This window comes from Schistocerca serialis, chromosome 4 (genome assembly GCF_023864345.2).
Source record: "Schistocerca serialis cubense isolate TAMUIC-IGC-003099 chromosome 4, iqSchSeri2.2, whole genome shotgun sequence".
NCBI classification, from domain to species: domain Eukaryota; kingdom Metazoa; phylum Arthropoda; class Insecta; order Orthoptera; family Acrididae; genus Schistocerca; species Schistocerca serialis.
This window is the reverse complement of record NC_064641.1, coordinates 346,479,170-346,748,649: the sequence shown is the minus strand read 5'-3', so window position 1 is coordinate 346,748,649 and position 269,480 is coordinate 346,479,170. Positions and strand designations below refer to the sequence as shown.

General features: G+C 41.2%; 1 protein-coding gene and 1 long non-coding RNA gene across 2 annotated transcripts; one reads left to right on the top strand and one right to left on the bottom strand.

Annotated features, from left to right (window-relative positions):
• Positions 1-69,173: 69,173 nt before the first annotated feature.
• Positions 69,174-169,231, bottom strand: LOC126474448 (esterase FE4-like). The gene is made up of 11 exons (XM_050101919.1): positions 169,211-169,231; positions 168,922-169,095; positions 145,436-145,579; positions 130,309-130,453; positions 122,804-122,989; positions 105,510-105,709; positions 95,838-95,994; positions 92,372-92,538; positions 90,452-90,593; positions 77,398-77,533; positions 69,174-69,452 (listed from the first exon to the last, which is right to left on the bottom strand). The coding sequence occupies exons 1-11, from the start codon at positions 169,229-169,231 to the stop codon at positions 69,266-69,268; spliced, it is 1,659 nt and encodes a 552-aa protein (XP_049957876.1). The 3' UTR covers positions 69,174-69,265.
• A 56-nt stretch (positions 169,232-169,287) lies between these two features.
• Positions 169,288-234,639, top strand: LOC126473737 (uncharacterized). Its single transcript, XR_007586522.1, has 3 exons — positions 169,288-169,840; positions 175,845-175,901; positions 233,911-234,639. It is a non-coding gene; the product is annotated as an uncharacterized LOC126473737 (long non-coding RNA).
• The last annotated feature ends 34,841 nt before the right edge of the window (positions 234,640-269,480 follow it).

Here is a 269,480-nt window from a genome sequence, read left to right as displayed (position 1 = left end):
AGCCTGCCTTATTACAGCGATGTCCGCTGGCTTAGTCGTGGCGAATTATTAAATCGATTTTTTTGCCTACTACATGAGATAAAAACGTTCATGGAAATAAATAACATGTGTGTTCCTGAATTGAAAGAGCCTTCATGGAAATGTGATCTCGCATTCTTAGCAGATTTAACTAGCCATCTGAATGCTTTGAACATTTCACCACAAGGTAAAGATCTGCTAATTACTCATTTCATAGATCGAATACGAGCTTTTAAAATGAAATTGACACTTTGGGTGAGTCAGCTGTAAACAGGAAATCTAGCTCATTTTCCTAAATTATCATCCATGCAAGATGTTCCCAAAGACTGTAAACGTTATTCACATAGTTTAGTTTCCCTTAAGGAAGAATTTGATCAACGCTTTCAAGATATGACAGCACTAGACAGTGATTTTGATCTGTTCTCCTCTCCATATTCAGCGAATATTGAAGAGATTCGTCCTGAGCTGCAACTAGAAGCTATTGATCTGCAGTGTGACAGAGAATACAGAGACAAATTTCAGAACAAGAAAAACATTTTGGAATTCTACAGACACTTCCCTCAGGATAGATTTCCTCGTTTGCACAAACAGGCGGCTACAATAATATCAATGTTCGTTTACACGTATGTTTGTGAACAACTGTTGTCTGCAATGAAATGTAACAAGACGCGCCTGAGAAACGCATTGTCTGATCGAAATTTATACTGCACGATGCGCCTACAATGCACAAGAACAATTACTCCGAACATAGATGCAATTGTAAAGGGCAAAATGTACAAGATAACCGAGAATCACACACTTCATGATACCTTTTATTGTGTAACAGTTCACAAATTAATACGAATGTAGAGGCATACACTAAGCTAATAAAATTATGTGGCACGTATACATTCTCCTTTATTTGTTTCATTTGTCGCAGTAATAATTCGTGAGTGATATCCCTGCAGGTGGGAGCGGATTTACCTTGACTGGCGGCAGCTGTTGTGTGCCCCACGTGACTCTCCCCACTCTCCGCTCTGGTCCGGTAGTGGGGGTAGCGTGCTCGCGCTGCTCCGTGCTCGCGCCTTGCTGTTCACAGCTTGCTCCGCGAGCACGTATGTTGTGAAGCCCTGCTATAGATAATGTCACATTACCGTTCCACACAGTCTTCTGCAGAAAACGTACCTGCTGGGCGCACATGTTGGCAATCCCGTAATAGATAGACGCTAGTTTTAAAACAGGACTGAAAACATCAATGGCATTCCTAGACTTAACAACTGCCTACGATAGTGTCTGATGATATGGACTTACCTGAAACTGAAGACAGTGATTCCATGCCTTCAACATACATCACTCCTAAAGACATGTTCAGTAACCGCAATTTTAAAGCGACTAATGGAATTGCCACTAGTAAGTCATTTAAGATATCAAATGGATCGCCCCAAGATTCGGTTCTATCGCTATTATTATCCAACATTTTGGCTACCGGCCGGCCGCAGTGGCCGAGCGGCGCTAGGCGCTTAACTCCGGAACCATGCGGCTGCTACGGTCGCAGCTTCGAATCCTGACTCGGGCATGGATGTGTGTGATGTTCTTAGTTTAGTTAAGTTTAAGTAGATCTAAGTGTAGGGGACTGATGACCTCAGCTGTTAAGTCCCATAGTGCTTAGAGCCATTTGTACCATTTGACTACCGACAAGGTTTGCACAGTGAATAAAAAATTCGAATATGCTGATAATCTGGCCACAGTGCTGCAAAGAAAGTCTCTTGAGGGATGTGCAATGACTCTGACTGATCATCTTGAGCCACTTTCCAAGTATTAGAAATATGGCTTTCGTGACTGAATCCATCTAAGATTGAAGTCTGTAGTTTTCAGGACACGAATAAGGTCGCCAACAAATATCTGAGGGTGTTATGTAGCCAACGGAACCTGTACAGAAGAGTGGAATAGAGATCAACATAAACATCATTTCCGCCCTTTTTATTGCTCATGAAAACCACACACTGCACGTTGTACCACCATACAGCGAGAGCTTCAGAGGTGGTGGTCCAGATTGCTGTACACACCGATACCTCTAATACCCAGAAGCACGTCCTCTTGCATTGATGAATGCCTGTAGTCGTCGTGGCATACTATCCACAAGTTCATCAAGACACTGTTGGTCCAGATTGTCCCACTCCTCAACGGCGATTCGGCCTAGATCTCTCTGAGTGGTTGGTGGGTCACGTCGTCCAGAAACAGCCATTTTCAATCTATCCCAGGCATGTTCGATGCTGTTCATGTCTGGAGCATTTACTGGCCGCTCTAGTCGAGCGATATCGTTATCCTGAAGGCATTCACAAGATGTGCACGATGGTGGCGCGAATTGTCCATGAAGACGAATGCCTCGCCAATATGCTGCCGATATTGTTGCACTATCGGTCGGAGGATGTCATTCACGTATTGTACAGCCGTTATGGTGCCTTTTATGACCACCAGCGGCGTACGTCGGCCCCACACAATGCCATCCCAAAACAGGAGGGAACCCCCACCTTGCTGCAATCGCTGGAGAGTGTGTCTAAGACGTTCAGCCTAACTGGGTTGTCTGGTTAAAGGTATATGCGACACTCATCAGTGATGAGAACGTGATGCCTATCCTGAGCGGTCCGTTCGGCACATTGTTTGGACCTACTGTACCGCACTGCATGTGTCATAGTTGCAAAGACGGTCCTCACCATGGACGCCGGGAGTGAAGTTGCGCATCATTCAGCCTATTGCGCACAGTTTGAGACGTAACACGACGTCCTGTGGCTGCACGAAAAGCATTATTCAACATGGTCGCGTTGCAGTCAGGGCTCCGTAGCGGTCATCCACTGCAAAATGGTTCAAATGGCTCTGAGCACTATGGGACTTAACTTCTGAGGTCATCAGTCCCATAGAACTTAGAACTACTTAAACCTAACTAACCTAAGGACATCACACACATCCATGCCCGAGGCAGGATTCGAACCTGCGACCGTAACTGCCGCGCGGTTCTAGACTGTAGCGCCTAGAACCGCTCGGCCACTCCGGCCGGCTCATCCATTGCAGTAGTAGCCCTTGACGTCATGTCACGGACTGCGCGGCCCCTCCCGCCGGAGGTTCGAGTCCTCCCTCAGGCATGGGTGTGTGTGTTGTTCTTAGTATAAGTTAGTTTAAGTAGTGTGTAAGACTAGGGACCGATGACCTAAGAAGTTTGGTACCATAGGAATTCACACACATTTGAACAGTAGCCCTTGGTTGGCCTGAGCGAGGCTGTCATCGACAGTCCTGTCTCTCTGTATCTCCTCCATGCCCGAACAACATCGCTTTGGTTCACTCCGAGACGGCTGGATACTTCCCTTGTTGAGATCGCTTCCTGGCACACGGTAACAATGCGGACGCGATCGAACCGCGGCATTGACCGTCTGGACATGGCTGAACTGCAGACAGCACGAGCCGTGTACCTCCTTCCTGGTGGAATGACTGGAACTGATCGGCCGTCGGACCCCTTCCGCCTAATAGGCGCTGCTCATGCGTGGTTGTTTGCATCTTTGGGCGGTTTGAGTGACATCTCTGGACAGTCAAAGGAACTGTGTTCAAAAAAATTCAAATGTGTGTGAAATCTTATGGGACTTAACTGCTAAGGTCATCAGTCCCTAAGCTTACACACTACTTAACCTAAATTATCCTAAGGAGAAACACACACACGCATGCCCGAGGGAGGCAGTGCATGACTGCAGCGCCTCTGACCGCTCGGCTAATCCAGAGCGGCAAAGGAACTGTGTCTGTGATACAATATCCACTGTCAAGGTCTATCTTCACGAGTTCTGGAACGGGAGTGATGCTAAACGTTTTCTGATATGTGTATGTTGGCGGCAGTATAATCATTCAATAGTCAGCTTCAAATGCTAGTTCTCTAAATTTTCTCAACAGTGCTCCTTGAAACGAACGTCACCCTCCCTCCAGAGATTTCCATTTGAGTTCCTGAAGCATTAGCGTAATATGCATGGGGGCTTAATTAAATAATATGCAATTAATTTCAATTTTTAGTCGCTGTGTGTCCGGTTACGCAGTCTCGTAACCGGTCGGCCCTGACTGGTATAGTACGCAATCTGCCTGCATAGAATAACAACAAAGAATGAAACAAAACTTCCGTTAACACAATTAATTAGTTAAGTCCCCAGCAACTATAAAACCTACGAAACAACAAAATACAAACGTAACTGTTCTGTGTGTGGAAGTGTGATTAAACGTACACATCTGGCATGGTTCTTCCTCAATAAGACAAGGTATTTTAAATACCATTTACACTGAATTAATTAAGTAAAACTGAAATACTATACTTGCACATAGAAACCAGAATTACACTCTAATACATGAACACAAGCCAGATGCTTTGTTGACTGAACCTGTGACCAAGAGGCATTATTGTTTAAGACATTTGAAATAAAAATAAAAAAATTTATTACCTTCATATATATTGACGAAACATACACTCTGATCATTACAACATCCGCAATCGAACAGCATCGGCTGTCTCGTCCATCAGAACAACTGCATACAACATGCTCACAACTAGTCACAGCTACATCAGAACTCCTACTGCCCACTTCTCAATAAACACTCTCCACGACGACTTCTCAACAAGAACTCTCCACTACCACTTCTCAACAAACACTGCCGGTGGAGGCGGCTGAATAATACTCTTTGGCACAATCTCTGGCGCTGTGACTCAGTGTAGCCACCTTTCATATGCCCCTCCTCCACGGGCTAGAATTTGATGGGTATTTTTTGCCAGCGTTGGTGGTGAAAATACCACCAAATTCGTCCAAAAAATACAGACAAAAATTAAAAAGTAATATTAATAAGTAAATATCACATAACTAAATAAATTTTGGCTTTGCACTGACCCTTCAATAACCTAATATATAAAATACAGTAAGGAATACAAATGCTTGCGTACATATGATTTTACATAATAGTTTACACAAGTATCATGTGGTTAAACAATTCAATCAATAGCGTCAGCAATGACGAATAGGTGCAGGTAAGAGTCTCATAACATCTCATAAACAGTAAACACACAAAAAATCAGTTTATACAAATATTCACATAAAATCCTTTCAATAGTTCAATAGACAAGTAGAACTCCTCAGAGTAGTTGACAGTTCCAACAGTAGCATCCAGCAATGATCAACAGGTGCAAATAGCACTCTCATAACATTTCATCAGCAGTATTTAAACAGCTTCAACAGTGGCACCCAAAAATGGCGAGCAGGCGCAGACACCAACAAGTGACATTATCTCAGTAGAAGCAGTCCATTAGTGGCACCCATCAATGTTGAACAGGTGCAGACACCAACAAGTGACATCATTTCAGCAGAAGCGGTCCATCAGTGGCACCCAGTAATGTTGAGCAGGTGCAGACACCAATAAGTGACATTATCTCAGTAGAAGCAGTCCATCAGTGGCACCCAGTAATGTTGAACAGGTGCAGACACCAACAAGTGACATCATTTCAGTAGAAGCAGTTCCACCAGTGGCACCCAGCAATGTTGAGCAGGTGCAGACACCAACAAGTGACATCATTTCAGTAGAAGCAGTCCATCAGTGGCACCCAGTAATGTTGAGAAGGTGCAGACACCAACAAGTGACATTATCTCAGTAGAAGCAGTCCATCAGTGGCACCCAGTAATGTTGAACAGGTGCAAGTAACAGTCCATAATATTCACTATCATTAATCAGACAGCTCATCAGAGTTCATTAGCACAAATTAAACATTTCCAAGCAGCACCCACCATGTTGAACAAGTGCACATAAAAGTCCATAATATTCACTATCACCAATCAGACAGTTCATCAGAGTTTACCAGCAGAAATTAAACATTTCCAAGTGGCACCCAGCAATGTTGAATAGGTGCAAGCATGAACAACAGTTTGAATGCACACACAATTGCTTTTACAAAATTATTATCAATGCTCTTACACTAAACATACAAATTATAATAAGCATACATGATATCAGATAATTGTCATATTAAATATTACAAATACACAAATATCAGTAAACCTATAATATTTATGGGTGTCAGTGCAAGCCACAACAAACAAGTAAAATAATATTTAGGAGATAGGTCGGTACCAATTATTTAGGATCAGGAAAGGAAAACACCCAGAACACACTCACTCACCTTTCATCCACATTAAGTACTACTGTGTAATTGAATAGTGTTAACTGTGTAAATGCAATTCTGTCAAAGATTTGATGTTCGACATGTGTATCAAGTAGTAGTGGCAGCAGTGTATAACAGTCAATAATAGTTAGTCAACGTCGTAGTCATCATGTCAAGACCAATGTTTGCCAAGCCAAATCAAAATGTACGGTTGCTGAACAACTGTCAGTGTGCCAAGATATGCAATTACTTCCTCTCTCCATAAAAAGTATCTACTGCTTAGTGATTTAACAAAGTGTGTGTGTAGACAATCTTACTTCCACTTGAGTGTTCTAGTCTGCCATCTTCATCCTCCTTGTTCCATATAAACCAACAAAAAAAATATGCTCCTCACTTACTTTACCTCTTATCCACCAAAACTCCAATAATCATCAGCATCACATAATCTTAATACTTCAATAATACCTCTTATGTCGATACATACAAACCTTATCATCAATACCATTTACCTTACCTCTTGTCCACCTAAACTCCAATAATCATCAACTTCATACAATCTCAATACCTCAATAATACCTCTTCTATACATCGACACATATAAACCTTATTGCCAATATCATTTCACTTTCATAACAACTCTTTCCTCTAGTCAGTCTCCTTAAACAAGTACAGACAAAATCCTAGTGCAAACTTCAATTTATCATCCCATGCAATCCGAAGACACAATGTCCACACACTACCTCTGTGTAGTCCACCTGAGCCAAATCATCTACTCGTTATGAATTATTAAATACATTTTGGTTACCTTGTCCATCATAAAATAAAAGAAATTCATACATGACCTCTAACAGCCTTTAGTTTGAATAACTTTCAGTAAGTAGGTGCGAGTACGTAGTATGAAAGATCACATAAGACTTTGAATGAATAAATCGTAATATTTCACAGTGTGTACACCACTTTAAGAATCATGGCAAAACAGAAGCAAACATGTGGAGTATTTCTTGTGTCAAGTGTCACTTGTTATTTGAATTGCTCACGAAGAACGCAGTGTAATAACTGTTAATGGTCTAAACCCAGTGTTGGTATGTCATGTCGTTAGCTTCCTTCCTATTAGCATACATTTATACAGCTTCCATAAAACCTCCAGCTCATGTGACTTCTATGAAGTTTCTTGTACTAATGTCGTTCGTCGAATTATAGCAGTTCATTTTCTTATCTTAAAAATATAAGGCACTGAGCGTAAGCAAAACATGCAATAGCGAGTAAATATACCAGTGGAGAACAGAATGTCAACAAGTGGATGCAGCACAATTCCTACAACGAGGCTCTGCCAAGCGAACGATCTATAATTAATACCATAGTGTGACCTAAACTCCATGTTCGTACACCGCATATCAGCATTTCTATATACCAAATTAAAGAGTAGTTATGACAACAAACAGAAATGTATAAATATGCAGTCCATACGCAAAGCAGCAAATATGTATCTTACATAATAAACAGGTCATTAACATCATATCAGCATAAGCAAATAAATGTTCATATGTAATCTTAATAAGTAAACATGAAGGCGCAAGCAGATAAATCACAAAGTATAACTTACATACATAACCATATCAGCACAACTAATCAAGTGACAACTATAATTTAAATAAATAAGCACAGCAGGCACATAATAGAAAAATACGACATCAGTGAAAAAGCAGTGCAGCCAAGCGATGCATAATATACGCAAGTAACAACCCTGTTCATTAATCAATCATTGTCAATATCAGTTAACACGAAGTATGAATCACGTAATCGCGAGCAGCAAATTACGTCTAAAGTACGTACCAAGTGGAAATATGTTACCTGAAAAATAAACTCAATTAATAGTTACCTTTTTAGTTTATTACTTTCTTCTTCGAAATTACATTCTTCCTGAAAATTTCTCGATAACAAGTCCTCTTAACGTCGGACACACACAGAATTTACCTGAAGTTCTTAAATATTTTATACAACCGTATCCTGAAAAATACTGAACGTTAATAACATAATTTATCAAGTCACTATAGCTTTATACTGAATTTATTCGGAGAAATTACACTGTGTATTTGTTTACTGCTGTCAGTGCATTCGCACTGAGCGCTCGATCAGCTGTAGGTACGCGTGACGTAGGAAGTAATTGTTTACGGTCAACGACTGCCTTGTGCGGCGCGCAGACTTGACTGTTGCTTTGAGTATGTGCCGCCGCCGGAACACGGCGCGGTATCCTTGTATTCTCTGCATGTTTACGTATAACTGTTGGTTTCTCGAAAGTATGTCATTCCACAAAAATTTTAACGTTCGATATGTGATGTATTCCCTTAGAGCGCCGAGATTTAAGAGTTTCTACTTCGACAGTGTTATCATGAATAATTTTGCGAACTCTATATGGACCGTTATAAAGCAGAAAAAATTTGCGACACAAGCCTTTTCCTTTGTGAGACAAACGATGAGACTTAATTAACACCTTTTGACCAACTGACAAGGTTTTTAAACGACCAGGACGTTTAGCTGATTTCTCTCTTCTAGCAGCCGCAGATGCAATATTTTGCAGAGCCAGGTTCACAACTTCAGAATGACGCAATTTCAGTGTAGGCGGAAAAGGAACGATTTCAGAAATGCGATTTGTCGGTGCTTTATTTTTTAATATCAATATAGGCGGTAAAGAAGTTGAATCATTAGGGAGTTCATTCAGAATGTTTTGAAAAATATGAAGATACTGATCCCAAGTTCTGTGATTCTGATGACAATAAAGACGACACAATTTATTGATTTCCTTCATCCATCTCTATGAAGCGTTAGATTGAGGGTGAAAAAGTGAAATGAAAATTGGTTTAATCTTACGACGCCATAGAGTACGAAGCCAAATTTGAGAACGAAACTGTGATCCATTGTCTGATATAACCTTATCAACATGACCCACTTCTTTAAGAAAATGTTTGATGAAAGCATTAGATACTGAACGAGCTGATGCTTTGCGTAAAGGTGTAAAACACACATATTTTGATGCCAATTCCATTGCTACCAAAATGTACGCAAAACCATTAGTAGAACGAACCACTGGACCAAACAAATCGACTGCAGCCATCTCCTTTAATTTCGCTGGAATGATAGGAAACAACGGTGCTCTGTGAGAAATAGTTGGCGGCTTAGCCTTTTGACATAATTTGCATTTGGCGAGAACAGATCGGCAATAGTTTTCTGCACTACAACGCCGTTATCTTCTATCTCTTGAAATAAGTGTGCACCTAGGCCTTTGTACGATGAGTTCGTCGCCAAACAAAAATCTTTAGGTAAATTCGGATGTGAAAGAAGTGGAGCAGCAACTAAAGCATCATGAAGTTTTTCAAATTCTGATTGAGCTTCCTCATCCCAACACCAATTAGAATTTTTTCCAGATGGTTCACATAAACGAGGTGTGGCCAAATCGTCCAATCTAACAAAGCGTCTAAGAAAATTACAGACACCAAGGAAACTACGAACATCACGTTTTGTGGTAGGAACAGCATAATTACGAATAGCGTCTAGTTTCTCTGGATCAGGAAGAATACCTTCTGTAGAAATAATGTGAGCAAGAGATTTCACCTGAGAACGACCAAATTCAGATTTTTCCAAGTTCATTGTAATGCCAACTCTTGCAAAAATACGTAATAATGAATCCAAAATTTTGTTGTGCTCACTCCAAGAACGTTTAGCAATAAGAATATCGTCAACATATGAAGTAATATTGTCACGAAGATAAACAGGTAAAATTTCGTTTAAACTACGAATGAATGCTGCAGAAGATATAGTAAGTCCAAACGGTAATTTCCGAAATCATTTTTGGGTAAAATAGTCATATCCGGTTATTCTTTACCGACTCTCTAGATAGATTGATAGTCGAAGAGTTGTTTTGATAGATACAAAGAATAGTAGAAGAGTAGGCAGCGGTGCAGAAAACTAAAAGGGAAATAGCACCACTACAGCTCAGGGCCCTGTGCACGCTACGGCACATATTCACTTAGTGTCGTGAATCCCCTGAGGACTTTTACATCTTGCGGCTAAAGCAATTTGTCTTATCGATTGTGGCAGCATAGTTAAACAAATGGGAATTAATTCAGTTGGGCTATAAGGACTGGAAAGGAACTGATTCTTTCGAATCATGTCTTCAAAGTATTCTGCTGGCGTGCGGAACTCAAACTGTTCAAAATTACGCTGCATAATAAGACTATGTTTGACTCAGTCTTGCGTGTTTTCGGACCAATATGCCGATAGAAATGCATGATAAAAATCATTTAGATTATTACAATCTCTAATAAGTGCGCGCATGCGCGTCGCCGGTTAGTTTTCTAAATATCCACACATAAATTCCAGTTTGTGACTTAGTGGCCAATTTGGTGGAAGTGTGTACATAAATTGATCTAACCATGAACATGGTTGTATGTCATTCTTAGAATTGCGAAAGATCTTAAATTTCCGAACAGTTAAAAAGTGTTTATAATCAAAGTTTTCGCCTCGTGGCGACAAAGACCTACCGCGTCTGTCCCAGTCCGAATGTCGATTATTGTCAAGTTCGCGCGCCTGGCGCTCTCTTCTTGCATCTCGTAAATGAAACAAATTATTTTCTTCAAACCCCTATGCTATCTGTGATTCTAAATTTCTTCTGCTGTCTTTCCCTACGATTTCGCCTTCAATTTGTTTGACTTGCTTTTGTAATGCCTCAAATTCCCTTTTAATGCGTTCATTAAATTTTCCCTGATTTTCAACATGGTTATTTATGTTCTGGTACTCTTCGGTTTCTGCAAATGGCAATGGAGCTGTATAATCTGAATCTCTGTCCCCATTTAGACTAAGACTTGTCAATTTATCTGAAATCTCCTCAACTCTTTCCGATAAGTCACCTAATTGTTCTTTCTGTTTATTTACGTCTTCCGTAAGTGTCGCGACTCGGGTTTCAGTATTGACACATTAGTAGTTAACTGTTCATACTGTTGTGTTAGGTTATTTATTCTGTTATTTGGTACGGATTCCTCGATTCTTTCAAATATTTCTTCCTTATCGTGTGCACGTTGTAAATTTAACTCTGAAAATTTTTGTACTATCACGCGATCTCTTTCTTCCTGTTCTCTATACTGTTTCTTTTGTCTGATTTCTATTGAAATTAATCTATTATTGTGAGCATTCAAAATCGGTTGTACTACTTCTCTAATTTCTTTTTTTAATTCATCTTTCATGTTTTTGAAACATGTCCCTATTCGTGAGTCTAACCATGTTTCCATTGTTCCCATATCAATTTTAATTATTCCTATTTGTGATGCCACTGTTTTTAATTCAGATCCCAACCGTGTTTCCATTGTTCCCATATCAGTTTCTAACCGTGTTGCCAATGTTCCCATATCTGTTTTAATTGTTCCTATTTGTGACCCCAAATTTAATATTGCCCCCATCAACTGCTCCATATTAACTGGTTCAAAATTCTTTTCGCTCCTAACATTTCCCGTAAAACTAACTTCCTTCGGCATAGCCATAAAGCTATCTGTGTTTGATACTATTCCAGAGTCTTCTGTCGTTAATCTCGTATTCTGAAAATTTTTTGATTGTGAAAAATTTTGAATTGGTTCCGGCCTATTTTCCCGACTTATTAAATTGTTTTCAACTTCATTATTCATCATACTGTTCTACTGTGTTGGCGAGTTCGCCATTTCAACAATTTCGTCATTCTGACTATCCATCATTTTTGCCTTTTTCATCGATCGCGTAATCATTTACAAAACATACAAAACTCGTCACTATACGAGAAATACACAAATATAACACTTTATCACCAACAATACCATTCACACGAAATGTTTCCCGACAAACACATCTAACAAACAATTAAAACCTTCATAATTGCACAAAACATGTATACAAGACATCAAAAATTAAATTTTGCAAAAATACCATTAGAAGAAAGACAAGACATTACAAATGTTCATTACCAAATCTACACATGCAATATAGACTAAAATTACAAACTACAAACTACTACAACAATACTACTGTCTGCTATTTTTACTATCAAAAGAATTCCAAGGGACGATCCGAAGCAGCGGTCGCCACGTGCATGGGGGCTTAATTAATAATATGCAATTAATTTCAATTTTTTAGTCGCTGTGTGTCCGGTTACGCAGTCTCGTAACCGGTTGGCCCTGACTGGTATAGTACGCAATCTGACTGCATAGAATAAGAACAAAGAATGAAACAAAACTTCCGTCAACACAATTAATTAATTAAGTCCCCAGCAACTATACATCCTACGAAACAACAAAACACAAATGTAACTGTTTTGTGTGTGGAAGTGTGATTCAACGTACACATCTGGCATGGTTCTTCCTCAATATAACAGGGTATTTTAAATACCATTTACACTGAATTAATTAAATAAAACTGAAATACTATACTTGCACATAGAAACCAAAATTACACTCTAATACATGAACACAAGCCAGATGCTTTGTTGACTGAACCTGTGACCAAGAGGCATTATTGTTTAAGACATTTGAAATAAAAATAAAAAAAATTTATTACCTTTATATATATTGACGAAACATACACTCTGATCATTACAACATCCGCAATCGAACAGCATCGGCTGTCTCGTCTATCAGAACAACTGCATACAACATGCTCACAACTAGTCATGGCTACATCGGAACTCCTACTGCTCACTTCTCAATAAACACTCTCCATGACGACTTCTCAACAAGAACTCTCCACTTCCACTTCTCAACAAACACTGCCAGTGGAGGCGGCTGAATAATACTCTTTGGCGCAATCTCTGGCGCTGTGACTCAGTGTAGCCACCTTTCAAATACTTGCGTATTTTCGAAAATATGTGTTTTCCAAATACGGTGTAATATATCAGAGTACTGTTATGAATTATAATGGAAAATTGGCTATCCTATGAATTTCACTTTAAATGTAATTAGAAAAGTAATCTTTAAAAGTTTTAATTTGCTTTCATTTTATTTATAAAATACAATACAATACAATATATAACAAGCACTATATCTACTCACCAAAAATTCCAATTTTCGTATGAACTACGGAAAACCGTAATTTATTATTCCATAGAAAAATAGTTTCCAGTTTATTCAGAAAATGTAACTAACTTGACCAAAAACAATTCCTCTTGATGCAAAATTATAATATTTTAAAATGTGTACAAACCTTTTCATGTGGGGATTTAGAAATTTATAAATTTTTTTCAAAAATATATAAAATTTGTTTTTTAACTATTTTAATTCTCAGATTTTTGCAGCTCTAAGAACCGAACATTTTCATTCATGTCTCAACTTTAATTTATATACATTGCATTCCCGGACGAGTGGTCACTATTCAGGGACATGAAAGGAATGGTCATTCGAAAGCAAAAAGGTCTAAGTAATCATGGCCTCTAAAATGCAGACCTTAAGAGCTACGAGCACTTCTTTATCTACGATACTGTAAAGCACATTCCTTCTACTGCAAACTCTTTGCTTTCCATTTTTTGAGAGGAGGTAGTAGGGAACAAAACAAGAAAGAGGTAAACATGGGGCCTAAAGTGCATAACTTAAGAGCTATGAGCACTTGTTCATCAGAAGAGATGTGTTTCACAGTTGCAAAGATGAAGAAGAGCTCATAGTTCTTAGGGTATGTAGATAAGAGCCCATGTTTGCTGTACAATTTTTTCTTGATTTGGTCCATACTACCACCACTCAAAATATGGGAAGCAAAGAGCTTGTAGTAGAAGAGCTTTGTTTCACAGTATGGAATATGAAAAAGTGCTCATAGCTCTTAAGATCCCATGTTCACTAGAGTTTTTTGCTTCGAATGATAGTTCCTGTCATACCCCTATACTGTATGTCACAGTACGCGCTCAAACAGCTTGCATTTATTTCTGTTATTTTTAGCACTTGTCCGTGACACATCGAATAGTACGTCTTTTGTGATCAAAAACTGCGCACGAATGATTTTATTTAGTATTAAAACCGTTACGTAATGGTGAGATTATGATTTTGTTGTAATTTTAGCATATGAAATGTGAAAGAAAAGGAAATGTATCCATTCCACTTAAGTGTGACGATTTAATTGCGAAATAAATCCAAAGGTGAACGTTCAGAAATTGTTTCTTTACATGCAAAGAGATATAGGCTACAGAGCGACAACTGTCGTTGTAGGAAAGCTGGACAGGAGCAGAAATGATTAGCGAAGCAGTGAACATAGCAAACAGAAGATTTACTTAACTTGTTTTTCCCTAAGTGTACGAAGACTCATTACAAATAATACAGCGAGTAGTAGAGTCCAGCTCTCAGTGTCGACAAGAATGAGGCTCTCTAAACTAAGCGTGAACTTTGGTGTCATAGCGAAGAGGCTCGAAGTGAAAGTGGTCTGTGTGTCTGCCGTAGGCCGTCCTATGTCGTGCTGGCAGAGGGCGCTTATAGTCTGGAACCATTGAAGGATGGCTTAGCGCTCAAGCAGCGTTGGGTCCGCGAGGTCTCGCACGAACGCTACCGGCGTCGGAGTGAAACTTGCATTTCCATTGACAACAATGAAACGCTTTTACGGTGGTATCGATGCATTATGCCACACAAATAAATGTCCGAGGACCTATCATCCACACATAACATGACGATTACCACGTTGCATCGAAGAAAAGATGAGCACTTTTCTTTCGTCATACTAATTCTTAAATCAAATTGTGAAAGTGAATATATTGGCTGAAGAAGTACATAAGATTGATAAAAAGTGTAAACATTACATAGTATTAGAAAGACGGACATTAGAAGAGGTTTGAACCCAGTCACTGTCTAAATTTTCGGAGAAACCATCAGAAATGGCAGCTAAATACGTCTAAGAAGTCAGTCTCGTTCTGTCAATGGTCGTGACAGGGCAACCGTTAGACTTTGGGGTGGGAAACTGTCCCTAAATAAGCTGGAAGGACCAGCAATGATCAATGGCATAAGGACGCAGAAGGCAATGGAAATCACTACATTAAAGACATACAATGTATATATAAAGGATATGTGGTCTGTAATCGAAAAAGTGTCATGATTATCTCTCCATTGTCTAAAGATTCCGGATTAATCCCTCATTCGGATTCCCGGGAAGGTTCCGCCAAGGTGGCATTAAGCGTAAGAAAAAGAAAAGGTACCATGCTATGAGTCGGACCAAGGAATGTCAGAAGTTTGAACGTGGTACGGAAATTATAACCGGTGTTTTCTTGCAACTGGATGGGAATGTTTGGTTTTCCCGACAGCTTTAATTCTCACACTGTTCTTGCGTTCTCTCCATTTTTAGTCTATTCCTTTTTATTCTCTCCACTACAAACACGTTTAGGAAACATTCCAAATTTCCTGAATTATTGCTTTTCTCTCAGGATTCTATGGTGGTGTCTCTGAGGTTTTCGTATTGACAGTACAAATTACGAGAGAAAATTAAAGAAGTAGAATAAGCAAAAAATGCTTTATCTCTTCGCACTCGACAAATACTACCGTCAGCAGGATACATATTCCTATATCTAATATTTCGTTCCTCACGATCTATCACTTTTTTTCAGGCGAGTAATCAATAGCCGAAAACAAGAAGGCGTTAAAGAATATAAAAGTATTGCTTCTCAAATAGAAATTTCTCATCAATGACCGCCAGCTGCCACTCTGCTTGAATACAAGAATAAACTGTAACTTTATTCTTCTTATGGGCGTCCTTTTTTCATTTCACGATCAGAATATTTGATTTGGCTTACCTCAGTTATTCCAGCTGATGTGGAACTGATCAAATATTTCCGACATGAGAACAAGTCTTGCAGTAAACGTCTTTTGATCCCGGTATTCGTACATCAGCTGTCACACAAAACGAAACATGTGCCTATCACTTTGTCAATATTGAACTGCAGGAAGATTTCTACCAGCAGCATGAAAATATTTAAAATTTGCTATCACTGTCTTAACTAAAAGCTGCACACTTAACCTGAATTCGGAAATTAATTTTGAACAACCAAATTATCCACCATGGTCAAAATACAGCAACCACAATCCTCACATTTTCATTGGATGAAGGAAACATGTAAAACGCAAAAAAATGTTGTATAACAAGATATGACCTAAATAAATTAGTTCATATTGCAGTTCTGCCTACTACGTAGAACAGTATTAAGGTTTGTAGGAGTTACAAAGAAATTATTTTGAATTATACAATTTTTATATTTTGTTGATGTAGGACGAGAGAATCCGTTTATTTTATGAAGAGTTTATTATAAATTTGTCACAGTTGCAGTATATATTTTGGTGAGTAGTTTCAAACTGAGTGGTTCATTCTCAAGCCTGACCTATTCAGTCTGCACAGAAAGTGCCCTAACTAAAATTGGAAATACGTGCATCACACAGTGAGAGTAGTTAATGTTACAAAATACAGAATATACCGATGCTCATTATACATATATATAATCTTGAATTGAAGCAGGCACCAAACTAAAAACAGTGGTTGAGCAAAATTACAAAAATGTACTGCAATGTCTAGCCTCCGGGGCACAGCAATAATCTTTATGGAACACCTTATAAAATGTTACAGGTCTTCTCATATTTCCTACATTGGGACATAAACCGAAAAGTTGGCACACCAAATTTATAAGATTCATACTATAGCTACATATGCAATTTTGGTTATTCAGTCCTTTAGAACTTCTACTTCCACAGAATTGCAATATATTCAGAGAAGTAAATGTGACAGACTTGCCTGCCCAGAAGGAATACACATAGACGTTATATGTAATAGCTTCTCCTGTTTCAGAAACATGTACGCGAAGTACCACAACTGACGTCATTTCCTATGGCATTCATCCTATTTCTGCCTCTCAACAAACAGAACACTTGATAAAGACTGCGATTACAGTGGAGCGGCGCAGCACGATCAGAGCACTTCGAACACCTTCTGTAAATGGACGTTCATGCCACCTTCGTGACCTTCAAAGACCTCACTGTTACACATCACTGGATTCGTCTCGATAGCCACTATCAGAAAATAAGTACCAAACTATAGCATCCCATTTAAAAAAACAAGGTTGACCTTGACAGCTCTGAAGGGACCCCACCTGGCTACAAAAAAACCAACGTCATATTATGGCCACCGTTGTCCCATGCAACATTTGTCCCATAAACGTTTCAGCTCCTAGAATACTTTCGGAGTTATTCTTGGTGGCAATAGTTAGTGACTCGTCCTGTGTATATACAGGGTGTCCCATTTATCTTATATCCTAAATAACTGTTTGTCCAGATGGAAATTACAAAATGTTTCAAGCAAATGTTCTTTAGCTGTCAGGGGGACATCTATCAGCATGATTGCCTTCGTTGTAGCTTAGTTTTTTACAAAGATATGAACAGTGGTATGACTTTTTGAAATGGCGCCCTGTATTTTTTATTCGGTAATTCATTTCCTCTCCTAAAGACCTTTTGAATAATGTATCACATTGTACCATTGACTGAAACACCACGTTATTAATTACATAAAACAACATTGACTTTGAGCCCGGGATCACAAACTCGTCCACTTGCTGGAGTTGTAAGAAAACAAATGAAAACCAAGTAAAAACATAGCACAAAATTGACTTTGACTCTCCTGTACTATTGCCCAGGAATAGAACATTCAAAGCTGCTCAAAGTAGTGACCCTGCACACCGATACACTGGTGCACTCATTGAGTGAAAGAATTATTTACTGCTTCCAGTGTTGCCTGTTGAAGAGCTTTACAAGCAAGCACCATACGTTCCTGCATGTCCTCTGGAGTTGTTGGAATATCGCGATAGACAAAGTCTCTAATGCATCCCCAAAGAAAGAAGTTGAGAGGATTTAAATTAGGAGACCTCCTCGACCAATCCATCTGGCAGGATACCTTCGGTTCAGAACACGACGTGCACGCAAGGCATTACGTGCTGGACATCCATCGTGTTGATACCACATAATCATTCTGGTTCTTAGCGGCACTTCATTCAGAAGAGGAGGAAGAATTCGTCAGAGGAAGCTGGCATACGCTGTGCCTTTTAGACTACCATTGATGAAATAAGGGCCAGTAATTGTAGTACCAAGCATCCCTCACCAGACGTTAACCCTCCAGTGACGATGATGTTCCACCTGTCTAAGCCACCGTGGGTTGTCGCTGGACCAATAATGCATGTTGCTTGTATTTACCTGTCCTTTGTTTGAGAAGGAACATTCGTCGGTAAATAGAACACTGGAGAAGGTGTTCGGGTTGGCGAGGATTTGCTGCTGTGCACACTGATAGAACTGTACCCGATTCTGGAAATCATTCCTATGCAATTCTTGATGTAGGTGTGCATGGTAATGATGGAACCGGTGACGTGTAAGAGTACGATGTACACTGGTTTTAGGAATGCCAATCTGTGTTCAAGTTGACGTGTGCTCACATGTGGATTCATAGCAACGGAAGCGAGAACAGTAACTTCGGCAGCTTCGTCTGTGCAAGTGCTACGACAATTGCCTAGTCGTGGGTTGAAACTTCCTGTTTCCTGAAGCGTCGCAACAATACGAGAAAACGTCCGTCGGGAAGGTGGGTTCTTGTCAGGATATAGCTCTCTGTACAGTTCCGCTGCTTACGTAGCATTTCGCCTACCTTCAACAACAACAATAAAAGAAACGTTATGTCGATGCAGTTTGTAGGAAGGACAGTCTTTACTGTATGGCTACTCTACACAACAATATTTAAAAGGACTAAACTACTTTACTAAATGTACCTGTACATAAGAAAACAGTATTGCAATTGCTGTTCTGATAAACGGTCACAACGCCCATATAGTACTAGGGACAGAAAGTTGGCTGAAACCAGATGTAAATAGTAATGAAATCCTAAACTCAGATTGGAATATATACCGCAGAAACAGGCTGGACAGTGAAGGGGGAGGCGTGTTTATAGCGATAAGAAGTGCAATAGTATCGAAGGGAATTGACGGAGATCCGAAATGTGAAATGATTTGGGTGAAGGTCACGGTTAAAGCAGGCTCAGACATGGTAATTGGATGTCTCTATAGGCCCCCTGGCTCAGCAGCTGTTGTGGCTGAGCACCTGAAGGATAATTTGGAAAATATTTCGAGTAGATTTCCCCACCATGTTATAGTTCTGGGTGGAGATTTTAATTTGGCGGATATAGACTGGGAGACTCAGACGTTCATAACGGGTGGCAGGGACAAACAATCCAGTGAAATTTTTTAAAGTGCTTTATCTGAAAACTACCTTGATCAGTTAAACAGAGAACCGACTCGTGGCGATAACATATTAGACCTTCTGGTGACAAACAGACCCGAACTATTTGAAAAAGTTAACGCAGAACAGGGAATCAGCGATCATAAAGCGGTTACGGCATCGATGATTTCAGCCGTAAATAGGAATATTAAAAAGGGTAGGAAGATTTTTCTGTTTAGAAAAAGTGACAAAAAGCAGATTTCAGAGTACCTGTTGGCTCAACACAAAAGTTTTGTCTCAAGTACAGATAGTGTTGAGGATCAGTGGACAAAGTTCAAAACCGTCGTACATAATGCGTTAGATGAGTATGTGCCAAGCAAGATCGTAAGAGATGGAAAAGAGCCACCGTGGTACAACAACCGAGTTAGAAAACTGCTGCGGAAGCAAAGGGAACTTCACAGCAAACATAAACATAGGCAAAGCCTTGCAGACAAACAAAAATTACGCGAAGCGAAATGTAGTGTGAGGAGGGCTATGCGAGAGGCGTTCAATGAATTCGAAAGTAAAGTTCTATGTACTGACTTGGTAGAAAATCTTAAGAAATTTTGGTCTTATGTCAAAGCGGTAGGTGGATCAAAACAAAATGTCCAGACACTCTGTGACCAAAATGGTACTGAAACAGAGGATGACAGACTAAAGGCCGAAATACTAAATGTCTTTTTTCCAAAGTTGTTTCACAGAGGAAGATTGCACTGTAGTTCCTTCTCTAGATTGTCGCACAGATGACAAAATGGTAGATATCGAAAAGGACGACAGAGGGATAGAGAAACAATTAAAATCGCTCAAACGAGGAAAGGCCTCTGGACCTGATGGGATACCAGTTCAATTTTACACAGAGTACGCGAAGGAACTTGCCCCCCTTCTTGCAACGGTGTACCGTAGGTCTCTAGAAGAGCGTAGCGTTCCAAAGGATTGGAAAAGAGCACAGGTCATCCCCGTTTTCAAGAAGGGACGTCGAGCAGATGTGCAGAACTATAGACATATATCTCTAACGTCGATCAGTTGTAGAATTTTGGAACACGTATTGTGTTCGAGTATAATGACTTTTCTGGAGACTAGAAATCTACTCTGTGGGAATCAGCATGGGTTTCGAAAAAGACGGTCATGTGCAACCCAGCTCGCGCTATTCGTCCACGAGACTCAGAGGGCCATAGATACGGGTTCACAGGTAGATGCCGTGTTTCTTGACTTCCGCAAGGCGTTCGATACAGTTCCCCACAGTCGTTTAATGAACAAAGTAAGAGCATATGGACTATCAGACCAATTGTGTGATTGGATTGAGGAGTTCCTAGATAACAGGACGCAGCATGTCATTCTCAATGGAGAGATGTCTTCCGAAGTACGAGTGATTTCAGGTGTGCCGCAGGGGAGTGTCATAGGACCGTTGCTATTCACAATATACATAAATGACCTTGTGGATGACATCGGAAGTTCACTGAGGCTTTTTGCGGATGATTCTGTGGTGTATCGAGAGGTTGTAACAATGGAAAATTGTACTGAAATGCAGGAGGATCTGCACCGAATTGACGCATGGTGCAGGGAATGGCAATTGAATCTCAATGTAGACAAGTGTAATGTGCTGCGAATACACAGAAAGATAGATCCTTTATCATTTAGCTACAAAATAGCAGGTCAGCAACTGGAAGCAGTTAATACCATAAATTATCTGGGAGTATGCATTAGGAGTGATTTAAAATGGAATGATCATATAATGTTGATTGTCGGTAAAGCAGATGCCAGACTGAGATTCATTGGAAGAATCCTAAGGAAATGCAATCCGAAAACAAAGGAAGTAGGTTACATTACGCTTGTTCACCCACTGCTTGAATACTGCTCAGCAGTGTGGGATCCGTACCAGATAGGGTTGATAGAAGATATAGAGAAGATCCAACGGAGAGCAGCGCGCTTCGTTACAGGATCATTTAGTAATCGCGAAAGCGTTACAGAGATGATAGATAAACTCCAGTGGAAGACTCTGCAGGAGAGACGCTCAGTAGCTCGGTACGGACTTTTGTCAAAGTTTCGAGAACATACCTTCACCGAAGAGTCAAGCAGTATATTGCTCCCTCCTACGTATATCTCGCGAAGAGACCATGAGGATAAAATCAGAGAGATTAGAGCCCACACAGAGGCATACCGACAATCCTTCTTTCCACGAACAATACGAGAATGGAATAAAAGGGAGAACCGATAGAGGTACTCAAGGTACCCTCCGCCACACACCGTCAGGTGGCTTGCGGAGTATGGATGTAGATGTAGATGAACTAACATTCCCTATAGATCAGTAGCATCTCTACCTTCTCTTCGTTGGTGTACATTCTACTCACACAACTCTTCAACTGACGATGTTGACGGAATGATGGGTGTGGATTCTACTTATGTTTACATTTGTCCTCTGTCAACGTCAGCACGTAGATGTGTTCCATTGCCCCAAGTACCTGCACTAAGCGCCGCGAGCGTCAACGTCAGTGTTGTGTTATGTAAGTAATAATTTTGTGTTTCAGTGAATGGTACACTGTGATGCATTTTTGAATAGGTGTTTAGGAGAGGAAATGAATTACCAAATAAAAAATGTAGGGTGCCATTTAAAATAAAGTCATACCGCTCTTCATACATTTTTTAAAAACAAAGCTACAGCAAAAGCAATCATGCTGATTGATGTCCCCCTGACGGCAAAAGAACATTTGCTTGAAACATTTTGTAGTTTGCATCTGTACAAACAATTATTTAGAGTGGTCAAGATAAAGGGGATAAAATTATATCTGTATGAGACGAGAAAAGTCTTTGAAATTGTGTCCTTTCATTTGTATAAGTACCTAAACCTGGTTTCAGGCTGAATCCCTGAACCCTTCATTAACGTTCAATGCAGAGGTTCCAGTCCAGAACATGGAGAGCCTCGGCAATTCTGTCCACTGCTGTGCCAAGGCGGTTTAGTGGCTAACGCTCCTGTCTAGTAAACAGGGGACCCAGATGCGATTCCTGACTTTGGAAAAAATTTTTACTCGCCACTTAAGTCTATATACATAAAATTGAAAAAACATCTGTAGTTATTTGCATATCCCGCTGGATAAGGAAGTTAAACACATTAACCGTAAGACAAGATACTATCCTCTTTTGGTGCTACTGTTTGCCAAATTCTTGTTTCGATATCTCAGACCGTTTATGAGATACAAGGCTGTTATGACTAATTCATTGTTGCTTTGTGGTTTGGGTGTGCGAGTGGAACAGAGTGCGCTATACATAATCCATTTCCTCGAAAATGGTGTGAGATACAGGTCCATACCAAGCTCAAAGAAAAGTTCAAGATGTTAACTACATTTGGTATGCAGCAACATAGTGTCGTAGCCTGCACCAAACGCAAATTCATAGCGACCTCTAATTTTCGTTACAAACTACTCGATTTTCTTGCAGTAACTTGCTTGATTGCGAAAAATCACCATAACTGTGACATTTTACGGAATCATAATTAGTTCGTTATAAAGCTGGTGAACAAAGCTATGAGATGTAAGAGAATGAATTTTTTTACCGAGTACTTTATTTGAAATCGTTTGAAAAACGTCTGGTTCGCACGTTTGTTGCCGACTTAGGCGAGCCTCTTGACTGGTGCTCCACCGCCTAACACCATCACTTGTGGACGCGAAGCAGCGCCGCGGCAGCTGCCCGAAGCACGGCTCTCCTCTACTCCACTGTAATCCAGGACTTAGGTGAGTTTATCCTAAAGGCAAGGTGTAGGTAAGTGGCAAGACTACATGAATAATTTTGAACAGGGTGTTAACTCAAGGGTTTATTCGTTTAGTCCTTGACCCAGGATAATGAACATATGGTTTCTTGAAAAACATGTGCACATTGAATCATAAAAGGACATTTACTTCATTCGAGTTAAACCATATTTGAAGGAGTAATAAGGCTTTTACTGACTGGGTGTATTGTATTGTATTGTATGTTAACTGGGGACCTAGAAACGACGGATAGGCTCCGTCCCCGCCGCAGCTGCATTGGTTCACAACCCCACGACGACTACCGCAGTCCACTTCACCCCTCCGCCGCCCCACACCGAACACAGGGTTATTGTGCGGTTCGGCCCCCAGTGGACCACCCAGGGAACGTCTCACACCAGACGAGTGTAGCCCCTGTGTTTGCGTGGCAGATTAATGGTGGTGTACGCGTACGTGGAGAACGTGTTGTAAGTAGGCTGTTCAGGTTTTTTTATTGGTAACGCCACGTAGCGCTCTGTATGAAAATCACTGGCTGTGCTGTGTGCAGTCTGTGGCTGGTTTGCATTGTTGTTGGCTATTGTAGTGGTGGGCAGTTGGCTGTTAACAGCGCATAGCGTTGCGCAGTTGGAGGTGAGACGCCAGCAGTGGTGGATGTGGGGAGTGAGATGGCGGAGTTTTGAGAGCGGATGATCTGGACAGAGACAGTAAATTTGTAAGACTGGATGTCATGAACTGATATATATATTATGACTTTTGAACACTATTAAGGTAAATACATTGTTCTCTATCAAAATCTTTCATTTGCTAGCTATGCCTATCAGTAGTTAGTGCCTTCAGTAATTAGAATCTTTTATTTAGCTGGCAGTATTGGCACTCGCTGTATTGCAGTAGTTCGAATAACGAAGATTTTTGTGAGGTAAGAATTCATGAAAGGTGTAGGTTATTGTTAGTCAGTGCCATTTTTTTGTAGGGATTATTGAAAGGCAGATTGCGTTGCGCTAAAAATGTTGTGTGTCAGTTTAGTGTTGATCAGAATAGATAAATAGCGAAATGTCTGAGTACGTTCAGTTCTGCTCAGCTGTTCGAAAATCAAATAATGTAAGATGTTTATCAGCACAGTAATTCATAAATTTTTCTAAGGGGATGTTTCATCAAGTACTTGGTAATTTCTTTTGTAGAATAAGTTGTGGTGCACCATTTAATTACATAGACATTAAGATGTGAATATATATTTCCCTTATCTGCATTGTTGTCTTTAGTGTAATATTTTTTCTGCTTGAGCTTTGTCATGTTTAGGTATAAGTTATTGCATTTGCTGCTGCTGTTTGCCAGGCATAGTGCTACTGAATTTTACATTGTATTAAGCCAGTTTTACTACTGTTTTATTTTTCTTGTTGCTGCACATTGGCTCATATTACTTGTAATATTGCATTTGCTTTGCTAATTTAGATTTACTGCTGCTTGCTTTGCCAATTTGCATTTTTTGTCATTGCTGTTTGTGTTAATTGTTTTGTGTTGCTGCATTGCCTCGTCCCTTAGTTTATGCATCTGAGCTCAGTAGATTTAAGTTAGCTTAAGAGGGGGTAGACTATATAAGAGAATGAGTAGTGATGAATTTTTTTTTTATTCGTGTCAGAAGCACCATGGATACAGGAATATAAAAAAATGAATAGCACACAGAAAAAAAATAAATTACAGGCATATGAAAATATATATAAATATATATACAAATATGTGTGCACAGAAACAAAATGTTATAGGCATTTAGCCCATAAGCGGGCTACGTCGACAGCATTTGTGGTTGCCAACATCAGGTCCTCTAAAGTGCAGTGTGAAGGACATTCAGGGCAGTTATACATGTGCTGGGTCGTCTGCACCTCTCCACAGTCGCAGAGATTAGATGTAGTAGAATATCCCCACTTCAGAAGGTTATCTCTTGACCGTGCAGCGTTGGTGCGTAGCCTGTTTAGTGATCTCCAGACCACCCAATCCTCATTGTAACCTGGTGCCAATTCTTCCTTTGGTTCCATCCAGTGTCCTTCTCCCGACCGCTTCCATCTCTCCGCCCTAGATCCAGGTTGGTCGCTAAAATCTTCGGTTGCTCTGAGAAAACTGCGTCTAGATTTCAAGCGTTTGGTGGCTGGCTGAGTTTTGTGGAGGGGGTGGCTCTCTGCCATCTCAGCCCTCGCTCTTTCACTATAGGCTGTCGCTTCTCTTCGCACTGCAGGAGGTGCAATCCCAGAAAGATGGTAGAGCTTGTCTGTTGGCGTCGGTTTCAGACATCCAGTGACGAGCCTGCAGGTCTCGTTCAGAGCAATGTCGACCTGTTTAGCGTGGGTAGAGTTGTACCAGACACTGCTTGCATATTCGTCTGCTGGGAAGCAAACTGCTAGTGCTGTGGTCCTCACTACCTCTGGCTTTGCGCCCCAGGAGGAGTTCGTTATTTTCCGAAGAATATTATTTCTGCCGCTCACCTTCATTTTGGTGTTAATACAGTGCTGTTTATACGTCAGAGCCCTGTCTAAGATTACTCCTAGGTATTTGGGGTTAACGCAGTGTTCGAGGAGTGTGTCCTTCCAGAAGACACGCAGCTTACGGGATGCCTGCTTGTTACGGAGATGGAAGGCACAAACTTGTGTTTTGCTAGGGTTCGGCTTGAGTTGATTGTCGGCGTAGTACTGACAGAGCATGTCTAGCGCATCCTTGAGCTTTGTCTCAACATCCTCAAAGGAGTCACCCTGTACGGCCATAGCACGGTCATCGGCGTAGATATAGTTTTCCGTACCAGCTGGCAGTGGTTGATCGTTGGTGTAAAAGAGTAAGGGTGCCAGTACGCTGCCCTGAGGGAGACCATTTTTCTGGGCCCGCCACCTGCTATGCATCCCTTGGAATTCCACAGAGAACCTACGGTTCTCTAACAGACTTCTAACTGTGGATGTGAATTTAAAGTCCCTGGTAATGGCATACAGCTTCTTCATTAGCAGACGTAAGTTGACGGTGTCATATGTGGCTGTCATGTCCGGTTCTCATAGCCATCTGCAATCAGCTGCGTGAGGTTAATTACCTGAGATGTAGTGCTTTTCCCTGGGCGGAAACCTGCTTGTTGGGGGATTAGGTAGGGTTCTATGGCACTGGAGAGGCGATACTGGAGTATTCTTTCAAAGATTTTAAAGATATGGCAGAGAAGTGATACGGGTCGGAAATTTCTGGGGTCATCAGCATTTTTGCCTGGTTTTAAAATGGCAATAACTTTAGCCTTCCTCCAGATTGTGGGAATCTGACCTGTTTCCATGCAATTGTTAAACAGTTTCAGTAGTCATTGTTTAACGTTGGGACAAAAGTGTTTAATCTGTTCAACAAAAATCCCGTCCAGGCCCGGGGCCTTCCTTAGCTTGCATTTCGCTATGGCTTTGTCCAGATCTGCAATTGTGAGAGGGGTGGCCAGAGTTGAATTTTCTTGGTGTTCAATCCTGTCTATTTTGGTCTCTGACTTCCTGATTTTGGTGTCGGGTTTCCCATTCTTGAGAAGCTGGTGGGCTATTTGGTCGGCTGTGACGGGAGCATGTCCTGGAGGAAAGTCGGGTCATTGTTGAGACGTTTAAGGAGTGTCCAGGCTTTCTGACTGCTCCTTTTCATTTCCAATTCCTCTATTGTCCTCAGCCACTTCTCTCTCCTGGTTTTAGCTAGTGACTCGGTTAGCTGCTCGCCCGCAGTGATAGTTTCCGCGAATAGTGGGTTTGCGTCAAACAGTGTCAGGTATTGCTGCAACTGATCCTCTAATTCTGGCGTAAGGCCTTCAACATAATTGCTTCTGCATCCTCTAGGGATCGATTGCTTGGAACACCACTGCACAGCCTTCACGAAATTGTCATAGAATCTTGGTTCAGGTGGTAGGTTGTTTACAGAATCTTCCATGAGGTTTTGAAAGGTTGACCATTCTGCTTTCTTAAAATTGTACCTACGGCGAAAAGGTACGCTATGGGGTTTAGCAACAGATGTGATCTGGCACATTATTGGACGGTGCTAGGTGTTTGGTATTGGTGAGCAAACTCCTTTTGAGCATTGGGACGTTACTTGATGGCTAACGAAGATGAGGTCTGGGTTATAACCTCTCCCCCATCTGCCACTGTTGTAGGAAGCAGGCAGTTTATTGTCATGTATCAGTTTTAGGTTGTTTAGCTTGGCCCAGCAGATCACAGCCGTGCCATTGTCGTCGTCTTCTTGGTAGCCCCACTGCGTACTGTGGCAGTTGAAATCACCGATTACAAAATTAATTCTGTCTTTATTAAAATTGTTTACGTTGGAGCTGGAAAAGTCCACATTTGGTGGTTTGTACACTGATGTAACAGCGCAGTCACTAAGTTCAATGGTTAGCACTTCAGTATCATTGATGTCGTTTATACTGCTTGAAAGGATCTGTATGTTTGGCCTGGTAAAGATTGCGCTGCCATACTGTCGGTGTGGCCTTTCAGCTACTAGTCGCATGCCGTTTATCTTGGGTCTTTTGAGTGTGCTATCTCTGTGAGTTTCTTGTAGACACAGGACGTCACATTTCTCTTTCTGACAGAGGTCTTGTAGTAGACGTTCTTTGCATGCAGACAGGCCTTCATTATTTACAGAGACAATCGTCAGTGCTGGGCCTGATAAGGTCCTTTTCTGTAGGATTGTCATGTTGCTTCTGGGGTGAAAGGATCAGCCGGTATACAACCGCCCAGGGGACGCCCGAGTATGTGTATTGCATTCACATACTCTTCGTGGAGGCTCCTTTCTTGTCCCCCTGTGATGAATTGGAAGAAATGCACTGAAAAGGTATAAAAAACGTGAAATAAGAGGAAACATCTATGGAATGAAATTTTGGGTTGGACTGCAGTACCAAATGTCACACTGAAAACAAACCCTGACCTTTCCTTTTCTATTATTCCGTTATGTGTTTGTGTACTCTTGTGTATTTGTGTTCTTCCTGTTTTTATGTGTTTATCTGATAAGACTTACATTGTAGAATTTTTCTAATACTCAGCTACATTCACTATGATGAGGAATACTGTTATCCTCAAAAATAATTTGCATTTATAAATGTTATTTACTTTGTAAAGATGTTTAGACATTATTTATTCTGTGTTGTTTTAATGCTCACGTGTGAAGTTGATGTTTCGAAAGTTATTCTGACCTTTTATGTATTTACTTATGTCATAATTCCTGTAACACTGATGTATCTGTCTATTTCTATTCTTTTGTAAAGCCTGTATTACTACAAATGTTATCTGTATTATTATGTTTTAATGATGTTTTCTGTATCTTTGTAATTGTATTCTCAAGTTGTAATATTGTAATTGACACCACTTCATCAAATTAAGTAACTTGTAAGCATTCATTTCACTGCACACATTTCTGTTGGTCATAGTATATGCACAATATGTGAAAAAAAAGGACTGTTAGTGCTTGCACGTGTGTTGATAATTCAGCAAGGGACTGGTTAATAGCATTGCTGGTTCTAAGGACATTCCAAAAAGTTTTGTGATTGCACAAGTGGTGGTTCATGGACTTGCTATATTATACACAAGACTCTTCAACGGTGATTGTGCACCTGCGCAGTCACAACAGATGGCTGCTGGCCTTCTCTACAAGGACTACAGTGGATCTGCATCTTTGATGGCCCACCAATACCATTATTTCTAGAAGGACTGCAGTGGGTCTGCATCTTTGATGGCCCACCAATACCATCATCTCTACCAGGACTACAGTGGGTCTACTCTGTGATGACCTACCTACCAATATTCTTCAAAATTTCGACTGACTCTGCTGTGGGTTTGCTCTGTTGTGGCCCATTACCTGTCTGCATGTCAAGAGTCAGCACCGTCTTTCCGTTAGAAGGACAACACTACCTCTTCAAGATTGCATGTAAATCCACTACTTTCGTGTCTATTTTCTTTCACTGCTCTGACTTTGTGAAAAAAAAGCACTGTAATTTTGCTGTGATGAATGATCAGTGCTGTCTTTATGGACTGTGAGAAAATTTTAGTTTTTGACCAACATTATATCAATAACTGTGTGCATGTGATTTCTTTGTTATTGTAATTATGAAATTTTTTTCAAATCTGTATTGGCCACATCCGAAAACAATTTTGCAAAATTTTTTGTGGGGACCATGGGCGCTATGTAAGTAGGCTGTTTAGGTTTTTTTATTGCCAACGCCACGTAGCGCTCTGTATGAAAATCACTGGCTGTGCTGTGTGCAGTCTGTGGCTGGTTTGCATTGTTGTTGGCTATTATAGTGTTGGGCAGTTGGCTGTTAACAGCGCGTAGCGTTGCGCAGTTGGAGGCGAGCCGCCCGCAGTGGTGGATGTAGGGAGTGAGATGGCGGAGTTTTGAGAGCGGATGATCTGGACAGAGACAGTAAATTTGTAAGACTGGATGTCATGAACTGATATATATATTATGACTTTTGAACACTATTAAGGTAAATACATTGTTCCCTATCAAAATCTTTCATTTGCTAGCTATGCCTATCAGTAGTTAGTGCCTTCAGTAATTAGAATCTTTTATTTAGCTGGCAGTATTGGCACTCGCTGTATTGCAGTAGTTCGAATAACGAAGATTTTTGTGAGGTAAGAATTCATGAAAGGTGTAGGTTATTGTTAGTCAGTGCCATTTTTTTGTAGGGATTATTGAAAGGCAGATTGCGTTGCGCTAAAAATGTTGTGTGTCAGTTTAGTGTTGATCAGAATAGATAAATAGCGAAATGTCTGAGTACGTTCAGTTCTGCTCAGCTGTTCGAAAATCAAATAATGTAAGATGTTTATCAGCACAGTAATTCATAAATTTTTCTAAGGGGATGTTTCATCAAGTACTTGGTAATTTCTTTTGTAGAATAAGTTGTGGTGCACCATTTAATTACATAGACATTAAGATGTGAATATATATTTCCCTTATCTGCATTGTTGTCTTTAGTGTAATATTTTTTCTGCTTGAGCTTTGTCATGTTTAGGTATAAGTTATTGCATTTGCTGCTGCTGTTTGCCAGGCATAGTGCTACTGAATTTTACATTGTATTAAGCCAGTTTTACTACTGTTTTATTTTTCTTGTTGCTGCACATTGGCTCATATTACTTGTAATATTGCATTTGCTTTGCTAATTTAGATTTACTGCTGCTTGCTTTGCCAAATTGCATTTTTTGTCATTGCTCTTTGTGTTAATTGTTTTGTGCTGCTGCATTGCCTCGTCCCTTAGTTTATGCATCTGAGCTCAGTAGATTTAAGTTAGCTTAAGAGGGGGTAGACTATATAAGAGAATGAGTAGTGATGATTTTTTTTTTTATTCGTGTCAGAAGCACCATGGATACAGGAATATAAAAAAATGAATAGCACACAGAAAAAAAAATTAATTACAGGCATATGAAAATATATATACAAATATGTGTGCACAGAAACAAAATGTTATAGGCATTTAGCCCATAAGCGGGCTACGTCGACAGCATTTGTGGTTGCCAACATCAGGTCCTCTAAAGTGCAGTGTGAAGGACATTCAGGGCAGTTATACATGTGCTGGGTCGTCTGCACCTCTCCACAGTCGCAGAGATTAGATGTAGTAGAATATCCCCACTTCAGAAGGTTATCTCTTGACCGTGCAGCGTTGGTGCGTAGCCTGTTTAGTGATCTCCAGACCACCCAATCCTCATTGTAACCTGGTGCCAATTCTTCCTTTGGTTCCATCCAGTGTCCTTCTCCCGACCGCTTCCATCTCTCCGCCCTAGATCCAGGTTGGTCGCTAAAATCTTCGGTTGCTCTGAGAAAACTGCGTCTAGATTTCAAGCGTTTGGTGGCTGGCTGAGTTTTGTGGAGGGGGTGGCTCTCTGCCATCTCAGCCCTCGCTCTTTCACTATAGGCTGCCGCTTCTCTTCGCACTGCAGGAGGTGCAATCCCAGAAAGATGGTAGAGCTTGTCTGTTGGCGTCGGTTTCAGACATCCAGTGACGAGCCTGCAGGTCTCGTTCAGAGCAATGTCGACCTGTTTAGCGTGGGTAGAGTTGTACCAGACACTGCTTGCATATTCGTCTGCTGGGAAGCAAACTGCTAGTGCTGTGGTCCTCACTACCTCTGGCTTTGCGCCCCAGGAGGAGTTCGTTATTTTCCGAAGAATATTATTTCTGCCGCTCACCTTCATTTTGGTGTTAATACAGTGCTGTTTATACGTCAGAGCCCTGTCTAAGATTACTCCTAGGTATTTGGGGTTAACGCAGTGTTCGAGGAGTGTGTCCTTCCAGAAGACACGCAGCTTACGGGATGCCTGCTTGTTACGGAGATGGAAGGCACAAACTTGTGTTTTGCTAGGGTTCGGCTTGAGTTGATTGTCGGCGTAGTACTGACAGAGCATGTCTAGCGCATCCTTGAGCTTTGTCTCAACATCCTCAAAGGAGTCACCCTGTACGGCCATAGCACGGTCATCGGCGTAGATATAGTTTTCCGTACCAGCTGGCAGTGGTTGATCGTTGGTGTAAAAGAGTAAGGGTGCCAGTACGCTGCCCTGAGGGAGACCATTTTTCTGGGCCCGCCACCTGCTATGCATCCCTTGGAATTCCACAGAGAACCTACGGTTCTCTAACAGACTTCTAACTGTGGATGTGAATTTAAAGTCCCTGGTAATGGCATACAGCTTCTTCATTAGCAGACGTAAGTTGACGGTGTCATATGTGGCTGTCATGTCCGGTTCTCATAGCCATCTGCAATCAGCTGCGTGAGGTTAATTACCTGAGACGTAGTGCTTTTCCTTGGGCGGAAACCTGCTTGTTGGGGGATTAGGTAGGGTTCTATGGCACTGGAGAGGCGATACTGGAGTATTCTTTCAAAGATTTTAAAGATATGGCAGAGAAGTGATACGGGTCGGAAATTTCTGGGGTCATCAGCATTTTTGCCTGGTTTTAAAATGGCAATAACTTTAGCCTTCCTCCAGATTGTGGGAATCTGACCTGTTTCCATGCAATTGTTAAACAGTTTCAGTAGTCATTGTTTAATGTTGGGACCAAAGTGTTTAATCTGTTCAACAAAAATCCCGTCCAGGCCCGGGGCCTTCCTTAGCTTGCATTTCGCTATGGCTTTGTCCAGATCTGCCATTGTGAGAGGGGTGGCCAGAGTTGAATTTTCTTGGTGTTCAATCCTGTCTATTTTGGTCTCCGACTTCCTGATTTTGGTGTCGGGTTTCCCATTCTTGAGAAGCTGGTGGGCTATTTGGTTGGCTGTGACGGGAGCATGTCCTGGAGAGAAAGTCGCGTCATTGTTGAGACGTTTAAGGAGTGTCCAGGCTTTCTGACTGCTCCTTTTCATTTCCAATTCCTCTATTGTCCTCAGCCACTTCTCTCTCCTGGTTTTAGCTAGTGACTCGGTTAGCTGCTCGCCCGCAGTGATAGTTTCCGCGAATAGTGGGTTTGCGTCAAACAGTGTCAGGTATTGCTGCAACTGATCCTCTAATTCTGGCGTAAGGCCTTCAACATAATTGCTTCTGCATCCTCTAGGGATCGATTGCTTGGAACACCACTGCACAGCCTTCACGAAATTGTCATAGAATCTTGGTTCAGGTGGTAGGTTGTTTACAGAATCTTCCATGAGGTTTTGAAAGGTTGACCATTCTGCTTTCTTAAAATTGTACCTACGGCGAAAAGGTACGCTATGGGGTTTAGCAACAGATGTGATCTGGCACATTATTGGACGGTGCTAGGTGTTTGGTATTGGTGAGCAAACTCCTTTTGAGCATTGGGACGTTACTTGATGGCTAACGAAGATGAGGTCTGGGTTATAACCTCTCCCCCATCTGCCACTGTTGTAGGAAGCAGGCAGTTTATTGTCATGTATCAGTTTTAGGTTGTTTAGCTTGGCCCAGCAGATCACAGCCGTGCCATTGTCGTCGTCTTCTTGGTAGCCCCACTGCGTACTGTGGCTGTTGAAATCACCGATTACAAAATTAATTCTGTCTTTATTAAAATTGTTTACGTTGGAGCTGGAAAAGTCCACATTTGGTGGTTTGTACACTGATGTAACAGCGCAGTCACTAAGTTCAATGGTTAGCACTTCAGTATCATTGATGTCGTTTATACTGCTTGAAAGGATCTGTATGTTTGGCCTGGTAAAGATTGCGCTGCCATACTGTCGGTGTGGCCTTTCAGCTACTAGTCGCATGCCGTTTATCTTGGGTCTTTTGAGTGTGCTATCTCTGTGAGTTTCTTGTAGACACAGGACGTCACATTTCTCTTTCTGACAGAGGTCTTGTAGTAGACGTTCTTTGCATGCAGACAGGCCTTCAATATTTACAGAGACAATCGTCAGTGCTGGGCCTGATAAGGACCTTTTCTGTAGGATTGTCATGTTGCTTCTGGGGTGAAAGGATCAGCCGGTATACAACCGCCCAGGGGACGCCCGAGTATGTGTATTGCATTCACATACTCTTCGTGGAGGCTCCTTTCTTGTCCCCCTGTGATGAATTGGAAGAAATGCACTGAAAAGGTATAAAAAACGTGAAATAAGAGGAAACATCTATGGAATGAAATTTTGGGTTGGACTGCAGTACCAAATGTCACACTGAAAACAAACCCTGACCTTTCCTTTTCTATTATTCCGTTATGTGTTTGTGTACTCTTGTGTATTTGTGTTCTTCCTGTTTTTATGTGTTTATCTGATAAGACTTACATTGTAGAATTTTTCTAATACTCAGCTACATTCACTATGATGAGGAATACTGTTATCCTCAAAAATAATTTGCATTTATAAGTGTTATTTACTTTGTAAAGATGTTTAGACATTATTTATTCTGTGTTGTTTTAATGCTCACGTGTGACGTTGATGTTTCGAAAGTTATTCTGACCTTTTATGTATTTACTTATGTCATAATTCCTGTAACAGTGATGTATCTGTCTATTTCTATTCTTTTGTAAAGCCTGTATTACTACAAATGTTATCTGTATTATTATGTTTTAATGATGTTTTCTGTATCTTTGTAATTGTATTCTCAAGTTGTAATATTGTAATTGACACCACTTCATCAAATTAAGTAACTTGTAAGCATTCATTTCACTGCACACATTTCTGTTGGTCATGGTATATGCACAATATGTGAAAAAAAAGGACTGTTAGTGCTTGCACGTGTGTTGATAATTCAGCAAGGGACTGGTTAATAGCATTGCTGGTTCTAAGGACATTCCAAAAAGTTTTGTGATTGCACAAGTGGTGGTTCATGGACTTGCTATATTATACACAAGACTCTTCAACGGTGATTGTGCACCTGCGCAGTCACAACAGATGGCTGCTGGCCTTCTCTACAAGGACTACAGTGGATCTGCATCTTTGATGGCCCACCAATACCATTATTTCTAGAAGGACTGCAGTGGGTCTGCATCTTTGATGGCCCACCAATACCATCATCTCTACCAGGACTACAGTGGGTCTACTCTGTGATGACCTACCTACCAATATTCTTCAAAATTTCGACTGACTCTGCTGTGGGTTTGCTCTGTTGTGGCCCATTACCTGTCTGCATGTCAAGAGTCAGCACCGTCTTTCCGTTAGAAGGACAACACTACCTCTTCAAGATTGCATGTAAATCCACTACTTTCGTGTCTATTTTCTTTCACTGCTCTGACTTTGTGAAAAAAAAGCACTGCAATTTTGCTGTGATGAATGATCAGTGCTGTCTTTATGGACTGTGAGAAAATTTTAGTTTTTGACCAACATTATATCAATAAGTGTGTGCATGTGATTTCTTTGTTATTGTAATTATGAAATTTTTTTCAAATCTGTATTGGCCACATCCGAAAACAATTTTGCAAAATTTTTTGTGGGGACCATGGGCACTATGTAAGTAGGCTCTTTAGGTTTTTTTATTGGCAACGCCACGTAGCGCTCTGTATGAAAATCACTGGCTGTGCTGTGTGCAGTCTGTGGCTGGTTTGCATTGTTGTTGGCTATTATAGTGTTGGGCAGTTGGCTGTTAACAGCGCGTAGCGTTGCGCAGTTGGAGGCGAGCCGCCCGCAGTGGTGGATGTGGGGAGTGAGATGGCGGAGTTTTGAGAGCGGATGATCTGGACAGAGACAGTAAATTTGTAAGACTGGATGTCATGAACTGATATATATATTATGACTTTTGAACACTATTAAGGTAAATACATTGTTCCCTATCAAAATCTTTCATTTGCTAGCTATGCCTATCAGTAGTTAGTGCCTTCAGTAATTAGAATCTTTTATTTAGCTGGCAGTATTGGCACTCGCTGTATTGCAGTAGTTCGAATAACGAAGATTTTTGTGAGGTAAGAATTCATGAAAGGTGTAGGTTTTTGTTAGTCAGTGCCATTTTTTTGTAGGGATTATTGAAAGGCAGATTGCGTTGCGCTAAAAATGTTGTGTGTCAGTTTAGTGTTGATCAGAATAGATAAATAGCGAAATGTCTGAGTACGTTCAGTTCTGCTCAGCTGTTCGAAAATCAAATAATGTAAGATGTTTATCAGCACAGTAATTCATAAATTTTTCTAAGGGGATGTTTCATCAAGTACTTGGTAATTTCTTTTGTAGAATAAGTTGTGGTGCACCATTTAATTACATAGACATTAAGATGTGAATATATATTTCCCTTATCTGCATTGTTGTCTTTAGTGTAATATTTTTTCTGCTTGAGCTTTGTCATGTTTAGGTATAAGTTATTGCATTTGCTGCTGCTGTTTGCCAGGCATAGTGCTACTGAATTTTACATTGTATTAAGCCAGTTTTACTACTGTTTTATTTTTCTTGTTGCTGCACATTGGCTCATATTACTTGTAATATTGCATTTGCTTTGCTAATTTAGATTTACTGCTGCTTGCTTTGCCAATTTGCATTTTTTGTCATTGCTGTTTGTGTTAATTGTTTTGTGTTGCTGCATTGCCTCGTCCCTTAGTTTATGCATCTGAGCTCAGTAGATTTAAGTTAGCTTAAGAGGGGGTAGACTATATAAGAGAATGAGTAGTGATGATTTTTTTTTTATTCATGTCAGAAGCACCATGGATACAGGAATATAAAAAAATGAATAGCACACAGAAAAAAAAATAAATTACAGGCATATGAAAATATATATAAATATATATACAAATATGTGTGCACAGAAACAAAATGTTATAGGCATTTAGCCCATAAGCGGGCTACGTCGACAGCATTTGTGGTTGCCAACATCAGGTCCTCTAAAGTGCAGTGTGAAGGACATTCAGGGCAGTTATACATGTGCTGGGTCGTCTGCACCTCTCCACAGTCGCAGAGATTAGATGTAGTAGAATATCCCCACTTCAGAAGGTTATCTCTTGACCGTGCAGCGTTGGTGCGTAGCCTGTTTAGTGATCTCCAGACCACCCAATCCTCATTGTAACCTGGTGCCAATTCTTCCTTTGGTTCCATCCAGTGTCCTTCTCCCGACCGCTTCCATCTCTCCGCCCTAGATCCAGGTTGGTCGCTAAAATCTTCGGTTGCTCTGAGAAAACTGCGTCTAGATTTCAAGCGTTTGGTGGCTGGCTGAGTTTTGTGGAGGGGGTGGCTCTCTGCCATCTCAGCCCTCGCTCTTTCACTATAGGCTGCCGCTTCTCTTCGCACTGCAGGAGGTGCAATCCCAGAAAGATGGTAGAGCTTGTCTGTTGGCGTCGGTTTCAGACATCCAGTGACGAGCCTGCAGGTCTCGTTCAGAGCAATGTCGACCTGTTTAGCGTGGGTAGAGTTGTACCAGACACTGCTTGCATATTCGTCTGCTGGGAAGCAAACTGCTAGTGCTGTGGTCCTCACTACCTCTGGCTTTGCGCCCCAGGAGGAGTTCGTTATTTTCCGAAGAATATTATTTCTGCCGCTCACCTTCATTTTGGTGTTAATACAGTGCTGTTTATACGTCAGAGCCCTGTCTAAGATTACTCCTAGGTATTTGGGGTTAACGCAGTGTTCGAGGAGTGTGTCCTTCCAGAAGACACGCAGCTTACGGGATGCCTGCTTGTTACGGAGATGGAAGGCACAAACTTGTGTTTTGCTAGGGTTCGGCTTGAGTTGATTGTCGGCGTAGTACTGACAGAGCATGTCTAGCGCATCCGTGAGCTTTGTCTCAACATCCTCAAAGGAGTCACCCTGTACGGCCATAGCACGGTCATCGGCGTAGATATAGTTTTCTGTACCAGCTGGCAGTGGTTGATCGTTGGTGTGAAAGAGTAAGGGTGCCAGTACGCTGCCCTGAGGGAGACCATTTTTCTGGGCCCGCCACCTGCTATGCATCCCTTGGAATTCCACAGAGAACCTACGGTTCTCTAACAGACTTCTAACTGTGGATGTGAATTTAAAGTCCCTGGTAATGGCATACAGCTTCTTCATTAGCAGACGTAAGTTGACGGTGTCATATGTGGCTGTCATGTCCGGTTCTCATAGCCATCTTCAATCAGCTGCATGAGGTTAATTACCTGAGATGTAGTGCTTTTCCCTGGGCGGAAACCTGCTTGTTGGGGGATTAGGTAGGGTTCTATGGCACTGGAGAGGCGATACTGGAGTATTCTTTCAAAGATTTTAAAGATATGGCAGAGAAGTGATACGGGTCGGAAATTTCTGGGGTCATCAGCATTTTTGCCTGGTTTTAAAATGGCAATAACTTTAGCCTTCCTCCAGATTGTGGGAATCTGACCTGTTTCCATGCAATTGTTAAACAGTTTCAGTAGTCATTGTTTAACGTTGGGACCAAAGTGTTTAATCTGTTCAACAAAAATCCCGTCCAGGCCCGGGGCCTTCCTTAGCTTGCATTTCGCTATGGCTTTGTCCAGATCTGCCATTGTGAGAGGGGTGGCCAGAGTTGAATTTTCTTGGTGCTCAATCCTGTCTATTTTGGTCTCCGACTTCCTGATTTTGGTGTCGAGTTTCCCATTCTTGAGAAGCTGGTGGGCTATTTGGTCGGCTGTGACGGGAGCATGGCCTGGAGAGAAAGTCGGGTCATTGTTGAGACGTTTAAGGAGTGTCCAGGCTTTCTGACTGCTCCTTTTCATTTCCAATTCCTCTATTGTCCTCAGCCACTTCTCTCTCCTGGTTTTAGCTAGTGACTCGGTTAGCTGCTCGCCCGCAGTGATAGTTTCCGCGAATAGTGGGTTTGCGTCAAACAGTGTCAGGTATTGCTGCAACTGATCCTCTAATTCTGGCGTAAGGCCTTCAACATAATTGCTTCTGCATCCTCTAGGGATCGATTGCTTGGAACACCACTGCACAGCCTTCACGAAATTGTCATAGAATCTTGGTTCAGGTGGTAGGTTGTTTACAGAATCTTCCATGAGGTTTTGAAAGGTTGACCATTCTGCTTTCTTAAAATTGTACCTACGGCGAAAAGGTACGCTATGGGGTTTAGCAACAGATGTGATCTGGCACATTATTGGACGGTGCTAGGTGTTTGGTATTGGTGAGCAAACTCCTTTTGAGCATTGGGACGTTACTTGATGGCTAACGAAGATGAGGTCTGGGTTATAACCTCTCCCCCATCTGCCACTGTTGTAGGAAGCAGGCAGTTTATTGTCATGTATCAGTTTTAGGTTGTTTAGCTTGGCCCAGCAGATCACAGCCGTGCCATTGTCGTCGTCTTCTTGGTAGCCCCACTGCGTACTGTGGCTGTTGAAATCACCGATTACAAAATTAATTCTGTCTTTATTAAAATTGTTTACGTTGGAGCTGGAAAAGTCCACATTTGGTGGTTTGTACACTGATGTAACAGCGCAGTCACTAAGTTCAATGGTTAGCACTTCAGTATCATTGATGTCGTTTATACTGCTTGAAAGGATCTGTATGTTTGGCCTGGTAAAGATTGCGCTGCCATACTGTCGGTGTGGCCTTTCAGCTACTAGTCGCATGCCGTTTATCTTGGGTCTTTTGAGTGTGCTATCTCTGTGAGTTTCTTGTAGACACAGGACGTCACATTTCTCTTTCTGACAGAGGTCTTGTAGTAGACGTTCTTTGCATGCAGACAGGCCTTCAATATTTACAGAGACAATCGTCAGTGCTGGGCCTGATAAGGACCTTTTCTGTAGGATTGTCATGTTGCTTCTGGGGTGAAAGGATCAGCCGGTATACAACCGCCCAGGGGACGCCCGAGTATGTGTATTGCATTCACATACTCTTCGTGGAGGCTCCTTTCTTGTCCCCCTGTGATGAATTGGAAGAAATGCACTGAAAAGGTATAAAAAACGTGAAATAAGAGGAAACATCTATGGAATGAAATTTTGGGTTGGACTGCAGTACCAAATGTCACACTGAAAACAAACCCTGACCTTTCCTTTTCTATTATTCCGTTATGTGTTTGTGTACTCTTGTGTATTTGTGTTCTTCCTGTTTTTATGTGTTTATCTGATAAGACTTACATTGTAGAATTTTTCTAATACTCAGCTACATTCACTATGATGAGGAATACTGTTATCCTCAAAAATAATTTGCATTTATAAGTGTTATTTACTTTGTAAAGATGTTTAGACATTATTTATTCTGTGTTGTTTTAATGCTCACGTGTGACGTTGATGTTTCGAAAGTTATTCTGACCTTTTATGTATTTACTTATGTCATAATTCCTGTAACAGTGATGTATCTGTCTATTTCTATTCTTTTGTAAAGCCTGTATTACTACAAATGTTATCTGTATTATTATGTTTTAATGATGTTTTCTGTATCTTTGTAATTGTATTCTCAAGTTGTAATATTGTAATTGACACCACTTCATCAAATTAAGTAACTTGTAAGCATTCATTTCACTGCACACATTTCTGTTGGTCATAGTATATGCACAATATGTGAAAAAAAAGGACTGTTAGTGCTTGCACGTGTGTTGATAATTCAGCAAGGGACTGGTTAACAGCATTGCTGGTTCTAAGGACATTCCAAAAAGTTTTGTGATTGCACAAGTGGTGGTTCATGGACTTGCTATATTATACACAAGACTCTTCAACGGTGATTGTGCACCTGCACAGTCACAACAGATGGCTGCTGGCCTTCTCTACAAGGACTACAGTGGATCTGCATCTTTGATGGCCCACCAATACCATTATTTCTAGAAGGACTGCAGTGGGTCTGCATCTTTGATGGCCCACCAATACCATCATCTCTACCAGGACTACAGTGGGTCTACTCTGTGATGACCTACCTACCAATATTCTTCAAAATTTCGACTGACTCTGCTGTGGGTTTGCCCTGTTGTGGCCATTACCTGTCTGCATGTCAAGAGTCAGCACCGTCTTTCCGTTAGAAGGACAACACTACCTCTTCAAGATTGCATGGATATCCACTACTTTCTTTCACTGCTCAGACTTTGTGAAAAAAAAAACACTGCAATTTTGCTGTGATGAATGATCAGGACTGTCTTTATGGACTGTGAGAAAATTTTAGTTTTTGACCAACATTGTATCAATAAGTGTGTGCATTTGATTTCTTTGTTATTGTAATTATGAAATTTTTTTCAAATCTGTATTGGCCACATCCGAAAACAATTTTGCAAAATTTTTTGTGGGGACCATGGGCGCTATGTAAGTAGGCTGTTTAGGTTTTTTTATTGGCAACGCCACGTAGCGCTCTGTATGAAAATCACTGGCTGTGCTGTGTGCAGTCTGTGGCTGGTTTGCATTGTTGTTGGCTATTATAGTGTTGGGCAGCTGGCTGTTAACAGCGCGTAGCGTTGCGCAGTTGGAGGCGAGCCGCCCGCAGTGGTGGATGTGGGGAAGTGAGATGGCGGATTTTTGAGAGCGGATGATCTGGACAGAGACAGTAAATCTGTAAGACTGAATGTCATGAACTGATACATATATATTATGACTTTTGAACACTATTAAGGTAAATACATTGTTTGTTCTCTATCAAAATCTTTCATTTGCTAACTATGCCTACCAGTAGTTAGTGCCTTCAATAGTTAGAATCTTTTATTTAGCTGGCAGTATTGGCACTCGCTGTATTGCAGTAATTCGAAAAACGAAGATTTTTGTGAGGTAAGAATTCATGAAATGTGTAGGTTATTGTTAGTCAGGGCCATTCTTTTGTAGGGATTATTGAAAGTCAGATTGCGTTGCGCTAAAAATATTGTGTGTCAGTTTAGTGTTGATTAGAATAGGTAAAGAGCCAAATGTCTGAGTACGTTCAGTTCTGCTCAGCTGTTCGAAAATCAAATAATGTAAGAGGTTAATGAGCACAGTAATTCATAAATTTTTCTAAGGGGATATTTCACTGTTTGCGCAGCAATCACCAACATAGTGTAACTGAGGCGGAATAAGGGGAATCAGCCCGCATTCGCCGAGGCAGATGGAAAACCAGTAATTCAAGAACAGTCTTAATCGCATTTATTATTGTTATAATACCGCCAACCGGTTTCAACGCGACGTACGGGCCATTTTCTGGGCGTTTACACCATAGGTCGACTGCAGGTCGCGTCACTCCTGTCTACATTACGGCAGGAAACTTTCGGCACCATGGCATAGTTTCCAGCAGTCGACCAATGGTGTAAACGCCCAGAAAATGGCCCGTACGTCGCGTTGAAACCGGTTGGCGGTATTATAACAATAATAAATGCGATTAAGACTGTTCTTGAATTCTTGATTAATCATACAAATCGCTGTTTCTCTCCACAACCATGTTGTCCAAAAAAAAAAAAAGATGGAAAACGGCCTAAAAACCATCCACAGACTGGCTGGTTTACCGGACCTCGACACAATTCCGCCGGGCGAATTCGTGCCGGGGATCAGACACTCCTTCCCGCCCTGAAAGCCGTGCGTTAGACTGTACGACCAACCGGGCAGGCTCACTGACTCGTTGAACTGAACATCTTTTGCTTCATAAAATTAAAGATTACGCCTGTGGTTCACTGGAGTTTACATAACCATCCCACTGGAGACTTGCAATAGCAGCAATAATCAACAGATAAGACATAATTATAGCAAAGAGAAAGAAACACCATTAAAAATGGACATTTTTAACTTTAAAACGTCCAGTTTAAACAAATGGTAAAAGCTGTCTATCCGAACACAGGAGGTGTCAAAGAAATACCTTGAAATATTTACGAACAAAAGAGTTACGAATTAAGCACTGCACTCACGCAATTATCATGAAAATTTAAAAAATGATAACAAAAAGCCCCCAGCTGAGGTATAATTTAAAAATACAGTACAACCGTTATCATTCGACCCAGAAAGTCGTCACTCACAATAAACAATTCTGACAAACACACACTTGAAATATTAGCCATGTGAAGCAGCAATAAGTGAATGTTCAGTGCCAGTGTTTCGGTGAGATCCGCAAAAACAATGTTAGCGTAAATCTCTCGCCAAATAACCTTCTCCGCTGTGGTCGTCCTGCTGTAACGGTTTCATAGCGCTCGATGTTGTGTGCCGAAAATTGATCCACTCACGTTAACTTCCTTCTCCACGTCTTCTCACAATTAACCGCCGGTGCGGGTCTGACGGAACAGCCCGGAAGTAAAAGGCGCCAAGTAGAACTTTCCCACTCAGCCAAAATATGGACTCATACGGTAGTGTAGAGCCTCTAGCGTATTACGGGTGCATTGTCCAGACCAACTGCAGCACACGACTGGCTCGTGAGCGTGACCGACCTGCGTAATTCAGCGATGCGCCAGCAGCCCGCTGTGGCCGCGCAAGGTAAACACGTTCCTAAAAATTAGGCAAAGGTAGAGTAAGAAACTGTCGATCCCGCATTTTGCGCGGGTTAGTATCATTGGGTAAAAGACCATTAAAACATATTATTTATCAGCTCTTGGTACCACAAGTTAAATTACTAATTACATCGTCAAATACAAAACGTTGGCCCTAATTTCCTATTCAAGTCCATTGCCACGCCAATGACTACACTTACCCGACGCCAACAGAGACTACACATCTTCTTCCACAAAGTTTCGGCAAACCCCAATCCCTGACCATGAAATCGGCAGTGGCAACGACCCTTCTTACCAGCAGTGTACCTATCGTCCCAAGGATAACATCGGACCTCTCCTTTACTACCCTTTTCGTTCCATTCCTTATCCGTCACACATGCCGCAACTTCCTTGTCCTACCAGCAACCTTCGGTCGTTACACTCGATGACCCCACATCTCCGCCCTCCTGACCCCATGGAAGCTCATACGTCACTAACAAACCAATAAACCCACACTCTGCTTACGTGATGAATTTCTTTCTTATTGAGAAATGAGCTACTTCTTTTAAACGCTGTTAGTATCAAATTTTAAAGGAAGATCACAATGTTTATGTATTGTTCTAACATTATCAACGTAAATCAATAATAATATTAAAATATTAGTGAATACTCAAACTTTTTTAAAGTCCCTGTCTTTCTATTTTAAAACTGTGTCGCTCAGAAGGTACGCAGAACGGCTATAGCCGACTCTCACTGGTGAGGGATAAAAGAGTGAAATATCCCAAAAGAAAAAGTTATAACTTCGACCAGACAGAACTCTCGCTGGCTGTACTGTTACCCGCGGAAGTACGGTTCCAAGACAAGTCATCTGTTAAACTACAGTGATGCAGATGAAACTATGGACGGTAACAGACTACTTGTGCCATACAACAAAGTGTTTCCCAGAGCTCATACACTGTTCGCAATTTTACTCGCGTTTAAAATCTCTTTCAGAAGTTTGTATACATGGGATTTTGTAAGTCGAGTATGATTTGTTCGGTGAAATTGTCATTCTAAAAGAAAAACTCTTCTTTAAAGTACAACAGGTGTTGAAAATGGAATCCCTGGGCCAGTAGTAGCTAATAATAATCATAATGTTCAGAGAAGTAGATCTTGTAGACGGGACCGATGACCTTAGCAGTCTGGTCCCTTTAATCCCCCAAACCAACAAACCAACCACTTGTAGACGATAATCACCGGTAGTCCTGATAAAAACACCCATACAAGATTATTTTGGTTCGCTAATCTATTAGCCTAAAGATCATTTCGTCTTTTGACATTTATCGCTGCAGATACACTGCTTATCTGTCGCGATTACCTGCTACGTGTTGTGTGTTACATCAGAAAACAATGGCTGAAGCAATCATCTGTACCATTTTAGAGTTCTCTCGAACTGCAAACGAGAAAATTTCGGAAATCTGGAAGTTTGCGACTACGGGAAATACATCAGGTTTAAATATTTAAGAGCCGGCCGCTGTGGCCGAGCGGTTCTGGCCCTTCAGTCCGGAACCGCCTTGCTGCTATGGTCGCAGGTTCGAATCCTGCCTCGGGCATGGATGTGTGATGTCCTTAGGTTAGTTAGGTTTAAGTAGTTCTAAGTCTAGGGGACTGATGACCTGAGATATTAAGTCCCATAGTGCTTAGAGACATTTGAACCATTTTAAATATTTAAGATACTATTTAACAGTAAGAAAATGGCTGTAAGCACTATGGGACTTAAAATCTGAGGTCATCAGTCCCCTAGACTTAGAACTACTTAAACCTAACTAACCTAAGGACATCACACACATCCAAGCCCGAGGCAGGATTCGAACCTGCGACCGCAGCGGCATCACGGTTCCAGACTGAAGTGCCTAGAACCGCTCGGCCACAGCGGCCGGCCGTAACAGTAAGACAAACTTGCAAATGCCCTACATCCATTAACTTACTCCCTTCTAACCGACTGTGATCCAAGTAAAGACTTTGAATCCTTGAGTAGAGGGAAATCAGTCTCGTATTAATTCTCCAGAGAATCTCTCTCGTTGAGAAATTTGTCTATGACTCTCTCTCGCTCGGAAATCTGTCTATCGTTATAAAGATCTCCACGTCTGGTAAGGATTTTCAGTCGCTGATGTAACTGTTGTTTACCCTTGTGTGAATGATTTAGGGGAAGATTCCAAACCTGTTGCCAGAGGCTAGCACAATGATCCGTTCCTACTGTCCCTTTCAAAGGTATTTAAATCAGAGGATGAACCTCAAATAAGTTCCAAAGGTCAGCAAGATGTCTGCAGTACCCTGCTCGTCAGTACCATTAAATTCATTGGTTTTAATGTAAATTGTGGCAGCGTGGAGAGACAGCAGCAACGGCCTTGCTGCAGTGGATACACAGGTTCTCGTCAGATCACCGAAGTTAAGCGCTGTCGGGGTGGCTGGCACTTGGATGGGTGACCATCCGGGCCGCAATTTTTAGGGGTACACTCAGCCTCGTGATGTCAACTGAGGAGCTACTCGACCGAATAGCAGTGGATCCGGTCAAAGAAAACCATCACAATGACTGGGAGTGCGGTGTGCTGACCACACGCCCCTCCTATCCGCATCCTCAGTTGAGGATGGTCCCGATGGGCCACTTGTGGCCTGAAGATGGAGTGCTGGCTTGGGGAGACAGTGCAAAATCGATAAACAGTCACGCATTGATACCGGTCTTTCGTCGTTGCTGCGATATGACTTGTTTATGTGTTTCCTGATGTTTGGTCGTATGAAGTCCTCTTTAGGATAGAAGTATACAACGAAATCTCAAAAACCTACGACTGAGACTTATCCAACGACGTAAATACATACGCTAGTTTGTCTTTTTGTCTAGGTGAAATATTCTGTCTTTTCCCTGTTTTGTTTGGAGGCTTGTGAAACGATAGGTCCCTTACATCAGTAGACCTTATTCAAATATCGAAAACGTCAAAAGTGCGTCAATTAATTGTTACTCTTTATTACACGTATTTTCCCCTACCGACAGCATCGACCTTCTAAATCGTTCCTCTGCATTCTCTCTCTCTCTCTCTCTCTTCCCCCCCTCCCCCCCCCCCTCCCCCCCCGACAATCTGCTACTAATCACATTTTGTACGTCCTATACCCACGCTATTACTGGTTGAGGAGAGAGGTATTACTTGCTCAAATTCATTACTATCACTGTCATATCTTCGCATCTAGAATACTGTTTCTCTTTTTCCATACATCTGCAACGTTAGTTGGAAACGTGCATTCGTCGATCTTCAACCCTTCAGAAACTCTATGTATGAAACTCCTCAAGCGCGTGAAATCCTGGGTACGAAAGAGACAGGTCGCCTGAGAAAATCGGCAGCAGGACGACGGATTTGCGCATCTCAGTTACTAGTCGCACTCTGTATCAATTCTCAGTCATTGTAAGCACGGCATGAGGAACTGAGTGTTCTCTTCAGTCAGTTTAACTTTTGTGTAGTCCTTCTGCCTGAAACATAATTGAATCATCGTACGTCCTCCGAAACTGTACAGCTCTCGAGATGTAAGAATATGTTTCTTAGGCTACACAGGAGTAATGTGTCTGACCTCAGGCAGTTTGCACCTTAATGAAGAGGTACGTAAAAATCAGATTTTTCGTAGTAAATCTACAGCGAAGTGTTAGAAGCCGAAAAATTCCCAGAAAGACAGAGTCAACAATATTATTACTTGAGTCTCAATTTAAACTTGAGTCTCAATTTACACGTCATCGTAATAAAAGAAAACATGGATTAGACTTGCGAGAACCACAGAAACGTGACAGCTAAGATTTTCAAATACTGCACTGAAGTCATTTGTAAGGTGCTTGAGAACAGACAAAGCCGTGACCTCTGTAAAAATGAAAGATCGTCTGGAAGCAAATTACCCCGAAAGACCCACAAGGGTTAGCCTGGCTTATCATTATCCTCACTGTATGTCAGTGGCATCTTCATTTTACATTTACGTTATACATTGACATGTAAATACGACTTAATGCTTAATGTCTTCATATGTAAATTAGTTATTCCAACCTACAGCCTTTTACGAATTATTTAATGCAAATCCTTCTACGAAATATAAGTTGTTAAGAAGAAACTTTTTCAGTTTGTTTTCAAATCAAAAATTGTAGTAGCAGCTTTGTGCATCACTTTTTTTAACCATAGTCAACGTTACTGCAGATTCTCCTTTTTTTGCTTGTGCCTTTGTCCCGCATGTTTCGCAGGGTTGGCATGGTTAAGGTCGGATTTTGGTATGGTTAATTTTAAGGGGGTCCCCCCATGACAGTATTAGTGTACCCCAGCTGTCTGCATCTAGTGTAAACCATGAAATAATGTGAACTTTTTTTTTAAAATGTCTGTGAGGCATGTAACTGATGCGGCACGAGGGGACCAGCCCAGTATTCACCTAGTGGGAGGTTGAAAACCGCCTAAAAACCACATCCAGGCTGGCCAGCATACCAGCCCTCATCGTTAATCCGCTGGGCGGATTCGATCTGGGGCCGGCGCGCCTACCTGAGCCCGGGAAGCAGCGCATTAGCACTCTTGGCTAACCTGGCGGGTTAATGCAAAATAATGAATGTCATTTTTCTTCTAGCATTGCCGTTACGTACATCATCTTTCCCTTTGAACTCTAGTTGCTTAGTTACAAAAAAAAAACATCGTGAGGCAATTCATATTCTGGGAAGCAGTATTAACACTGCGCAATTGCTTGAACTACTGTCTGCAAGATAGTCGTGGGTGAGCACCACGTATTATTCTTGCGGCAAGTTTCTTAACAATGAAAACTTTCTTTTTTAAAGATGAGACACACGAGAACATTGTTCCATAGGACATTACTGAAAAAATTACGCAAAATATGTTTACATATTGCTCTGCCTCTGACAAATTTTTGCACTCATTTGAAGTGCAAATGAGGCTAAACTCAGTTGTAGGAGTTCAAGAACATGTCGCTTTTTTTTTCAAGTTTGAAGGCTCATTGATATGCAAGCGTAAAATTTTTGAAGTTCCCATCCTGGTTATTATTTCCTCACTTACATTCAGAATGCACAACTTGAATACGTCGTGCGTTTTTGAAATTGAGAGTGAGACGATTTGCAGGAAATCATTCAACGACAATTTTAAGAAAGTGACTTACCATTTATTGTGTTGCTGTACGTATGCTCCGGTATTTGTGTCATCTGCAAGAAAAACCAATTCTTCTTTTTGTGTGTTGGCTGGGAGTTTGAATGTATCTGTGTGTATATAAAAGAATGTAGAAAGTTGTACTTAATATTTCAACCAATTCTTACGACTGCAGAGAAACCGCTTAGAGCGTCAACAGGAGTACATCTTAGGTCACATGTATAACATGTGTATGATGAGTATTTAACGTGTCGAAACACCGCAGTGTAACTGAAATTGCAATGTAAAGTCGCGCAGGAGGTCAACGTAAATCGAGAGCACTTCTTGTATGCTGAATGGCTTGTATAAAGAGATTACTTGTCCAACAAATTACGTGTGACGAGTTTCACTCGTAGCCCATCTTCACAATGTTCAGAATGCCGTACAAAATGTCCTAATACAAAATATAGTATCACATACGTACGTCTTCACCATCGGTGCTCAACGATCGATGTCTCCTGAATCCAAAAAAGATCGGCTCGGACAGAGACGAGGCGATGATTTATCATACACTTCAGCGTTTACCATATACTACAAGGTTTCCTTTGTGGCTAGTTAAGGCAACACCATGATAATTAGTGGGACATGTTAGGTCCATACATGGAAGAATCCCGGAGATACTAAAATGTATCAGATAGACTATATAATGGTAAGACAGAGATTTAGGAACCAGGTTTTAAATTGTAAGACATTTCCAGGGGCAGATGTGGACTCTGACCACAATCTATTGATTATGAACTGCATACTAAAACTGAAGAAACTGCAAAAAGGTGGGAATTTCAGGAGATGGGACCTGGATAAGCTGACTAAACCAGAGGTTATACAGAGTTTCAGGGAGAGCATAAGGGAACAATTGACAGCAGTGGGGGAAAGAATTACAGTAGAAGAAGAATGGGTAGCTTTCAAGGATGAAGTAGTGAAGGCAGCAGACAATCAAGTAGATAAAAAGATGAGGGCTAGTAGAAATCCTTGGGTAACAGAAGATATATTGAATTTAATTGATGAAAGGAGAAAATATAAAAATGCACTAAATGAAGCAGGCAAAAAGGAATACAAACGTCTCAGAAATGAGATCGACAGGAAGTGCAAATTGGCTAAGCAGGGATGGCCATAGGACACGTGTAAGGATGTAGAGGCTTATCTCACTAGGGGTAAGATAGATACTGCCTACAGGAAAATTAAAGAGACCTTTGGAGAAAAGAGAACCACATGCACGAATATCAAGAGCTCAGATGGAAACCCAGTTCTAAGCAAAGAAGGGAATGCAGAGAGATGGAAGGAGTATATAGAGGGTCTATACAAGGGCGATGTACTTGAGGACAATATTATAGAAATGGAAGAGAATGTAGATGAAGATGAAATGGGAGATGCGATACTACGTGAAGAGTTTGACAGAGCACTGAAAGACCTGAGCCGAAACAAGGCCCCGGGAGTAGACAACATTCCATTAGAACTACTGACGGCCTTGGGAGAGCCAGTCCTGACAAAACTCTACCATCTGGTGAGGAAGATGTATGAGACAGGCGAAGTACCCTCAGACTTCAAGAAGAATATAATAATTCCAATCCCAAAGAAAGCAGGTGTTGACAGATGTGAAAATTACCGAACAATCAGTTTAATAAGTCACAGTTGCAAAATACTAACGCGAATTCTTTACAGACGAATGGAAAAACTGGTAGAAGCGGACCTCGGGGAAGATCAGTTCGGATTCCGTAGAAATATTGGAACACGTGAGGCAATACTGACCTTACGACTTATCTTAGAAGAAAGATTAAGGAAAATCAAACCTACGTTTCTAGCATTTGTAGACTTAGAGAAAGCGTTTGACAATGCTGACTGGAATACTCTCTTCCAAATTCTAAGGGTGGCAGGGCTAAAATGCAGGAAGCGAAAGGCTATTTACAATTTGCACAGAAACCAGATGGCAGTTATAAGAGTTGAGGGACATAAAAGGGAAGCAGTGGTTGGGAAGGGAGTGAGACAGGGTTGTAGCCTCTCCCCGATGTTATTCAATCTGTATATTGAGCAAGCAGCAAAGGAAACAAAAGAAAAATTCAGAGTAGGTATTAAAATCCATGGAGAAGAAATAAAAACTTTGAGGTTAGCCGATGACATTGTAATTCTGTCAGAGACAGCAAAGGACTTGGAAGAGCAGTTGAACGGAATGGACATTGTCTTGAAAGGAGGATTTAAGATGAACATCAACAAAAGCAAAACGAGGATAATGGAATGTAGTCGAATTAAGTCGGGTGATGCTGAGGGAATTAGATTAGGAAATGAGACACTTAAAGTAGTAAAGGAGTTTTTCTATTTGGGGAGCAAGATAACTGATGATGGTCGAAGTAGAGAAGATATAAAATGTAGACTGGCAATGGCAAGGAAAGCGTTTCTGAAGAAGAGAAATTTGTTAACATCGAGTATAGATTTAAGTGTCAGGAAATCGTTTCTGAAAGTATTTGTATGGAGTGTAGCCATGTATGGAAGTGAAACATGGACGATAAATAGTTTGGACAGGAAGAGAATAGAAGCTTTCGAAATGTAGTGATACAGAAGAATGCTGAAGATTAGATGTGTAGATCACATAACTAATGAGGAGGTATTGAATAGAATTGGGGAGAAGAGGAGCTTGTGGCACAACTTGACGAGAAGAAGGGACCGGTTGGTAGGACATGTTCTGAGACATCAAGAGATGACAAATTTAGCATTGGAGGGCAGCGTGGAGGGTAAAAATCGTAGAGGAAGACCAAGAGATGAATACACTAAGCAGATTCAGAAGGATGTAGGTTGCAGTAGATACTGGGAGATGAAGAAACTTGCACAGGATGGGGTAGCATGGAGAGCTGCATCAAACCAGTCTCAGGACTGAAGACCTTAACGACAACAACATGTTCGGTCCCTTCCCTAGTTTGAGGATGGGGATCAAAACTGCCTCCTCCACTTGCCTAGTCTTCTTTTTCTTCTTCTCCTTTTCCTTCTTCTGCTTCACTTCAAGGAGTAGAAGGAATCTCGTTAACTTTACTTTTGTGGTCTTCCTGAATCTCGTATTCCTAGTGTTTATTAGATGCAAACTTGTTTTGTTAGTCTTCCTTCAGGAGTCCTCTCGATATGTTCTATCCATTTTAATATTTTGTTTCAGTCATTCGTTAACTGAATAAATTCCGAACTCAGCTCTGGCCAGTCTGCCATATTTTATGAAAATGTTGTAGGAGGATGTCCTTAATTAGTTAGTTACTTACTTATTCCACAGATCTTTTGAACGATTCTTTCATCGAAATTATGTGGAACGAGTAAGTTTACAGGATATGTATGCATGTTTAAATTAATGTGTTTGTGGTTCAACTCTTGCCACTAAACTTAAAAACTAGTTTTTTTTACCTGTCTGCAAGTTTAAGTTATTGGGCAAATAACAAAAAATGTTGTTGCTGCATACTGAAGCCACTGACGGCTTTGATGATAGGTAACAAAGGTCATTTTTCCACTACTGTTGTAGGTATTGACATCACTATTCTTCTCAAATGATGTTTATGACGAATTTCATTACAGAAATTATATATTTTGAAGGTGCAATTAAAACGCCTATTCTTTGGAGATGTGTCTACATGACGACTGTAAGAGAACACCACATGTTATGCTTATCGTTAGCTTTCCTGCAATCAAAACTTTTTTCTATATGAGGAGTTATCCCAGAAAATTATTCCATTACATAACTGAGTGCAAATATGCAAACTATGCCCGGAGGTAGGTTAGTTTGTTTTCAAGAATAGTGGCTATGCGATGGGCAAATGTAGGTGGACTTAATGGCTTGAGCAGCTCAATAATACGCTTCTTCCATTTCAAGTTTTGATCCATATGTACACCCACAAAATTTGAAGCATTTTATCCTTTTTACTGACCCTGTTCGTCTGCTACATCAATTGTTGGTAGACTCTATGTGCTGTACAGAACTGAATATACATAGTGTGTTTTCTCAAAATTTCTGAGAACCACTAAAGAATTCTTTGTAAAACATCATTGACTATCTTCCTGTTGCTTTCTCTCTAACGATGTATTATAACGCTACTATCGCCTGCAAAAATATCAAATCTGCTTGTTGAATTTTAAGTTGGAGGTCACTCACATATATAAGGAATAGGAGTGGATCAATAATTGAATCCTGTGGGACTCCTTTTGTTATTTGTCCCCAGTGACTAACATTTTCTACCTTTCAAACACGGTCAGAATCAATCGACAACTTTTCGCATCCTGTTTGTTAAGTATGATTCAAACTAGTTGTGTGCAAAGCCAGCAGTTCCAGAAACTTAAGTTTTTCTAAGAATGTAACATGATTTATGACTTGAACTACACAATCAAACTCCTTGGAAAGGCCACAAAAAATACCAACTGACGATGTTTTGTTATTTGAGGCTTAAATGATTTGGCAGGAGAATGTGTAAATAAGAGTCTCAGTTTAGTAACCCTTCTGGAAACAAACTGTGATGTGCTAAGTAAACTATTCCTTCTTTAATGTGAGAGTACTTTCGAGTACATTACTTTTTCCGATGTTTTGGAAAGAATGTCAGTAAGGAAACGAGACGATAATTGTTTAAGCCTTTCTTAGCAACTGGCTTATAAATAGTCTTAACAACAGCATATTTTAACCTGTCTGGAAACATTTTATGTGCCGGTGAAGCATCACGTCTCTTACTAAGAAGATTAATTATTTAGTTAAAAGTTAGAATTTTCATCCGCATTATCGTAGTTGTACATTAATTGTTATATCTGAAGATGACGATAATATACTGAAATCAGTAATTTGTAACTTGTGTAGTAGTTACGTAATCTTATCATATTAAATTGTCATATCAAGGTGTACTTGATTTAACTGTGAATTGGCACACAATCACGAGCCACACAATTTGCAGAATCCAGCCTCTACATGAGGAGTGAAAATTTATAAAGATTACACAGTGGCGAAGGGACGCCGTATCAAGGCTTGCCGCAGCAGCAGTCTAGCAAATTCATGTACCATCGTCTGACGATGTGTTTTGGAGTTGTCTGGAGACACACTTCCTACACTACAACTTCTGTAGATGGCTTCTCATACTTGAGATGGGTTACTGGATCGATTCGATGTCAGGAGTTATCTTGAAGTGATTTATTCATGCTCACTGCAATAATATTTTTGCATTTGATACTAGCCGCTAGAAGTGTTGTGTGGTTCTCTGCTTTTGATCAGTATGAACCTGAGTAATGGTTCAAATGGCTCTGAGCACTATGGGACTTAACATCTGAGGTCATCAGTCCCCTAGAACTTAGAACTACTTAAACCTAACTAACCTAAGGACATCACACACATCCATGCCCGAGGCAGGATTCGAACCTGCGACCGTAGCAGTCGCGCGGTTCCGGACTGAGCGCCTAGAACCGCTAGACCACCGCGGCCGGCGAACCTGAGTAATAAAGCCTCCCTTGTGACCCTTATTGCACCTCACTCCACCTAGCCACAAGAGGCTTTTGTAGGTGGCCTGAAGACTTTGGGATGGGTGCATCAACTGCTTAGTGAATTACTGTCAGAATATAGCCTACTCATTCCTAGGCATTGCGTCGACGTGTAATAACAACCAGCTCGCTGCAGAGCGTTAAGTTAGCCTTTGAACGTTACTTTTGGATACTGCCTGGTCTGTCAGAAGGATATGTAGTCGCTAGAGTGCAATCATCGACTACTTCCCACTTAGCATATCGAGATATCTGTGACGGAAAAGTACCCCACAGTAATACTGAAGTGCGTGCTCCACCCATGATCTGAATATACGAGCTTCTCAATTGCTTGAACCCAGTAAGAAGACGTGGTAGGTGCCTTACTGCATTACTTGCATTCTGTTGTGTACGACTTCGTACAAGACGGTAAAGGGAGGTTGGTTTCAGAGTGGTGCAGCAACAGTCGTCATAAGAAGGCTGGACAGGATCAGAATTGATAAGCAAACAAGCAGATATAGTAAACAAAGGCTTTACTTAACTGGTAGCTTTCTCCGAGTGTCTTCCCGCGCCCGGGTTCCCGGGTTCGATTCCCGGCGGGGTCGGGGATTTTCTCTGCCTCGTAATGACTGGGTGTTGTGTGATGTCCTTAGGTTAGTGAGGTTTAAGTAGTTCTAAGCTCTAGGGGACTGATGACAATAGATGTTAAGTCCCATAGTGCTCAGAGCCATTCTCCGACTGTAACAAAGACTCATTAGAAATTTTTGTGTTAGCAGAAGAGCCAACACCGTGTTACAAGTGGAGGCCGAAATGCACGCGTTTTAGCTCACGCAGGCTGGCGTGAGGAGGGAATAACTATACTGACGTGAGGTCTGGAACATGACAAGGAATGAGAATCCAGAAAGCGGACGTAATTAGTTTGATACTTAACATTAATCCATTAATGATGAATGTCGCTCTTGACGGTACATGATTCACAATATTAACTGTTCAGAATAGATTCTTGAAGATAGTAATTATGGTAACTGAATATGGCGCCTTGCTAGGTCGTAGCAAATGACTTAGCTGAAGGCTATGCTAAACTGTCGTCTCTGCAAATGAGAGCGTATGTAGACAGTGAACCATCGCTAGCAAAGTCGGCTGTACAACTGGGGCGAGTGCTAGGGAGTCTCTCTAGACTAGACCTGCCGTGTGGCGGCGCTCGGTCTGCAATCACTGATAGTGGCGACACGCGGGTACAACGTATACTAACGGACCGCGGCCGATTTAAAGGCTACCACCGAGCAAGTGTGGTGTCTGGCAGTGACACCACAGGTATAATACAGCAAGAAGCAGACTCGAGCTCATAAAATAGCAACAAGGATGAGGCTCTCTCAACTGAAGCATGAATGGCGGCGTCGAAGCCGTGACTGGACAGCCTCTGCGTAGCGCCCATGGCGCAGTGGCTCCGACTGCAAGTGTGCTGTAAGGCTGCAATCAGCCATCCTATATACTGCAGTAATAGAGAGCCCTCTGGAGGTGTGGCTCAGTGGGTGTGCACCATTGGGTCCGCCAGATCCTGCACAGCCGCTATCAGTGTCTGATGGGAACTTTCAGTTCCATTTCCAGATGATGATGATGATGATGATGTTTGGTTGTGGGGCGCTCAACTGCGCTGTTATCAGCGTCCGGACAAATTCGCAACCTTTGCTCAGTACAATCTCGCCACTTCCATGAATGATGAGGAAATGATAAGGACACCACAAACACCCAGTCATCTCAAGGCAGGTGAAAATCCCTGACCCCACCGGGAATCGAACCCGGGATCCATTTTCAGCTTTGATGCCCATGGCATGGAATCAACACGTGATACCACACATTGAGGTTCCCACAAACAAACAAAGGCGAAATTAGTGAGTACATTGTAGTAGGACGCTGCGGTTTCCAGTGCATTTTTTGTCTTATTTACGACTTGACCTTTGACCCTGATAAGACAGCATCTTCATTAATTGGCTAGAGCTGGTCTCTTAAGTAATTGCCCTCTCTGTCTTGGTACTCTCACTCCTTTCCTAATGTTTTATGGTGTCCAACGGCGACTGAGCTTCGACGCCTATTGGCCAATGGTACCCTGAGCCCGGGGACTCTGTGTGGAGTAGCATTTTATACTATTGAGTGGGTGAGGCCGGCCGGAGTGGCCGAGCGGTTCTAGGCGCTACAGTCTGGAACCTCGCGACCGCTAAGGTCGCAGCTTCGAATCCTGCCTCAGGCATGGATGTGTGTGATGTCCTTAGGTTAGTTAGGTTTAAGTAGTTCTAAGTTCTAGGGGACTGATGACCTCAGCAGTTAAGTCCCATAGTGCTCAGAGCCATTTGAACCATTTTTTGAGTGGATGAACATTTGCAGACCCAGTCGCCATCCACGAGCAGCAGTAGCAGCAGCAGTAGCCATATAAATTCACAACATTACAAAAAAACACATTCTGAGCAGTAGTAGGCAGGAGTAAGTATTTGTCAAATTTATGGTGATACTGCTGCTGTTATAATTGTTAATTGTTTCTCATTGATATTATTGTTGTTATAGCTATATAAATGTTTTTCAAATGTTTCGTTGAATGGTTCACACGCTGACACTTGTTCATGGCCCAGCATTGAAATCTTCAGCAATTTGCAGAAGGGTTGCACTTCTGTCACGTTGAATGATTTTCTTCAGTCGTCGTTGGTCCCGTTCTTACAGGATTTTTTTCCGACCGCAGCGTTGTTGGAGATTTGATGTTTTACCGGATTCCTGATATCCACGGTACACTCGCGAAATGATCGTAGGGGAAAATCCCCACTTCATCGCTACCTCTGAGATGCCTTGTCCAATGCTCGTGCGCCGACTATAACACCACGTTCAAACTCACTCATATCTATCGTGAAATGTAGGCTTTCACGGCCGATGTTGTCTTCACCTCAAACTTTCGACTGACAGGCCGTGGTCGATGTAGAAAACTCTCCCCTGACGTTTCGTTCAAAAATGGTTCAAATGGCTCTGAGCACTGTAGGACTTAACATCTATGGTCATCAGTCCCCTACAACTTAGAACTACTTAAACCTAACTAACCTAAGGACATCACACAACACCCAGTCATCACGAGGCAGAGAAAATCCTCGACCCCGATGGGAATCGAACCCGGGAACCCGTGCGTACGAAGCGAGAACGCTACCGCACGACCACGAGCTGCGGACCTGACGTTTCGTCTCCGACTGCGGGAGACATCCTCCGAGGTAAAGTGGCGAACTGTCCATCACGTGGCGTCGGCTATCAGACTGTCTCTGGTAATGCCAACATTCTCGATTGAACGTAATCGATCGTCACGCTTCCGGTGCAACGCTGACATCCAAATTTTATCTAGTTTAAAACCTTCGTCTGTTCTGTTAAAATTATTACGGTGTTCATCAATCTCGATAGCCTCTCTACAAGTGCGCGCATAATAATGCGAGGTTTTAAATATGGCGCTAGTGTCACTGAATTTTATTTCGTGATCACCTTCTTGATAAACATGATCCGCTACGACCGATTTATCCGTGTGAGCCAGGCGGCAGTTCCTCTTATGTTCAACAAGACGGGTGTTCACACTTCTCTTTGTGGTACCGATATACACCTGTCCACAACTACAAAGAATTTTATATACCCCCGGTGTAGCCAGAGGATATCGGGCATCTTTTGCTGATCTTAAACATTCTTTTATTTTCCTGGTGGGTCTGAAAATAGTTTCTACCCCATACTTGCTTAACACTTTCCAATGCGATCGGTAACCTTACTAATGAACGAAGGATAAACCTTCCAGCTGGGCGACTGTTGTTCGTCGTTGCTCCTAATTCTCTGCCTAGAGCGTAGTGCTCGATCTATATCCTTGCTAGAATAGCCAGTCCTCATGAAAGTTGCCGGTAAATGTTCACTCTCATATTTTAAATTAACAGATTCACATATATTGTGCGCTCTATTACACCTCTTTTTTGTCTATAATGGTGGTTTGAATCTTTATGCAGATAACGTCTAGTATGTGTGGCATTCCCATACACCTTATGGCCCAACGTTCCGTCCCGTCGTTTAATCACAGACATTTCCAGGAAATTCAGTTGCCCATTACTCTCCGTCTCCATAGCAAATCGGATTTTCGGATTAATGCTGTTTAAATGTGTCAGGAAGGCATCCAACTCCTCTGCTCCGTGTGTCCATACTACGAACATGTCATCGGCATAGCGATACATCTGGCTGGTCTCTTCCTGGCGGTTTGCAACGCCCGTTGTTCAAAAGTCTCCATAAATAAGTTAGCCACAGCAGGACTAAGAGGACTGTCACTCTGTTCATAAAAGTCACTATTGTATTGAAAGTAGATTGTGGTGAGTCAGTGTCGGAATAATGCCACAATATCGGTAGAAAAAATATCCGCTATTCATAAGATAGCTTCGTTTACCGGAATCATGGTAAACAACGACAGAATATGGGAACTGACGAGGAGATCTTCCGGGCCCATGCTCATTTCCTTTAACTTGTCAGTGAAATGAGCTGAATTTTTAATATGGCTGTCCGTCCTACCAACATAACATAAGGTTGCAGCAATGAACCAGGGTGTCTAGCTAACTCGTGGATGGGTCCGCCTATAGCGCTGACAATTGGCCTCAACGGAACCTCAGGTTTATGCACTTTGGTTAATCCATAAAGTCTAGGTGGGTACGCTTCTGTTTAACAAAGCAGCTCCTTACTGTTGGAGGGGAATAAAGACGCTTTCACCAGTCGATTGGTCTTTTTTGAAGTCTTCGTAGTGTGACCCTTCTGAAGTTTTTTGTAATTGGAGGGAGCCAAAATATCATTGATCTTCCCATGACAGTCCTCTTCATTGTTCAATATGACGGTGGCATTACCCTTATCTGCATTAAGAACAATAATGTTTTTATCTGCATTTGTATCCCTCAGCGCCTTCCTTTGTGCGTGTGACAGATTACTGTTAGGCGGCTTACATGTACGTAAAATCCTAGCTGTTTCCGTTCTAATTACATCAGCGGACTGCTGTGTAAGCTGACGGATACCTGCCTCAATATTCGCTACAATATCCTTTGTGGATACGTTTTTGGGTGTCAGCAAAATTGCCTCCTTTGGCTAGTACAAAAATTTAAACCTTTGACAAATCTTTATCAGACAGGTTAACAACAGTTCGAGAATTGTTCTCAACTGAACCTCCCGAAATGTTCTGTAAGTTAGCGAACTTCTTCTTCTGTCTATTTACTGATATTTCTGCACTAACTTCCATAATTTTGAATATTAGACCGTCAGTCTTATTCCAATCACCACACTGCATAGCATTACTGATAACCAAGTGGAGATGAAAAAGCTTACTGCTGGCTTCAGCCAGCATTATTATGCACCCAAGTACAGAGAGGCTATCGAGATTGATAAACACCGCAATAATTTTAACAGGAAAGATGAAGGTATTAAACCGAATAAAATTTGGACCTCTGTAGCCAACGACTCATGCATGTGCCTCTGTTAACGTCGTGACATCGGCAAGTATGACTGATAAGGACACGTGATCATCGACACTGGATGTTGTCACAATGGCATGGTCTGATGAATCTCGAAACCTTCTTCATCATTCCGATGTGAGAGCGCGAATACGTCGTCTTCCAGCGGAACAGCTCCTTTACACATCTACTGTGGGACGGAGACAAGCTGGCAGCGGCTTCATTATGCTCTGGAGAACATTCAAGTGGGCATCCATGGGTCGAAATGGCACTGAGCACTATAGGACTTAACATCTGAGGTCATCAGTCCCCTAGAACTTAGAACTACTTAAACCTAACTAACCTAAGGACATCACACACACCCATGCCCGAGGCAGGATTCGAACCTGCGACCGTAGCGGTCGCGCGGCTCCAGACTGAAGCGCCTATATCCGCTCGACCACACCGGCCGGCTCCATGGGTCCAGTGGAGTTCGTGCAAAGCGCCATGACGGATAGGCGGATAGGGAGGATTGTACACTGGTTGCAGGCCACATACAGCACTTGAAGCAGATCATGTTTCCCAATGGCATGCATTTTTCAGCAAGATAATTCGTCATTTTACAAGGCCAGGAGTGAGATGGAGTGCTTCGAGGACAGCAATGGCGAATTCCAGTTGATGTGGTGGCTCTCATCTTGCCAGATCTGAACCCGATCGAACACACCTGGGATGTGGTTAAACATGGCGTCAGAGCTCATTGTCCCCCTCCCTGGAATTTACAGAAATTAGGTGACTTTTGTATGCAGATGTGGAGGCAACTCCCTCTTGAGACCTACCAAGGTCTCAGTGCTTCCATTCTGCTTCCATTTCATGACGCGTCCCTGTTGTTATCCACGCCAAGTGGACATATCAGCTATTATGCAGGCGGTCATAGTGTTCTGGCTGATTATAAATGGTTCAAATGGCTCTGAGAACTATGGGACTTCACATCTGTGGTCATCAGTCCCCTAGAACTTAGAACCACTTAAACCTAACTAACCTAAGAACATCACACACATTCATGCCCGAGGCAGAACTCGAACCTGCGACCGAAGCGGTCACGCGGTTCCAGACTGAAGCGCCTAGAACCGCAAGGCCACACCGGCCGGCAGCAGATGTTATGTGGACATGTGTAATTTCCATGTTATAGCTCATTTTAGTTTCGTCAGTATGTACTGTACTTCCTCGATTCACCGCCAGGTGGCCCAATTGAAGGAAGATAATGTAAGTACTAGCATCAAGCATCAACAGGTTAGTGTTCATCACGAAGGTGGTTTTGTAGTCAGTGCAATGTTTACAAATGCGGAGTTGGTTAGGTTAGGTTAGTGTTGTTTAACGTCCCGTCGACAACGAGGTCATTAGAGACGGAGCGCAAGCTCGGGTTAGGGAAGGATGGGGAAGGAAATCGGCCGTGCCCTTTCAAAGGAACCATCCCGGCATTTGCCTGAAACGATTTGGGGAAATCACGGAAAACCTAAATCAGGATGGGTGGAGACGGGATTGAACCGTCGTCCTCCCGAATGCGAGTCCAGTGTGCTAACCACTGCGTCACCTCGCTCGGTCGCGGAGTTGGCAGATGCCCATTTGATGTATGGATTAGCATGGGGCAACAGCCGTGGCGCGGTACGTTTGTATCGAGACAGATTTCCAGAACGAAGGTGTCCCGACAGAAAGGCGTTCGAAGCAATTGATCGGCGTCTTAGGGAGCACGGAACATTCCAGCCTATGACTCGCGACTGGGGAAGACCTAGAACGACGAGGACACCTGCAATGGACGAGGCAATTCTTCGTGCAGTTGACGATAACCCTAATGTCAGCGTCAGAGAAGTTGCTGCTGTACAAGGTAACGTTGACCACGTCACTGTATGGGGAGTGCTACGGGAGAACCAGTTGTTTCCGAACCATGTACAGCGTGTGCAGGCACTATCAGCAGCTGATTGGCCTCCACGGGTACACTTCTGCGAATGGTTCATCCAACAATGTGTCAATCCTCATTTCAGTGCAAATGTTCTCTTTACGGATGAGGCTTCATTCCAACGTGATCAAATTGTAAATTTTCACAATCAACATGTGTGGGCTGACGAGAATCCGCACGCAATTGTGCAATCACGTCATCAACACAGATTTTCTGTGAACGTTTGGGCAGACATTGTTGGTGATGTCTTGATTGGGCCCCATGTTCTTCCACCTACTCTCAATGGAGCACGTTATCATGATTTCATACGGAATACTCTACCTGTGCTGCTAGAACGTGTTCCTTTACAAGTACGACACAACATGTGGTTCATGCACGATGGAGCTCCTGCACATTTCAGTCCAAGTGTTCGTACGCTTCTCAACAACAGATTCGGTGACCGATGGATTGGTAGAGGCGGACCAATTCCATGCCCTCCACGCTCTCCTGACCTCAACCCTCTTGACTTTCATTTACGGGGGCATTTGAAAGCTCTTGTCTACGCAACCCCGGTACCAAATGTAGAGACTCTTCGAGCTCGTATTGTGGACGGCTGTGATACAATACGCCATTCTCCAGGGCTGCATCAGCGCATCAGGGATTCCATGCGACGGAGGGTGGATGCATGTATCCTCGTTAACGGAGGACATTTTGAACATTTCCTGGAACAAAGTGTTTGAAGTCACGCTGGTACGTTCTGTTGCTGTGTGTTTCCATTCCATGATTAATGTGATTTGAAGAGAAGTAATAAAATGAGCTCTAACATGGAAAGTAAGTGTTTCCAGACACATGTCCACATAACATATTTTCTTTCTTTGTGTGTGAGGAATGTTTCCTGAAAGTTTGGCCGTACCTTTTTGTAACACCCTGTATATAAGACGTGTATATTTCTATTGTCTATTGTCAAACCACAATTTATGAAAGATGTTTATATTTTATTAATATGATTAAATAGGAATAATTAATATTTGTCATGCTGGAAATAATTGTGGTAGCAGGGAATGTCTGCACCAAAGTATTGTTGGCAGGAGAGACCGCACATTGATACAATTTTAAAAAGGGCGGGAGAGTCCGCGTATGGATACATTTTAAGAAAAGAGCGGGAAAGAGCGCGCATTGATACATTTTGTAATTGTAGCAGGGATTGTCTGCACCAGAAAGCATTGTTGGCGGGAGAGACCGCACTTTAACGTTCGTTGGAAGTCAGTAGTAAGCGAGAAGTGAAGCGAGTCGGTAGCGGGTCTGAAGCGAGAGGTTGAGAGGAGCGGTGTGCCTGCCAGCCACCAGCTATGATTTACAAGAGATTATAAACGGATGTACAGAGACATCAGCTAACTATTATCATAAGAGGAACTAATATTATGGAATTATTTTTTTTTTAGAAACTCAAGACTACTGAAGGTATGTTTGCGCAATGCTAGTTGTAAGATAATTGTAAAAGATAAGTCCCATTTTAACGTTTGTAAAATCATTTCACTCAGAATATAACTAATTTTTGCCAGAAATATTGCATTACTGATTATAATCCATCCTAAAAACCATCGACGTAAAACTTTGCAAAATTTTATTGTTGTCAGGAAAAAGTTTAACTATGAATTACGTAACGTCAGTCAAATTAATTAAAGAATAACGTCAGCTTTGCTATTAAAGAATAACGTCAGCTTTGGTAATAAATACAGTCACTTATTATGACAGCCCACCAGCAGCTAATAAAGTATAGTAAAACACAGTAGGTACATTCATGTCGCAGTTTGATGTAGCAGTCAGATGGCGATCCAGTAATAGTAAAAAAGGTAAGGAACAGTTTTGGGTTATTGCAGATAACGACTGAGGGCCACGACGACGACACATTCTATGTTTCGTCGAAGGTTTCATAATCAGCGTTCTTCCAGGATTGCATTTACGAGTCTTGTAGCATTGCCGCAAACTAATAATATTTGTGTAAATATCGTGTTGTGGTAGACTAAAAGTAGTGTCTTGACTTTCTGCTATATATATATATATATATATATATATATATATATATATATATATATATATATATATATATGTGTGTGTGTGTGTGTGTGTGTGTGTGTGTGTGTGTGTGTATAATAACATAAAGCCAAGAGACTACTGTTAGTCTGCCACAACACGGTAATATTATTAGTTTGCGGCAATGCTACAAGACTCGTAAATGCAATCCTGGAAGAACGCTGATTATTATTGACCAGATTCGCCAGCGGTGCCAGGCAGAACGTCATTTAACTCCCACAGTATTAAGCGAATGGTTGTCTACCAGCTTAAAAACCAACAGAACTTTATACCAGGGAACAAAATGGGCTGTGTAAATGTCTTAAACATCGACAAGCAGCATTTGCAACAAATGGAAGAGATGCTGTGCCTTGATAGCTCGTCCGAGTGCCGTCATATTAGTTCTTCAGAGTATAAAAGAAAGGTTGAGGGCTACAATCAGATCTATCTCCTACGGTGGTGAAAGCATCACCATGGTTTCGTCTTCCAAAGTCCTAAACATGCTTCAGCTATGAGGGAAAGCGACAAGACCATTGAACGACCGGTTTGCTTTGTGGTTATTACTGGACAGCGTTGTTACGAACATTGACAATATAAATTACACCAGAAATTGTATGCTGTTTAGCAAGAAGAATTTAAGTCTGCTCATACCCATTGCAGACTAGTTTTGCGGTAACATTTTGCTTGTTTAAAAATCTGTGGTCGAGTGGACTGTCAGGAACAAATACAGACGGTTGGACAGTAATGGTTAAAGAAGGAGATGTGTGGGTCATTTATACACTGGTGTCCAAAATTAAAGCAACAAACTGCTATTTCCCCGTCCTGTGCCCACTTCACGTTATAATCATACAACCTGTCAAGAGATGTCGTTAAGATCGTGTTCTGCACGGAAGATGGCGTTCCGATCAACAGACAATCACGTCAACAATGACGGGGTAGTGTTTGCAGGGCAGTCCCACGTCCACAGTCGTTGTGTGCAGTCACAGACGGTGTAGTAAGACACAGAGAAGACGCCTCAGACTCTCTGCTGTGGAGGGCCATAGGAAGAATGGAAGGAGGAGAGTCGCAAACTGATGTGGCCTGATGGTTTAATATTAATCGCTCATGCGGATAAGGCGACAGTTTATAGAGACCGAATTTGTATCCTGGAGATCATGACAGGGCCGACCATATGTGACATCAGAAAGAGTGGACGGTTATTTTCTGTAAGGACACAATGGTACCGCCTTAGTACTGCAATGCAACTGGCATCTGACCTCGCAGCATTCCTGGACGTGTTGTATCGGGGCAACCAGTCTACAGAAGGCTTCACCAGAGTGGCCTTTGTTGTTGGAGCCCTGCTTTCTCTTTACCTCTGGCGTGTCTTCACAGAAGAGAACGCCTGGAGTGGAGCTGTCAATGTGCCACCAGGATAAATAAAGTGTGTGCAAATCCGTCAAGTTGAACAAAAACTAAGAACGTTTTTGTCTACCGTTATGCATTTTGCAGTTGATTACGTTCTGTGTTCTTTACATTGTTTCTGCTTTACTATCATCTGTTTGTACTGTTCTTTTTCAAAATAAACGCATTCTTGAAAAATTTCCGTTTGTTGCTTTAATTTTGGACACCAGTGTAGTTGGAGTCACAAATGATGGCGGACGAGTTTATCCTCGTTCTGCGCACCTACGGCATGCCTTATTCCACAGCCATTGAGCGTTAAGTAGCGTTCTGAGTGCTCTGTTTTAAATTTCGTACTCAGTGCAACCATTAAACGTGATCATTGCGAGATATTTGGTAAATTTTTATTCCATATGTTACGAATTGTCATGGCCGATATTGGTGGTAATCCATAAATTCTACATAATCGGGTGAGAGATTTAAATTGCGGGATACACGCTTAAAGCACAAAGCATGTGTATGCACTTGCCGCAACTGCGGTTGGAAAGAAAAGGGCAACTATTGCAGCTTTAAATATAGCGTATGGAGAAATCTAACTATGACTGGGGTGTACAAGGTAGAATTTGCAGTAAGCAGCAATGGAGTTTGGTCGCATGTCGAGATACTGTTCGGAATCAGTCTATGGAATCGAAAATGTTTACTGGTGCATTAAAGGACACACGAAAAAATCTGGACCTGCTTAAAAAGACTGATCACACTGCTTCTAAAAATCGTCGAGGATGTACATGTAGCAACAGAACAGCCATTTGCAGAGCTTAAACTGATGGAATAGCTACGTTAATGGACACTCGTTTGCAAAAGTTGTAAACACGAAGTTCTACATGGAGATTCCACACGATTGTGCAGAAGAACAGTTGCCAGCGTACACCCAGGAAAATGTTGTGTGCTTTAACAGCTGTGTTACATAGGATATACAACGAAGAATCAAACTTCCGAATGCTCTCGGCTAAAAGATTTGCAGAAAGGGGTGGAACTAATTGTTAGAACCATAAAACAGGTATATGATGTGATTCTTCAGTTTCTCCCAGCGTATTTCTTGCTCAAACAGTCCACGGGTGTACTTCCGGTCCATAGTGTCCAACGGGTTTTAAAAATGGCTCTGAGCACTATGGGACTTAACTTGTGAGGTCATCAGTCCCATACAACTTAGAACTACTTAAACCTAACTAACCTAAGGACATCACACACACCCATGCCCGAGGCAGGATTCGAACCTGCGACCGTCACGGTCGCGCGGTTCCAGACTGTAGCGCCTAGAACCGCTCGGCCACCCCGGCTGGCTGTCCAACGGACACAACATTTCGGCGATCAGACATATCTCCATCGTCACCTGACGACTAGTGGTGGGTGGCCATACGTTGGTGTAATGGTGGAAAGTGTTAGAATTGAGACCCTTTAAGACATAAGGGACACATATAAAAAATCTGTTTCTAAAGTTCCACTCACATCTGGACCCACTTAGATGTTGTACACGTAATAACATAACAATCGTTTTCAGAGTCTAAAACCGATTCAGAATGTGGTGATCTATCATCAGCTATTCTTTGCATCCCCCCCCCCCTTTCTAGATACTTGTCCATATTCTTAACACTAGCAAAGAAAACCTGTGGTGCTTTTGCTATCCATTGTAGCTGCAAACAGCCAAACATTGGAGTACTGTCTGAATCAAGATTCAGAACTACCTTCACGGTCACACGAAAAAAAAAATCTATACATCTAAATCTGACAAGAATCTTACAGCACGAAGCAGAGTGGATAATGTGTCAGGCCCTGAGGAAAGACCAACAAACATTATTTACAGCTACACTCTGTGCCCGTCGAAACTGTTGGAATCAAGACCGTTCATTGGATAAAGGGGTATATGTAAAAACTACAATTGGTGGGAAACAAGAAAGGTGTACACACTGCTTTAAGCACAGAGAGATACTAGAATTTACTGTAAAAAAACATATAGCAGCGATGGGTAGTCATACGCTCCAACTGTGTACGCAAATCAAATGTATTTACTTTTAATTCTCCATAGGACAGACACAAGAATATGTCTTCGTATGACGAGGTCATGATGGCATGTGATCTTCTTCCGGTTATACCTTCTAAATGTGAATGACCATGCAAATCAAGGTACACACTATTTTGTGTGTATGCTTCTGCCATGCAGAATAATCGTATCTGTGCCTAATATTCGCTCTAAAATCTGTAAGCACGGGGCCGTCAGTAATGTAGACTTCAATGGAGTCAGCCAACATCCATTGACCCAACCTGACATGTGTCTCAGACTGTTGATCAATTCATGTATTTTGTCGCAAGACACACTAAGAAAATCCCAAACATGCAATGTATGTGATTCTTCCCAGTCTTGGCTCTATAGGGAGTAACGGAGCAGAAGAAATGATTCTACACTAGGACTAAATATACGAAAATTTTATTGGTATTGATCCAAGACCGCTCGACAAACAATGCCTCCTTACGCATCAGGAAGGCAAGACAAGCTAGGGCTCACCTTGGCATTATCGGAATTACTGTTATTAGAAACTTCCCCTTTCCTAACAATAGTGTGCTTACGGCCGAAAGAACTTTAATTCCTCCCTGTGTGTGTGTGTGTGTGTGTGTGTGTGTGTGTGTGTGTTTGCGGGCGCGCGCGCGCGCTTGCGCCCATATAACCCAGGACCAAGCACTCAAGACCACAATACTTTTGATGACACCTTCTAAACAAATGTGGTTGCACTTACACTTTTTATGAGGGAGCATCCTTTAAAAAAATACAACCAAGCCACTAAAAAATATCTGCTAGGTTTTATCCTTGTTCTTAACGCCAACAAAGAAAAACCGTGGTGCTTTTACCAATCTTAGTAGCTACAAATAGTCATGCATCCAAATCGAGAGGATGGGCTACGTGAAAAAGGTTTTAACAAATGAATACGAACCAGTTTACGCCACAATAGAATCTTTTAGTGGAGGTCACAATGGATCGAATGTTTGAAAGACCAATTCAGTTGACGAATAAACAAAATGTACATGGATTCTGTCGTAAAACTCGCTATTTTTTCACGTGTTGGCTGCCTCCCTACCCCCCACCGCCGTAGGAAGGTAGGGGGTGTTGGTGGCCTCATCATTCCTTATCACTGCTGTGCGGATTGATAAGCATCTTATCCAAATAAGCTTCATGTGTCCTGCCATGAACATCCTCTCTTCACCTCAGTAATCTCATAATTTGGACGATTGCCTGATACTTACATGACGATCAGGATAGTCATCCCTGTACAGCCATACAGTTTCGAAAGCATTTCTTTAATGGGGCACTGTTCTGTCAATTTGATATTTGTTCCAAGCCGTCTTCATGGTGTTGCAATTTTAACGACCAGCACTGTATGTACAAAACCAACTGTAAAACATAAAGGCGCTATTCTTAGGCATCTTCTGCACTTAAAATTTATCCTCATTCACTGGACAGCTGTGTGATATATTTACCGTGGCCAACAACGAATACGTTTTGCTGAAGCCTCCTGGCAAATTAAAAATTCGTGCCGGACGAAGACTCGAAATCGGGACTTTTTTGCGGGCAAGTGCTCTACTGACTCAGCTAAACAAGCACGATTCACGAAGGGTCCTGACCACTTCCGCCAGAACCTCTTCTCCTACCTTATACGCTTGACTTCTCCTGCTAAACTTGCAGGACTAGCACTCCTCGAAAACAGGATATTGCGGAGATATGGCTTAGCTACAGCCTGGGGGATATTTCCAGAATGAAATTTTCACTCTGCAGCGAAATGTGCGCTGATGTGAAACTCGCCAACATACAAGTTTCATGTGGCAGTAAGGTAGTTCAATTCTCTATCCAGTTCTCATACACATCTGAACTATAATGCATTTTTTGGCGCGTTAATGATATCTAATGCATGTAACCTAAATAACTAAAGTCGTTTGGCACGAATGGTTGGGAGATCGCAAAGGGCAGGTTCATCCGCCTAATTGAAAAGGTTTTCCGTATACCTTGCCCCCAAAGGTATGTTTCCTTCTCGGGTAAGTGTATCTGTTTAGTGGTTCAGATGGTTCAAATGGCTCTGAGCACTATGGGACTTAACTTCTGAGGTCATCAGTCCCCTAGAACTTAGAACTACATAAACCTAATTAACCTAAGGACATCGCACACATCCATGCCTGAGGCACCTGTTTAGTGTACGTGGCCTGTGGGTGTGTGTAGTGTAGTGTCATGTTCGCATAGGAAATGGTGAGAGAATGGAGAGGGTGAAGCCCGGTGTCGGGATGTAGCCAACTCCTCTCGAATAGTAGCCAGGGGTCGCCAAGCTAAACGTCTCCACCCGAAGGCAGAATCGTTATCAACAGTGTCGCGCGCCCTCAGTTCACGAGACACTGCGAAGAGACTTGGAACTGAATCCAGGCCATTGGCGGGAAGGCTGGTGGTGAGGGACTTTACGCCACCACCCCTCCTGTCTCCTCTGCAAAGGGAAAATTGTCAACAGCACGCGGTGTACCCAAACGGTCACCCAGCCAAGTATGGCCCGCCTGATGGTGTTTAACTACGGTGATGACAGGAATTGATGTATGCAGCTCGGCACCGTCGTAAAAGACCTGTAACCTCATTGCACAGCAGAGGCAATGACATGGTATAAGGAGAGATGTCACGTTTCAAGTGATATTTTCTGTAAAATTATCTGCGATATTATATGTCTGACAGTTCGAATTATTTGTTTTTTTGCTTATTGCAACATTCATACAGCGAATAATAGCGTGGTAAAAAGCAGCTGATGTACTTCTTCACTACCACATGAGATATCGTTTTAAAAAGGTTTCTTTGACAAAATAAAGTTATTTGAAATAACACAAATATACAATAACAAAGTCTTCTCGGCCGTTTTTATTTTGCAAGGATATTTCAAAGAAAATACGATCATTGTCGTCCATCCGTTATTACTAACGTCACAACTCATCTCTGACGTTGCTTTGTTGCTGTGTGTCTCTGACAGGCAGCGATCTCCAGAAGTCTATTCGCTCTTGGAATAGTCCTTTTTTAACCTGCAACGTCTGGCCTATGTCCAAATATTCTAGGTCGCTATCTGAAGTAACTCTCGGCCAGTGCACCAATTCGTCAGTTGGCGTTGGATTCCTACAAGAAAAAAACAGTGTCAGTTTTGAAACTTTCACTTAATCACAAAGGAATAAGATGGTACACATGACATTTCATAATACATACCAAAGAATTTATAACAATTTCAGACACATCAAACATTCAGATTATATTATTAACAAAGGAATGTTTACATTTTTTCGTCTAATTATTGTAAATGAAACCAACTGCAGGACAAAAAGCATGTAAACTGAGGAGAGCGATGTCGATGTCACATGAATCATGATTGTGCTGTCCGAAAGATGTCACATGCACCCTCTGAAATTTGGCTTTTCGCTGCTACTCAGGTATGATATACAATTTGCACTGATGGAGCGACAAATTAATGAACAAGTGATCTTATTTTATGTAGTTAGATTAATTACTACAAATAGCAAAACTGTACGTAAATAGAGGAATTACGAACCCTAATGTCATACCGTAACTGTATGCTACAGAAATTCCATGCCACATGATTTCTGCACTTCACATGGCCTATGCGTTCAAACGAAGTATTGTAAATAGTTAGGATATCTTTTCAATATTTTTTTACCTCTTACAGTTTAACAAGTATTGTAAATAGTCAGAATACATTCCAGCGATACTGGACACAAAAAGGCTAAAAATTTTGAACATCCCATTGTAATGAATCTTGTCTCCTGAAAACTATCGTACTTGAATTGAAATGTTGGATTCCATATGAATTTCGGCCTGACCTGAGTAATTTTTATGCTGAAACTAGCTGGCGTACCCGGTTTCGCTCATGGAGTTAATATGAGAATGTGTGGTAGTTGGAGTAAAAGGATAAACTTTAAAGTATAAGAGGTAACAAATATTTATTGAAAACGTATTCTGACTATTTACAATACTTGTTAAACTACAAGAGGTAAAAAAAATACTGAAGACATTTTGTCGCGGAGCGGACACAAACGCTGTAATGGACTGGAACGATCTGAAACTGAATCCCACCGAGACAAATGGTTGCGTTTCCCAGCAACAGTGAAGCGGGACGAGAGTTTCTTGTGGCCTGTGTGACGGACACAGGGAAATTATGGGCAAAGTTTGTATGGATTGTAAATCGTCTACAGGAGAAATATGTGCCTAGTAAGTGGATTAAGGGTGGAAAAGATTCATGGTGGTTTAACAACAGAATTCGGAAAATGCTGAGGAAGCGAAGGCTGTTGCACTCTCGGCTCTCGGTTCAAAAGATACCATGCAAATGACGACAGGCAAAGGTTAGTAAAGATTCATGCATCCGTAAAAAGATCTATGAGCGAAGCATACAATAACTACCACCGTCGTACCTTAGCAAAAGATCTGGCCGAGAACCCGAGAAAATGCCGGTGCCATGTAAAATTGCTAAGCAGGTCTAAGGCTTCTACCCACTCATTCGTTGACATTCTGGTATGGCAGCAGAAAATAACAAAAAGGAGAATCGAAGTTTTACATTGCGCGTTTAAGAAATCGTTCACACAGGAGAATTGTATAATCATACCGTTGTTTGACTATCACACAGAGTATACGGTGAGTCGCGATAGGTACAACAAAAAGAGCTGAGTGTGGTTTCAGCTCTCTGAGACTGCAAATGTGTGTGCAAGTTGCGTTTACGTGAATGTGTGTGTCTACTGCTGACAGAGGCCTTAATGGCCGAAAGCTTTAATTTTGTGAATCTTTTTGTTGTGCCTATCGCGACTCATCATCTCTGCTATATGGTGAGTAGGAAACTTTCCTTCTCTGGTATTGTTACGTTCCATTCTGGATTTTCCATTGTTACATTCCCGTATGGACGACACAGTAATAGGCAACCCTGGCGTAGAGAAAGAACTGAAAGGGTTGAAAACAAATAAGTCGCCAGGTCCGAATGAAATCTGAATTCAGGTTAAAAAGAGTACTCCACAGCACTGACCACTTACTTATGGCGCATTCATCGCGAATCTCTCGCCCAGCCCAGAGTCCCAGACCCAAAAAATGATAGATCAATATCCTTAATATAGGATTGCTGCAGAATTCTTGAACATATTCTCAGTTAGAATATAATTAATTTCCTCGAGACAGAAAAGCTTCTGTTGACAGATCAGCACCGATTTAGAAAGCATCGCTCGTGTGAAACTGAACTTGCCCTTTTCTCACATATTCTACTGCGAACTGTGAATGAAGGGCATCAGGCAGATTCCATATTCCTAGATTTCCGAAACGTATTTGACACGGTGCCACACTGTAGACTGTTAACGAAGACACGTGCATATACTCGTAGATTAGGTTCCAAGATATGAAAGTGGCTCAATCGCTTCTTAAGTAATAGAACCTAGCAAGTTGTCCTCGACGGCTAGTGTTGATAGCAGACAGAGGTATCGTCAACAGTGCCACAGCGAAGTGTGACAGGACGGCTATTACTTTCTGTACACATAAATCATTTGGTGAACAGGGTGAGCAGCAATCTGCGGCTGTTTGCTGCTGATGCTCTGATGTACGGGAAGAAGTCGTCGTTGAGTGACCATAGGAAGATACAAGATGACTTGGGCAAAATTTCTAGTTGGTATGGCGAGTGTCGGCTAGCTCAAAATGTAGAACAATGTAAATTAATGCAGATCAATAAGAAAAACATTAGAACTGTGCTGCTCGACAGTCATATTGCTTAAGTATGTAAGCGTAACGTTGCAGAGCGTTATGAAGTGGAACGAGCATATAAGGACTGTAGTACGGAAGGCGAATGGCCGACTTCGGTTTCTCAGGAGAATTTAAAGAATGTGTGAGCCATCTGCAAAGGCGACCTTTCATAGGACGCTAGTGGGACGTGTTGTTGAATTTTGCTCGTATATGTGGGATCCGCACCAGTTCGGATTAAAGGAACACATCGAAGCTATTCTGAGACGGCCTGCTAGATTTGTTACTGGTAGATTCGAACAACACGCAAGTGTTACAAAGATGCTTTGGTATCCCAAATGGGAACCCCTGGAGAGAAGGCGACGTTTTTTTCGAGGGACACTACTGAGAATATTTAGAGAACCGGCATTTGAGGCTGACTGCAGAACAATTCGACTGCCGCCACCGTACATTTCGCGTGAAGACCACGAAGATAAGAGAATTTTTAGTTCATAAGGAAGCGTTTGGATAGTCAATTTTCCCTCACTTTGTTTTCGAGTGGAACATGAAGGGAAATGACTGGTAGTGGTACAGTAAGGTGGCTTGCGAGGTATATCTGTAAATTTAGATGCAAATTTGAGTAATTAAAGCGTTGTACACAGCCCAAATTCCTAGGCGTTACTCCTCTGATATTCAAGCAACTCTGTATCAACATCAGCTGAAGTCTCTACCAGGAGAAACACCATCAAGTTCCTGACGAGCTGAATGCGATGGACTGATATACGACTACTGCCGATGTCTGGTTTGGCATTGTGTGTGTGTGTGTGTGTGTGCGTGTGTGTGTGTGTGAGTGTGTGTGTGTGTGTTTGTGTGAGTGGATGGGTGGTGGTGCTGAGTACGGCTGTGCACATTGAAATAAGCCAGACAAAGCAGTAAGCATGTCAGTGTGTTTTGCGCCGGGATGCCTGAAGCCAACGCAGGCAAAGAGGCGGCACATACCTCTGTGCAGAGACTCTGCGCTGGACGTGGAGGGCAAGGTGGAAGCTGATCCAATAAAGGCATCGCAGCCTGTTGGGAGATGTTTACGATCAAGGAAAAACTTCCTGCAAAGAACTTTAGTTGATGCCCATTAGAACCACAGATTGGACAGACTGACAACAGAGCTAGAAAAGTCCTTTGAAAAGGAGAACTTGCCGTTGGCTATAACCTCGCCTACCCTCTGTGGTGTATGCTGAATAAGATACGGATGGAACCACGGTGCAGAACAGTGGTCTCTCCGCGCAGAGGTGAACATTATCTGCCGTGTGATGTAATGCAGAACCTGATCCACACCGATCAAGGTGGCGCAGTGGCTAGCACACACGACTCGCATTCGGGAGGACGACGGTTCAATCCCGCGTCCGGCCATCCTGATTCAGGTTATCCGTGATTTCCCTAAATAGCTTCAGGCAAATGCCGGGATGGTTCCTTTGAAAGGGCACCGCCGACTTCCTTCCCCGTCATTCCCTAATCCGATGAGACCGATGACCTCGCTGTCTGGTCTCCTTCCCCAAATAACTCAACCCAATCTGATTCACCTCCTCAAATGCCACTTACAGGATACGCCTTGCACACAAGAAAATCAGCTTATAGTTAATGACAAGACCGTATCGTCCGCAAATTTTTTAGGATTCCTGAGCAGCCGCCCTGACTCTGGGCTTGCTAAATCACTTAAGGCGAATGCTGAGACTGGTTTCTTTAGGAAAAATATAATCGAATTCTTGTCCTGTCCTCGGAAGATCCAAGCTTGAGCTCCTTTTTAATGACTCTTTCATCCACGATACACCAGACCGTAATCTTTCTACCTTTTTTTAGTCTTGACACCACTGTTGTTCTGAATATATTTTATTCGTTACCACTTTAATGTATTACATGAAGAGTTCGCACGTTCTGCAGAGCATAGGATTGTTGTAATTAAACTTCTTAGATCCGCAATAGAAAAAACAGTCAATATTCTTCTCGGAATCATTGAACAGTTCTCTGGACCTGAACTACCTGTACATTTTGAAAAAGCTCAGTATATTTACTTACACCTAACAACTGGAATAAAAAGTAGGCCAAACGTGATACACAACTAAGAGTCATTCTATAGGATATAAAGTTACATGTTAGGCAGAATTTAAATTTGAAGAAATTATATTTGCTCAAAGCAAAACCGTATTTCATAATTATACGTTAAGAGTAAATGTATTTGGTTTGTACGCGAAAAAATCCTACATTGATCTGCTGTTTTGTCATGTAAGTCGATAATCATGAACTATATAAAGTAAAAACTTCCTCGGTCCGGGTTCGATACCCAGCCATTGGTTAAATTTTGAGTAAAAATGATCAGCAATGGTAAGTAAAATCATCGAAGTACTCAATTTCGTTATGCCAATGGCCTTGTCAAAGAGAGCGGAGGCATGGACAGAGGTTCAGGGCATCCTTTAGAACTTTGGGTGGGAAACTGCTCCTGAAAGACGGAAGAATCATCAATAGTCAATAACATAAGGGTGCATAAGGAAATGGAAACCACTGCATTAAAGACACATACTCGTTACGTGTATCCGCATATATGTCTCCTGTAATTGAAAAATTGTAGAAAAATTGTCGTAATGATCACTCCATTGGAAAAAAATTAAGATTATTCCCCATTTGGGCCTGTGGGAGGGGCAGACAATGGGGACGTAATTATGAGAAAAACAGTGAATAACTACCGAAAGGATAATATTGCGGGAGTCGGAGCGTAGAAGTCAAAATATTAAGTGTAGTAAGGAAGATAGCAAATACAAAAAGGGAGATGTAACGCTTCAGTCTAGTTATAGTGGGGATCAATGAAGTGAAATGGAAAGAACACAAGCGTTTCCGGACAGACCAATATCCAGTAATATCAGTAGCAGCAGATAATGCTGTAACAAGAGTAAGAGTCATCATGAATAATAAGGTAGGGCCCAGAGTGAATCACAGTGAACAGTTCAGTGATGGGGCTGTTCTCATCAGAATCGGCAGGAATTCAACACCAACAAATATAATTCACATAAACATGCTGACAACACAAGCACAAGATGAAAAGTTAAAGAAAGTATATGAAGATATTGAACTTGTAATTCGTTATGTAAAGGAAAATGAAAATCTAATTATCATGGATGACTGGAACACTGTAGTATTGGAAGGAATAGAAGAGAATTACTGGAGGTTATGGGCTCGGTAATAGGACCGAAAGGAGAGAAAGACTAATTGATTTCGACAATAAATGTCAGCTAGTAATAGCGAATACATTGTTCAGGAGCCACAAGAGGAGGAGATATTTTTGGAAAAGCCCTGGAGACACTGAAAGATACCAGCTGGTTTATGTTCCGAAATCGGACTTTGGACTTTAAGGCATACCCACGAGCAGATATAGACTCAGATCACAATTTAGTAATGATGACGAGTAGACTGAATTTTAAAATAATTGCCCGGAGGAATAAATGTGGAAAGAAGTCAGTTACCGAAGGACTGAGGTATGGTGTGGTGTGTTTGAAGTTCTCCAAGGCAGCAGTTGCAATGAATACCGCGATAGGCAGTTCAGTTTAAATGGAGTGAACATCTATAAAAGGTACAATCATACCTGGGATTATAAGAATGTCAGATGGCATAAGGAATATTATCACCTCAGCGGCTGCAGTTGGACAAATACCCTTGCATACAAGCTTTATAGCACAAATACGCTGTGCAAAAGAATTAAAGGGTCACCTTTTCGGAACCACATCATTTACCGTCACTCCAAAGCAGAAGTTAGAAATTTGGCTCAAAGGTGCCAACAGCCTACCTCTTTAATGGTGCAATAGAGAAGCGCCCTGCGACCTCACCCTCGAACAAATTTTGCTCTGGTATACGGGGTAGAGACACAAGGGACTGTTCAAAAACATTCGACAAAATTTGAACGTGATCCGAAGCAGCATAGGGTGTTTATGCTTTTTCAGCTCTCCTGTTTCGCACCATCAGTAGCGTGATAGCAGGGGGCGGGAACATTGAAACATGTGTAAACAAAAGGGTAAAAGGTCCTAAGAGTATTCCGTATAGCAATACCCTCTGCACTACCCGTGCTCCTACTTTGGACACTTTAAAAAGTACCTGTACAGTGACAAATCGCGACCGATTCCTAGCTGCCTGTGGGCAAGCAGCCCTCGACACCCTTCTGCTGCGTAATACTCGTACTGTCCTGCCGCTCTGGCACCTGCTTGCCGCCCGTCCATGGTAATGTTGGGTGTAACTGAGGTGAAATTTGGTGTCAATCGAACATCTTTAACCCACCTTGCACCTCATATGAACTTCTGAGGTGTGCCTTTCCTTTTTTTTCCGACGGCACTAACCCTTACTTTTTGAAGCAATGCCCACTCCGAGGGAGACGTTACAGGGCGCCACAGTTTTGCTTCATAACAGAGGTAAGTTGTGCGCACCTTACAGCAAATCACTGCTGCATCGCAAAGGGGGGAGATCATGTAGTTTTAAAAAAGTGACCCTTCAACTCTTACGCAATGTACGTTAGACAATATCGCAATTGACAAATGCTATTTGGAGATGTAGGTGATAGCCATAGGTATCTCATGGTCGGTATTTTATTGATAACTGTCTGTACAGGAACGAGGTCTGACCGTCACGTTACATACGTCCTCTTGTTCCGGCAAATGTGCTGTAAAATGAGGGTGAGGTGCGAAACATGATGCACTAGACGTAATAATAAAGGAACGTTAATCAGCCAAGGTGGAGTCACTTTTCAGGTATTATGGAAACAGCTGTCCACCGCAATATGGAATCCTTTAATGAGGAGTAATAGAAATGAAGTTAGCGATAAACTTAACATTAAAACTAGAAGCCACTAAGTAGATGAAATGAAGGAAATGTGCTATCTTCGAAGAACCAAAGAGGACATAAAAAGTAAAACAGTCAAGGAGGGCTTTCCCAGCCCAAACAGGTCTACTAACATGAAATTTTGGTCTTAATTTGAGGAAGAAATTTCTGAGAATGTGCGTTTGAGTGCAGCACTGTGTGGAAATGGATGGGAGAGCCAGGACGACAAGACATGTGTTGAGACATTCACGTTAATTGATGGAGTTGTAGAGTGTAAAAGCTTTATTGATTCTGTAAAATGTCGAAGAATAGTTGAAGACGTTGGGTGTTTGTGCTACTCTGAGATGAAGAGGCCAGCACAGGAAAAGAATTAGTGATGAGCCATATTAAACCCAGTTAGAAGACTGATGACCCAAAAAAAGAGAGAAAGAAAATCTTGGGAATGTTCAAACACATTCCCGATCAGCAGAGGTAAAGCAAGAGGCTTCCATGACAAATTTTGAGTACTTACCCACGTTTCACGAAGTCCGTCCACAGTTTAGTCATGATTTTTGCCATTTCGTTATCCTCTTTTGGCCTCTCAGCAGGTATTGGCAAGATGCTTGTATTTGAGAATAAGTAAAGTAAATCGTCGCCATGAGAAATACCTGAAACATTTTTGTAACTGATAATACACTGTAAACTGTTAGTTAAAACAAATGAAGAAGAAACGCAAAAATATTATTCTACAGTTTCTGTTTGAACAATACGATTTCATCCTCTAGGAAACAGAATGAGGTAGTATTTCTCACATAGTGTTCTTGTACATAATGCAATATCAAGTATGGAAAACGTTGACAGATGCTGAGAAATCACATAATGTACGCAGATATATTGTCGTTCCTAAGACCATGCAGTCCATGAAACCTTAGAATTATCTTCATATTCAAAATGGTTTAAATATGAAGGAGAATATAGACATAATGGGTAAAGACATGGCAGAGTGGATTGAAAATCCTATCCTTCAACACGTCGGTTTGATCACGTAACTTATTTTACAAGGAGCGGAACCTGTGGCATCATAAACTAACATAATGTTCGCATTTTTGTCACTGTGGGGTAGTGCGACGAGTTTGTTGCCTCCCAGTATTGCGTAAACAAAAGATAAACTAAATGTTTGAATACTCAAATCTTTTGTCCATTTCCAGTATGAATGGTAAATGACTGAACGAGTATGGCAACGTAAACTGACTAAAATGTTAAATGAAGTTTAAATATGTATTCATTTTTTACAATGATAGTTTGTAGTAGGAAACACATATTCATAGACTCTTTTTAATAGGATTCATAACTGAAGAGGAATTTAAGTTATTTCAATTTATCACGTAAGAACAATCTTGTGTACAGTGCTCCATGTGTCTTGAAATGATAGAAACTAATTGACGTTGTCTGTAAACATTTAACCTTCATTCATAAATAAACAGGTTTAGAAGTTCTGGCCCCATTTGCACCTAACATAATCTCATTTAACCTGACCTCATCTATCCTGTACAAACCTTATAAGGCGATTTAACTCCTAAACTATATATGAAAAATATATTACCGATAAGAATTATATTTTTAATATCAAGAATTTTTCCGAGTTTATAGCAGTAGTACTAACACATAAACCAATAAAATTATGTACGACTGTGTATAAAATTGTAGTTTGAATAAATTCAATAAAACATAATGAATTCATTGGGCAGGAGGGGTTGAGTGAAGCAAGAGTAAATTGTGATTATAAATATGAGTGATGAGGTCAATGGTCAAATTGTGGTTATTTACTAACAAGGGAACCTCCCCATCGCACCCCCCTCAGATTTAGTTATAAGTTGGCACAGTGGATAGGCCTTGATAAACTGAACACAGATCAACTGAGAAAACAGGAAGAAGTTGTGTGGAACTGTGAAAAAATAAACAAAATATACAAACTGAGTAGTCCATGGACGACATAGGCAACATCATGGACATTGTGAGCTCAGGAGCGCCGTGGTCCCGTGGTAGCGTGAGCAGCTACAGAATGAGAGGTCCTTGGTTCAAGTCTTCCCTCGAGTGAAAATTTTACATTCTTTATTTTTGCATAGTTATTATCTGTCCGTTCGTTCATTGATGTCTCTGTTCACTGTAATAAGTTTAGTGTCTGTGTTTTGCGACCGCATCGCAAAACCGTGCGATTCGTAGACGAAAGGACGTGCCTCTCCAATGGGAACGTCCGCAGCTCGTGGTCGTGCGGTAGCGTTCTCGCTTCCCACGCCCGGGTTCCCGGGTTCGATTCCCGGCGGGGTCAGGGATTTTCTCTGCCTCGTGATGACTGGGTGTTGTGTGATGTCCTTAGGTTAGTTAGGTTTAAGTAGTTCTAAGTTCTAGGGGACTGATGACCATAGCTGTTAAGTCCCATAGTACTCAGAGCCATTTTTTTCCAATGGGAACCGAAAACATTTGATCGCAAGGTCATAGGGCATCCGATTCCTCCACAGGAAAACACATCTGATATATTCTATACGACACTGGTGACGGCATTTGCGTCACATGACAGGAATAAGTTGTCGACCCACCTAACTTGGACACTTGGTGAATGGGTAAAAAGATTCTTCTACCTTGCCCGATTTAGGTTTTCTTGTGGATGTGATAATCACTCCCAAAAAAGTGATGAAAACATAAGAGTTTGTCACATAAACTGAAAATAAAAAATTAAACTTGTCACTCGATGGAAGATTTGAACCAAGGACCTTTCGTTCCGCAGCTACTCACGTTACCACGAGACCACAGCGCTCCAGCGATCCCAGTGTCCTTGATGTTGCCTATCTTCCCATGAGCTACTCAGTTTGTATATTTTGCTTATTTTTTCACAGTTCCACACAACTTCTTCCTGTTTTCTCAATTGATCTGTGTTCAGTTTTTGAAGGCCTATCCACTGTGCCAACTTATAACTAAATCTGAGGGGGGTGCGATGGGGAGGTTCCCTTGTAAGTGATACGCCCAATATTTTTTCATAATAGTCACAGTGCATACACTTAAGACACTATGGCCATAGTTAACTGACAGGTTACTTTTCTGTGATTCATTTTTCACATATGAGGTCAGTGCACACTCATGCAGAGTTCCTTTTTCATTAAATCTTTTCATGGTACTACAGGCCTCCGTTTCATATCCTCTTTACTACTGTCATCGTTAATTTTTTGTTGCCCAAAGAACAAAACTCGTCTCCCATCCCTAATTTAACTGCCTCAGCCTAAACTGTTCGAATTCTACTAAAATTCTTTACATACTGTTTCATTTTTCTTGGTATTCATCATATAACAACTTTTCAAGCAATACATCATAGGGCTTGAAAATGACAAGCTGTTTAAGTTTCAATAGCAATAAATATTTTACCAGACATAAGCGTAATGATTACAGTCGGTCATTACAGTGAGGCTGTGGGAACCACTCTTCAAAGTCTTAATTTGTTCTCCCTGAAGTTTCATTGTTATGCCACATTTCTCGTCTCAACAAAGAAGGCAAAATGTAGGGTTTTTTGAAAACAACATCGTTAAGTGGCAGCCTGATGTCAGGGTCAATTGTAACTTACGGATTTACGTTACTGGGAAATCAATAACATGGCGAATTCTTTGATTAGAAAATACTTATTAAATCCAGCTGAGTTCTTCCGTGGTAACACTTGATCTGGAAACCATGGATGATAATCACGTAATCGTTTAATCCTTGGTAGATGCGTGAAGTGCTGGTGCCTTAGCCTCAAAAATGGCACACTGTGCCACAGAGCCTCAGTGGGATTGTCGTAGCGGTGATGCGCAGGTAACCAAGTTTGCCGTTGATTGAGCGAGATGGTTTGAGTGAAGCACATCTGGACACTAGTCTAAGCTGTTCAGGCGTTTTTATGTCGGTCTAATCCGCATACATTGGAATTGTAGCCCTGGTGTCACTTTAAGAGTTTTATCCTTCTACAGCATGCCTCATGATGTTCCCTTTCAACTTATCCCTTCTTTTACCTTACCATTAAATTCTTTACTCTTTTATTCCATTAATTCCGTTCATTAGTTATCCGATCCAACTATCCAATCTTTAAAATTCCACTTTACCAACACATTTGAAAAGCTTCTAATTTCCTCCTGTCTAAAGTTTATCATCCACATTCCACTCCCATATATGGCTGCAGACCATACATATACTTCGATAAAAGACTTCCAAATATTTGACTTTATATTAGATGTTAACCATTACATTTTTTTCGTATCAGCTTTTCTTGCTATTGTACGTCCGTATTTCTACACTCTTTGTTTCTGTCATCGTTAATTATTTTGTTACCTAAAGAGCAAAGCTCGTCTACAACTTCTAGTGTCTCATTTCCTAATTTAACTCTCTCAGCATGATCTAATTAAATTCGATTAAAATTCGTTACCGTTGTTTATTTTTCTTGATATTCATCTTATAACAACTTTTCAAGAGATTATCCTTTCCCTTCAAATGATCTTCCAAGCTGATGCATCTCTGAGAGAATTACAGTGTCAACGGAAAAGCTTAAAAACTTTATTTCTTCTCCTTGAACTTTAATCTTTTTCCACAGCTCTCCTGGGTTTCTGTATTCTTTGAGCTATTTAGATAGATATTTGGGGGATAAGCTAGAACCCGTTCTCACTCCCTTCCCAAGTTCCACCTTCCTTTCATGATCTTCTACTTTTATAACTGCAGTCTAGTTTATGTAACAGTTGTTGATACCCATTCGCTCTCCGTATCTTGTCCCTCATAACTACATAATTTCAAGCAATGTATTCCACTCAACTATGTCAAAAGCTTATTCTAAATCTACAAATGCTATAAATGTAGATTTTCAAAATATCTTTCAGGAATAATTGTAAGGTCAGTATTCCCCGACATGTTCCCACATCTCTCCAGAACCCAAATAGATCTTGCCCCAGGTTGCCTTCTAGTGCAGTTGCCATTCTTCACTAGATAATTCCTGATAATATTTTGCACACGGCTTATCAAGCTGCCGGTCCGGTAATACTGTTATCTCTCAGACTCTGCTTTCCTTGGTATTGCGATCACTTCAGTCTTCTTGAAGTGTGAGGGTATTTAGCCTAGTAAAAAAGTTAAGGCTATCAAACTATTCTGGCAGTGTCGCACACTTCATCTCACAGTCATCCACTTCTTTCTTCCACTTTTTCAGTTTTCTTCCTCTCTCACTCCATCTTTCGGCCTTCGGCCTTCTCTTCTGCGTTAACTAATGGCTTTCCACGTGAGCTCTTCACGTTCATACCGCTGCTTCGCTTTTCTTCTGAGGTTTAAGTAATTAGACTATACGAGGCATCCATACATTTTCCACAATCATCCGTGTTTCTGCAGTTTTGCATTTCCACTCCAGCTCTTCCTGCTTTGCTACTTTCCAGGGTCTGACAATCTCAGTTTTAGAGGTGTGTACATCCTTTTTCACGCTTTGTAGGAAGCTTCCGTCAATTAAATTCAATGTCTTGTGCGTTATCCAAGAATTTATATCGCTTCCTGCCTTTCTGCCGAGTTGCTCCGCTGCTGTCTTTACTATTTCAACTCTCAAAACGACGTATTAATGTACTGTTGACTTATTTTCAAAATTTCAGTTACTCGCTGACTAATGCTCTTTTTGAAACTCTCAGTAATTGTTCTTTCAACTTATCTAGGCTTTATCTGCTGAACTCTCTACATTTCTGCAATTTTTCTTCATTTTATAATTACCATATTATGGTTATGGTCAGAGTTCACATTTGTTTTGCACTGCAGTTGACAGACTGGTTGCAAAATATCTGTCTTACCACTGTATAATCTACCTGAAACCTCACGGTGTCTCCAGGTCTATACCCGTATACAACCTGTCGGGTTGCGGTTCTAGTTTCGTCGTTTCCTCTGCCGCAAGAGCGAGAGAATCTGCAGATGAGTGTGCTGTTGATGCCTAATAAGGTAAATGGTTTCAAAAAATCATCATTACGTATGGATAAAACATACAAAGAGTAAAATCATATCTCTACAAGCAAATAACGACACCTAACTATCTGTTGCTTTAAATTCAATTCTTTTATTGTACCTAGTTTATAGATGCTTATAAACACAAAGGTTAGCTAGTACCTCTCAAGTTGACACATTAGGTTATTTAGGAATTAACATAAACTTCTAAGTTAAATATCAATACTCAGTAGTTATTAAGAACGGAAGAATAGCTTTGTTCCTGAGCAACTGAATCAAGTTTCGAAATAAGCCTCGACTAACAACAAGGATAAGGGAATTATCTGCGCGTAAAGCTTACGCAACAGGATTCCGAGGGAAAGGGAGCTGGTAATCGTGCAAAAATACAACTTCCTGGAGATTCGTACGTGTTGGCATAAAACCGGGCGTGTACCGTATGGAGCAGTAGCCAGCAGTGCACGAGCGTGGGAAACGCAAAAGATTCCAACTTAATGATTAAGATCTTTTCTGGGTGCTTCTGGGATGTCGGAACACCAACACTGGCGTGCTATACAATGCTATCATGAAATCTTGACTTCAGAAAGATAATGGCCCGAGAATGAGCTAACATGAATGAGCTAATATGAATTAAATAAGTGAGGAAATGGGCACGAATGTGATTCCTCAATCATACCGTAAAACTATTATTAATTTCCATTCATACTTCATTCTCTATATTCCTCCAAGAAACGAGGTTTCACAAATCTTAAAACTTCTTAAACCAAGTTATATCAATGAATAAATTGTGCTTCGTGCCAAATTTTGTCTTTCACTTCTTCTTACCCGTCCATCACCTACTACTTTTTATAGTCTTCTTTTGCTACTACTGAATTCCACTGTTCCATCAGAAATATTCATTTCCCATAAACTACTGAAAAATTTATTTCATCTTTTTTTTTCAAACTCTTCCTCACCTGCAGAGCTAGTAAACTGCATGTGTCGCTGTGGCTTTTTGTCGATCTTGCCTATGATAATGCCTTAACTGTGCTGTTCACAGTAGGCCATTCAGATTTCCTCTCCTTATTCAGTACTACAGCTACTCCAACGTAAGTCCTCTTTTATTTTCTATTGATAACCCGTTACTCGCTAGACCAGAATTGCTGTTCTTCTACGCTTCACTGATTCCCACTGCGGCTACTTTCCATATCTCTTCTCACGTACTCTGACATGCACGATTAAGGGATTCAACATTCCACTCTTCGTCCCGTAGAATTCCAGACTTACTTCTCCTGATGAGAGTAGCTAAGGACATTAGTTTAACGCTGGACGAACCTTCGCTAGTATACTAGTCCCTTGCGATACATGCAAAATGGCATTTAGGACTCATTCGTGACAGCTCATCCAGCAATCCACCCAGGAATTCAGTAGTAGTCAGAACTGAACACTTCGAATCATACTGAATCAAATATAGTATAGTGCATGCCGACGCCCTTAAGAGTTCGACATGGGGTGTACCACAATTGAAAAGCTACGCCATATTTCTATCAGTTCTAAATTGGCGTGTTATGCTTCTCAGATTCCGTCCAGACCATTCGGAGTGGTAGAATTTTCTAAGAAAGTACTACGGAATGAGATACAATAAGGAATGAAGAGATACGCTTGAAGTTATCTGAGGCTATAGATACTGCGATAATGAACTGCTCAGTAGGCAGTTCAATTGAAGATGAATGCTAATCAGAAAAAGTAGAGAGAAAAGCTTAGGTATAAGGAAGGCAGCTGAGAAGAAAACATGGGTAACAGAAGAAATACTTCAGTTGAATGACGAAAGAAGGAAGTACAAAAGTGTTCAGGGAAATTCAGAAATTCAAGTCATTTAGGAATGAAATAAATAAGAAGTTCGAGGAAGCTAACAAGGGAACATCCCCATCGTACCCCCCTCAGATTTAGTTACAAGTTGGCACAGTGGATAGGCCTTGAAAAACTGAACACAGATCAATCGAGAAAACAGGAAGAAGTTGTGTGGAACTATGAAAAAAATAAGCAAAATATACAAACTGAGTAGTGATGCGCAATATATGCAACATCAAGGTTATAGTGCATTATGGGCGCCGTGGTCCCGTGGTTAGCGTGAGCAGCTGCGGAACGAAAGGTTCTTGGTTCAAGTCTTCCCTCGAGTAAAAAGTTTAATTTTTTATTTTCAGACAGTTATCAAAGTTCAGGCACTGACACATAATCAACTTCGCTCTCCAAAATTCCAGGACATGTTCAGATTTGCTTGGACATATGCAGGATTTGACGGTCTACACACGGAAAAATTTGAAAACGTTAAAAACATAAGTTTTGACAGAGCACAGGGAAAACTGTGCGACTGCGAAACTGTTGCATTCATTTGTTGCAGTTTATGTGACAAATTCTTATGTTTTAATCACTTTTTTGGGAGTGATTATCACATCCACAAGAAAACCTAAATCGGACAAGGTAGAAGAATCTTTTTACCCATTCGCCAAGTGTACAAATTAGGTGGGTCGACAACATATTCCTGTCATGTGACGCACATGCCGTCACCAGTGTCGTATATAATATATCAGACGTGTTTTCCTGTGGAGGAATCGGTTGACCTATGACCTTGCGATCAAATGTTTTCGGTTCCCATTGGAGAGGCACGTCCTTTCGCCTACTAATCGCACGGTTTTGCGGTGCGGTCGCAAAACAGACACTAAATTTATTACAGTGAACAGAGACGTCAGTGAACGAACGGACAGATCATAACTTTGCGAAAATAAAGAAAGTAAAATTTTTACTCGAGGGAAGACTTGAACCTAGGATCTCTCGTTTCACAGATGCTCACGTTAACCACGGGACCACGGCGCTCGTAACTCATGTTCTCCTTGATGTTGCATATGTTGCGCATGGACTACTCAGTTTGTATATTTTGCTTATTTTTTTCCTAGTTCCACACAACTTCTTCCTGTTTTCTCTATTGACCTGTGTTCAGTTTTTCAAGGCCTATCCACTGTGCCAACTTATAACTAAATCTGAGGGGGGTGCGATGGGGAGGTTCCCTTGTAAGAAGAGATAGCTACATGAAAATATGAAGAAATCGAAGGAGAAACGATTGTCGGAGGGACTAACTCAGCATACAGAAAAAGTCAAAACAGTCTTCGCTGAAATTAAAAGCAAAGGCGATAACATTAAGAATACAATAGGAATCCCACTGGTAAATGCAGAGGAGAGGGCGCATAAATGCAAAGAGTTCATTGAAAACATGCACGAGGGTGAGGACTTACCCATGACGTGATAGAATAAACGGGAGCCGATGGGTTAGAGATAGTGGATCAAGTGTTAGAATTTAGAAGAGCTCTGAAAGACTTAAAATCAAATATGGCAGAAGGGATAGAAAACATTCCATCGCAGTTTCTAAAATTATTGGGTAAAGTGTCAACAAAACGGTTATTTACGTTGGTTCACGTTAGGGTGTAGAATGTTTTCGAAAAACACCATCCACACAATTCCCCACACTGCAAGAGCCGAAAAGTGCAAGAATTATCGCACCATCAACTCAACAGCTCATGCATCGAAGTTGCTGACAAGAATATTATACAGAAGAATGGAAAAGAAAACTGGGGATATGTTACATGACGATCAGTTTGGCTTTAGGAAAGGTAAAAGCACCATAGAGGCAGTTCCGACTAGGGCCGTTGATACAGTATCGATATGTCGATACATTCCCCAAAAAATATCGGTATATAGCCGGGATATTTCTTTCACCGAGATATCGATATCAAAATGGCAATATCGGATGGCGATATTTTTATTTCATATTATATTTTTTTCACAATTTTCGGTAAATATTTGAAATTGTTCTTTTGAAGTTGTAGTAAAACAAAATTTAGTTTTAACAGTGCGAAGGAGTCTTACTACTTATTGTTGCACTGGGTGGGGGTGGGGGTGGGGAGGAATGGGGGGGGGGGGGGGTCGCGGAGTGAATGGAATAACAAGAATCCGATGTGAGGAAATACCACACCAGTTGCGTTACAAAACAATTTTCAATTTCACTAATGTGCTATTTCTTCACTTCGGCATTCTTCAGAAACAGTTGCTGAAAATAATGAACAAAACTCTAAATGACAAGATTGGTCCTTATGGTTGGTGGAGACGTCTGAGGGAAAATGCTGGATGTAATCGGCGGTCGGCGCTACCAACAGAAACTTCAATGTTTAACATCACCCCGCAGTTCTGACACTACAGTTGGTAGGTCGCTGGCGTTCGCAGAAATGAAAAAACAGGGAAGTCGACGTGAAGGGTTCTGTACAGATCCGATGTGTGACGAAACCAAATGATGGACACATCGGACAACTTTTATTGTATCACTTACATGCAGTTGCCATTGCCAACAAAGTGGTTATCGTCGAGCGTGAAAGTGCATCGTTTTCCCTTCAATCCTTGCTCTAAGGAGGATACGCATGCTGCCAGCTTATTGATGTACAGAATATCTAATAAGAACTCAGTATGTAAATATACAGCTCTAAAACCAGCGGTAAGATTACAATGTGCAGCCGATCTTTATATAGGCCAGTACATAGATATTTTCTCCATGGCCGTAACGATATTCGATACTTTTTCCAACTTATCGAGGACTTATGATGATATATTTTCAAATATCGATATATCGGATTCCCGACATTTTTGAAATTATCAACAGTCCTAATTCCGACGTTGCAGATGATAACAGAAGCAAGACCGAAGAAAAATGAAGACACGATCGTAGGATTTGTGGATCTGGAAAAAGCGTTCGACAATGTAAAATGGTGCAAGATATTCGATATACTGAGGAAAATAGGTTGTAAGCTGTGTAAGTAGGCTGTTTAGGTTTTTATATTGGTAACGTCACGTAGCGCTCTGTATGAAAATCACTGGCTGTGCTGTGTGCAGTCTGTGGCGGGTTTGCATTGTTGTTGGCTATTGTAGTGTTGGGCAGTTGGCTGTTAACAGCGGGTAGCGTTGCGCAGTTGGAGGTGAGCCGCCCGCAGTGGTGGATGTGGGGAAGTGAGATGGCGGATTTTTGAGAGCGGATGATCTGGACAGAGACAGTAAATTTGTAAGACTGGATGTCATGAACTGATCATAGAATGAAGGCTTTCACGACCGGATGACTTAGCTGCTAGTAAACCTTTCGGGTTGTAGGGTCGTGGTCCAAGTAACACTTATGTTCCTGACGTTTCGTCCAGAACTGGGGCGGACATCCTCAGAGGCACTCCTCAACTCAGTCTAGCCGACAGTCGGCAGGACTGCGCCTCTTGGACCACGACCTCACATCCCGAAAGGTTTACTACCAAATATAAAATATGTACAAGAACCAACGGAGAATAGTGAGAGTGGAAGACCAAGTACGAACTGCACGAATTAAGGGGGGTAGGACGTCAAACAGGCCGACTTGGAGCAGGAGATGCACCACTGAACATTTTAATTTCCACTATCTATACTTTTACAAATAAATTCATAAAACTTTGTCAGCATGACCAGGAAGGATTCAGAATTCACACTCTTAGCAGTGGAAGTTCGAAAACATATGAAATAATTTTTTTTTTTTTTACATGTGAATTTCTTCATTTTTTCACTTACTACTGACAGCATTTGCTGCTGTAGGTACACTTTTCTTCATAGGTAAGAGAGATTCTTCGATGAATTTTGCACAGCATACAAACCATACTGAAAGGTGTATGAAACTCTAGAATTTTCCAAATCTATTAAAAACTGTGGTAAAAATTGAGGTAATTAACTATAAAATTTGTGTTTTTTCTAAAGATGAAGTTTTTTCATAAATTAAATAAATTCTAGAGTTTCATACACCTGTGAGTATGGTATGTATGCTGTGAAAAATTCATCGAAGAATGTCTCTAACTTATGAAGAAAAGTGTACCTATAGCAACAAATGCAGCCATTAGTAAGTGAAAAAATGATGAAATTTCGCACGTAAAAAAATTTATTTTGTTATGTTTTCGAACTTCCACGGCAATGGATGTAAATCCTGAATCCTTCCTGGGGATGCGGACAAAGTTTGATGAATTTATTTGCAAAAGTATAGACACTGGAAATTAAAATGTCCTGTGATGCCTCTCCAGCTCCAAGTCGACCCGTTTGACGTCCTACTCCCCTTAAAAAGGGTAGTCTTCGCCCCTGCTGTTCAGTCTGTATGTCAAGGGGGCTATGATAGAAATTAAAAAAGAGGTTCAAGAGTGGGATTAGAATTCAAGGTGAAAGGATATCAATCCTAAGATTCGCTGATGACATTTCTATCCTCAGTGAAAGTGAAGAAGAACTACAGGAACTTTGAATGGTCTTGAACAGTCTAATGAGTACAGAATATGGACTGAGAGTAAACTGGAGAAGTAGGAAAGTAATAAGAAATAGCAGGAATGAAAATAGTGAGAAACTTAACATTATAACTGGTGATCACGAAATTAAGGAATTCTGCTAACTTGGTAGTAAAATAACCAATGGCGCACGGAGCAAGGAGGACATAAAAAGCAGACTAGCACTGTCAAAAAGGGCATTCCTGGCCAAGAGAAGTCCATTAACATCAAACATACGTCTTACTCTGAGGAAGAAATTTCTGAGACTGTACGTTTGGAGCACAGCATTGTGTGGCAGTGAAACGTGGTCTGTGGGAAAACAAAACACATCATTTGAGATGTGGTGCTACAGAAGAATATTGAAAATTAGATGGACTGATAAAATAAGGAATGAGGAGGCTCTCCGCTGAATCGGCGAAGAAAAGAATATTTGAAAAACACTGGCAAGAAGAAGGTACAGGATGATAGGACATCTGTTAAGACATCAGAGAATAATTTCCATGTTACTAGAAGGAGCTGTAGAGAGTAAGAACTGTAGAGGGAGATAGAGGCTGGGATACAACTAGCAAATAATTTGAGGACATAGGTTGCAGGTGCTACTCGGAGATGAAAAGGTTGGCACAGGAGGGGAATTCGTGACAGACCGCATCAACCAGTCAGAAGACTGATGACTCAAGAAAAAAGGATTTTCTCAAAAGTGGGGATGCCGTCCTTCTTCGGTGGCAGAGACATATTAAGAAACAGCAACTTAGACAATAGGACTTATTCAAATGTCGTCGTCATCATCATCGTTGTCATAATCATCTTCGCCGTCACCAACGCCAAACTATAACGTGTGAGACAGAAGAAGAGAGACTAGAATTTAATGATTGGTAATAATAAGGAAAGAAATCGACCGTGACCGTAAAGGACGGAAAAATTAAATCTCGATGCCCGAACAAGGATTTGAACTGCATTCCTTTCGAATGTGAATCCTTGTCTTAATTTCTGTTCCGCCTCGGTTACTGAATCTTGGTTGATGATATAAGGAGGATACGAGAATTTGAAGCGTCGACGGTCTTTCACTTTACGCTCGTTGATAGGATGTATTGCGAGTCTGTGTTGTTGATCAAAGACCGTCACTGCAGTAGAGGACAAAAACTATATTTTAAAAGCTACAATTCAAATCAGTTCACTTTCCAAATAAGCAACATCACAACATTCAGTTTGAAAAGATTACCGAAGAGACTACATTGTTACCTTTTATGCAGTTAAGAATCTGCTGTGGATTCTTACCTAAATCTTCCTGTACTCCAAGCAAAGCTTCCGCCCCGAGCTCCCCCTGGTATGAAAACATGTAGTAATACACTGGAGCCACGTCTTTATACTTCCTGACAGCTTCATCCGTGTTCCAATTAAATAATGCATCAGAATACAGCTAAAGAGGAAAAGAAATGGAAAATCACAGTTGCATTAGTTAGCAGATAGCTTTGTGAGTATCATACTACTCCTATTTATTTGTTGCTTATTACACAAAAAAAAAAAATTCGAACTTAATGGCTCATCTTCGGACATTGTATCATCCCAGTTCGAAAAAGAGCTGCTGTATTTATTAGTTTCATGTTTTATTCATTATCAAATGTTATTGTTTCATTCCATTGCAAAAAAGAGATGACGTTCGTACACAACGTGATTAAATCTGGAAGAGGATATCTGAAGTTGAAGGTGATGAACATAACTGCGATTTTTTACTTAATATTTGAAAGTCATTGACAGTCTATTTTACGGAGTGTCTTAACGCTGCCCATGCACTGATTATGGTTACATTGTTACCTTTTTAGTATGTATGCGGTAGTGCATTACCTAACATGGTTGCGTCATCGTGTGCCTGAAGAGTGTCAGTGATGCGTTTTTCTCAGGTTTCCGTTCAAATATCTGGAAATCCATTGTATAAAATAAAATTATTCAAATGGTATCAACAATAAAAAGGAATGCAGTAGTCAAAATTTAGTTTGTCATGTTAAAAACCGTTCATTTTTATGCTCTGGTTGGTACGCAAGTCATTACTGCAAATGCAGTGTGATTTTCCTGTTTGTAAAATAAATTTTGAAAATGTAAAGTCCAGGGAAATTAAGTGAGGTAAAAGTTTATGCAGAACATGAAATAATAAATATCACCACCTCCCTGTTCTGTTGTCCATCTTTTGTGTCTTTCTAGCACTCTCTTGCCAGAAGGAGATGTACTCACCTAATACATGCCGCCGTATTAATTTACATCTACCCATACATTTTCGTTCTTTATTTTCCATGAAATATTTCTTAACAAATCAAAGAAAAGTCACTTCAGTGGACTGCACTGTCGAAGCCTCTTTTTGCATAAGTGTCCAACTTTCGCTTTTATACAGCGAAGTCGATTGTTCTGTGCAGTTTTATTTACTTTCCTTCCTTGTTTTGCTCTTCAAAAGTGTGTACACTGCCCAATTATGAATCTAATATTTAGTTCTATCGTGGTGCCAGTGTTACTGTTTACACTTATTTTGCATTCTAGACATTTGAAAATTGGCATTATTGATAATGTTGCGAAACTTAAACTCTTAGTAGGAATTGCGAGGGAGTATATATAATTGCAGCACTTCAGAGTCGCTACCATAAAATACCTGCAGAATCAGATCCTGATAACCATCTAACAGTACAACTAATAAGAGAGTAAGATAAGATCACTGAAGATCCGCAGTACTTGTTAATAGTTACAATTACAACCTGTTGAAGTGGTGGAAGATCTTAATTACAACCTCTTCTCTTTCAATTCTGAGAGAGTCTTTAATAATATCGTACACGCTTACGCCATCCATGTTGTACATTGCGTTTTGGCTATTATCACTACTGCGGGAAGAATAATTAGCGACTAATTTGTTGGTGATCTATTTACAAGGCATGATATTCCAAGTCTAACGTCTGGAATAGATAGATCAGCCTATACTTTAAATTACTTAGCTGTCTGTTTTGTTAACAATAGATGGATTAATTCCTGTTTTATTTTGGTGTCATATTTTGCTCCTAAGGAATTTGCACCTGTTGAAACGGCTGAAACGTTGAGAAATTGTTACACAGTAAAGCATTTTTCCATAAATTTCTCAGAAAGCACATCTTGAATAGCACACTTACACGAAAAACTCAGAAAGATATGTGACTCAGAATTCTAAAAAGATCTGCTTACCTCAGTGATTTTGCTGTAAGTAAGTTCCCCAGACGGGAAGTAGAAATTGTATATCTTCTCTGTAATGAATTCGACTTGCGGCGACACATCGTAAGATAGAGACATGGGAAGGATTTTCTTGCCGTCGTGCTGAAATTCTTGCAATAGTGTGCTATTTAAGGCTAGAGCTGGAAAACACAACAAGACATAATACCTCCTAGTGCATATAGTTACTAAAGATCAATATCCAAACATTCACAGAAGGTACTGATAAAATTTTTAAGTGTCAATTTGTTGTGATATTCATTAGGATATTGGTAGCAATCTAATAAACCCAAAAACCGTAACAGCCTTGATCAATTCAGCCAGTATAGCAAATGTGGCCTGACAATGACATGAAATTTCAGTAACAAATAGTAGGATATAACGTCCGCGTTCTCCAGAAATCTACAAGGCAACCGTTCTATTTCCTATGGATCGTAATCCCACGGACATATGGAGATATTCAACATCTACATCTATACTCCGCAACTCTTCTTACGGTGTGCGTGGAGGGTAGTTTGTGACCACTGTCACTTTTCCCCTTTCCTGTTGCAGTAGCAAGTAGTTAGCTGGAAGAACGACTTCCGGTAAACCCTCGTATGGGCTCGAATCTCGCTAACAATATTTTCACGGTCTTTTCGCGAGACACACTAGGAGAGAGCAATATACGAAGTGTTAAAAAAAAAGTATGATACTTTGAGAGGCGATAGCACTCATCGAAACAAGAAAAATAAGTCCAATAAACATGGATCCGGGAACGCATACTTTCCAAGATAAACGCATGTTTATAGGAAGGTCTGCACGACACTTGGTTGCGGATATTAGCACAGTAGCGCATTGACGCTCCGTCAAATGTGTCGCCAGGGTACTAAGATGTCTTACTCCCACTTCTCTACCTACCACTAGGTGGTCTGCAGCCAGTTGTGTGGTTCGAGTCGGGTTGTAGGCTGCGTTAGTTTTCGTCGTGTTAGTGTGCGTTATTCTACAGTATTGTCAACTCAGGGTACGTACTATGGTGTTTTACCGTCTTCCAAATGCGGATTCACTTACTTGTTTATTGTCATTGCACTGTTTTACGTACAAATGGTGTAGTACATTTCTTCTCCTCCACCACTTGTTACCAATGGAAGCCTACTACTCGACAAGTGAAATAGTCGATATGATATTTTGCTATTGTTTAACAAATGGATGCAGCCTGCGAGCCCATGCCCTCTACGCCGAAAAGTATCCACAGCGCAGAGTGCCCTCTGATAAGCTATTTGGCAGACTTTTCCAACGTCTGAGGGACACAGGTTCCCTTGAATCTCGGAAGACTGACAGTGGAAGACCCCGCACAGTCTGCACGCCTGACATGGAGGAGCGGGTGCTACATTCAGTGGAAGAAACCCCTGGGACCAGTGTGCGACGAACATCAGCAGCAGAAAACGTGTCTCATTCTCTTATCTGTGGAGTACTTCATGAACAACTGCCATACCCATATCATCTAGAGTGTGTTCAGGCCCTAAGACCACAGGATCATCATAGCAGACAGCGGCTCTGTCAATGGCAGTTGCAGAAGGGTGCCGCAGATCCACTGTTCATATCCAAGATTTTATTTATCGATGGGGCAGGATTCACGAGAGATGATGTTGTGAATTTCCATACCAGCATGCTTGCGCAGGTTGAAATCCCCTTTGCAAGTTAGGAAAGAGGGCATCAACACTGGTTCTCAGTCAACGCATCGGCTGGCGCCCTTGCCAGTAGATTAGTAGGGCCATACGTGCTACCAGAAAGGTTAACTCGGGTGCATTATTTGGAATTTCTCATTAATGAATTGCGTACTTTGCTGGAGGCTGTGCCACTGCAGCAACGAATACATATGTGGTTCATGCATGATGGCCCACCAGCACACTTTCATCACAATGTGCGCGAACATCTGACACGACATTTCAGAACCGCTGGATTTGTCGTTTGGTTGGGGAGGGGGATGAGGCGGGGGGGGGGGGGGGGGGGCGGGACACCTTGCCCTTCTCGTTCCCCAGATCTCAGTCCCATAGACTTTTGGTTATGGGAACATTTGAAGGAATTGGTCTATACGACGCCAGTCAACGATGTCCGGACGCTACAATGTTGCGTCTTCAATGCGTGCCAGCAGACAGCAACAACTGGGTATACTACAAAGGTGTGTCATTCCTTACGCCAGAGGGCAGAGGGGTGCTTGTCATGAATGGACGCCACATTCAACACCTCCTGTAAATGGTTGTTTATCGCAAAAAGTATGCATTTCCGGACCCATGCTCATTGAGCTTATTTTCTTGTTTCGATGAGTACTACTACCACCTCTCAAAGTATTCGCCACGTTTTTTTAAACATCCTGAACTTGTTGGCTCTTCTAGGGACGCACTGACTCACAACTTTAACAATAAACTATACCGTGATGCAGAACCTTTCTCTCGCAGCATCTCCCACTGGAGTTGGTTGATCGTCTTTGTGACTCTTTCATGCTTACTGAATGAAACTGTAACGAAACGGAAACGCGCTGAGCTTCTTTGGACCATCTCTATTTCATCTATCAGTGCTATCTGACGAGCAACATTCAAGTATTTTTCGAACCAATGTTTTGTAAATTACTCTCTTTGTTGATGGACTACATTTCCTGAGGATTGTTCCAATAAATCTCATTCTTGCATCCACGTTACTCGCAATTAATTTTATGTGATCTTTCCATTAAAATCCGTAAATTCGTATACTCCTAGATATTTTATGGATGCAACTGCTTCCAGTGGCTGTTCTGCAATTGTAGTTTTACAATAAAGGGTTTATTGTGTCCATGTATTCGCAATACGCTGCATTTGTTCATCGTGAGGGGCTGCACCAAGCGTCGATCATCTCCAGGTCTTCCTACACTTCGCTACAATTTTCTAGCGTCGCGACTTCTTTGTCTCCAAAAGCATCATCCACGTACAATTCTCCGAGAGAAAGAGCGTCAAGTTGTTTTGGTTCTTTCATTGTACAAATCCTACCACAAATATTCTAATATTGAACTAATCAGATGCTTGTGTCTTAAACACAACATCGTCAGCATAGTACCTCGACCAATGGGCGGCCTCGTTCAGAATGTCATACGATAGGACGCAAAAGCTATGATAAGGATTTTGAAGCCATTATGTGTAACAGTCTCAGTCTACAGGCTGTACTAGCAGTTAAAACCACAACAACAGTATATTAAGCTTCAGTTTATTTGGGAAGCATGTCAACACTGAAAGAAACGTAAATGTCTTTCCTTCCAGAAACTGCTAATATACCATAGCCGATGCATTACGTGGAAAATAATACTGTGTGCAGATTCTGAACAATTATTCATATTACGTAACTAATGTACACGGCATCTCGATTTATATCGTTATAACTTACACCATATCACCTATCTGTTATCATTGTCGTCATCATAGCGAAAAAAAGTCACCTGCTGTGAACAAGCATCCTTCATCTTTAGTGACCCCTACCAACCACGGTAGAGCTGTGTGGGGTTCCAAGTTCAGTGGATGTCTGGGTAGAAACGCGCCTTTCCGGTCAGCCTCGACTGTTGGCCGGAATGGTATAACAGGAGTCAAGAACGACGCCTGCAACAAAATCATAAACCCATCATGATACAGTAATGCTCTAGCACAGAAGTCATAATAAAAATGCGTTAAACGCTGGGAAACTAATCTACAGAAAAAATGCATTACTTGCTTTGATAGGCGCTCTTCATTTCAACCATCTCTATTCATCGAATTCCTATAATCGTTAGAACCTCAAACATACTTTTATTTCATTTCGCCTGAAAAAAATTTCACGCGTGTGACATGTCTAGCCGGTGAAGAATATCTATCACACGTATCAGTTAGTAAATATCACATTTAATCCAAGAATATCTTAGCAAGACTAGAAAAACATAATGATATGGTGAATATTATATTCCGTATTCTTCTATCCCCAAAGATGTCGCAGAGAGAGACAGAGAGAGCAAGAACGTTACGTGTAGAATTTTCTTTATAAGTCACTTACTTTTTAGTTATTTCAGTTACTTATTTTGATAATTACTTAACTGTTTCGAAAGATTTGTCTTACTTATCAAGCCTGTATCCGTCAAGAGTAGATTCGTTATAGAATAATATAAATCAGTTTTGATTTTAAGTTTATTGTGAATACCAGTTTCACTCTCAAACTGCAATGAATTGATGGCATCAAATGATACCAGTCAGTGACTACACTGTGTCCCATTGGTATTACCTACAAGTTAAACGGATAGTTACAAATTTAAATGCTTAAATTCGTGAACATAGGAGCTAAATTTATAAGGTGTCTTAATATGGATATCGGGATGTTATTCTTCTCTAGATCTCGCTCCTCTAACTCAGAATAAAATTCCGATTGGGAACTGCACAGCAAGACGACATTGGCATGAAACTATTCACTAATCAAGGTACATTGTTTTAGTGGGGAATCGCGATAAAACTATATCCTTCCAGTAGTGTTTTACGATTTTTTGTAGTATACCAACCAACAAAGGATATTATTCATTTCTTTATCTTTCTTATTCTTTATTCTTCCAATGAACAGCGAAAGGGTATAGTCTTTACTTGAGATTACCAAATATTCTCGAGATTAAGTCCGCAAATCGACAGTGCTGTGGTTTGAATGGAATAACTATACGTAAACCGACTTGTAGCGAGACAAATTGCGGCTTGATAAATACGGCTTTAAATTTTTTTCTTCCTTCTTCTTTTCCTGGAGAAGTTCTTAAAACTACACTCCTGGAAATTGAAATAAGAACACCGTGAATTCATTGTCCCAGGAAGGGGAAACTTTATTGACACATTCCTGGGGTCAGATACATCACATGATCACACTGACAGAACCACAGGCACATAGATACAGGCAACAGAGCATGCACAATGTCGGTACTAGTACAGTGTATATCCACCTTTCGCAGCAATGCAGGCTGCTATTCTCCCATGGAGACGATCGTAGAGATGCTGGATGTAGTCCTGTGGACGGCTTGCCATGCCATTTCCACCTGGCGCCTCAGTTGGACCAGCGTTCGTGCTGGACGTGCAGACCGCGTGAGACGACGCTTCATCCAGTCCCAAACATGCTCAATGGGGGACAGATCCGGAGATCTTGCTGGCCAGGGTAGTTGACTTACACCTTCTAGAGCACGTTGGGTGGCACGGGATACATGCGGACGTGCATTGTCCTGTTGGAACAGCAAGTTCCCTTTCCGGTTTAGGAATGGTAGAACGATGGGTTAGATGACGGTTTGGATGTACCGTGCACTATTCAGTGTCCCCTCGACGATCACCAGTGGTGTACGGCCAGTGTAGGAGATCGCTCCCCACACCATGATGCCGGGTGTTGGCCCTGTGTGCCTCGCTCGTATGCAGTCCTGATTGTGGCGCTCACCTGCACGGCGCCAAACACGCATACGACCATCATTGGCACCAAGGCAGAAGCGACTCTCATCGCTGAAGACGACACGTCTCCATTCGTCCCTCCATTCACGCCTGTCGCGACACCACTGGAGGCGGGCTGCACGATGTTGGGGAGTGAGCGGAAGACGGCCTAACGGTGTGCGGGACCCTAGCCCAGCTTCATGGAGACGGTTGCGAATGGTCCTCGCCGATACCCCAGGAGCAACAGTGTCCCTAATTTGCTGGGAAGTGGCGGTGCGGTCCCCTACAGCACTGCGTAGGATCCTACGGTCTTGGCGTGCATCCGTGCGTCGCTGCGGTCCGGTCCCTGGTCGACGGGCACGTGCACCTTCCGCCGACCACTGGCGACAACATCGATGTACTGTGGAGACCTCACGCCCCACGTGTTGAGCAATTCGGCGGTACGTCCACCCGGCCTCCCGCATGCCCACTATACGCCCTCGCTCAAAGTCCGTCAACTGCACATACGGTTCACGTCCACGCTGTCGCGGCATGCTACCAGTGTTAAAGACTGCGATGGAGCTCCGTATGCCACGGCAAACTGGCTGACACTGACGGCGGCGGTGCACAAATGCTGCGCAGCTAGCGCCATTCGACGGCCAACACCGCGGTTCCTGGTGTGTCCGCTGTGCCGTGCGTGTGATCATTGCTTGTACAGCCCTCTCGCAGAGTCCGGAGCAAGTATGGTGGGTCTGACACACCGGTGTCAATGTGTTCTTTTTTCCATTTCCAGGAGTGTACATTTAAAGCCAATATCCACCCATTCTAGGAAAAATCATAGTTGAGAACGCAGTGCAAGCTGAGTTTACACCACGACTGAAAGGGAACTAGAGATAATAGAGTTTTGTAGTGAGCACAGTTTAATCACTGCAAAAAGCTGGTTGAAGAATAATGAAATAGATTTGAATATGCGGAAAAGGTCTGGAGACACGAGGGGTTCTTAATAAATTACGTAATGGTGAGACAGGGAAACCGAATTTTAAATCCAAAACGTTTCCAGGAGTGGAAAAGGAGTCTGACCGTACTTTACTGGCTATGAATTGCAGATTAAAACTGAACAAATGTCAGAAAAGTACGAAATACTGGAGGTAAGACCTAGATGATTTGACGGAGCTAGAGGTTGTTGAGAGTTACAAAATAAGCATTAGAAAACTTTCGACTGAAACTTTGGAATGGGACACAATAAAATACAAACTGCTATCTTTCAGAGATGAAGTAATGAAAGCAACAATTAACTATTTGGCAAAGAATCCGAATTCAATAGAAATTCTTGTCTAACACATGATATATTGAATTTAATGGACGAAAGGAAAAGATATAAAAATAAAGTCTATGAAGTAGAAAAAAAAGCAATATACATACAGGGTGTTTCAAAAATGACCGGTATATTTGAAATGGCAATAAAAACTAAATGAGCAGTGATAGAAATACACCGTTTGTTGCAATATGCTTGGGACAACAGTACATTTTCAGGCGGACAAACTTTCGAAATTACAGTAGTTACAATTTTCAACAACAGATGGCGCTGCAAGTGATGTGAAAGATATAGAAGACAACGCAGTCTGTGGGTGCGCCATTCTGTACGTCGTCTTTCTGCTGTAAACGTGTGCTGTTCACAACGTGCAAGTGTGCTGTAGACAACATGGTTTATTCCTTAGAACAGAGGATTTTTCTGGTGTTGGAATTCCACCGCCTAGAACACAGTGTTGTTGCAACAAGACGAAGTTTTCAACAGAGGTTTAATGTAACCAAAGGACCGAAAAGCGATACAATAAAGGATCTATTTGAAAAACTTCAACGGACTGGGAACGTGACGGATGAACGTGCTGGAAAGGTAAGGCGACCGCGTACGGCAACCACAGAGGGCAACGCGCAGCTAGTGCAGCAGGTGATCCAACAGCGGCCTCGGGTTTCCGTTCACCGTGTTGCAGCTGCGGTCCAAATGACGCCAACGTCCACGTATCATCTCATGCGCCAGAGTTTACACCTCCATCCATACAAAATTCAAACGCGGCAACCCCTCAGTGCCGCTACCATTGCTGCACGAGAGATATTCGCTAACGATATAGTGCACAGGATTGATGACGGCGATATGCATGTGGGCAGCATTTGGTTTACTGACGAAGATTATTTTTACCTGGACGGCTTCGTCAATAATCAGAACTGGCGCATATGGGGAACCGAAAAGCCCCATGTTGCAGTCCCATCGTCCCTGCATCCTCAAAAAGTACTGGTCTGGGCTGCCATTTCTTCCAAAGGAATCATTGGCCCATTTTTCAGATCCGAAACGATTACTGCATCACGCTATCTGGACATTCTTCGTGAATTTGTGGCGGTACAAACTGCCTTAGACGACATTGCGAACACCTCGTGGTTTATGCAAGATGGTGCCGGCCACATCGCACGGCCGACGTCTTTAATTTCCTGAAAGAATATTTCGATGATCGTGTGATTGCTTTGGGCTATCCGAAACATACAGGAGGCGGCGTGGATTGGCCTCCCTATTCGTCAGACATGAACCCCTGTGACTTCTTTCTGTGGGGACACTCGAAAGACCAGGTGTACCGCCAGAATCCAGAAACAATTGAACAGCTGAAGCAGTACATCTCATCTGCATGTGAAGCCATTCCGCCAGACACGTTGTCAAAGGTTTCGGGTAATTTCATTCAGAGACTACGCCATATTATTGCTACGCATGGTGGATATGTGGAAAATATCGTACTATAGAGTTTCCCAGACCGCAGCGCCATCTGTTGTTGAAAATTGTAACTACTGTAATTTCGAAAGTTGTCTGCCTGAAAATGTACTGTTGTCCCAATCATATTGCAACAAACGGTGTATTTCTATCGCTGCTCGTTTAGTTTTTATTGCCGTTTCAAATATACCGGTCATTTTTGAAACACCCTGTATCTACAAAGTGAGATTGACAGAAGGGGCAAATCAGCAAAGAAAGAATAGCCAGAGGAGAAATTTAATCCTGTAGAAGCATGCAAAAAGAGAGGTGACCTGAATAACATAATTGGAGAAAAATACAAGCATCTGTACGAACGTCAAGGGCTCAGATGGGAAGTTAGTTCTTGTACAGAAAGGAAAGCTGAAAGGATGAAAGAATTTACTGAAGGGTATATAAAAGAAAGAACAGTATTATGGAAAGAAGAAAATGAATTATGATGGTATAGAGGATGCAATAGCCGGCCGGTGTGGCCGTGCGGCTCTAGGCGCTTCAGTCTGGAACCGTGTGACCGCTACGGTCGCAGGTTCGAATCCTGCCTCGGGCATGGATGTGTGTGATGTCTTTAGGGTAGTTAGGTTTAAGTAGTTCTAAGTTCTAGGGGACTGATGACCATAGATGTTAAGTCCCATAGTGCTCAGAGCTATCTGAACTTTTTTTTTTTTTTTTTGAGGATGGAGTACTGCGACAGTGCGCCCAGTATAATGTCACTCGATGCTCTGTCCCTACCACCCGTCCTAAACATCTGAGTGTCCCAGTCTATATCTGGTAAATTGAAATCTCCACCTAAGACTATAACATGCTGAGAAAATTTATGTGAAATGTATTCTCACAGTTTTACTCGGCACGTACCTGTCTAAAACGCATTTTACGATTGCCTTGAACTTTTTCCATAAACACTCAACATTGTCAGTGTCGGAACAGAAATTTTCGTTTTGATCTGTTAGGTAGTCTGAAATCTGCCTTCTATTACTCCTGCTAAACAGATAAACCTTCCTCCCTTTTTTTTATATTCCTATTAACTTCCATATTCAGGGATGCTGCAACGGCCTTATGATCACTGATTCCCTGTTCTGTACATACAGAGTCGAAAAGTTCGGGTCTGTTTGTTATCAGTAGGTCCAAGATGTTATCTCCACGAGTCGGTTCTCTGTTTAATTGCTCGAGGTAATTTTCGGATAGTGCACCCAGTATAATGTCACTCGATGCTCTGTCCCTACCACCCGTCCTAAACATCTGAGTGTCCCAGTCTATATCTGGTAAATTGAAATCTCCACCTAAGACTATAACATGCTGAGAAAATTTATGTGAAATGTATTCTCACAGTTTTACTCGGCACGTACCTGTCTAAAACGCATTTTACGATTGCCTTGAACTTTTTCCATAAGCACTCAACATTGTCAGTGTCGGAACAGAAATTTTCGTTTTGATCTGTTAGGTAGTCTGAAATCTGCCTTCTATTACTCTTGCTAAACAGATAAACCTTCCTCCCTTTTTTTTATATTCCTATTAACTTCCATATTCAGGGATGCTGCAACGGCCTTATGATCACTGATTCCCTGTTCTGTACATACAGAGTCGAAAAGTTCGGGTCTGTTTGTTATCAGTAGGTCCAAGATGTTATCTCCACGAGTCGGTTCTCTGTTTAATTGCTCGAGGTAATTTTCGGATAGTGCACCCAGTATAATGTCACTCGATGCTCTGTCCCTACTACCCGTCCTAAACATCTGAGTGTCCCAGTCTATATCTGGTAAATTGAAATCTCCACCTAAGACTATAACATGCTGAGAAAATTTATGTGAAATGTATTCTCACAGTTTTACTCGGCACGTACCTGTCTAAAACGCATTTTACGATTGCCTTGAACTTTTTCCATAAACACTCAACATTGTCAGTGTCGGAACAGAAATTTTCGTTTTGATCTGTTAGGTAGTCTGAAATCTGCCTTCTATTACTCTTGCTAAACAGATAAACCTTCCTCCCTTTTTTTTATATTCCTATTAACTTCCATATTCAGGGATGCTGCAACGGCCTTATGATCACTGATTCCCTGTTCTGTACATACAGAGTCGAAAAGTTCGGGTCTGTTTGTTATTAGTAGGTCCAAGATGTTATCTCCACGAGTCGGTTCTCTGTTTAATTGCTCGAGGTAATTTTCGGATAGCGCACCCAGTATAATGTCACTCGATGCTCTGTCCCTACCACCCGTCCTAAACATCTGAGTGTCCCAGTCTATATCTGGTAAATTGAAATCTCCACCTAAGACTATAACATGCTGAGAAAATTTATGTGAAGTGTATTCCAAATTTTCTCTCAGTTGTTCTGCCACTAATGCTGCTGAGTCGGGAGGTCGGTAAAAGGAGCCAATTATTAACCTAGTTCGGTTGTTGAGTGTAACCTCCACCCATAATAATTCACAGGAACTATCCACTTCTACTTCACTACAGGATAAACTACTACTAACAGAGACGAACACTCCACCACCGGTTGCATGCAATCTATCCTTTCTAAACACCGTCTGTACCTTTGTAAAAATTTCGGCAGAATTTATCTCTGGCTTAAGCCAGCTTTCTGTGCCTATAACGATTTCAGCTTCGGTGCTTTCTATCAGCGCTTGAAGTTCTGGTACTTTACCAACGCAGCTTCGACAGTTGACAATTACAATACCGATTGCTGCTTGGTCCCCGCATGTCCTGACTTTGCCCCGCACCCGTTGAGGCTGTTGCCCTTTCTGTACTTGCCCTAGGCCATCTAACCTAAAAAACCGCCCAGCCCACGCCACACAACCCCTGCTACCCGTGTAGCCGCTTGTTGCGTGTAGTGGACTCCTGACCTATCCAGCGGAACCCGAAACCCCACCACCCTATGGCGCAAGTCGAGGAATCTGCAGCCCACACGGTCGCAGAACCGTCTCAGTCTCTGATTCAGACCCTCCACTCGGCTCTGTACCAAAGGTCCGCAGTCAGTCCTGTCGACGATGCTGCAGATGGTGAGCTCTGCTTTCATCCCGCTAGCGAGACTGGCAGTCTTCACCAAATCAGATAGCCGCCGGAAGCCAGAGAGGATTTCCTCCGATCCATAGCGACACACATCATTGGTGCCGACATGAGCGACCACCTGCAGATGGGTGCACCCTGTACCCTTCATTGCATCCGGAAGGACCCTTTCCACATCTGGAATGACTCCCCCCGGTATGCACACGGAGTGCACATTGGTTTTCTTCCCCTCTCTTGCTGCCATTTCCCTAAGGGCCCATAGTACCTGAAAAGAAATTGTAGGGTGTTCATCAATAAAAGTTTAACAAGGGTAATGAAAAGTAGTCAAATTAAGTTAGGAGATGCTGAGGGAATTAGATTAGGAAATGAGACAGTAAAAGCTTCAGTCGAGTTTTGATGATAGAGGCAGCAAACGTAACTGATGATGGCAGAAGAGAATATAGATTGCCGACTTACAACAGCATAACAAGCTTTTCTGGAAAAGATGAGTATCTTAAAATTCAATAAAAATTTAGGTTTTAAGAAATATTTCCTGAATTTGTCTGGTGTTTAGCCTTATACAGAGGTGAAAAGTTCTTGACAAAAATTACAGGCAGGGAGAGAACAGAAACCTCTGAAATGTAGTCCTAAAGAAGGATGCTGATGGTTATATCAGATAACTGATAATAAGATACGGAGTCGCTTAGGGAAGAAGTAAAATTTATGGTACAAGTAGACTAAAAGCTATATTCTGAGGAATAAAGGGGTAATCAGTTTGTTAGTGGGTGATAGTGTGGCAGGTAAAAAACCTGCAGTGGAAGACCAAAGCCGGCCGGAGTGGCCGAGCGGTTAAAGGCGCTACAGTCTGGAACCGCACGACCGCTACGGTCGCAGGTTCGAATCCTGCCTCGGGCATGGATGTGTGTGATGTCCTTAGGTTAGTTAGGTTTAAGTAGTTCTAAGTTCTAGGGGACTTATGACCACAGCAGTTGAGTCCCATAGTGCTCAGAGCCATTTGAACCATTTTTTGGAAGACCAAAGCCTGACTACAGGTGGCTGTAGGATGCAACAGCTACGCAGAAATGAAGAAGCTTTCACTTGGTGGACTAGCTTCGCGAGCTACATCTAACCAGTCATCACAATGAAGACCACCACAACTAATATCAACAACACTACTGTATGCATTTTCTTGCAACACTCAAACAATTCCAATTCAAAATTTTGCAATAAACATCCATTTCTTTAAAATATTCCCGATTCCATATCTTTCATTTCTGTGTATCCACATTGTGTTTATCATTACAGAATGTAAGTGATGAAATAATATTTATCCATTGTTAGTACTAAATAAAAAAGTTGAGCAAAGGATAATGATCACTTTGGAGTAAAATAAAAAATTCTAAAACTCGAATTTAATTTAACGGAAAGAAGTGATACAGTATTAAAAATCAGAACAGTGCTTCTGCATAGTCCCTGATCGACGGCAATTAAACACTGCTATGTCCCTGGCAACACAGCGATGATTTATGCAGATAAATACAGAAACACCCAGGCAGCTTTCTGTTAATGCTGCTCATAAGCTGCATCAGGAATATGGAACTCGGGAATTTCTCATTGCGCTCAAGAAACATGCATCCATTTTTCTATCTGACCTTTGACGTGACCTGAGTTTCTGTGTGAACCTAACAGATACAAGTTACCTTTGTTGTCTCCATGTTCTCTAGAAGTAAGTGCCAATCAATCAGAAACATGAAACTACCTGGTAAATAGTATCTACGAAACCCATATATGATTAGATACATACTGTTCACTTATTTGTATCTGTATTTGTCATCTATGTCATACTTTTATCGACTGGTCTACTGTCATTGTGAATTTCCGTGTTTTATTTTATATTGGACACTGTGGGTCATTATTGTAGTGAGATTCAGTGAAACGAATAGTAAGGAACCAACCTCGAACTTTTGTTGTGCCGCAATGAGCTTGTGGTCGTCGACGCCCCTTAGACAGTCGACGAGAGCGGTGCTGGGCTCTGTGGGGCATCCGACCAGTGTCGCCAACTTGCGCGCATTTCGCACTGCCCCAGCCCCACTTTGTGGCGCAGCCCAAGCCATCCACGCTACACCGCTCTGCGATATCGCTCGGTGGAAGAGACCTGCAGCATGAAAAAGGATGTCACTGAAAGTTGATTACCCAAATGTAGGATCAGAGTGGTAGGACTCTTGTTGTGTTTTCCAGTGTCTGAAGGAGGTACCTATCTATAGTAGTGATAGATGTGCTTAATATGATAAGCTCTTTGTGCCCCGTGCGTACAAGTAAGATTTTCAGGATACAGTAATTTCGCTGTGTGTGGCGAGTCATGATTTCAACAAAACAAAAAAAATTATGAATATGTGCAGCAATGACTGATGCATCATGTGACCTCTAACACAATTGCACTAAAAATTTCTTAACTATATTCGTTACGTTTTACTCAGACTATATAAATTTTGATTTATTGTAAGGAATCTGATGGCAATTTTCTGAGACGTCCATTACTCTTCCAGGAACCATAGTACCATATGAAAAAATACTTATCTTCGTTAACAATGAATTGAAAATGTTATTCTAATTTTATTATGAAGCAAGCAAGACAGATTAGGGTTCAATGTCCTGCTGAAAACAAGGTCATTACAGACAGAACACAAGCTCATATTGGAATGGATGGGAAAGGAGATCGGCCATGCCCTTTCAAAGGAACTATTTCAGCATTCACTTTAAGCGATACAGGTAAATCACAAAAATCTGAATCTGAATGACCAGATTAGGATGTGAACTGCAGTCCTCAAAAGTATTAGTTCACTGTCTAACAACAGTGCCTTCTCATTAAATTAATTTATTTTGCAGAAGTCAGTTATGTTTTGCAGGATAAACAGCCTGGTTTGTTAACCTTCTCCTGATGTATCTATTATTTACATTTTTCTACGAGTCATTCAAGTATTTACAAACTGCAGACAAACTGATTATTGTCCGATTAAATTACTTGATAGTTGACACATCCTGCATTGTAGCTGGTTTCCTTCAATCAGATTGCTCAACATCACCCCGACCATTTGACATTGCCAAACTACCACAACAATTAATCGGTTCACTTGCAATTCCTTGTCCAGTTTCCTTTCTTGATGTGTTTGGATCCCGAATCTTGGATCTCATCCTTTTATTTTGTATTTCATCACACACAATAACCACACCAAAAAACAACACACACACACACACACACACACACACACACACAACAAAATACATACGTTTCATACCAAACACTAATGGATTCTTCCACACCGGCTGTGATTCAGCCGCCACATATACAGCTACTGTAATCACAGAGGTTGGATTACATTAGATAAGTTTCTCACGACGTTGTGTGAAGCTGAATTTTTGAAGGCGGCAATTAATCATTGTGACAGGGCACAAGAGTCTTAAATACAACAACCTTCCGCAGTGCAATGGCATAGCGCACCTGCCCTGTTGAAAGTCGTAGGTATGAATCTGGTAAACACAGCAATTTCTTTTAATTTTCTGAATCTAATCAACAGACTTTGATTATTATGTTTATTCAGTGAATGGGTTTTTATTTGTAATACTTTGCAGCGTCATTATCATTAGTATTTCAATTTTATTAGTTGCTCTTATTTTCTTCCTACCTCTTTTTTCGTTTGAAATCTGCTTGTGTCGCCTGTAATATGCAACCAAGTGCCAACTAGGACTGCTTATTGGTTGGTAACGAGGCAGTCTGTGTCGCCAGTGTGAAGGTAACCAATGACAATGAGAAATTACAGTTTGCTTTTCTTGCTTAAACTGAAAATTTTCTGTTTTGAGTTTGCTCTTAGAGGTTAGCCTTAAACGCTGTGAACAAAGAGATCCTGATTTTAGTTCTGCTGCACATTGTTTCCTCAGACACACTGCGCATCATGAGGTTTTGGTTAGGTTAGGAAACAAGTTTAAATTCTGGGTTACAAAACGTGTCGTCTACTGCAGTTTAGCCATTGATCAGTTAAAGTCAGTTGTCGATAGAACATCTCTCATTCCTTCATACCGAGCGAGGTGGCGCAGTGGTTAGCACACTGGACTCGCATTCGGGAGGACGACGATTCAAACCCGCGTCCGCCCAACTGACTTAGGTTTTCCGCGATTTCTCTAAATCCCTTCAGGCAAATGCCGCGATGGTTCCTTTGATAGGGCATGGCTGACTTCCTCCCCCAACCTTCCCTAATCCGATGGGACCGATGTCCTCGCTGTTTGGTCCCCTCACCCCAAGCAATCAACCAACCAACCAACCATTTCCTTCATACCTTGTGATGGCCGTTTCCAACATTGCTCCGTGTTACACATTAACAGCGTCTTTGAAGTGACAGTCAGTGGACAGTCAGTGAAAGACGTGAACTATCAAGTAATTTTAATTGGACTACAACGATGAAGCATACATCCTAAAGGTAAATGACTTTATCTTCTGCATGACTGAAATACAGACTTAAACGTTACAAATGCCTCTCTCGTGCAATGCACTTCATAAACATCTTCGGGAAAATGAGCCAGTTTACCACAACAGTGCGCCAGCCAACGAGCAGCAGCATCAGCATAACTGGCTGAAGCAGCAGATAAAGGTATACTTGTACTGCTTTCGAACTTCGTAATTTTTTAAAAAGTGTATCACCAAACACTTGTATCCCTACAACAAATCACGTTTCTTACAAAAGGAACAATAACAATAATAGTAATGATAATCGCTGTGTTATATTCATGTTGAGGTATAAGTAATATAACAAGGACAGTTCAGGTGCAGTCTGCATTGTTGCCAGACTTCTGATGACATCACTATGCGAACTTGCCAGAGTTCCCCTCTGCCATCCCTCTCACCAAGTCTAATTTCCCTATGTATAAAATAACAACAAATTCAAAATAGCCCAAAAGTCCTGTGTATAAAATGGTCGGAAATTCAAAAATCCGAGATACACATTTACTCTATTGACTGAAAATGAAGATGGTGGATCCTGGGATTCTGGTGCAACAAGTGTAGTTGTCAAATTCCTTGGGTTTTCCCCCAACCTTATGATACGAGAACTCAAGATGATGGACCTGTGACGCTAGGGCAGTCTGCAGGGTTGTCAGATTTCCTGGGATTTCACCAACCCTATGACATTACAGTTCAAGATGGCAGATCCTGTGGTACTGGTGCAGCCTGCATGGTTGTCGGATTTCACGTATTGTAACATAAGACACCTATCCTGTGTATAAAATGGCGAGCAGCTCATCGGTTTTTCCCTGACGTTTCAGTCTACTTCTGATAAGTTCACGTCCAGCTGCCCAAAGTTTAAACAATTTCCCCCACCCCTCTCATGTCATAGACGTGTGTGACTTTTCCATGAGTGTATATATCCAACTACAAAATGCACCACCAAGAAATAACTCATACAGAGTAATGAAATTCTGGGAATCCATTTTTCTAGGTAACATATTTAAGTGATTAATATTGCAAGACCACAGGTTAATGTATGTGGGAGATAAGACATTGTGAGAAGAAAGCCAAGGCAATATGTCGACACCCTGTCGGTCATTTTGGGTAACATGGGTATGCGGGCGAGCGTTATCCTGTTGGAAAATATCCCCTGGAATGATGTTCATGAGTGGCTTCACAACAGGTTGCGAGATAACCACAAGAGCGCTCATGCTGTCATACAAAATTGCCCCTCAGACTATAACTCCAGGTGTAGGTAAAGTGCGTCTAGCATGCAGACATGTTGGTTGAAGGTCCTCAACTGGTCTCCTTCTAACCAACACACTGCCATCATTGGTATTGAGGCAAAACCAAGTTTCATCAGAAAGCACAATTGACCTCCACCCTGCCCCCCAATGAGCTCTCGCTTGACACCGCTGAAGTAGCTAATGGTGGTGATTTGGATCTGTATGCTACAGGGCATCTGTCTCAGAACTGTAAGAGTTTGTCATTCACTGCCGTGCCCGCTGCTGCTCAAATTGCTACTGCAGAGGCAGTACGATGCATCAGAGCCAAACGCTGAGCACGATGGTCTTCCATCTTGGTAGTGGTACGTGGCGTTCTGGAGTCAGTCTGCTGGTGAATGCTCATTCACGTGACCGCCACTGTCAGGAGTCATGTACAGTGGCAACATTCTTGTCGAGTCTTTCTGCAGTATCGCCGAACGAACATCCAGCTTCTCGTAGCCCTATTATACGCCTTCGTCCAAACTCAGTGAGGTTCTGATAATAGTGTCTGTGTCGACTTAAAGGCATTGATGACTAACTTCACCTCACCACGTCCAGTGCCAAAGGTATCTAACGCTCACGGTTTTTATTCTGTCACGTATAAGTAAAAAATAAATGAGGTGTGTATGACATCTGTACTCATTTTTCCTATAAAAATCCCTGTATCTATTGTATTCATATAGTATTCAACATGAGCTGATAGATCACACATCGTCTCTACAAAGATTTTGTTGTAACTGCCTGATCTGAGAATACTTTGGAAAAACAGAATAAGAGGAACGGATCTCTAATAGTCTAATAGTAGGCAGTGTCAAATCATCTAAATGTAGGAAGACGAATATTCTCATGTTCGTGCTAATGAATCCAGATGATGTTCGCTTCGAAAATGTAAATTTATTTCAAAAACATTCTCCCATTTCAGATACCAACTACTTGAGGAAATATCTTCAGGCGTGATGGTGCTGCATATAAGACATTCATCCGAAGTGAAAATGTCCCACGATTTGAAAAAATAAGGCCTAGTATTAATATTCAGCGATCTATTGGAAGCAAATCAGGATCAAATACGCTGCCGCCATTCGACTGTAAGAAATTTTATTTTATTGCATGGCATTAGGCCATTTTCAAGTACAAAAAATTATTTCTATGTTAAAAGAGATCGAACTGTTATGAAATACAAGACTTTGGCAGAAAAGCATATCTCATCATATAGGCCAGATCTGTGAGAACATCTCTAAAATGTCTAAATGCTGTCACTTTTACAAATGACACATCTAGACTGTACGATCTGATATGCTTTACTGAGAAGAACTTGTATTTCATATCAGTCTTCTGTCTTTTGACTTATAAATCGGATTTTGTACCTGAAAATGGTCTAAGGCCGAAATCTGAATTGTATAAAAATAAACAAAGCTTATTACAAATGGTGGCAGCATCATTCAAAAAATTAACCATGACTGTCGCTCTAGCCAAAACAAAAATTATCAACTTCTATTTTGGGTGCTGCATAGGAGTTGATGTCTTTTAGCCAAATCAGATATATTCTGGGATCCAAAAGCAACTGATAAGAGATACGAGCCTTCAAACAGGATAATAGTCTACTGATTTCAAAACACTTATCAGAAGCATGTGGGAACGACATGACATTCGACTAACTTATTACTTTAGGCCGAGATTGCTGTAATCATTCACAGTACAGCCTTTTAGTTACCGATAAAAGGCGGCAGTTGAATGATGGTCGATACCAGTCTAACCTTCAGGACGTTTTTACGTCTGCATCTACATGATTACTCTGCAATTCACAATTAAGTGTCTGGCAAAGGTTAAGCTATTTTTCTACTATTTTCAGGGCGCGGAGAAAACGAACTCTTAAATCTTTCCTTTCTCTTATTTTATTACGATGATCATTTCTCCCTATGTACTTGGGCACCTACAAAATATTTTCACTCTCTGAGAAGAAAGCGGGAAGCGCTTTTGTCATTAAGACTGCAGGGCAATTCGTGCATCATATCCGTGACATTCTCTCCCTTATTTCGCGATAATACAAAGCGAGCTGCCCATCTTTGAACTTTTTTGACGTTCTCCGTCAATCCTATTTGATGCAGATTCCGTACCGCACAGCACTACTCTAGAAGATGGCGGACAAGCGCAGTGCAAGCAGTCTCTTTAGTAGACCTGTTACATTTTGTAAGCTATGTGTCAAAAATCGCAGTCTCTGGTTCGCCATCCCTCCAACATTATGTATGTGATCGTTCCAATTTAAGTTATTTGCAAATGTAATCTCTAACTATTTAGTTGAATTTACAACCTGTAGATTTGTGCGATTTATCGTGTAACTGAAATTTAGAAGATTTTGCTCATGTGGATGACTTCACACTTTCCATAATTTACAGCCAATTGCTACTTTTTGCCCACACAGATATCTTGTCTAAATCATTTTGCAATTTGTTTTGATCATCTGATGACTTTACAAGACGGTAAATTATAGCATCAGCTGCAAACAGTCTAAGAGGGCTGCTCAGGTTATCTCCTAAATCATTTATGTAATTCAGGAACAGCAGAGGATCTGTAACTTATTCTCGGGGAGCTCTAAATATTACTTCTGTTTTACTCGATGACTTCCCGTCAGTTATTACGAAATGTGACCTTTCTGGCAGGAAATTATAAATCAGTCACACAACTGAGACCATACTCCACAGAGAAGCAACTTAATTAGAAGTCGCTTGTGAGGAATGGTGTCAAAAGTCTTCTGGAAATTTAAAAACATGGAATCAGTTTGAATTCCCCTGTCTACAGCACTCATTATTTCATGAGAATGAAGAGCTAGTTGTGTTTCACAATATCGATATTTTCTGAATCTGTGATGACTATTTGTCAATAAATCATTTTCTTCGAGGTGATTCATAATGTTCGAGCACAGTATATTTTCCAAAATCCTGCTGCAAATCGACGTTGGTGATATGGATCTGTAATTCAGTGTATTACTTCTACTATCTTTCTTGGGCGTTGATGTGACTTCTGCTACTTTCCAGTTTTTGGGTACGGATATTTCTATGAGCGAGAGGTTGTATATGATTGCTAAATCTGGAAGTATTGTACCAACATAATCTGAAAGGGATCTGACTTTTATGCAGTCTGGACCGGCTTTGCCCTTTTTGAGTGTTTTAAGCGCTTCGCTACACCGAGGATATCTACTTCTAAGTTGCTCATATTGGCAGTTGTTCTTGATTCGAATTCTGGAATATTCACTTCGTCTTCTATTGTGAAAAAGTTTCGGAAAACAGTGTTTAATAACTCCGCTTTAGCGGCACTGTCATCAATAACATCACCAATGTTATTGTGCAGTGAACGTAATGGCTGCGTCTTGGTGTGCTTTTCATACGACCAGAACTTCTTTGGATTTTCTTCAATATCTCGAGGGAGAGTTTCGTTATGGAAACTGTTAAAAGCTTCTCGCATTGAAGTTCGTGCTAAATTTCAAACTTCTGTAAAATTCGCTGACTTGGTGATTTTAAGTCCTTTCAAATTTGGCGTGCTTTTTTCGTTGCTTCCGTAATACTGTTCTGACCTAGTTTGTGTACCATGGCTGATCAGTACCTTCTCTTATTAACTGCCGTCGATAATATTTCTTTGAATTTATACCACATCTGGTCTTCGCTTGCACAGTCATATTGGAAGGCGTAGAGAGCGTCTCTTAGGAAGGTTTCAAGAGAATTTTATCTGCTTATTAAAGAGATGTATTTTGGGTTTATTTTTGGTGAGTTTGGATGTTACGATATTCAGTCTAGCTACAGTAACTTTGTGGTCACTGGATTACTTGTTGCTAAGAGGTAAAGTACGTTTTCGCAGCCATTGACACTTCGAGTGGGCTCCTGAACAAGTTGTTCAAAATAACTTTTTGAGAAGGCATTCAGTGCGATTTCTGGTTACGCTTTACGCCTACCTCCGACTTTAAACATGTATTTTCGCCAACATATGTAGGGTAGAGTGACGTCATCAGCATCTATAATTGTACAAATGGGGTACCTATTAGAAATGAGAAGATTTCTTTGAACTGTTCAGTGGCTGCATAATCTGAGTCGGGTTGTCAGTAAAAGGAAGCATTATTAGTTTATTCCGGTTGTCAAGTTAATCTCTACACATACTAATTCAAAGGAACTATACTTCGATTCCACTACAAGTTAAACTACTTCAGACACTAATAAACACTCCACCTCTAACGGTATTTAATCTATCCTTTCCAAACACAGTTAGGTTCTTTGTAGAAATTATGGCTAAACTTATTTCCAGCTGTAGCCAGCTTTCGGTACCAATAACGGTTTGAGATTAAGAGCCTTCTGTTAGCGCTTGGAGCTTTGGTTCTTTTCCAACATAGCTACGACAGGTTGCAACTAGAATATTGATTGTTCCTGTATCTACCTCTTCCTGTTTTGACCCAGCGTGCTTGGAAGCTGAAGCCCTTTCTGACCTCTACCGCGACACTGTAACCTAAAAAACCGCACAGTCCTCTCCACACAGCCCCCCGTGCCCGTCTAGCCGCTTCCTGCGTGTAGTGGACTCCTGACATATTTAGCAGAACCCGGACACCCACCCCCCCTATGGCGAAAGCCGAGGAATACACAATCTTCGTGGTCACAGAACCGTCTAAGCTTCTGATTCAGACTAGCCGACTCTGTACCAAAGGACCACACTGTTGAATCTGTCGATGATGCTAGAGATGGTGAGCTCAACCTTCATCTAGCAAACAAGTCTGGCAGTTTCCAGAATGAGATTTTCACTCTGCAGCGGAGTATGCTCTCCGGCACACAGTTTTAATCTGCCAGGAAGTTTCATATCAGCGCGTACTCTGCTGCAGAGTGAAAATCTCATTCTGGAAACATCCCCCAGGTTGTGACTAAGCCATGTCTTCGCAGTATCCTTTCTTTCAGGAGTGCTAGTCCTGCAAGGTTCGCAGGAGAGCTTCTGTAAAGTTTGGAAGGTAGGAGACAAGATACTGGCGGAAGTAAAGCTGTGAGGATGGGGCGTGAGTCGTGCTTGGGTAGCTCAGTTGGTAGAGCACTTGCCCGCGAAAGGCAGAGGTCCCGAGTTCGAGTCTCGGTCCGGCACACAATTTTAATCTGCCAGGAAGTTTCAAGTGTGGCAGTCTTTACTACTTCAGATAGCTGCTCGAAACCAGAAAAAATCTCTTCTGATCCAAAGCAACACACATTGTTAGTACCAACATGAGTCACCACATGCAGTTGGCTGCACCCTGTGCTCTTCATAGCATCCAGAAGCAACCGTTTCACATCTGTAATGTCTCCTCCCAGTATTCACACAGAGTGCACAATGAATTCCTTCCCCTCCTTCGCAGCCATATCCCTAAGGGCTCCATTACAAGCCTATCACTGGAGCTCGCAGCTAACCCCACATTCTGTGAAAGCCCAGATGAATGCCCAGACCTTGCAGGCCAAGAGAATTCCTCTGGAAAAGGGCGAGCAACTCCATCTGGCTCAGGGACTTCGTCAGCCACAGACAGTGCCCAAAATATGTTCATCAGACGAACCGGGGAGACTCTGCAATCGGTCCCTAGTCTTTCACTGCTGACCGACTTTGAACGAACTCCCACTCGACTATAGGTGAAGGATTGACCTCAATGCAGGCAGTGCCTGGGATGGCCACAGTCGTGGATCCAATGGGGGACACATGGGTCCTGCTGGATATCCCTAGGATCACCCTGTCTGCCCCCCCCTCCCCCCGTCTCCCCAAAGTGATTCCCATTGGCAACAGCCCCAAGCAGCGTTAATGAAGCCAACACCACCTGGAGCTGTGAGCTAAGGGTCACCAGCTTGGCTTGCGTCTGAACACAGCAATCACAGTTTTTATCCAGAGTAAATATGGCCTGATAAATACACAGCCATGCAAGAAATATAGGTTTTGAAGCTAAAGAACACTGTTAAAATGTAAAGTGAGTCGCTTTTTATGGGAAGCTGTGTCAGCTCACAGTACTCTGATGAGCTGCTGCTACTTTCAGAGCTATCATTCGACTGGGGGTCTAACTGCTGCGAATGGCTCTTGAAACACAATGCAAATGCCTGGCATGATGCAAACAGCGGTTCTTTGCACAACATAGTTAACAAAGAGCACAACTGTGCCTGATAAATACGCAAACACGCAAGATATATTGGAACTTAAGTTACAGAACACTGACGAAATTTTTGGCTGAGAAGTTAAGGTAGAACATTTACATTTACGTGAAAATTCAGGTGTCGATGATGGGATTGAACGTCATACTACTAAACTTTCAGCGCTAAACAAAAGTATCAGACAGTTAAATACTAATTTTCAGACCACTTTGAGATTAACCAATGAATTAACTGCGAGGTTTAATTTAGCTGAAAAGAAGGTAAACAAGTTAACTCCACGGGTTGATGTAATTGTAAAGACGGCAAATGAGATTCTATAAAACTTGTACACTGCTCCCAAGTCTGTCTAGTATATGTCAGACAGAAAGCGAAAAGGGACCTCTTGTCGGAGAAGTAAAATTTTCAGTACAAGTAAAAATGTTCGATAATATCTAAAATATCTGTTTTATCTTTTTGGTATATTGTATTAATTTACTTAATTCTGTACCCGCTCGTAACGATTTGAAAGTTGTTTGAATACAACAGATTTCAATATATCATTAAAAAGCAATCGACATCAGTCTTCAGATAAGGGATCCCTTCTCGTTGTGGGGAAATAACATGGGCTCGACAAAAGGTCCCTTTTCCAAATCTCTCAGCGGCATCTGCAGTGCTTCACAAAACAACATCTCCAAATTTTATAGACGTTTTAAGGAGCTTAGAGTAGCTTTGTATAAAAGAAGAACGTTTTATTAATAAAACAATGCCAAACAAGATAAGTAGTCCCTTTTTATATGAGAGATATAAATGATATAAATGCCTATAAATGTTGCCAGTTTGTAGTTGGCAGCTCTAAAATGCTGACAGCTGACTTGCTGTTGCAACAAAAACCAAAACCTACAACACATGTTAACTCAGCTATTGCTGCTAGAAATAAAAAAAAGTGATGTTGCTGTTAATACATATGACTGGTTAAATGTCTTGAAGAATAGTAATGCTAACAAAGTACTCTCATGAATAAATATGTCCATTTTTGAGCTCATCGTTAGCTACAAAGGTAGTGTGCATAACAAAATGAGCATTGATGGAAATGAGTTTGGGCACCTCATCTTTCCCAAAGATAATAAACCAGTTGGGTTTCCTGGTGCAGTAATTCCAGTATGGATGACAAAAGAATGAAAAGAATATCTTTTTAGAAACAACAGGAAATAAAAAGACACTCTGTGTTCCTAAGTAAAACCAGAACCTAAAGTCAATGACAATGAGGGTCCTGAGGAAGAACCTAGCCACCAAGATATTCCAGAACCAACGAATATGCTGTTTGTGAACGAACTTGCATCCCTTTAGGCAAAAGTGTTTTAGAAGTTGAAAGTTAAATCCTTGGGCCACTATAAAATACGGGACCCCAGTAATCTATTTCTGAGGATTTTGTGTATTCATAATTTTAGAGGGTTTTAGTACAATTAATGGCTTCAAAACCAAAACTTGGTCTAAAAGATGCCATAATACAGAGTAAAAATACCAACGTTTTGCAAAAAAAGGGCTATTTGTCTAAACGAGGTAACCATGTAACGTGTAAAATTAACTTAAAAAAGTCTGTACCATTTGAGAATTTGTTTCGTAAATACGTCAAATTAGTGAAAATTTAAACCACCTTATCTCAAAATACGTATTTTCCATCACGAATATTGAACCTGTCACAACGCAAGCAAATTTACTGACAGAAATCTATTCTTTTGTTTTACAAATTGTTCAGAATTTAATACTGAACATAAAAAAATACAATAATTCAAAATTCTCGCTCTCCGTCTCACATACAACATCATTTAGGGAAAATATAAAGTCGTTGAAGCATGCAATGCTATTTAAGAGAAACGTGATTGGTGTGGTTAGGGAATTTATAAAGAGACCAGTGACTCAAGAGACATGTTCAGGTTTGTCACAGAACCTCTCAGACACTTCTCATACGATTACACGATTTTTAAAAATCACTCATAGAAGTGACATCCATTAAATACAGTCAATATACCTAATGTGCTATCCCCTTTTCCTTGCTATCCGCTTTTGCTTCTGTTAGTGTAAAGTTAAATTAAAGGACAAACTTAGACTGTGCTGTTGCAAGAGACTAGAAACAGTATTAAATAATGAAAAATTTACACAGCGCACGAGCACTGCGCCAGCGATCATATACGAACGAATCATGAGTGGCAGCGCTTTGCGCTGTACTGAAAATGGAGATGTATTGTTATTTGTTTTCATCAACTTGTAGAAAAGAGAGGAACCGATTTACTGAAAACATTTTGTGAGAGCAGCGAATGTGAGTAAATCTGAAGTCATTTGTGTCGCCATAGTTATTGATTGTGGCGGAGACGATTGTACAAAATTTTCTCAAATAACGAAGACATACGTCCTCCTTTTGAAGAGTGTAATAACTATTAATTATTGTACCAGTTCTTAGGGAACATTTATGTGATTTTAAATAGAATGTATCTACATATTGTATGAGGTACATTTCACGCATTTTCTTTAACTTACGCTATGTTTATCTTTCATGTACTACACTCGACATTTTTGAGAAGTGGAGATGCATGCAGAATCATTGGGTAGTACGAATGTGCACTACGGTCAACGCCCAGTTGGGTAAATATTTCTTTAGCTTTAATTCCTATACTAAGTACAACACTACGACAGCTGCCCTTTCAAGCTTCACTCAGTGAACCATCCTAGTACACAGGTAGAATCACCTCCGCTCGAAGTGACGAATAATAACCCACTGTTCCCAATGTATTTCAGATTCAACGCAGCGGCCTCAGTTTCATGCTGGCAACTGCTCAGTCACTTCTAACGGAAAACGTTACTTCATTAGTAAAATAAAGGTTAAAATTGGACTTAAGTCACCAAAGCTCAGTATCATAGGTGTGTAATAAAATTAATAATAGTTGGAATACAGTTTACTACGGAGTGATTTAAAGAGGAAAGAACACATACATTTACTCGTAGAAAAGGCAATTGAGAGACTGAGATTCTTTATAGTAATCCTCAGTTCTTCCATACAGAAGATAGCTTACGAAACCCTCCTTCGATCAATACTTCGGTTTGCTTGTCAGTGTGAGAGACCTCTTCTAGAGAGGATACACGATGTAGGAAATAGAGCAGATAAGAAACGAATAGCGCATTTCAACACAAGTTCGCTTAGTATGCACGAAAATGTCACGGACATGCAATCAATTTAGAGTGGTAAACGCTACAAGAGAGGCATTGTGAACCACGGAGTGGTTTACTGATTTAATTCCAAGAGAGATTACGTCCATAAAAATGTCAGCCAATATGTTACTTCCCCTACGTACATCTCACGAGAAGACCACGAAAGTAAAATTAGTGAGATTGGAGAGCACATGGAGGCTTAGCAACTATCTTTTCCTGTGCAACATTCGCGACTGCACCAGGAAAGAGGAAAAGTGACAGCGATAGGCAAAGATTCCTCCAACATCAATCACGGCATGCCTTTCGGGGTATTGATGTGGAAGACGACGGTCATACGCAGAGATCTGTGTGGGAGGAAGTAACGTGTTCCTTGAATCGTCTTGGGAATTTTAATAATAAACTTCCTCGCTCTTACTAAACGAAATTACAAGGAAACGTGCTTCTCTCTTTTGGAATTTTTTTCTATCTTCTGCATTACTGCAACCTGATCAGAGTCTGAGTATTATTCAAAATTTGGAAATTCTGCACTAGTCGCCGATCGTCTACAGTCTGGCATAAATCGCGATGCTACTGTCACGCGGTTGCGGTTGTTTCTTAGTTACAGGCAACACTTAACATTTCCAGACCGGAAATGTAATAAGTAGAAACTTCTTAACTTACAATTACTAGCGATGGGAACTCCCCATCGCACCCCATCCAGATTTAGTGGTAAGAGGGCCAAGTGGATAGCCAGTCAAAAACTGAATTCAGGTCAAGCATGAAGCATGAACCTAAGAAAAAAAAGGAAAATAGAATCAGTGAATACTCCAAGGAGAAGAAGTGCAATATACAGCAGTCTGACAGAGCAACGGCGTCGTGGTTAAGTGGTTACAGTGTTGGCCTGGCGAGCCGTGTTCAAGCCTCCATCCTACCATTCCCCCCCCCCCCTCCCCCCCTCTTCCGCACGCTGTTCGCTATACTCAAATTTTTTTCTGTCGTGATGAAACAGCCTTTTGCAACAGTGAGGTGTAAGGAAGGAACCTATAATGATGGTTGATTCTGCACAACTATTTTATTAGCAACCAAAAGGAAGTGGCTTTCGAACGAGAACAGTAAAGGCTTGATGACAAGGCGACAAGTCAAGCGAATGGTCCACTGGAAAACATGTCTGGTGTGTCATATGCGGCATTAGCGACAGTACATGTGTCATATGATAGGAATCTCTTATCGACGCACCTGATTTCTACGACTGAGAAGTGAGAGATATGCCTCCTTGCCCTTTCGTATGAAAGTGACTGTGATCACTCTCAAGAAAATTGATGAACGTAATAGTTTGTCACATAAGCTGCAGAAAATGAGCGCAACATTTCACAGTCACACAGTTTCTCTGTCCTCTGACAAAACATATGTTTTTAACGTTTTTGAAGATGCTTTCCGTTTTGGAAGTTTTGACTCTTGAATTCCTTTGTTGTGACATAGTTCACACCCGTTTATTTGTTGTTTTCATTTCTGTGAGACGTCTATGTGGTATCTCACCTACTCTCACTAATCATCACATTTACTTGCGACGGTAACACGTTCTTACCACATGAACGAATGTACAGTATTACAACCACCAAGACTACAGAAAGAGAACAATCATTTCAATAACCGGACGGACAGTTCATAATATTGTGAAAAGAAAAGTAGATAAAAAGAAATGGCGTGGGAGAGCTTCGAATAGCGCTCGTCCCGTTTACAGTCCATCATCGTAGCCACTTGACTACGACGCCTCTGCTATTTAATGCTGCTTAAAATTGCACTTATTCAGCTTGGACCATTCACTGTTTCTATTTTGGTTTTTTTTCACAGTTCTTCCTGTTTTCATGCTTGATCTGTGATCAGTTTTCCACGGGCTATGCACTGGGCCACCTTACCACTAAACCTGAGAGGGTGCGCGATGGGAAGTTTCCTTTGTAAGTATACAAAATCATCAAACTGGTACTCTGGCGTTTCCGAAATTTTCTGAGGCTCGCTCCCAATAGCCGTCCATCAGAGAGGATTCTGTACATTCACCGATTATCGTTCAAGCTCAAGCGAACGCTGAGTCGGCCAGTGATCTCCGATGCACTGCGTAAAGGCCGACAGGCAGCCGCAGTGAAGCACTTTTGTGACGTCGTATTATCATGTTTTGAACAATTCTGTTAAGAAAACTCTTTTACCTGATAACGTAGTGCCACTGATGGCGTCGCGTATGTTGTAACCTCCCGAGTAATTACTTTGTTACGTCGTTAAGTTTCTGAGCTATCGTTAATTGAGTGAAGGTGGTACAATGTCCGTGGAGATTTTTCAAATCGGGAGGAAAGATGGAAGGTAAAATTTTGTTTGAAAGTGGAAAAAACATTGTGGTGTCACCGCCAGACACCACACTTGCTAGGTGGTAGCTTAAATCGGCCGCGGTCCATTTAGTACATGTCGGACCCGCGTGTCGCCACTGTGTGATCGCAGACCTAGCGCCACCACAAGGCAGGTCTCGAGAGACGATATAGCACTCGCCCCAGTTGTACGAGGAGATTGCTAGCGACCATACGGACGAAGCCTTCCTCTCATTTGCCGAGAGCCAGTTAGAATAGCCTTCTGCTAAGTCCATGGCTACGACCTAGCAAGGCGCCATTAGCCTTACCTACTTTGAGAGTTATAGTATAAATGTCTCAAGAAGAATGCTGTAGTCATCAAATAATAAAGTTAAGTATAAAGCAGCTACGTACTTTTCTTGCTACCATTCAATAGTTATCCTGTTCCAGAATTGACGCCCGTCGGCGTGAGTGTGTACGCGTGCCTTTCTATCGGCTACCCGTCACTGTGGACTGGCTGCCTTGTCAGTCCACTTCAAACATTCACAGAAATGTCTGAAGTTTTGAGGCAAACTTACGGAGATGATGATCTACGCGAATCGTAATGTTGTGAATGGTTCTCCATATTCGTCAATCGGCTGAAGAAGATCTTCAACCATTCGATCTTAACAGGTGATGACCACGTTCAAAAAACAGTATTCTGGATGGTACTCAACTGATCGTGCCATGAGACTGTTATCGAAAAATCGAACCAGTTACATTAAAGACCGAGGAGTATAGAGGCCATCAATCGAACATTTTCAGGAAATTCCTTGAACAAACTGACGGTGCCGAAACATTCATGCAAAGAATTATCATCATAGGAGACAGGTGCTACATTTACCATTACACAAACGTCTTGTCATCACGATGGATCAGCATTGCATCTCCACAAACTAAAAAAGTGTTAACGCCCCAGTACAGTGTCAAAGCGATGATCCCCTTTTTTTCGATGTCACTGGAATTGAGCATTTAAAGCTATCGCCATTGCTATGAGCTTTTAAAATTCATAAAAATCGATGCGGTGGCAAGACAGCTCATGGTTTCTTTGCCACGATAAAGCGTCTTCCCCAGGTCCTGTCAGTTCATGAGTTTTCAGCCAAAAATCAAATTTTTGTCCCTTGCACCCTACTACTCAGACCTCACTAATTGTGGGCTTACCTTGTTTCAAAACTTTGAATTAGTATTGGGAGGTTCCATTTGAACATCATTGATGATGTAAGGAAGGGCATGGAAGTAAATTTCAGATCAAACTTTCCTGGATTGGCTGCCGAAGTGGAAACACCGCTGGGTCAAGTGTTTGACTAGAGGAAACACGGGCTAAACATCGATAATTTGAATAAAAATATTATTAGAGAAAGTTCCGTTATTTATTTATTAAGCCTCGTATATCCATATTTGGGTAACGACAAAGTGTTATTTTCTACCGAAGCGATCAGTTTCTACCCTTCCTGATGAGGTACTATATTTCATTAGCAGGTTGGAGTTCTGCAGTCTACTATGTTATGATGTAAGGTTGCTTCATGAATAAAAATCGTATTACGAATACACTTATAAAAACTAGTGAAGAAGGTTTTGGCAAGATGACCTATACCGTGCTGTGTTGTTTGTGATTGCGTCTTAACTGTATGGTGTCTCGTAACTGACAACGCAGGTGAGTCACTCAGGATACTTAAACAACGACAAATACGAATGACTGAACTTTGTTAGGTTACACTGCGTGTAACATTAAAAATTATTTGCATTGAAGCATGTAAAAGCAGTGATTAACAGAAGATTTCCATGTCGCTTTATAAAAGCGAGAATATGCACCGTTTTCCTAGTGCTTACCTCTGGCTAGAGGAGACAGCATGAGGTAGTGGGTGCTGGCACCCCGGGCGCTCTCCCCAAAGATCGTGACGCTGCCAGGGTCCCCGCCAAACGCCTCAATATTCTCCTGAACCCATCTCAGAGCCAACACCTGGTCCTTAAGGCCATAATTCCCAGGAGAAATCTCATCTCCTGTACTTAAGAAACCTTCAACAACAAAATAAAATAGTATTTCATTGACAGAATCGTTGTAGCACAACGAATAAATAATTACATGAAAAAAATGGCATATAAAATCGAAACCATTGAACACTATGTTTCAGCGTACAAACAACTGACGTATCAAATCCTTAAATTTTTGAACGATAATACTAATTTATTTTCTGTTAAACACTCGGAATTATTATACGAACTAAGAACAATGGCATCGTATTCATTGATATTCAGCACGTAATAGCACTAGAAAACTTTGTGTAATATCTTGTGTTACCTCCGCCTTTTGTTGCTGTTTAAATGTTGGAATATTAGAAACTCGTGCTGTGCTACGTACTGTACACAATACGTCGAACAAAACCTGAGAAATATGCACATACTTGGTGAGTAGCAAATGAGGAAAAATATTCTGAGGATCGCATGCTGCTATGTGCAACAAGTAACGGACCGTTGTTAATTTACGATATTGCAGTGCGTGTGTTATTCCGAATTACGGTGTAAAGTTCCTTTGAACATGCATTCATGTCCGAATGAACAGACGCTACAGCGATTACAGCCGTCATAAAATACAACAAATGTCTTCGCAGCTGCGAATATGGATTACCGTTAGCTGTATAATGGAATGACGACAGTAAAAATTTGCGCCGGACCCGACTTGGACGTGGATTTCCCGCTTGTCGCGAGCGATCGCCTTACCATTTGGCTATCCGAACACGATTCGCCGGCAGGCTCAAACATTTCATGTATTTCATGACAGCCGTAGTCGCCGCAGTGCCTGTCGCCTGCACGCATACCCGAAGGAACCTCACATCATAATTCGGAATAACACAGGCACTGCAATGTCGTATTTATCGGCGGACAATGGGCAAGCGACTTCCAAGTAAAATGTTTCTCCTGTACGGAATGTACATAATGGATGGACGAATACAGGATAGAAACAGATGGTTGATGATACGCAGAAATTTGGATCTCGCTGTGAGTCGTGCTGAGACAGTAAAATGGTATGTGGACCGCTCGCAATAAACGCGAAATCCGAGTTCGAGTCCTGGTCCGCCACAAATTTGCATTTCACATTTTAATTTTGTTCTTCTTGATGTATTGTGTACATAGAACGAAATAAACAGTTAACCATTTAACGCTAATTCGACAGACCCTGCAATCACGACATATCATCCACATGATACAAGAATGAACAAATTCCATCGCAGTGTTTGTGCAATTTTATCAGAGGTTATGAACTATATGTTGTCAGCTGTGACAGATTGTCCAGTCTCATGTCTTGGAATGTTGGTCCAGTAAACGGAAAGAGTGGTCATTGGCGGAAGGTAAAAGGCGGCGCGCATGATGTGTTTACAACATCACTGCGCTGTTCGCTCTAGCCGATACTCGCCGCGCCGATAGCTGTTAATGAGTGTAGTGCAGTGTTACTGCTATGGCAATTTTCAAAAACGAGGAATATGCCGACATCCACCTCACCTATGGGTTTGCAGATGGAAGAGCTGGCGTTGCAAGACAACCGTATCACGACAGGCTTCCTAACCGTTGTCTCCCATCCGCAAAAATCAAGTTTACTCTGTGGATAGGCACTTGATGGACTATCGTGCATGTGTACCAGGATGCAGTGGACGTCGCCGACCGTGACATACAGTGCGGCTGACGGAGAGAATTTGTTACAAACTGTTGCAGAGGACCGAAGAATAAGCACCAGGTCTCTCGCCACTGCGATCGGAATGTCGCAATCTACAGTTATGCGAGTACTGCACGGAAATCATTACCATCCCTTTCGGTTGTGGAAGGAACAAGCACTGTCGCAGAGGCCTCAGATGGTTCAAATGGCTCTAAGCACTATGGGACTTAACATCTGAGGTCATCAGTCCCCTAGACTTAGAAACTACTTAAACCTAACTAGCCTAAGTGCGTCACACACATCCATGCCCGAGACAGGATTCGAACCTGCGACCGTAGCAGCAGCGCGGTTCCGGACTGAAACGCCTAGAACCGCTCGGCCACAACGCCGACGCATCCTGAGTCGTCAGAGGCACGACCAGTATTTTGCTACGAACAAAACTGTTCAACGACGAAGTCTATTTCACGAAGGAGAGTATAGACAATTCACGTAACTGGCACAAATGGGCAGGAGAAAACCGCGACAGCACTGTGGTAAGAGGGTATCAATAACGATGCTGCGTCAAAATCTGTTGTGGTAGTATCTATCGGCATCTCGTAGGGCCACATGTGCTACCACCAACGCTGACAGGAGAGTGATATGGGCGTTATCTGGATGCTACGGAATTGTTGGAACACGCTAGTTTGGCTTCTAGTATGATGAAACCCCCGCTCAGTTCAACGGCACAGTGCGACGCCACCTGGACAGTTCCTTCCATTCCCGACGGATTGGTGGTGGAGGCCTTATAGCACGGCCAGCTAGATCGTCAAACCTTAATCCGCTGGATTTCTTTTTGTGGTGCCATCTGAAATCTGTGATTTGTGAAGGAGGGATTGGTGACGTCAACAAACTTCGACGTAAAATACAATAAGCCAGTGATACTATGTGAAGAAATGCAAACATGATGGATCGTATTCAGCAATCGCTTCTGCGAAGAGTTGAACTTTGCCACACACACTGCGGCCGTCATTTCGAACAGTACTTATGAAACTCCGCTGCAGCTTCCAGCCATGAGTTTCTATGTAAGTTAGGATCTGTGCAGTTGTAGTGTATTCGTTTGGATTAACTGAGACATAATAGAGTAGTCGAATTTTGTATTCTAATTCTTTGTACTCGTTCCTTAACACTGAATACAAACCAAATAGTAAAACATGTATAAACAGCAATACAGTTCCTTCCCACTTTCATTTCCCCTCGCCTTCTAATCGGCTGCGTCGACTACCTACAACTCTCGCATGGTGTGCGGTTTTCCCCTTGGCCAATGTAGGCGCACCCAAAAGCCCGCTACGCATTTCTCGATCTTACAACATTTAATTGCACTGCCATTTACCGTACAATCTGTATGTACCACAAAACATCCAACAACATGTGTTGATGTGTACAAAAATTTGATAACCTCACGCTGATGACGATCTGAAGATAGCAAATAACGAGTCAGTTGACGTCGCCTGGTACAGAGTGCACATAGTCAAATACGGATACTGGAAAAATTATCTGGCTAAACTTTACCTTTTTTTTCAAAACTAGACGTATTCGTCTTCACAGAGCTACAGACATCGTTACTTATAAAAAAAAAAAAGAGTCCAAATTCAGTCTCCAGATTGCTTTCTTTCATTTCTGTGTGACCAGTTTCGAGCCAGCTACCCATCTTCAGATAATTTATTACAGCTACAGAGTAACTTGCCGAATGTGGAACTGAAAGTTCATTGGCATAACTCAGGGAAATTTCAGTTACACATTCGACAGGTTACTCTATAGTTGTAACAAATCATCTGAAGATGGGTAGCTGGTCCGAAGCTGGTCATGTGGAAATAATGGAAAGAGATCTGGAGACTAAATTTGGACACTTTTTTCTTTTTTTACCCTTTTGATCTTATGAAATATTTTTTCAAAGTCCATGAAATATACACTAACGGAAAAAAATCGCAATACCACAAAATAATTAGTATGAAGTAATGAAATTTTGGGAATACGTTTGTCTAGGTAACATACACTCCTGGAAATTGAAATAAGAACACCGTGAATTCATTGTCCCAGGAAGGGGAAACTTTATTGACACATTCCTGGGGTCAGATACATCACATGATCACACTGACAGAACCACAGGCACATAGACACAGGCAACAGAGCATGCACAATGTCGGCACTAGTACAGTGTATATCCACCTTTCGCAGCAATGCAGGCTGCTATTCTCCCATGGAGACGATCGTAGAGATGCTGGATGTAGTCCTGTGGAACGGCTTGCCATGCCATTTCCACCTGGCGCCTCAGTTGGACCAGCGTTCGTGCTGGACGTGCAGACCGCGTGAGACGACGCTTCATCCAGTCCCAAACATGCTCAATGGGGGACAGATCCGGAGATCTTGCTGGCCAGGGTAGTTGACTTACACCTTCTAGAGCACGTTGGGTGGCACGGGATACATGCGGACGTGCATTGTCCTGTTGGAACAGCAAGTTCCCTTGCCGGTCTAGGAATGGTAGAACGATGGGTTCGATGACGGTTTGGATGTACCGTGCACTATTCAGTGTCCCCTCGACGATCACCAGTGGTGTACGGCCAGTGTAGGAGATCGCTCCCCACACCATGATGCCGGGTGTTGGCCCTGTGTGCCTCGGTCGTATGCAGTCCTGATTGTGGCACTCACCTGTACGGCGCCAAACACGCATACGACCATCATTGGCACCAAGGCAGAAGCGACTCTCATCGCTGAAGACGACACGTCTCCATTCGTCCCTCCATTCACGCCTGTCGCGACACCACTGGAGGCGGGCTGCACGATGTTGGGGCGTGAGCGGAAGACGGCCTAACGGTGTGCGGGACCGTAGCCCAGCTTCATGGAGACGGTTGCGAATGGTCCTCGCCGATACCCCAGGAGCAACAGTGTCCCTAATTTGCTGGGAAGTGGCGGTGCGGTCCCCTACGGCACTGCGTAGGATCCTACGGTCTTGGCGTGCATCCGTGCGTCGCTGCGGTCCGGTCCCAGGTCGACGGGCACGTGCACCTTCCGCCGACCACTGGCGACAACATCGATGTACTGTGGAGACCTCACGCCCCACGTGTTGAGCAATTCGGCGGTACGTCCACCCGGCCTCCCGCATGTCCACTATACGCCCTCGCTCAAAGTCCGTCAACTGCACATACGGTTCACGTCCACGCTGTCGCGGCATGCTACCAGTGTTAAAGACTGCGATGGAGCTCCGTATGCCACGGCAAACTGGCTGACACTGACGGCGGCGGTGCACAAATGCTGCGCAGCTAGCGCCATTCGACGGCCAACACCGCGGTTCCTGGTGTGTCCGCTGTGCCGTGCGTGTGATCATTGCTTGTACAGCCCTCTCGCAGTGTCCGGAGCAAGGATGGTGGGTCTGACACACCGGTGTCAATGTGTTCTTTTTTCCATTTCCAGGAGTGTATTTAAGGGATTAACATTACAATAGCACAGATTAACGTAAATGCGAGATAAGCCATTGCAAATGTGAAGTGCTTGTACATTAATAACCAACGTAACCGCCAGAATGTTGAATGCAAGCATGAAAATGTGCGTGCATATGTTGTACAGGTGCCAGATGTCAGTTTGTGGGATGGAATACCATACATGTTGCCCTTGGTCAGTCAATACAGGGATATTAACACTGGAGTTGTCATCAAATGATGCCCCATATGTGCTCAAATGGAGATAGATCTGGTGGTCGAGAAGGCCAAGACAGCATGTCGAGACTCTGTAAAGAATGTCAGCTTACAACAGCGATATGTGGGCGAGCGTTATCCTGTTGGAAAATAATCCTAGAATGCTGTTCATGGCCGGCCGAGGTGGCCTGGGGGTTCTAGGTGCCACAGTCTGGAACCGCGCGACCGCTACGGTCGCAGGTTAGAATCCTGCCTCGGGCATGGGTGTGTGTGATGTCCTTAGGTTAGTTAGGTTTAAGTAGTTCTAAGTTCTAGGGGACTGATGACCTTAGAAGTTACGTCCCATGGTGCTCAGAGCCATTTGAACCAATGCTGTTCATGAATGGCAGCACAACTAGTCGAATCACCCGATTGCGGTACAAATTTGCAGTTAGGTTGCGTAGAATAACCACGAGAGTGCTCTTGCTGTCATACGAAATCGCACCCCAGACCATAACTCCAGATGTAGGCCTAGTGCGTCTAGGCCACTGATAGGTTGGTTGCAGGCCCTTAACTGGCCTCCTTCTAACCAACAGGCAGCCATTACTGGTACCGAGGCAGAACCAGCTTTTATCGGAAAACGCAATAGACCTCCACACTACCCTCCAATGAGCCCTCGCTTGACACCACTGAAGTCACAAATGGAGGTGGTTTGGGGTCAGTGGAATGCACGCTACAGGGCGTTTCGTTCGGAGCTGTCCTTGAAATAACGATTTGCAACAGTTTATTGTGTCACTGTGAAGTCAACTGCTGCTCAAATTGCTGATCTGATGCAGATGCAATATGATGCGCCAGAGTCTTCCCCCTCGGTAGTGCCCCATGACCGTCCGGAGACCAGTCTTCTTGCGACTGTACGTTCTCTTGAGCACCGCTGCCAGCAAACATGTACAGCGGCTACATTCCTGCCTAGTCGTTCTGCAATACCGCAGAAGGAACATTCAGCTTCTTATAGCCCTTTTAAGTGACCTCGTTCAATCTCAGTGAGTGTTGATAATGGCTTCTTTGTCGCCTTAAACGCATTGTGGACTAACATCAACTCACCACGTCCAATCTCAAAGGTAACTAACGCTCATGATACGGTGTACTTAAAGTAAACCTGATCTGCATTCTCATCGTGGCGCTGCTACTGCCATTCGTACGTGACTGGCTCGAAATTTGAAAATACATTTTTCATATGTATAAAAACGCCTGTCAACTTTCGTTTATGCCACACATTTCCATCTTGGTGTTACGATTTTTTTCGTCAATGTATAACGTCACATCTAACGACCATGCGCGTACATCAGTGAAAGCGGTCCCCAGAATTACTGCTACAGCTGTCAATCTATCTTCTGTGCAAACCTCTCTTCAGTAGGTCCATCATTTTTTCAAAATGCAATTGGGAGATCATCTTTTCTTCTTTGTATATTTCCACAGAACGCTTACTCGCCATTGTCGAGGAGAGATGGTGACTGCGCCGCGCGGAGTGGCCGCGCAGTTTGAGGCGCCATGTCACGGATTGGGCGGCCCCTCCTGCCGGAGGTTCGAGTCCTCCCTCGGGCATGGGTGTGTATGTTGTTCTTAGCATAAGTTAGTTTAAGTAGTGTGTAAGCCTAGGGATGACCTCACCAGTTTGCTCCCTTAGGAATTCACACACAGTTGAACATTTAGATGGTGACTGCCTTCTCAGTAGAAATTGACGACCATTTATTTTTGAACGGACCAAGAACACGCCCAAACGATAAAGTCTGAAAGTCAAGGCACATACATCACAGATGGCATAGCAGAAACAGAACTACTGCAGTCGCAGGAAAAATCAACCCAGCTTCAGAAAACCAGCGTTGATCCAAACGACGCTAACTGTTCCTGGTGTAATTTTGAGTTTTGCGTTATTAGTGTAGATGACATATTTTCACCATTGTGCTGCACAGTTCTGTCAGGTTGAGAATCAATAATTATCTACAGTTTTCCTAAGTCGACCTCAAATAGTAGATACTTACCAAGAGAGCCAATCCGATAGTTGATAGCAACAAGAACAATGTCGTGGTCCAAGAGATATCCGTATTCGTAAAATGTGGCTGCACCTCCCACGAAACCGCCGCCATGAATCCAGACCATGACAGGAAACAGTTCACTAGGTCTTATCTGAAAGAAGAGAGGGAGCATAACGCCCTGCCTCGTTGTAGCTACACACTTACCAGTAATATAAACTGTTTAGTGGTCACCGTATGGTATTTAATGAGCATATAAGATAGTACATGCAGGAAGCCCAGACCACACACACACTTTTAAGGAGGTGGTAAAATCTACTACTCACTACCGAGTCGTCGTATTGAAACCTGTGGCTACTTAACAGCAAAGAGCCGAACTTCGAATATTTTGTAGCCAGCTCTAAACACGTACTTTCACCAAAACAACAAGAAGATTAATGATAGTAAAATTAGTTTTCAGAACATCAGTAATATGTATATACTCTTGCAATTCGTTGACTCCCAAAAGAAGCACGACTCGGTAGATAGACAGCTCCTCTTCCTGACACTAACCAAGGTAGACAACAACATCTTGAACCGTGTAAAAGGAACGCTTACCCATACGACGTCAAATGAAAAATTCAGAGGAAAACTAACACAAAACGAGTTCAGAAATGTTTTTTGACCAGGAGACGATCTATCACTCTTCAACTGCCTGCTGGAGAAAATTATTCGTGAATGAACGAAAATTCTAGAATGAAAACAGGCTGCAAAGAGGACGAGTTAGTAGCTAATTGTCTAGTCTTCACAGATGACATGACACTTTTAGCATACAGTGTAGCAGATGTTACTTACCTCCCTCAACAGTACAGAAGCTGAAACTGAGTCAAAAATTGCTATTAACTCACTCATAAAATGACTGAGTTAATAGCAATGATCAGAGATGCTCCGAACACGACCCCATTGGATTACACATTAATACAGAATAACATCTCCTTCATATACCTTGGAGAATGGATAATCCCGAAATTCCGTGAGGATTTGGCATTGAGCAATAGGTACGCTAAACTGGAGAGAGCTTACCATCTCTATAAGAAAGTTTACAGATCTAAATCCCTTTCCCTCAACTTAAAACTGCAACATTACATGACCGTAGTGAGACTTTCAGTAGTTTATGCCCCAGAATGCCTGAACGTGGTCAGAAAGGGATAAATCAGGAAATCAGATGCACACAAAGATTCCGAGAAATATCATGGGTCCCGCCAGAAAGGATGATGTATACAAAATAGAAACAATACGTTGGACGCACCGATGGTCTAGGGGTTGGCCGGCACGGTAGCTCAGCATGTTCGGTCAGAGGGCTGGCTGCTCTCTGTAATAAAAGACTGAGTGAATGGATCAACGATGAAATTGAACTGGTGTCATGGGACATCCGCCCCCAAACATATTCACCGAATAATAACGAACTAAAGAAGAAAAAAAATGTGGTAGGGTCTATGACTAGTAATCAAAACGTCTTCAATCCCGGGCTCGAAACACGCCACCGCTTAAATTTTTATCAACAATCAGCATAGATGCCCGAAGACTTTCGGCAGAAGAAGTCACTCTCATTCTGCCAAAAGCCTCGTCAAAGAGAGCGGAGGATCGGACAGAGGTTGCATGGGGTCGTAATTAAAAAGAAAGGACTAATATTAATGAATAAATGCAATAATTTTAGTAGCTGTGTGACCAGTTAAGAAGTCTCGTAACCGGTTGGCCCTGACTAGTATTAGCACGCAATCTGAGTGCATAAAATAAAAATAAAGAATGACAAGGAATTTCCATTAACACAATTGATTAATTAAGTCCCCTGCAACTATAAAAGCTACGAAACAACAAAGCACAAATGTAACTGTTCTGTGTGTGGTAGTGTGTACATGTATCTGGCTCGGTTCTTTCTCAATACGACAAAATATTTTAAACACCATTTACAATGAACTAATTTAATAACCAGAAATACTATAATTGCACATAGAAACCAGAATTACAAGTCTAATAAATGAACACGAGCCAGATGCTTTGTTGGCTGTACCTGTGAGCAAGAGGGATTGTTACTAAAGAAAACTGTAATACATTTTTACCTCATTATATATTGACGAAAATATTCCATTACACCCGCATCATAAATCAAAAGCCCATCTCCTTTCTCAAATATATTCTGACAATTGCAACTTCTTCCATCTATACATTACACCAACCGAACAGCGTCTACTCTCTCTCCCAACAGAACAACAACAGCCCTCGACATCCTCTGAACTACTACTGCTCAGTGGAGGCGGCGGAATAATAATCTTTGGCGCAATCTCTGGCGCTGTGACTCAGTGAAGCCACCTTTCAAGGTTCAGGGCACTATCTTGTCCTTGGTGTGGGAAATTACCCCTAAGGGCGGTATAATCATCAATGATCACCGTCATGAGGATGTGGAAGGCAATGGAAACCACTTCATTAAAGACACGTAACGAGTATCCACAGAACATGTGGCCTGTAACTGAAGAAGCGTTATGATCATCTCTCTATTGGCAAAAGATTCCGGAGTAGTACCCCATTCGGATCTGCCAAGAGGGAGGTGACCATGAGAAAAAGATTGAATAACCAATGAAATAAAGTTTGGCGAGTCGGAGCGTGGAATGTCAGAAGCTTGAACGTGGTAGGAAAGCTACAAAAATCTGAAAAGTGAAATGCAAAGGCTCTCTCTAGATACAGTAGGGGTCAGTGAAGTGAAATGGAAACAAGGCAAGGATATCTGGTCGGATGAGTGTAGGGTGTATCAACAGTAGCAGAAAATGATATAACGGGAGTTGGATTCGTTATCAATAGGAGAGTAATGAAGAGAGTGTGTTACTGTGAACAGTTCAGTGATAGACTTGTTCTTACTGACAACGCTAGTTCAGGTATACAAGCCGAATTCACAGGCTGAAGGTGAAGAGATAGAGAAAGTATATGACAGTATTGAAAGGGTAATACAGAAAGTAAAGGAAGATGAAAATCTAATTGTCATGGGAGTCTGGAATGCAGTTATAGGGGGGGGGGGGGGGGAAGGATTAGAAGAAATAGTTACAGGAGAATATGGGCTTTAGACATGGAACGAGAGAGGAGAAAGATTAATTGAGTTCTGTAATAAATTTCAGCTAATAATAGTGAATACTCTGTTCAAGAATCACAAGAGGATGAGGTATACTTGGAAAAGGCTGGTGATACGGGAAGATTGCAGTTAGGTTACATCATTGAGAGACAGAGATTCCGAAATGGGATACTGTATTGTAAGACGTACCCACGAGCACATATAGACTCAGATTGCGATGTTGTAATGATGAAGAGTAGGTTGAAGTTTAAGAGATTAGTCGGGAAGAATCGATACGCAGAGAAGTGGCATACGGAAGTACTAAGGGTGACGAGATACGCTTGACGTTCTCTAAGGCTATAGATACAACCCTAAGGAATAGCTCAGTACACGGTACAGTTGAAGAGGAATGGACATCTCTAATAAGGGCAGTCACAGAACTCGTAAAGAAAAACATAGGTGCAAAGAAGGTAACCGCTAAGAAACCATAGGTAACAGAAGAAAAACTTCAGTTGATTGCTGAAAGAAGGAAGTACAAAAACGTTCAGAGAAATTCAGGAATACGGAAATACAAGTTACTGAGGAATAAAAGAAATAGGAAGCACGGGGAAGCTAAAATGAAATGGCTACATGAAAAATGGGAAGAAATCGAAAAAGAAATGATTGTCGAAAGGACTGACTCAGCTTAAAGGAAAGTCAAAACAAACTTCGGTGACATTAAAAGCGAGGGCGGTAATATTAACAGTGCAACGGGAATTCCACTGTTTAACGCAGAGGGCAGAGCAGATAGGTGGAAGGAGTGCTTTGAAGGCATCTATGAGGAGGAACATTTGTCTGCTGTAATAGAAGAAGAAACTGGAATCGATTTAGAAGAGATAAGGGATCCAGTATTAGAATCAAAATTGAAGAGAGCTTTGGAGAACTTAAGATCAAATAAGGCAGACATCCCATCCTACTTTCGGAAAAGTATCATCCACACAATTTCTAAGACTGCAAGAGCTGAAAAGTGCGAAATTATCACACAATTAGCTTAACGGCTCATGCATCCAAGTTGCTGACAAGAAAGGAAAAGAATGGCTCTGAGCACTATGGGACTCAACTGCTGAGGTCATTAGTCCCCTAGAACGTAGAACTAGTTAAACCTAACTAACCTAAGGACATCACAAACATCCATGCCCGAGGCAGGATTCGAACCTGCGACCGTAGCGGTCTTGCGGTTCCAGACTGCAGCGCCTTTAACCGCACGGCCACTTCGGCCGGCTCAAGAATGGAAAAGAAAATTGAATTGTGTTAAATACAACCAGTTTGGCTTTAGGAAAGGTAAAGGCACCAGAGAGGCAATTCTGACATTACGTTTGATAATGGAAGCAAGAATAAAGAGAGATCAAGACGTTCATAGGATTTGTCGACATGGAAAAAGCGTTCGACAGTGTAAAATGGTGCAAGATGTTCGAGATTCTGAGGAAAATAGGGGTAAGCTATAGGGAGAGACGGGTAATATACAAGAGCCAAGAGAGGATAATAAGAATGGATGACCTAGAACGAAGCGCTCGGATTAAAAATGGTGTGAGACAGGGATGTAGTCTTTCATCCTACCGTTCAATCTGTACATTGAAGAAGCAATGATGGAAATAAAAGAAAGGTTTAGGAGTGGGATTAGAATTTTAGGTGAAAGAATATCAATGATACGATTCGGTGATGACATTGCTATCCTCAGTGAAAGTGAAGAAGAATTACATGATCTGTTGAATGGAATGAACAGTCTAATGAGTACAGAGTATGGACTGATAGTAAATCGAAAACAGACGAAAATAATGAGAAGTAGTTAAAATGAGAATAGTGAGAAACTTAACATCAGGATTGACGGTCATGATGTAGATGAAGCTAGGGAATTCTACTACCTAGGCAGCAAAATAATCAGTGATGGGCGGAGCAAGGAGGAGATCAAAAGCAGACTAGCACCGCAAAAGGGCATTCCTGGCAAAGAGAAATTTGCTAGTATCAAACATACGCCTTAATTTGAAGAAGAAATTTCTGAGAACGTACTTTTAGAGCACAGCATTGCATGCTAGTGAAACATGGACTGTGGAAAACCGAAACAGAAGAGAATCGAACCACTGGAGATGTGGTGTTACAGACGAATTTTGAAAATTAAATGGACTGCCAAGGTAAGGAATGAGTAGGTTCTGCGCAGAATCGGAAAGGATTATGTGGAAAACACTGACAGAGAGTAGGAACAGCATGATAGGACAACTGTTAAGACATCAGGGAATGACTTCTATGGTACTAGAGGGAGCTGTAGAGGGCAAAAACCGTAGAGGAAAACAAAGTTTGGAATACATCCAGCAAATAATTGAGAACATAGGTTGCAAGTGCTACTCTAGGATGAAGAGACTCACACAGGAGAGGAATTCGTGGCGGGCCACATCAAACCCGTCAGAAGACTGATGATGACCAAAAATAAGTTGAGAAGACTATTTAGGAAAGACCTTGGGCAACTAGAAACTGACCGCACAGACATTCACAACAGAGATGAGAACAGACCTATTATCAGAATATTAGATTCTTTCTACTAACTAACAACAGTAAATGTACGTTTGGGTACTGTGTAAGTAGGCTGTTTAGGTTCTTATATTGGTAACGCCGCCGCCACGTAGTGCTCTCTGTATAAAAATCACTGGCTGTGCTGTGTGCAGTCTGTGGCTAGTTTGCATTGTTGTCTGCCATTGTAGTGTTAGGCAGCTGGCTGTGAACAGCGCGTAGCGTTGCGCAGTTGGAGGTGAGCCGACAGCAGTGATGGATGTGGGGAGAGAGATGGCGGAGTTTTGAAATTTGTAAGACTGTCATGAACTGCTATATATAATATGACTATTAAGGTAAATACAGTGTTTGTTCTCTATTAAAATCTTTCATTTGCTAACTATGCCTATCAGTAGTTAGTGCCTTCCGTAGTTTGAATCTTTTATTTAGCTGGCAGTAGTGGCGCTCGCTGTATTGCAGTAGTTCGAGTAATGAAGATTTTTGTGAGGTAAGTGATTTCTGAAAGGTATAGTTTAATGTTAGTCAGGGCCATTCTTTTGTAGGGATTTTTGAAAGTCAGATTGCGTTGCGCTAAAAATATTGTGTGTCAGGTTAAGCACAGTCCTGTATAATTTTTTAAATGGGGACGTTAAAAAGGGGACGTTTCATATGTCGACCCTTAGCCTAGGATACCTCACTGGAATCTTCTGATTTTTTTCTTGTAGTTTGTGTAATTAATGTAGCTTTTGTTTATTGCTAGCGCGTAATTATAGAGAGAATTTCCTTTGTAGTTGTAGTTTTTCATTGTTGTACACAGTTGTGGCATGCATGTAGATTTGCACCTGGTATTTCGCAGCTGCAATTAACTAGATATTATTTTCAGTGCTATGTTAATGTGTTCTCTTATTTTTGCTCTTCAAATTGTGTTTTTCTGTGTTGTCGTGTGAAATATTGTGACAATAATGGCGTGTGAAAAACGTAATACTAGGCTCCAAAGTAAACTGAGAAATAACAGTGAAGACGAAAGCAGTGTGTTAACGCCACCATGTAATGAATTAACAAATATTCAAAGTAGTAATTTGGTAACTGTGCATAGGGAAATGGAGCGGGCGTCAAATAATGGTGTAGACAGTGAAACAATTAGTGAACAGGGAAGCATTATCGATCGATCCGTCGGCAACAGCTCGCCTCAGGATTCCGAAATGACAGGACACAATCTTGCAAATACTGTAGATTCAGGTTTTGCGTCCTCACCGTTTTCTCAAATAAATCAAGACACATTTTCTGCTTCTCAGAATGCGAATATTGCCGGTTCAAATGCACTGCCGAATAGCACTGAGGAACATGTTTCAGATACCAGTGCACTGTTATTACAGTTAATGCAACAAATGGGACAAAGGCTGCAAAAGTTAGACACAACGCTTGAACAAAATCAGAAACAAATGGGACAAAATCTTCAAAAGTTAGACACAATGGAACAAAATCTTCAAAAGTTAGACACAATGGAACAACACCAGAGACAAACACAGCAACAGTTAGACACAGTGGAACAAAATCTTAAAAAGTTAGACACAATGGAACAAAATCTTCAAAAGTTAGACACCACACTTGAACAAACACGTGAAGATTTAACTACTGAGTTACATAACATTGAATCGAAATGTCAAAAAGTCTGCAATGACGTAAAAACACAAATTTGTGAGCATTTTCAACCTATTTTTTCGCGGCATGAAAATGCATTGCAGAATCACGAAGCAGCCATAAAAGAACTGCAAACTATTGTTCATCAAAATCATGAGACCCTGCAAGCTAAAATTGAGTCAGTTGCATCTACCGATTCGGTTATGCAACTTGCAAAAGCTCAAGAAAACTTAAAGGACACAGTAGATACTCTGAAAATTGGTTCAGAAAGACACATGGAGGAAATTAGTTCATTATCAGAGAAAGTAGTTGAACTTTCGGATCAGCTAAATAATTTATCTACGAAGGTAGATGATAATCTGAATGACACAAAACCGGTAGTCTTTAATGACACAGAAGAGAGCGAACAAATTAGGAAACTGAAACAAAATCTGAATCAAATTAATACGCAACACCAAAGAGAAATCCAGGAAGTACAAGATCAGCTGACACAGGTAATACAAGAATTACGTGTTTCAGAGGACACACGTGCTCCAACACGGGAAGAGGGACTTAGAAATACGGAAAAGCCGTAAAATAATAACACAGGGCATTTCGGAAGTTATGAAAGAAATTGGCAATGTGCACCGAATTTTGAGATGGAACGGCCGACACGACCTAACAATGACCGATATGCGACTCGCCGACATGATGATTTTGATTATAAGCTGTTCATTACTACACGTAAATTCAAAACATTTAAGAATTCTGGCAACGACATTCATCCACAAGCATGGCTCCATCAATTCTCTCATTGTTTTCCTCCCAACTGGTCATTGGAGCACAGGTTAGAATTTATGTGTGGCTACTTGGAGAATGAACCAGCTGTAAGAATGTGATCGGTCATTCACGATTGTCACAGTGAAGGAGAATTTTATCATGCCTTCCTCTCAGCATATTGGTCTCAAGCTACACAAGACCGAGTAAAACATAGCATCATGATGATGAAACACTTTGAACAATCTGAATTTTCCAGTCTTGTCAAATATTTTGAAGACATGTTGCATAAGAATCAGTATCTTTCAAACCCATACAGCCCCTCAGAACTCATCCACATTTGCTTAATCAAATTACCTGAACATTTACGGCATATTATTTTAGCAGGTCGTTGCAAAGACGACATTGAAGCTTTTCAGGGGCTCTTACAAGAACTGGAAATTGACACTGACATTCGCAGAACGCGAAAACGGGAGCACAACAATTACAGGTCACATCCGTCACAATTCCGCGATGACAGAAATAATAACCGGACACGACAAGGCTATTCTCACAATACATAGCGTGACCAAAACAAACACCACCCGTATGACAACCGTTGGCAGAGTAGTAATAATTACAGGGAAAGATCACCTCTCCGCGGTAGTGACTATCACAGAGACAATCAGAGAAACAGACAATTTGGGAACCAAAATAATTATTATCAAGGGAGACAGAATAACTTTAGACGCAACGGTCCAGCGCGCAGTTACGATTCAGGGAGAAATTCTCCACCACGTGACCGACAAGAAAGAAACAATGGCATCTACCGACATGACGACAGACGATATGATCATAACGACAGACCTGAATTGCATCAGAACTGGCGGGATTCAAACAGAGCAGGGCCCTCTCGAGGAGGTGAATTTGTAGAAGTTAGGTCTCCAAATCCCAATAACGATGCGCGCCAACAAAGGAACAGACAATGATTCGCACCACAGGCAGCCGCGTGCGCCGGCTGGCTCAGGAAAAAATAACATAGACGCTAACCTTGAGAAAAATTCCAGTTTTCTTTACCGACGTATACCACATGATAGTTGCGTTAAAGTTGAAACTCTGTGTACTAGGAAGAGCAAAGGGTTACACGACATTTCACATGTAAAACCGTTTATGGAAAGATAATCTGCTTTTTAACTTTGTCTTTGCCATATAACTTTTCACTTCACATTGCTAGTATGCTTTGTCAGACTTAAGAAACTGTTAACATGCAACAATGTTTGAAGTTAAATATCCAGTCAAGAACCAAGAGAACTTATTTAAACAGAAATTACGAATGCATTGTTATAGTGAACAGACGTCACAGTGTTATTGTGTGTGTACATTCTTGCTTGTTAGTTGCACGATTACGTAACGACTATAAGGCTCACACACTTAGAACATTTACCAGTACTGCTAATGAGATTTTAATGCAACATTTTGGTTTACTTGAAATTTGGTGTATCATGAGGTAAGTACATTGGCTTCTGCAGAACTTAGCTTTCGGAGGACGATAACTACGACACTTCCACAGAGATTATCTTACAGCAAGATGCACATTTAGCGCTACAGGACACGTATTTGAGTGATTAATTTCGCACTTAAAACATGCATTTTTTAAGATATTTGAAGTACAATGATACAAGGGTTTTCCGTGATATATTTCATTCCATTGCTGTAATCTGTAACACCTGAGGGTATAATTACATTAATCCTTGGGGGGGGGGGTACACGCTTACTTTGTGTACCATGTGTTTGGCAAGCACAAGGAGCCCTAGCTAATATGGTATTTGCTTATACAACTTTACACATCGGTACCATATTTCTCTAACACAGAATTACACAGCTATCTGATCATTTAACAGAGAAAGAAACTTTTTTTACTACATCTGTGACACATGTTTACGCAATTACACAGTTGGGTAACTTCACACTTATGAAATTGTATTTTGTCTGTACTTTGTGAACTGTCCATATTTTTTTGGAACCATTGTGATACTATGAGAGCTTTGAATGATGTATTTGGTAAGGGAGCATGATTTTAAAGTACGTTTGAGGTAGATGACACTATTGAAATGAGCAGAGAATTTTCTATAGGTTTTGAAATAATTGCATAAAGCTACGACGTTTTTGAGATTTGACTGAGGTGTTTTGAAGTTATTTTTACAACGACGAATATGTATATGTGTAATAAGGTAAGGAATAATGAGCAGTGGTTAGGGACTCTGGTTTGTGAAAAAGGATGTTGGAAACCAAGAATCGTACTTTAAGAGTTATGAAATGTGTGTATATGCATGAATGTATCACAATGCTGGTGAAAATTTTTTGGACGCTGTTATATTTACAGGATTTTGTTTCTTCACATTTGTAACGCAAATTTTCGACCTGTGAAATTTTTATATGAGACTGTCACTGTAGCGGAAACTGCTGTCGTAAATATTTCAGTAAGAAAGGTAAGTGACCTTGATGTAATGCGTTTTGGGCGCCCAGCTGAGAGGTTGTCGCCTGACAAAAGAAAGCCATTAGGTGGAGAAAAAAAAAAGGGAGGCCATAATCCTCGCTGTTGACATTCCTTTGTAGAAAGCATCGCAAATACGACACGCTTGAACTTGAAAACATATGATTACACTGTGGAGTTCTTAATTTATGATATTTACTGAAATGAACTGATGAGAAACATTTTATGTCTATTGTCTTGTTAGTTGAGAGAATTTTTTACTACTTATGAAATGCCACATGGCTACTGAACGATGTTCTTATGCTTTGCTTTGTACATAGTTGCTTATTTCATTTGATATCTAGTTTCTAGCTGCACTTCAGCATTGGTTAAAATAAAATTTTATAGATGTACTAATATAAATATTTTCTGTCTACAGATCGAGTAAATAATAATTTTTTTTCAAAAAAATTAGGAGCACAAAAAGACATTTACCGTCACAGGAACTGCATTCATAATTTTCTTTTCAAATACTTGGTAATTTCTTTTGTAGAATAAATTGTGATGCATCACTCTAGTGTTAAGATGTGACATAGGTATTAGACATGGCCATTTTTAGTGTACAATTTTTTTCTGCTTGAGCTATGTCATGTTTAGATATATGTTTTTTTTATTTGCTGCTGCTGTTTGCCAGGCATAATGTTACTGAATTTGACTTTGTATTACGCTGTTAAGCCAGTTTACTACGCATTTATTTTTCTTGTTTGCTGCACAGTGCCTTATATTAGTGGTAATATTGCAATTGCTTTGCCAGTTTGAATTTTTTGTCATTGATGTTTGTGTTAATTGTTTTGTGCTGCTGCATTGCCTCGTCCCTTAGTTTAGCATCTGAGCTCAGTAGATTTAAGTTAGCTTAAGTGGGGGTAGACTACATAAGAAACTGAGTATGGACAATAGGAAAAAAATGCATTGAGAAGTTATATGAAAAAGATTTGGGCCAAAATGAGTATTGTACACTGAGAAATAATTATTTTGAAAGAAATATGAATAGAATACAGAAAGCAGGTATAGATAGCACTTTTTGAAATAATGAAGAACGAAGGGAGATCTCCAAGAAGTAAAGAAAGTTTTGTTTGCAAAATACCGCAGTAAAACAAACCCTGTCCTTTGCTTTTGTATTATTATGCTACGTGTTTGTGTACCCTTGTGTATTTGTTTTCTTCCTGTCTCTGTGTACTGTTTCATAGAATTTTTTTTCTCTTCTAATACTAAGCTACATTCACTATGATGAGGAATACTGTTATCCTCAAATATAACTGGCATTAATAATATCTTATTTACTTTGTAAAGATGTTAGACATTATTAATTCTGTTTTGTTTTCATGCTCATGTGTGAAGTTGGTGTTTCAAAAGTTATTCTGATCTTTTATGTATGTACTCATGTCATAATTCCTGTAACACTGATGTATATGTTATTTCGATTTTTTTGTAAAGCCTGTACTACAAATGTTATCTGTATTGTTATGTTCTTTAATGATGTATTTTGTACCTTTGTAATTGTATTTTCATGTTGTAAATTTATAATTGTATAGACACCAGTTCTTCAAATTAAGTTACATTTCACTGCACACGTTTCTGTTGGTCATAGTATATGGACAATATGTGAGAAGTAGGGACTGATAGTGTTTGCACATGTGTTAATAATTCAGCAAGGGACTGGATAACAGCATTGCTGGTTCTAAGGACACTTCAAAAACATTTTTTCTGCGCGTGCACAAGTGGTGGTTTATGGACTTGCTATATTCTCCGCAAGAATCTTCGATGGTGATTGTGCACCTGCACAGTCGCAACGGATGGCTGCTAGCCATCTCTACAAGGACTACAGTGGGTCTGCATCTTTGATGACCCACCAATACCATTATTTCTACAAGGACTACAGTGGGTCTGCACCTCTGGTGGCCCACCAATATCATACTCTCTACCAGGACTACAGTGGGTCTACTCTGTGATGACCTACCTACCAATATTCTTCAAAACGTCGAATGACTCTGCTGTGGGTTTGCTCTGTTGTGGCCCATTACCTGTCTGCATGTCAAGAGTCAGCACTGTCTTTCCGTTGGAAGGGCAACACTACTTCTTCAAGACTGCATGGAAATCCACTACTTCCGTGTGCATTTTTTTTTTTTTACTGCTCAGACTTTGAGAAAAACACTGTAATGTTACTGTGATGAATGATCAGGACTGTCTTTATGGACTGTGAGAAAATTTTAGCTTTTGACCAACATTGTATCAATAAATGTGTGCCTTTGATTTCTTTGTTATTGTAATTGTGAAAAATTTTATCAAATCATTATTGGCCACTGCCCAAAACAATTTGTAAAATTTTTTGTGGGGAGCATGGGGGCTATGTAAGTAGGCTGTTTAGGTTCTTATATTGGTAACGCCGCCGCCACGTAGCGCTCTCTGTATGAAAATCACTGGCTGTGCTGTGTGCAGTCTGTGGCTAGTTTGCATTGTTGTCTGCCATTGTAGTGTTAGGCAGCTGGCTGTGAACAGCGCGTAGCATTGCGCAGTTGGAGGTGAGCCGACAGCAGTGATGGATGTGGGGAGAGAGATGGCGGAGTTTTGAAATTTGTAAGACTGTCATGAACTGCTATATATAATATGACTATTAAGGTAAATACAGTGTTTGTTCTCTATTAAAATCTTTCATTTGCTAACTATGCCTATCAGTAGTTAGTGCCTTCCGTAGTTTGAATCTTTTATTTAGCCGGCAGTAGTGGCGCTCGCTGTATTGCAGTAGTTCGAGTAATGAAGATTTTTGTGAGGTAAGTGATTTCTGAAAGGTATAGTTTAATGTTAGTCAGGGCCATTCTTTTGTAGGGATTTTTGAAAGTCAGATTGTGTTGCGCTAAAAATATTGTGTGTCAGTTTAAGCACAGTCATGTATAATTTGTCAGAAGGGGACGTTTCATAACTGGAGTGAAATGGGCTCAGGAATGGAAGAATACCGATAGCTTTGGGATGAGAGGTACTGGACTAGAAGGGAAAGATTGCCAGTTTTATGAGCTACGTGGTTCACTGTAGGCCCAAACGAATTATAGTAACAAACACATAATGGTCGTTTGTTATTTCTAGACAGTAATGTCATTCACCCTTGTGCTAAAATATTAAAGCGCATATATCTCACTGCGACTTTAACTCATGTTACTGAAGCATTACCTCTCAAATATTCCCAAATAATAAATACTGGTTTTATATAAATCAAGACGGATGCAGATAGTACATTTTATATGTGCAGAGACAATTGAATAATGCGCTGACATTTCCTGCCAGCTCTCATGACGCATTCCAGCAAAAAGATTCATTATCGGCCTGTCATTAAGAACAATCCCGTTGTTAGTAAGCAAGAGGATTGGAGCGTTCCTCTCATTAAAGAGTCTCATCACCTTGTAATTATGACGGTTGAGAAACGTGGTACTATCACCTCCACAAAATAAGAGATTTTTTGAGTTGTTGTAGTGCAAGTATAGAGCAAACAATGGCGTTGTTGTTAGCACTCACAAGTCAACAATCATAGTTTCTCGGGAGTAAATAGCATAGACTATTTAAATTAATCAGAAAAACAACAGCAATAATAGGTTACATTAGTGAGCCATTTTGATCATACCTACCCCCGCATGTAGTTCATACCTCCAAGGAACTTTCATCTCCATTAAATCATCCCTTACGCACTCAGTAACACTGAGATCTGCAACGTCGGAGCATTGAAGTAATCTCTTATTTCGAGCGCGTACATCAAACTCATCTGACAGATTTCGGGAACAATGAGACGGACCATTTGCAACAATCCAACCGCTAAGCCGTTCGAATTTTGAAACTACCGCTCCCTCTCAAACGCCAATAAACGCACACTTTTGCCAGATGAGGTTACTCATTAATATTCTTCCTAACAAGTATAACTATTGATTTCCAGTCGTTCCTGGGTTTCCAGCTGGTCCTTAATCGAAAGGATATTAACAGATAGCCCTTGCTGTGTTACGTGTTGCTACCATATTTTGTACTATTTTGTACAAAATAACATTATAACAGGCGTGTCACTGTTAGCATTCAAGCAGTTAAGTTTTCACTGCACGTGAGAACAACTTCTTGAGTGTAATAGTGTTCGTACTTAGGAGGAAACAATAACGAAATATTTTGTAATGAACGTCAACAAATGTTTTAGAAATACATATGAAGCAACACGTAACTGAACGAATATTTAGGCGTTGTTAGAAACTTCCCCGTTCTCTATATCTGTGGATCAGTTCCCTGTTACGTTGCTGGCGTGCGTGTAGCCAATACGGTCTGTGTAACACTCATAGCCGAAGCAGAGAAAAAGCTTAATAGAAAGCCGCACAACGGAACAATGTAAGTGACGAGCATTTACACAAAATTGGTGTTAGTAAAATAAATAATTTTGTTACCTTCTGTAGCACAAAACAATTCTATAGCATTTAATGACACAGCTCTTTTAAACTTTGTATATTACAGATCGATTTGTCAACTTCGGAAGGATTTTTTTAAATGTAGTCTGGCGTATTATAGAACCGGAAGACCTACCTTACAGAAAAACAGTAATACATTTTGACACTGATTAAGTGTTACGTTTTCCCTCTATACGGAGTACAATATAGGGAGCAACATACCTGTGGCATGAACACATTGAGATACAGACAGTCCTCTGTCCCTGTTGGAGGCTCTAATGGGGACAACACGGACACCTGTGGACACCAAGCCCCAGGAGCTGTTGCATCGCGGATGTCCTCCCATCTATCTGGAGGTTGAGGACTCTGTAACAAAATGACTTACTTTATTCAATACTGTGCGCACTGACGTTCGCGTCTATCTGCAAATAATTAGGTAGCTAATAATCCTTTATAAACAATACCTTTTTCACATATCCGTTTCTCTGAACCTTCACCAGTTCTTTTGATTGCAATTACACTGTTTACATTCTTTAATATGTATTCCCTCGATCAGCACCACACTTCCACGCAACGATGTTGTTTAAGCCGTGACAAAGACGTGCTATCTGTTCAGCTGTTGCTTTTTCACTTGGTTGAAAGGGGAGCTTACGAAAATCGTACTACTTGGGACAAAGAGAATATTTCAAGGCTGATAGTCTATGTATTTGATTCTCTTTACGATTTAAATATTTTTTAAAGTTTCCATATTGTTCCCGCAGACGTGACCGCATGTTCCAAGAAACAAGTCTATAAGCAGCAGAAACGCTAAGAGTCACTGCCTGGCAAATGTGGGCAGCTCGGGTGACAAGGAGCACTTATACCGTGCGAACTTTCGATATTGACAAGCTTCTGTGTGCTAGTAACTTCTGTGAAAGGATAAGGTACACTTCATTTCTATTTTCGAAACAAATATGGGTTAGAGATCATCCGCTTTGAACCACATGGAATCATCAAAATATTCAACAGTAATTTCAGCATAGGATTAAACGATAGGTACACTGATCTAGGTTTCGACATCTAGTAGGGGTGTCTTCATGAAAATTAAATGTTGCTCAATCGTAAAATTACATTGCTAAAAAGCAATAGTCAGAATTTGGAGCAGCTATCCGTAGGCTCAAGTCAAAAGTAAAACAAACCGCTCCAGCCTTTGCCACGAGTGTCCAGATGGCAACAACATCAGACTCTGATGTCGAAATCTAGGCCAATGTTCCTACCGTTTATCTGCAACCGGTTGGCTGTTTAATCCTATGTTGAAAATAGTACACGGTAGCTGAATAACAGTCATACTCAAAACTGATTCGACAATAAGCAAATTTTGAGCACACTATGGTGGCTCCTGAAGAGCAGCAACAGCCTTTTCAGTAGCTGCAGGGGCAATACTCTAGATAACTGACTGATCTCGCCTTGTAACATCACCCATCGCCTTGCTATACAGGTACTGCGAACAGCTGAAAACAATGGGAAACTACAGCTGTAATTTTTTCCGAAGGCATGCAGTTCTATTGTATGGTTCGATGATGATGGCATCCTCTTCGGTGAAATATTCTGGACGGAAAATAGTCCCCATTCGGATCTCCGAGCGGAGATTACTCTGAAGCATGTCGTCATCACAAGGAACAAAACAGGCGTTCTACGGGTCAGAGCGTTCAATGTTAGATCCCTTAATTGGACAGAGGTTAGGAAATTTAGAAAGGAAAATGGGAAGGCTGAAGTTAGGTATAGTGGGAATTAAGTCTGGTGGCAGGAGGAACAGGACTTCCGGACAGCCGCATATCGGGTTATAAACACAAAATCAAATAGGGATAATGCAGGGGTAATTTTAATAATGAATAAGAAAACAGGAAAGTGGGTAAGCTACTATAAGCAGCGTAGTGAGAACATTATCGTAGCCAAGATAGACGTGAAGCCCTCACCTACCACAGTAGTACATGTTTATATGCCAACTAATTCCAGAAATAATGAAATGATTGAAGAAACGTATGATGAGACAAAAGCAATTACTCATACAGTTAAAGAATACGAAAATTTCATTGTGATAGGGGACTGGAATTCGATAGTGGGAGAAGGAAACATAGTAGGTGAACATGGACTCGGCAAAAGGAATGAAAGAGGAAGCCAGCTGGTAGATTTTTGCACAGCGCATAATTTAATCATCGCTAACACTTGGTTTTAGAATCATGGAAGAAGGTTGTTTATGTGGAAAGAGCCTGGAGCAATTGGAAGGTTTCAGATTGATTATACAACGGTAAGACACAGATTTACGAACCAGACTCTAATTATAAGACATTTCTGGGTGCAGATGTGGGCCCTGACTTCGATTTATTGGTTATGAGCTGTATACTAAAACTGAAGAAACTGGAAAAAAGGGTAGGAAATGAAGGAGATGGGACCTTGATAATTGACTGAACCAATTTTCAGAGAGAGCACTAGGCAACAGTTGACTAGAACAGGGAAAAGAAAACAGCAGAAGACGAATAGATATCTTTGAGAGATGGAATAGTGAAGATCAAATAGGGAAAAAGATAAGGCCTAGTAAAAATTCTCAGATAACGCAAGAGATACTGAATTTAATTGATGAACGGGGAAAATATAAAAATGCAGTACATGAAGGACGTGAAAGGGAATACAAACGTTTAAAGAATGAAATTGACAGGAAGCACAAAATGCCTAAGCAGGAATGGCTAGAGCACGATGGTAAGAATCTATACTACTGGCCATTAAAATTGCTACACCAAGAAGAAATGCAGATGATAAACGGGTATTCATTGGACAAATATATTATACTAGAACTGACACGTGATTACATTTTCACGCAGTTTGGGTGCATAGATCCCGAGGAATCCGTACCCAGAACAACCACCTCTGGCCGTAATAACGGCCTTGATACGCCTGGGCATTGAGTCAAACAGAGCTTGGATGGCGAATACACGCTTCCAATGTGCATTAACCGCGACATCGCCAAACACGGATGCGACCATCATGATGCTGTAAACAGAATCTGGATTCATCCGAAAAAATGACGTTTTGCCATTCATGCATCCAGGTTCGTTGTTGAGTACACCAACGCAGGCGCTCCTGTCTGTGATGCAGCATCAAGGGTAACTGCAGCCATGGTCTCCGAGCTGATAGTCCATGCTGCTGCAAAAGTCGTCGAACTGTTCGTGCAGATGGTTGTCGTCTTGCAAACGTCCCCATCTGTTGACTCAAGGATCAAGACGTGGCTGCACAATCCGTTACAGCCATGCGGATAAGATGCCTGTCATCTCGACTGCTACTGACACGAGGCCGTTGGGGTCCAGCACGGCGTTCTGTATTACCCTCCTGAACCCACCAATTCCATATTCTGCTAACAGTCATTGGATTTCGACCAACGTGAGCAGCAATGTCGCGATACGATAAACCGCAATCGCGATAGGCTACAATCCGACCTTTATCAAAGTCGTAAATGTGATGGTACGCATTTATCCTCCTTACTCGAGGCATCACAACGTCGTTTCACCAGGCAACGCCGGTCAACTGCTGTTTGTGTATGAGAAATTGGTTGGAAACTTTCCTCATGTCAGCACGTTTTATGTGTCGCCACAGGCACCAACCTTGTGTGAATGCTCTGAAAAGCTAATCATTTGCATATCACAGCATCTTCTTCCTGTCGGTTAAATGTCGAGTCTGTAGCACGTCATCTTGGTGGTGTAACAATTTTAATGGCCAGTAGTGTAGAAGCATATTTCACTACGAGAAAGATAGATGCAGAATACAGAGAAATTAAAGTGGTCTTTGGGGGAAAGAAAAGCTGCTGTACGAATAATAAGAGCTGAGATGGAAAACCAATCCTAAGCCATTAAGAGAAAGGATTATATAGAGGGCTATACAAGGAAAATAAACTTGATGGCAATATTATAGGAAGGGAAGTGTACAGAGATGAACTGGGGAGAGATCCGGAGACCCCGCTGGCCTGTGTTTCCCAAGCACGAATACAAGCAGTATGAACTCCTGCCCAGTGCAGGCAGACATTATCTTGCCGAAATGCAAGTCCAGGATGGCTTGTCTAGAAGGACGACAAAACGGGGTATAGAATACCGCCGACGTACCGCCATGCTTTAAGGGTGCAGCAGAAAACGACCATTGGGGTTCTGAATGAAATGACACCCCCAGATCATCACTCCTTGTTGTCAGGCCTTCCGGTGGGCGATAGTCAAGTTGGTATCCCAATGCTGTACGAGACGTCTCCAGCAGCCTCTTCAGTCTGGAATCTCATTGACTGGATAGAACTGTCTTCAGTGATGAGTCCCGTTTCGAACAGAGCCCCGATGACCAGCAAAGAAGTGTCTAGAGGTGCCCCAGACAACGGTGAGATAACAATCTCACTGTTGCCCGCCATACGGGCCGACAACCAGAGGTGATGTTCTGGCGTGTCACTTCATTTCATAACAGAATCCCTCTGGTTGTCATCCCCACCACTCTTACAGCACAGGGGTACAGCTACGATATTCTATGGCCCGTTTTGTCGCCTTTTATGGGAAGCCATCCTGGGCTAACATTTCAGCAAGATAATGACTGCCCACACACAGCGAGAGTTCCTGCTATTTGTCTTCATGCTTGTGAAACCCTACATTGGCCAGCAAGATTACTGGATCTCTACCCGATTGAGAACGTTAGGGGCATTATGGGCAGGGTCTTCCAAGCAGATTGGGATTTTGACGATCTAACGTGCCAGTTTGACAGAACTTGCCAAGATATTCTTCAGAAGGACGCCCAACAGCTCTATCAATCAATGCCAAGTCAAATAACTGAATGGATAAGGGCCAGAAATGGACCAAGGCGTTACTGACTTGCTCATCTTGTGAAGCCCTTTCTGTTGAACCAGCTGAAATTGTAATCATTTGTTTGTCTGCACATCTACCGATTTCCATCCCATTCAGGTAACTCCTTCGCTGTGTGTCTCTTTTTTTGTATTCCCTGACCAATATGGAATGGAATGCAAAAATTGTTCATTTAATACACCGGCATTCCAGTGCACGGAAACCAGTGCAGAGCGAGCGGCTATAGCATCTACGTAGGAGGTAGTTCCGTTGCAGGACACCAACTTCAGAGGTCGCGATGCCAAATATATCTCACTGGATGCTTTTTGCCCAGTAGTTGAATCGGCAGTTCATATCCTCTGATTGACGACTGTACACCGATCATCAAGAACGGGAGTTACCTCAGTTTCTAGACGTGGACCTGAATTAGAAATATCAATGGTTTTGTTCACTGTGAAACGCCCCCCCCCCCCCCCATTAAATTCCTTTATTGGATTTTGTGTAATTTATCGTAGCCGCCAAACAGTTAATTATTATGATTATATGACCGTGTGCTTCATGGATGAAAGGCTATCGGGTTTTCTGCTGTGGTTTCGGGGGTATTTCAACCTAGTGCGGCTGTTCTGAGATGGAATAGCTAATGATTGAAAGTTTGTCTATTATTAAGGACCACAAAGGTTGTGATGTACAAAACTGATATATATTTCCTACTAACACACCTTCACCTTACACGTCTAATTGTGGTTATCTCTTTTTATTGGTTGCTGATTTTCAGTACTTCATCACACGCAATGCTGATGGTTAACATTCACAACAATCCTCACTGCAATCCATGGTTGTTGCTGGCCAACACGGTTGACGCGAAACACGTAATTTGGCACTTGTCACTTTCTGTTTCATATCACTCGCGAATCGGTATTAGTGAGGGTCAACCCCACGACGATCAGGGGGACATGCTCACTCGTCATACTCCGGTGAATTTTACCGTGACACTCGTCTCACTGCCTCCTGCAGCACTTGACAATCGACTCCTGTCTACTATCGACCTGGGCTTCGGATACTAGCATCTATGTTCATGGGATCACGGATCCCTTACATCCCCGCCCTAAAAACCTTCTCTGTAGCCACAGGCGAAAAAGAATAATAGGAAAAAATTCATAGCATATAAATGAAAACGAGGAACATAAGTTCTGTTTCAAATGCTGAAAATTACATCGTATCACAAATAATACCCTATTGACTCCGGTAGCAAACTGCCCATACAGAAACTTTATACAACATCACACTATCTTAATTAATATGGCATGGTAAATATTTTTACAAACTTATGTTACATTCAGTTATCAAAAATCTTCATTTTCAAAGGTTTGTACGACCATTAACTACACATTTGTTATTACTTGCTACAGCAAAGACAAAAAAAAAAACAAATTACTTGAATGCCAGCTACCCCTTTGGTGTGCCGTCCTTCCAGCGGGGTTCGTGCTGTCCATACTACTATCACTCTAACTTATAACTCACTTGGCCGATACACATTGATATTAAGGAAGAAATTCACAACCTATTCATTTGAGGATTTAACACAAGCAAAATTGAATATCAAAACAAAATATAACATTTACACCTTGACTTACGCAATTATTTTACAATCCCCCATACCTCTACAGATTAATTTAATAATATTAAATGCTCCATTGTTGCACTAAGTATGTCTCATGTAACTATTTGCATGACTATAACTAATGTGGTCATTCAATGAAAAATTTTAAATTACTGATCATTTCATTTACTGCCATATGTGAGTTGTTATCACTAAAGCTTAGATGAGAGGTACAGTATTCCCTGTTATATTCACATTAATTCAAATCCACAATACGGATATTTATTATTTACCACACAGTGCCAGAATCCTGCTTCTAAAGCCTGACCTAAGTATAACCATAACTGACTCTGATAGCTAATTGGATACATGAATTATTCATAACTCACGACTTACCCTTTGTTTTATCAGCATACTCCAGATCAACATGTCTACCTACAAATAACTTGCAAACAGATGTTGCTCATGTGCTAAATGACATACTTCAATACATCAAACATCTCATACTCAATACACTTCTTTACACATAACTCCCTCAATTTAACAGCAACTTCAACTGCAAATAAATGTATATCTATCTTCAACCTACACCAATCCTCCATACACTTCAATACTTCAAACATCTCATACTCAATACATTTCATTACACGTAACTCCCTCAACTTAACAGCAAATAAATATATATCTTCAACTTACATCAATCCTCCATATTTGCTCCAATAACTACATAAATTTACTCCAGGCTCCTTGGCCTCTCCGTTCATCATATTTCACATCATTTATTCGAACAACTATCTCCTCATGTATTTGTTTCTTTGTATACCATCCCAATTACAAGCTGATACATTACTTCAACTTTCTTACAACAGTTTGATATTTTCATGCCTCACAAAACAACTCTATAAGATTACACAAACTCTTGTTTGACCAATTAGCTTCCCACCACATTTTATAAACATTAGCTTTCTGATATGGTTCTCATTTTATTACTTCTGGCACTAATAATTTTGCAATGTACTGACACTAAGCTGATTTTTGACTTATTGATTCTCTGACATCTCACACTCTACATCAACAGTAACTACTTATCCTTATTTTAAGTCAACTATAAATATGCTACATGGTTCCTGACTGAATTACTTGGATGACCACTACCAATCCCAACTACTACACACTAACTTTCTTAACCTAAGGATAGAGAAAGATGGTAGAGGAGTGAAACTTGAAATAAGAAATAAAGTCTCACCCAGCTGGGAGTGTACCAGTCGCCACTTGGTATACCAGCAAAAGAGTTGCTAGCTCCCTACACCTCTCTTTCTTCAATTTGTACCTCATGATCCCTTCATCTATCTTCTCCCCTCTCATAATTCCTGTCATCATCATCTCTCCTATGATTGTGGTGAAACTTTCGACCATTGCCACAGTTCCTATGTCTATTACCCCCACCTCTACCTCTGTAATTTGGTGGGCCATTAAACTGACTTTGATGGTAATTATTTCCACCTTGGTTCTGATCAAACACCTGACTGTTTTCCTGTGTACGAATAGTTTCTAATTGCTCCAATACTTCCATTAAGGTATCTTTATCTTTAATCAGGCTTCCAGATAAGTTTTCTTGCATCCTATGACTTACCTCCTTTTAATTGCTGACATCATTATGTCGTCATTCAATGGCTGCTCCAATGTTTCGTTCAACTCCCATAGATGCTCAGCAAATTCTCTCAAGGTACCCCTCCAGATATTAAGGGACTTACGATGCAATAAATCTTCAAGTGTTGCACATTGGTGACTTTTGGGCCAGAATTTCTTTAAAAATTCTTCCTCAAATTGACTGTAACTTGTAACTTCTTCTTTCTTCCTAACTCCCCAGGTGAAAGCTTCACCTTCCATTCTGTCTATTGCGAACTGAATTTTATCTGAATCTCGTAAGTGTGCTGGGAAAACACCTCGTAACCACTTAGTAAATATCATTGGATGCAATGCCCCTTTGGGTTTATATTTTTGCCCCACGTGGGCCTGGGTATACATATTATCAGCATTTACTAATGTAACGAGCTTGCCCTCCCCTACTGTTAAGGTGGCACTATTTATCTTCCTATCAATCTCTTCGGTTTTAGTTTCTAGCTGTTGGACTCCCTCCTGTAGCTGTTTGATCTCATTTGTGACTATACGCTCCACAGCCTCCTCCAATTTCATTTGCCTATTTCCCAATTTACTAAAATTAACCTGGCACAGCTGCTGCACCTGCACCACATCTTCAATCCGTTGGTTCTGGTGTGCTTCCATTTCTCGCGTTCTCCCCTCCAACTCAGTCTTGACTTCCTTGACATCCCTCTTAGCTTTTCCGATTATCTCTACTCTCATATTGTTCATCTCTTCTCGCAGTTGATCTAGCTTCACCTGTAGCTTGTCATCTCTCTCCTGAAGAGTTATTCTCATCTGTTCCTGGAATTTCTGCAGCCCTTTCCTTAAATTTTCTTTGTTTTCTTTCCTGATTTCGTTATTTCCCCCTTCTATTCGCTTGTTGATTTCTTGGAGCATCTCTCCCATATGCTTGTTGATTCCTTGGAGCACCTTAAGTATTACTGACTGTGATTCTCCATCCTCAAGACTCAGTTCCTTTCTAATTGGTTTTACTGGGGTCTCAGGGTAACAGCTTGAATGACCCAATGGGCTGTTCATTGACATTCCACTACTACCAATTCCTGAATCATCTTTGTCCTCCTGCCCTATCTCCATTTTTCTAACTACCTTCTCCACAGCCTTCTCTTTCAATTCAGGATCCATTCTCAGCTATTCACTATGCACAGATAAGAAAAAAATAAAATAAATTAAAAATAACCTCCTAGTAACCCAAACACTCACTAATTAGCTAATAACGAAATAATCCTTCATTGTATTCGGTTAACCCAGACTGGCAAAATAGACCTCTCCATTGAACACCATAAATTACAGAAGCCTATCCACATCAAACATCAATGACGGCATTTATACACAAAATCTCGAAGTAACATACACACAACTTAGAAGACATATAAACATGTAGTTTACAATAAATAATGCAAATGAGACACTATTCTGTGCTGTACAGCATGAAAACACATGCATATTAGCATACCATGCTTCAGAGAAAATTCGCAAAAAAAAATGTTAAAAAATACTATTCTTATATTTTCTGCAATTGACAAATTTAATATTAAGTTCCTTCCGCACTCTGAAGATAGTGCAATATTAATTAGTCTCGTGCCAGCAGCTCGTCCTCATTCACCCGTCGACGTTCGTCGAAGTCGCGATGTTTTGACGTTTGAAGTCGTGCTACTCAAGTGCGTGTCATTTATGACGGCAGCCGAGTTTAGGTTCGTTCTGCGCATCTGACGTCACAAAATACAGTCAGCCAATGAACAGAGAACGACGTTGCCAGAGCTCGACTGCAGTGTAGAGCACGGACGAGTGCCTTCAGTTTTAGAAACGTTCAGTCATAAATAAAGTACTTGAACAAAAGCAATATCTTGATAGCAGACTTTCTTTTATAGAAAGTTTGGAAAAAGCATTCTTTATACCAATTGCTTCATGTTCTATTAATTAATTAAACCATACAAGCAATAAGCCTCCTAATTCAGGCGATAGCAAGGAAAGGGTTTGAATCATTCTCACTAAAAGCTTTTCCGCAATAAAGAAGAGTGGTAATTGTTTATTTCCTATTGTACTTCGACGGAAACGTGAGTAATTCATAATCATACCAACAGTGTTTGTCGGTATTTTGCGTGATATTTTAAAGTCCTCCGGGAGAAACATTGAATGATGAGCTGCGTTAGCGTAATGGCTGAAGTGCACGCCGGCACGATAGCTCAGCGTGTTCGGTCTGAGGGTTAGCACCCGTCTGTAATAAGAAAACTGAGCTAATCGATCAACAACGATCTTAAACGGATGTCTTACGACGTCCGCCCCAAGCGGATGCAACGAACAAAAGCCAACAAAATGAGATTTAAAAAAAAAAAAAAAGTGCATGGCTGCTAAGTGAACGGTTCTGAGTTCAAACCTTGATCGGTGCTTAATATTTTCTTTACTTTAAAAACAATATTGAAGTGTTTTACTTCATGAATTTTATTCGTTTGAATGAATTTTTTGAAATTTCTAGTGGCAACTAAAATCGACCATACGGAAAGTATGCGCTAAGGACTTCTACCTCTGCAAACTCTTCAAAATTTCGTGCAATGGTTTACTACATCTAATGCTGCACAATAACTGGGTTGAACATCGAAACAAAATTAAGTCATTTATGGGGGGGAAGGTATCAGTCAAGAAGATGTGTAAAAATGAAATTTTTAGGCCAAGTAGTTTTTGTGAAAGCGAATGATAAAGTGTGTCAAAGCAGTCGGAACACCATGTGTCTGCACAGGCGAGCAGTGCAATGATGACAAAATCGCGCACATCGCGGAATGCGGGGAGCACGTCTCTGTAGCAGCGAAAGGGTTAATGCGGCCGTGGTGGCTTTACTTCATAAACTGCGCGCTCCCCCCTAAACGGAAGTTTGCGAACTATACTATGGCGCTGCTTCTCTTGGCGCGTAAAACTGGCAACGCCGCAATCTCCCGCGTCTGGGCGAGCATGCGCGAACCGCCAAGATAAAAGAATTGAACTATAGTCGTGTTGGCGTTGGCTCCTCTGCCGCGGCGGCTGTCAGACGATGCGTTGCTGTAGCTGGCGTGTGGGGCCGTGTGCAAAGCGAAGCTCGCGGCGAATCGCGCTGACGCAGTCTCGTAGTTCGGTGGTCGGCGACAGGATGGAGCTGCGGTCACGTATTTCGTTGATAGGCGGGTAGATGGCGCAGGCGTCGTATACTTCGGGGGTTCGCCACTAGATGTCGAACTCCGCGTCGTCGATGTTTCAACTTCAACCTCTTGGCTCCGCTGTAGTCGCCGGTCAGTGTGGTACATCTCCGCTATCCAAATCCTTGATGTCGCGGCGTGTGGAACTGCTTCACTGCTTCAGATGCTTTGGCTAACCGCTCACAGAGTCTGAGTGACGTCATCCAACAATTACGCCACAGTCAACACTCGCAAATGCAATAACAGTTTATGGGTCCACATCAAAATGAGCGATTTGCACCGTTTAAAAGATAATTTCGGATACAAAGTCACTTGAAAACATTCTCCTGATACTCTTGTGACGCAATTTTAGCTGGTTCACTCGCGATTATGCACAAACGTATCTTTTCTTAAGAGTAAGAATTTTATAGTAATTCACGCAGGTTTTCGTGTCCATACTTCAATACATTATTTATTAACACTTCTCTTGTCATTTCAACTCGTAAAGACAAACTGTTTACTGTTTCTCAGTTACTTTTGCACTGTATTGTCTAAATAATGTGCTTCGTTCCCGCGATTTCTAATTTCACCATAAATACGTTACATTACACTGTTTCTAGTTGGAATACCATAATTTTTATCACGGTAACGACAATATCGAATTATTCTTGCATTAAAATTGTCCGATAATGGCAAATGTCATTCCACTGAAACCAAAAATGGTGCTTAATAAATCATTGTTCGGATCCGAAGATTGCAACTGTCCTTTTCACGGGAGCCAAGATGAAACACCACCAATTAAATTCCTTTACTGGATTTTGTGTAATTTATCGTAGCCGCCAAACAGTTAATTATTATGATTATATGACCGTGTGCTTAATGGATGAAAGGCTATCGGGTTTTCTGCTGTGATTTCGGGGGTATTTCAACCTAGTGCGGCTGTTCTGAGACGGAATAGCTAATGATTGAAAGTTTGTCCATTATTAAGGACCACAAAGGTTGCTATGTACAAAACTGATATATATTTCCCACTAACACACAAATTCTGAGGCAGTTGCTACCTTCGCCTTACACGTCTAATTGTGGTTATCTCTTTTTATTGGTTGCTGATTTTCAGTACTTCGTCACACGCAATGCTGATGGTTAACATTCACAACAATCCTCACTGCAATCCATGGTTGTTGCTGGCCGACGCGGTTGACGCGAAACACGTAATTCGGCACTTGTCACTTTCTGTTTCATATCGCTCGCGAATCGGTATTAGTGAGGGTCAACCCCACGACAATGAAGGGGACTTGCTCACTCGTCACACTCCGGTGAATTTTACTGTGACACTCGTCTCACTGCCTCCTGCAGCGCTTACAATCGACTCCTGTCTACTATCGACCTGGGCGTCGGATACTAGCATCTATGTTCATGGGATCACGGATCCCTTACAACTGGTACTGATGTGAGCTCAATTTACTTGCAGCCGTATACTTCGGTCACTACTACCCTTCTAGCTGTTCACAGTACTTAATGGTAATCTTCGTTTCCACACGTTGCGTGGTTAGCGACAGCCATCCACCTAGTTTGCGTTAGGGTATGACGCAGATGTGGCGACAAGGAACTCAAACAACAGGATCAACCCTATTGTACCGAAATCAATTAATTATTTGCCTAAATCAGTGAATTTACGTTGAAATCTTAGAATTCTGGGTCGAAATTGGTGAGCTTTTCACAGAAATCATTAAATTTTTTGTCGAATCCGGTGAATTTTGCATTGAAATCAGTGAATTTTGCGTCAAAATCGGCTCTTATGAAATATCGTTTCAGAAGCTTGATACACCTTCTCACTCTAGTATATTCTCCACAAGTCTTTTCATCCACACATGACTCCGGCACCCTACATCCAAAGATATCCTGTTATTGTAATGGGCAGCACAAACATAAGCTGTCTCTCTCTCTCACTCTCTCTCTCTCTCTCCTGTTGTTTGAGTTCCCTCACTCTGTCATATTGCTGGACTAATTAATTAGTTAAATTGATGCCCTTTGTGTGTGAGCAGTTTTTCTTTGATTTCTGTTGGTGGACAATAGAACTCGTATATTTGGTAGGATGTGATGCTGCAACTGTCCGGTTCCCACATCCTTCTGGATCGTTTTTCCCCTTGCCTCGTATTGGCAGATACTGGCACAGTTAGGTCGTTTGGTAGGAAGTCCATTACGTTGGAGGTAGCTGAGAATTTCAAATTTCAGCTCACTTGCACGCTATGTCCTTAAACAATCTGCGGAGATGCTAGTTTAATGTGTGTCCTCATAGTACCACTATCGGAAACAATAAGCTGGTCAATCGGGAATTTGTCGTTGCAATTGGATTTTTAAATCACTGTATAATCCCCAAGTTTGTTCCCCCCATTACACTAGGACAAAGAGGGAGGGGGAAAGCGTCTACAACATGATAGTATAGCAACAACAATAAATAACACTTTAAGACAGAGTCCACTGGACTGTACTAAGAAGCGGTAAACGCCACGCGCTTAAACCACGTTCCATTCTGTAGTAGTAGCTGTCACAATTAGATGTTGGAGACTGCTGGAACACTCATACATCCTGCACACTCATATCCTGATATCCACAAACAGCACCCAAGCCAGAGGCCATGTATCGCTAGTTGATTCCTTCCGTGCTGACAGCTGCAGACCCATCCCCCAGCATCCACATGCCCACCGTACTGAAAGCCCAGAGATCAGAGAGAGACTACCACCAAGCAGTCAACCAATCAATTTACATGGAGGGAATAATCATCCCATGCAAACATTTGTCATTCTGAAGCTTCTCGTGCAACACACACATCCACCTCTGTCGCCACTTTACCAGCATGCTGGTTAGTTCAATATTCAGCTATACAGAGATCACTGCAAAGGCCACCACCGGCGCTTGTCCCCATTGCTGCAAGCAAGAGCCAACCAGCCAGCATTTTTCATTGTACCTGCTGCTCGCTACAGCTTTAAGCCGGAAATGTCAATTCGCTCTGGAAATATCAATATCCATATCCTTCTGATGACTGGACGTAACTTTCCACGTAAATTCTTCCATCCCCCTTATGACTATCAATGTGCTGAAATTGCAGTTTTCCACACCAAATTCATACCTCCCTTATGTCTGGACATAGTCATTTTCTTTACACTTGTCTGAACTCAGACCACAGCAACTTTACACCCTAAAACATATTTTATAAGCCTGCTGGTCCCAGAAAATCTACCACACCCCATACTAAGATAAATACTTCGTCAACAACTGAATGATGATGGCACCAAACAATTTGAGCGAAAATTCCGGAATGGATGTTTTTCTTGCGAGTGGTACCAATGTGTTTTAGGAAGAGCAACCAGCTATTAAAAACACGATCACAACGACTATGTTACTGTCACCCTGCATAAAAAGCGGTGCTGGTTCTACATGCACACACAAGTATCGCTAATGATATCCATGTTAAAAACTGTACATGCTTTATAACTTGAGGTATGATATTGCTTCCGAATGAAGTGGTCTTCCACACAAATACCATGACATTGAATATAGACAGTGTACTAACAGACTGAAAGTGTGACTGCGTGTCGCCAGTGGTGTAAGCTCGTAATAAAATCACCCTTCTCACCGAATGTAGAAAGAGATTCGGCAAATGAACGTGGTATTACGCCGATATTTACAACTCCGTCATGCTGCTGCTAGATATTTCCCACGCCAACATATTTTATTTGTAATGCACTCTATCTCGATACCATGTAGACAGTATAACAGAGGTTCTGTAATGTATCCATGGGGTTATAGGCAATGGAGGTTGATGGTTGATTGAGAATGATCACACATAGCAGATGGTGTGCTATGTGAGAAATCACTTAAAATTGCAATGTTAGAATGAAGTCGTAATAAATACACAAAATCCTGTGACTAACACACTGGCTTTTCAGATCTGTAGTGTTAAGCTTACTAGTAAAAATTTTGTCTGCAATTTGGAATCAAGTCTTTCCACTGAACCACACACTTGTGTTGGATTCTGTGAGATGTCTTTTATGATTACAGCCACTGGTGAATCATAATTGTTGCACTTCCATATCTCGAAATGAGTGACTTTTTTCGAACCTATCTGCTAAGGACCCCATACAGCAAAACCCCAGCATGTTGTTAAACAGTCTCTCTGCATCTTGTAACTGTTCCATAGTCTCTGCCCCGCTCTCCCTGCATCTTTGCCCATGTGATCGGTCCAATTTAAGTCGGAACTGAGCAGAAGTTGTGGAGCGCTATACCTACCACCTTCTGCATCCCATAGAGAAAGGGGTGAGCTGAGCTAATGCGATAGTACCTGTTACTCCCGTTCTCTGGAAATGGGAACATGTTGTCGTAGCTCCACCAACCGTGTGCAATGTGCAAGGCCAGCGCCAAACGAAGCTTTTTCCTGCAACATGAGGTAGTAGAAAAGACAGTACAAGCAGTTACAGTAGTGTTTCTTATTGGGAAAATTAGGAAGACTTCACATCATACGGGTACTGGAAGAAGGACGAGGATCTAGCTACTGCAATATGGTGTGTTTACTAACAAGGGAACCTCCCCATCGCACCCCCCTCAGATTTAGTTATAAGTTGTCACAGTGGATAGGCCTTGAAAAACTGAAAACAGATCAATTGAGAAAACAGGAAGAAGTTGTGTGGAACTGTGAAAAAATAAGCAAAATATACATGGGAAGATAGGCAATGTCAAGGACACGGGGAACGCAGGAGCGCCGTGGTCTCATGGTAACGTGAGCAGCTGCGGAACGAAAGGTCCTTGGTTCAAATCTTCCACCGAGTGAAAAGCTTAATTTTTTATTTTCAGTTTATGTGACCAACTCTTATGTTTTCATCACTTTTTTGGGAGTGATTATCACATCCACAAGAAAACCTAAATCGGGCAAGGTAGAAGAATCTTTTTACCCCTTCGCCAAGTGTACAAGTCAGGTGGGTCGACAACACATTCCTGTCATGTGACGCACATGCCGTCACCAGTGTCGTATAGAATATATCAGATGTGTTTTCCTGTGGAGGAATCGGTTGACCTATGACCTTGCGATCAAATGTTTTCGGTTCCCATTGGAGAGACACGTCCTTTCGTCTACTAATCGCACGGTTTTGCGATGCGGTCGCAAAACACAGACACTAGACTTATTACAGTGAACAAAGACGTCAATGAACGAACGGACATATAATATCATCTTGCTCTGATTGTTGCCAGCATCATATATAATAACTATGCAAAAATAAAGAAAAGAAAATTTTCACTCGAGGGAAGACTTGAACCAAGGACCTCTCGTTCAGCAGCTGCTCACGCTACCACGGGGCCACGACGCTCCTGATCCCTCGTTCTCCATGATGTTGCATATGCGACCCGTGGACTACTCAGTTTGTATATTTTGCTTATTTTTTACAGTTCCACACAACTTCTTCCTGTTTTCTCAATTGATCTGTGTTCAGTTTATCAAGGCCTATCCACTGTGGCAACTAATAACTAAATGTGAGGGGGGTGCGATGGGGAGGTTCCCTTGTGAGTACATACAGGTACTTCAGTCTGCAGGAGATTTGCTTCTCTCAGGGTGCATTTATGTCTGTCGTCCAAACATTTTCTCTCTCCTCATTATTTTTTACCATCCAACAGAGAAAAACTATGAACTATGAAAGACTTCACTAACGTCACCTGGCAGAGAACTCTATAGGATATTACAGTGCCCCTCCCTTCAGATATATCGAAAACAAATACTGTCTGCACTCTGACATCGGGCATATATGGCGATCCTATTAAATATGCAGGTATTGATCCACTGAAGCAGGTGGCCAGCGATCAAAGTAACTGCACTGACCAGCGTAAAGTTTCATCACCTATACTGTAGGAGGACCATATTTCACATACCGTCGATCACGAGAGAGGGTTCCTATATTGTTCTTTATAAGCAATTTGATACATCGTTTTTCTACCATAACACACCCGAGCTGTGTATGATAACAGTTTGTACAATGCCATACTTTTTATTTTTCCATCATGACTTCAAGGTCTGTGTCAAATGTTACACCAATATTAACACATTTCGATCCATTGCCTCTCATAGAAAGCTAAATATCGCATGTTGTAAACTGTTCTGCTCCCACAGCACACAGGATGGTTGAAGTAAAAGACAGAGGCGATGTTTCCTATTGACAAAAATGTGGCGGACATCGCAACATCTGAAAATTAGAACAGTTTGCGGCATTGTGAAGCGTTTCCAAGCTGCTGTCCAAAGGTGACAATCTTTACATTTAATCTCATCTTCCACAGTGACAGGGTAGCTGATGTCTCGGTTTTCCGTTTTCCGAAGAGACCCTGGGCATTGATTCCTCATATTGCTGGTCCATATTGCTCCCAGGTATACAATCGCTATTTCTGTGCCCTAGGGGGTAGTCATCCTGGCCTCCAGGTCTTAGGCCCTGCGTCTTCCATTTTTATGACTTACAGTGCATAACTACATGTGGAACAAAAGAGTATTCTGCTGGACTTCGCATAGAGCACGGATAGTATGCACCAATCAATCTCACCAGTGGACATGTCACGAACCCCGTTCTATGACTTACATGGAAAAACACAAACACTGTTTCTCAGTGTAGGAAGTAGCCATCAGCAGAGAGGAGGTGCAAAAATTACGTTCCTTAGCCGAAACAGTTTATAAATTCGGTAAGATTTTATTACGATTTGCCATCTCCGCCTATGTGGATGGCGTCACTAAGTATTCTCACATTCGTGGGATAAAGTCGGAGATTCAAAGCTCTAGCGCTCAGATCTCTGTTTCGAAACGAGCTACCCTTTCATTGAAGCTATAGGCTAAGGAGCCTGAGCAAAACTCTACATTGCCTCTCTCTATGTTTCTCGTAACTCTTCCTCTGTCTTTAACCAATCCTCCCCGCAACACTGTCTCTGATTTAATTTGAAAGTGACTAAAAGTAAGAGACACCCACTGCAGTCGACGTCTCGTGAAGGAGTTCCACGTTATCAATGTACTTCGATATTTTGTTTTCGAAAAGAATGTAACATAGTTTCAAACTTGCACTGATCGGTGCAAGTAATACACAGATCGGTTTTCTCGTACCAATACTGTATCTGCCGTTCTGCAAAGACTGTTCCGTACCAATCTGACTCATATCACCCGCCCAACTACACACGATCTCTCTAGATGCTTGCATACTGCAGAGTTTATCACTCCTTATTGGTGCATAGTAGATATGAACCTCATACATTTGAGAGTGTTGTGGTAGTATAACAGACAATTAAGGAATATAACAAGAAACGTTTGAGTTACGCACGATAGAGCTCCATAGAAGAGTCTGAAACATTTTACGTTAATCACTTGTGCTATCTGTTGTGCAGAATTGTTGTAGTGTCTTTTGTTTCCTTTACTGCTTGCTCAATATACAGATTGAATAGCATTGGGGATAGGTTACAACCCTGTCTCACTCCCTTCCCAACCACTGCTTTCCTTTAATGTCCCTCGACTCTTATAACTGCCATCTGCTTTCTATACAAATAGTAAATAGCCTTTCGTTCCCTGTATTTTACCCCTGCCACCGTTAGAATTTGAAAGAGAGTATTACAGTCAACATTGTCAAAAGCTTTCTCTAAGTCTACAAATGCTAGAAACGTAGGTTTGCCTTTCCTTAATCTTTCTTCTAAGATAAGTCGAAGATAAGCCGTAAGGTCAGTATTGTCTCACGTGTTCCAATATTTCTACGGAATCCAAACTGATCTTCCCCGAGGTCGACTTCTACCAGTTTTTCCATTCGTCTGTAAAGAATTCGCATTAGTATTTCGCAGCTGTGACTTATTAAACTGATAGTTCGGTAATTTTCACATCTGTCAACAACTGCTTTCTTTGGGATTGGAATTATTATATTCTTCTTGAAGTCTGAGGGAATTGCGCCTGTCTCATACATCTTGCTCAACAGATGGTAGAGTTTTGTCAGGACTGGTTCTCCCAATGCTGTCAGTAGTTCTAATGGAATGTTGTCTACTCGCGGGGCCTTGTTTCGACACAGGTCTTTCAGAGTTCTGTCAAACTCTTCACGCAGTATCATATCTCCCATTTCATCTTCATCTACATCCTCTTCCATTTCCATAATATTGTCCTCAAGAACATCGCCCCTGTATAGACCCTCTATATACTCCTTCCACCTTTCTGCTTTCCCTTCTTTGCTTAGAACTGGGTTTCCATCTGAGCTCCTGATATTCATGCTAGTGGTTCTCTTTTCTCCAAAGGTCTCTTTAACTTTCCTGTTGGCAGTATCTATCTTACCCCTAGTGAGATAAGCCTCTTCATCCTTACACCTGTCCTCAAGCCATCCCTGCATTGCCATTTTGCACTTCCGGTCGATCTCATTTTTGAGACGTTTGTATTCCTTTTTGCCTGCTTCATTTACTGCATTTTTATATTTTCTCCTTTCATCAATTAAATTCAATATTTCTTCTGTTACCCAAGGATTTCTACTAGCACTCGTCTTTTTACCTACTTCATCCTCTTCTACCTTCACTACTTCATCCCTCAGAGCTATCCATTCTTCTTCTACTGCATTTCTTTCCCCCATTCCTGTCAATTGTTCCCTTATGCTCTCCCTGAAACTCTGTACAACCTCTGGTTCTTTCAGTTTATCCAGGTCCCATCTCCTTAAATTCCCACCTTTTTGTAGTTTCTTCAGTCTTAATCTACAGTTCATAACCAATAGATTGTTGCCAGAGTCTACATCTGCCCCTGGAAATGTCTTACAATTTAAAACCTGGTTCCTAAATCTCTGACTTACCATTACATAATCTATCTGATACCTTCTAGTATCTCCAGGATTCTTCCATGTATACAACCTTCTTTTTTTTATTCTTGAACCAAGCGTTAGCTATGATTAAGTTATGCTCTGTGCAAAATTCTACCAGGCGGCTTCCTCTTTCATTTCTTAGCCCCCAATCCATATTCACCTACTATGTTTCCTTCTTTTCCGTTTCCTACTACCGAATTCCAGTCACCCATGACTATTAAATTTTCGTCTCCCTTCACTATCTGAATAATTTCTTTTACCTCATCATAAATTTCTTCAATTTCTTCGTCATCTGCAGAGCTAGTTGGCATTTATACTTGTACTACTGTAGTAGGTGTGGGCTTCGTGTCTATCTTGGCCACAATAATGCGTTTACTATGCTGTTTGTAGTAGCTTACCCGCACTCCTACTTTTTTATTAATTATTAAACCAACTCCTGCATTACCCCTATTTGATTTTGTATTTATAACCCTGTATTCACCTGACCAAAAGTCTTGTTCCTCCTGCCACTGAACTTCACTAATTCCCACTATATGTAACTTTTCTAACTTCTCATGCCCGATTAAGGGGTCTGACATTCCACGCTCCGATCTGTACAATGCAAGTTTTTTTCCTCCTGATAACGACGTCCTTTTGAGTAGTCCCCGCCCGGAGATCTGAATGGGGGACTATTTTACCTCCGGAATGTTTTACCCAAGAGGACACCATCATCATTTAACCATACAGTAAAGCTGCATGCCCTCGGGAAAAATTATGGCTGTAGTTTCCGCTTGCTTTCAGTCGTTCGCAGTACCAGCACAGCAAGGCCATTTTGGTTAGTGTTACAAGGCCAGAGCAGTCAATCATCCAGACTGTTGCCCCTGCAACTACTGAAAAGGCTGCTGCCCCTCTTCAGGAACCATACGTTTGTCTGGCCTCTCAACAGATACCCCTCCATTGTGGTTGCACCTACAGTATGGCCATCTGTATCGCTGAGGCACGCAAGTCTCCCCACCAACAGCAAGGTCCATGGTTCATGGGGAGAGGTGAATGAGATTACGAGTACAAATTTTGTAGTCTAAGAAATATGTCTGAAAGGGGAGGACAGGTGCCAGGCATCTGCCCACATTCTTAACTGCATGATGTATCATAGTGACAAACATTCTGCAAGCCCCAGCACATCATGCAGATGAAGGCTGTTAGGTACACTGGATAAGGAGGTCCAGGTCTTTTGGAAGGGGTAGTCAATGAGATCGCACTCTGCTGCCCATACTCAGGCCACTGCGGAGCTTGTAGTCGGTGCAAACCAGTGCAGTGAACAGTGGCTGTTGACTCACAGTCGTTCAGTAGAAGAGATGTGTTTCACACTTGTGAAGATGAACAAGTGCTCGCAGCTCTTAAGGTAAGCACTTTAGAGCCCATGTTTACTGGACTTTTTTTGTATTGGCCCATCCTACCTCCTCCCAAAATATGGAAAACATGGAAAACAAAGTGATTACAGTAGAAGATATTGTTTCACAGCACTGAGGATGAACAAGTGCTGATATCTCTTAAGACATGCATATCTACTGGACTTTTTTGGCGTAAGGAACATGCACCCTAATATTTAAAAGACAATTCTGAAATTTACTGTACAAGAGTTGATTTTGCTACATGGGGACAAACTCCAGAAACCAGTCCCTGAGAAGATAAGGAGCAAAAAACATCATATGGATATATTGTCGGAACTGCTTCCCAAGGGAGGTACAACCACTTGAAGGCACAGGTAAAACATCTTTGACACTGTAAGTTTCAGTCCTTGATAGCACACTTGAGAACACATATGCACATAGGAAAACTGTCTACATTAGTGATCTTAGCTCCACACTCAAGATGGTATGCATAGTGTCTATATTACGTGTTTATAAAGGAAGTAAGTCCATAGGTAATAAGGCCTGAGAGAGGTGGGGTGAGGAGGGGAACAAGCTCCGCCTCCATGTACTGCAAGCACACAGTGTAGGCAACACAAACGTGTTTCTTCCACAAAAGCAGCTATATGTAGGACACAGTTAATCGTCAGTTAAATGCGTCGTCCTATCAAAATTGTAATCACTGTTTGTACTGACTTATTAAATAGACATTAATAGTGATTATTGGTTTCTTTCATCATCGCAGCACTTGACTACATGCATCATCATTTTACGACAAGTGCTCCTTATAACCGGATTCTTTTTCTGAACTGGAGTCAACGGTAACTCCCGCGATGGGCCAGCAACTGGATCATCACTTACTTTCGAAACAGTGAAAACAAAGCTACTACACACTGACAGCAACAGCACAGCTAAGCGACCGTCGTAGCAGGCAACAAAGCAGACGACATATGCAGTCCATGCCGCACAGTTGGCGACATGTACAAATCGCCACGTCACGCCACGAAATCTCTCGACTGCTGCCGATAGTTTCCGATTCAGGGCTAATGGGCCCACATGCCAAGTTATAGTTCCCATACAGTAGTGAAAGTTTGTTGTGGAAAATACTACTGCCTACCTGAGTATGGTAGTAAAACACTAGTACAGGCAAAAAATTCCCACTTGCCTGGCAGGACCGTTGCTAAGAATTTTTTCGCCCTAGGTGAGAACTGAGAAGTAACACCCCATCTTTTTTACTACTATCGGTTTCCCTGATATCCCCCCCTCCCTTCGACCACCTCCCACAGCCAACGATATGACAGTGCAAATATCCTTTTATAGTTTTAATCATTAAAGTAAAGTGACCATATATTCTTATTTTCTAGGGGCAGTCCTCAATTTTCGTTCATTGTCCTCAATTCTTTTAAAACTGATTGAGGACAGCAAATGTCCTTAGTTTCCTATGTTCTGACCTCATTTTTGATATTTCCCAAAATAACTGACATTGGAAGAACGTGCTGAACATCTTAAATTAGAACTCATCTGAATATACCAGTCCAACCAAATATGGCATCAATTACTTATTTTATTTAACTGCAAGAAAATTGACTAATGAATGTGTGCAACTATTTTCTGGTGCAAATCAATTTTTCCTTGAATGTAGAAATTTTGCTATACTGATGGGAGACATGCCGAAGCATCAAACTAGGCCGTCTGGATAATCATGGGGTTATTTAGTTCTGTTTTAATTTAAACGTTTTTAGAATGAGGAATAAATATCATCTTTTTCAGCATCCAGTTTCGTCAAAGTAAGTAAAAACTTATTAAGAAAATGTTCCTTACACTTTTGAAAACAGTTTGAGTTTGGTGTTTTACGTTTTCCTCTTGTTCATTTTTTCTCCGCATTTACTCAATTTTTTCCCTGTTTGATTCGAATTTAATTTTTCCGCCCTTTCCACTCCTAAAAATTTTGCTGTCCCATTCTTGCCTAATGGTAGAAATGGCCCTGTAGCCTTTTGTGTTCTCACGTATGCTCTGTCATTCAAACCTACACTGTCAAAGATCTCTTCTATACACCTGTAAGTGGATGTACCTCCCATGGAATGCATTTCCAGTCATATCTCCATATGGCCTCTTTTGCTCCTTATCCTCTCAGGGCTCGTTTTCTACAGTTTGTCCCCAATTAGAGAAAGACGCTTCTTCAGTTATGCACTGCGTCGTTTTGTGTCGTGTCCCTGTAGTGCACTTGGACTCACCTTAAATCGCAACGGTCCCACAGGCGGCTTGGCGAATGGAATGTTGTAGAAGGCCAGCAAGTGGCGGCCACTGCTCGACACCTTGGCGGTCCCCCTGACAGCACCCTGACGTGTCCGCACAACCGGCGCTCCGCCGCCGGTACACGACCTCAGCAGCAGCAGCAGCAGCAGCAGCTATAGGAATAGCAGTGATGTCACTGCAACCGTAGGTGCACGCCGCGCTGTAGCCATCATCAGTTTCGCTGGCAGCCGAGAACTGCCAAGCTTTTCACGCCTCCGGCGATGTTGCGTTACGTCCTTGAGATGGCATTGGATCTTGGACTACGCAAGGTACCGACAGATGGCTCTTCAGTCGGGTATCGTGTCTACACGGCTATAGGCATTCTAGCAGGTTGTTATACAGTCGACACTCGCTACTTCGAACCTCAATAAATCGAGTTTCCCGATAAATTGAAATGGTTTTAAAATCTTCGATAGATAGAAGAAATCGGATGTGTGCGTTGTACAAGGGTTAAATAAAAATGACTGTCGTGACATGCCGCCCAGAAACGCACATTATAATTCGTAGTTAGCAGTTACCTTCCTCGCCATTTAATTCTTTGCTACACTCCTTTGTTTTCTCAACAATACATAATATTACAATACATAACTCAGTTGCAAAACTGGCTTCAAAGAACTGCAAGTGTTTCATTCAAGCAAAAACAAGCTCTCTATTGAGGCCGAAGCAGAAAGATTGTTCTGTCTGGAACCGTGCGACCGCTACGGTCGCAGGTTCGAATCCTGCCTCGGGCATGGATGTGTGAGGATTAACTTAGGTTTAAGTAGTTCTAAGTTCTAGGAGACTGATGACCTCGGATGTTAAGTCCGATAGTGCTCAGAGCCATTAGAACCAGAAAGATCGGATTGCAGACCTAGCAAGGTGAGTTCATGTTGTCTTGAAGTACACTTACTGAAATAATCAATGCAGAAGGTAAACAAACCATACATGTCGAACGATGCGGGCTGTAATGTTTAAAGACAAGGCTAAGTCATCCGTTATCAATCTCTGTCTCTAATTATAGGCGCCTCACTAACCTAAAAAGAAGCTATTACATCCTTATTTAGAAGTTTTGTGAGGAAATGTGAGTGTTTATGTCAGATTTGTTCGGCATGAAAAAATAGACTAGGAAGCCTGTTTTTTCTTAATTCCATCTTAATAAGGCAAACTTTTGATAAATAAAACTCTCAATTGTTCAAACTTTTTCTGAGGTCCCTTGAACTTTGAAATATCGAGAGTCGCCTGTATCTTCGAGTGGCATAGTAAATGTTGAAGCAGTTGCTGCCTTTTCTTACTTCGTAACTGAGATCTTGTTGCATTCATTCTTGCGACTTACTCGAGTTTTGTAGAAAGAAATATTTTCCCCTGTAGTTAAATGCTGCATGCATATGTTTAACAGGAACTAGCTGTCGGATCCGGTAATATAAGTGTAGTCACCGAAAGTACCAGCCGGTCCGACAGCAAAAGTAGCCAGTAAACAATGGACCAGTAATCAAAGGCCTGGGGGTTCAAACCTGCACTAGTGCTACGACTTATTTTGGCAAAGATTTGTTAAAGTGAAAAATACCAAGTTGCACCATGGTATGGAGTATACGTTAAAATGAATAAACCAGTTAGTCCTTTTTGGTATTGGTTCCATGTGCTTGAGAAATATTAAAATACGGGACGCACGAATATTTTGTTAGGAGTATTCTTTGTAGGTGCATCCTTTAATTGTTCTTGAAGAACGCTGCTTTACAAACCTGGAAACCTGTGTATTTTTCTGAAGGTTGCACTATCTCATCTCAGAATATCCATCTCCATAGCAATATCTAAATTTCATCCGCTAACTGGGCACTTCAGTTCTTATATAGGCAACATACTACTATATAGGCTAACTCCTTGCTTGGCAAGGCCACAAGTGTGAAGTAGAATATGTGAAATACACCTATAAAGAGTTACACAAACTGCAACAGAATGAGTTTCCAAGATTTTCCAATATTCACTGAGACTATTAGTCAGTTGGGTTTCCATGTTGCTTTGCATTTACTTTCAGAATTTAAATGATGCTCATGTGCTTTGCACTGAATAATTTTTTGTATATTTTGCTTATATTTACATGTACTTGCTTTTATGTGACGCTATCTCAGAATAATCAGGTAACAGTATCCTATGTTTGTTTAGTTCTTGAGTGTACCATTCCCGGGTTCGATTCCCGGTGGGGTCAGAGATTTTCTCTGCCTCGTGATGACTGGGTGTTGTGTGATGTCCTTAGGTTAGTTAGGTTTAAGTAGTTCTAAGTTCTAGGGGACTGATGACCATCAATGTTAAGTCCCATAGTGCTCAGAGCCATTTGAACCATTTGAATGTACCAGTTGTTCATATGATGCTACTTTTGAGTAATATTAGCATGGCATTCTTTATTTTCATCTACACATTGTTGTGTATTATATGTTTACTATTAGGGGGGGAAAGTAGGAAAAAAATCGGAAGTTGTTTATTTTTAAATGGCTTATCATATATTTATGTTAATCTCAGAAAGAAAATTGTTCTTGTCTCATCTTTCCATAGAATTGGAAGCAGTTTTCTCTTTTCACCCGTAATGTTAGAGTCTCTGGTACTACTTGATCTATAACATGACATTCCAGACATTGTCAGTGTACATTGCTAACTACATTGTCAAGACATGTATGTGGCTAGTGGACTTTCTATTCATACAGTGCTCTGTTTAATTCCTGATACTGTCAGGAACCTTGACAGGGGGACTGTAATGGGGGACATTAAGCTTCATAAGGCCAACTGTAGAGCTGCTTGACACACAAGGTACCAAAGTAGTGTCAAATTGAAATCACATTCATTACTGAAATAGTAGAAGGCCAACAAATTCAGAATATTTATGCTGTTTATATTTAGAAATCTGCTATACAAAAGTATTTTTTTCTGTAAATACTAAATCATAACACCTTGTTATTGTGTCAGTTTATGAAAGAAGGGCAGCTCGTTTTGTACTGTCATGAAATAGGGGAGATAGTACCACAGACATGATATGTGAATTGGAATGGCAATCATTAAAACAAAGGTGTTTTTCGTTGCGACAGGATCTTCTCATGAAATTTCAATTGCCAGTTTTCTGCTCCAATTGCGAAAACATTCTGTGGGCACCCATCTACATAGAGAGAAAAATTATCATCACAATAAAATAAGAGAAATCAGGGCTCACACGGAAAAAATTAAGTGCTCGTTTTTCCCGTGTGCCATTCGAGAGTGGAAAGGTAGAGAGACAGCTTGAAGGTTGTTCATTAAATCCTCTGCTAAGCACTTTACTGTAAATAGCAGTGTAATCATGTAGATGTAGATCACATACCAGTTTTTTGTGTGTCTACTATACACACCATCCCTTGAAATGTAAATGTAGGTTATTTTTTGTGCAGGTTGACATGCTACCATGTGTGGTGGTTATACCACATAAAGTAGCAATCACCAAAAGCAAGCAGATGTGTTTAAAAATTTTCACCCATTGTTCACTGCTGCACAAAATATTACAGTTCTATCCTTCAGCCCACTAACAGTGTTCGTGAAGTGTACCTCTAAGTGATTGTACATTGATATGGATAAGAAGAATGACATCATCACTATACAAAGGTACTTGGAGTGATAAGGCTCTAAATTTTCCATTTATTTTTCACTGGTTAAAGAGTTTCAGACCCATTAATCAGTAAGTATGGTTGGTCACTATACCAGATGTATGTTACATGTTATTGCGTGTCAGTTACATAGGTCTTAGAAACTGAAACCAATACAGCCCTTAAAAATAAGATCTATGTCGTTTGGGCACTTCTGTGTACAAGACCTGACATTCAATTCTGTACATGCATGGTGAGCAAGCCTATTAGACATTTAGTGAACAATTGTGGACACACAAATAAAATAGAAACCTCTCAGAAGAATTAAAGTGTACTAATATATCTACAAGGTTGTAGATCTCATTTCTTACTACTATTGGATGTGATAAATGTAAAGCAGTTCTTTTCAATTCACAGTCAATGGGACATATAATAACATTTACACAATTGATGTAGAGGTGCCAGTAAATTACGATCTGCTCAAATATTTCAAGCTTTTGTAAAAGGATAAGGGTAGTTAAAAATACTGATATCAACTAATTTTGAAAGTTCATTCCTGGAAATCATGAGTAAGTGTTTAAACAGCTTTGGAAAAGCCAGTTGACAATCGTTGTTCTGAATTGTAGTAAGGAAAACAAAGGATTGACTTCAGTTTATTGGGAGCGTTTTAGGAAAGTGTGGTCCATCTGTAAAGGAGACTGCACAAAGGATACTAATACAACCCATTCTTGAGTAATGGTCGAGTGTCTGGGATCCACACCAAGTCAGATTAAAGGAAGACATCAATGGCTTGTGGAATAGGTATGTAGATGTACTTCTGATAGAGTTATGCTGCCTTCACTATTTCATTACTCAAAGCTACCCATTCTTTCTTTCCCCCATACCTGTCAGTTGTTCCCTTATGCTCTCCCTGAAACTCTGTACAACCTCTGGTTCTTTCAGTTTATCCAGGTCCCATCTCCTTAAATTCTCACCTTTTTGCAGTTTCTTCAGTTTTGATCTACAGTTCATAAGCAATAGATTGTGGTCAGAGTCCACATCTGCCCCTGGAAATGTCTTACAATTTAAAATCTGGTTCCTAAATCTCTGTTCTTCCATGTATACAGCCTTCTTTCATGATTCTTGAACCAAGGGTTAGCAATGATTAAGTTATGCTCTGTGCAAAATTCTACCAGGCGGCTTCCTCTTTCATTTCTCAGCCCCCAATCCATATTCACCTACTACATTTCCTTCTCTTCCTTTTCCTACTGTCGAATTCCAGTCACCCATGACTATTAAATTTTCGCCTCCCCTCACTACCTGGATAATTTCTTTCATCTCATCATACATTTCATCAATTTCTTCATCATCTGCAAAGCTAGTTGGCATATAAACTTGTACCACTGTAGTAGGCATGGGCTTCGTGTCTATCTTGGCCACAATAATGCGTTCACTATGCTGTTTGTAGTAGCTTACCCGCACTCCTATTTTTTAATTCCTTATTAAACCTGTTCCTGCATTACCCCTATTTGATTTTGTATTTATGACCCTATATTCAGCTGACCAAAAGTCTTTTTCCTCCTGCCACCAAACTTCACTAATTCCCACTATATCTAACTTTAACCTATCCATTTCCCTTTTTAAATTTTCTAACCTACCTGCTCGATTAAGGGATCTGACATTCCACGCTCCGATCCATAGAACGTCAGTTTTCTTTCTCCTGATAACAACGTCCTCTTGAGTAGTCCCCGCCTGGAGATCCGAATGGGGGACTATTTTACCTCCGGAATATTTTACCCAAGAGGACGCCATCATCATTTAATCATACAGTAAAGCTGCATGCCCTCGGGAAAAATTAATGTTGTAGTTTCTCCTTGCTTTCAGTCGTTCGCAGTACCACAACAGCAAGGCCGTTTTGGTTAGTGTTACAGGGCCAGATCAGTCAATCATCCAGACCGTTGCCCCTGCAACTACTGAAAAGGCTGCTGCCCCCTCTTCAGGAACCACACGTTTGTCTGGCCTCTCAACAGATACCCCTCTGTTGTGGTTGCACCTATGGTACGGCTATCTGTATTGTTGAGGCACGCAAACCTCCCCACCAACAGCAAGGTTCATGTGGGGGGGGGGGGGGGGGGGATGGGTAAAATGTTATCATTCACATAATTTATGGAAGCTGTCAACTCTGTCATAAATAAAGTAATAAATTTACAAAATACAATAACTTTTCATTCAGTACTTGTTACATCACGTGAAACTGAATTCTACTGGTTTACATATGGACATTCATGTGAGGTTTGTATTATATTCGAGAGGTGATGTTAGGTTTCTTGCAGAAATTATTGTTAGCTCATGATGTGGTGTTCACACTTTTGGTCTGTATACAGAGATGTTATGATTGACACGTCAACCACATGCACATCAATTCTATGTAATTTTTTTTTTGCAGTATGCCTAAGTGTTTGAAAGCCTGAAGCAGAGAATGATTTCAATCAATCACTACATCAAGGTTGCAGAACCATGTAAGACAAAAATAGTGCTTGGAACTGTAGCAGGCTGCTGGTGGCAAGTAGCTCTTTTTAGGTGGATCCCAAAGAAGTATACACTGTGTTTCATTCAGTGAATGGACAGCTGTGTCTGTATCTCATACCAGCACCTTGTGGTATTTTCTTTTAATTGACTCTGTAAGAAATTTAAATTAATTTTAATAGGCCAATGATAAAGTAATCTCCTTCTGAATGGTGTCTTCTGAACTAATGTCTCTCTGCGGTTCATTCTTGTCTCTTTTGTTGTGAATGAAAAAGTCTTGGAGGTTTTGAGTGATTGAGGTTTAGAAATACCAATGGTCTCTCTGGCCTCTTAGCATGGTTAATTAATGATGTACTTCCAGATGTTCAACAGTGCTAATATTTCCCTGTTTGCTCACTGTTTCAATGACTGACCCAGTTTTATTCTTCAGGTGCTGGGAGCTATGATATTGTGTCTACGGACTGCCTGTATTCAACCAAAGTGTGTGCTTCACACTTAGAAATCTCTCATTATATTAACCTGCAGCTGGGATATCTATCTTACTTTCCAGTTCAATTTGGAGTTAACACAGCAAATACACGTAGCCAGTGCTTGATATGTTAAAAAGGGTTTCTGGTACTGGGAGCGGGGGGAGGGGGTTGAAATTTAGACTTCTTAAAACATTACCTTTAATGCTTTTCTTATTGTTTTAAAAGTGTGAATACAAAATTACTGCTGGTGAACAATTAAGTTCTAACTGCCACATCTAAATAACCTGCAGTTTTGTCTTTTTTTGACAGAGGTACTGGTATGAGGCATCGGGGTGTACCATCACAAATCAAGCACTGCAAATAACAGTAAGTAACATTATGAGTGACTCGCTTGTAAAAATTCTCATATTGCTGAGTATTTGTGGGGACAGCTGGCTACCACAGTATACTAAGCAGCTGTGGCAAAATAGTGCCCAGAGTGTTCAGGTGGAGTAGTGCAGGCCGCAAGAGGTGGCTAGTGAAGCAGGAAGTGAGCAGTCAGCAACCAGCAATCATGACAAATTTTACTATTGAATAAATTTGTTAATAATTATAAACAATTTAGTTACATGTAGATAGTGCCATAACTACAAATTCTGTCAGCTACAAATTCTGTCATATGAACAGTCATTATGAGATCAGCATGGGTATCCCCATCCATAACCTAACCAATTCCTATATTTAGTTAAAAGTAATTCAAAGTTTATAATGCTTTTGATGTTCATGATTTGAATGGAAACTCATTGCAGTGCTGCATGTGGGGAGACAAGTATTTTCTAATAGTGGTTAAGTAATGTGCCATTGTTTTATTATGAGCTCTCAAACTGACAGTGAATATTTATTCTGTGTTTAGTACGTATATATGTGAAATATAATGTTAAAAATTTGAATGGTGGATATTTTACAACACTTGATTTGGCTAAGTGGTGGTTTTGCGACCAATTGTAAGAAGAGGCTTGCATAACCAAACTTATGGTCTTCTGGTTGGTGTTCTGCAGTGTGGTACGACAGGTGAGATCTGTGTGGCCAGAGCACTGCAAGGTCTAAAACAGCAATTGTGAGACGTAGAATATTTTGTGGTTGTCAGCTTGAACACTTGGAATATTTTAGTACTTTGATTAATTTTGTCAGAGTGGGCTGTGGATTTTGGACTGGGTCAGAACGTACAATTTTGAAGTCACTTTCAATGGTTGTTTCTTATGCAACCATACCAACTTTATCATTACTGGTATTTAAATGCTTTTGGACAACTGTGAATAAAAACAAGTGTGGAAAAGAAATATTTGGTGCAGTTATTGTTTCCAATTGTGTGATTAATGTGTTAGGAGCTCATCTCAATATCATTAATGATTAATGAACTGTAGATTTCACCATGAATCTTAAGGAGATTTTCACACTAACAAAGTTTAAGATTTACTACTGGTTCTGTGAAGTGATGCACAGCTTTATTCCCTCAGGTTGCATAGGTTACTGTCTGTAAATGCTTTGCTAGAACAACATGACTACATTAGCACCATTACTTTGATTTATTAATTTTATGTGTGGCCACCATTCACAGATATATGTGTGCTTATTTGAAATAAACCTTTGGTTTGAATTCTAAACGACCTGGTTTAGGCAAATTATTATCCTACAAGATCCATTGCAAATTTTTCCCCTTATTTATTACATATGATATTCAGTTGTTCATTCTTTTTCATTGATGTGTCAATACTAGTACAAGATTTAAGGAATATTTACTTTATTAGGATATAGACTTAAATGAAATGCTGCATTGACTTCAGCAAGCCATGCAAAAATTTTAGGTCTTACAGTGCCCACACTTGATGCCACATTTTATCTCATAGAGTCTGAGTCATTCAGGGATTGTGTAACAGAAATAATGAGTTACTTTGCAAGCATAACCTGCACCACCTGAAGAAGATAACTGGCTTGGTCACCAAAATGTTGTGGGAAAATGAAAATACAAACTTGTCTGGAAACCAGGAATTACATGATTAAAACACCATTGCTAATGTCTGAATGGCCGAAAGGACTCATGTTGTGTAATTTCAAACACATAAAAATGATTTACAAGTATGAGGAGTAAGATCGATGGACACACGCTAGAGTGCATGTAATGTTCCTTGGCTCCCAGATTGATAATAAACAGAGACTGCACCAGCATGTGGATAGGATAACCAAAAAGCTCTGAGCTGTTTGCTTTGAACTTCTCAGTGTAGTGACCTACAGATTGCATTTCTAGCTTACTTTGCATTATTTCACTCAGTTCTGTCCTATGACATTATCTTCAGAATCAGTGTAGCAAGGGACAATAAAGTATTTATTCTAAGGAATCATACAGTAAGAATATTTTGTAAGGTTGATAAGTGAACAACTTGCAAAAGAATCTTGAGGGACCAAGGAATTCTTGCATTTGTATGCTGACGCATGTACTGTGCAATGGTACTTAGGGTAATAACAAGAGCAATGAACTGTGCAATTCATAATTACAATACTGGAAGTAAAAATAACTTCCATATCGATATGCATCCCTATCTAGGTTCTGAATGGAGTTTTGTACCTTTATTAACTACTGTTTCAACAACTTGCCACACTATTTAGACTCCTGTATCTAAATACCATTTATCTCTTCTGCTCATATTAAACAGATTTTGCCTTTGCTGGTATGTATGCAGCTGCCAGTGTTCGGTGTAAAGTTACATAAATGCTTTGTTTGAAGAATTATGTGCGAGCAGCAGCTGAGCTGTGTAAGAGAATGAGTACTGGCTTTTTTCAAAGTCACTATATTCACACATATACATACATAAAGTAATCTAGAAGTAATTCCTATAATTATCAGTGTGAATAAAATAACACTCTTCATAATCTGCTGTTAATATGCTTTACAGCAGTACTGCTAATCCAGAGTTGTTGCTTCTCCCTCTTAATATATAACTTGACATGCACCTCACACTGAGGGGTTTCCTTCACAGAATGTGATGTATGAATGAATAGATAAATGTGTATGTTGTCTGGTGTAGCACGTAAAATACAACTGCACTGGATGGTTTATTATTAACTGTTGTAGTTGTTATCACTGTTATGATGTAGCAATTAATTTCTGTGCAGAAACAAATCATGTCATTATTTCCAGCGCAAAAACCTGAGAACTCAATTTCATTTTCATTTCTGTCACTGCTTAGGTTTGTTTCTTGCCTAATAATGCTACCGACCACTTTCAGTTTGTCCTTGAAGCATTTATTTTTAATGCAAAGTGCATGATGGCACTCCTTTGCTAATAGTCAGGATGATTTTAAAACACTGTTGCTAGTGTAACTTTCAGTAAAGACTGTCCAAGAGTGACGTTCTGTCACTTCTACTGAGCACAGGATACTTTAATTCTGTTATTCACGATTCTTCCCTAATCCTGTCTAATTTCTTCCTCGTATGTCTTAAGGAGTTGACGAAATTCAACTTCCTGTTGTTATATATTTAAAGAGAAGCTGCATTTTTTTGTGTACATTGCCTGCTTTTTAGACCTATTCTTACAGTTCTTGCCATACATTCTGACTATCATGACTGAGTAATTAGTTATGACTCTTTTATATGATTTTTTTTCTTTTTTATATAACTGAGCAGCTTCTTGTATTATTATTTGTTTTTGCTAGTACATGTAAATAACTAATGTTAGACCCTAGTAGTAGTCGGTTTATAAACAACTTACTAATGGCTGTCATATCATAAATCTAGTATATCTGTTATTTAATAATTATTTTTCAATAAAACAGGCAAAATTATTGTAGAACTTAATGAAGGGAATAATAAATGGAACACAAACTAACACAGAAAACTACAGTTAAAAGGTAATAAAATCTGTTTTCATCATTCTACGTGAAATTTTTTAAAATAGATTGTCTTACAGCAATCGTTCAACTTTATTTTAAAAAATGGAAACTGCGTTGATTGGGCAGACAGTATTAAATTACTGTAGAGTCTAAGTGGGTATTTATATTTCCAAATTAGCCTAAACTGTTCATTGTGTTGGTGAATGTCCTACACAATAAAAAGTTCCTAAATACTGTTTTTGATATAGAGTTACTGTGGTTGTCAATTATTAACATATAATACAGTCAAAGACTGGGACTAAATACAGTGGTAAGTGCATGTAATAATTCAGAGATCTGTGAACAGGCCACTGTAATCTGTTTGGTTGTTGTCTGTACACATTACTGTGTAACTGTGTTTAACTATACTACACTGCAACAGAAGAAAATTCTTTCAAGCAACAGGAAGTTACAGTATGCAAAATAAGCCAAAATTCTAGTCTCAGATCACCACGATGGACAATATTTCTAAGCACAATATATGCTGCATTGAGCTGATTACTTAGTTCTAGCTGTGAGCTGCAACAATGTTTGTGCAGGTGTTGTGACATAATGTAGGGACATGACATAGTCATGTAACATTTTACTTTTTTGTTAAAACACTGGCATTACTGTTATAATCTTTTTATCTCGTGGGAGTATTCTAAAAAACACACCCTTCTTCTGTAGTGTTCCTCTCCCCCCATGTCCAACCATAGACCTTGCCATCAGTGGGGTGGCTTGCATACCTCAACAATACAGATAGCCATACTGCAGGTACAACTACAACAGTGGTCTGTCTGGTGAGAGACCAAAATGGCGTGGTTCCTGAAGAAGGGCAGCAGCCTTGTAACATCAACCAAAATGGCCTTGCTGTGCTGGTACTGCGAATGGCTGAAAGCTAGGGAAAACTACAGCCATAATTTTTCCTGAGGTCATGCATCTCCATTGCACATTTAAATTATGATGGCGTCCTCTTGCTTAAAATGTTCTGGAGTTAAAATAGTCCCGCATTTGGATCTCTGGGCAGGGATACTCAGGAGGAAGTTGTCACGAGGAGAAACAAAACTGGAGTTCTATTGGAGCATGGAATGTTAGATTCTTTAATTGGGCAGCTGGGTTAGAAAATTTAAAATGGGAAATGGATAAGTTGAAGTTAGATATAATGGGAATCAATAAAGTTTGGTGGCAGAAGCTACGGGACTTGTAGTCAGATGAATACAAAGTTATAAATACAAAACCAAATATGGGTAATGGAGTAGTAGGTTTAATAATGAATAAGAAAATAGGAATGTGGGTAAGCTACCACAAACAACATGGTGTGTGCATTATGACAGCCAAGACTAGAAGACCACACAAACCACAGTAGTACAAATTTATATGCAAATTAGTTCCACAGATGAAGAGATTGAAGAAATGCATGATGAGATAAAACAAATTACTCAGAGAGTTAAGGTAGGCAAAAAATTTGTGTGTGATGGGGGACTGGATCTGGAAATAGGAAAAGGAAGAGAAGGGAAAGTAGTTAGTGAATATGGACTCGGGGAAAAGGGATGAAAGAGGAAGCCGCCTGTAGAATTTTGCACAGAACTTAATTTAATCATTGCTGACACTTGGTTTAAGAGACAAGAAGGAAGATTGTAGATGTGGAAAATACTTGGAGACACTGTAAGGTTTGAGATTGGTTATATAATGCTAATGTGGGCAGAACTAGATTTTAAATTGTAACTCTTTCATTGGTTATGAACTGTAGATTAAAACTAAATAGATTACAAAAAGGTAGGAAATTAAGAAGATGGAACATGTAGAGGTCGAAGAACCAGAGGCTGTTGAGCATTTCAGAGGGAGCGTTTAGCAGTGATCGTCTAGAACATGGGAAAGGAATACAGTAATAGATGAGTGGGTTACTCTTAAGAGATGAAATAATGAAGGGAGCAGAGGTCAAATAGGTAACAAGATAAGGCCTAGTAGAAATCCTTGGATAACACAGGAGATACTGAATTTAATTGGTGAAAAGAAAAAATATAAAAAGGAAGCAAATGAACTGGGCAAAAGGGAATACAAATGTCTAAAGAATGAGATTAACAGGAGGTGTAAATGGCTAATCAGGAATGGCTAGAGGACAAATATAAGGATTTAGAAGCATATTTCACTAAAGGAAAGATAGATACTGCTTACAGGAAAAGAGGCCTTTGGAGAAAAGAGAAGCAACTGTATAAATATCAAGAGCTCAGTGGAAAACCTGTCCTAAGCAAAGAAGGGAAAACTGATAGGTGGAAGGAGTATATAGAGGGTCCATACAGGGAAGATGAGCAAGAAGTCAATATTATAGAAATATAAGAGGACACAGATGAAGATGAGATGCAGGATTATGGTACTGTGAGAAGAATTTGATGGAACACTGAAAAATCTAATCGAAACAAGGCCCTGGGAAACACAAAATTATGTCAAAACTACTGATAAGCTTGGGAGGACCAGCCATGACAAAACTCTTCCATCTGGTGCACAAGATGTATGAGACAGGCGAAATATCCCCAGAGTTCAAAAAGAAACTAATAATTCCAGTGCTAAAGAAAGCAATTGCCAAAAGGTGTGACAATTACTAAACTATCGGTTTCATAAGTCATATTTGCAAAATAACAACACGAATTCTTTACATAAAAATGGAAAAACTGGTAGGTGACCTCATGGAAGATCAATTTGGATTCTGGAAAAATATAGGAGCACATGAGACGATACTCATAAATTGTCCTAAGATTAGTAGAAGATCAATCCCAGAAGAACAAAGTGTGAATTCATTATTGCTACCTCCCACAAACAAATTGGAAGTTAATCAAATAATAAAAACAATGAAGAATAAAATGTCCTCAGGGATTGACGAGATACCTTGCGCAGTCATGATGAGATGTGCTAGTGTCATATCAGACCCACTCTCACACATCATAAACATATCATTTTAAGAAGGTGTCTTTCCACAACAATTAAAAATTGCAAAAGTAAAACCATTGTATAAAAAGGGCAATATACATGAAGTGGAAAACTATAGACCAATAGCTTTATTATCGGTATTTTCAAAAGTAATAGAGACAGTCATGAAAAACAGAATTACAAATTACCTTGAGAAATTCAATCTATTGTCTGTAAACCAACACGGCTTCCGCAAAGGAATGAGTACAAAGTCAGCCATCACCCAGTTCACTGAAAATATTGTAACGGTGCTAGATAAGAACAACAGTACAATAGGAATAAATTTGGACCTCTCAAAGGCATTCGATACTGTCCAACATGATGTCCTGCTAGACAAATTAGAATATGTCGGTATACGAGGAGTAGCTAAATAGTGGTTTCAGTCATATCTCCATAATAGGAAACAGGTAGTAGAAATTGCAACAACAAACAGTAAAAACCAAAGTATTGTTTACAGATCGGATATTCAGACTGTGCCAATAGGGGTACCACAGGGGAGTGTTCTAGGACCTCTCCTATTTCTTCTTTACATAAATGATATCAAGATTCCAGTAAATGGTACTCATATAACCCCTGTTTGCGGATGACACAAACATTGTAGTAACTGACATAAACTGGGTATTGGCAACATCTGCAACCAGAGTTATAGAATATTTGCAAAATTGGTTTGAAGTGAACAAATTAACCATAAATATCTCTAAAACCATATCCATTACAGGAAAGCAAAGTCACACTCTGATCTAGATCTCAGAATACAAAGTAAAGAAATTGTGAGAGTTGCTACCACAAAATTCTTAGGTGTACATATAGATGAAAATTTAGACTGGAAATCCCATATCCTGTATCTCTCACATAAGTTAAGCTCTGCTTGCTTTGCTTTACGCGTTATTAGCTTTGTATGTAGTAGGGAATGTAGCAGAGCTGTTTACTTTGCTTGTATACATTCTGCTATTACCTATGGCCTCATCTTCTGGGGTCATAGTAAGAAAAATCTCAAAACCATCTTCACTCTACAAAAACGAGCTGTTAGAATAATTACCAACAGTTCAAGGCTAACTCCTTCAAAGCAATTATTTAAACAGCTGAATATTCTACCCCTACCGTGCCTCTATATACAGAAAAGCGTAATTAATGTAATACGAAATATTAACAATTTCCAATCCAACTCGGATCTACATACTTACAACACAAGAAAGTGCAATGACATTCATATAAAAAGAGTTAACAAGGCTTTGGCGCAGAAACAAACAAACATACAAGGAAGTAGATTGTATAACAAACTACCAGTAAAGATAAAAGAAATTAAAGAATTGTCTTCATTTAAAGAAGCAGTATTCAAATGTTTAATGACCAACTGCTATTATAGTGTAAAAGAATACCTGGAATAGCTCCATACTAAACAATTATATTTATGTACTCTGTGCCAATAGTAATTTTTATCTGACTGTTGCTATGATCTAAATAAATAATATGTACAACAGTGCTAGAATTGTATGTGTTATATCAAAATATCAACTGTGTATTCCATGTAAAAAGTCTTTCTCATACATCAATGTAAATAATCAAAGTTGTACATGCTATTTCAATGTGGTCCCATGTTACGTAGTCTACTATGCACATCTGTATTTTGTATAGTATTGTTCACCCTATATATATATATATATATATACTATGTATTTTTTGACGAAATCCATGCAATGTAAATTGTCTCTGGATGAATAAACTACTACTACTACTACTACTACTACTACTACTACTGGCTCTACAACTTATCTTACAGGATAGGTTAAGGAAAGGCAATCCTATGTTCTTAGCATTTGTAGATTTAGAGAAAGCTATGACAATGTTGACTGCAATACTCTCTTTGAGATTATGACGGCAGCAGGGTGCAGAAGGATATTTACAATTTGTACAGAAACCAGGCAGTAGTTGTGAGCCAAGGGGCATGAAAAGGAAGCCATGGTTGAGAAAGAAACGACACAGGATTGTAGCCTGTCACTGATGTTATTCAGTCTATACACTGAGTAACCAAAGAAAAATTTGGAGTATTAATTAAGGTTCAGAGAAAAGAAGTAAAACTTCCGAGATTTGCCGATGACACTGTAATTCTGTCAAAGACAGCAAAGGACTTGAAAAGACCATAGAACGGAATGGGCAGTGTCTTGAAAGGAGAATACACAGTGAACATCAACAAAAGTAAGACAAAAGATATATGATTGTAGTCAAATTAAATCAGGTGATGCTGAGTTTATTAGATTAGAAAATGAGATTTAAAGCAGTAGCTGAGTTTTGCTGTTTGGGCAGCAAACAAACTTGTGATGGCCAAAATAGAGATTGACAATGGTAAGAAAAGCATTTGTGAAGCATGGACATTTGTTAACATCGAATAGACTTAAATGTTAGATAGTCTTTTCTGAAGGATTTTGTCTGGAGTGTAGACATGTATGGAAGTGAAACATGGATGACAAACAGCTTAGACAAGAAGAGAATAGAAGGTTCTGAAATATTATGCTACAGAAGAAAGCTGGAGATTATATGGGTAGATCATGTAACTAATTAGGAGGCACTGAATAGAATTGAGGGAGAAGAAATTTGTGGCATGACTTGAGTAAAAGAAGAGATCAGTTAACAGGACACATTCTGAGATATCAAGGGATTACCAGTTTAGTGTTTAATGGAAGTGTTGGGGGGTAAAAATCATAGAGACAGAGGAAGGGATGAATACAGTACGCAGATTCAGAAAGATGCAGGATGTGGTAGTTATTTGGAGATGAAGAAGCTTGCACAGGATAGAGTGGCATGGATAGCAGCATCAAAGCAGGCTTCTGACTGAAGACCACAACAACAACTACTGTAGTGTTCCATACTGTGTCATCCCTGTTTCTGGTATTATAATCACATCAATCATGATTCTTAGAATATCACTGTGAAGATTTTGAGATCTTTAAGTTTTTCTGTGCAAGATTCACTTGGCTCAAATGTTGACATGTGCATGAAAGTGCATAGTACTAGTATGTTACAAAAAGCCACTCATGAAAATGAAATTTTTCATGGGGCCATGTCTCAGGTTCCATTGCTCACAGAGCTAAGATGTCGAGTGTTTTGGATAGCCCTTGGCATAGTGACCATTGGTATATGTGTCAGAAGAACAGGTGTACTATAGCTATCCTATACCACAGGGTCAAAATTTAAATATTACACATTTCCTCCAGCCAGGCAAATTGAGCAAATTGGTTGGTTCTTTTGCAATAGGTGTGGTCTAGTGTTGATCTTAGTTAACTTAATGAAAGCACCATTTGTTCACGGGCAGTTCCTGAAGAAACCCCTAAAAAGTTTGTGGGTATGAAAAGTACCAATTGTGGGGATGGCCAACTCTATAATTTCTATTCATGGCATCTCCTCAAAATGTTTGTCATGTGTGCTCAACATGTTAGCCCTGTACTTAACCATATTTGTAATTTTCCTTTAAGAATGGTCACTTTCCTGAACAATTAAAATACTCAGTAGTAAAGCTGCTTTATAAAAATGGAAAAAGGAATAATGTAGACAATTTTAGACCTATTTCTACATCATCAGTTTTTCCTAAAGTTATTGAAAAGGCTGGGTATGAAAGGATAAGTGATCATTTTATTTCACATAATTTTCTATCATATGTACAGTTCAGTTTTGGAAGTGGTTTAACAACTGAAAATGCTGTATTCTCTTTTCTCTCTGAGGTACTGGATAGATTAAACAAAAGGTTTCAAATGCTATGCATCTTTTTTGATGTAATTAAGGCATTTGATTGTGTCAATCACAAAATATTGCCCCAGAAGTTGGACCATTATGGAATAACGGGAGTAATTCACAATTGGTTCACTTCTTACTTTAATAACAGACAGCAAAAGGGCGTACTACACAGTGTTGAGATTGGCTATGATGTGGAGTCTGAGGGGGCACGGATAAATGGGGTGTGCCCCAGGGATCAGTGCTGGTGCCAGTCCTGTTCCATCAATGATATGCTCTCCAGTATTACAGGTGATTCTAAATTATTTCTGTTTGCTGATGACACTAGCATGGTAGTAAAGAATGTCGCGTGCAATGTTGGCACTGTTTCAAATAGTGCAGTTCAATACATAAGTTCATGGCTTGTAGAAAATAAGTAGATCACAGTAAGACTCAGTTTTTACAGTTTCTAACACACAATTCGACAAAACCTGGCATTTTAATTTCGCAGAATGGGCGTTTGTTTAATGATACTGAACAGTTCAAATTTCAAGGTGTTCGGGTAGATAGCAAACTGTTGTGTAAAGCCCACATTCAGGATCTTGTTCAAAGACTTAATGCTGCCATTTTTTCTATTTGAATAGTACCTGAAGGTAGAGATAGTTCAACACAAAAAGTAGTATACTTTGATTATTTTCATTCAATTATGATGTATGATATTATATTTTGGGGTAACTCTTCCCATTCTCAAATGATACTTTTGATTTGGAAGCTGGCGGTTTGGGCAATAAGAGATGTAAGTTTGTGAACCTCTCGCCAACCCCTGTTCATTAGTCTGGGTATTCTAATATTGGCCTCTCATATATATTCTTTACCGTCATTTTTTGTTAACAATATCAGCTTATTCCCTAGAATTATCAGCTTTCACTCAGAAATCCAATCTGCATTTTGATCACACTTCCTTGACACTTGTGCAGAAAGGGGTGCAGTATATTTCTGCATCCATTCTAAATAAACTACCACAAGAATCCAAAAATCTTAGCAGTAATCCATGCACTTTCAAATTAAAACTAAAGTTTCCTCATGGGTCACTCCTATTCTGTCGGGGAGTTCCTTGAAAATTTAAGCTGATTTCTGTGTTATATTGTTGATTAAGTTTACATAAACTTATGGCTTGTCGTTTTTTGGTTCATAAACATTTTATTTTATATGTTATTACTTTTATATTGTAATTTCATGTACAGGCAGATTCCACGATCTTGGAGATTTGGTCCTCAATTTGGTCCTACAGAACTAGAGGTGTAAAATTAAAAAATAAATAAATAAATGTTCTTAAGCTGATGCCCTAAGAGAAACCATAAACTTTTTTTGATATCATAGTCCATTATGGAGATCCTGAGGTTCAAAGCTACGACACTTATGCATGTAAAATATGCATACAGTATCCTGTCTGAGGCATAAATGTAGTTTTAGCTGACGTAGTGAACACATGGCAAGGGTTGTAGGCTCATCTCAATGATTCTGAGGTTACGAAATGATGGTTTAGTCTCCACTGTTTTCACCAATAAAAAAAAACTTCATGACACGCTGTCTCTGTGCAATGGACGCTTCATGCCTATACAAATATGCCCAAGGTGGTAGTGCAGTGTCAAAAAAATCAGCTAAAAGGGATGTTAAAATGCCTGCCTAAAATTATGTAACACTCGGAAAACTGCAAATTCAGTAAAAAAAATTGTAGTAATATTTTTGTTCTTTTGAGATACAAGACATAAGCCAGGCATTCTCATTGCATTGTGATTAATGAGCAAAGCATTCAGAAAAAATATGAAGCAAATGATTTTGTGTTAACCTTACATGATGCATACTTATTTGTTGTTTATACGTATCAAAGTAGGCAAGTAAACTGTCAAAACTTTCTGTCCTAGAGGATTTGTTTTATATCAGCATCACACCCTGCTGCAGCAGGGAAAATGAGGTAACCAACGTAAAAGTGCTCCTGTCAGAGAACAAAAAAGGTGAATATGTCCCTCTTTAAAGGACTGACAGAAAAGTGGAGAACCAGCTGTCTCAATCCTCACTTCACCTTTTTCACCAAAAATTTTGTCATGAGAACATGTTACACTTTTTTGTGATGAAAGAGAGTAGCAGAGGGACAGTGACTGTGGAAGAGCGAGGAGACAATGCCAGTGGGAAAGAGTGAGGAAACAGTAATGGCTTGTGAGAGAAAATGACAGTGAAAGAGAAGAGAACAACAATGGAAGCCAAAGGGAGAAGATAGTCTCTAAGAGACAGTGGCAATAAAAGAAAAGAGAGATGGATGAAAATAGAGGTAGTGGGAGCAAGAGAGAGAGACGAAACAGTGGAAATAAAAAATACCCATGAGTGCAGTCAAAACAGAGGTTTGGGGAAATTTAAAAATTAGTTTGTGAAGCATTTAATAAATCCTCACAATTGGAATTAGGTATACAGGAGGGTGTGAACCTAAGTTTTAAACACTTGAATATAGGGGCAAAATAAGTTAAGAGGCCCTCACCCCCCCCCCCACCCCTCCCCCAGAATTTTTGACCTGATGAGATATAGTGGAGACAGTAGCAGTGAGAACAAGAGAAAAGAGAGGGAAAATTTCAAATACATTTTTCTAGCATTGTCAGAGAGTTGCATCATCAGTTAAGTAAGTTATTACACAAAAAACCATAAAAAGAAAGTTGAACAATGTTACCCACACCTGGGGCTACTCTTATTACACCTTATTAGCTACTACTGACAGAATGTAAAATTACACTCACCACATGTTTAGCTCAACTGATGTAAACCCTCCAGGCAGAAGATATGGGGGTGTAATATATGCTAAAATACTTATCATCAACATTGAATTCAGTGTTGCCAATACAGTATTACTTCATGAAGTTCAAAACCTTCTATAGCGTTCTTCACATACTATAAATACATACTACCTTGTTCACACCAAGCCAATGATGTAATTGTAGAGGGAAAGAAATTAAAACTTTTTTCTACTAGTGAGCCCTAGCAACCCGCTGAGATGTGGGACACATGCTCAAGGATACTTCAACTCAATAAAGACAAGGCAATTATTACCAATCAAACAAAACTCTGGCTTGTAATTTCCAACAGATTTAACAATTGCATGACAACAGCAAACTGCTGTACCCCAGAATAGTGTACATAATTGCCCTAGAATTTGAAACATTACTAAACAGATAAAATGTCTATGGGCGTCAAAGCCCACCCAAAACAATAAATTATAATAAAAGCCTCTTTACATAAATCTTAAGAACCTACAAACAATAAATAGTTTATTGAGAAAAACCTCCACAGAAGCAGGACACCTTTTAAGATATAACAGCAGAAACAACTCACAATTTCTTATTCTGAATAAGATATTAAAAACCCAGTGCAATGAAAGACATCTTTCATGTATTAGAAAATTTCAGTGACACATAATGGTACATCAGAGGAGTGTGGAAACCACAACTCAGATCTAGCCTGAATGAAAGCTGAAAGGAACGGTGAAGAAGGAAAGAGGGACGCCTCGCTGTCACCAGGAACAAATAATAAAATACACAACTTAAATTCGCAAAAGAACTGTAGCCTACTGATAAAGACAGGGACCGAGCTATCAGTTACAATTCAAACCGGCCTCCGCCAAGGCATCGTCCCCCAGTTAAATGACCAGCTACAACGGACAACGTGTTCCACTGATTATACCAATGAAACAACAACATAAAACCACACAGCAACTGGGTAGTATCCAGAGTAACATAATGTTTAAAACATTAGAAAAATTTCAAAACAGGAATATGGCCACAGGGGACCCACAAACCATTGGCATTCATAATTAACCACTTTGTCATTAACAATATGTGCTGACAAGCTTATTACTGCCAGAGCAGGAAGTGATAATATACTCAAATATATAAGAAGCCGATCAGTGCTAAAACACACACTCAAAACTTAACTCATAATATAACCCCAGAGCTGATTAATTGTATTATATATATTCCATAAACACACACTCAATAATTACAATATGATAGGACTCTAGCACACAATAAATTTTTCATCATTAATGACTCAACAATTAGAAATTTTGGGGAAAATCTTCAGCAGTTAGATTGGGATGAGGTGTACAAGGAATCCAATGCTAAGTTAGATTGGGATGAGGTGTACAAGAAATCCAATGCTAATTTAAAATATAACTTATTTCATGATACACTTGTAAGAGAATTTGTAAACTGTTTCCCCAAGAAAGTAGTTAAATCTAATAATAAGAAACCATGAAAAAATCCTTGGCGTACTAAAGGAATAAAAATATCTTGTAACCACAAAAGGGAACTGTATCTAACAACAAGAAAGGGCAATGACCCAGAAACAGCCAAATATTATTAAATTACTGTGCTACATTAAGAAAGATTATTAAAATGTCCAGAAGAACGTGCATCATGTCTGAGATTAATACCTCTGATAACAAAATCAAAACAATTTGGAATATTATTACAAGGGAGACAGGGCAACCAAGAGCGAATGGAAACTTGACAAACAACAAGGCGGGAGTCGAAAACATTTTGAATGATCATTTTTTAAATGTTTTAGAGAAAATAGAATCTAAATGTTCATTAGAAGAAGCAAGGCAGTTAATGGAAGAGACCTTACCCACACAATTTGATACAATTGAAATTTCACCCACCTCTCCTTCAGAAATTAGGAAGAAACTCTCTCAAGACTAAAAGCTAACATGGAATTGATGGCATTTGCAGCAGGATAATAAAAGCTTGTTCACAAGAGATAACTGGAACTCTTAGCCACATATGTAATAGCTCTCTGAAGCAGGGTATTTTCCCAGATAGTCTGAAGTATGCCATTGTTAAACCACTGCATAAAAAAGGGGACACGTCTGATGTCAACAACTACTGCCCAATCTCTCTTCTGACTGATGTATCCAAAATTCTTGAAAAAGCAATGTATTGTACAGTAGCTTCACACCTTTGTAAAAATAAAGTTTTAACAAAACGTCAGTTTGGTTTCCAGAAAGGTTTTTCAACGGAAAATGCTATATATACTTTCACTAATGAAATATTAAATGCTCTGAGTAACTGGAAGTCACCCTTTGGGATTTTTTGTGATATCTCAAAGGCTTTTGATTTTGTAAATCATGGAATACTTCTAGATAAGCTCAAGTACTGTGGTATCAGTGGGAAAGTGCTCAAATGGTTTAAATCATACCTAACTGGGAGAGTGCAGAAGGTTGAAATAAACAGTTCACATAATATGCAAAAAACTGGTGATTTCTAAAACTGGGGAACAATCAAGAATGGGATGCCGCAAGGTTCGGCCTTGGGTCCTCTGCTGTTTTTAATATATATTAATGACTTGCCATTCCATATTCACGAAGATGCAAACCTGGTACTTTTTGACGATGATACAATTATAGTTATCACACCCAACGGACAAGAATTAACTGATGAAATTGTAAACGATGTTTTTCAGAAAATCATTAAGTGGTTCTCTGCAAATGGGCTCTCATTAAACTTTGACAAAACACAGTATATACAGTTCCACACAGTAAATGAAATCGCACCATTAATAAATATAGACTTCGATCAGAAATCGGTAGCTATGGTAGAATATTCAAAATTTCTAGGTGTCTGCATTGATGGGGGGGTTGCACTGGAAAAAAACACTCTGAAGATCTGCTGAAACATTTGAGTTCAGCTACTTATGCTATTAGGTCATTGCAAATTTTGGTGATGTACATCTCAGTAAATTAGCTCACCATGCCTATTTTCATTATCTGCTTTTGTATGGCATCATATGCTGGGGTAACTCATCATTGAGTAAAAGAGTGTTCTGCACAAAAGCGTGTAATCAGAATAATTGCTGGAGCTCATCCAAGATCATCCTGCAGACACTTATTTAAAGAGCTAGGGTTCTTCACTGTAGCCTCACAATATACAGGGTGTCCCAGCTATCTTGTCCACCCAAAATATCTCTGGAACAATAACAGCTATTGGAAAGCGACTTTCACCGGTATCAATGTAGGGCTAGAGCCCATGAATGTACATATTTGGAAACATTCTAAAACGAAAGCATATGTATTTTTTAACACAAACTTATGTTTTTTTTTTTTTTAATGGACCTCCTATATTTTTTCTTCAGCAATCCATAGCATGACAAAGTACATACACAATGGCATTGATTGCATCGCAATATTCCCATTACATCCCGAGATATTGAGACGCGAAGTTGACGCTTGAAACACCCGACATGCGCTGCTAGCGCACGTCCTGAGGCTCAGGCGTGAACTCCATGCTGCCCGTAATCACGATGTGATTGACACGTGTAATCACACCTCCATACTTATCAAGAGGTCTGAAACGAATAATATTGTCTGCTGCCATCAACTCTCATAAGCACATAATGGTTTCCCTCTTGCACGTTTTACGTATCTACATACACAATATGAACCAGTACCGATCGGTGTACACCTGTCAGGTTGTCTTATTTATCCTGCACACCCAAAATAAGGTTTATCTAATGCGTTATATGACCCATTGTGCCTGTCGCGCAGGGCCTGGCTCTACCTAGTCAAGTGTCCAATGTAGTTCCCACTACTGCCACAGTTACCACTTCACCTTGTTTATGATTTGCGACCCATGCAAAGTCCTGTACTCCACCACCCTCCGAGCATCCCATTTGTTGTTGCTTTGGCGTGCAGTACACCGCTTGCCAGTGTAGTTGTGCATCAGAGTAATCTAGTGACGGCCCGGAGGTAGTACACATTGTGAATAAACGTTGTGTTGTGGAACTTATACTGTACAGTATAATGTACACACATGAAGATATGGTAGAAATGCTGCTGATATATGGAGAATGTACGTTGACGGGAAATACATTATGAGATTGCTTGTTTGTTGATACTACTGTTAGTGAACATTATGATTATTAAGTTAATATGTCTGTTTTCTACCCTACTCTACATATCTGTACTGTAGCCTGTTGTAGGTGGACGAAATGCTGTTCAGGCAGAACGACTGTACAGAAGACGATTCCCTGACAAGCCATCGCCTTCGCGCCAGATGTTTGGTCGTCTCACATCTCATCTATGTGAAATGGGAAGCTTAAATCAAAGACCTCGACATCGTCCTAGAACACATACAGATGAACATGCTGAAGTTGCTGTGCTCGCTACCATAGCTGTGAATCCTCAAATCAGCACCAGTCAAATTGAACATGAAGTTGGTGTGTCGAAATCAAGTGCGCAGCGTATTCTTAAACGTCATAAATTTCATCTTTACCATGTTCATTTACACCAGGAGCTTCATGGAAATGACTTCTGCAATAGGGTAACATTTTGTCGGTGGGCTCAGCAAAAACTTCTGACTAATCTAAATTTTTTTGCAGATGAGGCATCATTCTCCAACAAAGGAATTGTCAATATGAGGAATATGCATTATTGGTCTGCAGACAATCCAAAATGGCTCCGTCAGGTAGAGCATCAACGTCCGTGGAAAGTTAATGTTTGGTGTGGGATTATTGGAGATACCATTATCGGACCTTTCTTTATAAATGGCATCCAAAATGGCAGACAATACTCCAGATTTATACGACACAATCTTCCTGTTCTCTTGGACTCTGTACCTCTGAACCGGAGAATGGTCATGTGGTATCAGCATGATGGATGCCCTGCACATAACGCCTTACGAGCACTACGACTTCTGAACCGTAAGTTCCCTGGCAGGTGGATTGGACGAGGTGGCCCAATTAGGTGGCCTGCCCGATCTCCGGACCTTACACCGCTGGATTATTTTCTTTGGGGAGCAGTGAAGGATGCTGTTTACCAACATGAACCAACAACACCAGAGGACATGAAGCAACGCATTATTGATGCTTGTACAGCCATCAAAGAGGAAACAGTAGCACGAAGTAGAGCATCCTTCATCCGCAGAGTGACCCTATGTATGCAAGCCAATGGGCATCACTTTGAGCATGAGATGTGAACACTATGTTTAGTATGTAGTGCTGGTATCACAGTGGAAGTTTCTACAAAGGGCCATTTTACCCAGTGATGTTAAGAAACATTTGTTTGCAACAATTTGTCATTTAACGCATTAGATAAACATAACATTGATAATTATGTGATAATAAAACTAATTGGTTAAACATGTTTACATTCATCTTCTATGTCCTACCTGAACTTCCCAAATCAAAACATTTTTACCTAAACAACGGTAAAACTTTTAGTCCACTTGCTCGTTGCACTAAAACCATCAACATGAATTTTACTATTACGAGTGAATGATTAACTGCCACTTGCGCTAGATCTACAGTAAAGTAAAGTTTTAACATTGAACAGCATTACCTTTTTAGTAACGGATTAACCATAAGCGAAGTTAACTTTGTGACTAATGTTGTGGTACACAGATATGTTACAGAACCGCATCACCCCTAGCCTATGGGATAAATACCTGCTGGAATGTACGACGTTAATGCAGGATGGTAGCAGACCGTATTATTCGTTTCAGACCTCTTGATAAGTATGGAAGTGTGATTACGCATGTCAATCACACTGCGATTACGGGCAGCATGGGGTTCACGCCTGAGAGCCTCAGGACGTGCGCTAGCAGCGCATGTCGAGTGTTTCAAGCGTCAACTTCGCGTCTTAATATCTCAGGATGTAATGGGAATATTGCGATGCAATCAATGCCATTGCGTATGTGCTTTGTCATGCTGTGGATTGCTGAAGAAAAAATATAGGAGGTCCATTTAAAAAAACGTAAGTTTGTGTTAAAAAACACATATGGTTTCGTTTTAGAATGTTTCCAAATATGTACATTCATGGGCCCCAGCCCTACATTGATACCGGTGAAAGTCGTTTTCCAATAGCTGTTATTGTTCCAGAGATATTTTGGGTGGACAAGATAGCTGGGACCCCCTGTATATATTCACTTATGAAATTTGTTATTAATAATCCGAACAAATTCAAAAGTAATAGCAGTGTACATGGCTCCAACACTAAGAGAAAGGATGATCTTCACTACTCGTGGTTAAATCTAACTTTGGCTCATAAAGGAGTAAACTATGCTGCCACAAAAGTCTTTGGTCACTTGCCTAATAGCATCAACAGTCTGACAGATAGTCATGTAGCATTTAAAAGGAAATTAAAAGAATTTCTAAATGGCAATTCCTCCTACTCATTAGATGAATTTTTGGATATAGTAAGTGGGTAATTTCCCCACCCCCCACCCAAAAAAAGAATATTAAGTGTCATGTAATATTTTGTGTAATGTAATATCTTGTATAGACACCTTTTATTAACCTGACATGTTCCACATCATTACGAAGTGTCGTATTCATGATCTGTGGAACAAGTACTAATCTAATCTGAAGCCCCTGCTTGTTTACCTCCAAACACATTACCTAAATACCAGCAGACAACCATAAAATCAAACCTGTGGTTATTTCAGAGTTCACAGACATGCACTTAGATATACACTCCTTGCCTGTATCTCAAGAGCATCCAAAACAGGTATCCACTGTTCAACAAGTTGTGCACCAGTGGTCAATATGGAACAGATAACATGGGTGTCCAAACATGTGAGAGCTGTTAACTGCAAACAGCATTAAATTCAATATGCGTATACATATGTACAGTAGGACTTTAAGAACCTGAATAATTTCCACCGTTTGATTCTGTAGCATATCCAGTTGCAGGCTAATCCATTCCAAAGCAACTTTCACACGTTCACATCATTTAGCAGCACAGACAAGACCATTGCCCTCTCACTAGTTTCAGTACATACTCACCAACCGCACGCATGTCTCTGTCTGCAGCCCCACTGCCTATGTGACAGAAAGAGGCACAACATGCGCAAAGAGCAACCACTGACAACCACACTGCACACGGGAGCACCAACCAACTGACCAAAACTAGCACTCTCCCCACAGCTTCACGTGCTTACCCCCGAAAACCGGCCAAGGAGGAAAACTGCAGCCATGCGATACAGAGTTGACCCCAGAGATTTTACATGAATACAGAGAAGCAAATACGTATCACCCACAATGGGCCAAATTAAACCAGCTTATGGCACTTGTCTATTACTGAACCTATGAATTTGTAGCTGGTTCTACATTTGTATCTACATGCATACTCCTCAAGGCATCATCTGGTGCATGTCAGAGGGTACTTTGCATCACTGCTATCCTTTTTCTTTCCTGTTCCAGTTGTAAATCAAGTAAGGAAAAAATGATGTCTATATGCTTCTGTACAAGCTCTAATTTCTCTTATCTATGTGGTCTGTATACTAAATGTACATAGGTGGCTGCAGAATTATTCTGCAGTCAGCCTCAAATTCCGGTTCTCTAAATTTTCCCAGTGGTGCCTTGCAAAAAGAACTTCTTCACTCCAGGGATTCCCATTTGAAATTACAAATGTTCTCCATAATACTTGCTTGCTGATCAGATGTACTGGTAGTAAATCTAATAGCGCACATTGAATGGCTTCAGTGTCCTCCTCTAGTTGGATCTGGTGGGATTCCCACATGCTCGAATGCTCACGAATGGGTTACACTAGTGTTCAATCCCCTAAACTAAAGTTGACCATTCACTTTCCCTATTACTTTGATGACGTGCTTGTTCCATCTCATATTATTGTGCAGTGTTATGCTTAGATATTTAATCAATGTGACTGTGTCAGGCAGCACGCTACTATATTCAAGCATGGCAAGATTGTTCTTTCTACTCATCTGCACTGACAAACATTTATCTTCATTTAGAGTAAGCTGGCTTGCCACTTATCACAGCAACAAGTAATTTTGTCTATGTCATATTGTATCCCCTCCCACAGTAATTCAACAACAATACCTCCCTGTATATCACAGCATCATCAGCAAATAGCCACATAGTGTTGCTCACCCTGTCCATCAAATCATTTATGTATGCAGATAATAAGAGAAGTCCTATCATACTTTCCTGGGACATTCTTGTCAATACCCTTTTCTCTGATAAACACTCACCATCAAGGTCAACGTTCTATTACTGAAGATGTCTTTGAGCCACTCACATATGTGGGAACCTATTCCATACACTTCTACCTTCATTAACAGTCTGCTGTGAGGCACAATGCCAAACACTTTCTGGAAATCTAGGAATATGGACTCTGTTTATTGCCCATCCTCCGTAGTTCACAAGATATCATGCAAGAAACAGGCAAGCAGAGTTTCAAATAGGCAATGCTTCCTAAATCCATGCTGATTTGTGGACAGGAGTTTTGCTGTTTCAAGGAAATTCATTATATTTGAACCCAGGAATTTGTTTTTGTGATCAATCTCTTGACTGGTTTGATGCGGTCTGCCACGAATTCCTCTCCTGTGCCAAACTTTTCATTTCAGAGTAGCACTTGCATCCTAAGTCCTCAATCATTTGCTGTATCTATTCCAATGTCTGTCTTCCTGTACAGTTTCCCCTAGTACGAGTGTCTTAACACATGTCCTATCATTCTGTCCCTTCTTCTTATCAGTGTGTTCCAAATATGCCTTTCCTCACCGATTTTCAGTCCACCTAACTTGCAATGTCCTTCTGTAGCACCACATCTCAAAGCTTCAATTCTCTTGTGTTCCAGTTTTCCCGCATGCTGTCCTCCAAATGCACATTACAGAAATTTCTTCCTCAAATTAATAACTATGTTAGAAACTAGCAGACTTCTCTTGGCCAGGAATGAGTTCTTTGCCTGTGCTAGTCTGCTTTTTTGCCTCCTTGCTCTCTCTATAGTGGGTTATTTTGCTGCCTATGTAACAGAATTCCTTAACTTCATCTACTTCATGATCACCAATCCTGATGTTACATTTCTCCTTGTTCTTATTTCTGCTACTTCTCATTACTTTTGTATTTCTTCGCTTTACTCTCAATCCATATTCTGCACTCATTAGACTGTTCATTCCATTCAGGAGAGCCTGTAATTCTTCACTTTTACTCAGGATAGCAATGTCATTGGTGAATCATATCATTGATATCCTTTCACCTTGAATCTTAATCCCACTCTTGAATCTTTCTTTTATTTCTGTCATTGCTTCTTAGATGTATAGATTAAACAGTAAGGGCAAAAAACTGCATCTGTGTCTTACATTCGTTTTGTTCCAAGCATTTATTTCTTGGTCTTCCATTCTTATTGTTCTCTCTTGGCTCTTGTACATGTTGTACATTAACGATCTTTGTATATAGCTTACCCCTATTTTTTGCAGAATTTTGAAATTTTGAACATCTTGTATCACTTGACATTGTCGGACGCTTTTTTCAGGTCGGCAAATCCTTTAAATGTTTCTTGGTTTTTCCTTATTCTTACTTCTGTTTCAGCTGCAACATCAGAATTGCCTCTGTGCTTCTTTTATATTTCCTAAAGCCAAATTGATCGTCATCTAACTTATTCTTAATTTTCTTTTCCATTCTTCTTGTCAGCAATTTGGATGCATGAACTATTATGCTGATTGTGCGATAATTCCCACATGCTCTTGCAGTCTTCAGAATTATGTGGATGATGTTTTTCTGAAGGTCAGATGGTGTATCAACACAGTCATACATTCTACACACCAATATGAATAATTGTTTTGTTGCCATTTCACCCCAATGATTTTAGAAATTCTGATGAAATGTTGTCTATCCCTTCCACCTTATTCAATCTTAAGTCTTCTAAAACCCTTTTAAATTCTGATTCCAATTCTGGATCCCACATCTTTTTTATATTGACTCCAGTTTCTTCTGTCACACCATCAGATAAGTCTTTGCCCATATAGAGACCTTCAGTGTACTCTTTCCACCAGTCTACTCTCTCCTCTGCATTTAACAGTGGAATTCTCTTTTCACTCTTAGTGTTACCACCCTTGCTTTTAATTTCACCAAACATTGTTTTGATCTTTCTATAAGCCAAGTCAGTCCTTCTGACAATGATTTCCTTTTCAATTTCTTTCCATTTTTCATACAGCCACTATGTCTTAGATTCCATGCACTTCCTGTTGATTTCGTTCCTAAGTGGCTTGTTTTTCTGTAGTCCTGAATTTCCCTGAATATTTTTGTACTTCCTTCTTTTGTCAATCAGCTGAAGTGACCTATTTCTTCTGTTACCTTAGCCTTCTTTGCAGTTTCCTTCTTTGTATATTTATCTTTCCAACTTCTGTGACTGCCCCTTAAGAGATGTCCATTCTTCTTCAACTGAACTGCCTATTGAGCTATTCCTTATTGCATTGTCTATAGCCTCAGAGAACTTCAAATGTATCTCTTCATTCCTTAGTACTTCCGTATATCACTTCCTTGCACACTGATTCTTCCTGACTAGTCTCTCAAACTTCAGCCCGATTTTCATCACTGCTAAATTGTGATCTGAGTCTATATCTGGTCCTGTGTACGCCTTACAATCCAGTATCTGATTTCAGAATCCCGTTCTGACCATGATGTACACTAAGTGACATCTTTCTGTTTCACCCATCCTTTTTCAAGCATACCTCTGGCTCTTGTGATTCTTGAACAGAGTATTCATTATTACTAGCCAAAATTTATTACATAACTCAATTATTCTTCTCCTCTCTCTTTTGTGCTACCAAGCCCATATTCTCCTGTAACCCTTTCTTCTACTTTGTCCCCTAGAACTGCATTACCATTCTCCTGGACTATTAGATTCTGAACCCCCTTTATGTACGGAAGTACCCTTTCAGTATCCTTATATACGTTCCTTAGCTCTTCAGCTTGTGACATTGTCATGTATGTCTGAAGTATCATTGTCGGTGTGGGTTTGTTGTTGACTGTAATGAGAACAACCCTATCACTGTGCTGTTTAGAGTAACTCCTCTCTGCCCTGCCTTCCTACTCATAATGAATCCTACTTGCATACAAGATGGCGGAAAGTGAAGATATAGTGTGTGTTAGCTCCGCAAATGTGAACAAAAACAGTGGTAAAAAGTGTGCAAAATGTAAAAAACAAAACATTTACAGTGAAGAGAAATGTGTTACATGCCATATGATTGTAAAAATATCAGAAGAAAGGATGGGAAAATCGACAAATTTCGTTAACGCAATCGCGAGTATAGCGTCCACATCGTCTTCCGGTCAACCACGTGGTGAACATTATCGTGTATACTCAGGCAAATGCTACTGCAACAAGCGAGCGGCAAAAGGTATTATGTGTGTTAAATGCAAAACTTTACACCGTTACAGTTGTGCAAGTGCTAATCCCAAACAAAAATTCTGGGCTTGTCGGGAATGTTATGTAGACGACATTAAAAAAAATTGATCAGTGCAGAATGCGAAAGTGAAGTGATTGCAACGTTGCTAACTGAGATCGGCGTTTTAAAACGTAAATATGAGGCCTTAACACAAGACGACCTACAGCCTGATATATTAAAATATAAAAGCGAACTGCAAGAAGCAAAAATAATAATAAGTTCATTAACTAATGAACTACAAAGACAGGCCTCACATAGAAAACACGCAGAGATCGATGAATTTCAACAGAAAATGCATACCAGCGAAGCGAAAATCTGTGCCCAAGTGAAATATTTGTCTCCAAGAATAAATAATAAATCTTCACGAAATCTCACTGAGTTAAATATCTACTCAGCCACGGACGCGGACTGGCGGAAGTACTACGAAACCATTACGATCTGAAAGTATGCAGTCTTGTGAAACCAGGAGCACCAATGCGGGAAATTATTAGGGACGTTTTACTGGATAAACAGGACAACTAAAATCGTTATGTTGTATTAATTGGAGGAGCAAATGACGTGTATTGTAACGAGTTAGCTAACGCTATTATCAGTCTCAAAAGTGCCCTCAGTTCGATAGAAAACCAAAAAGTAATTGTTATTGGTATACCACATAGGTATGACCTCATATCTGCTTCATGTGTGAATGCCGAAATTAAGGAAGCAAATAAACAGATACAAACAGCGTGTAAAGTGTACCCAAACATAAGATTTCTATCAATCGACTTCCTGGATAGATGCAGCTTTACAAAACATGGCATGCACCTGAATAGAAGAGGCAAGTCATCTCTGTGCAAAGCAATTTACGAAACGTTAGAACCATATAAAAAACAAAGTATCTATGAGTCAGTACCAGCCATTGTAATGAACTACCAATACATTACTGGAAGCAACCATGGAGGAAGTGAATCTGTCTTGGAGACAACAACTAAAGCAGCTGCAGAACCACAAATTGCTGCAGCATCACGATCAAATTCAGTAACAACTGCAGCACCAGCAAAACCAGCAACATCTGAACCAGCTCAAGCATCAAGACCAATAACAGCAGCAGCACAAGCAACAGAAGCAGAAATGGTGTCAACAGCTGTAGCAGTTCCACTACAGTCACTGGCAGAAAAGAGGAAGGAAACCACAGGCATCAGCAATTACAGGGCAAAACCAACAGATACTACAACAACAGATCTACCACCAACAGAAATAGTGCCAATAAAAGAATCAAAGGCAGCAACAGCACGAAGAATCCTGTCAGCACCACCACCACATCCACTACCACTATCACCACCACCACCACCTCCACCTCCGGCCACAGAAGCACCAGCAGCAACAACAACAGCAGCAACTGAACCAACAACAACAGTAGCACCAGCAACAAAACCATCAACAACAGTTGCAGCAACACAACACTGCCTAAGGAGGAGTCAAAGACAAGGTACATCTACATCATTAAATAAGGATTTTTTATGGCCTCAGACAAAGAAATGGAAAAGATTGTGACAAATCAGCAAGAAAATTGGCAGATAAGTCACAACTACTATGGAAAAAGGAGCACATTACCAGGTAATGACAAAAGAAAAAGTACTTGCAAAACAGTCCGGATAATGTGTCAGAATATTCAATGCCTCAGAAACAAAGTACTAGATCTAGAAGTAGCTTTAAATAATCTTGCTGATGTCTCTTGTATTTGTTTATCTGAACACTGGTGCAAGGCTAGTGAATTAAGTCTCATAAATATAAGCAAGTTTAATTTAGCAACACATTATTGCCGAAGTGTTTTTAAAAATGGTGGTGTATGCATTTACTCTAGAGTAGGACTGCAGTTCAAAGTTAAAACAGAATTGGACCATCTAAATATAGAAAAATATTTTGAATCATGTGCCATAGAGTTAAAAACTGAGGAGAAGAGTGAAAAATTAGTTGTCATTACAGTATATAGATCTCCACTGGGTGACAAAAACATATTCTTCAAAAAAATAGAAGCGGCATTAAACACTTTTTATAGTAATGAAGTGAATTTATTTTTATGTGGAGATTTTAATATTAACCTGTTAATTGAAAGTGATGAAAAAAAGACAGCTTTTGAGTATACTCAGCAGCTTCCACATGAAACCACTCTTTACAGATGCCACCAGAATAACAGAACTGTCATCTTCTCTTTTAGATAATGTTTTCTCAAATATGTAGAATGGTATCACTGAGCCACCAAACGTAAACTTACGCCTTTCGGATCACAATACACTATTAACATACGTAAATTACTCTGTCCCCAAGGCAGTAAATTATAAGTGGGGATACAAAAGGCACTTCTATACAGAAAAAGTAAATACTTTCATCCAGTTGTTAGCTAATGAAACCTGGGAAGATGTCTTTGCACAAACAACAACCGAGGAATCTTGCAATGCTTTTTCTAGTACATTCATGTCCCTATTTGAGATGTGTTTCCCAAAAAAGCTCACAAAGATCAATGTCATTCCTAGGAACACAAGCCAGTGGATAACACCTGCTATTAGAGTATCCAGTCAAACACTAAAACATATCAGTCAACTCAAAAAAGATAACAAAGATGAACACTTCACAGATTATGTTAAGACATACAAGAAAATTTACAGGAAGGTGATAAAAAAAGCCAAGACAATGCACAATGACAGTGTAATTGCTAGGTCAGCAAACAAATCAAAAGCTATATGGAATGTAGTAAAAAAAGAAATAGGCCCAAGCAAAAATGTTAGAAATCCAGATGACTTTGTTTTAAAAGATGATCAAGGTGTGCTAGTCAGAAATTTTACTTTAGCAAATTACATTAATGACTACTTCATAAATAGTCCAATCAATCTGCATAAAAATTGTTCTAAGATTAGTAGAACATCAATCTCAGAAGAACAAAGTGTTAATTCATTATTGCTACCTCCCACAAACAAATTGGAAGTTAAATAATAAAAACAATGAAGAATAAAATGTCCTCAGGGATTGATGAGATACCTTGCTCAGTCATGATGAGATGTGCTAGTGTCATATCAGACCCATTCTCACACATCATAAACATATCATTTTCAGAAGGTATCTTTCCACAGTGATTAAAAATTGCAAAAGTAAAACCATTGTATAAAAAGGGTAATATACATGAAGTGGGAAACTATAGACCAATAGCTTTATTATCGGTATTTTCAAAAGTAATGGACAGTCATGAAAAACAGAATTACAAATTACCTTAAGAAATTCAATCTATTGTCTGTAAACCAACACGGCTTTCGCAAAGGAATGAGTACAGAGTCAGCCATCACCCAATTCATTGTAAATATTGTAACGGGGCGACAAGAATAACAGTACAATAGGAATAAATTTGGACCTCTCAAAGGCATTCGATACTGTCCAACATGATATCCTGCTAGACAAATTAGAATACGTCGGTATACGAGGAGTAGCTAAAAAGTGGTTTCAGTCATATCTCCATAATAGGAAACAGGTAGTAGAAATTGCAACAACAAACAGTAAAAACCAAAGTATTGTTTACAGATCGGATATTCAGACTATGCCAATAGGGGTACCACAGGGGAGTGTTCTAGGACCGCTCCTATTTCTTCTTTACATAAATGATATCAAGATTCCAGTAAATGGTACTCATATAACCCTGTTTGCGGATTACACAAACATTGTAGTAACTGACATAAACCGGGTATTGCCAACATCTGCAACCAGAGTTATAGAATATTTGCAAAATTGGTTTGAAGTGAACAAATTAACCATAAATATCTCTAAAACTAATTACATCCATTATAGGAAAGCAAAGTCACACTCTGATCTATATCTCAGAATACAAAATAAAGAAATTGTGAGAGGTGCTACCACAAAATTCTTAGGTGTACATATAGATGAAAATTTAGACTGGAATTCCCATATCCTGTATCTCTCGTGTAAGTTAAGCTCTGCTTGCTTTGCTTTACACATTATTAGCTTTGTATGTAGTAGGGAATGTAACAGAGCTGTTTACTTTGCTTATATACATTCTGCTATTACCTATGGCCTCATCTTCTGGGGTCAAGTAAGAAAAATCTCAAAACCATCTTCACTCTACAAAAACGAGCTGTTAGAATAATTACAAACAGTTCAAGGCTAACTCTTTCAAAGCAATTATTTAAACAGCTGAATATTCCACCCCTACCGTGCCTCTACATACAGAAAAGCGTAATTAATGTCAAACGAAATATTAACAATTTCCAATCCAACTCGGATCTACATACTTACAACAAAAGAAAGTGCAATGACATTCATATAAAAAGAGTTAACAAGGCTTTGGCGGAGAAACAAACAAACATACAAGGAAGCAGATTGTATAACAAACTACCGGTAAAGATAAAAGAAATAAAAAAATTGTCTTCATTTAAAGAAGCAGTATTCAAATTTTTAATGAGCAACTGCTATTATAGTGTAAAAGAATACCTGGAATAGCTTCATACTAAACAATTATATTTATGTACTCTGTGCCAATAGTAATTTTTATCTGACTGTTGCTATGATCTAAATAAATAATATGTACAAAAGTGCTAGAATTGTATGTGTTATATCAAAATATCAACTGTGTATTCCATGTAAAAAGTCTTTCTCATACATCAATGTAAATAATCAAAGTTGTACATGCTATTTCAATGTGGTCTGATGTTATGTAGTCTACTATGCACATCTGTATTTTGTATAGTATTGTTCACCCTATATGAGTGTGTATATATATACTATGTATTTTTTGACGAAATCCATGCAATGTAAATTGTCTCTGGATGAATAAACTACTACTACTACTACTACTACTACTACTACTATTATACCATTTTCTGTTGCTGTCAATATTACCCCTATACTCATCTGACCCGTAATTCTTGTTTTCTTTCCATGTCATTTCACTGACCCCCCCTATATCAAGAGTATGCCTTAACATTCCCTTTTCAGATTTTCTAGCTTCCCTACCAAGTTCAAAATTTTAGCATTCCACACCCCACTCGCAAAATGTTATCCTTCCATCGGTTATTCTTTCTTTTTCTCATGGTCACCTCACCCTTGCCAGTCCCTTCCCAGAGGTCCAAATGGGGGCTGTTATGGAATCTTTTGCCAAAGGAGAGAGTATCATAAAACTTTTTCAATTACAGACCACATGTCCCATGGATACGCAGTATATGCCTTTAATACAGCGGTTTCCATTGCCTTCTTCATCCTGGTGCCACTGATCATTGCTGGTTCTTCCACTTTTTAGGTGCAGTTTCCCACTTCCCGGGTACAATTGCGCCCTGAACCTCTATCCACTCCTCTCCCCTCTTTGACAAGTGCCAGTGGCAGAATTAAGGTGACTTTTTTTGCCAGAACTCTCTGGCCACCATTGCTGATGATTTCTATTCCAGATTTAAGTAGTGGCAGGATTCAAACCTGGGAGCACAGACCTTTTTATTCCTAATCAAAGACACTGCCCGTAGACCACGGGAACTCAGAATGTGTTCAAGAATTCCACAGACAACTGATATTAAGGATATTGGTCTGTAATTCTGCGGGTCATTCTTTTACTCTTCTTATATGCGGAGACACATGCACTTTTTTCCAGACATTTGGGGCTGTGCACTAGGCAAAATGTTTGCAACAAATGCAAGCTAAATAATGGGATAATGCCACAGCATATTCTCTGTAAGACTGAACTGGTATAGCATGTGGCCTTGTGACTAATTTGTTTTCAACTCTTTCAGCTGCTACTCTGCCCCAGGGATGTCTGTCACTGTTCTCCATATGGGGAGTCTGTGCTACAATCAAACAACAGTATGTTTCTACAATCCTACTCCGTGAATTATTTCTTAAATGCAAAATTTAAAACTTCAGCTTTACTTTTGCTGTCCTGTATTGCCACACCAAGCTAGGTGATGAGTGACTGGATAGAAGCCTTCAACCCACTTAGCGATTTTATATGCCACTACAATTTTCTCAGGTTCTTGGTAAGATCTTTCGCTAAGGTGGAAGTTTTGGTATGCTTCGTGCATCACTCTTCTTACAGTTGCACGAAATTCTACTAACTTTTTCCTGTTGACATTAGTGCATTCTTTTTTAACCAAGAATGCTATCTCATGGTAGTCAGTGTTACCAGCTGTTAGGCTGATGCCTTCAGGCTGGACATTTCTGCTGGCATCAGCCTGTATGTACAATTTTTGTTCTATTTATGAACAAATTTTGACTACTGTATAACTGGGTTGCATTTTCTACATTCAGAGCAAGTACTGTTGCACCACAACATCACCCAGCATAATGAGCAGCTCCTCTGTTGATTCACCAGAAAGATGTTCGCTTAATGCATTTCAGCTCAATAATTGGGTCCCATGGTACAAGGGCATGTGTTTAGTATCCAACAACATGTTTTCAGTACACTGACCATGTAGTAACACGGTTCACGTTTTCTGTCGCACTTCACATAGCGTAGACCGGGAACTGTCTCCTAGGCATGCCCGATGTGAACTGACTAGGCACGGCCCATGCTGCCTGAGTTGTTGTTGTTGTTGTTGTTCCGCCGGCAGAGGTCGCAGCCGAATTCTCGTGTGCTCTCTGGTGGACAGGACTCTACTTGTGGCAACTACCGTCCGTGACGCGCCATGCCGATGTATGCCTCCCGTGATCTTTCTGGTGGCTACTGCACTCTTCCTCCTTTGGGGGGTGAACCCACTGTGATCCACCGTGTCGGAAGGTGGAGTGTCGTGCAGGAGCGATGACCTCCACGTCCATCGGAAGGCTGGAGTTGAGGGGATCTGCCTACCCCCGAACCGGAACCTTCGAATACAGCTGGAAGTGACCCAAACAAAGAGGCCCCCATTGTCCCACCACCAGAGCCCGGGACAGAACAGGAGACAAGCTGTCGAACTTCGGATCCTGGTCAACCTCGGGAGGGGCAAGACCCAGTGGCGGGGACGATGGGGAAGGGACGACCACAGGTGAGCCAGCCTCCTGAGAAACCGGGCCTGCGAGGGGGGCCGGCTCTCGCAGGGGCATCTCTAACGATGGCGATGCAGGTGCTGGAGCTACTGGAGGCTGCCAAGGCTGAGAACCATCGCAGTGCGGCAGACTCACAGGGGGAGGGGCGGTAGCGTCCCCTGAGAAACCAACACAGGTGCCGGCAATGGGGAAGCCAGTGCCCGAGGGGTCGGAGGGTGGGTGCCTAAACGTGGATATAGCTGATTTTGGTGACGATGTACCTCCTGGTCCCCCGCCTGCAAGGTATAGAGCCGGCGGCCATTTCGGCGCAGGACGCGGATTGCAACCAAACCCACATGCCCAGACCGACATACCCGGTGGAAAGCCGGGTACTCCGTTTTGCGAAGACTGGTGAGGACCATGCCAGAGGAGGTGCAGCAGAGTCCTAGGTTGGCGCCCGTGAAGAAGCTCTGTGGGGCTGCGTTCCCCCATTGGTGTGGTCCGGTATGCCATCAGGAAAAACTTCAATGCCTCCTCCTCAGGAAATTCGTGCACATACTTTTTCATTTGCGTCATAAATGTGAGCACCATGCGCTCAGCTTACCCATTCGATTGTGGATGAAAGGGGGAGAGCAAACGTGCTGAATACCAAAGCGCCTACAAAAATCCTGGAAGGTCTGCGAAATAGACTGAGGTCCATTGTCCGAGACCAGGGTGACTGGCAGACCTTCCACAGAAAAGATTTTTGCTAGTGCCTGGATTGCAACTTATGAAGTGGTTGAGGAGCAGCGAACCACATATGGGAATCGAGAATAAGCATCAATGACAATGAGCCAAAAGCCATTGAGAAACAGGCCCACGAAATCGATGTGAACACGTTCCCGTACCTGGGTTGCAGGCGGCCATGAAGAGAACGCTGACCTGGGAGATGCCTGTTGGCTCGCACACTGGGAACAGGCGGCCACCAAGTGCTCAATTTCTCTGTCAATACTGGGCCAGTACACATGTCTGCGAGCCAAGGTTTTAGTACGGGAAACACCCCAGTGCCCCTCATGTAATAACGTGAGGACTTCCCTTCGCAATCTTGCAGGAACAACCACGCGAGGAGCTGTATCATTGGTAGCCAGAAGGAGAACTCCTTCCAAGACGGAGAGGCTGTCTCGTAGAACAAAATAATTACGAAGATGATCCGAGGCCCGGCCTGGAGTTCTGGATGACCACCTCTGCTGAATGAGGTGAACTACTTGCTGGAGAACCAGGTCAGCTGCCGTTTCCCTGGTGACTCTAGAACTAGTGATGGGGAAGCCATCAGGATGCCACATCCAAATGAAAACACATAATCTTCTCTCTATTGAACTTAGGATCCGGGCCCACCGGAAGACGGGAAAGAGTGTCTGCATTGGCATGCTGTCCGGTAGAGCGAAAATGAATGTCATAATGGTACTTAGAGAGGAACAAGGTCCAGTGCTGTAGTCTGTGGGCCACCCTATCCAGAATCTGAGAGGCAGGGCCGAACAACGATGTTAACGGCTTATGGTCAGTGATTAACTGAAACTTCGTGCCATACAAGAAAGGGTGAAACTTGGTAACAGCGTAGACAATGGCCAAAGCCTCTTTTTCCACCTGGGAGTAATGGGCCTGCGCAGCACTAAGAGTTTTAGATGCAAATGCCAGTGGCTGCTTGGAACCATCCACAATGCAATGGGCCAGGACCACCCCCACCCCATACTGTGGAGCATCTGTAGCCAGGACCAATGGCTTATGGGGGTCAAAAGTAGCCAAACAAGGCGCTGACGTGAGGAGGCCCTTCAACGAGGTGAACGCTCGCTTGCATGCAGGCAACCAATCAAAAGGAACACCCTTGTGCAGAAGGCAGTACAGGGAGCAGGCTATGGCGGAAGCCCTGGGAATGAACTGGTCGTAATAGGCAATCTTGCCTAAAAAAGCTTGTAACTCCTTCAGTGAAGTGGGCTGCGGAAGGTTGACGATACCTTGGACCAAACTTCCTAGTGGCTGGATGCCATGCCGAGAGATGGTGTAGCCCACATACTCACTGAACGGTTGGAAAAAGTTTCACTTACGCAGGTTACAACGCAAGACCACGGACCTGAATTTCAGAAAGAGGGTGTGAAGGTTGTGCAAGTGTTCCTTTGTGTTGCGGCCTGTGACAATTATGTCATCCAGGTAATTAATACAACGAGGGATTGTCAACGTGACGTGCTCAAGATAATGCTGGAATATCGCCGGGGCACTGGATATTCCGAAGGCCAACTGCTGGTATTGGTAAAGGCCAAACGGGGTGTTGACGACCACCAGCCGCTTGGAGTCCTCGTCAAGTGGTATCTGATGATAAGCCTCCGAAAGATCGATTTTCGAAAAATATTGGCCTCCCGCCATGGCGGAGAACAATTCATCAGCACGAGGCAAAGGATAGGTGTCCACCATCAATTGGGAATTAATGGTGGCCTTGAAATCGCCACAAAGACGTAATTTTCCCCTGGGTTTCCTGACTATAACTCACTAGAAGAAATGGGAAGAACGACCCCTAGGGCTGTCAGCCAGTCTAGCTCTTCTTTTACCTGAGGGCAGAGAGCCAAGGGGATCTGCCCCCCGTGTAGAAAACGCGGGCGAGCCGACGCCTTCAATGTTAAGTGAGCTCCAAAGTCTGAAACACGCCCCAGGCCCTCCTCAAAGATATCCGGAAAGTCAGAGATCGAAGATTCCAATGATTGATAGGGAACGTCTTCGGAGACCAACTGTACGGTGTCAGTGATAGAAAAACCGAAAGCTTGAAAGGCATCCAAGCCAAAAAGATTAGCGGAGCTCGCATCACTGACAACAATAAAAGTAATAGGCTGAGTGACTGATTTATAAGTCACGTCGGTAGTGAATTGACCCATTAGGGGAATGAACTCTTTACCATAACCACGTAGACGCCGGTAAATTGACGCCAACGTGGGCGACCCAAGGTCGGAGTAAGCTTGTGCATGTGCCACGCCCGTATCTACTTGCAGTTGTAATCGGCGTGACCGAACTGACACCTCGATAAAGAGTTTGTGTGCCGAGGCATCGGGAGCCTGGCCCGATGAAACTTCCTGAATGTCAACGTCCATGTCCTCTGTACCTGCTTCCTTCGATTCTTTTGAGGCTGAGCGACAAACTTTAGCAATGTGTCCTATTTTATTACATTTGCGACAAACGGCCCAATGCTGGGGGGGCACTCTGACCGATCGTGATGTATATAGCACGACACACCGGACGGTAACAGGGGCCGGCGGCCGGAACTCTGTTTACGCGCCGTGCGGGTGCGGCCATAACGGCCGGATTGTACCGCTTGCACGTCGTCCACCCCGGACGCAGTGGACGCGGCCGCGCCGCCCTGAACCGCCGCGATGTCGCACCACGCTTCCAACTGTTGACTTGCGGCGTGAGAGACTTCATACAATTGAGCAATGGACAAGACTTCCTCAAGGGAAGGGTCTTCTAACTGCAGGGCCCGTTGCCGGACCTTCCTATCAGGGGCCGAACGAACAATGACGTCGCACACCGTAACGTGGGCATACGACTCTCGCGACTGCTACGTGACAAAATGACACTTGCGACTAAGACCGTGCAGGGTAGCGGCCCACGCCCGGTACGACTGATGGGGCTGCTTCTTGCATTGATAGAACTCGACCCTAGCTGCCACAACATGCGTGCGGCGTCGATAATATGAAGACAGCAATGAACACAATGCGTTAAAAGACAAGGACGAGGGTTCCTGCAACGGCGCTAGCTGCTGCAAAACTTGATACAGCAAGGGAGATATTCAAGACAAGAAAAGAGCACGACATACCTCCACATCGGCAACATGAAACGCCTGGAAACACTGCCGAAGGCGATGTTCATATGTGTCCCAATCCTCCGCCGTCTCGTCATATGGGGGAAAGGGAGGAGGGAACGGCGCTAGAGCAGACTGCGTGGAGAGCAACGCCGGAAGCACTTGTTTCATGGTAGCCATGAGCTCCGTCTGCTGCTCAACCGAAACCCGCACTAAATCCTCCATGCCGTGGATAAGCTGCGAAACCGGAACAACGACGCAACACGCGAAAGAACGACCCTACTCTTCGCCAATTGTGTAGTAACACGGTTTCCGTTTTCCGTTGCACTTCACATAGCGTAGTCCGGGAAGTGTTTCCTAGGCATTCCCGATGTGAACTGACTGGGCACAGCCCGTGCTGCCTGAGTTGTTGTTGTTCCGCCGGCAGAGGTCGCGGCCGAATTCTCGCGTGCCCTCTGGTGGACGGGACTCTACTTGCGGCAACTACCGTCCGTGACGCACCGTGCCAATGTGCACCTCCCGCGATCTTTCTGGTGGCTACTGCAGACGATGCCAGACAACATCTCTGACAGTCAAATTTATGACACCTTGAAGTTATGACAGAGCATCTGGAGGAGCTGAATAGACAGGAAAACGAGGGCAAATAAAGTATTAGTTTCCCAAAAATTATGTTTAGTCGTCCCAGCTTCTTGTGACTTACAGGCCAGGAGTGCCCCTGTTTGCAAAACACTAGGCACATTCGCTCGTGTACAGGATGGTTATAATTAAACTTTCACTACTTCAGGCAATGTAGACAGAAAACTATTTCCTGTATGGATACATAAGTTTATAGGAACGATGTTCAGGCTGTGCACTGCAAGATTTGCATTGTTACTGGTGTCATGACTTGCCATTAGGTGCAGCAACGTAGGATTGAAACACAGGCATCAGTTTGCATTACAGATGCAGACGGTCAACATGGGTCTTGACAAGGTGAGGAGATCTTTACTCATAAAGCTGTTATATCAAAACAACAGAAATAGTGCTGCAGCTCTTCATATCAGTGCGCCAAAGGAATACGAAGATGTTCTCTTCCCACACCAGGATTGAAGAACATGATTCGAAAGGTCAGATTAACCAGGAATTTGAGAATATCACCTGGGAGAGGGCAATGGCCAATTGTGTCACAAATTATAGAAGGAATTACTGTTGCCATGGCTCAGAATGCTGGACACAATGTGCAATCTTCAAGCAGTGTGCAAGACTGTAATATTTCTGGCTTGGCAGCCACCATATTCAGGTACAAGAAGCTCTTCTTAGAAAAGCTGAGAAGGCAGCAGTGGCAAGATGACGTAAAGTGGTGTGTGATATCGATGACAGAGGGTTTGTTCAATATGGTTATCATGAGAAAGACCACCTACATTCTGGTCCTTTTCCGCAATTGGTTGCTACATTCAAAAGTTGCACACCAAAATGATGATCTTCTGTAATTAATATTAGATAAACTAAACAGTGTATTTACTTGCATTACAAATTAAAGCATCTCTCAATAGCATGTTATCATTCCATTTTTCCATGATTACTAATAACAAGCAGACTAATAAACAACTGCTAAACAAAATGGCCCATGAAGCATTTCGGTGGTCTTCGTATCATGCCTGACTTGAATGATGGGCAAAGTGGTTTGTCTATGATATAGCTGGTTCGGTAGTGTTGGAGGACAGGCATGTCTGCCACAGTTGGTGTCAGTTAAGACTTAATTAGTAACCTTTGGTTTTTAAATGTGATAGCTGGTTCATCAGTCCCAGGGGATAGACATGTTGTCTGCTGCAGTCACCATCAGCTTAAGACTTTATTAGCAATGTATGGTTATTTCCCCCGCATGAACCATAGACCTTGCCGTTGGTGGGGAGGCTTGCGTGCCTCAGCGATACAGATAGCCGTACCGTAGGTGCAACCACAACGGAGGGGTATCTGTTGAGAGGCCAGACAAACGTGTGGTTCCTGAAGAGGGGCAGCAGCCTTTTCAGTAGTTGCAAGGGCAACAGTCTGGATGATTGACTGATCTGGCCTTGTAACAATAACCAAAACGGCATTCCCGTGCCGGTACTGCGAACGGCTGAAAGCAAGGGGAAACTACAGCCGTAATTTTTCCCGAGGGCATGCAGCTTTACTGTATGATTACATGATGATGGCGTCCTCTTGGGTAAAATATTCCGGAGGTAAAATAGTCCCCCATTCGGATCTCCGGGCGGGGACTACTCAAGAGGATGTCGTTATCAGGAGAAAGAAAACTGGCGTTCTACGGATCGGAGCGTGGAATGTCAGATCCCTTAATCGGGCAGGTAGGTTAGAAAATTTAAAAAGGGAAATGGATAGGTTGAAGTTAGATATAGTGGGAATTAGTGAAGTTCGGTAGCAGGAGGAACAAGACTTCTGGTCAGGTGACTACAGGGTTATAAACACAAAATCAAATAGGGGTAATGCAGGAGTAGGTTTAATAATGAATAGGAAAATAGGAATGTGGGTAAGCTACTACAAACAGCATAGTGAACGCATTATTGTGGACAAGATAGATACGAAGCCCACACCTACTACAGTAGTACAAGTTTATATGCCAACTAGCTCTGCAGATGACGAATTGAAATTGAAGAAATGTATGATGAAATAAAAGAAATTATTCAGATTGTGAAGGGAGACGAAAATTTAATAGTCATGGGTGACTGGAATTCGAGTGTAGGAAAAGGGAGAGAAGGAAACATAGTAGGTGAATATGGATTGGGGGACAGAAATGAAAGAGGAAGCCGCCTGGTAGAATTTTGCACAGAGCACAGCATAATCATAACTAACACTTGGTTTAAGAATCATGAAAGAAGGTTGTATACATGGAAGAACCCTGGAGATACTAAAAGGTATCAGATAGATTATATAATGGTAAGACAGAGATTTAGGAACCAGGTTTTAAATTGTAAGACATTTCCAGGGGCAGATGTGGACTCTGACCACAATCTATTGGTTATGACCTGTAGATTAAAACTGAAGAAACTGCAAAAAGGTGGGAATTTAAGGAGATGGGACCTGGATAAACTAAAAGAACCAGAGGTTGTACAGATATTCAGGGAGAGCATAAGGGAGCAATTGACAGGAATGGGGGAAATAAATACAGTAGAAGAAGAATGGGTAGCTTTGAGGAATGAAGTAGTGAAGGCAGCAGAGGATCAAGTAGGTAAAAAGACGAGGGCTAGTAGAAATCCTTGGGTAACAGAAGAAATATTGAATTCAATTGATGAAAGGAGAAAATATAAAAATGCAGTAAGTGAAACAGGCAAAAAGGAATACAAACGTCTCAAAAATGAGATCGACAGGAAGTGCAAAATGGCTAAGCACGGATGGCTAGAGGACAAATGTAAGGATGTAGAGGCCTATCTCACTAGGGGTAAGATAGATACCGCCTACAGGAAAATTAAAGAGACCTTTGGTGATAAGAGAACGACTTGTATGAATATCAAGAGCTCAGATGGAAACCCAGTTCTAAGCAAAGAAGGGAAAGCAGAAAGGTGGAAGGAGTATGTAGAGGGTCTATACAAGGGCGATGTACTTGAGGACAATATTATGGAAATGGAAGAGGATGTAGATGAAGATGAAATGGGAGATATGATACTGCGTGAAGAGTTTGACAGAGCACTGAAAGACCTGAGTCGAAACAAAGCCCCCGGAGTAGACAATATTCCATTGGAACTAGTGATGGCCGTGGGAGAGCCAGTCCTGACAAAACTCTACCATCTGGTGAGGAAGATGTATGAGACAGGCGAAATACCCTCAGACTTCAAGAAGAATATAATAATTCCAATCCCAAAGAAAGCAGGTGTTGACAGATGTGAAAATTACCGAACTATCAGCTTAATAAATCACAGCTGCAAAATACTAACACGAATTCTTTACAGACGAATGGAAAAACTAGTAGAAGCCAACCTCGGGGAAGATCAGTTTGGATTCCGTAGAAACACTGTAACACGTGAGGCAATACTGACCTTACGACTTATCTTAGAAGAAAGATTAAGGAAAGGCAAACCTACGTTTCTAGCATTTGTAAACTTAGAGAAAGCTTTTGACAATGTTGACTGGAATACTCTCTTTCAAATTCTAAAGGTGGCAGGGGTAAAATACAGGGAGCGAAAGGCTATTTACAATTTGTACAGAAACCAGATGGCAGTTATAAGAGTCGAGGGACATGAAAGGGAAGCAGTGGTTGGGAAGGGAGTAAGACGGGGTTGTAGCCTCTCCCCGATGTTGTTCAATCTGTATATTGAGCAAGCAGTAAAGGAAACAAAAGAAAAATTCGGAGTAGGTATTAAAATTCATGGAGAAGAAATAAAAACTGTGAGGTTCACCGATGACATTGTAATTCTGTCAGAGGCAGCAAAGGACTTGGAAGAGCAGTTGAATGGAATGGACAATGTCTTGAAAGGATATAAGATGAACATCAACAAAAACAAAACAAGGATAATGGAATGTAGTCTAATTAAGTCGGGTGATGCTGAGGGAATTAGATTAGGAAATGAGGCACTTAAAGTAGTAAAGGAGTTTTGCTATTTGGGGAGCAAAATAACTGATGATGGTCGAAGTAGAGAGGATATAAAATGTAGGCTGGCAATGGCAAGGAAAGCGTTTCTGAAGAAGAGAAATTTGTTAACATCGACTATTGATTTAAGTGTCAGGAAGTCATTTCTGAAAGTATTTGTATGGAGTGTAGCCATGTATGGAAGTGAAACATGGACGATAAATAGTTTGGACAAGAAGAGAATAGAAGCTTTCGAAATGTGGTGCTACAGAAGAATGCTGAAGATTAGATGGGTAGATCACATAACTAATGAGGAAGTATTGAATAGGATTGGGGAGAAGAGAAGTTTGTGGCGCAACTTGACCAGAAGAAGGGATCGGTTGGTAGGACATGTTCTGAGGCATAAAGGGATCACCAATTTAGTATTGGAGGGCAGCGTGCAGGGTAAAAATCGTAGAGGGAGACCAAGAGATGAATACACTAAGCAGATTCAGAAGGATGTAGGTTGCAGTAGGTACTGGGAGATGAAAAAGCTTGCACAGGATAGAGTAGCATGGAGAGCTGCATCAAACCAGTCTCAGGACTGAAGACCACAACAACAACAACAATTTGGTTATTTCGACAACGTGATAGTAATTACAGAAGTATACAATTTATTATTTTGTTGAAGAATGGAAAGTATTTGTGACTCTAAAGGAAAAGTAATTGTGCAGTTCGAGTGGCATCCCATTTAAACAAATGATCGAAAATTTAATTATTTCTAAAATAACAGTTCCTCACCAAGAATTCATTACAGCCTCAAGATAATGGATTCATGACCTACATGCTGTTTTCTGTGCAGGGGACAACAACTGTGGAAGACTGCAGATTGGTGAACATTTATTAGAACTTATGTTTTACACTCAGGGCGGTGGAAGCAAATAGGCTCCTCGTGTTGGTAATACAGAGGAGGTATGAAAGAGAGAAATATATTTGAGGAAGGGGTTTATCATACACACCTTTATCTCTCTCTCTCTCTCTCTCTCTCTCTCTCTCTCTCTCTCTCTCTCCCCCTCCATAAGATGTGTCGTAACAGCTGAACATTCCGTGGTGGTCCACTATTCGAAAAGTCCTGCAAAAAATTGTGAAATGGAGTTTCTAGTGCTGTTCCAGGCTGTCATGGATGCAGATGGTCATCACATCAAGCAATATTTGTAACCTGGAATATAAACATGGTACGCAATTAACAAATGTCACCCTCTCATGTGGAAATTAAAATGAGTATTTTTTCAGTGGTTTATTCATTATTTTTCTTCCGCATGTCCTTACAAATGATTCCACATTTCATTGTCCTATGATGACTCATTTTATATGGAAGCGAAATTTTAATTATAGGCACCCATACATACTACCTCATTTAGACACTCCATCTCAGGAGTGTTCAGTTTCGCACAGTATTCCCAGTTAATGGTCGACACCTTGTGTTAAGTCGTGAGAAGTATTCTCCTAGCAGTCCAAGATGAAGTTGCCAGCAGCTGCCATCAGATTTTGGTGCCAACAGCTGCAGCCCTCTGCCTGAGCTGAATGTGCATGCAATTGACTTGGCACCTTCAGACTGTCTGGTTGCCCTCTAGATAACTACCATCTGCTGATGGCCTCATCTCCCTAGTGGGCCACAGGTTCAAGTCTGGGCCATCTAGCTGCCCAACAGCCATCATCCCATGTGGACGTACATTGTCACTGTTCATTGCCGGTTGTGGCCAATTGCAATCAGCATAAGCCGTGCTATTGGATAATGTTTAACCCCACCTGCTCCAGTGTGTTTTCAGCCATCATAAAAAAGCAGGCCAGCACCCAAGAATTGAATGACATGCAGGATAAAGTAAAAGAAGCGGCGAATAGGAATAGAGCTCTTACAGACTGGTAGACCTCTCACAACTAATGACTTGGAGCACAGCATGTTAAATAATACCTGAACGTTGTGGGAATTCCCAACAGAACTGGTGGGATATGTGAAAACAATCGTGGGTACAGTGACTCAAGTTCTGAGCATGATACAGACCTGCTGGATGTATTGTATACCAGAGTAACAGTGGTAAGAGTACTACAGTCGCTAGCTGATAGTGTAGGGGATGCTGGGGTAGAACAGTTCCTGGCTGATACACAGATGGTCCAGGAGGAACTAACAATGAAACTGCAACACACATTTAAACAAATTGAGCAGGACTTCCCATTGTCCTACCATATGATGATGATAAGAATTAACACCAATGGAGCCCAACTTCTTCCACTAGTTTCAGTAGCTAGCAAATGTAGTGTAGATCATACAGGTAGGGACACAGGAGGTGGTGTTGGTCTCCAAAGAATGGAGACACTACCAATCCAGAACTTAAGTTACCTATACAACAACTGAAAACCTGATCTTCATTCACTGGATGAACTTATAGCTACACCAAAATGATGCATTACAGCTCAGCAGAAGCTCCCACATGTAGGACAGTACCATGACAAGCAACACACCAAAATAATGACTATGCATGCTTTGGTTTCCGGTACCATTGTGGTTATGACCCTTCTCTGCATAACCTGTATCTGCTTTAGGGGGAAACTGCCTAACCAGTTGAGCTCCCTGTGCATCGCTTAGCAACAGCCTGAGCTAATATTGGGAAATAGTACTTTCGTTAGTAAATACCTAATGAATGATGTGTTTTATGCTGTACTACAATAGAGAGAAATGGATAATATTGTACATTTATGAAATGTGTATTAATATTTTAGTAGGAGGAATCTGTAGTTGGCTTAGTCCTGGTTCGATAAACCTCATTTTCTAACTTTCTGTACTCTTATCAAAACTAATATATCTGTCATCATTATTTGGTATTAAATCTATTCTTTTTTATCATAACCAAGCTCTTTTACTAACAGATGTGAATGATATCCAGATAAATAATGGAAATAAACTGGTACAAAACTAGGATGTCTCAACTGTAAATTACAATTACTACATAATGGATTTATAAATTTTCCAGTTAAATGATCATGATGACGAACCTTTTTATTTTTCAGAGAATAATGACAGTTATACAATGTATATTTGTTTATCTTGGTATATCTTGATTGTTCTTCAGGAATTAATGGTCTCATTTCTTCGATTTCAGAATAAATTCTTCCAGTTTCTTTGACTTCTTCTTTTATACATTCAATAAATTTCTTATGACAATTTGGCACTCTATAAACAACAGGATCTTTATAATGCCCATTAATATATTTAAAATAATAACAGAGTCTTTGATAATTCATTGTATATGAATTTTCTGTATTGCCCTGACAATTGTTCATCTTCACTAACAAACATTCAGAATCAGCATAAATAACAAATGGGACTTTTGTGTATGTTGAATATTTTTAAAAAGGACATATGAGCCTTCCTTTGGCATTTTTACTTTCAGTGGATTGTTAACTAAATGGCATGATGTGTGATTACCTAATTTTTCTTTACTACTGAAGTGGAGTAAACATCAATCACAAATACATTTTACTAACGTTACTCAAAACAAGTGTAGATACATTTTTTATGTAACAATAATGTGAATTAGTATTTTTGAAATAAAGAATGTTTAAATGTTTCTCTCTTATATTTCGCAATTTTTAATAGGTACACTTGATATTTTCCATCAGATGAAAAAGCTTTAATAGAAACAGTAATTCTATTATAGATTTTTGGGATATTATTAACCACTACAGGAAATTTAAAATGTTGAAGTTCCTGATCAAGACCAAGGTTTTATAGCCCACAGAAAACATCTTTGATCTTGAAACTTCCTGGCAGATTAAAACCTGCGAAAGGCAAAGGTCCTGAGTTCGAGTCTTGGTCCAGCACACAGTTTTAATCTTCCAGGAAGTTTCATATCAGCGCACACTCCGCTGTAGAGTGAAAATTTCACTCTAGAAACTACCCCCAGGCTGTGGCTAAGCCATGTCTCTGCACTATCCTTTCTTCCAGAAGTGCTAGTTCTGTAAGGTTCGCAGGAGAACTTCTGTGAAGTTCGGAAGGTAGGAGACGAGGTACTGGCGGAATTAAAGCTGTAAGGACGGGGTGTGAGTCGGTCTTGGGTAGCTCAGTTGGTAGAGCACTAGCCCACGAAAGGCAAAGGTCCTGAGTTCGAGTCTCGATCTGGCACACAGTTTTAATCTGCCAGGAAGTTTCATATCAGCACACACTGCGCTCTGTAGAGTGAAAATTTCATTCTACTTTTAATATGTTCATCACCTTAAGCACCAATCTTGTACATTTAATAACAAATAAACATAAAGCAACTGTACCAGCTCTAACTACCTTTTTTGTGAATTCATTATATTTATGAAATGTATCGGCCTTGAAAAATACAACAATACATTAATGTATCTGAATGCAGAATTTGTTCTGGTAGGTAGTCCTGGAAGTTCTGTAGTTATAACTCCTCATGATTTGTATGTAAAACTACATTCATTTAATTCCACATAGAAAAGTTCTTCAAGGAATAAAAATATTCTACCAGAATAAGTGTTGACCACACAACTTAATAAAACATTTTTACGTAATCCTGTACTAGATATTCACTTTGAATATCCCAAAATTATTTGTAACATTTGTAATTGTGTCATATATATCATATTGTCAACAAATAATACAACTTTAACGCTTGGTGTTCGATATATTTCATCTATTTTATGTAAATCTTGTGGTAAAAATGTTATGCAATTAGTTACTAATTGCGAATTCATGTCATTGACTATCCTTACCAACTCCTGGTAAAAAATACATAGAACTCAATTTATAATTCATTAATTTCACATATTGCTTTAACTGACTTGTTTAAATTAACTGCTGATACAACTGGTGTAGATTTTAGTATAGTCCTCAGTGTTAATAGTTTTTCTACTATATAAACTTTGAACAGCATTAATATCATCTTGAAATAATTCTAAATGTGAAGTATTATAGTATGGATACATTATTGATCCATAAACATCTGAATGATATAAACCTAATTAGCGACCAATTTCATGAAGTAAAATCTCAGATAACTTGTTTCTTTATTTGGTGTATTTTTTTATCAATTCTACATACCAGATCTCATCTTTATCTGTATGTATTTCGATAGGATTATTATTCATATTTAGAAAAAAATACATGATTCAACATATTTCCTTATCCATCTAGTTTGTTTGAACATTGCAGACCAGAGATTTCATATGTTTGTACTCATCTTTTACTTGTAGTTAAAATGTCAGGATTATTAATATCACAAACAAACTAAATATCAATATATTTTTTGCATTAACAAATTAGTACCTATGTTACTTAAAACAATTTTTATTTACTCCTTTGTAATTGCACTTCATATTTTTCTTATTTCATTTATACATACTAGTTCTATTACTACCAAATTAATCTTGTACACCACATCTATGTTCTTAATATGTAAAATTGCTTAATTGATCAATTATCTGAAGAGTCTGTGTTAACTGAAATAAAATTAACGATTCTCCTACCAAATTATCACTCACTTAAGTTATTACAGCTGTTGATGGAATATTCAAATAACCAAAATCAAATAAATATTTTACTGCATAACTTTTAATATCACTAATTACTACTTTCACAAACAACAATTATAGAAGTAACATCATTTATATACATTCAAAATATTATAAGATTAATGTAAACCAAATCATTAATGATATTTATTATAAAACCTGCATCTGTGTGTGGGATATATATAATTTATATCTAAAAACACAGATGATGTGACTTACCAAACTAAAGTGCTGGCAGGTCGATAGACACACAAACAAACACAAACATACACACGAAATTCAAGCTTTCGCAACAAACTGTTGCCTCATCAGGAAAGAGTGAAGGAGAGGGAAAGACGAAAGGATGTGGGTTTTAAGGGAGAGGGTAAGGAGTCATCCCAATCCCGGGAGCGGAAATACTTACCTTAGGGGGAAAAAAAGGACAGGTATACACTCGCACACACACACACGTATCCATCCGCACATACACAGACAGAAGCAGACATTTGTAAAGGCCGTGTATGTGCGGATGGATACGTGTGTGTGCGAGTGTATACCTGTCCTTTTTTCCCCCTAAGGTAAGTCTTTCCGCTCCCGGGATTGGAATGACTCCTTACCCTCTCCCTTAAAACCCACATCCTTTCGTCTTTCCCTCTCCTTCCCTCTTTCCTGATGAGGCAACAGTTTGTTGCGAAAGCTTGAATTTCGTGTGTATGTTTGTGTTTGTTTGTGTGTCTATCGACCTGCCAGCACTTTCGTTCGGTAAGTCACATCATCTGTGTTTTTAGATATATTTTTCCCACGTGGAATGTTTCCCTCTATTATATATATATATATATATATATAATTTTTATTAATAATATTTTCTCTTAAATGTAGTCGATTATACATCAAAAACAAGCTTACAAATAATAAAAAAATTAGTGTTTATGATTATTGATGAAAAGAATAATCCTTTGTTTTATGCAGATCAAGTTGTTAATCTTTTAGGACATGTTCAACCTAGAAAATCAATTCAAGACTTTATTGAACAAAAGTATCATAAATCATTTGAAAATCTTGGTAGCTCATTTCAGTACTGCCTAAATATATATTAAATTCGACAAAATTTATCAGTGAACCTGTTCTATATTCTTTTGTTATGAGATGCAAAAATCCATTTTGCTGAAAATTTCCAAGACGGAGTTTATGATTAGGTTTTACCAGCAATTAGAAAACATGGGGAATCTATAATTAAAAACCAAGTAAAAGGGATGTATAAAGACCAAATAACTCACTTAGAAAATATAAATAAGATCAAATTCAAAATTTAAATGGAGTAGTTGATAGAGCAACAGAAAGTTTGCATGAAGTAAATGAAGAAATAAATACATCATTACTTCAAACAGTTAATTTGTATTTTTGTATAAAAGTCCAACTTTTATTCTTTTAAAATTATGTGACAATAATTATTAATATACTTATTGTATAATTAGAACACAAAGAAAAAATTTACAAAAAAATGGTACAGAATCGAAGATAGACATTCTAATTGTGAACAAATGTTAAGACTTGATTACAATCCTAATTCAATAAACTTTTATCAATGAATGAAAGAAACTTTAAGAATTATTTGTTAGTACAATTATTTGCTTTAAAATATTACACACAAGAGCAATTGATTAATGATATTTTTGTAAACCCTCATCACCAATTTTATAAAGGCCTTCGCTACTGCTGGGGAGGCTGAGTTGCCACTACTGTTATGGCAGGCCTAGTTTGTGACTTCTTGAAACAGCTTCTGGTGCAGTACCCTGCTAAGTCAGTTTCTCCCTGACACTATTGCACAGCTTTGCCCCTGGAACAGGTAACAGCGTAGGAGAATGATGGTTCTACAACACTCCAGTAAATTAGTAACAAAGTCAAAAAGGTTTGCTTATCGAATAATGAAGTCTGCAACACTGTATGTAATATAACACAAAAAAGACCCTCAATGGCTAAGGTAAGATTCACAGTACATAGCAAATGCAATTTGCAAAAACTGCCTATTCACTTCTAAGAGTTCTTTAAACGACATTCCCTGTCTAAGTGAGCCTGGGATGATGCTCTATAACCAAATGGACTGGAGCTGCTCTTGTATCTCCAAGTATGCTTCTTACGGCTGTCATCTAGTAATTGGTGATTTGCATGCGATGTCGATATCATCCTCTCATCAGCGCCACCTGTGGCCTGGTGGAACTTGCACAAGTGGTGAATTACTATGGCACGGGAACCGGCTTGCATCTTTGGCCTGTGGTGCTTTTTCCCTGGTTGTGTCTTATTTGGATGACACAGCAGATATAATAAATCTAGGCACAGCAAACTGAGTCTATATTTTTATAATAACACTTCTAATCAATGGACAAATAACTTTTTCTTTTAACCATTCATCAAATATCCTCCCTATGAAAAATATGATTCCATTTTGTTTTTACAAATGGGTGATTTTTATTACTTAAACATGAAGAAAATAATTATCTTCAAATTGTTCTTATAGTTCATACCCTTTAGATATTCTTTGTTTGAATGATTCAAATAATTCTTCATATTCTAAAATATATTTCCAACTCAATTCATCTTGAAATTCTATTAAAAATCTTCAGATTATATTTGTTTACTTGATACTTCACCCCAATTTTCTTTACCTTTAAATTCTCTAAATCTTGGGACAATTTTTGAATATGTGACATTATATCCCAGTTAAATTTATCTTGAAATGCTCCTATAAATTCTATAAATAATTTTTCTTCATTTGATATAATATTGCAATTTAATTGGTCTTGAAATTCTCTTATGAAGATATTAGTTAAATTATTATGAGGTATTGCTTTCCAGTCTACTTTATCTTGAAATTCTCTTATAAAGTTTTCAGATAATTTTCGTGCATTTGATAAAAGATCCCCATCTAATCTAGTGTGAATTTCTCTTACTAAATCTTCAAATAAATTTTGTCGTAATATTAATACAAGATTCAGTCTACTTTATATTGAAATTCTCTCATAAAATCTTCAGCTAATTCATACTGTCATGATATAAATGTCCATTCTATATTATATTTATTACAATTTTTAATATAATCAACAACTTTATTTCTGTATATTTCAGGTGTTGTAGAATATAGTTGATAATATTCCTCAAAACACAAATTTTCAAAATCTTAATTAAACATTGTTATAAGTTTTCCTCTTTTAGCTTACATTATCCTTTAATTCCTAATTCTTTTAGTTTAACTCTCAATTCCTTTATGGTATAATTTTTCACTTCATTGTTGTTGTTATTCATTTCATTGTTAATATTATTGTTAATAAGTACAAGTTGTTTTCTAAGTTTAGAATAACCTTTAAGTCCTAATTCATTTTCTATAGTTCTTAATATGAACTTTTAGACCATTTAGACTCGCCATTTTGAGAAACAATATTTATAGATTTGTAAAAAAAATTTCGAAAAATTTCGTTTCCCTCTTAAAAAGTTACACCAGTGTTTGAAAGATAAAAGGAAACATTAACTGCAGCAAATTAATTTATTTTTATGCAGTCTCCCTGAGACATCCTAACATATAATAAAAAACATTATATTTTTTAATGAATCAGTATTATAGAATTTTATATATTACAAATAAATATCTAATAAAATTATTTTTAAAAAGTGGCAGCTATTCCAAGTACATCTAATGTAGTTGTTGCTAGTTCAGAAATACCTGTGATGAATATATTTGACTTTATTCAGAAACAGAGTTATCAAATAGATTTAAGTATATGGTTTAAAGATATTAGGGTTCCTTTATTTAATCAAAAAGATGTTTTAATAACTAATGACATTTCATATTTTATTCATTATGGAATTTCACATTCCCTGACAAAGGTACCTAGAAAACTAAATAATCCAAGCCTTTCTACATTAGGCCATAAAAAATTCATTAAAATTAAATCAATTTTTATTACATTTTTAAATAATTACCATCTTGAATGTATTGAAATAAAATATGAAGACCCATGTGCAATTAATACCTAATACTTTAGTTCAAAAAAGTTGATATTATTATCTGTTTCTAGTTGTAAAAAACTAATAATGTGTTTAAGAACTAAAGTAGCCAATGAAAGTAAAGATTATTATATTACTTTAGAAAATTATTTAAATATTATTTAAAATACACAGCAGAATATACTGCAAATCAATTTGAACAACAAGCTATAGATTTTCAATATCATCTCAGTGAAGAACAAAACAGTAACTTGCTATAGAACTAGAAGAAAAAATCCAAAAATATAAAGTTAAAACAAATAAATAGGAAAATGTTGAAAAAAAGAATATCGTCTATTTAGTGACTACATAGATGATCACTGCTATAAAGTTGGTGAAACAACAATCAAATTAATCAAATCTAGGTTATCTAAATATAACCCTTTGAACATCCAGATAATAAATTGCAATACTGCTCCATCAGAGAATGTGTTGATTATCATACTATTGAAGAACTGTGTAAATTAACTTTTAAAATAAAAAGGTAAAAAATTATACAGTACAAACTTCAGTGATTCAAAATGTTTCTTAGATATTTTTATCAATAGCGAAAGGGATTTATTGTTGAATGGTGTTTTCTTTAAGGCAAAGTGCTGCCTTAATCCGAGGACGAAAATCAAAGACAAAATCCGGTGATTATAAAGATGTGGTTGAAACATGGACCAATATGTTGTGCAAGTGACCATTGGTTTGCATTTCAGTTGAATCTTCATCATTACTTTACAGTGGTAATTAATAAGATGTGGTTGAAACCTGGAATCACACAATGTCCTTTCACCTTTCTGCACGTCGGCCAAATCTTCATAATTACCATAATTTAAACAGTAATTCTGTCAGCAAAGAAGTTGTAATTAACATGGAAAATTAATCCAAGCATTAATGGTGTCTATAAAGGAGTGAACAATGATGAAGAAAACTAATTGCAATTGACATTAAATAACTTTTCAATTAAAGCACTGAACACAAATGATTAACATGTACACAATCATACTGCTACAATTGATATATATCTTTCACTTTATGCTTTAAGGGTTGGGTTGGCTTGTTTGGGGAAGGAGATCAGACTGTGAGGTCATCGGTCACATCGGATTAGGGAAGGATGGAGAAGGAAGTTGGCCATGCCCTTTCAAAGGAACCATCCCGGCATTTGCCTGGAGCGATTTAGGGAAATCACAAGAAACCTAAATCAGGATGGCTGGACACGGGATTGAACCATCGTCCTCCCGAATGTGAGTCCAGTGTGTTTATGCTTTAAACCAGTCATATTTCTCTGAGCCCTGGACAAAGGAAAGAAACTCGCTCCGATTCTGAATCAGTCTATGAAAATTTGTGCAATTTGTGTTTTTCATGTTATATTGCATTTGGAGCATTGCATTGACTGATGTTAAAGCTAGCCTGTTTCTTTCTTCTGTCCATTGTGCATTCACTAGGGAAAACACTCTCTCCACATTGGCATTATGCCATGGAATGGAGAAATAGTACTGCACAATAGCAAGCAGTTCTGAATACTGCTCATTAGAAACACAATCCTCAAAAATTTAATCCACTTTTTATGAGACATCATCTCCAAATTCTGGTTATCTTCCTGTTTAAGAAAATATTTCAATTTCACTATCTGGTCAAATAGCAACTTCGATAGTTGTTTTTTCTTGCATCCACTTCAGGGTACATTCAGCTTTTTCCCAATCACGTAAAGCCTTCAACAGTATCCAGTCAAAATGTTCAAGTTCGGATAAAGGCTTGCTCCATTTCATCAGATAATCAATCATAATACTCATTTTTATGCTTTCTACAAATGATAGGTATTGTTTACTGTTATGTACCTACAATGCATTGTACTTACCCACACACTTTGCAAATAGTCTCATGTTCGTTTCTTCCACGTTTAATACTTGGAAACGCATCAGTATATGCTTCTCCAAAATGTACTTTTCGTTTCGACAGTTTAAATTTCAAATTCTGTGCAATAACAACACCAGAAGTATATTTCGCACAGCTGAATGTTAACACGACCAAAGAATACCAGATACCGACAGCAGAGACGTTGTGAAACAACAGCGGAAAACTGAAACAATGGCAAAGAATCGATTATTGCACTGCTTCCACAGTCTGTTCTGAAAATAGCCGAGCGATTCTGAAGTGACATGGAATATCACCACAGGTTTCAACGGCTATCGTCAAGTTTGCAGGAGTTATGAAACACTTGATCGGTGGCCAGTGGCAAAACTTGCGTAAAATTTTTTTTTATTTACTAGCCACTTTTTTCGGGGACATTTTCCTCTTCGTCCAGGACACCCGTCTTCGTGCATAAAATCAGGGACTGTCCGCGAAATCCGCGATGTATGGCAACCCTAAGCCGGTCGGATTCTTGAAACTGCCTCTGCATTCACTGCTTGACCAAGTTTGTATACGTCTTGATGAATATGACTATTTCAGAATATTATAGATCGAAGCTGGCCTTCTCTGTCATTAGGTACCTCAGTTATTGGATCGTTCGCCGTCATTGTTATTTTGCATTATTCTGGCTGCATCTGGATTCTGTAGTCAGCCTTAACGCCTTATTTTATAGTCTTTTTATTTGGCGCAAGCAACAGAATTATGCCAAATAAATGTCTTTTATTAATTATAAAGCCTCAATAAATAATCAGTTCAAACCGTGTGAGGTCTCTTCCGCTAATCGTAATCAGTTGCCCCCTCCTCTTTCTGCTTTCCATAACTTTTGTTAATTTTTACGTAACTACCATAGGAGTTTACCAGTTAAGTAAATATGAATATTCTTCTCTGGAATGAGACGAATCCTCCCCTATCTTGCTTGGCGATGTGCTTTATAGTGAAATGATAAACGTCAGCACGTATTAGTTCGCAATTTTGTCGACAGAGGGCACAATAGTGCGCTCCACGCTTCACAACGCTGAGTCGGAGTGGCGCGTGCACACGTTATTTTTGGGTTACTGGCTGATACGAGCAGATAAGCTGCGTACGCTGCCGCCTGTTACGCAATTGATGAATGAGGCTCTGTAATGCGTTCGCGTTATCAAGGTCTATCACACTGTTCGTTGTGACTCAGCAATTCGTTGTTACTTCTTTGTCGCAAAATAATCATGTCAAAATAATGTTACACTAATTGGATTGCTGTTATAACGTTTATTTATTATTCTCCATCTACACCCTGTCTTACTAACAAATGTTACACACAATGGTCACCACCACATTTAGTCAGACAGAAAATGAAACTTTTAGAGCAAATAAAGAAAGAAGGTAAAAAAAATAATAGTAAAAGCTGATCTACAGCATACTGGACGACTCAGATTTGTCATTTCCCTTCAACAAACGAATAATAATGTTAATATTTATTTTACGTAACTAAAGACACAAATACTGCACCGCCGTTGCGCGTGTTTGTAAAGCCTATTTTACACTTGGTTGCATGCAACTGCGTTACCGGTCACCGGGCAAGCGTAACTCGTTGACGAAACTCAAAATTTTCGGCTTTTTCCAGCTTTGGAGGCACTAGTTACATCAGTATTGGCAGAAAGTGTCGGCAGAAAGTAAACAAACTGAAATATTACGTGAGGAACAGAGGAAATTGTTTGCTTTTTGAGTATCAATGCTTGGCCTCGGTATTCGTAGGATTTTAATGACGCTGACTACAGAAACAAGCAGCGACTTGTTTTTGCGAGTCAGATCTTAACATGGATTCGTAGACAATATTTGAGCTGCAGAGCAAAAGACATTCACTTAAAATTATAGGAGTACATGCACAAATGAATTAGGACAAATATAGGCAAGCAAAGCGTCTAGCTGCGGAACAGCCCACGTCTACAATGCTAAGAACCCGTGGTTAGAATTGACATGTTATTCCTTAAGGAAAATAGCTAACACGAGAAAAGGCTACAGAAACCTGGATAGGTGAATTCTTTATTCAATATTAATTTATTTAAAAACGTCACAGCAGTGCTTCCCAGTCACAAACTGTAATACAGATGATTAAACTAACTTATAAAATCTTCCAATACAATATCTTCGGCAAGGTCGGTGAGCTACCGAGCTGACGTCTTTTCTTTATGCAGTCACGAACCCAAAAACGGTTCTCATTTTTTTGTTCTTTTGTCTTGTGCAGCGATTTCGTGCAAACAAGATTAACTCCGCCACAATTCGTACAGCTGCCAAAACTTTCATTTTACACACGACTAGGGCACTCACAAACGACGAAACTGACGTGTACACTGGTGGCGCCGTGTCTACAGACGTATACGAAACTGATTGCGTGCAACGGGTGGCGCAACCCAGTGTCGTCGTGTAAACTAGGCTTAAGGCAAGACGAGAGACCAGCCAAGTATTACAGTCATAGAAAGATGAGAGGGAACAAGAATGCACAAGTGAAAATAGCGCCAGAATTTTCGAACTGCATGTTTTGACCGCTGTATAGCCTTAACGGCCGTGGAAGCGCACGAGGTTCAAATCTACTGCATTTTGTGGAAAAGACCAGGCCGCAGGACAGCACACTCAGAAAGTTGAGAACAAGATTCAGAGATGTCCAGACCACGTATTTGTAGGTGCAAAAAGTGACGAAAATTGTGCGTCATTTTTGGCGAAAATTTCCGATGTTAAAATTTACATTGGAATGCGTGAATGAATGTATGTATATAATTAAATCACAGACTTCCCAAAAGAATGTACTTAAGAGAGCGAATCTCTTATTAATCAGCAAATCTTTTCAAATAAAAGTCCATTGTGCTTCTTTCTCAAAACGCTCCTCCTCCAGTTTCCTCTATACTGTTGTCAGGAAGAAGGAATTGTGTACAACGTAAAGTTCATCTTGCAGTCCTTATTTGTCTCATACTTGTTTAGTCTTTCTTATAGCTGATCAGTCACCCAGAAAAAGCGTCTAAATATCTGCCTAAAGCCGGCCGAAGTGGCCGTGCGGTTAAAGACACTACAGTCTGGAACCGCAAGACCGCTACGGTCGCAGGTTCGAATCCTGCCTCGGACATGGATGTGTGTGATGTCCTTAGGTTAGTTAGGTTTAACTAGTTCTAAGTTCTAGGGGGCTAATGACCTCAGCAGTTGAGTCCCATAGTGCTCAGAGCCATTTTTTATCTGCCTAAAGCGTTTACTACTGACAAAAACTGCAATCTTCAATCAAGTACACTGACTAGCTAAAACATTATAACCACCTGTAGAATGGCGTGTTGGTCCACCTGAACGCAACACAACAGGATTATGTGTAGCATGAATTTGACTAGTGTTTGTCGGTTTCTGGTGGGTCCAACGCAGGACATATCACTATATCTCTTTGGGGCCCACTCAGGATATATTATTGAAATTAGTTAAAGCACCCTGCTGAAACATTAACTTTATTTATTCAGTTGCACTTTTCACTGTGTGTGCTTTTTTCAGAAGTGGTATTCGTGTCTGGTAGTGTGATATTAAAATGTAGCCTCTTTAGCAGCACACTGCAGGTCACTGCTATTGCTATTTCTGGCTTCATAAAATTAATAGCACTCCTATATTTAACTGATTTCATTTGGTCTTTAAAACCACTCTTTCCTTTATATAGAACAGAAAATTCTCCAGTACATAGTGTGCAACAAGCACGTTCATTACCATTTTCACTACAGAAATTCCCTTCTATGGTCTCTCACGTCTGGACAGTAGCGAGACGTCAGCATGAATATCAAAAATTATTAGGAAATGGTCTGAACATAACACGATGCATGTTGAATCATGAAATTGTTGTGGCATGCCTTCAATGACGGAGATATCGATGTTTTCCGGCTGCCCTCTGTTGTTGGAAATTTGATGAGTTCATATGGCCATACCTAATGCCTCGTGTCGTTCTGCGACGTGCAGTGAAAGTGTTTGAGTGCCTTGCGACTTGCTTGGGGTTTAGGTTGCCTGCGACGAAATTCCTGCTACCTAGGTTCAGCAAGACTTAGAAATTAGTGGGAACCTGGGTACTAGACAGTGGTATGTATGCTGCGATAAATAATGATTCTCCGTTCGTCTTACTCGGCTTGCATACTTTCCGCATCACGTGTTTGCAACGTCTCTATGCGGGCATTATGTTTTGGCCCGTCGGTGTATCACATCTATTGATAGGGGAAGATGGTTAAGGGAGTCCTGTAATTTCTATTTCCTTTAGCATTCTGGCAGCTGTTGTTTGCTAAAATGTTCTTAATGCAAATTCTTTCACGAATATGTATTTCTCCTATAATGCTCTACAATCCTGATGAATAGCGTGCAAGATGCAGGTCACGTGCTTTAAGTAAAAGAACATGGACGTGAGATTGGAAAATTCAAGTACCATGTAAGAACCTTGATCTGAAAGCATTAACTGTACTGTACTGTACTGTACTCTTATTTTGCTCCATTCGGCCACATCATAAAGCACTCATGGTTAAGACATTGCATCATGATGGAACTGTCTATTTTAACCTTATTTCGTTCATGATGGACTTCGATTTCGAAAACTACCATTGTTTATGGCATAAAAGATACATTAGAACAATTATTGTCAGTCAATTTTTATTTTCTCCCGCGACGCGACGTTTCGAGGGCTTACACTTTCATCTTCAGGTGGATCAAATGATTACATTACATATTTGTTTGCTGGATGTAGCCAATTGTCCGTTTTGATTTTCATTTCGCTACAAATAAGGTATAATCAGCACTTGTTAACGTAATATGGCATTAAAAATACATATTTTAAACAACGGTAAAATAACACTTAGGTGACAAAAGTCATAGGGTACTTCTTAATGTTGTTTTGGAACTCCTTTTGCTAGCGCACAGCAGCACAAGGACGTGACATGTACTCAGCTAGTCGTTGGACGTTCCCTGCAGAGAAATTCTGAGCCATGCTGCCCGTATAGCTAGCTGCCCTTATTTGAGGAAGTGCTGCTTGTGCAGGATTTTGTGCACGAAGTGATCTCTCGATTATGTCCCATAAATGTATGATGGGGTTCATGTCGGGCGATCTGGGTGGTCAAATCATTCGCTCGAATTGCCCAGAAAGTTCTTCACACCAATTACTAACAACTGTGGCCCGATAACACTGCGCATTGTTACGTATAAAAATTCCATCGTTGTTTGGGAACATGATGTCCATGAATGACTGCAAATGGTCTCCTAGTAACCGAACATAACCATTTCTAGTCAATAATCGGTTCAGTTCCACGCAACCACTGTCCGCACCCATTGTGGACCCAGCACCATCTTGCAAAGCGCCTTGAAGGCGACCGTGGGTCCATGGCTTCGGGGAGTCTGCGCCACACTCGAACCCTTCCATCCTGTGATAGCCCATTAACGCCAGATTTCGCTGCGCTGTCCTAACAGATACGTTCGTCGTACGCCCTACATTGATTTCCGCGGTTAGTTCACGCAGTGTTGCTTTTCTGTTAGCACTGACAATTCTACACAAACGCCGCTGCTCTCGGTCGTTAAGTGAAGACGGTCGACCACTGTGTTGTCTGTGGTCAGATGTAGTGTTTAAAATTTGGTATTCTTGGCACTCTCATGACACTTTGGCTATCTAAACATTGAATTCCCTAACGATTTCAGTAATGAAATCTCCCATGCGTCCAGCTCCAAATATCATTCCACATTCAAAGTCTGTTAATTACTGTTATGCGGCCAGAGTCATGTAGGAAACTTTTTTGCATGGATCACTTGAATACAAATGACTGCTCTGCCAATGCATTGCCCTTGTGTACTGATTCTACCGCCTCCTGTATATGTGCATATCGCTACCCCATGACTTCTGTCTCCCCAGTGTATGTTCCAGCAGAATGAACCCCGAGATTTCGTCATAAATATACATTTTTATCTTTACATGTCACACAAACACTAAACAATAACATGAACAGTCAAGAGATTGTACTGATGTAGAAATGCAATGCCTTGTAAGCCAAAGAGCATCCACTACCAGTTTACATTACGAATCAAAGATACAGATGCCAAATATACACTGTCCAGTCACGTATGTGACCATGATGTTACCACTTGTTAAAAGCCTAAAAACTACTTTTAGCACCACGGACTTGCAGGAAGGGCTGACCGGGATGTGGATCCAGGCTGACTACAGTGCCATAGCCAACTACGCTTGGTTTCTCGGTTACGGATCCATAGTGCGAACAGTATGGTTGCGGTGATCCATCGGGTTCAAATGGCTCTGAGCACTATGGGACTCAACATCTGTGGTCATCAGTCCCCTAGAACTTAGAACTACTTAAACCTAACTAACCTAAGGACATCACACACATCCATGCCGGAGGCAGGATTCGATCCTGCGACCGTACCAGTCGCGCGTTTCCGGACTGAGCTCCTAGAACCGCTTGGCCACCACGGCCGGCCCCTCGTGTTCTCCATTAGTTTTAAATTCGGAGTGTTTGGTGACCAGGGGAGTAGTGTAAGCTCATCTTGGTGTTTGATGGCCAGGGGAGTAGTGTAAACTCCTCTTGGTGCCCTCTGAACCTCAAGCAAACACTGTGAGGTATGTGACACGTTGCATTGTCCTGCTGAGAGATGTCATTGTGCTGAGGAAAAACAGAGACTTCATATAGGGATGGACATATTCGTCAAAGATAGACAGATACTTGTGTTGATCCATTGTGCCTTTCACAATGTCGAGGTCACCAAGGGAATGCCACGAATACATTCTCCACACCATAAGCTCTCTCTTCTGTTGCAGGGCCATACACTCCGAAGACCATCTGTCCAGGGGGCATTAAACGTGATTCATCTGAAAATGTCACCTGTCGCCACGCAGTGGACATCCAGTCGCGGCCTGGCGTGCAAATTCCAGCCTTCGTCGCCGATGAATAGCAGTCAGCATGGATGCATGAAACAGGCGCCTGTTGCAGAGATCCAAACGCAGTAACGTTTACAAAGTGGTCGTTGAGAAGAAACTGTTGGTAGGCCCTTGATCCATCTGGGCAGACGGTTGCACATCTGTTCGCCCATGCACCTCTCCGTAACCGTCGTTCATCCTTGTCATCTATGGCCTGTGGTGCAAGCCAGCTGACTCAGCGTCAGTTTTGGATGGCGCCATTTTGACATGCACGGTATGCTTTAATCACAGCGGCATGGGAACAGTTTACAAGCGTAGCTATTTCTGAAATGATTCCACCCTTCGCTCGAAAGCGAATGATAATGTCGTTATAGGACGTCAGATACATTGCTCTATTTTCGCATTGCAACTATTGCACTGGTTTCTGCGTCCCCCAAACAAGCCCTCCACTGTTAGTGCTGCCATCTGCCGTCTGTGAGCTGTTATTGCACACTGACGTGGAACATATGCGGTGGACATTAATGTGACTGGACCATGTCTGCGTATTTATTTCCTTACAAATTTTTCGCATGAGTATATCATTTTTGCAAAATATTAAAAATTTAAAAAATAAAAGCTTCTGAACCTATATTTCAAGACATTTCTTGTTAATGTTTCGCTTTTGTGATTTTGGGGTTGTTTTCAAGATGTAAGTCACTCAAAAACGGGTAACAATAAAAGTTATTGTGGTATACTTGAGAAGCGTTCACAAAAATTTTTTGCCACTGTCTAAGATTTGTAATTCAATGTGTTCTGTCCACGTATTCTTCTGTGTGAACAAAAATTTCGAGTTCTTCATAGAGGTTCAGTTTACGTCCTATGTTTAATTTGCGACATACTATTATATTATGTCCTTGTTGTGAAAAGCATGTTCTGTGTTAATGCGAGTAGCTATGGCAGATTTATTGAGGATGCTGCACCTTGGATGCATTAATATGCTCCTTAAATCCATATTACGTCGTCTAATGCTTTTTATATCTTATATGTAGCAAAAGGAAACCCAAAACAGAAAAATGGCTACATCCATCAAAAGCAAATGTTATAATCATCTTGAGGTTAAAGCTCTTCTGTCCGTATTTGCTTACAAATAGACTTGTTTTTGGAGAGGGCCCGCATTGAGAAAAATACAATTTTATCTTTTCTTTTTATTCCATGGATATGTTTCGTTGAAGTTTCAGCGTTATCAGTGGACTTTTATTATTATTTTTAAAACAAGGAAAATGCTCTTTACTTCAAATGGCTCTGAGCACTATGGGACTCAACTGCTGTGGTCATAAATCCCCTAGAACTTAGAACTACTTAAACCTAACTAACCTAAGGACAGCACACAACACCCAGCCATCACGAGGCAGAGAAAATCCCTGACCCCGCCGGGAATCGAACCCGGGAACCCGGGCGTGGGAAGCGAGAACGCTACCGCACGACCACGAGATGCGGGCGTTCTTTACTACTTGTAAACATATAAATTAGACAGTATTTACAAAACTGATAAAGAGACAAAGTTTTGTATATATACCTTGTTACCATATGCTGTTGTTTTCCTAGATTTTTATTATTGCAGCTGATTTCTTTCACAGTTGTGATCTGCAACTATACAGTACTTAACCCTGCGGTGGGCGCGTGGCGGCATACAGTGCCGCCAATTTTGTTTTCGTTCAATAATTAAGTCAACGCGCCGAGCACACAACAGTGGTGTTAGATGTGTTTCGATTGTTTAGCCACGCGCCAAACCGCATTCTGCGCCGTCATTATACCCACCATAACAGCTGCGACTCACCTGTGAAGTGGACGACTGCACCGAGACGGCACTGCGTACCGCACGCGCCCGGTAATGTAAGTTCATGTAGCCGTATCACTGTCGAATGTTTTGATGATTAGAAGCTTTGTTCTACAACTCTGTGGGTGCATGATGATTTAGTTATTAACATTGCTTTGGTATTATAATTATTTTACTGTCTCCCAGGTCCGCACAAAGGAAAGGACTAACACCAGAAGAAATTGAGCGTCTCCTTCTGCAACCATCTGAAGAAGAAGATCACGCAGATTTCTCTGACAGCGATGAGGAGGCAGAAATAATTGAAACTGCAGATCATACCAGCGAACCTGAGCAGTCATGCGTTGACGGGAATGAAGTGAAAGGAATGCCACATGATGATTGTCATTTTTATATTGGTAAGGACCAAGAAAATTTGTGGATAAATAATCCGTTAGCACTACCAGGGAAACCAAAACGTAAGAATAGAATCAAAGTCCTACCCGGCCCGAAACGCAATGGTAGAGAAGCTAAAACTGAAATTGAAAGTTTTCTCAAATTGTTTGATCATGAGATAATTGATTATGTCGTTGCAAACACAAACAAGTACATAAATAACAAGAGATCATCTGTGAATTACTCGAGGGCTAGAGATTGCAAAACTACTTCTGCTTCTGAAATAATGGCTCTTTTAGGAGCACTGCTTCTCACTGCTGTACAAAAGGAGGACGCACAAATGTATTAGAACTATGGGCATCAAATGGAACAGGAATGATTATTCTAAGGGCAGCATTTAGCTAAAAGCGCTTTCTGTTCTTGCTCCGGTCACTCAGGTTTGACGATACAAGAAAAGAACGACTAGCAACTGATAAACTTGCTGTCATCCGCAATCTCCACTCAGCATTTCTGAACAACTGCAGAAATAACTACAGTCCAGGGAAGTTCACAACCATAGAGGAAATGCTTGTCCCATTTCGCGGACGTTGTGGTTGTAATTTATTTAGAATTTGTTATTAAAGTATATCCTGGAAACGTATATCAGATATTCTGTGACAATTTTAATTTTCCCGTGTACCTTGGATATATGTATACAGATCAATATAAAGTTGCTGTTAAGAATGATGTTATAAACAATAAATAATTAATTCTACCAAAAAAATTTAAAAAAAACGCTTTTTTATGTATTTAAATGTAGGCGGCACTGAGTGCCGCACGCGCCTGCTGACGCTCAACCTAAGCGTGCCTGCCGCAGGTTTAATGTAGAACAGTTATTTACTTCGCAATTTTACGACGGGGAATGTCGTTGGTTATGCTAACATTAACTAATTCTATATGGAAGATTTTGTGTGTGTGTGTGTGTGTGTGTGTGTGTGTGTGTGTGTATGTGTATGTGTGCGTTTATGATATGTTTCACTTACTTTCGCCGGCTTCGCTGTGTTTTGCTCAAGGCGGACCTTCTCCAACAACAAATCTAAAAATGTTATGTAATCCACTTAATCCACCTGAAGCCCTTGAACGGCGTCAAGGGAGATATATGTTTCCATTTATCTTTTCCTGTCTGTTTTCTCAAGAAATCATGTTGAGAAAAGTACGTATCTTTCGTTTGTTCTCCATTCAGGGGTCCCACTAAAATATTCAAAGCTTGCCTTTTCTACCTGGCAGCGCTCTCATCTAGACTTAATTGTACTGCATGATCAACTACTATTCGTCTGGTTTGTGACACTTTTTCTTCACACAGACAATGAAGGGAACATCGAGAACAGACTTTCCAACATATTTATCCAGATGCGGTTTTAGGCTGGAATTGTTAAGCTTGTAAAGCTAGAAATGTCGCCGCTGTGTCACAACAAAAATGTTTCTTCTTTTTTTAACTTGAAGATGTCCGCTGTCTTACATTGCTGTTGCCACGTTATAATTCCTAATTCTTGACGTGCTTTGCGCTTTCCACATGCTGCTGAACCCGATATCATGGGTGCTTTTCATCAGTCGCGATTGACACGTGAGTATGCTGCTCCTTATAATACACTCCTGGAAATTGAAATAAGAACACCGTGAATTCATTGTCCCAGGAAGGGGAAACTTTATTGACACATTCCTGGGGTCAGATACATCACATGATCACACTGACAGAACCACAGGCACATAGACACAGGCAACAGAGCATGCACAATGTCGGCACTAGTACAGTGTATATCCACCTTTCGCAGCAATGCAGGCTGCTATTCTCCCATGGAGACGATCGTAGAGATGCTGGATGTAGTCCTGTGGAACGGCTTGCCATGCCATTTGCACTTGGCGCCTCAGTTGGACCAGCGTTCGTGCTGGACGTGCAGACCGCGTGAGACGACGCTTCATCCAGTCCCAAACATGCTCAATGGGGGACAGATCCGGAGATCTTGCTGGCCAGGGTAGTTGACTTACACCTTCTAGAGCACGTTGGGTGGCACGGGATACATGCGGACGTGCATTGTCCTGTTGGAACAGCAAGTTCCCTTGCCGGTCTAGGAATGGTAGAACGATGGGTTCGATGACGGTTTGGATGTACCGTGCACTATTCAGTGTCCCCTCGACGATCACCAGTGGTGTACGGCCAGTGTAGGAGATCGCTCCCCACACCATGATGCCGGGTGTTGGCCCTGTGTGCCTCGGTCGTATGCAGTCCTGATTGTGGCGCTCACCTGCACGGCGCCAAACACGCATACCACCATCATTGGCACCAAGGCAGAAGCGACTCTCATCGCTGAAGACGACACGTCTCCATTCGTCCCTCCATTCACGCCTGTCGCGACACCACTGGAGGCGGGCTGCACGATGTTGGGGCGTGAGCGGAAGACGGCCTAACGGTGTGCGGGACCGTAGCCCAGCTTCATGGAGACGGTTGCGAATGGTCCTCGCCGATACCCCAGGAGCAACAGTGTCCCTAATTTGCTGGGAAGTGGCGGTGCGGTCCCCTACGGCACTGCGTAGGATCCTACGGTCTTGGCGTGCATCTGTGCGTCGCTGCGGTCCGGTCCCAGGTCGACGGGCACGTGCACCTTCCGCCGACCACTGGCGACAACATCGATGTACTGTGGAGTCCTCACGCCCCACGTGTTGAGCAATTCGGCGGTACGTCCACCCGGCCTCCCGCATGCCCACTATACGCCCTCGCTCAAAGTCCGTCAACTGCACATACGGTTCACGTCCACGCTGTCGCGGCATGCTACCAGTGTTAAAGACTGCGATGGAGCTCCGTATGCCACGGCAAACTGGCTGACACTGACGGCGGCGGTGCACAAATGCTGCGCAGCTAGCGCCATTCGACGGCCAACACCGCGGTTCCTGGTGTGTCCACTGTGCCGTGCGTGTGATCATTGCTTGTACAGCCCTCTCGCAGTGTCCGGAGCAAGTATGGTGGGTCTGACACACCGGTGTCAATGTGTTCTTTTTTCCATTTCCAGGAGTGTAGATCTGTCACGCTGCGTACCGTCACTATTGATATGTTGAACAAGGTCATACATTCTCCCGACGCTTATTTTAGATTTAGGCATCTTAGACGCAAACAAAAAGAAAAAGTGAACAAGCAGAGGAACACCCCAAGTCCCACAGGCTTCACTCGCCGCTGTGTGTCACGTACTGAACATCAAACTGCTTCGCTAGGAGAGTCATCGCAGCACCACTGCTAGCGCTGACGTACTTAAGTAAGTCTTATGTGGTAGAAGAAGAAACAGGAGTCGAATTAGAAGAGATAGGGGATCCCGTATTAGAATCAGAATTTAAAAGAGCTTTGGAGGACTTAACGTCTAATAAGGCAGAAGGGATGGATAACATTCCATCAGAATTTCTAAAATCATTGGGAGAATTGGCAACAAAACGACTATTCACGTTGGTGTGTAGAATGTATGAGTCTGGCGGCATACCATGTGTCTTTCGAAAAAGCATCTTCCGAACAATTCCGAAGACGGCAAGAGCGGACAAGTGCGACGATTATCGCACAATCAGCTAAACAGCTCATGCATCCAAGTTGCTTACAAGAATACTATACAGAAGAATGGGGAAAAAAAATTGAGGATGCGCTAGATGACGATCAGTTTGGCTTTAGGAAAAGTAAAGGCACGAGAGAGACAACTCTGACGTTGCGGCTAATAATGGAAGCAAGGCTAAAGAAAAATCATGACACTTTCATAGGATTTGTCGACCTGGAAAAAGCGTTCGACAATATAAAATGGTGCAAGCTCTTCGACATTCTGAGAAAAGTAGGGGTAAGCTATAGGGCCATGTACAATTAGTATAAGAGCCAAGAGGGAATAATAAGAGTGGACGACCAAGAACGAAGTGCTCGTATTAAAAAGGGTGTAAGACAAGGATGTAGTCTTTCGAACCTACTGTTCAATCTGTACTTCGAGGAGGCAATGATGAAAATAAAAGAAAAGTTCAGGAGTGGAATTAAAATTCAAGGTGAAAGTATATCAATGATACGATTCGCTGATGACATTGCTATCCTGAGTGAAGGTGAAGAAGAATTACATGATCTGCTGAACGGAATGAACAATCTAATGAGTACACAGTATGGATTGAGAATAAATCGAAGAAAGACGAAGGTAATGAGAAATAGTAGAAATGAGAACAGCGAGAAACTTAACGTCAGGATTGATGGTCACGAAGTAGAGGAAGTTAAGGAATTCTGCAAGCTAGGCAGTAAAATAACCAATGACGGACGGAGCAAGGAGGACATCAAAAGAGACCAGCACTGGCAAAAAAGGCTTTCCTGGCCAGGAGAAGTCTACTAGTATCAAACATAGGCCCTAATTTGAGGAAGAAGTTTCTGAGAACGTACGTCTGGAGCACAGCATTGTATGGTAGTGAAACATGGACTGTGGGAAAACCGGAACAGAAGAGAATCGAAGCATTTGAGGTGTGCTGCTATAGACGAATGTTGAAAATTAGGTGGACTGATAAGGTAAGGAATGAGGAGGTTCTTCGCATAATCGGAGAGGAAAGGAATATGTGGAAAACACTGATCAGGAGAAGGGACAGGATGACGGGACATCTGTTAAGACAGGAGGGAATGACATCCATGTTACTAGAGGGAGCTGTAGAGGGCAAAAACTGTAGAGGAAGACAGAGATTGGAATACATCCAGCAAATAATTGAGAACATAGATTGCAAGTGCTACCCTGAGATGAAGAGGTTAGCGCAAGAGAGAAATTCGTGGCGAACCGCATCAGACCAGTCAGAAGACTGATGACCCAAAAAAAAGCTCAGTAAAGGCATTTATTGTCTATTTTACATTGTTTGCTGGGAGCGTAGAGATTTATCCACATGTTTACCTTTAAGATAATTTTAAATTCGTTTGGTGGTTTTGTCTTATAGCCATTATGAGCAGAGAATATCTGTTTCTGCCTTTTTCCCACTAAATGAATACCGGGATAGTTCTCATGTAGTACGCTACACAACCATTTAGAACACTTTCCCACACTTGGCAGATAAAATTTAATCTACACACAGACAGGTTGGGCGCAATGCTTAAGTCCTGGGGGCTGTGAATAGGAGACTAACAAGCTTCACTCTTTGGTTTTCTTCAACACTTACTCAGCATCAGCAACTTCGAAAGACATGCACATAAATAATATATATGGGCTATGGCGTTGTTCCATTTGGTTACTTTTATAGATTTATTAACGTTACATCAATTTTCCCTTTAAAACCTTGTTTTGTCTTTATTTTAAATTTGATTAGTCATTCATGACCGTGTGAGAATAATGTTTTAGAGAATACGAAATTCCTGTCGCAATGGAGGCGTCAACGATAATTCAAACGCTTCTTTTGGGAATAGTTTTTTTGTCATATTCAGACACAATTTCTATGAAAAATTAGTGTTCGGTCGTCACCAGTCATCTTCAGATCACAAGCCGGATGCGGAAGGTCACTCCATTCGCTGAGAAATCCACATTGTCAATGTATCTTGGTTTACAAAATTACGATTGCCTCTGCACTATATGTCAACTGTCAAAAATTTCTGCAGAAAATATTGTGATATAATTTCTGCTTCAGTTTTATCAGGAACTGATGTCAAATATTAAGTTTTCCAACGGACATAAATCGCTGCAAAGATAATAACACGCTAGAAAATGTGCTGAAGCTGAAAAAAGATGTTGATGCTGAAAAAGGACTCAAAACAGTCAGAGACAGCAGAGTTTATTTTACGTTTCCCTTGCACGAGAAGTTCTTAACAGGTTTTCAAACATAAAAAAGTAAGGAGAAGCATCTAGAAATCCGGAAAAGTTTTAGAGGTGCCAAGCACGAGGAGTAATAGGTACGCATTTCTCTAATGAAGCGAAGTACGGCTGCAATTTAAAAGTACTACTGGAAATATTTTAGAAATATTTATAAAATCATAACTTACAGAAGCAGGGGCGAAAAAAGTTGACAATGTGTTTGCAGTGGTTGGTTTCCGTTTGCAGTGTAGCGTGTGCAAAGCAGCTTAGTAATCACCGCGATACTTTGCTGTGATTCGTTGCTGCAGTTCTTTGTTGTGTACTCTTTGTGGCAGATGTCTTCGTAATGCCACGCAAAGAATCGTGTTCACATTTGGGTTTGATTAAAGGAAAGCAGAAAGTTGGAATTTGAGTCAGATACTACGCTGCTGAAAGAACAAAGTGGCTGAAGCAGTTTTTCGTAAAGCGTTTAACTTGATGGAAAGAAATAATGAAATAGTTATCTTTTCGTTCTTGGTGATATTTATTATGACACTTCAGAGTTGAGTAACTCACTGCCTGATGTTCCAAAAATTTGCAGTGAATTAAGAGTAGTTGTGATAAAAACTAGGTTGTAGTTTTAAGAGCCTAGTCAGGAAGAGTCAGTGAGCAAAGAAGTGAGATATGGAAGTACTAAAGAATGAAGAGATACGCTTGAAGTTCTCCAAGGCTATAGATACTGCGGTATGTAGGCCCTAATAGCCCAGTAGGCAGTTCAGCTGAAGAGGAATGGACATCTCTGAAATGGGTACTCGTAGAAGTTGGAAAGAAACACATAGGTACAGAGAAAGTAACTGCGAAGAAACCATGAGTAAAAGAAGAAATACTTCCACTCATCGATGAAAGGATGAAGTACAAAAACTTTCAGGGACGTTCAGGAATACAGAAATACAAGTCACTTAGGAAACAAATAAATATCAGGTGCAAGGAATCTAAGGCGAAACGACAGCATGAAAATGTGAAGAACTCGAAAAAGAAATTAAAAGCAAGGGTTGCAGCATTAAGAGCGCAATGGGAATTTCACTGTTAAATGCAAAGGACAGGGCTGATAGGTGCAAAGACTACAGTGCTGACCTCTATAAGGAGGAAGACTTGCCTGACGCGATAAAAAAAGAAACAGGAGTCGATACAGCACAGAAAGGGGCTCCATTATTAGAATCACAATTTAAAAGAGCTTTGTAAAATTTAAGATCAAGTAAGGCAGAAAGGATAGATAAGTTTCCATCAGAATTTCTAAAATCGTTGGGGAAATGGTAACAAAACTACTCTTCACGTTGGTGTGTAGAATGTATGAGTCTGGCGATATACATTTGATTTTTGGAAAAACATCATCCACAGAATTCCGAAGATTTCAAGAGCTGACAAGTGCGAGAATTATCACACCATCAGCTTAAGAGCTCATGTACCCAAGTTGCTGACAAGAAAAATACATAGAAGAATCAAAAAGAAAATTGAGAATGTTTTGGATGACGATCAGTTTCGCTTTAGGAAAGGTAAAGGCACCAGAGAGGCATTTCTGGCGTTGCGATTGATAATAGAAGAAAGACTAAAGAAAAATCAGGACACTTTCATAGGATTTGTTGACCTGGAAAAACCGTCTGACAATGTCAATTGGTGCAAGATGTTAGAAATTCTGAGAAAAATAGGGGTAAGCTTTAGGGGAAGACAGGTAATACACAATATATACAAGAGCCAAGAGGGAACAATAAGAGTGGAATACCAACAACGAAGTGCTTGGATTAAATGGGTGTAAGACAAGAATGTAAACTGTTGCCCCCACTGTTCAATCAATACATTGAAGTAGCACTGATGGACATAAAAGAAAGGTTCAAGAGTGGAATTAAAATTCAAGGTGAAAGAATATCAAAGATTCGCTAATGACACTACTATCCTCAGTGAAAGTGAAGAACAATTTCAGAATCTGCTGACTGGAATGAGCAGCCTAATGAGCACAGAATACGGGCTGAGAATAAATCGAAGAGAGATGAAATTAATGGGAAATAGTAGAAAAGAAAACAGTGAGAAACTTAACATGAGGATTGGTGATCACAAAGTATATGAAGTCACAGAATTTTGCTACCTAGGCAGCAAAATAACAGTAGTAGGGAAAGAGACAGCGAGTGCAATTATTAGTGCTGGTTGCATACGTGAATACATACAGGGGCAAACCTATTCATCTGCTCATTGATTTATGGTTCCCAGGAAGTAATCCATCCTTCTGAGAAATTCCCCCCCCCCCCCCCCCCCCGCCAACCCACACCCTCACTGATACAAGGACGCTTTTGATATCAAATTAATTGACTAATTAATTAAATTGATCAATAAATCAACCCTCTCTGGGAGTCCCCCAGCCCTCTCCTCCCCCTCTCATTTCCCCTCCCCTTTGCCAGCTGTAAACTAGCAGAAAAAGACTCAGTCTGTGCTGGAGAGGACGGGTCCCACAACATGGAATTCAAATCAATATCAGTTATAACAATATACTGCAGCATATTCTGTATTCAACCCGTATGCAGGAGATAGCGCTCCCCATCTTGCATAGAGCTCATGTCTGCACCCCCTGCCCCCACTTCCCGTGATGTAATAACTGTAAGCACCGAGGAATTGAATGAAGTACGATATATTAGCCGCCATTTTGTGTCAGTCGCGCATGTATCTATTATCTGGGCACCACCACAGAGGTCAAAAACCGTCCCATGTCCTAATTACAGATCATGATACTAAATACCACAGAGCATGGACCAGATGTCAGCCTCCTTTGATTTCACGCCCCCCCCCCCCCTCCCCCAAAAAAGCATCATCAAATTCCAGACTCGCTTCCTATCCCTGCCTCTCTCAAGTGGCTACTTCATGTTTGAGCATGACCCAGTCTGTCAAAACACATAGACAGAGATTTTCACCCATCATCAGAATACTATGTTCCCATTGGCTAATGCTGGGAAAAAAGGGAGAGTTGGCGCAATTGCGACATTAAAAATAGTGGGAAATAGCCCATTTGCACCACTCTATCAAATGAATTGTTTAACAACTTACAGGAATAAAATAGACCACTTAAAACACACATCACCACCTTACAATGACTCTTCTTCATAATAAAATATATATTTAGTGTTTGAGAATCACACACAAAAAGTTTGCAAATCAAGTAATAAAATTTCCACCACAAAGAGATCATAGCGCTAAATACGTATATATGATGTCTTGTATGCGCAACACACAGGCACGCTCCTCGATCACAACGTTTCCACTTTACACTAAACATATCTGGTGAGAAAACCTTCCCACTGCACACACTTGCAATCGCAAAGTGTGCGCCATGTGCCAAGTGCTGGGCAGATGCGCTGGTGTGCTCACGTTAATCAGGAGAGACCCCACATACGCATCAGCCGTGCCAGCACTTGTGACCATACCAGACGCTCAGAGGCTGGAGAGACTCCACCATGACTGCCAAGCATCAGCCAATAAATTTATGTGAGGTGAATAATCGTCCAGCACAAACACTAGCGATACTGGACTCGCATTCGGGAGAACGACAGTTCAATCCCGCGCCCGGCCATCCTGATTCAGCTTTTCCGTGATTTTCCTAACTCACTCCAGGCAAATGCCGGGATGGATCCTGTGAAAGGGCACAGCTGACTTCCTATCCCGTCGTTCCATAATCCGATGAGACCGATGACCTCGCTGTGTGGTCTCCTCCCCCAAAAAACCCAATCCCAACAAACACTAGCGTTATTGAATCTTCTCACACAAGACACAAGTCTGTTTCAGTCATCGCTCAACCAGCATACTGGCTAATTCGCTATTCAGTCATCCAGAGAGTGCTGCTGCTGGGACCTCCAGTCAGCTGCTGGCCACAGATACCGCAAGACAAGCAGCTGTGGCTTGGACGTATAATCGTAACTGCAATACCACCCCCGACATAGACTCTCTCCAATTTAAAAGGCAACTTTACCAAATCCGAGACGGGGATGTTGTTGACCATGCACTTCCAATTTCTCACGCAGAGTGTAACTTTTCTCCCTTTTATATGAGGTATTTTTGATGACAGAAAAAATCGGAGCAAGCAAGTGTTTTCACATCGCTAAATTATCGTTACTTGTTGCAAAAATCCTTTACAGCAATATGGTACAGAGTATATATTTTATCTGAGTATTCTCTCATCAGGTAAGAAGTATCTGTTCTAATCGCCTTAATATCTGCTATCTTCTGCATCACACGGCTAGAATAATAAACTCAGTTTTGCCTCATGACAGAATGCTAAGAGCATGCTCTACGTCTGTCACAGGATGCCTCCTCACTTTATCGGACTCTCTTCAAGTAATCGAATGCTTCGTCACCTATCAAGTCTTTTAAAACAACAGAACAAAGGAGTTGGAAATATCAGTTTTATTCTACACATCACTTTATAATTTCGTTAATACAGCTGATTTTATTACGATGGGCGTCTCTCCCTGTGTCGGTGGGAGATTAAAATTTCATTAAAAGATCACACCACAGCGAAAGAATGCCTGATTACCGCTTCAACTCGCGAATCATGTCTGTGGTACTCAAATACTCGCTTCCACCTGCCTGGCGTCACATCATTGATATCAAATTCATTGACTAATTAATTAAATTAATCATGAAAGTCAATTTGCATAGCGAGTAATTTCTTTCCTGCAGTTGGATTACAGTCGCCAGGTAGCTCAAAATGGAATCTCTCTAGGGAAGACGATGTTCTCTTCAAGAAACACTACTGAAAACCAACATTTGAAGCTTGCTGCAGAAGGTTTTCTACTGCTGGCCATACATTTTGCATTAGGACCATGAAGATAGATATGAGAAATTAGCACTGATATGGAGGCATGTAGACAGTCTTTTTCCCTCACTTCATTTGCGAGTGGAACAGGAATGACTAGTATTGGTACAGAGTATCCTTCCCCAGACACTGTATGATGGCTTGTGAAGTAAACATAGAGATGTAAATGTAAATTTAGTCTGCCTGTTAAGATGTCATTCCATCCTTTTATAGGCACACAAAACTCATGGAAGAATGTTGTGTCTTATTTATTGAGAAAACAAAAGAAGAACTTCTGCTGCTGATGGTCCCTCGATAAAAATCTTCGTATTAGCTCCTAATTATCTCACTGCAGTTATTTCGTGGGATGTATGTGAGACGTTGTAATATGTTTGCCCACAACATTTAGAAGAACTGGTACAGAGCTCACCTCATAATTCCCCTCTCGTTAGAGTATCGCGCGTATCTACCGTATTCTCACGATCCACCTTCGAACCCTATCCTAACTGTAATGTGTGGTGGACCCACCTTCAAACCCTACCCCTCCATAACTCGCAGTGGATCCACTTAGGAGCTCTATCTCCCGAAGTACCACATGCCACGGGGGCCCCTCACTTGAAACCAATATAAACACGCATACAGAAATATAGTGTAGTTGCGCTAGGTGTTGACTGCTGTACTACATTTACAAGTAATTTTAGAATATGATGCCGGAAGTGAAGTCATGATCACATTAGCAGAAGTGCCATGGAACTGGTAAAATTAAGAAAATTGATGAAAAGCAGATGTAAATTGAAGGAAAATATGACAAAATGTGGTAAAATTGAGAAAGACTCTTCCAGTCTTTGATATATAGCATTTGAATCCATCTGATTTCGTCGAGGGAGACATGTCCCCCTCCAAGAAACAGAACCCCAATAATTCTCTCGAAATGCCAACACATCAGACAGCACTGTTCAATTAGTCAGAAAGCTGTGTAGTCCACCACCTGTCACTGATTGGGTAGAGAGCTATCACAATGAGAATAATAGGTTTCCAACTGCTGTCAAGAGCATCTCCAGACACGTCTACGGCCCGGAATCTTATTGACTGGAATAGAATTGTCTTCAGTGATGAGTTCCGGTTCGAACTGATCCTCGATGACTAGCAAAGAAGTGTCTGGATACATCCCGAGCCGCAATGGCATACAAACCTGACAGTCGCCTGCCATATGGCCCAACAAACAAGAATGATGGTCTAGGGCGCCATTTCTTTTCACAGCAAGAATCCTGTGGTTGACATCCACGACACCTTTACAGCACAGCGGTACGTCGACGATATTCTACACCCTCTTTTGTTGCCATTCATGGCAAGCCATCCTGATCTTACTTTTCAGCAACATACAGCGAGAGCTTTTACTGCTCGTCTCCTTGCGTACCAAACTATGTCTTGGCCAGCAAGGTCGCCAGATCTCTCCCCAATTGGAAACGTTTGGAGCATTATGGGCAGGGCCCTGTAACCACATCGGGATTTTACGATCTAACACGCCAATTGGACAGAATCTGGTACGATATCCCTCAGAAGGAAATCCAAGAACTCTGCCGAATGGTTGCTTGCATAAAGACCAGAGGTAGACCAGCGCATTATTGTCTTGCTCAATTTGTGAATTTATTTCTCTTGAATAAATCATCCAATCTTTCTGAAATTGTAATCACTCGTTTGTCTGTACATGTACGTCACGTCCCCTAATTTCCGTTCCATTTCGATGATACCTTCGCGGTGTGTCATTTCGATTTGTCAGTTTTCTTCGCGGTGTGTCATTTCTATATGTATTCTTAACTTTCTTCATGAGATATTCCAGTGAGTCGTTATTTTGGAGTTTACTTTCCGTTGCGATATATTGTTGCACTCTTGATTGCAGCACTTTGGTGATGACACTCGATATTCATAATAAAGTTGTTTGTATCTCCTCTTTAACGCAATAATGAATGACGATCGAAATGACAAAACTATTCAGATCACAAATACGTGGCGAAGGTGACCACAAATTGGAGCACTAATGACAGGCCAGTACCTTGTACAGCAGTGAGGCATCTTTGTGTTATCACAGACAGGAGCGACAAATATTCTCCAGTCATACAAAGAAGCATAAGATAATAAGAACATCAGTCTTGCAAAACAAGAGTTTAAGGTCTACGACTTTGCTATAAAACTAATTAGATCTTCCGAATGAATCTATAAGAAAAAGGTGATGAATACAGCTGCAAGACCATAACCTATATTTTTTCTCGCACTCTGTGTCTCCTCTGACTAGTTCAAGATATTACGTTTTTTCTTCAACTTCGTATGTTATTGCAAGATTCTTGTCATCTCTCTCTCTTCATTGTCCACACCCCCCCCCCCCTTTCTCTCTATCTCTTCTTCTTTATGGAGATTTCTTCGCTTCCTTCGAACTCCAACTCACTATGGGCCATTCACAATACAACTACTTGAATAAACCTTAGCACAGAAGTTTATGGCCATGGCTCCAAGGCCAAATACTCATTACGTCGGCTTTTGAGGTAGATCAGTTGTCTGGCAGCAGCGTCTGTTTGCGTTCTCTCATGGAAATCTTCTCTTGACGCCGGCCGTTTCGTTCATTTAAAATTCAACAAATAGAAGTGTAGCTACATGTAATCCTTGTAAAAGTTCACGTGCCGTGATAGCACCTGCAACTGCGTAAGTGAGCACCTGAGATTCGTTTCTCAGAACAGTTACCCGATAGAGATGTCACGGCTTTTACAAACTCTGAACTGAATGCACTAGAATATCCAATTAAGGACGAAAGTTTGAGAGGCAGATGTCTACTGTTTCTGTACGTCTTGGGCTGTCGGAAAGTGAATGATTTATTAGGGTATTACGTTTACCGTAAGTCCACACATGTAAATTTCTATTCAAAGGCGTCTACATGCCACCAGCCTTCACAAACTACGAGCGTCGTTCGACTGTTAGTGCACTAGGCGCTTGTTGTGTCTGGTAAAGACAGCCTTGCAGAGCGGCTAGTAAATCTACGATCTGTGTTCAAAGACAATGGATATTCTTCACATCAGTTTGACAAAGTAAATGTGTGGAATTGCCCCAAGTTGCATACACTTTTTCTTATTGAATATTTCGCTCGTCAGACGAGAGCTTCTTCAGAAATTTCGTAGCCGACGGCCACACCTTCAGTATACAACTTATCTGGCTGTGTACAGCACCGACGCCAGACACTTACTGACTTACCTCAAGAGGACCGATAAGCTGTAATCTATTTCTAATCCGTTCTTTCCCCAAGCTTGCTCTGTTGAGCTTTTACCTCGTAGAGAAAAGAAAACACAATTATTTAGTTTTCTTTCCCAGCGAGTTAATGTTCTCGGGTTTTTAAATGGTGGAATTCGTCGAGGTAGCGTGTCGTTTCGATGAGTGTCAAGGACTGAAGAAATTAAACCTACGACACGCATCTGCTCCGAACGGAAGTGACTCGATGCGGCAGACGCCATATTTATTTCTGCACATTCAGAAGTTTTGTATTATAACTTGCGGTACGCCGTTTCAGTGCAACGATGCATTGAAGATTCATCACAGACACTCATCCTTATCATTAAATATCAGTTAATGATGTGTCAGTGGTATAACCGAACAGCCGGCCAGAGTGGCCGAGCGGTTCTAGGCGCTACAGTCTGGAACCACGCGACCGCTACGGTCGCAGGTTCGAATCCTGCCGCGGGCATGGATGTGTGTGATGTCCTTAGGTTAGTTAGGTTTAAGTAGTTCTAAGTTCTAGGGGACTTATGACCACAGCAGTTGAATCCCATAGCGCTCAGAGCCATTTGAACCATTTTTATAACCGAACAAGAGAAACTATGGTAACTTGCATGCCATGGCAGAGCATAATGGATACTGTCTTGGATAACAGAGTAGAAGGAGTAAGATTCGCGTCCTGCTATGTACTAATTTTTTTTCCTCCTTCTCAGCGTTGTTAACGCTTTCTGCAGATTTCTTATGAATATAATACAAGTATGTTCTGCAATAATCGATGTTAAAAATATTTCCATCTGATTAGAAAACGAAGAATTAAATAAATATTTGGCTGTTTAATTTGCGAATATGTGACAATTTCCAACGAATGGTTAGGCAGGAACCTCAGAAGACAGATGAAATTGCGTTTTTTTTATTTTTTATTTTTTTATTTTGACGTTTCATTCTCCTCTCTGAGGGAGAGGAATGGCGTTTTTAAGGCCGGACTATATACTCTCTTCAGCCATGGGTTTCTAGGAAGCTTTATGTAGTTCTTTATTTATTTGTTATGCCTCACCAGAGGCGGGAGGCTTATTTCCCCCGATTGGGAATTTATTTGCAGGAAATTGGGGGACAGCTCTAGTATTCACCTTATGGCTTAAGGAAGGCCTGCAAAACCCGGCCAGAGCTGCTGGTGTTGCCACCTTGTGTTTTCTTCTCTGATGTTGCCATCTTGCTTCTGTTTCATCATAGATCCTAGCCACTTGAAATGCTGCAGTTAGCTTCTCGAGCAACCTGCTTTCCATCTGTGTAAACTGACGGGCCACTACAAAATCTATCAGCGTTTCTATGCCGTCTTCCAGGCGATTGGCAGGGGCTTTCTCGTCTTGTCCTGCTCTGGCCTTGCCTTCCGTCACTTCTGCGACTTGACCTGCTCGGCGTGCTGGTGATGACTTCCTCCGTTCTGCTTCGGATGTCCCCTACCCACTTTCACTGGCTCTGGTGGGGGACGCCAATCGCCTGGCGGAGGCAGCTGCGTCGGCCTCGTCTCCATACATCTCGGAATATGTGGCTGTAGTCTGGCCACGATTCCTCTTCCTGAGTCATCTTCTCTTCTTTTTGAAGTGTCTAGCAATTGCTTGGTTCTCCTGGAACGTCGTCTTTTTCTGCTGCTGATTCTCGCTGGCGTTGCTGTTGCCAGAGAAGGTTTTGCAGCCGCTCCAGCTCGCAACAATGCTGCCCACCACAGTGGGTCCATGTCGATATGTTCTTACGATTGCAAATGCGGCTGTCATGATTTCCAGCGCATCTGACGCAGATCGCCGGGTTGTGGTAGTGTTTCGCCACGTGTCTTCCTTGTTGGCAGCTGAATCACTGCGGTCTCTTGGCGAAACTCGCCTAGAGAGGTTCGGTTGTCACGTCGAATCTTGCTATGTCGGTCACCTTGAAGATGTCTGCAGCTATGTCTCGATTGTCTTTCTAGGTAACAGCGTCTTCAGATACGTTCACTGCAAGAATGAACAGTGTTGGGCGTTTCTTATTGGTATAGTGGTGGAGCCTTGCCACCATGTCATATCCATGGTGCAGCAGCAACTCGCGAACTGTTCGCGTGTTGAACAAACAAGGTAGGCCTCGCAGTAGTGTCATAATTTGCAACGTCTTCTTCTGTGGTTCTGTTCTGATTGGGCCTTCAATCTGGCAGTCTTTCAGCATCTTCTTCACCGTTGCTGCGTCATTTACGGTGAATGTACGCAGCTCCAGTCTGTTGACGTTGCGACTTTAATAGTGTATTGTCATTCCGCCAAGACGTTACCGTAGGTCTTGAGCCAGTCGTCCCCAGTTTAACAGATGTAGGCGGGGGGCAGATTCTCATGCACCCACTCTGTTGGTGGAATTTCTTCTTCTTCTTCTTCTTCTTCTTCATCGCTGTATTGCGACCTTTCAGTAAATTTTTCCAGCTGATCCTCTAACTTGCATCATTCATAGGTCAGTCGGTCGGCAGTCGTAGCGTCATTCAGTCGCCCAGATGACTCGGTGTTCAGGTCTGCTGCGATTCCTTGCGCCCTCTTCGTTGTAGCATTGCTGCCACCTCGTCATCCTTTTCCTATGTTGAGTGCAACACCTCAACGACAATTTTGCTTTTCGCTGTGAAAACAGCAAAAAAGACATTTTGCCAAGGCGCGCATGCTCCACATGTCCATCCGCTCTCCGCCCCCAGACAGAACTGTAAACTGCTGCAGCAACAAAGACATATCCTTCTTTGCACAAATATTTAGCTGTTTGAGAACAGGAGGGGTGAGCAGGCTTTGCACATGCGTAAGATGAGGTGCTTCTTACATCACTGCTGTTTGGAGCATATGTGTGTAGTAGGTTTAACGTCTTGTGACAACGATTGCTCCTCGTCATCGCCTGAATAAACGTACCCTAATCCTGTTCTGATACTTCGTCAGAAGATATAGTGATTGACATTCATTGAAACGTTGCACTGTTTTGACAAACGCATTCGAAACGTTGCATTGTTTTGACAAATGCACTCGTCCAGGAATCCGAAAACTTCGTATAAGCTCGGACTGTAGTCACCACACATTTCAAGATATCTTCATGTTTGTACCAGAAGTCTTACCCTATACCTCCCGAAAAATTGACTGTGCAAATATATTTTGACACCAAAACAACAGCATCAAGTATCTTCTACAAAAGCTGATGAGAGTTGGTGGTCCTGACCAGCAAGTACTTGCAATGTCTAGTTAATACACTGAAGCGCCAAAGAAACTGGTGTAAGCATGCGTATTCAAATACAGAGATATGTAAACAAGGAGAATACGGCGCTGCGGTCGGCAAGGCTTATATAAGACAAGTGTCTGGTGCAGTTGTTAGATCGGTAACTGCTGCTACAATGGCAGCCTATCAAGATTTAAGTGAGTTTGAACGAGATGTTATAGTTGGTGCGCGAGCGATGGGACACAGCATCTCCGAGGTAGCGATGAAATGAGGATTTTCCCGTACGACCATTTCGTGAATATCAGGAATCCAATAAAATATCAAATTTCCGACCTCGCTGCGGCCGGATAAAGATCCTGCAAGAACGGTACCAACGGCGACTGAAGAGAATCGTTCAACGTGACAGAAGTGCAACTCTTCCCGCGAATTGTTGCAGATTTCAGTGCTGGGCCATCAAAAAGTGCAAGCGTGCAAACCATTCAATGAAATATCATCGATATGCGCTTCCAGAACCGAATGCCCACTCGTGTACCCATGATGACTGCGCAACACAAAGCTTTACGCCTCTTCTTTGCCCATCAACACCAACATTGGATTGTTGATGACTGGAAACATATTGCCTGGTTGGACAAGTCTCGTTTGAAGTTGTATCGAGCGGATGGACGTGTATGGGTATGGAGACAACCTCATGAATCCATGGATCCGTATGTCATCAGGGGATTGTTCAAGTTGGTTTAGGGTCTGTAATGGTGTGGGGCATGTGCAGTTGGAATGACATGGGACCCCTGGTACGTCTAGATATGAATCGGACAGGTGACACGCATGTAAGCATACTGTCTGATAGCCTGCATCCATTCATGGCCATTGTGCATTCCGACGGACTTTGGCAATTCCGGCAGGACAAGGCGATACCCACACCTCTAGATTTGCTACGTAGTGGCTCCAGGAACGCCCTTCTGAGTTTAAACACTTTCACTGGCCACCAAGCTCCCGAGACATGAACATTATTGAGCATCTGGGGTGCCTTGCAGCGTGCTGATCAGAAGATATCTCCACCCACTCATATTCTTACGGATTTGTGGACAGTCCTGCAGGATTCATGGTGTCAGTTCCCTCCAGCACAACTTCAGGCATGAGTTGAGTTCACGCTACATCTCGTGTTGCGGCACTTATGCGTGTTCGCAGGGCCCTACACGATATTATTCAGTACTACTCTTGGACAGTTATAAAGTGCATTAATCATTTCCAAAGAAGTTTCTTTAGTTGGTCCTCACAGCTTGCAAATATTTTTCGAATATCATGTTGTACCACCCTCTGCTACTATGAAAATCCATTTAATTGCTACCAATTTCCATTGCTACTAATCATCACCAAGCACAAGAAATTTTTCAGTTGCAAAATAGGCGTGCTTGCAAACGTGGCATGAATTAGATGGAACGTCATATACATTTTCACACTGAAACTGTAGTTTGAAAAAAAAGAAACTGGAAAGTACTTTCTACGAAAAACGGTGGTTTGAGTACAGTGCCCAGTTTTATTTTTCTGATAAAAATATCTTCCTTTTATATTAAAGATGTTAATGCTTTCTTCAACTGAAGAGCCCTTTGGAGTGTAGTGCACATTCTGCAAAGATATACTCCCGAAGTAAAGACAGCAAATGTTATAACTTGTAGACTAAGACATAATACGTAAATTATGTCAATAAATATTTGTCTTGGTATAAATTATCACTCAATTGTTTGGCAGAAAGCTACAGCCAGAGCTTTAGAAGCTCTTTCTTGATTATATCAAAAAGCAAATTCAGTTGCTTTATTTAATCACTCCACATTCCTCAGTTATAAGGGCAACCAAAAAGTTTCCGTTTGAGGGCGTTGCTGCATCGTATATGCAGTGGAGTGCGACTCAGATGTGGGTGTATAAGCATCGTCATGTAGGCGATGGCATTCATGTCCGTCTGATGAGCGTGTGATAAATGCAAAAATGTGAACTGTGGCATCGTTATCACCAAAGGTGCCTAAACAGGACCAGTGTGCTGCTATTCTTTTCTTGGCTGCCGAAGGACAAACACTGGTAGACATCTATCAGAGAATGAAGGATGATTATAGGGCAGTATGTCTGTTAGAAACTTTAACTATGGAATTGTGCGCCAAGTTCTGTGCTGATTGATTCAACAGACACACCAATCGATCTGGGAGTGCAGCCACATCCAACAGGAAAATACTTGAGCGCCAGTCCTGCAGTTCTGATATCTTCCATTTTTCACTTAAAAAGGATGTTGAAGGGTCGAAGATTCCAGTTGGATGAGGATATGCAGCAAGCGGTTACGGATTTCTTCATACAGCAGGACATGGTGTTTTACCAAACGGATTTTTCCAGAGACATTTAAGTCTCAACTTTATCTTCGATAAGGAGAGAAGCTGCAGCGATGAATTAGAAGTTGTACCACAGTCAGGACTTGAATCCCCATTCTCCCGCTTAATAGCCAGATGTGCTAGCTATTGCACTCCCATAGCACTGTGGCTACCTTAGCTGCACAGACCACCTAAGTCCAGTGCCCTACCTTACATATGGCTGGATGTTTGAACTGAAGTTTGTGTTAGGAAGGGCATTCTAGGTGCGGTAGCCACAAAGCTATTGCGGGATGGAGGCTAGCACATCTGCCCAGTATCCAGGAGATCTCAGTTCAACTCCTGGTTGTAGTATAAATTTTAATTCGTTGCTTCAGCTTCTATCCTTATCGAAATGTTTAGTAAATTGAGAACTTCAGATTTAATTTTTTTTTCATAATCAAACTTCCTGATCGATATTTCAACATAGCATGTACCGAGTAAATAGCAACCACTAACATTTAAAACCAGGTTTTAAATTGTAAGACATTTCCAGGGGCAGATGTGGACTCTGACCACAATCTATTGGTTATGACCTGTAGATTAAAACGGAAGAAACTGCAAAAAGGTGGGAATTTAAGGAGATGGGACCTGGATAAACTAAAAGAACCAGAGGTTGTACAGAGATTCAGGGAGAGCATAAGGGAGCAATTGACAGGGATGGGGGAAATAAATACAGTAGAAGAAGAATGGGTAGCTTTGAGGGATGAAGTAGTGAAGGCAGCAGAGGATCAAGTAGGTAAAAAGACGAGGGCTAGTAGAAATCCTTGGGTAACAGAAGAAATATTGAATTTAATTGATGAAAGGAGAAAATATAAAAATGCAGTAAGTGAAACAGGCAAAAAGGAATACAAACGTCTCAAAAATGAGATCGACAGGAAGTGCAAAATGGCTAAGCAGGGATGGCTAGAGGACAAATGTAAGGATGCAGAGGCCTATCTCACTAGGGGTAAGATAGATACCGCCTATAGGAAAATCAAAGAGACCTTTGGAGATAAGAGAACGACTTGTATGAATATCAAGAGCTCAGATGGAAACCCAGTTCTAAGCAAAGAAGGGAAAGCAGAAAGGTGGAAGGAGTATATAGAGGGTCTATACAAGGGCGATGTACTTGAGGACAATATTATGGAAATGGAAGAGGATGTAGATGAAGATGAAATGGGAGATATGATACTGCGTGAAGAGTTTGACAGAGCACTGAAAGACCTGAGTCGAAACAAAGCCCCCGGAGTAGACAATATTCCATTGGAACTACTGACGGCCGTGGGAGAGCCAGTCCTGACAAAACTCTACCATCTGGTGAGCAAGATGTATGAAACAGGCGAAATACCCACAGACTTCAAGAAGAATATAATAATTCCAATCCCAAAGAAAGCAGGTGTTGACAGATGTGAAAATTACCGAACTATCAGCTTAATAAGTCACAGCTGCAAAATACTAACACGAATTCTTTACAGACGAATGGAAAAACTAGTAGAAGCCAACCTCGGGGAAGATCAGTTTGGATTCCGTAGAAACACTGGAACACGTGAGGCAATACTGACCTTACGACTTATCTTAGAAGAAAGATTAAGGAAAGGCAAACCTACGTTTCTAGCATTTGTAGACTTAGAGAAAGCTTTTGACAATGTTGACTGGAATACTCTCTTTAAAATTCTAAAGGTGGCGGGGGTAAAATACAGGGAGCGAAAGGCTATTTACAATTTGTACAGAAACCAGATGGCAGTTATAAGAGTCGAGGGACATGAAAGGGAAGCAGTGGTTGGGAAGGGAGTAAGACAGGGTTGTAGCCTCTCCCCGATGTTGTTCAATCTGTATATTGAGCAAGCAGTAAAGGAAACAAAAGAAAAATTCGGAGTAGGCATTAAAATTCATGGAGAAGAAATAAAAACTTTGAGGTTCGCCGATGACATTGTAATTCTGTCAGAGACAGCAAAGGACTTGGAAGAGCAGTTGAATGGAATGGACAGTGTCTTGAAAGGAGGATATAAGATGAACATCAACAAAAGCAAAACAAGGATAATGGAATGTAGTCTAATTAAGTCGGGTGATGCTGAGGGAATTAGATTAGGAAATGAGGCACTTAAAGTAGTAAAGGAGTTTTGCTATTTGGGGAGCAAAATAACTGATGATGGTCGAAGTAGAGAGGATATAAAATGTAGGCTGGCAATGGCCAGGAAAGCGTTTCTGAAGAAGAGAAATTTGTTAACATCCAGTATTGATTTAAGTGTCAGGAAGTCATTTCTGAAAGTATTCGTATGGAGTGTAGCCATGTATGGAAGTGAAACATGGACGATAAATAGTTTGGACAAGAAGAGAATAGAAGCTTTCGAAATGTGGTGCTACAGAAGAATGCTGAAGATTAGATGGGTAGATCACATAACTAATGACGAAGTATTGAATAGGATTGGGGAGAAGAGAAGTTTGTGGCACAACTTGACCAGAAGAAGGGATCGGTTGGTAGGACATGTTCTGAGGCATCAAGGGATCACCAATTTAGTATTGGAGGGCAGCGTGGAGGGTAAAAATCGTAGAGGGAGACCAAGAGATGAATACACTAAGCAGATTCAGAAGGATGTAGGTTGCAGTAGGTACTGGGAGATGAAGAAGCTTGCACAGGATAGAGTAGCGTGGAGAGCTGCATCAAACCAGTCTCAGGACTGAAGACCACAACAACAACAACATTTAATTGTTTCTTTTCCAATGATCCTTCGCTTGTTGCAGATCTGATGTATCTACAGATCAATGTTGTCGTTGTTGTTGTTGTCGTGGTCTTCAGTCCTGAGACTGGTTTGATGCAGCTCTCCATGCTACTCTATCCTGTGCAAGCTTCTTCATCTCCCAGTACCTACTGCAACCTAAATCCTTCTGAATCTACTTAGTGTATTCATCTCTTAGTCTCCCTCTACTATTTTTACCCTCCACGCTGCCCTCCAGTACTAAATTGCTGATCCCTTGATGTCTCAGGATATGTCCCACCAACCGATCCCTTCTTCTGGTCAAGTAGTGCCACAAATTTCTCTTCTCCCCAATTCTATTCAGTTCCTCCTCATTAGTTATGTGATCTACCCATCTAATCTTCAGCATTCTTCTGTAGCACCACATTTCGAAAGCTTCTATTCTCTTCCTGTCCAAACTATTTATCGTCCATGTTTCACTTCCATACATGGCTACACTCCATACAAATACATTCAGAAACGACTTCCTACCACTTAAATCTATAATCGATGTTAACAAATTTCTCTTCTTCAGGAACGCTTTCCTTACCATTGCCAGTCTACATTTTATATCCTCTCTAGTTCAACCATCATCAGTTATTTTGCTCCCCAAATAGCAAAACTCCTTTACTTCTTTAAGTGTCTCATTTCCTAATCTAATTCCCTCAGCATCACCTGGCTTAATTCATCTACATTCCATTATCCTAGTTTTGCTTTTGTTGATGTTAATTTTATATCTTCCTTTCAAGACACTGTCCATTCTGTTCAGCTGCTCTTCCAAGTCCTTCGCTGTCTCTGACAGAATTACAATGTCATCGGCGAACCTCAAAGTTTTTATTTCTTCTCCATGGATTTTCATACGTACTCCGAATTTTTGTTTGTTTCCTTTACTGCTTTCTGATTATACAGATTGAATAACATCGGGGAGAGGCTACAACCCTGTCTCACTCCCTTCCCAACCACTGCTTCCCTTACATGCCCCTGGGCTCTTATAACTACCATCTGGTTTCCGTACAAATTGTAAATAGCCTTTCGCTCCCTGTATTTTACCCCTGCCACCTTTAGAATTTGAAAGAGAGTATTCCAGTCAACATTGTCAAAAGCTTTCTCTAAGTCTACAAATGCTAGAAACGTAGGTTTGCCTTTCCTTAATCTTTCTTCTAAGATAAGTCGTAAGGTCAGTATTGCCTCACATGTTCCAATATTTTTAGGGAATCCAAACTGATCGTAACTAAGCGCGGCTTCTACCAGTTTTTCCATTTCTCTGTAAAGGATTCGCGTTAGTATTTTGCAGCTGTGACTTATTAAACTGATAGTACGGCAGTTTTCACATCTGTCAACACCTGCTTTCTTTGGGATTGGAATTATTATATTCTTCTTGAAGTCTGAGGTATTTCGCCTGTCTCATACATCTTGCTCACAAGATGGTAGAGTTTTGTCAGGAATGGTCAGTAGTTACTAATGCAATGTTGTCTACTCTCGGGGCCATGTCTCGGCTCATGTCTTTCAGTGCTCTGTCACACTCTTCACGCCGTATCATATCTCCCATTTCATCTTCATCTACATCCTCTTCCATTTCCATAATATTGTTCCCAAGTACATCTCCCTTGTATAGACCCTCTATATACTCCTTCCACCTTTCTGCTTTCCCTTCTTTGCTTAGAACTGGTTTTCCATCAGAGCTCTTGATATATTGATACAAGTGGTACTCTTTTCTCCAAAGATCTCTTTAATTTTCCTGAAAGCAGTATCTATCGTACCGCTAGTGAGATAAGCCTCTACATCATTACATTTGTCTTCTAGCCATCCCTGCTTAGCCATTTTGCACTTCCTGTCGATCTCGTTTTTGAGACGTTTGTATTCCTTTTTGCCTGCTTCATTTACTGCATTTTTATATTTTTTCCTTTCATCAATTAAATTCAATATTTCTTCTGTTACCCAGCGACTTCTACTAGCCCTCGTCTTTTTACCTACTTGATCCTCTGCTGCCTTCACTACTTCATCCCTCAAAGCTACCCATTCTTCTTCAACTGTATTTCTTTTCCCCATTCCTGTCAATTGTTCCCTTATGCTCTCCCTGAAACTCTGTACAACCTCTGGTTTAGTCAGTTTATCCACGTCACATCTCTCTAAATTCCCACCTTTTTGCAGTTTCTTCAGTTTTAATCTACAGTTCATAACCAACAGGTTGTGATCAGTCCACATCTGCCCCTGGAAATGTCTTACAATTTAAAACCTGGTTCCTAAATCTCTGTCTTACCATTATATAATCTATCTGATACCTTCTAGTATCTCCAGGTTTCTTCCACGTATACAAACTTCTTTCATGATTCTTGAATCAAGTGTTAGCTATGATTAAGTTATGCTCTGTGCAAAATTCTACCAAGCGGCTTCCTCTTTCATTTCTTACCCACAATCCATAATCACCTGCTATGTTTCCTTAAAGCAGTAAAGGAGTTTTGCTATTTGGGGAGCAAAATAACTGATGATGGTCGAAGTAGAGAGGATATAAAATGTAGACCGGCAATGGCAAGGAAAGCGTTTCTGAAGAAGAGAAACTTGTTAATATGGAGTATTGATTTAAGTGTCAGGAAGTCGTTTTTGAAAGCATTTGTATGGAGTGTAGCCATGTATAGAAGTGAAACGTGGACGATAAATACACTCCTGGAAATTGAAATAAGAACACCGTGAATTCATTGTCCCAGGAAGGGGAAACTTTATTGACACATTCCTGGGGTCAGATACATCACATGATCACACTGACAGAACCACAGGCACATAGACACAGGCAACAGAGCATGCACAATGTCGGCACTAGTACAGTGTATATCCACCTTTCGCAGCAATGCAGGCTGCTATTCTCCCATGGAGACGATCGTAGAGATGCTGGATGTAGTCCTGTGGAACGGCTTGCCATGCCATTTCCACCTGGCGCCTCAGTTGGACCAGCGTTCGAGCTGGACGTGCAGACCACGTGAGACGATGCTTCATCCAGTCCCAAACATGCTCAATGGGGGACAGATCCGGAGATCTTGCTGGCCAGGGTAGTTGACTTACACCTTCTAGAGCACGTTGGGTGGCACGGGATACATGCGGACGTGCATTGTCCTGTTGGAACAGCAAGTTCCCTTGCCGGTCTAGGAATGGTAGAACGATGGGTTCGATGACGGTTTGGATGTACCGTGCACTATTCAGTGTCCCCTCGACGATCACCAGTGGTGTACGGCCAGTGTAGGAGATCGCTCCCCACACCATGATGCCGGGTGTTGGCCCTGTGTGCCTCGGTCGTATGCAGTCCTGATTGTGGCGCTCACCTGCACGGCGCCAAACACGCATACGACCATCATTGGCACCAAGGCAGAAGCGACTCTCATCGCTGAAGACAACACGTCTCCATTCGTCCCTCCATTCACGCCTGTCGCGACACCACTGGAGGCGGGCTGCACGATGTTGGGCGTGAGCGGAAGACGGCCTAACGGTGTGCGGGACCGTAGCCCAGCTTCATGGAGACGGTTGCGAATGGTCCTCGCCGATACCCCAGGAGCAACAGTGTCCCTAATTTGCTGGGAAGTGGCGGTGCGGTCCCCTACGGCACTGCGTAGGATCCTACGGTCTTGGCGTGCATCCGTGCGTCGCTGCGGTCCGGTCCCAGGTCGACGGGCACGTGCACCTTCCGCCGACCACTGGCGACAACGTCGATGTACTGTGGAGACCTTACGCCCCACGTGTTGAGCAATTCGGCGGTACGTCCACCCGGCCTCCCGCATGCCCACTATACGCCCTCGCTCAAAGTCCGTCAACTGCACATACGGTTCACGTCCACGCTGTCGCGGCATGCTACCAGTGTTAAAGACTGCGATGGAGCTCCGTATGCCACGGCAAACTGGCTGACATTGACGGCGGCGGTGCACAAATGCTGCGCAGCTAGCGCCATTCGACGGCCAACACCGCGGTTCCTGGTGTGTCCGCTGTGCCGTGCGTGTGATCATTGCTTGTACAGCCCTCTCGCAGTGTCCGGAGCAAGTATGGTGGGTCTGACACACCGGTGTCAATGTGTTCTTTTTTCCATTTCCAGGAGTGTAGTATGGACAAGAAGAAAATAGAAGCTTTAGAAATGTGGTGCTACAGAAGAATGCTGAAGATTGGATGGGTAGATCACATAAATAATGAGGTGGTATTGAACAGAATTGAGGAGAAGAGGAGTGTGTGGCACAACTTGTCTAGAAGAAGGGATTGGTTGGTAAGACATGTTCTGAGGCATCAAGGGATCACCAATTTAGTATTGGAGGGCAGCGTGGATGGTAAAAATCGTAAAGGGAGAACAAGAGATGAATACACTAAGCAGATTCAGAAGGATGTAGGTTGCGGCAGGTACTGGGAGATGAAGAGGCTTGCACAGGATAGAGTAGCATGGAGAGCTGCATCAAACCAGTCTCTGGACTGAAGACCACAACAACAACAACATGTTACCTTCTCTCCCGTTTCCTACTATTGAATTTCAGTCACCCACGACTATTAAATTTTCGCCTCCCTTCACTACCTGAATAATTTCCTTTATCTCATCATACATTTCATCAATTTCTTCGTTATCTGCAGAGCTACTTGTCATATAAACTTGTACTACTGTAGTAGGCGTGGGCTTCGTGTCTATTTTGGCCACAGTAATGCGTTCACTATGCTGTTTGTAGTAGCTTACCCGCATTCCTATTTTCCTGTTCATTATTAAACCTACTCCTGCATTACCACTATTTGATTTTGTATTTATAACCCTGTATTCACCTGACCAAAAGTCTTGTTCCTCCTGCCACTGAACTTCACTAATTCCCACTATATCTAACTTTAACCTATCCATTTCCCTTTTTTTATATTTTCTAACCTACCTGCCCGATTAAGGGATCTGACATTCCACGCTCCGATCCGGAGAACGCCAGTTTTCTTTCTCCTGATAACGACGTCCTCTTGAGTAGTCCCCCCCAGGAGATCCGAATGGGGGACTACTTTACCTCCGGAATATTTTACCCAAGAGGACGCCATCATCATTTAATCATACAGAAAAGCTGCATGCCCTCAGGAAAAATTACGGCTGTAGTTTCCTCTTGCTTTCAGCCGTACAGATGAATATATGTATTACAAATGTAGCACGAGCTCCTGCTAGTAGAGTTTGCATCCTTTGCTGTTGGAAATATCGGTCTTTAGCTCTTGTCTTAAAGTGTTATACCGCCTTAAACAAATCGATTTGAATTGCACATTATTGACGCAAAACGTTATGACCACTGACCACCGTGAGATTGAATGCCGCCTTGTGACGTTATGGACACGTGACACAGTAATTAAACTACAGAAGTGGAGCAGAGACGATTGGATAGAGTGGCGACGTGCTGGTTACCAGGACGTGGCAGTCAAACTACACAACCGGATGAGTAGGAAGAAGCTGCTACTGTTCGTTGTTATCGTGCAAGCGACAGTGGACAGTGGCGACATATTCCAACTACAAAGCTCCATGGCTTCACAGTGAAAATGGATGTTCCATCTTCCAACCTGGATACGAACCCCCAGTGTTTGAAGTGCCAGGGAGAGAGACGTGGCAAAAAATTGCCACAACGCCCTCAGGTGTGTCAAGGGAGCCGAAGGGCACGGCAGCCATGCCTGTGAGGAAAGAAAAGAAGTGTCTCCGACATGCGCCTGCTGTGATGGTTCGCATGTTGCAAATTGGCGTGGCTACCTAGTCTGCTCAGGGCACACCAGAGACGCAGATGAGAAGAAGAAGCACAGTCAAAGAAGAAGAAGGCGCCGAAAGCCGCCACAAACCAAAACAGCTGCACTAGTGGCAAGAAGACAACGGCCACGCGGCCGATAGGCGCGGGTACCAGCCCACTGCCCACCGCAAAGACACCCCCCCCCCCTCAATCACCGCCCAGTGATTGCGAACGGGTGGAAGGGAGGGGGGGGGGGGGGGGGCAACGTGGAGCATTCCAGCATCGACTGCAATAAACACAGTGTGTCCAGCCGGCACATCGGTGGAGATCAGCGAAGAAGGAGCTGCCACATTGCACACCACCACTGAGGAAGCAGCTTCGAGTGGTGCAAACTGGGCCAAGAAGGGGGCTGCCACAGCGCCAATGCACATCGAGCCACAGGCACAGACGGACCAACCAGTCTCTGTTGCTGTCGCTACTGAGACAGCAGAGACCACAGAGGAGTTTGCCTTAATGGATTGCGCCGAATAGAGTGGAAAGTCTATGATGTGGCCACCCAGACAACACGTCTAGTAGTCGTCAAAACTAGACAGAATACACGAGAAATCGATAAGAAGATCAAAGAACTCGGCTAACGGTCCCAGTCCACATCTACAGGTGAATTGTGCAATGATGGAGCCGAAATTCTCCGCCTGGTAGGGAGTTACGTCAAATTCCCATCCTAAACTACCCTGTACAATAGACATTCCCTACTTTTTCGACCAGTCCGGCCATCATTCCTAATCTTTCGTCATATAATGGCCGATCTCTCCAACTTCTGGCTAGCATGTTTAGGAAAAAATCGACTTCAGATTGCCAGAGGACGATCCCTCAATTCATCATCCAGATTCCAAATGCTATGTTGTTGTTGTGGTCTTCAGTCCTGAGACTGGTTTGATGCAGCTCTCCATGCTACTCTATCCTGTGCAAGCTTCTTCATCTCCCAGTACCTACTGCAATCTACATCCTTCTGAATCTGCTTAGTGTATTCATCTCTTGGTCTCCCTCTACTATTTTTACCCTCCACGCTGCCACCTAATACTAAATTGGTGATCCCTTGATGCCTCAGAACATGTCCTACCAACCGATCCCTTCTTCTAGTCAAGTTGTGCCACAATTTTCTCTTCTCCCCAACCCTATTCAATACCTCCTCATTAGTTATGTGATCTACCCATCTAATCTTCAGCATTCTTCTGTAGCACCACATTTCGAATGCTTCTATTCTCTTCTCGTCCAAACTATTTATCGTCCATGTTTCACTTCCATACATGGCTATACTCCATACAAATACTTTCAGAAATGACTTCCTGACACTTAAATCTATACTCGATGTTAACACATTTCTCTTCTTCAGAAACGCCTTCCTTACCATTGCCAGTCTACATTTTATATCCTCTCTACTTCGACCATCATCAGTTATTTTGCTTCCCAAATAGCAAAACTCCTTTACTACTTTAAGTGTCTCATTTCCTAATCTAATTCCCTCAGCATCACCCGACTTAATTCAACTACATTCCATTATCCTCGTTTTGCTTTTGATGTTCATCTTATATCCTCCTTTCAAGACACTGTCCATTCCATTCAACTGCTCTTCCAAGTCCTTTGCTGTCTCTGACAGAATTACAATGTCATCTGCGAACCTCAAAGTTTTTATTTCTTCTCCATGGATTTTAATACCTACTCCGAATTTTTCTTTTGTTTCCTTTACTGCTTGCTCACTATACAGATTGAACAAAATCGGGGAGAGGCTACAACCCTGTCTTACTCCCTTCCCAACCTCTGCTTCCCTTTCATGTCCCTCGACTTTTATAACTGCCATCTGGTTTCCGTACAAATTGTAAATAGCCTTTCGCTCCCTGTATTTTACCCCTGCCACCTTTAGAATTTGAAAGAGAGTATTCCAGTCAACATTGTCAAAAGCTTTCTCTAAGTCTACAAATGCTAGAAACGTAGGTTTGCCTTTCCTTAATCTTTCTTCTACGATAAGTCGTAAGGTCAGTATTGCCTCACGTGTTCTAGTGTTTCTTCGGAATCCAAACTGATCTTCCCCGAGGTTGGCTTCTACTAGCTTTTCCATTCGTCTGTAAAGAATTCGTGTTAGTATTTTGCAGCTGTGACTTATTAAACTGATAGTTCGGTAATTTTTTACATCTGTCAACACCTGCTTTCTTTGGGATTGGAATTATTATATTCTTCTTGAAGTCTGAGGGTATTTCGCCTGTTTCATACATCCTGCTCACCAGATGGTAGAGTTTTGTCAGGACTGGCTCTCCCAAGGCCGTCAGTAGTTCCAATGGAATGTTGTCTACTCCGCGGGCCTTGTTTCGACTCAGGTCTTTCAGTGCTCTGTCAAACTCTTCACGCAGTGTCGTATCTCCCATTTCATCTTCATCTACATCCTCTTCCATTTCCATAATATTGTCCTCAAGCACATCGCCCTTGTATAGACCCTCTATATACTCCTTCCACCTTTCTGCTTTCCCTTCTTTGCTTAGAACTGGGTTTCCATCTGAGCTCTTTATATTCATACAAGTCGTTCTCTTATCTCCAAAGGTCTCTTTAATTTTCCTGTAGGCAGTATCTATCTTACCCCTCGTGAAATAAGCCTCTACATCCTTACTTTGTCCTCTAGCCATCCCTGCTTAGCCATTTTGCACTTCCTGTCGATCTCATTTTTGAGACGTTTGTCTTCCTTTTTGCCTGCTTCATTTACTGCATTTTTATATTTTCTCCTTTCATCAATTAAATTCAATATTTCTTCTGTTACCCAAGGATTTCTGCTAGCCCTCGTCTTTTTACCTACTATATCCTCTGCCGCCTTCACTACTTCATCCCTTAAAGCTACCCATTCTTCTTCTACTGTATTTCCTTCTCCCATTCCTGTCAATTGTTCCCTTATGCTCTCCCTGAAACTCTGTACAACCTCTGGTTCTTTCAGCTTATCCAGGTCCCATCTCCTTAAATTCCCACCTTTTTTCAGTTTCTTCAGTTATAATCTACAGGTCATAACCATTAGATTGTGGTCAGAGTCCACATCTGCCCCTGGAAACGTCTTACAATTTAAAACCTGGTTCCTAAATCTCTGTCTTACCATTATACACTCCTGGAAATGGAAAAAAGAACACATTGACACCGGTGTGTCAGACCCATCATACTTGCTCCAGACACTGCGAGAGGGCTGTACAAGCAATGATCACACGCACGGCACAGCGGACACACCAGGAACCGCGGTGTTGGCCGTCGAATGGCGCTAGCTGCGCAGCATTTGTGCACCGCCGCCGTCAGTGTCAGCCAGTTTGCCGTGGCATACGGAGCTCCATCGCAGTCTTTAACACTGGTAACATGCCGCGACAGCGTGGACGTGAACCGTATGTGCAGTTGACGGACTTTGAGCGAGGGCGTATAGTGGGCATGCGGGAGGCCGGGTGGACGTACCGCCGAATTGCTCAACACGTGGGGCGTGAGGTCTCCACAGTACATCGATGTTGTCGCCAGTGGTCGGCGGAAGGTGCACGTGCCCGTCGACCTGGGACCGGACCGCAGCGACGCACGGATGCACGCCAGGACCGTAGGATCCTACGCAGTGCCGTAGGGGACCGCACCGCCACTTCCCAGCAAATTAAGGACACTGTTGCTCCTGGGGTATCGGCGAGGACCATTCGCAACCGTCTCCATGAAGCTGGGCTACGGTCCCGCACACCGTTAGGCCGTCTTCCGCTCACGCCCCAACATCGTGCAGCCCGCCTCCAGTGGTGTCGCGACAGGCGTGAATGGAGGGACGAATGGAGACGTGTCGTCTTCAGCGATGAGAGTCGCTTCTGCCTTGGTGCCAATGATGGTCGTATGCGTGTTTGGCGCCGTGCAGGTGAGCGCCACAATCAGGACTGCATACGACCGAGGCACACAGGGCCAACACCCGGCATCATGGTGTGGGGAGCGATCTCCTACACTGGCCGTACACCACTGGTGATCGTCGAGGGGACACTGAATAGTGCACGGTACATCCAAACCGTCATCGAACCCATCGTTCTACCATTCCTAGACCGGCAAGGGAACTTGCTGTTCCAACAGGACAATGCACGTCCGCATGTATCCCGTGCCACCCAACGTGCTCTAGAAGGTGTAAGTCAACTACCCTGGCCAGCAAGATCTCCGTATCTGTCCCCCATTCAGCATGTTTGGGACTGGATGAAGCGTCGTCTCACGCGGTCTGCACGTCCAGCACGAACGCTAGTCCAACTGAGGCGCCTGGTGGAAATGGCATGGCAAGCCGTTCCACAGGACTACATCCAGCATCTCTACGATCGTCTCCATGGGAGAATAGCAGCCTGCATTGCTGCGAAAGGTGGATATACACTGTACTAGTGCCGACATTGTGCATGCTCTGTTGCCTGTGTCTATGTGCCTGTGGTTCTGTCAGCGTGATCATGTGATGTATCTGACCCCAGGAATGTGTCAATAAAGTTTCCCCTTCCTGGGACAATGAATTCACGGTGTTCTTATTTCAATTTCCAGGAGTGCGTAATCTATCTGATACCTTTTAGTATCTCCAGGGTTCTTCCATGTATACAAACTTCTTTCATGAATGCTAATATCCTCAAAATTCATCAAAGACATGTTGGAAGGCAGACTGGCAAAGCTCTGTGGTTCTTCCAAGATATGATTTACAGATAAATAGTGGAATAGAATCATTCTAGTGACGAAAAGGGCTGTAGATGGGGAATCCACTAACAGAAACGTCTTTGACGAACGGGAAACGAAGAAGCTGATCGGCTGTTTCCATGGTACTTTCGTGAGCATTTACGGAAATCAGTTGAAGGACGTCGAAACCACGCCTAGGTGTTGGACGTCCACAACATATCACAGAAAGTGGAAGGCGAAGGTTTTTCGCTCTGCAGGAAGTAATCTGTGGCAGATATGACAGTGTGCAATGGTTGCTGAAGGCACAAGTGCCTCTGAGTTCACTGTTCAGAGCACATTGTTGAATAAAATGTTCTGCTGTCGTATTCCAATATTGACCCAACGGCATCGTCATTTACTATTGCAGTGGACAAGGGATCGTCGAGGTTGGACTGTGAATCAATGATAATACGTGCCACACAAAACTGCTGCTGTATTGCATTCCATAGGTCGAAAAACAGCTATTAAACCGTTGGTCATAATGCTTTGGCTCATTAGTTTGTATTATGAGGGCCGTTCAGTAAGTGATGTATCACATTTTTGAGGCCAATTTTGGTTGAAAAAATGAGGAATTTGTTGTAGCACATCGTGGAATATTTCCAGTTCGACTCATAGTTTCATGGAGTTCTGATCGGCGGCAACGCTATACATAGTCTTCCAAATGGTGTCTGTAACGGAGATGCATTCCAAAAAG

Coding starts and splice junctions, on each gene's coding strand:
- LOC126474448 (XM_050101919.1), bottom strand. CDS start 169,231: ATGCCATCTCAAGGACGTAAC. Junction 169,096..169,210: donor TGCCATCTCAAGGACGTAAC/GCAACATCGCCG, acceptor CTATTCCTATAG/CTGCTGCTGCTGCTGCTGCT. Junction 69,453..77,397: donor ACGGACTTCGTGAAACGTGG/GTAAGTACTCAA, acceptor TTTTTCTTGTAG/GAATCCAACGCCAACTGACG.